The 288,358-nt window shown below is 39.8% G+C and overlaps 1 protein-coding gene across 4 annotated transcripts; it reads right to left on the bottom strand.

The window, feature by feature from the left end:
• Nucleotides 1–71,195: 71,195 nt before the first annotated feature.
• Nucleotides 71,196–286,024, bottom strand: NUDT9 (nudix hydrolase homolog 9). 4 transcript variants are annotated; one of them, XM_089413231.1, is made up of 9 exons: nucleotides 285,893–286,024; nucleotides 222,878–222,952; nucleotides 222,396–222,452; nucleotides 181,369–181,451; nucleotides 175,730–175,788; nucleotides 152,740–152,888; nucleotides 87,214–87,357; nucleotides 71,733–71,891; nucleotides 71,196–71,601 (listed from the first exon to the last, which is right to left on the bottom strand). In XM_089413231.1, the coding sequence occupies exons 1-9, from the start codon at nucleotides 286,007–286,009 to the stop codon at nucleotides 71,509–71,511; spliced, it is 936 nt and encodes a 311-aa protein (XP_089269357.1). In that variant the 5' UTR covers nucleotides 286,010–286,024; the 3' UTR covers nucleotides 71,196–71,508. The 4 variants fall into 4 exon arrangements, with proteins under 4 accessions (XP_089269357.1, XP_089269358.1, XP_089269360.1 ...); XM_089413232.1 differs by lacking the exon at nucleotides 285,893–286,024 and adding an exon at nucleotides 263,245–263,401; XM_089413234.1 differs by lacking the exon at nucleotides 222,396–222,452.
• Nucleotides 286,025–288,358: the final 2,334 nt, after the last annotated feature.

Here is a 288,358-nt window from a genome sequence, read left to right as displayed (position 1 = left end):
GGCATGAGCAAACTTTGAAGGACATCACTGACACTTGGTCCGCTGTGGTGAGACAAACTCTTTAACATGCTTGTGATGGTGAATTTGGTGAGCTGATTCCAATCTTGGTCGTCTGTGATGGTGTGCATGCACCTCATGGTGGCATCGTGTTGAAGCGAACTCTTGTCTCTGTTGCGACCAATGCATTGGTTCAACCCCTTCATCCAATTCATCTGCTAACATGCGCATGTTCTTCTTGGGTACAGTTGAACTAGCAACACACTTATGCATAGTGTCCATTTTGATCTTCAAGTGTGTGTTGGTGATCATGCGCATCAACTTACCGAAGTGTGTGTTCAACCCAGTTGGACTTGTTTCCTATCTTCGCCTTGGTGAGTGTGTTGAATGGGTGGATTGCATGTGTGCACTCAACGACATGCATGCTGATGGATCCTTTGCATGCGATCAACAAAACTACTCACCATGTTTGCTCTGTGTCTGCTGCTGGGATGGATCCTTAACTTGTACTGGCACAGTTTCATTCATGAATGCATGTTGCACCCACTGCTGTTCATGTTCTTGCTGCAACTCATTGGTTTGTCTATGCAGCTTCATGTTCTTCCTAAGTTGCTACTTCGACACATGCAACTCCTTCTTTGTTTCATCTTCTACCTTCACGCGATCTTCATGTTACGATGTCACTTCATAATCTGAGTCTCCAAATTTTCTTTCATTATCAGTGGATCTACTTGATCTTGCAACTTTGCTCTGCCTCTGTGTTATCAACAACCTTCCTCTTGCATCCGTTGTGTTCGCTGCGTTTGCTATGCTGCCTTCAGTTGTTGTCCATGATGTTGATCGTTATGATGCTGCTGCTTGATGTCCTTGTCCATGAACAACTTGATGTCTTAGTGAGTAGGTAATGTTGTTGGGAAAAGTATCCAATACGGAATGACCCTATCCCACTCTAAGGGTGATAGTTCCTTAGCAACAATCAAAGCAAAGCTATCTGAGATTACTTCTTTATGAGATGTAAAAAGGGGGAGAAAGAGATCCACTAACCGATGTCTTTCGCTAATGGTTGATCCAATCTTCTCTCCTTGCTACTTGCCCCCATCTCCTTGCTCTTTCACTGACCCAGCTACACCAAGATCCTGCAAAATGGCAAGAGAGGGAAACTACAAGAAGCATACATTCATAATTGATTCAAGGATTAGAATAAATCAAATACACAAGTATAACAATACACCATTGAGACACATGCATATAAAAGAACCTCAAATGCTTTATTAATGGAAGAAGTAAGGTTCAGGAAGTGATACAACCATAAGAGGCCCAATCCAGCATCACCTTCCCAGCAGAAAGAAATATCCTCTTCACCTCCTTCAAAGCAAATCACCCAATAGTTCTAAACTCAAACCAACAGAAATTCTTTACATTCACAAGATTCCAGCCTCTGAATCTCATGGGAGAGAGATCCATATATAGGAGTTTGGAGAGAGGATGAGTCAGCCTGAGATGTGACTAGTGTCCTCTCCCACTCCAGTTCTTCTTCAGTTCTTGAGTCCACTTGGAGGTTCTTGCTTCCACTTGGAGATCTAGAACCTCTTACTCATCACCAGTCGAATTCCTTGATCCAAGTGTCATTTTGGAAGCTTCCTGGGCATTGACACCTTGAGGAATGACTCTGCCACATGTCCAAACTCGCCCAGTGCAGGTAGCCTTCTTTGCAGTTGACATTCAACGCAGGTAAACAGTGGAGCAGTTGACATTCAACGTAGATGCTCAGTGGAGCAGTTGACATGATCCAGAATTGCCTTGTTTTTGAGTGTTTTCAAGTGGAGAACTTTTGTTCAGTGTTGTGGTTTGCTGACCTTGTTCCTCTAGGGGTAGGAACAACATGTTTAGGGACTTTGGATCCCTTAGATTATGGACATTTCATGCTTCATGCTGTAAGGCACAAAAATGTCTATAACAGTTGCCCCCTAAATTATGAGGTCGTTTATCGGGTGAAATGCTTTATCAGGAGGATCCGAAGTTCATTCAATCGCTGAGAGGTGACCTGTAATAAGATACAATACAATACATTATTTTTCATACTGCTTTCATGATCTAGCTGAGGCGGGCATTCCCATGCTCAGCTTTATAAATTCATTTTGGTACATAGAACAGACGATCGTCTTATGGTAGACTGATAATTTTGGTGAAAATTATCATCCTTTGAGTAGGATGATCATCTGCTGCAATGATGTACATGTCAAATGTCTTTATATTTCCTGAATACATATCGCAGCCCGGATGGATGAAACTAGATCCGGGGTCTTCAAACTCGTTCAATCTTCACTCTAAGTACAAGTCGATCCATGTGAGAATTGCACTGAAGTCGAACATGGAAAGACATCGCTTGATTACCGGTCAATGATGTAAACCGTTAACAAGCGCGAGAGGAATCACCGATAATGATAATGACCCTCAAGGTACTGCAGTACAATTCACGTGGTGTGAATAAAGGACTTGGCGTCGAACACCACGCAAAATCTTCTGGTCGAAGGTCATTGATGTATACCTGTCGCTAGAAGTGAGAAACTTGCCATTGAGGCATGCAAGCTTCAAAGTACTGAAGGGGTTGTTCCTAGATCAACTCCTTGGATAATGAGCTGATGTCGACAAGGAGCGATCCGTCAAAGGAGGGCCTTAATGAATCCCACATCAGTGACACGGAATGGAGCTAATGATTTTAATGGAGGTGAAAACAATCTGTGAAATATGATTCAGGGTGGCGGTCAGGAAAGGATGAAAGATGATGTATGGTAGTGGATGGGACACGGTTGACTCATTCTGAACAACATCTCTTGAACATATAATGACACTGATGCGATGGATCGGTAGCATTACCCCAAATGTGGATGGTTTGGCGAGACCATGGTGATGAGACCGATGAATGAAACAACCCAACCCGATGTGGTACGGAGGAAAAGTGTCATGTTCAAGAGCGACTTGCTACCATTAAAGCTTTGAGGTTCTCCCAATTTTTCCCCATTCATTTCTGACCAGTACCTCTTTATTTTTGTCAAGCTTGAGGAGGATAACATATGCTTGTTCTATAACCTACCCTTCGGGCAAGCCCATCGCTATGTTTTAACGAGCCTAGCGATAGGTAAACTCGTTCTCGTCTAAAGACAAGTTTGTCGCTATTTAATGCATTTTAACGAGTCTAGCGACAAAGACAACTCGGTCCTTTTCATTTTTAGAGAGTCTGAAAAGATACATAAAGTTAACTCCAAAATTCCTTTTTCATCATCTAATCCCTTAAGTCCGAAAAAGTATAAAACAATACAAAAGGGATGAGTTTTCGATAATTTTAACGAGCCGAATAAAACAAGCGCTCGACCTTTTTGTGCAATAATCCCTCAGGTCCAAAAAGATTAAAATCTAGAGGAGGGATAGCTCTTCCGGTCCTTTAACGAGCTGGAAAGCCAAAACTCGGCAATCTTTTCATATTTTACGAGTCAGTTGAAAAGAGCTTAAAGAAGACTCGTCTTTTGAGGAACGAGTGATAAACAGGGATAGCAACTGATTCCAGGTACAGGTTGGAATTTTCCAATCACGGCAGTGTCACAAGGATGGCTAGATGAAATCACTCTTCGCAGCTGTTCCTCAAAATGGGTAAACAATCATATGGGGGTGAACGATCGGCCAAATGAAAGTGGAGGTGGCAGGTGCAAACACGACCAAGGCTTTTTATGGCTGATAAATTTACGATCACAGTGGTTATTTACCGGGATAGGTTCATTTTTATTTAAAAATGAGCTTAAACTCTGGAGGAAACATTGCTCACTGCTTATATTTATTTTTTAACGAGCATGAAGACCGCGTTAAAACTGCTCGGATCTTGCGTTTATTTTTTAACGAGCATGAACTTTATGCTAAAACTGCTTGAATTACCAGTCATAAGATAAGAAATGTCCCCTCAAGATTCTATTTTTTATGGAGCTTCATCTCACTAAGCTTTGCTCTGCTCCTTTCTTTATGCAAGTTCGGAAATGGCTAATCCAAAAAACAGATAAATAATCGCTCTTTGCTTGCACTCCAAAAGGGTTGCATGCCCCCAGGTATAAAATAAGATTTCAAGGTTGCCCCTCCTCCTTCTCACCTCTTCTTTTCTTTGGGTGTTCACAGCTACTTGTCGTCTTGCTAGTCCAATTTTAACGATACTTGTCTTCTTCTTAATTTTAACGGGTCTATACGATACTTGTCTTCTCGTTAGCCCAACTTTCAACAGATTTTTCGCAAGATCGCAAGAGAACAGCTACTTGCGACAAGAGAGCAGCTACTTGCGACAAGAGAAGAACACTACTCAAAGACAAAACATTTGTGTTACTGAGGGAGGCTTACCTCTTTCTGCTTACCCAAAGATTGTCTCGTTAAATAAAACACTTCCTTGGCCCACCTTTTTCAGGTTACCTAAAGATTGTTTCGTTAAACAAAACATTTCCTCGGTGATGTCTACCGAAATAGACAAAGGTGAATGACTGTTGTCAAACACGTAACTTTGACAAAAGAATCTTATTCCAGAACAACCCCTCTTCCAACCACGGACGGGGTACGGACTAGTCATATTCTCTCGCGGAAATTCTACCTTATACCCAAAGTTCCCCTGCCCGAAGCAGACCAGGACGCATGCCCCCTGGGTTCCAGTCCCATCTTTCCGAATCACTCGCACTCATCGGGAATAAGGACTGGGGGTGGAGACATTTCTTGATTGAATAGACCATTCAGGGTTGAATTTTATAACGACGCTTTAGACACAACTTTCATTTTCACTTTTTAAGAGTCGAGAAAAAGCTAAAGATGACTCTAGTCTCCTTCGATGTTTTAACGAGCCCGAAGTGACAAATGCTCGGATGGACTTTTTCAGTTATAGAGTTTGAAAAAGGCCAAAAGAAACTACTCTGGAGTTCTAGGCAGAGGGTGTACCAAACTTTTCGCAAAACCACAGAATACGGTTTACGGTACGGGTGGTCGATCTTCGTGAATGTTGTGTTCACTGCATTGCGATCAGTAGGGCGGCCGACATAGCTTCCTATGGATAAAGGCTTTGTTCCTATAGGGGTCTCCCAATATATACGCGACGATACGTGGGAGCACAAGTCCGTATTGATACTTATCGCTTCACCATGGAGGAATCACCCAACCACTCAACGCTAAGATATCACGTTTAACGACGCCGGAACACGTCTCTAGCTTAGACCTCTATGTGTTTGCGTTATGTTTCAAAGCGTTGTTATGTAAATTCAATTTATTTTAGGTTGATCTTGTTTAGCAGTTTGCCTTTATGGATCACCACGAGATGTATGGTACAACTCCTAAATGCAGTCTAAAGATGAGAAGCAAGCTTTTTCAATCTTTTCAACTTATGAAAATCTTAACTACTGAGGGAAAAGAATGACATCATCTTTTCACACAGATCATAGAGCACACACTAATGCACTTTTTCCTAAATCAACATGCAAGCTGTCAAAATGCACATGCACAATGCAGGTATTTCTTTTCTCTTTCTTAATGTTGGTGTACTACAAAAAGAAAGTTGTTGTATAACTTTGAATTCAATTTCAAGTGAAAGCAAACAAGCTTTTGTCCAAAATCAAAAGACACCTTAAGATTTACTTGTTTCAACACTAGAAATACATAAATTCAAACCATATGACGAAAGCAAAAGCTCAATCAGCTATGAACAGCAAACAAACTAACTCTTAAGATCAGAACGACATTTATCACAGGTCTAGATCTAAGAGGCCACAACAAGACTAGTTCACTTTCGTTATGGGAAACTGCAAATGATGTAAGAAATACACAAAGAACAAATACAGTTTCTTTATACAACCGAGGCGGAATAGTGGCAAAGAAAGGTGGTTTCAGATAGGTACATTGACTGATAACAGGCTGCAAAAACAGGGATGAAAACAGGGCAACAAGGGACAAAGAACCCCAGCTGCACAAGGCCACACTGGTTCAGCGCAGGTAGAACACTGTCAATTTGACATTCAACGCAGGTAGCCCCTTCGGGACCTGTGATGAAATGCAGACTACCTTCACAGTGCCTGCAATGAAGAGAGAAACTCTCGTTTCTCTTGGGTTCTGGGTCACAGATTGCTCAAAAATCAACAGTTTTTGGCCAAATCAAAGCTACCAATCAAGTACACACTAAAGGATGATTCAAAGGAGGATGAAAAGCTATCACTAAGAGCTGTTTAGAGTCCTTGTGGATCAGCTCTTCAAATCATAAACATGCCCAGAGACTGAGCTAGAGTAGCTGCCCTCTACTTTGCATTTGAAAGATCCAAATGCAGTTCGATTCGGTACTCCCTGTGTTTAGGAAACGAATAGCAAAAACACAAACAACCAACAAGATACGATCCCCAGCGGAGTCGCCAATTTGTTGTTGGGAAAAGTATCCAATACGGAATGACCCTATCCCACTCTAAGGGTGATAGTTCCTTAGCAACAATCAAAGCAAAGCTATCTGAGATTACTTCTTTATGAGATGTAAAAAGGGGGAGAAAGAGATCCACTAACCGATGTCTTTCGCTAATGGTTGATCCAATCTTCTCTCCTTGCTGCTTGCCCCCAGCTCCTTGCTCTTTCACTGACCCAGCTACACCAAGATCCTGCAAAATGGCAAGAGAGGGAAACTACAAGAAGCATACATTCATAATTGATTCAAGGATTAGAATAAATCAAATACACAAGTATAACAATACACCATTGAGACACATGCATATAGAAGAACCTAAAATGCTTTATTAATGGAAGAAGTAAGGTTCAGGAAGTGATACAACCATAAGAGGCCCAATCCAGCATCACCTTCCCAGCAGAAAGAAATATCCTCTTCACCTCCTTCAAAGAAAATCACCCAATAGTTCTAAACTCAAACCAACAGCAATTCTTTACATTCACAAGATTCCAGCCTCTGGATCTCATGGGAGAGAGATCCATATATAGGAGTTTGGAGAGAGGATGAGTCAGCCTGAGATGTGACTAGTGTCCTCTCCCACTCCAGTTCTTCTTCAGTTCTTGAGTCCACTTGGAGGTTCTTACTTCCACTTGGAGATCTAGAACCTCTTACTCATCACCAGTCGAATTCCTTGATCCAAGTGTCATTTTGGAAGCTTCCTGGGCATTGACACCTTGAGGAATGACTCTGCCACATGTTCAAACTCGCCCAGCGCAGGTAGCCTTCTTTTCAATTGACATTCAACGCAGGTAGACAGTGGAGCAGTTGACATTCAGCGCAGATGCTCAGTGGAGCAGTTGACATGATCCAGAATTTCCTTGTTTTTGAGTGTTTTCAGGTGGAGAACTTTTGTTCAGTGCTGTGGTTTGCTGACCTTGTTCCTCTAGGGGTAGGAACAACATGTTTAGGGACTTTGGATCCCTTAGATTATGGAAATTTCAGGCTTCATGCTGTAAGGCACAAAAATGTCTATAACAGGTAAGCCCATGGACACTTGATCGATTGCATCCCCAAGCATGCTCTGAATCGTGTCTTCATCTCTGGTCTCTTGGAAACCATTATACTTGTACTGCTAAGAGGCAGATGAACACTTGTGATACCTGGAGACATGGAAACACTCATAGCAAGCAATCTGTCAGTCGAAAACTAAAATTAACATGAGAACTGACCTGCAACATACCCGGGTGAATGATCATGAAGGTTGCACAATTTCGGTCGAGAGGTTGGGAGACCGATTGCCAAGACGGCACAAGGAACAATCTGGGCTTTTGGGAGACTAATTGACTATTGGAATTGCAATATGCACAATCCAATTGGGTAGTTAGCTGCTAGGATTGAGGAATGCGTGATTCCAGCTGGGAAAGACTGCTGGCCCAGGGATAGATTTGCGCAAATTTTAGGCCAAGCTGCCACTGACCTCCATAAGTGAACAATTCAGTCTAGGAGGTAAGTGTTGGGCCAAAATGCGCAAATCTAGAGAGGAAGGTGAGCCTTCCTTCTCCAGATTGTGCAATGCAGCCTTGGTGAAGGCAGAGACCAGGTCAAGGTTGACCTGACTTGCCAATGGGCAATTGAAAGCAAGTTAAGTCGATGAAATGCACGACAACACTAAGTGATAGAAAAAGTGATAAATAGTGCACGCAAAACATGAATGGAAGATTGAGCAAATAGATCAACATGCATGTGGGTGAGGTCATTCGTCGGTTAGGTGAACATCCATGCAAAAAAATTTCATGCATGCGACAACAGTGAGATAGCAACGAAAATTGAAACAAAGCTAGGACAAGCTAGAATATATGTAAACGATAGGAGGTGTTCAAAGAAATCAATCAAACATTTCTCATATAAGCGAAAACCCAAAAAGTGACAGAAATGTAGCACAAGGCATGGGAAGTGATCTTACCCCAAAACAGCTCAGTTGAAAGTTCCAACTACTCCTAGATTTGATGTGGGATGTCAGAGCTACAAGGTCGACGTGAGGAATGAGCTCTGCAGTGTCCGGTTAATAAGTTTTGATAATGTCGAGGTTATGATGTGCATGCCAAAATATAGGGGAAGTGACACTTGGAGGGAGGTTTCTGAATTTCTCCTTGCGTGTAAACTCCAATTTCTAAATATAGATTCCTAAAACAAGTGATGCCTTTGCATGCTGCCTTGGGAGAAGAAGCCTACGCATGCAAGTCTATTTTACTCAGTCCCAGCTGGAACCAGTCAACTCAGCTGCACATGCGAGCAACTGCTCGACTACTGGAGAAAAATGCACATTTCTGACTATCAGCTGGCTTGACTGCCAAAGGGGATTGCATAATTTCTAGGCTCAACAGCTAACTGCTACCCAGATTTTCGCAAATCCTAGGTTGAACTTCATGTTCATGGGAAAAATTGTGCAATTCCTGGTGGGAGGGCAGACTGGATTGTGCAATCCTGAATCCCAGCAGAAAATTGTCAGAAGGAATTGTGTAATTCCTGGAGGGAACTACTGGTTCCCCTCTAGAAATGCGCAAATTTCACTGGGAAGTTGCTCAGCCTGCAGCTGGACCAAGTCCAAATGAGTAGCCTGTGAAAGGAAAAGATCAAACTGTGATCAACAAGTTGCCTTTGAGGAAGAACGACACTGAAGCTTGAGGACTTTACGAAGCAAGGCAAGCTGCTATGAAGGTTGGTATGGAGGCTCCAAAACAAGCTAAGGAAAAAAATTTGGAGAGTGGTTGTAGCCGCTATAACACCTCCCTAAGACCAATGACTCATACATACATCAATCACCCAACCAAGTGGGGATACACCACATTTGACTTATCCACCCAACCAAGTGGGGATATATCAATTGTTTATACATGACAAAACTACAACAATTATTACATCATCCATCCCAGGCATAGTGGGGAAACAAATTACATCATATGTCCAATAGGACTCTTTCAAATATAGACTGTGAAAGAAGGAGTCATATCACCCCCTAGATCTTTACATGACTTATGCAAAAAATGATATAAATATCTGAAACCATGGATGAACTCAAAAACCATAATTCTAATAATACAGAATGTGTTTGAAGGCTAATGCTCTCCCTGAACCTGCACATAGTCAACAAATCTTTAATCAAGGCATCTTAGTTAGTCAGATAAAAATAAATGAACAAAGCATATTGTTAGACTGTAATCATCAATATTAGACAGAGCACCCATATCAGAGTTTGACCCACTGTTTTGCTGCTAGAAAAACATATACATTACTTCAGCCACAGAAACCCGCGTGTATACGAGAATATACTTCATGAAACCCGTGTATAATAACCTTCCTCTAAAAACTGGATTTAACAGTAGGATGATGCAGCAACTACTCCCAGCTATTGTCTGAGATATTCAAAAGTTTCTCTGGGAAGTGGTTTGGTGAATATATTAGCAACCTATTCTTTGGAGGGAACATACTCCAACTTAACATTTTTTTCAAGCACTTGTTCTCATAGAAAATGGTACTTAATGGGTATGTGCTTGGTCTTGGAGTGCATGATAGGATTTTTTGAAATACTGATGGCACTTGTATTGTCACATAGAATGGAAATGGGTGGAGTACATGTGATTTGAATGCCTTGCAATGTTTTGAACATGTGCAGTAGCCACACATTATGCTTCAGCGATATATAAGGAAATCGAACTTTGTTTCTTGCTGAACCAAGACACTAGTTGTGAACCCATATAGAATGCACCTCCACTAGTGTTGTTTCGACCATCAAAATTTCCCGCCCAATCTGCATCTGTATATGCATGAAGAGTAAGATTTGTATCTTTAGGATACCATAGTCCAAAGTCCTGATTTCCTTGAAGATATTTGAAAATTCTTTTAACTGCCTGAAGATGTGATTCCTTTGGATTCGCTTGGAACCTTCCAACAATTCCTACTCCATGCATGATATCATGTATGGTACCTGTTATATAGAGTAGACTTCTGATCATAGATCTCTATGTTGGTTGGTTTAATGTTGGTGATTCATTGTTAGAACTGAGACTGCATCCTGTTACCATTGGAGTACATATTGGTTTAGAATCTTCCATTCCGTACTTCTTCAAGATCTTCTTGAGATATTTTGTTTGTGAAAGGAAAATATCATCTTTTGTTTGTTGTACTTGTAGACTAGGAAAATAAGTAAGTTTACCAAGTAAGGACATTTCAAATTATTGTTGCATTACTGAAGCAAAATTCTAACTCATGGATTCTTCATTGCTACCAAAGATGATATCATCAACATAAACAACAATAATTAGCAATTTATCATTTTCAATCTTTGTGTATAAATGTTATCTGCAGAACCTTTTATGAAACCTTGTTGTTGTAGATATTTTTCAAGGTGGTAATACCAAGCCCTTGTAGCCTGTTTCAGACCATAGAGAGCCTTTTTGAGCTTGCATACGAGTTTTGCATCATTTCCAAGAATGAATCCTTCTGGTTGTTCAATATAAACTTCTTCTTCTAGATATCCATTAAGAAAAGTTGATTTTACATCCATTTGATATACTTTGAATTTTCGAAAACTAGAAAGAGCAAGAAACATCCTTATGGCTTCAAGTCTGGCAACAGGTGCAAAAGTTTCTTCAAAATCTATACCTTCTTGTTGAGCATACCCTTTACAAACAATTCTTGCCTTATTTCTAATAGCTTCTACATTTTCATTCAGCTTATTCTTAAATATCCATTTTGTTCCTATAACATGTTTATCATGAGGTCTAGGAACTAATTCCCAAGTATCATTCTTTTCAATTTGGTCAAGTTCTTCATCCATGGCCTTGACCCAACATTCATCTTTGCAGGATTCATTTACATTCTGAGGTTCTGTGGAGGATAGTAATGCTAGATAACTTGAGGTCCCTGTAAGAGTTCTTCTTGTCTGTACTCCAGACCCTTTTTCTCCTAGAATTTGAGATTCTGGATGATTCTTCTGAACATACCTGGATGGATTCTTTTGCCTGACTGTTGTATCTTCTTCTTGTGCTTCATTGGTTTATTCTTCTATATCATTTCGATTTGATGCGGGAAAGCATTCCCCATCTTCCTCATTGTCATATTCTTCTATTGATTTCATTTTTTCTGTATTTCTGCACGCTTCATCAATTACAACATCAATGCTTTCAACAATTTTCTGAAGTCTTTTGTTATAACATTTGTATCCTTTACTTCTAGATGAATAACCAAGAAGAATTCATTTGTCTGCTCTAGGTTGAAACTTACCAAGTTTTTCATCAGTCCTTTTGATGAAACATTTGCTTCCAAAAACTCTAAAGTGTTTTACAGTAGGAGGCTTACCATACCAATGTTCATATGGAGTTTTATTGCTATCTACCTGAACTTTTGCTTTGTTGAGAATAGTCACAGCAGCAAATGCACTTTCACCCTAGAAGGTTGTAGGAGTTCCATATTCATCAAGCATAGCTCAAGCCATTTGTTGAACTGTTCTGTTCATTCTTTCCACTACGCCATTTTGCTAAGGAGTTCTTGCGACAGAGAATTGCCTTTTTATTCCAAGTTGTTCACAAAAGTCAAAGAATTCATCTGATATGGATTATCCCCCTTGATCAGATCCGAGACATTTGATTTTTTGATCTGATTCATTTTCAAGTAAAGCTTTGAAGGCTTTAAACTTTTCAAATGCTTCATCTTTATTCTTAGACCTATCCAACACATCCTGGAAAAATCATCAATAAATAAAATAAAGTATTCTTCTCCATGAGGTGACTTTTTCCTTGTTGGTCCACATAAATCAGTATGGATGAGTTCAAGAGGCTTACTTTCTAATCCGTCTTTTTCACTAAAGTGAACTCTGTTTTGCTTACTGACTTGACATGGTTTGCATATGGTATTTTCTAGGATGTTGATATCTGGAAGATCATGAACTACCTTGAGCCTGCATGCTTTTCTTATCTGAGAAAAGCTTAGATGTCCCAATATTTTGTGCCATAACTAGTTTTCATCTATTTTGCTTAGATAACATTGTTTTTGTCCTCCTTTGAGTATGTATAAGTTATTTGGAGTTCTTGTACCTTTGATCACGGTCTTTCCCGTATCAAGCTCACGAACCACACATCTGTTTGATCGAAAAACAACTTCGTTTCCTTGATCACACATTTGACTGACACTCAACGGGTTATGTTTTAAACCATCTACATACATGACATTTTTTCCTTTAACCTCTTCTTTCAAGAAAATAGAAACTTACCTTTAATGATAGCTGGTGTGTAATTTCCAAATGAGACATTCTTTTCCTTTTCTAAAGCATTATAAGAATGAAGTTTCTCTTTATCACTTGTCATGTGTTTAGAACATCCGTTGTTGATGTACCAATGATTCTCTTGTCCTTCTGCATACAGAGCTATGCCACATATTTCTGATTGAGATTCCTTCTTTCTCCATATCTTGGAATTTAATGATGATTGCTCTTTTTGAAGTGTTGGCCAAAATTTGCTCCTGCCTTCATATTCTTCATGACCAAAATTGTTACAGATCGAACATTCTATTTCATCTTCAAGAGGATAAAAGTTATTATTGGAACTTTTCTTGATTCCAATTACACTCCTTTGGTTTCATGCTTCTCTAGTCATGATGGCTTTGTAAGCAACACATTGAGAAGCCTTATGCCCAAAGTTATGGCGTGAAAAACATTGCCCATTAAAGAATTTTTTGTGATCATAGAATCTTTTGGCATTGTTTACATGTTGGTTGAGGCTTCTACTGATATTCATCCTTGGAGTAAATTGAGCATGATTTACCTGATGAGTACTTGTAGGCCTTTGCTGACGATTGACATATTGTTCACTGGTCGTTGCTGCATCAAGATAGCTTCTGGTGGAGGCTGATGACTTTTGTGATTGAGATGATTCTTTAGTATATCCAAGACCTGTCTTTATAAGAGGAGAACGACGAACTTTGATGATTTCATTTAAAGTTTCTAATCCTTTAGAAAATCTAAGATTAAGAGATTTTGTCTTCTCAAGTTCTTTTCTTAGACCCACAATTTCACATTCTATATTTTCATTGTGTTTTTCTCTTTCACTGAGTTGATATGTCAATGTATCTACGATCATATTATTTTCTTATAAACAGATTTTGAGTTTTGTGATTTCTTCAAGAAAGTCTTCCTCTTCTAAGGCGTCAAAAAAATCATCAATGTCATAGGCCATGAGAATTCTATAATCTTGTTTAGTTTCATCTTCATCACTATTAGATAAACCATCACTATCTTCATGCGTATAGTAACTCCTTCTATTGACAACTTGTTTTCTATTTCCTTTTGCATATTCCTTTCCCTTTTCATATTTATCTTTATGAGGACATTTGGCAGCATAATGGCCGACTCTACCACAAGCAAAGCATTTGAATGGTAGCTTACCTCTAAATCTTCCGGAACCCCGTTGAAGCTTCTTGACAAAATTTACCTCATCTTCTTCTTCTAAAATGTATCCTGGTTCATTGTGCTCTTCCTTTTATTTTCCCTTTGCTAAAGCTTTAAAAGCGACTTCTCTCATATCTGATGGACCTCCTTTCCTCATTTCAAAGGCAATTAGGATTCCATGGAGTTGAGTCACAGTAATAGTTTGAAGATCCTGTTTTTCTTCTATGGCAGATACTTTTGACTCAAATTTAGAAGACAAAGATCTCAAAATTTTCTCAACTAAAGTAGCTTCCTTTATCTCTTCACCCAGATTCTTCATACAATTAACAATCTCATCTACACATAAAAAGTAACTAGCAATACTCTCATCACTATGCATCTTAAGAGTTTCATACTGAATTCTGAGAGTTTGAAGCTTAGCACGTTTTACCTAGGAGTCTCCTTCGTAGCTCTGAATGATTTTGTCCCATATCTCTTTGGCTGTCTTGAGCTACATGACTTTGACAAATTATGATTCTAACAAACTTACCAATAAATTATTGACAGCTTTGGCATTGGTTTTGTATAACTTATTACCTACAGAGTCTATAGGTATTGCTGCTGGAAATTGATATCCTCCTTCCACAATTTACAGACCACAGGCTCCAAGCGATTGAAGATAAGCTCTAGTTCTTATTTTCTAATATACCAAGTTGCTTCCATTGAAGATTGGTGGTCTGATAGATCCCGTGCCTTCGTGATTATTCATCTTGAAAGATCTTCCTTCAAGCGATCAATCTTCTTCTGAAGGACCTGCTCTGATACTAATTGTTGGAAATAATACTAAGATGGGGGGTGAATCAGTATTTACATTTCAATAATTTTTTATTTCCCAAACAAATTTATATACACTACTTCTATGAAGTGAACTTGCTTGTACACACTATTATGATTAGAGAAACCAACGTATACCCAGAGAACTTATGATTTAGTCAATTTATCATGTGTTGAACCTTAATCAATGCATCAGTAACTTGTTAAACAGTGCAGTAAAAACATAATAAACCATCACACATAAGCAACACACATGAACACTAAGATTTAAGGTGGAAACCCAATGCGGGAGAAAAACCACCTACTGTTTTTGTCTCTGTCTTCTTTTAATATTAAGAAAATATATTTACAATCTTGTACTGGTGCAGACTCATACCAGTACGCAGGCACCCACCTAGAGAAGGCTAAAACCTTCTCTCTTTTTCCAACTTCTACTGGAAGGGAGCTACAACGCCCTAGCTCTTGTACTAGCCAATGTGTTTACTAGTATGTAGGCACCAACCTACAGAAGGCTACGACCTTCTCTCTTCCTCTAGGGACCACGTTTCATAAATTTTCAGACTAGATGCTCCTCATACACAACAATACAAATGAAGGCCTCGTTTCATCAAATTTTCATACTGGACCCATCAAAAACCTTGAAACTCAAACTGCATCAACCAACAATCAGTTAATCTGAACAATCAGATCATTGTCACCAGAACATTGTGTTGAACCCAGAAACCTGCATCATCATTCAGAACCAGCTGTAACCTCAAAAATCATGCATCAGAATGTATATGATACTTTACTGAACCCAACCTGTGTGTATACGCTACTTCCTTTAATCAAACCTGCGTATACCCACAAAACTAATGAAGCATAAAACTGATGAATCAAGTCTATACCAACCAGCAATATACTAAACATCTACTGTCAATTTACAAAGCTTTACATAGCCAGTAGCAAAGATAACCCTTCTTACTTAGACAATAAATCAATCAGACACCAAACTCCTTATGCATTTAGTTTTACATTCAGATCTAAGAATTCTTCATTGACATACATCAGTAAAACAACAGAACTGATCAGATAGGTCAGTCAGATATGAAGAATAGGTTTTTCTTTTGTATACGCTACTTGGAAGATTAGAACCTGCGTGTATACGCACTTTTACAGAGACAACCCAGCGTATAGATCTGCAAATATTAATTCATAACTTCATTGATATTCCAAACTTCAGACAAACCCAGATCATGACATTTAAAGAATAAAACAGGTGTACACAATCAAATCTAGCCCAACCAATATCATATCATTCAATGATAATTCATTTCAGGTCTCACGATCCTGATCCAACATTGAATTTAAGGTGCACATAATATTTCAGATCAAATCACAAACAGAGCCCTTGCAACATAAAATATACTTCAGATAGAAGTATTCATGAGAAAACCCTTTTACTTGCACACTATTGGCCTTATGATATTCTCCTCCTTATATAGTTTTAGGCCTTTCTCAATAACTCAAACCAAAATCACTTAGGACCCGTTGTATTCTTGGACGGGATCAAATATTCGTTACTCCGCTCAATATTGTGGGCTAATACCATGGTATTGACCACTGGTATTCTTTGCTCTTGAATTTCCTTGATTTTCCAACATATACGAGCCTTTCTTCTTGTGAAAGTGCGTGTATACGTATACGCTCTTTTTGTCCTCTGAACTAGCATGTATACACTGTATTGACTAAGTGGACCAACGTACACATCTTAAACTACTTTACACCATCCTTTTCCTTCAACTTATTTATTCTGATCAGTAGACCTTAGTTCCATCTACTTGTTCTTCTGTACCAATGCCCTGTTACATCTTAACAGACCTTTTACACTGTGAGTTGCCTTTCATGAAAATTGAATTCACTTGTGAGTGAGTTTCCATCAAGGACAACACTTGTATCATAATGCCAACATGAGAGAGATAGATCCCAAAACAATATTTCTTTCTTCTTCTTGGATTCTCCTTTTCTTTAGACCTTCACTTTTTCTTTCTTGCTGCTCCCAACTTCAGATTGAACTTCTTCTTGAAAGATAAAACTTGTGTGAATGAATGTCCCAAATGAGGTAAAAAAATGCTTCTATTTATAGCCTTTCCAAGGGGTTGAATTCCCTCCTTTAGGTCGACTTGTAGCTGCCAGGGATGGCTTGTACTTTGGAGGTTTCCATGACTTTCTAGACTCAAAATAAATTCTTTTTCAAGATACATTTTTCTCATATGGGTCTTATAATCACGATGTTGGCTCTCTTGACTCATGATAATAAATCCTATGACCTAACAAATCATAGAAGCATGAAGATAATGCTTTTACCTACAAGACAATCAATAAGAAGCGTGAAATCCATGCTTTAAAAATAATATTTTTTCTTTCTTCTTTTGTTTTTTACATAAGAAATACACATTTAAAGGAGTACAATAACAATTATGAAGACCAAAACTAATTATATTCTTAAACAATCCCTCTTAACTAGGGAGGTATTCATAATTGTACAATTAGTACAAGATTATTATCAAACTTAAGAGTTCTCATTAGAAGAGTCATTGATAAGCTAATTGTAAGCATCAAAATTATAACCAACATTGTCTTTGAGACCTAACTAGACATGCTCAACTTAATTTGAGATAATTATGTTGGGAAGCTTTATGTGAGATACCGCACTACCTCTAAGGCACATACCCCATCTGGATGTTCAAAAGGTATATCCTTTTAGGACTATTCTTATCTTGGATTTTTAATCCTTAATCCTCAAAGAATACCAGTCCTCTTCGACCACTCTTATCTTGGATACCTGTCTTATCCTCAAAGAGTGTCGATACCTTTCCTTTCTTGGATTGTCTATCCTCAAGGAATCCACAGATTCTTATCCAATCCTCCACCATTCTCTCTCCATGGCCTTCACTTAGAATTACGACTATTAGTTCTGGTCAAGTGCACGACACATAAAGAAGAGAATACATATGTGATGTTTTACCATTGCTCCCTCTCAACTAGAGAGGAGATCCCTATTCCCACTTGGAATAGATCCTTGCTCCTTCACAAATATCTGGAGACTTCATACTCCCTCTAAAGCATAGAGGAAATCCACAACTTACTTCCAATTAGAAGGTCATAGCCACAATATTTCTAACTTATCTTCATAAGTGCATCAACTACTTGTTCTTAATGGAGATAACTGTATAGCTCCCTCTTTCCTTCACATCTCATTATATTGTTCTTTCTTTCTTCCTGGGCATCATGGAGTGAGCTTCTTCCTTTAATCTTGTCACAGGGTTCAAGCCATCAATCTTGCACATCACTTTCATATTGTCATCATTAATGAAAGAATTATATTGAGCCTTACCAAACTTCAAGCTAATCATAGCTTCCTCATGTTGAGGTTGCCTCAACATTCACCATAGCCAAAATCATATGTTGATCTTGCCTCAACGTTCATCATATATTCCTAGAATATCCTTCCAGGTAGCAAAACAATATGTTAACCAGATAAACAATATCAAAATATTAGGCATACCTCATCATGATGGATTTCTCATCAAGACATCAACATCCTCATGATCCATCTCCACAAGAATCTTCATTCATGCATCAAAGTTCCCAAGCATCGAACTATTGAAAATAGCAACACGAAATGCTAAAAATAGAAATTCTAAAAATAGCATTGCTATAGATAGCATTCCAGGATACATTCCAATTTTAATTAGTCGCTAAATTAAAATTAAAATTTGAGCTCAGCAGTTGTTTGTAAAATAATTAATTAATTCATCTTGAGTTAATTAGTTGGATAAAATCAAACATGAAGTCTATGTGAAGACATGCAACAGTTATCTGTTTGATTGAGGAAGTTATCCCTTAATTAAGGATATCAGGATGAGTTGTACTTTGAGTTGTAATTAGTTAGCTCAGTTAACTGAGTTAAGTCCGGTTAGATTAGTTCCAACAGTTTGTGGAACTGATTGTGAGTTCAGTTAGACAATGCATGCATGCATGCAACTAGTGTACTTCAGATAACTCAATATTCTCTCATAAATAACTCATGCATCTCAGTTCAAACAGAGACCCATTTGAGATCAAAGGATGGGACAGTGTACTATCAGTTTTAGGAATATTCTCATGAGGATATCTCTTGCATGCAGAAGGAATTATTTCCTTGAGGATCACGCAGTTATTTCAGAGGTTAGTGAGCAGTGTGTGAGGTAATTACACACAGGTGGCAACTTGAGGACCCAGGAGAAACTACGCAAGGAAATAGGAGGCTTGGAGGACTGAAGAAAGGCATATGTGTTGTCTATTCTATCTATGAACAGTAGTGAGGGATTGTACTGAGAGCTGGATAGCTTGTGAGCTAAAGCTTTGTGTAATCCTGAGATATTTCCACTTGTATGATAATACAGATAGTGGGGTTTTTAGCTGAGGCTTTCCCCAGAGTATTCTTCTGCATTTCATGTGTGATTTATTTCTTCTTCATCTGTTATATGTGTTCTATTTGATCTTGCTCAAAATCAATTAAGCTTCTGCAAGTTTGTTTGTAGAAGTAGATCAAGTATTTTGCTTTAGTATATTGCATTATCAAGTGATCTATGGTGAGAATTTCTACATGGTATTAGAGCAAAGGTGATCAAAGTAGAGAATAGTATACAAAGAAGGGAGAAGTTTAAAGTTTGAAGTTCTTGATTATAGAAATCGAATTCTTATCACATCTCAAAGTTGACCAGTGGTGTTTAATGGTTTGAGACTCGAGTATGCCCTCGATGGCAGTTCAAATTATATAGCCTGGAAGGATCGCATGGAAGCGGTATTAGAGGACAATGGTTTGAAGGACTTCATTGATCAAGAAGTCCCCAAGCCAGCAATAGCTAATGCCCAAGAATTGGCGGAATGGAAGAAATGTGTGGCTAGAGAGAGGAGGATTCTTCTAGAGGGAGTTCGAGACCATATTGTCTCAAGTCTCCCTGGGAGGGAGACACCATTTTCAATGTGGAAGAAATTGAAGGATCCATATCAGAATAGTAGCGATTAGAGGAATTTGGTGCTGAAAGACAAGCTTTGGAAAATCAAGTGTGAAAAGGGCGACATGATCTCTACATATCTGAACAAGCTCACCACCTGCGGGGATGAGCTTGGAAGTGTAGGAATCATGACAGTCGATGATGACATGGTGAGTCTTGCTCTCCTCGGTCTTCCTAAGAGCTAGAATAGCTACAAAGACTTAGTGAATGGAAGAGAGAAAATACCAGATTGGGAATGGCTATGGGCGGATCTGATGCAAGAGGAGATCAGGAGAAGCACCAAAGATGGTTATTCATCAAAGCATGATGATGAAGAAAATCTATCCTTCACAAGTAAGGCAAGGAAAGGGAAAGGGAAGGCTTCCCATTCCAAATTGAGTTCTTCAAATGGTGGGAAGAATATTGAAAAATCTAAAGTGCGATGCTTTAATTGTCATGAGGTGGGCCATTATGCAACAAATTTTCCACAGAAGAAATCCAAGAAGGGATCCTCGAAAGGATCAGATGGTGAGGCACTTGCCTCACAGTTTGAATTGGATTTTACCCTCATCGCATACATGGTTTCATCGATGGTAGGTTGTGTTTGGTACCTGGACAGTGGAGCCTCATTCCACATGACTGGAAACAAGAGTTTATTCAGTACCTTGGAGGAGAAGGACCTCCAAATGCGCATAGAGATGGGCGATGATGGAAAGTACCATGTTTCAGGTGAAGGCACGGTTGTGTTTCATAGGAGCATGGAGCTCATCTCACCTTGACTGATGTAAAGTATGTGCCTGGACCAACGAAGAACCTGGTATTCATCGCAATGTTAGAAGACAAAGGCTATGATGTAGACTTTAGTAAAGGAAAGGCGTTCTTGAGACACATCGCCACGGGTCAGACCAAGAGGGTTGGGATTCGAGTAAAGAATCTCTACAAGCTAGAGGTAGATGACTGTGCTGCATTGAGTTCCAAAGCAAAGTTGGCACAAAGCCAAGATATTGACGAGCTATGGCATAGAATATTGGGCCACTTGCACCATGGGGCCTTGAAGATCATGCAGCAGATTTCTACCGAACTTCCCAAGGGTAAACTTGAGCAAGTGGATACATGCAAAGGTTGTACCTTGGGTAAGTATGCAAGTTCATACAGATGTGTGTGGACCATTCTCGACAGCCTCCACCGCTAAACAAATCTACTATGTTATTTTCATTGATGATTTTTCTCATAGATGGTGGATCTATTTCATGTAGAAGAAGGATCAAACCTTCTCAAGGTTTTGTGAGTTCAAAGCCTTGGTTGAGAAAGAATCTGGAAAGAAAATTAGGGCCTTACAAAGCGACAATGGTGGAGAGTACATATCTTAAGAATTTAAGGACTTCTGTGCAGTAGAAGGAATTAAACGAGAGTTGATGGCACTACATAACACACATCAGAATGGGGTGGCTGAAGGGAAGAACAGAACGATTGTGGGAGCAGCTTGGGCGATGCTGCATGACCAAGGCCTACCACTTCATTTGTGGGCTGAGGCATGCAATACAACGACATACTTGCAGAATAGAAACCCGCATCACATACTTGTGATAAAGACACCAGAGGAAGCTTTCTTCAGGAAGAGACCAGATGTGGGTCACTTCAGGATCTTTGGCTCATCGGTTTATTGCTACGTGACCAAGGATGCCCGAAAGAAGCTAGAGCCAACCACAGAGTTGGGGATACTTGTGGGGTACACTAATACTCCCCACAACTATCGGGTGTATTTTCCTACCAGTCAAAGGACAGTGGTTCGCAAAGATCTTAAGTTCGATGCGCTGAAGGACATGCGAGTTTCCCTTGAGAGGGAGCTCAAGTTGCATGCAGAGGAGGAACTTTTGGTTCCTAAGGAGGAGGAGCCTCATACTAATGCGGAGTAGCCGCATGCAGAGGATCCAGGAGTGGAGACATCCCCTCATGCAGAGTCTTCCAAATATGGGCGGAAATGCTCAAGGGAAGTTGACAAATTGTTGATGGATGCGAGAGAGAATGTGGGAGAGCCATATTCTAAGTGAAGACAGAGGAGGTCACCTGAGCGGTACACTAGTTGCATGGCCCTTGTTGGGGAATGTATAGAGATCGAATCATCTTCCTTCGACGAAGCAATGCAGCAGCCAGTTTGGGTTGATGCTATGGTCGAGGAGTATGACTCCATATTTAGGAACAGTGTTTGGTATGTTGTTCCAAGACCGGATAACAAGTTAGTGGTGAGTTCTCGTTGGCTTTACAAGGTAAAGCAAGCAGTTGATGGTAGTGTGGAGAAACATAAGGCAAGATTTGTTGCCTGTGGTTTCTCAATGGTTGAGGGGGTCGACTATGATGAGACTTTTTCTCCTGTAGAAAGGTACTCATCTATCATATCGATGTTGGCACTATCAGCACAGATGGGTTGGAAGATCCATCATATGGATGTGAAGACTGCATTCCTCAATGGTAAGATTAAGGAAGAGGTGTACATAGAGCAGCTGGAAGGATTTGAGACCTTCGATCGTGAGTCGCACGTGTGCCGACTCAAGAGAGATTTATACGGGCTGAAGCAAGAACCTCATGTTTGGTACACCAGGATCAACAACTACTTCACTGGGTTGGGCTTCACAAAGAGTGAATCAGATGTGAACTTATACCACATCATGGTGTAAGGTAAGCCATTGATCATTGTTCTTTATGTTGATGATCTAATATTAACAGGTGATGATCAGTTGATCAAGTCTTGTAAGGAGGACCTTGCAAGAGATTTCAAGATGAAAGACATGAGTCTCATACACTACTTTCTAGGCATGGAAGTGTGGAAGAAGGATGGGGAAGTGTTTGTGTCTCAAGGAAAGTATGCCAATGAGATACTTAGGAGATTCCACATGAAGAATTGCAAGCCCATGCAAACTCCTCTAGCAGGTAACTGAAGGAAGGAGGATGCTACTTCAAGTGAGGTAGTAGCTGCTATTGTGTATCGGCAACTTGTGGGTTCATTGACGTATTTAGTGAACACACGACCAGATTTGTGCTTTGCGGTGAACCAGCGGAGTCAAGCTATGGTTCAGCCTACCAAGCTGTTTTGGAAGTCAGCTAAGCATGTGCTGAGATACCTCATAGGCACATCTCAGTATGGATTATGGTACAAACAGATAGAGGGAGTGAATGATCCAAATTGGATCCATAGAAGACTATCAAAGAACCATGACTGTATCAAGTGGGAACAAATATCTAAATAATCCAAAACAATGATCACAAACACCTTGAACCAGTGGCAAGGCAGCCAGTGTGGAACGACGAGGACCTCGGCCAAAGCACGCTGACCGAGGCCCATGAAGACTACGTGGGAGGCTAAATTAGCCCCTAGGAGCCCCGAATCGAGAAACGGAGGTGGATTTTGATGAACGATTTGTTCGTTGGGTGAACAAGGCCAAAATGGAGGAAGCCTGAGCACTCGGTCACATTGGGAGCCGGAGAACCGCGGGTGGAAAAGGTAAAAGCGCTAAAAGTACAAAGGCGAGACCCGCGCTCTAGAAACCAGCGGTTTTGATTGAGGTGCCCTTAAACGGTAAGAGGTTTTGGATGAAAGCGGAGCGATTCCATACATCGATCGACGCGTGGCAAGCAGAGGTGAGAGAAAACCGTCGTTGATCGCACGCTATCGGTCGAGCAAGTCAACCGCGTGAAACGTGCGTATGGCGTTGGATCTGGAGGACTTAGATCGGATGGCTACGATTGCGCCCGATGGAGGAAACGACAAGACGAAGGATTATGCCACATTTTAGAAGGATTTGGAATCTGTTTGACCACCACGGTGGGAGGAAGAATGCATCCACGATGTAACTGAAGAAATGAATTAATGAAGCATGCTGGCACCATTTAGAGGAGGACAAGTGGCCACTCCCTAAGCGTTCATGATGACGCTGAACAGGGAACTCCATGCGCAGCTGCAGAAGGTGAATCGACAGAGGCAGAAGAGGAACCGAACAGGCATAGGGGAACAGATGGCTAAAAGCCATGAACAGAGATAGTCGAATCAAGGGAAGTTAGACAGCTAGTCGAAGTCGAGAGATGAAGAAGTGGAACAATGAACCCCGAGAGGAGGACTGAACACAGAGGGCAGTAAAGCAAAGAAGAAGAGACAGAGGGTGGAGCTAACCAAATGCAGCATCAAGCACCGGAGAGGCTTGAAGATTCAAGCTATCCCATAGAGGAATCTATCTGGACTGAGCATCATATTTGGCTCTTTCCACTGTAGACTAGAAGGTCACATAGCTGGTAGGCAAGTTGAGTTTGTGCACTCTAGTGGCTTGGGGAATCCAAGAGCCACCCTACCAAGCAAACCTGCTTCAGGAGAACTCACATCGAGTCCCTGTATTGTAATTCTCTACTTAAAGGCACAATAAAACAAGGCCACCATTGAAAGATGGACCGAAGACATAGCCCTAGAGAATAGGGTGAACTCCTTATTAAAATTTCTTGTGTCTTTGTATTTGCTTACTGCATTTCTCTATTGTCTTTCCATTTAAATGTCTGTGTATTGGCAATCTGATCGATCCGTTGCTTAAATAACACAGAACACACACCAGCACATGAGTCTGTAATACCTTTATTTAACAAATCTTTAACTGATGTCACTCATAGGGTGAATATTAGATCAAGTGGTATCAGAGCTTTAGGCTGTAAGGTTAGACAAGCTTGTGTTGGTTTAGCTATGAATGCTCACAAGATCAAAGCTCAAATTAGGAGAAGGAGAGTTGGTGGAAACTAATCCTGAAATTGGGAGAGTCTATTCTCAGAAGACAATGTCAGAGGAAGGTTCTGTTGGGCTAGACCCTCAATTCATAGAGAGTTTCCTAGCCATAAAGTCTATGGTAGAAGAAATGTACAGAGATTTTAGAAAGCATAAGGTGGAAGATTCATCAGGTTCTAAACAAGATAAAGAAGAAGATGAGTCTCACTCCCATGACCACTCCAAAGGAAAGGGGAAAGAGGAAAGCTTTCTCACACCTCCTAATAGCCCTGTGCATAATAAGAAAGCATCTTTGATCAAGCTAGATGTTAAATTTGATTTGCCTATATATGATGGAGAGCTAAATGCTGAAAAGTTGGACAATTGGATTAGACAAATTGATGTGTATTGTAGGGTACATAACATAAACTCAGACAAGAGTAAGATTCAGCTGGCAAGCCTACGCCTAGGAGGCACTGCCTTGGTTTGGTGGGAAGGCAGAACCCAAGCTGATATGAAAAAACATGGTAAGACCATCTCTGTCTGGAGTGAATTTGTTTCTGCAATAAAAAAGAAGTTCTATCCATTGGCCTACATGCAACAAGCTATGATGAGTTGGCAAACTCTTTGACAGTTGAAAGGGAAAAGCGTGCAAGGGTATACTCAAGAATTCAGAAAGAGAGCATTAATGTTGGGTATCTCATTAGACTCACCAGAGACTCTTTTGAAGTGCATTGGTGGTATACACAGCTACATGAGGCATACCATCCTCATGTTTAATCCCACTAGTATAGATGAGGTATCTGTACAAGCTACTCATCTAGAAGCTAGAGAAAAGAATGGAAATCTAGAAGTTGAGGGATCATCCCAACCCACTGTAAGCAAGAGAAAGGAGAAAAGAAAGCAGAAGTGGAAAGCAAGGAATGCTAACATTGCACAGAAAGCCAAAGCTTCATGCACTCACTGTAAAAAGGATGGGCATGATGATGAGCATTGTTGGATTCTGCATCCAAAGCTAAGACCTAAGAAGTCTGAGGGAAAGAAGAAGAAGACTGTTGCATCTATTCCAAAAGATTTGGGATCAGACTTGGGAGATGAAACAACTATAGTAGCCACAAGCATAAAAGGTTCTCTGCTTTAGAGAATGCTAAAATCAAGAAGCAGGTGTACGAGTTGCTCGAGAAAGGGTTCATCAGGCCTAGCACATCACCATGTGGGTCACCAATAGTTTTGGTGATAAAGAAAGATGGCTCGTGGAGAATGTGCATTGATTACCGAGCACTGAATAAGATAACAATCAAAAATCGTTATCCCCTTCCTCGCATAGATGATCTCTTAGATCAATTAAGGGAATTTGTTTATTTCACCAAGCTAGATTTTCACAGTGGATACCATCAGGTCATAGTTGTAGAGCAAGATGCATGGAAGACTGCTTTCAAAAAAAAGTAGGGATTATATGAATGGCTCGTTATGCCTTTTGGCTTGACCAATGCTCCTGCTACTTTCATGAGATTAATGAATGATGTACTCAGACCCTTTCTTGATGATTTTGTTATTGTGTATCTGGATGACATTTTGATTTTTAGTAAAACGTGGGAAGAACATTTAAAGCATGTTAAGCAGACATTAGATGTTTTGAAAAGAGAAAAACTTTATGTTAAACTCTCAAAATATGAATTTGGCAAAACATCTCTAAACTACTTGGGTCATATAGTAGGGGGAGGTGAATTGAAATAGATCCCTCTAAAGTGGTAGTCATTGTGAACTGGCCTAAACCTAGGTCTTCTACAGAAATGAGAAGCTTCTTAGTAGCAGCACAATATTGGAGGAATTTCATTTCTAACTTCTCCTCGATTGCAGCTCCCGTACATGCTTCAACAAGATTGAATAAGGTGTTTCAGTGGGGAGGCAAACATCAGAAAGCCTTCGACACCTTGAAAGAAAAAATTAGTACAGCACCTGTACTAGCACTGCCTGGTTTACAAATACCATTTGAGATCCAAACTGATGCCAGTGACTATGCCATGGGAGCAGTGTTGAAACAGCACGGTAAACCCATATGTTATCATTCTGAGACCTTGAATCCTACAGTAGTCAACTATCCTACATATGATAAATAATTGTATGCATTAGTTCAGAGTGTGAAAAAGTGGAAACATTATTTAATGGGAAAAGAGACAGTAATACATATTGATCATCAACCACTTCAATATCTACACTCCCAAACTAAGTTGTAGCAATCAAGACATTATAGATGGATGAGTTTTCTACAAAAGTTTCATCTAGTCATTAGATATAAAAGGGCATACATAACAAGGTTGTAGACATGTTATCTAGACCTATTACAAATGCATCTACCATACTTAAGCATAATTTTGTGCTACATGAGAGCTACATAGAACAATATGCTAAGGATATGGACTTTAAGGATGTATATGCAACTTTGAGTAAAGGCAAAAGAGTAGGAGAATTGTAATATCATGTGAAGAACCAAATCTTATGTCATTGTGGGAAACTCTGTGTTCCACAAACTGAGAGGATAAAGATAATTAGGGAAGCACACACTTCTCTGATATCAGCTCACTTTGGGGTAAGTAAAATAGTTTCACAACTGCAAAGATTTTGTTGTTGGCCAAAAATGAATGAGACAGTTTCTAGGTATGTAAGAGGGTGTGCCATGTGTGCTAAAAGCAAGCCCAACAACAGAAAACTAGGCTTGTACACTCCATTTCCAGTTCCTTCTCACCCTTGGGAAAGTGTTTCCATGGATTTTGTTGGAGGACTGCCTAAATCTAGGAAGTGTCATGACTATCTATATGTTGTTGTGGATAGGTTTAGAAAAATGTGTATTTTGATACCTTGTAGTAAATAGGTTATAGCTAAACAGACTGCAAAATTTTTCTTTGAACATGTATGGGTTCATTTTGGATTTCCCACTTCCATTGTATCTGATCAAGACACCCGATTTGTGGGAAAGTTTTGGTTGAGTCTGTGGGAACTGATGGACACCAAACTGAAGAGAAGAAAAGCACATCTTTTCATCCACAAACAGATGGCCAAACAGAAGTAGTAAACAGGACAGTGATCCAGTTACTGAGAGGTTATTGCAACAAACATCCTAAGCTTTGGGATGAAAACTTGTGTTATGTGCAGCATGCTTACAATAGAGCCAAACACTATTCTACACAAAGATCTCCTTTTGAGACCTGTTTTGGTTTCACACCAAGGTCTCCTTTGGATTTTGTCTTTGGTAAAGATACCATGGTTGATGGACACAGTGATGTGGAAAATGCAACTAGGTTCATTGAACAGATCTAGGAGATCCACCAGGTAGTACATGAACAACTAGAAAGGAGCCAAGCCAAGTATAAGGCTAGGCATGATAAGCATCAGATGGAGCATAGTTTTCAGGTTGGAGACCAATTTTGGTTGTATATCAGCAAGGACGGGATGCAAGGTGAAGGTAAAAAGCTAAAGCCTATAAGGTATCGACCTTTTAGGATACTTGAGAAGATTGGTGAAAATGCTTTTTGCCTTGATCTACCAGCTTACATGCACATCTACTCAGTCGTAAATGCATATTGCTTGAGATTGTTTGAACCTTCAATGTTTAAGGACCCTAAATAGCAGAGTCAATTGCCTTCTATTGATGACCTGCTACCTGAATATCTTAATGAGTTCTAGGAAGACACAGTGTTGGACAGGAAGGTGAGGACGATGCGCAGGGGAGATGTTGAATACCTTAGGATTGGGCTCAAAGGTTCAAAGCTGAGCAATGCAAAGTGAATTGAGATTGGACAAGTGAGAAAGCAATACCCTCACTTAGTCGATGCTTGAAAACCAACTTTTGGTGGTCCAAAAGCTTTTTCAATGGGAAGACCGTGATCCGAATTGGATCCATAGAAGACTGTCAAATAACCATGACTGTATCAGGTGGGAACAAATATCTAAAGAATCCAAAACAACAATAAAAAACACCCTGAACCGATGGCAATGGCAGCCAGCGTGGAACGACGAGGACCTCAGTCAAAGCGCGCTAACCAAGGCCCATGGAGACTGCGCGGGAGGCCGAATTATCCCCTGGGAGCTCCGGATCGAGAAACGGAGGTGGATTTTGATGCGCGATTAGCGACTAGCGCTAATCATGCATCGTTGGGTGAACAGGGCCGAAATGGAGGAAGCCCGAGCACTCGATTGCATTGGGAGCCAGAGAACTATGTGCGGAAAAGGTAAAAGCGCTAAAAGTACAAAGGTGGGACCCGCGCTCTGGAAACTGGCAGTTTTGATCAGGGTTCCCTTAAACAGTAAGAGGTTTTGGACGAGAGTGGAGCGATTCCATACATCGATTGATGTGTGGCAAGCGGAGGTGAGAGAAAACTATTGTTGATCGCGCGCTATCGGTCAAGCAAGTCAACCGCGGGAAACGTGTGTATGGCGTTGGATCTGGAGAACTCAGATCGGACGGCTGCAATTGCGCCCGATGGAGGAAACAGAATTGACAAAATATTACGCTGCATTTTAGAAGGATTTGGAATCCGTTTGACCGCCATGATGGGAGGAAGAATGCATCCACGACGACTAAAGAAACGAATCGACGAAGCATGCTGGCGCCGTTTAGAGGAGGACAAGTGGCACTCCCTGAGCGTTCATGAAGACGTCGAACAGGGAACTCCAAGCACAGCTGCAGAAGGTGAATCAATAGAGGTAGAAGAGGAACTGAACAGGCATAGGGGAATATATGGCTAAAAGCCATGAATAGAGAGTTTCGAATCAAGGGAAGTTAGACAGCTAGTCGAAGTCGAGAGATGAAGAAGTGGAACAGTGAACCCCGAGAGGAGGACTGAACACAAAGGGAAGTAAAGCAAAGCAGAAGAGACAGAGGGCCGAGCTGACCAAAGGTAGCATCAAGCACTAGAGAGGCTTGAAGATTCAAGCTATCCCATAGAGGAATCTATCCAGACTAAGCATCATATTTGGCTCTTTCCACTGTAGACCAGAAGGTCACAGAGCTGGTAGGTGAGTCGAGTCTGTGCACTCCAGTGGCTTGGGGAATCCAAGAGCCACCCTGCCAAGCAAACCTACTTCAAGAGAACTCACATCGAGTCCTTGTATTGTAATTCTCTACTTAAAGGCACAATAAAACAAGGCCACCTCTGAAAGCTGGACCGAAGATGTAGCCCTGGAGAATAGGGTGAAGTCCTTATTAAAATTTTCTTGTGTCTTTGTATTTGCTTACTACATTTATCTGTTGTCTTTCAATTTAAATGTTTGTGTATTGGCAATCTAATCAATCCTTTGCTTAAATAAAATAGAACACACACCAACACGAGTCTGTAATACATTTATTTAACAAATCTTTAATTTATGTCACTCATAGGGTGAATATCAGATCAGTGAAGCTTTAGGGCTTCACAGATGTAGATTGGGTAGGGAGTCCATCAGATTGGAAGAGCACTTCAAGAGGAATTTTCAACCTTGGTTCAGCTACAGTTCCTTGGTACAGCAGGAAACAGAGGTCATTTGCACTTAGCTAAGCAGAGGTTGAATACATGGCTGCAAGCCAAGCAGCATGTGAGGCCATCTGGATGTGGAAAATTCTAGTTAGGTTGTTTGATCAGAGGATGGATCCAATTGTGATCTATTGCGATAATCAGAGTTGTATCAAACTCTTTGAGAATCCAATATTTCATGACAGGTCCAAGCACATCGATATCTGGTATCATCATCTTCAAGACTATGTGGTGAAGAGGATCATGTTGTTGCAATATGTTTCGACCAAGGAGCAGGATGCAGACATTTTGACTAAGGAATTGTCAAAATGCAAATTCGAGTTCCACAGAGATAGGATTGGGGTGACAAATAATCCCTTTCTTGTTGAGAGGGAGTGTTGAAAATAACAACAAGAAATTCTATAAATATAAATTCTAAAAATAGCATTGTTATAGATAGCATTTCGGGATACATTCCAATTTTAATTAGTCCCTAAATTAAAATCGTGAATTAAAATTCGAATTTGAGCTCAACAGTTGTTTGTAAAATAATTAATTAATTCATCTTGAGTTAATTAGTTGGAGAAAATCAAACATGAAGTATATGTGAAGACATGCAACAGTTATCCCTTTGATTGAGGAAGTTATCCCTTAATTAAGGAGATCATGATGAGTTGTACTTTGAGTTGTAATTAGTTAGCTCAGTTAACTTAGTTAAGTCCAATTATATTAGTTACAACAGTTTGTGGAACTGATTGTGAGTTCATTTACTCAATGCATGCATGCATGCAACTAGTGTACTTCAGATAACTGAATATTCTCTCATAAATAACTCATGCATGTCAATTCAAACAGAGACCTAGTTGAGATCAAAGGATGGGACAATGTACTATTAGTTGAAAGAATATTCTCATGCGGATATATCTTGCATGCAGAAGGAACTCTTTCCTTGAGGATTGCACAGTTATTTTAGAGGTTAGTGAGCAGTGTGTGAGGTAATTACACACAGGTGGCAGCTTGAGGACCCAGGAGAAACTGCGCAAGGAAATAGGAGGCTTGGAGGACTGAAGGAAGGCATATGTGTTGTTTATTCTGTCTATGAGCAGTAGTGAGGGATTGTACTGAGAGCTGGATAGCTTGTGAGCTAAAGCTTTTTGTAACCCTGAGATATTTCCACTTGTATGATAATACAGATAGCAGGGTTTTTAGCTGAGGCTTTCCCCAGAGTATTCTTCTGTGTTTCATGTGTGATTGATTTCTTCTTCATCTGTTATATGTGTTCTATTTGATCTTGCTCAAAATCGATTAAGCTTCCACAAGTTTGTTTGTAGAAGTAGATCAGGTATTTTACTTTATTATATTGCATTATCAGGTGATCTACAGTGAGAATTTCTACATGAACTTGATTAACAAGTTATAATTTTGTTCTGGAGACTATATTGGATGTTGATCATTATTCTATATAATATAGTTGAGAAATTCTTGATCCTTTAATCATTCTAGAGTAAGTCAAATTATTCTTTTAACCATCATATAACCATACTAAGCATATTTTATGACCAACTTGTTTTACAAGATTCTTGTACAAATGAATCCTATCCGGGAAAAGAGTTACTTCAAATATGCATTCCTATTATTTTGTCTAATCATCTAGTTTTTGACCTTAAATGAGCCTTCAACTTGACCAATTGCATTCCTTCATCCTTCATGAGTATTGTTTCCATACTATATTGAATATATACTAACCTTGTTATACTGGTTCTTCCAAGAACCTTCCAAAATTATAGTTCTTATAAGAGTCTCTTGCGTAACTCTAAATGATTTTGTCCCATATCACTTTGGTTGTCTGAGTTGCATGACTCTGACAAATTTTGATTCTAACGGACTTTCCAATAAAGTATTAACAGCTTTGGCATTGGTTTCGTATAACTTCTTACTTGCAGAGTCGGTAGGTATTGCTGTTGGAAATTGATATCCTCCTTCCACAATTTCCCAAACATCGGCTCCAAGTGATTGAAGATATGCTTTGGTTCTTATTTTCTAATATACCAAGTTTCTCCCATTGAATATTGGTGGTCTGATAGATCCCATGCCTTCGTCATTATTCATCTTGAAAGATCTTCCTTCAAGCGATTAAGCTTCTTCTCAAGGACATGCTTTGATACCAATTGTTGGAAATAATATTGAGAGGGGGGGGGGGTGAATCAATATTTACAGTTCAATATTTTTTATTTCCCAAGCAGTTTTATGTACACTACTTCCATGAAGTGAACTCGCATGTACACACTACTGTGATTAGAGAAACCAACGTATAGCCAGAGAACTTATGATTTAGTCAATTTATCATGTGTTGAACCTTAATCAATGCATCAGTAACTTGTTAAACAGTGTAGTAAAAATATAATAAACCATCACACATGAACACCAAGATTTAAGATGGAAACCCAATGCAGGAGAAAAACCACCTACTATTGTCGTCTCTATCTTTTTTTAATATTAAGAAAATCTATTTACAATCTTGTACCGGTGCAAACTCATACCAATACGCAGGCACCCACCTGTAGAAGGCTACAACCTTCTCCCATTTTCCAGCTTCTATTGGAAGGGAGCTACGACCCCCTAGCTCTTGTACTAGCCAATGTGTTTACTAGTATGTAGGCACCGACCTATAGAAGGCTACGACCTTCTCTCTTCCTCCAAGGACCACATTTCATAAATTTTCAGACTGGATGCTCCTAGTACACAACAATAAAAATGAAGGTCTTGTTTCATCAAGTTTTCATACTGGACCCATCAGAAACTTTGAAACTCAAACTGCATCAACCAACAATTAGTTAATCTGAACAATTAGATCACTGTCTCACTAGAACACTGTGTTGAAGCCAGAAACCTGCATCATCATTTAGAACTAGCTGTAACCTTAAAAATCATGCATCAGAATGTATACGATACTTTACTGAACCCAACTTGCGTGTATACGCTACTTCCTTTAACCAGACTTGTGTATACCCTCAAAACTAATGAAACATAAAACTTATGAATCAAGTCTATACCAACCAGCAATATACTGAACATCTACTATCAATTTATAGAGATTTACACAACCAGTAGCAGAGATAACCCTTCTTACTTAGACAATCAATCAATCAGACACCAAACTCCTTACGCATTCAGTTTTACATTCAGATCTAAGAAGACTTCATTGACAGACATCACTAAAACAATAGAACTAATCAGATAGATCAGTCAGATATGAAGAATAGTCTTTTATTTTGTATACACTACTTGGAAGAATAGACCCTGCATGTAAACACACTTTTACCGAGACAAACCAGTGTATAGATATACAAATATTAACTCATAACTTTGTTGATATTCCAAACTTCAGACAAACCTAGATCATGACATTTAAAGAATAAAACAAGTGTACACAATCAGATCTAGCCCAACCAATATCATATCATTCAATGATAATTCATTTCAGGTCTCATGATCCTGATCCAACATTGAATTTAAGGTGCACATAATATTTCAGATCAAATCAAAAACATAGCCCCTGCAACATAAAATATACTTCAGATAGAAATATTCTGAAGAAAAACAATTTTACTTGCACACACTGGCCTTATAATCTTCTCCTCCTTATATAGTTTTAGGCCTTTCTCAATACCTCGGACCAAAACCACTTACGACCCGTGGTATTCTTAGACGGGATCAAATATTCGTTACTCCACTCAATATTGTGGGCTAATAACATGGTATTGACCCCTGGTATTCTTTTCTCTTGAATTTCCTTGATTTTCCAACATACACGGGTTTTTCTTCTTGTGAAAGTGAGTTCATACGTATACGCTCTTTTTGTTCTTTGAACTAGCGTGTATACATTGTTTTGACTAAGTGGACCAGCGTACACATCTTAAACTTCTTTACACCATCCTTTTCCTTAAACTTATTTATTTTGATCAATAGACCTTAGTTCCATCTACTTGTTCTTCTGTACCAATGCACTGTTACATCTGAATAGACCTGTCACTGTGAGTTGCCTTTCATCAAAATCGAATTTACTTGTGAGTGAGTTTCCATCAAGGACAACACTTGTATCATAATGCCAACATGAGAGAGATAGATCCCAAAAACAATATTTCTTTCTTCTTCTTGGATTCTCCTTTTCTTCAGACTTTCACTTTTTCTTTCTTACTGCTCCCAACTTCAAATCGAACTTCTTGTTGAAAGATCAAACTTGTGTGAATGAATGTCCTAAATGAGGTAAAAAATGCTTCTATTTATAACCTTTCCAAGGGGTTGAATTCCCTCCTTTAGGTCAACTTGTAGCTGCCAGGGATGATTTGTACTTTTGAGGTTTCCATGACTTTCTAGACTCAAAATAAATTCTTTTTCAAGATACATTTTTCCCAGATGGGTCTTATAATCACAATGTTGGCTCTCTTGACTCATGATAATAAATCCTATGACCTAACAAACCGTAGAAGTATGAAGATAATGCTTTTACCTAAAAGACAATCAATAAGAAGCGTGAAATCCATGCTTTAAAATAATATTTTTTTCTTTCTTCTTTTGTTTTTTACATAAGATATACACATTTAAAGGAGTACAATAACAATTATGAAGACCAAAACTAATTATATTCTTCAACAATCCCTCTTAACTAGGGAGGTATTCATAATTGTACAATTAGTACAAGATTATTATCAAACTTAAGAGTTCTCATTAGAAGAGTCAGATTGATAAGCCAATTGTAAGCATCAAAATTATAACCAACATTGTCTTTGAGGCCTAACTAGACAAGCTCAACTTAATTTGAGAGAATTATGTTGGGAAGCTTTATGTGAGATACCGCACTACCTCTAAGGCACATACCCCATCTGGATGTTCACAAGGTATGTCCTTTTTATTCTTATCTTGGATTTTTAATCCCTAATCCTCAAAGAATACTAGTCCTCTTCGACCACTCTTATTTTGGATACCTCTCTCATCCTCAAAGAGTTTTGATACTTTTCCTTTCTTGGATTGTCTATCCTCAAGGAAACCACAGATTCCTATCCAATTCTCCACCATTCTCCCTCCATGGCCTTCACTTAGAATTACGACTATTATTCCTGGTCAAGTGCATGACACATAAAGAAGAGAATACATATGTGATTTTTTACCATTGCTCCCTCTCAACTAGAGAGGAGATCCCTTTTCCCACTTGGAATAGATCCTTGCTCCTTCACAGATATCTGGAGACTTCATATTCCCTCTAAATCATAGAGGAAATCCACAACTTACTTCCAATTAGAAGGTCATAGCCACAATATTTCTAACTTATCTTCATAAGAGCATCAACTGCTTGTTCTTAATGGAGATAACCGCATAGCTCCCTCTTTCCTTCGCATCTCATTATATTGTGCTTTCTTTCTTTATTTCTTTCTTTCTTTCTTCCTTTAATCTTATCACAGGGTTCAAGCCATCAATCTTGCACATCACTTTCATGTTGTCATCATTAATGAAAGAATTATATTGAGCCTTACCAAACTTCAAGCTAATCATAGCTTCCTCATGTTGGGGTTGCCTCAACATTCACCATAGCCAAAATCATATGTTGATCTTGCCTCAACATTCATCATATATTCCTAGAATATCCTTCCAGGTAGCAAAACAATATGTTAACCATATAAACAATAACAAAATATTAGGCATACCTCATTGTGATGGCTTTCTCATCAAGACATCAACATCCTCATGATCCATCTCCACAAGAATCTTCATTCGTGCATCAAAATTCCCAAGCATTGAACTTGATTAACAAGTTATAATTTTGTCCTGGAGACTATATTGGATGTTGATCATTATTCTCTATAATCTAGTTGAGAAAGTCTTGATCCTTTAATCATTCTAGAGTAAGCCAAATTATTCTTTTAAGCATCCTATAACCATACTAAGCGTATTTTATGACCAACTTGTTTTACAAGATTCTTGTACAAATTAATCCTATCCGGGAAAAGAGTTACTTCAAATATGCATTCCTATTATTTTATCTAATCATCTAGTTATTTGACCTTAAATGAGCCTTCAACTTGACCAATTGCATTCCTTCATCCTTTAAGATTATTGTTTCCATACTATATTGAATATATACTAACCTTGTCATACTGGTTCTTCCAAGAACCTTCCAAAATTATGGTTCTTATAGAAAAATGATCACCTCTAACATAATGTTAGATGAAGCTTAGATGAATAATATGAAAAATGGTCCCAATATTCTCAACTATTGAAAAATTAGATTATTCAAAGAAACTCAATTAGGTAGACTCTAAATATGTTACTATCACATGATTCTATCTATGATGCCATGCTTTTACAAAAACAAAGCCCTTCTAGAGTAAACAATAATGCATGCCATTCTAAATGAAGGAAATACAAACTTCATAAATAAAATGACAAAGAGGATGCCCTATTCAATAGTAAAGATCTTTGATATATTCTCTCTTCAAATTCTTCTCAGGTTATCCCTTTTCTTCAACTGTGTGAGCTTCACTTCTTTCCTTTCTTTTGTTGTTTTGCTCGATTTGACAGTCCCTTTTAAAGCGTCCACATTCATTGCATCCAAACCAATGAACCTTGGACATATCTTGCTTCTTCTTGGACTTTCCAAACTTCCCTTCTTCAGCTTCTTGGTTCTTGCAAGTAAGGCTCAATATTGTTCATTTGATTCATTGTCATCCTTTTCCTTACTCCTAGCCTCTTCTAAGATGCATTGAGCCCACAACTCATCAAAAGGAGTAGTATCTTTCTTGGAGTAGATGCTAGTTGCAAAACTGCTCCATAAGGCTAGAAAAGCATTTAGTACATAGATGGTCATCTTAGAGTCATAAATTGTCTCGCCAAGCCCATGTAACTAATCTCTTATTTGTGAAATCTTGATCATATAAGAGGCCATGTCTTCATCCTTCGATTTCGTAATTTTGTATAGTTGGTTTCTCAAGGAAATATTTTGACCCGATGTAGTTATAGAGTACAAATTTAATAGCTCATCATACATAGCCTTAGAACTCTTCAAATCATCAACAAAGGGAACTAGGCGATCCTTAATGGATTCAGCAATGATCTTTTGTGCCCTCATTTCTCCTTTCTCATATTTTTCTAACTCTTGAGTCTTGTATTTTTTAGGTTCAATAACTTCACCGAGGAAATATTTCATTACTTCATGTTCTGTAAGTGCTAGATCAATCCTTTTATTCCATGCTAACAAATTTGATGAGCCAACAAGCTTATTGATTTCCTTGCAGAAAGAACCCATATGACATGTAGATTCAGATATAGAGAAATAATATGATACTTTTCAACCAAGAGTCTTCTCTTCTTTGATGATGTCTCCAACTATCTTGATGCTTTCAAGATCTTCACAGAGACTTCAATGATGTCCTTTAAAGATGCTTTCTAGGATTTCACCAACAAAAACTTCCAAGAGTGATGAATGATACCAAGATCCTTTGATGCTTCCTTCAAATATGTCTTCCAATGAGCCTTTAAATAAATCTCCTTCCAAGACAGATCAACGAGATTCTTGTAATCTTCCTCTTTCAAGCCTTTTCTTGATGAATTCTTCTTTCTTCAATAAAATTTTGATTCTTTTGTTTGTGATTCCCCTTATTTGTGTCCACAAGATGATTTTTTCAGTGGCCTTCTCTTGTTCACCTTAGCTCTGATACCATGTTGGAAAACGCAATATGATATCAATTAATTCAAATTTTTCTTAACCTTAGTAATTACTTGTGAACTTTATTTATCTTCTTGTGTTTTTGTTTATTAGTTCTTCTTCATCAAACAATTATCAATAGAAAAATAGTAAAGACAATGGACACATAAATTAGGCTCCAAGCTAACAAAACCCCTCCAAGGGGAAAACCCAGAAAAATCTCTTCTCTTCTTATAAAAACTGCTTCATGAGACACAAATGAGACAACCAAGACCCAAACCCTAGACCAAGTCCTCCTCCAAGTACCAAGTCAGCCCTTCTAGTTAGGCCAGATCAAACAAGGCTCAATCTTGCTTCAACCAACTTCCAAGTTCAACTTCAACACCCAACTTTAACACTGCAACTTCGACTTGCAACTTCAAACCTATAGCTATAATAAAAACCCTAATTCAGGAACAAGACAATTCTTCCATAGATTTTCCTTTGAGCAAGATAATTTCTCCCAAGGTGAACGAGGTCAAATCAAAATATCTACTCTTCCAACAACCTGATCCTAAAACTTGAACTCCTGCAATTCAAACCTACAATTTCGACCTTCCTTGAAGATGCAGAAACTCTAATATTCGCATGTGTTAGAGAGATAGAGCCCAAAAACAATATTTATTTCTTCTTCTTGGATTCTCCTTGTCTTCTAGACCTTCGGTCTTCCTTTCTTGCTACTCTTAGCTTCAGATCAAACTTCTTCTTGAGAGATCAAACTTGTGTGAATGAATGTCCCAAATGAGGTTGAAACTGCTTCTATCTATAGCCTTTCCAAAGGTCGAATTCACTCCTTTAGGCGGACTTCTAGCTGTCAGGGCCGACTTGTACTTTGGAGGTTTCCAAGACTTTCTAGACTTCAATTTTTTCTTTTTAAGATGCATTTTTCCCATATGGGTATTATAATCATGACGTTGAGTCTCTTGACTCATGAAAATAAATCCTATGACCTAACAAACCCCAGAAGCATGAAGAACATGCTTTTACCTAGATGACCATCAATAAGAAACATGGAACTCATGCTTTAAAATAATATTTTTTCTTTCTTATTTTGTTTGTTACATAAGATATACATATTTAAATGAGTACAATAACAATTATGAAGATCGAAACTAGTTACATTCTTCAACAGTGTCTTTGTGCTACACATTTTATTTTGGGCATGGAAATCAAAAGAGACCAGACAAATAGGAAATTCTGGTTAAATCAAAGGAAATATGTTGAGACAATTTTGCAGATGTTTAATATGCAAGAATGTAAATTAACAAAATTCCTTGTTATAGTAGGTGTAAAGTTATCTGCAAAAATAGTTTCCAAAGACGCAAAAAGAGGAAGAGGACATGTTCTCTATTTCATCTTCTCATGTGGTTGGAAGTTTATTGTATGCAATGGTCTATACTAAACTAGAAATTGTACATGCAATGAGAGTGTTGAGCAGGTATATGCTAAAACTAGGGAAGGAGCATTGGACGGCAATAAAGAGGGTTTTCAGGCATTTATGCGGCACTACTCGTTATGCATTGTGCTACCAACAAAAACTAGGATTGGACAGTGTTGGATATACATGGTTTTGTTGATGCAGATTGGGCTGGAGATATAGATCGTAGAATATTTACAAGGGGGTATGTATGGAGGAGAAATTAGTTGGATGAGCAAGAGACAATTTGCAGTGACACTCTCAATTATAGAAGTTGAATACATGGCAACCACTCATGGAAGCAAGGAAGTGATATGGTTGCAGATATCATATTCATGTATTGGGTTGGTACAAGAAGTTGTGAGGATAGATTGTGACATTCAAAGTGCAATGTTCCTAGCTAATAACCCAACAAATCATCCTAAGATAAAGCGTATCGATGTTTAGTATCACTTTGTGAGAGATATGGTTGAAGAAAGGGAGATGTTGCCAATGAAGGTTGACACTTTGGAGAATGTTGCAGATTCAATAACAAAATATGTGAGTTCTGAGAAGTAATCTTAATGTAGAGAAACAATGGGAATTATTGCTTTGGATAGTTGATTATGTACTCCTATGACCCCATGTGTCGGAAGAAAACAAGTGAGAGAATGTTGGATATGTTGGATTTGTTATATTCTTTGCATGACTACCTCCATCTACGTTGCACCAGGCATAGTGGGGGAAAGTCCCCCTTGCTTGGGGGGTTTGCAGGGGTGAAGCACCCTTGCTCGAGGATCCAAGGGTAGCATCCTTGGAAAAAAGAATTGGGTGGTTTCTTGTTTGCATTTTGGCAGTTTTCGACACATGGCTTTTGCCTGTAACAATTTTGTGGCACATGGTGGTTTAGCCCATGGATATTTAGTTTCATTGAAGAACTATGATTGTATTCTAATGTAGGGTGAATCGATTAAAAATTTATGGATGCCATGGGATATATATGTTGTATTGTAATACTATAAAAAAGAATATATTGAAAAATATTTATAGTTTTCTCAGTTTTGGTTTCCAAGGTAAAATATATATATTAATAAGTGTGTTTGCTATTGCATATTTTCTATTTTATTAAGAATATGTTTGTAACAATTAACTGTATAGGATTAAAACCTACAATAATTTTGAATGTAGTCAACATCTTTTTTTTCTTGAAAAATTTAAAAGAATTTTCTTCCACTTTCTTGTTTGAGAAGGATCTCTAGTATCACTTGTAGTAAACCTTGATAGGTAAAAGTATAAAACCCCTTAATTTGAAATATAATAAAATCCATCTAAACAATAAACAACACAAGAATATAGAGAAGAACCTTAAGATAAGTTAACACCATCAAATACTTATGAAAATAATCAATTGAAAAGTCATTCTTACTATAATATAATACTCAATATCTAACACATCTCAATACAATGATACTTATGTATATTATATTTTCGCATGAATAATCCTAGGGGTTTATGCCAACTTTTCCTCACCATTATAGTTATTTCCCTTAGCTACCTAGTGGGCCTACGTATTACCTGCTAATTGCCAACTAGATCTTATTCCATGATTTACAACCACATTACATTCATTATCCCTCGTGGGTAATTTGCTAAGAACCCTATATGATCCTCCCTAAGTACATTATTGTGTTTATGCTTACCATGTTTTCTAAGCATGCTAAGCGATTTAAATCCTTTCCTCTCTTGCTTGGGGCATGTAGCCTATATGATATTCATAAGTGTGGTTATGCATCTAGAACATTCCCAACCATCGTCTATTCCCTACATTACAACATAGCTACACTGGCCCCACCCTCAGTTGCATTGTGTTATGATCCTGATTGGGCACTCAAATCATATTTCTTCGTGTTTATTCTCAGTTTTTTGTAATGTTGGTAAGTGAATTCATTTAGGAATGCTCACCCATGCTCAAATATATATGTATATTTGGATTATATTTATTACATATGATTTTAAATTCATTAATTTACTTGATAAATAAAACATCAAAACAAATATAATGAACTAGCACATGTATTTAGTATACATATTGTATTGGAAAGTCTTATGTTTTTCATAAAGTGAGCAAAGTCTTCTAAATCGAACTAGCTCTAGTTGATTAAAAAATATAACTCCATGGCCCAAGATTATGCTTTGTGATGTTGAGCCAATTAGTAGGTAGCCATAAAAGAAATTTTTGGCCCAAAATGTATCATTTTAAGGATTCTTTTGGTTATTTTGATATAACGTTTCACTGCAACCTCCAATTTTCATGTTGTATGGAAAGCTTTGAAATCCATCTACAACTTTTATGTAATTCACTTTTACTCGCTAATTGCCAAGTGGGCCTTATTCCATCATTTATAATCATATTACATTCATTATCCCTCTTGGGTACTTCACTAAGCACCCTATATTATCCTCCCCAAGTACATTACTATTCTTATGCTTACCATATTTGCTAAGAAATTAAGTCCTTTCCTATCCTAATAGGGGATTGTAGTCTATATATATTCATATAGGTGTGTTTATGCATCTAGAACATTCTCCACCTTTGTCTATTCCCTACATTAAATCATAGTTACACTAGCCCCACCCTCAGTTGCATTGTGTTATGATCCCATGGTTGGGGGCTTGATTCATATTTCTTCATGTTTATCCTCAATTTTTCGTAATGTTGGTAAATGAGTTCCTTCGAGAATGGTCACTTCTGTTCACACACATATGGATATTTGGATTATATTTATTACCTATGATTTTCAATTCATTAATCTATTTAATAAATTAAACATCACAACAAATATAATGAACTAGCACATGCGTTTTAGTATACATATTGTATTGGAAAGTCTTATGTTTTCCATAAAGTGAGTAAAGTCTTTTAAATCTAATTAGACAATTAAAAAATATAACTCCATGGCCCAAGATTATGCTTTGTGATAGTGAGCCAATTAGTTGGTAGCCATTAAAGAACTTTTTTGCCCAAAATGTATTCTTTTAAGGATTGCTTTGGTCATTTTGATATAACGTTTCACTCCAACCTCCAATTTTCATGTTGTATGGAAAACCTCGAAGTCATCTATAACTTTTATGTAATGCGATTTTCCCCACTAATTGCCAAGCGGGTCTTATTCCATTATTTACAACCACATTAAAATCATTATCCCTCTTGGGTACTTCGCTAAGCACCCTATATTATCCTCCCTAAGAACATTATTGTGCTTATGCTTACCATGATTACTATGTAATTAAGACCGTTCCTCTCCCATTTGGGCATGTAGCCTATATGATATTCATAGGTGTGGTTATTCATCTAGAACATTCTCAACCTTTGTTTATTCCCTACATTGCATCATAATTTCGTTGACCACACCCTTAGTTGCATTGTGTTATGATCCCATGGTTGGGCGCTTGATTCATATGTCTTCGTGTTTATTCTAAGTTTTTTGTAATGTTGTTAAGTTAGTTCCTTTAGGAATGGTCAATTGTGTTCAGATATATATGTATATTTGGATTATATTCATTACCTATTATTTTCAATTCATTAATCTACATAATAAATAAAAATCACAACAAATGTAAATAACTAGCACATGCATTTTAGTATAATTATTGTATTGTAGATTCTTATGTTTTTCATAAAGTGATTAAAGTTTTCTAAATATAACTAGCTCTAGACCATTAAAAAATGTAACTTCACGGCCCAAGATTATGCTATGTGATGGTGAGCCATTTAGTAGGTAGCCACTAAGAAACTTTTTTGCCCAAAACATATCATTTTAAGGATTCTTTTGGTCAATTTAATATAACGTTTCACTCCAACCTCCAATTTTCATGTTCTATGCAATTTTGGCATTACGTAAAAGGAATATATATTGACATTTAACTCTATTTTTCATGTTGTTTGGACTATTGAACATGTTTTTTTCATTACATTAGTATCATGGTTGTTTCTCAGAAAAATTTCATTGTTCTTGTGCAAAGTAAAACAATCTTTTGATAAATGGTGATATGATTCCATCTAATCTTAAAACATTTTGAAAATATTTTTTTTTAATATTATAATTTTCTTAATAACAAATAAAATATTGTCCCTTTGTAGCTTAGTGCAATCTTATTGAAGGTTCTATGTACAAACAAATAATAACAAATTCTAAAGGGATTTTGTATCATTTTACCATTGCAAACAAATGCTTCTCAAATTCCTTATTATGAAGGAATTATTTTGAAAAACCAAATGCATGGCTTTAAAGTTCCAACAAGAATCTATACAATAACACATAAAGTTATTGCAACATCTCACACCGCAACATCCTTAAATTCCTTTGTCTTTGTTAGGGTGGCATCTCATAAAAAATATTTCAATAAGGTAGTCTATTTAAGTATTGAGGGTCTTTTGCAGTGCATTATATTAGATATCATTTTTTTTTTGATTCATGAGGCATGAGGCACAATACTTGCTAAGGTTTTGCAAATGGGGTAGCAAGCTATGTAGGCTTGATTATGGGGAAAACTCCACAATTAAGCGCGCTTGAGCCAGAGGCGATTTGGGATGGGTGACCTCCCAGGAAGTCCTGGTTACCAGGAGCAAGCCCTGAAAGTGATGATTGACGATATGTGATTCATTTCACTAGTTTCAATCCCACTTATTCACCCATGTGAGTATCACCCGATGCAATGAGTGCTGAGTGGACTATTCAAAAATCATATGAAATTAGTCAGTTACGACTACCTCTCATGGAAATGAATACTTTTATATAAATTATTTAAATTTAGAAATTTAGAAAATAAAAATGAATGATTAAAATAGAAACCAGATTTTAAGTCTTTACAATATTTTATTAAATATAAGCAATGAAATTGATCATTAATTATATTAAAAAAAAATCAATCAAAATTTATTTAAATTATTGAAGTGAATGAAAATTTAAATTTTTTAATAAAAAAGTATTTAAATAGTCATGTAAAGTTAAGTGTTGTTACTAATGAAATTTTATTAAAGTAGCAAATTGGTAATAGGATCAAATGTTGAAAACTAAAAAATATTTAAATAATCGTGTTGTTACTAATGAAATTTTATTAAAATAGCAAATTGATAATAAGATCAAATGTTGAAAACTTTGAAATCCGAAATCAAGAAAAAATAGTTAATAATATAATATTTACTATTTTTTAAAATTAAAAAATTTTATTATAAAAAATAAAAATATACTCTCACTACTTTAATGAAATTTTATTCAAATAGCAAATTGATAATAAGATCAAATGTTGAAAACTTTGAAATCCGAAATCAAGAAAAAATAGTTAATAATATAATATTTACTATTTTTAAAATTAAAAAATTCTATTATAAAAAATAAAAATATACTCTCACTACTTCAATTCAACCTATGATTTAGTTTCCCAAATAAAAAAAAATCAAAATTACTGATTTGGGATTCCCAAATAATAGAACAATGACAAAACCATAACACATGCCTTACTTAACTTCATATTACTTTAAATACACAAGTTATTATATAAATAAAACTTTTCAAAATGCACAATTTATGCATTTACTTTGATACTATAATTATCATGTGATAGCAAGAGGTTTTATTGTAATTACAGTATAAATAATCTTATAGAAATGATTAAAATAATAAATAAATCTTAAAATGGAATTTTTTGATTTATAAATTTTGAAAATAAAAATTAATGATTAAAATAGAAATAATATTTAAATTTTTTATAATATTTTATTAAATATAAACAATGAAATTCATTATTAATTATAAAAATAAAAATAAACTATGATAATGTGTATTCAGAATATTAACTATAGTAGTCATTAATATAGTAGTCATTTTTAATGTCGATGTTTTAAGTCTATAACAATACTCATCATCAAGACAAATCCACAGAGAAGAGTAAGGAGGAAGGGAATAAATAGTGAAAGGAAGGATGAGAAGAGAGAAATGGCTAACCAGATAACCCTAATTATAAAAATAAATAGAAGAATGTATAAAAATATTATTATTAAAGGAAATTAATTGGAAATGGAAATTATAAAAGAAAATAATAATTATTAATAAAGCTCTATTTAGGATAATGGTCAATTAATAAAGTTAATAATCATGTTATTATTATAAGAATTAATTATCATCATTATTGGTAATAATTATTACTAATAATGAAGTTGAATTAATAGCATAATAATTATATTATTAACTAGATTAATAAACATTATACTAAATTAAGCCCATACTAATAGTAATTATTAAAAATGTCTAGAATGGAATATAAAAAATAAAATAATGATTTATTCTAAGGGAATTGTTGAGAAAACTAGCACATGAATAGTTAGGTGATTTCTCTACTTATGATAATTTCTTATGATAGACTTTTGCTTCTTGACTATGATCTTCTCTTTCTTGATATTATTATTGTGTTCTTTTCATCAAGACAATTACCATGAACAAATAAAGAGACAAGAGACATAGTATATAGGCTTGTCACCCAGGGCCAAAACCTCTCACTCTTTGAGAGGAAAACCCAAACAAAATTCTTCTTATAGATCTTCAATTGACGAACACCAAGACCATGACAATGACCCTTGACACTAGAGTCCTCCCAAGACCAAGTCACTAGCCTCCTCTCCAACACTGCTCTTCCTCTTCCCCTTCTCGGCTTCCTTGAGAATCTCAGTCTCTTCTTGTAGGTCTGCAACCCTACCACATAAACCCTAGATTAATTTTTTCTTCCTTGAATAGCCTCCTTAAGAGGGAGACTTATTACACTTCTACTCAGCTCCTTCTAGTGAGGTCTTTACCCAAACAAGATCACCTCAATGTAGCTGCAAACCTTCGACCTTCTTTTGACACCTTCGAATCTGTTGTCTTCGCACGTGGGAGAATATACTACCCCAAAACAGTCCACAACGAACTTCGTTCTCTTTCCCTCTTGCTTTGCTGAGATAGAGGCTCTTTCTAGTATGTTTCTCGCACTTCTTTGTAGACTTGCTTGTTTGAATTGTTTGCCTTCAAATGAGGTCGATCATTGCTATATATACTTGTTTTCTCATGTCCCTTAGGCCGACATGATCACTTGGAGGAGGGTCGACATCATCTTCTAGATTTCTCCCTTCGTTGTAGGCCGACTTGAAGAGGGCTAGTGACAAAGTCTTGGAGAATGACTTTACATAGACAAGTGTGACTCTTTACAATGTGTAACACATCTTCATTACATGAAAATGACTCTTTAGACTTTTATGACTAGATGAAAATATCCCTAAGGGCTCTCAATGGGAGCCTTAACTAAAATAAAATCTCTTGCTCATGAAACCCATGATGCAAGCATTACAATAATTTTATTTTTCTTCTTTACATCTCTTACATAAAATGACAATTACATGTCATTATGAAGACCAAACCTAGTTACACTTTTCAATACTCCCTCTTAACTAGGGAGGTATTTATATAATGGTACTTGGTCATTCTCAATATGAAGAATTTCTTATTCTCAAGCTGAAGAATTTCTCATAAGAAGAATCAGATTGGTAACCCATTTGTATAGCATCATATCAACCAACATTGTTATATAGCAAGGCCTTGACTAACAACTCTATCTCTCCACAAGATTTGAGCTCAATGCTAGCAAGACCAATGATTTATAGACACCCTCATCATTGTCTCTCTCGAAACATACCCCACCCAAGTTCTCAAGGTGTGTTCCATGAGGACTATTCTTATCTTGGACTCCCCAGCCCTCAAAGAATATCGGTCCTCCATGACTCCTCTTATCTTGGATGCCCTATCTCATCCTTAAAGAGTATCAAATGCCAAATGATTACCCAATCCTCTATTCTGTCTTCCCAAGTGAAGACAAGAATAATGTGTCTATCTCTCCCTCTCAATTAGGGAGGACATATCTATTCCAATAAAGGAATGTACTCATTCCCACAGAAGGAATGTACCTAAGCTCCCTCTTGGCTTAGGAATTTCCAAGTTTCTTCCAAGTAAGAAACTTGTTTCCAGGCTCCCTCTTAATTAGGGACCTACAGCAGCTCCTCAGGTGGAGATGATGGGACAACCAATTGCTTGAAGAACTCCTTCCTTCAATGTCATGAATTTCTTTGTCACGAAGTCTTCATATTTTGGGACTTCTTCATAGGGCACAAACCATCCATCACTTTCATCCATGAGTCAGTCATGTCATCATTCCTCTCATCAGAAAGTGATCTATCAATCTACATTTGGCATTGCTTCATGTTATGTTACCTTCATCATGATTTTCTTCTTCGGAAGGATCTTGCATCCTTCTACATGGTTATCTTGGAAGATATCCATAGTTCTTCCCTCTGGTAGTCCTACATAAGCCCATCAGGTACTAGTTCATAAATAAGAAATGAACACTTAAATCATAATTACCTTTGTGATGGTCTTTCATCATGACATATTCTTGTAGGCATCAACATCCAACGTACATGTTGACACATCTCCTAAAGATATGCATTGTCAAGGGTCTCTATCTTTTCCACACTTCCATCAAAGTCTTCATATCTTTCTGGGAGATATCATAGTCAAATCTTCTTGGTCTTTCAGATGTTGACTACCTTCACCATTCCACAATCTCTTCCTTTCTTTCTTCACATATTTCATTTCCAGGAACTTTCAATTAGAGTTTCCTTAATTGTAGCCAATTATCTCAGTTACCATATGAGGACATATTATGTTGATTTCATCTAGTAACTATGTGATCTATGCATTCCTGCATCCTGGGAGGAGATCCTTTCTCTGATCATGCTTCTCAAGATAAAACATTGATCCATGGTCTTTGCAACCATATGACATGATTACTATAATATCACTTGTGAGCACTCATACCTCATCTTTCCTTTGGTTCATCTAGACTTCCTGTAGCAACTTCCTTTGAATGAAGGAGCTTTATTCCATTGAATTGCTTCCCTGCTATGTCATCATGCCATCATCCCATGAATTCCACAAGTTTGAAATTCTTGATAAAACACTTATCTCTTCTCATGACTGGTGAACCTTACAATGAAGATTCCATCAGAGAGTCTGGAGGATCTAGCATATCCTATTCTGCAGATGTTATCTTATTGACTAATGTGTGATGAGCCTTGTCCTAGACGACTTCTTCCTTTTTCATAAGTATCTTTGAATGAGGCTTTCAAGAGATATACCCTACATAGTTATAGATTTTGTCCCAAACATATTTCTTGTTACCTATGTCATGAGCTCTTATATCTAATGCTTCTACCATGATGTCATTTTCTAATATGATGCATCCTATCTTATTTACAAAGCTTCCTCTCTATAATTTACACAACAGAAGAATATCTTTTAGTGAAAGAGATCATCTCAATCATAATATAGATCTCTCACTTCCTCCTTCTTAGGCTTCTTCATTTCAGGTTCTTCCATTTCTTCGATAACATGAGCTTCTTCCTTGTTTCTCTTGTTATTGTCCCTTTTAAATTTAGGACAATCTCTTCTATAGTGCCCATATTCTTGACATCCATAGCACTGCACCTTAGCCATGTTCTTCCTTTTCTTTTGAGGACCAAATTTTCCCTTTCCTTTTGACATAGCAGCATATGCTTGATTCTTCTCATTCGATCCCACATCAGTTTTTGCCTTCAGTATGGTTTCTTCGATTTTGCATAATGACCATAGATATTGGAAAGGGGTGGCTTCTTTTTTCCCATAAATACTTGAAGTGAAGTTGCCCATTCCTTCAGTAGTGCATTTAATACTACATTGGTCATTTCTTTGTCAAACATTATTTCACCCAGACCTTGAAGTTGATCTCTTATTTCTAAAATCCTCATAAAATATGAGGTTATTCCTTCTTCCCTTGAGATATTCAAATTGTAGAGTTATTGCCTTAGAGAGATAAATTCTCCTTCAATACTTATGGAAAACAACTCTACCAATTTGTCATATATTGCTTTTGAAGTGTCTAATTTTGATACATATGGGATGAGAGAGTCTTTGATAGATTCTATGAGAATCTCTGGGCCTTCAATTCTGATTTCATGAATTTAACAGGTGCTTGAGTATCTTCTTTGGGAGGTTGGGTTATTGACCCCTTGATGTGATCCATGACTTCATTCTCAATGAGGTTTAGGTCTGTTCTTTTCTTCCATGCAAGGAAATTTGAAGCCCCAACCAATTTTTTGCTTTCCTTGCAAAAAGACATTTTGATAGTTTCAGATGAAGTCATATACTTACTTGAGTAAATGTTACTTCTTCCACTTGCTTCCTCCTTAATCTTGATGTTGATGTAGATAATAGAAGATTATTCCTTGAAAGATTGATGAGAGAGAGCTTTTTTTACGAACCCTCTTGAAGATTATGACAATGTTCTTTGATCTAGTCTTCCTTAGTCTTTGAAGAGCTTCCACTCCTTCGGTGATGGATGAATGATGATCTCAGAAATGCTTCTAGGGTTTTGATCCTTTCTTTTTGCTTCCTCCTTGATGATGATTTTGAGAATCTTGCTAAAGTAGATTTCTTCGATCTAGGGTTTTGGTATGATGAAGATCTTGATCTCTTGCTTGATATCTTTTGTCTCACTTTGATCCTTCCTTGAAACTTGATCTTTGTGTGTCTTCTTGATTAGATGCCCCTTCTTGACTTTAGCACCTTAGCTCTGATCCCATGTTGAGAAATCTAGGGCATCAATAGTTAGGTGATTTCCTTACTTATGATAATTTCTTGTGATAAACTTTTGCTTCTTGATTATGATCCTCTTTCTTGATATTATTATTGTGTTATTTTCATCAAGACAATTACCATGAACAAATAAAGGGATAAGAGACACAGTATATAGGCTTGTCAATCTGGGCCAAAACCTCTCAATCTTTGAGAGGAAAACCCAAATGAAATTCTTCTTATAGATCCTCAATTGACGAACACCAAGACCATGACAAAGACCCTTAACACTAGAGTCCTCCCAAGACCGAGTCACTAGCTTCCTCTCCAAAACTACTCTTCCTCTTCCTCTTCCCCTTCTCAGCTTCCTTGATAATCTCAGTCTCTTCTTGTATATTTGCAACCCTACCACATAAACCCTAGATTACTTTCTCTTCCTTGAATAGCCTCAAGAGAGAGACGTATTGCACTTCTACTCGGTTCATTATACCAAGGTCTTCTACCCAAACAAGATCACCTCAATGTAGCTGCAAACCTTCGACCTTCTCTTGACACCTTTGATCTATTGTCTTCGCATGTGGGAGAATATTAGTCCCCAAAACAGTCCACAACAAACTTCGCTCTCTTTCCCTCTTGCTTCATTGAGATAAAGGCTCTTTCTAGTATGTTTCTCGCACTTCTTTGTAGACTTGATTGACCAAATTCCTTGCCTTCAAATGAGGCCAAGCACTACTATACATACTTGTTTGCTCATGTCCCTTAGGCCGACATGATCACTTGGAGGAGGCCCGACATCATCTTCTAGATTTCTCACTTCATTGTAGGCCAACTTGAAGAGGGCTAGTGATAAGGTCTTGGAGAATGACTTTACATAGACAAGTGTGACTCTTTACAATGTGTAACATGTCTTCATTACATTACAATGACTCGTTAGACTTTTATGACTAGACGACAATATCCCTAAGGGATCTCAATGGGAGCCTCAACTAAACTAAAATCTCTTGCTCATGAAACCCATGATGCAAGTGTTACAATAATTTTATTTTTTTTCTTTACATCTCTTACACAAAAATCACAATTACATGTCATTATGAAGACCGAACCTAGTTACACTTTTCAACATATTAAGAGGGAGTTGATAGTCATGTGATAACAAGAGGTTTTATTGTAATTATAGTATAAATAATCTTATAAAAAATATTAAAATAATGAATAAATCTTAAAATGGAACACCTTAATTTATAAATTTAGAAAATGAAAATGAATTATTTAAATAGAATCAGATTTTTTTTTTTATAATATTTTATTAAATATAAGCAATGAAATTGATCATTAATTACAAAAACAAAAATAAATCATGAGAATGAGTATTCAGAATAGTAACCACAGTAGTCATTTTTGATGTCGACATTTCAAGTCTACAACAAGACTTGTCATCGAGACAAATCCACAAAGAAGAGTAAGGAGGAAGGGAATAAATAATGAAAGGAAGGATAAGCAGAGAGAAATGGCCGACTAGATAACCCTAATTATAAGAAGAAATAGAAAAAGGGATAAAAATATTATTATTAAGGGAAATTAATTGGAAATGGAAATTATAAATGAAAATAATAATTATTAATAAAGTTCTATTTAGGATAATGGTTAATTAATAAAGTTAATAATCATATTTGTTGGAAATACTGAGGGGGGGGTGAATCAATATTTCTTTTAATTTTTCTTTTTAGCACCAAAACATTTATATATGGAACACAGAAATAGATAGCTGGAATAAATTCTTTTATTAACACAAACAATGCAATGAAATAGATACAATATATAAATGGTTGCAATCAGTTGCCAAGCACCAACTTGGACTTTTGTGAGGCTCCAACCTCTAGAGCACCAACTCTATTTTACTAAGGCAATAGTTCTGCACTTAGGAGCACCAACTCCCAAGGTTTCCAATCCTTTCAGTTCTGAGGTTCCAACCCCGTGGGCTCCAACCCTAACCTGGTATAAACTATTTTGTTGTAGTTCTATGCTCCCAAGCCTGTTGAGCTTCTGCTTCACTCCTATTCTCCTACTTCTCCTGCCTCTCCTGCCTCTGCCTGAACTTCGGCTTCCTCTCGCTTTGATTATACGCACACAAAAAACTTTTCCTTGTTTTTCCTGTTTTATATGTTCTTGATGCCTCTAACCGTTGGTTTATGCGTTCCACTGGCTCTTCGGCTTCCTCAACGCTCACTTCAGCTTCCTCTGTACTGGCTTGTCGTTTAGCTTCCCTCTTCTTCATCACTTGGGCTTCCTTTGCGCTGGCTGATCCTTTGGCTTCCTAGCTTTTCGGTTTCCTCTGCACTAGCTTGTCCTTCAGCTTCGTGGCTTTTCAGCTTCCTTTGTCTCTTCGTGTTCACCAACACTTTAGGGACATGTTGATTTAACAGCGAGGACCGAAATACACAAAGAACAATTGTTGCATATTAAAAATTGTAACAAAGGCCCTATTTTAATAATAATATGCGTACACAGGACTTTATTGTTTACGGAGAGATTTCATTGGAGAGACAGTACCAACAAGGAGGCCCCACATGCCATGTCACCATCGCAATCGCAATCGCCATTGTTCAGGCCCACTGAACTATCGGAACCATTATTTACGCATTTTGGCCTTCAAAAACCCCGAGCAATACAATTTTCGAAATACCCGGGAATATATGGAAAAAATTGACTGAAGCACTTGAGGCAGGACTTCAAATTTATTACACCCACATCTATAACTGCATCGGATCCGCAGCTTCCCAATGGTCAATGGTCGATTCCCCTGTGGATGCGATATGATATTAAATCAAACTGCAATGTTGCATCGGATCCACAACATATATCGCAATCGACGCTTTCAAGGGTGACACCCCTTTGTACAATGTGATATGTGAGTTCCAATCGGCGGATGCGATATAACAATAGAGCCTTTCATAATGTTGCAGCGGGTCCGCAACATATCGTCGTTATATAATATATATCCAGAATATATTAAATACATTGAAAATCATGCATTGAAGTACTTAGTGGACTTCACCTGATTATACACCCGGACAGATATAGCGTCCGGTCCGTACATGTATATCGTTGTTGGGGGTTTCGGGTAGTGGCTTATAGTAGAGCCCGTCGATTATAATATCGCCGATATATATATATATATATATATATATATATATATATATATATATATATATATATATACTTGCCACCTCTGATAGTGTATTCCGATATATACACTATTTTCCGCCTCCGATAGAGTATTCCGCTATATACATGTTCTATGCCTCCAATAGTGTATATTGCACATATATATGTTTTTCCGCCTCCAATAGTGTATTCCAAAATATACACTCTTTTCCGCTTCCGATAGTGAATTATTTGGCATACCTTGCTCCCGATATGGCTCCTCCTGAGCTCCGATAGCTCTGTTTTGCTCCTCTAATAGGTTATTCTTAGGCATATATGTATGACATATATATATTGCTCCTCCTGTAGCTCCAATAGCTTTGTTTGGCTTCCTATGGCTCCTATAATATTGCCATATTGACATCAATGACAATCTATGTGGACAATCTCCCCTTTTGTTATTGATGGCAATATTCTTCTTCTCTCCCCCTTTGACATCAATGGCAAAGGAATGCATACGGACTCCCCTTGTTGAACTACTCCCCCTGTAGAACTGCTCCCCCTGTCTTGCAAGATTTTTATGAATGAGCTTAAGTGATGCTAAAAAGATAACCCCCATCTTATGACGAAGATGTTCAAATGCTTCTCGAGGAAGATGTTTTATGAAAATATTAGCTATTTGTTCCTTGGTATTGATATATTCCAAGATGATGTCTTGTTCAGCTACTTGTTCAGGAAGGAAATGATACTTGATCGGTATATGTTTGGTCTTTGAGTGCATCACTGGATTTTCGCTGAGACTGATAGCACTTGTGTTATCACAATAGATGGTAATTGGTTGATCTGTACCTATGTTGACACCTTTTAGAGCTTCCTTCATCCATAATATTTGAGTACAATAGTCTGCAGCAGCTATATACTCAGCTTTGTTTGTGGATAATGATATAGATGTATGCTTTTTGCTGAGCCAAGATACTAAACAGTCTCCCAGGAAGAATGCATTTCCACTAGTACTTTTTTGATCATCTACACTTCCGGCCCAATCAGCATTGGTGTATGCAGTTACAGTCAATGTTGAGCTCTTAGGGTACCAAAGATCGAAATCAGGAGTTCCTATCATATATCTGAGAATTCTTTTTACAGCTAACAAATGGGATTGTTTAGGAGCAAATTGAAATCTTCCCACCATTCCTACTGCCTGCATTATGTTGGATCTCATAGTAGTTAATTACAGAAGGGATCCAATTATTGACCTGTAATGAGTTGCATCTACTGGAGGGGAGTCATCATTTTTGCTCAATTTGCAATTTGTGGTCATAGGTGTGCTCATGGGTGCACAGTCTTCCATTCCATATCTTTTAAGCATGTCTTTAAGATATTTGGCTTGAGATATAAACAATCCTGCTCTGGTTTGAGATACTTGTAGTCCAAGGAAGTGAGATAACTCTCCTATCATCGACATCTCGAACTCTTTTGACATGTTTTGAGAAAATTCATGGCTCAGCTCATCATTATTGCTAGCAAAAATTAGATCATCAACATAAACAAGTGTGACTAGTAACTTACCTTCATCTGTCTTTATGTAGAGATTACTTTTTTCCACTCCCTTCTTGAAGCCTTTTTGTTGTAGATAGTGATCCAATCTTGCATACCAAGCTCTGGGAGCTTGTTTCAACCCATATAATTCCTTTTTCAACTTACAGACTAAGTCTTTTCCTTCTGTTAGATCAAATCCTTCTGGTTGCTCCATGTAGACTTCTTCCTTGAGTTCCCCATTCAGAAATGCTAATTTTACGTCCATTTGATAGATTTTAAATCCTTTTGAGCAAGCAAATGCCAAGAACATCCCGATAGCTTCCATACGAGCTACTGGTGCAAATTATTCTTCAAAGTCAATTCCTTCAATTTGTGAATAGCCTTTGCAAACAAGCATTTCCTTGTTTATGATGATTTGTCCATCTTCATTCATTTTGTTTTTTAATACCCACTTGGTTCCTATAATGTTTTTGTCCTTTGGATGAGTTACCAGCTGCCATGCCTCATTCTTCTCAATTTGGGACATTTCTTCTTCCATGGCTTTTACCCAATGAGGATCTTTACTTGCATGAGTATATGTTTCTAGTTCTATCATGGATAGAAGAGCAATATCATTTTTCTTTGGTGTACTTATCATCCCTCTTTGGGTTTGCATCCCTTCATCTCCATTTCCAATAATCTGCTCTTATGAATGATATTTCTGGAGAAACTTCATCTTTGAAGGGGTATGAGGTGGTTATTTTTCCTCTTCTTCTTCTTCCTTATCTATTTCTTCTTTTTCAGGTTCTTCAATGAAATGATCAACTTCGTGTTCTTCAATTTCTTCTTCTGGAAGGTCTTCATCAATCTTTACATCAATGCTTTCCACTATTTTCCTAAGTCGATTATTGTAGCACTTGTAGGCTTTGCTTCGTGTAGAGTATCCAAGGAAGATCCCTTCATCAACCCGAGAATCAAACTTTCCTGGTGAGCCATTATTGATTTTTATGAAGCACTTGCTTCCAAAGATCTTGAAGTACTTTACAAAAGCAGATCTTCCTTTCCATAGTTCATAAGGATTTTTTCATAATTTGGTCTTAATTGAGTTCGATTCAAGGTATAGACAGCTGTCCCGATTGCTTCTCTCTAGAATTTTGGCTGCAAATCTGCTGCTAATAGCATTGTTCTTGCCATTTCTTGAACTGTTCGGTTTCTTCTTTCAACTACCCCATTCTGCTGGGGTGTTTTGGCAGCAGAGAATTCTCTTTTAATTCCATGTATTTTACAGAACTCATTAAATTCTTTTGATGTGAATTCTCCCCCTCTATCTGTTCTGAGGCACTTAATCTTTGTGTCCTTTTCATTTTCTACAAGAGCTTTAAGATTCTTAAAACACTCAAATGCTTCAGATTTATATTTTATAAAATATATCCACATCATTCTAGTATAGTCATCAACAAATAAAACAAAGTACCTTTCTCCTTGGAGTGCCTGATTTCTAGTTGGTCCACATAAATCAGCATGGATGATCTCCAAAGGCTTTGATGTAGAGAACTCCTTGGTCTTGTGGCTGGTTCTGGTTTGCTTTCCATGTTGACATGGACCACATATTCCTTGTTTTGGTTTGAATAACTTTGGAATGTCTCATACAGCTTTAATCTTGCTGATATTGATCAAGTTCTCAAGGCTTATATGTCCAAGTTGCTTGTGCCACAACCAACTTTCATTTGTTTGACTTCAGTAGCATTTATCTTCTTAAATCTTGTTTAGAATGTAAATTTTGTCTGGTGTTCTAACCCCTTTCGCCACAAGTTCCCCTGAGGAAGATTTCCTTATTTCATAGTCTTTGGTGCTAAAGACAACATTATGTCCTTGATCATAGATTTGGCTAACACTCAGGAGGTTCTGTTTGAGCCCGTTTACTAGCGAGCATTTTGGGCTTTTCCTTTTCCATTGATAAGAGTAACAATTCCTTTTCCAGCAATTCTGGAAAATCCACTTCCAAAAAATACATTTCCTTCCTTTTTTCTCAATGAGACAAACGTCCTTTTGTCCCCTGTCATGTGTCTGGAACACCCACTATCCACAAAACAATGATTTTCATTATTTTGAGCATATAGAGCCAGGCCACATTTATCCGTGTTGGGATTCTCACTACTTGCTTTTCCTCTTTTGAGTGGGAAATCTTGTTCATAGTGTCCATTATTGTAGCAAAATGAGCAAATCATATCAAATCTGGTCAAGGGATCAAACGAATTGTAGGTCTTGATTTGTCCCTGCCTTTTGAGGCCGTATGGTTTGATTACTTGATCCTTTAGTTTTGGTGTTTCATTCTTGCGAGCCATGCAATGTCTAGCTTGATGACCAAAGTTTTTACAATGGAAACAATGTCCAAGAAAGATAGTTTTGTACCTGTTGTAGTAGCCACGGTTTGAATCAACTTCCTTCCTTGGAATTACTCCCGCTTCATTCTTTGGATTTGAGATGGGCCTTTGATGGAATACTGGTTTGTATCTGTTGTAATATCCATGATTTGAATCCACATTCTTCTTTGGAGTGATTCTCTCTTCATTCTTTGGATCTGGGATGCGCCTTTGATGAGATACTCTTTCTTCTTTTGGGTTGCTGGAAAGTGCATCGACATAGCTTTTCACACTATTCTTAGTGCTTGATGATTCTCCTTTAAAACCTATTCCAGATTTGTCATGTTGAGGTTTTTGAATTTTTAGGATAGTATCATGTATTTGAAAGCTTTTCCAACCCTTTTTAACTTGCTCCAATTCCTTCCTCAGAGATACTATTTTGGCTTCACGTTCTTCGCAAGTTTCTTCTTTTTCTTTTAGCTTTGTTTCCAAGAGATCTTCCCTTCTTTTTGTTTCCTCATTTTCTACCTTGAGAGAGATGATCTTATTCCGTAATTTCTCATTTTCTTCGATGGAACTTATTAATAGTTCATCTACATTTCCTTCTAGCCCCAAGTCATCATCATTTGTGAATGCCATGAATAATGTTTCTTGGCTTTCAACGTGGTCACTTTCTTCATCTGATTTCTTTTTGATGATTACAAATTCATCTTCATCAGACTCATCTTGCTTAGAGAAGAGGTTCTTCTTATTGTTCCCTTTCTTTTTGTATGCCATTCTTTTAGAATTTCCTTCATCATCACTATCATGCTTATGAGGACATTTTGCAGCATAATGACTTATTTTTCCAAATTTGAAACAGATAAGAGGGTACTTGCCTTTTATCTTAGATCCTTTCTTCAACGTTCATACAAATTGCACCAATTCAGATTCCACATCGGAGTCATCACTACTGTCATTCCTTTCTTTCCCCTTCTTTGATTTGAAGCCTTGAATGCTGCATCTTTGGAGCTTGGGCCACCTTTTCTCATCTCATAGGCACTGAGGATTCCATGGAGTTCATCCATCTTGAGAGTATCTAGATCCTTTATTTCTTCTATGACACTTCTTTTGGAGTCAAATCTGTATAGAATAGATCTTAAGGCCTTTTGAACAATGGTACTTTCTTCAATGTTTTTGTTCAATCCTTTACGAGAGTCGACCACTTCAGCTACTCAGAGAAAGTATGATGCAATATCTTCTTCATCATCCATTTTCAGAGTTTCAAATTGCCTTCTATGAGTTTGAAGCTTTGTCTTCTTAACTTTTGAGTCCCCATCGTATAAGCCAATTAGCTTATCCCACATTTCTTTGGCAGAGTTACAATTCATGACTTTTGTAAACTCGGAATCAGTGATTCCACTAGTGATGGAGTTCAAGGCTTTTGCATTTGCAATGTAGGCTTTCCTCTCGTCTTGATCTGTTGGAAGAGTGGAAGGATTTGGGTACACATTTATAACCGAATGCCAAACTTCAGGTCCAAGGGACATTAAGTAGTAGGTCATTCTCTTTTTCCAGAAACCAAAATTGGTGCCGTCAAACAGAGGAGGTTTTCCTGACGCTTCATGATTTCTCATCATGACTATGAATCCTTATTCAAGTTGTTAGGCTAATATGAAGAAGCCCACTCTAATACCAATTGTTGGAAATACTGAGGGCAGGGTGAATCAATATTTCTTTTAATTTTTCTTTTTATCACCAAAACATTTATATATGGAACATAGAAATAGATAGCTGGAATAAATGCTTTTATTAACACAAACAGTGCAATGAAATATATACAATATATAAATAGTTGCAATCAAGTTCTATCATAGGGCTGAGCACAATGGCAGGCTTGTCATCTTGCAGATTGACAGAGTGAGTGGAGGTTTGTTTGGTTTCTAGCTCAAGGGCCTCAAGGATAGGCTTCCTGAATAATTCACTCTTCACCAACTCAACCAGAGGCACAAATATTTTCAATTTTTGGACCTCTGACTCAAAACTGAAAAAGGAAGATGATTTATCAGAACTCTTTACCTCTTGAACTGGAGCTTTGAGGATGACTGGATCAACTGTTGGTCTTCTCTGCTTGACATTCTGCAATTCTACTTGGACAGCAGCTCTTTGTGCAAGATTCTCCTTGGCATTTTTTACATTGGATCTCAAATTATATCTCTGCTGGTCACCGGTTTGTAGAACAGCTCCTCTGTCCCACTCCTAACTGTTTTGTTCTTGCAGCAATGATTGTTCATACTCAGCCAATGTCAAAAATGCAGCATTGCCTTTATCTTCCATGTAGTGAATTTCATCCTCGTCTTCTTCAAAGTGTTCTTCCTCCATGACTACATTTTGGAAGGGAGCTTTTAATTTCTGATCTTCTTTTGATTCTTCACCCCTCTGCATAATCTGTAACTGCTCATTTTCTCTTCTGAATGGATTCTGATTTCTTGGAGCAAATCTGTTTAGCTGCCTTGTTTTCCTGAATTCTGCTCAACTTTCAGCTTAGAAATCTCAACAGCCAATGACTCTATCATCTTAGTCATTTTGTCCAATTTCAGATATGATGATGATGCAGAAGAAGTAGATGCTTGATTTCTCTGTCTCCTTCTATCAACTTGACTCTTTAACTTTTCTGCAGCCATGATATTGGACTCTACTTCTAAGGTTGCATCCTGCATGTCTGCCAGCGTAACACATCTCCGTTCTCTCAACAACAAGCAGAAATCAGAGTCAAAAGCATTGGCATAAGTGAGTTTGGCAGAGGTAGGAGTAGGTTTTACCTCAGCTGGAATCTTACTATACATTCGATTGAATCTTTTATTAAAATCAGGTATTGATTCCCCATTTTCCCTCTTCAGATTACCAAACTCAGTATGATAATACAACAAATCCTTTTTATCTCCCCACTGCTTCAAAAATGCATCATCTAATGCTTCAATATCTGTTATAGATCTCTGGGGCAATTCTCTAAACCACTTCCTAGCCTCTCCATCAAGGCTCTGGACAAAAACTCTCATCCACACATCATTTTCACTTATATCTAAATTATCAGCATAACTGTAAAAGGCTTCTAAGTGTTCTTTTGTTGTTACTCCCTCTATACCAGTGAATTTAGGCATATATTTCTGATATTCTCCCACAGGCATAGGATTTAAAGGCACAGGCAATACCAAAGGTCCATATCTAGCAGCAACAATTCTCTCAATCCTTGTAGGTGCTTGCTGTCCTGCCATGATTGGAATATTTGGAAGAATACTAGCAGACGGAGCAGTAGGAAGTAATATGATGGATGGCAGAGATAAAGGGATGCTTTGGACTGAATAGGAAGCTTTCTTTGGACTAAGATTCAAAGGGGAACTAACTGAGCAAGGGGCTGAACTAATCTCTGAAGGAATTTCCTTATTAACAGTGTTGACTTCTAAATCTTCAGACTGCACATTTTCAGCTAGAACTTTATCTTTTAGAGATGAATTAGATTTCTTATGCTTACTTGATCCTGATGCCCCTTTCTGTGAAGCTTTCTTCGATTTAGCAGTCCCCTCAAGTTCAGGCACTGGTTCAGCGGTTGATTTCTAAGGATTTCTTCGAGTGTGTTTCACAAACTGAGCCAGAACTTCAATGTGGAGTCGCCAAAGGATGGTCTTCCTCCAATGGAGTCGCCAGACAGATGATTGCAACCAGAATACTATGTTCAAACCTTGTCTGTCATCAAAGCTTGAAGTTGTGTCATTCTCCCAGGGAAGTTGTGTCGTTCTTCTAAACATTTATATATGGAACATAGAAATAGATCGCTGGAATAAATGCTTTTATTAACACAAACAGTGCAATGAAATAGATACAATATATAAATGGTTGCAATCAGTTACCAAGCACCAACTTGGATTTTTGTGAGGCTCCAACCTCCAGAGCACCAACTCTATTTTGCTAAGGCAATAGTTTTGCACTTAGGAGCACCAACTCCCAAGGTTTCCAATCCTTTCAATTTTGAGACTCCAACCCTAACCTGGTATAAACTGTTTGTTGTAGTTCTCTGCTCCCAAGCATGCTGAGCTTCTACTTCACTCCTGTTCTCCTGCTTCTCCTGCCTCTCCTGCCTCTGCCTGAACTTCGGCTTCCTCTCGCTCTGATTATACGCACGCAAAAACCCTTTCCTTGTTTTTCTTGTTTTATATGTTCCTAATGCCTCTAACTGTTGTCTTTTGCATTCCACTGGCTCTTCGACTTCCTCAATGCTCGCTTCAGCTTCCTCTGTACTAGCTTGTCCTTTGGCTTCCCTCTTCTTCACCGCTTTGGCTTCCTTTGCGTTGGCTAGTCCTTCAGCTTCCTGACTTTTCGGTTTCCTCTGCGCTGGCTTGTCCTTCAGCGTCCTCTGTCTCTTCTTGTTCGCCAACACTTCAGGGACACGTTGATTCAACAGCAAGGACCGAAATACACAGAGAACAACTATTGGATATTAAAAACTATAACAGAGGCCCTTTTTCAATAAGAATATGTGTACACAAGACTTTATTGTTTACGAAGAGATTTCATTAGAGAGACAGTACCAACAAGGAGGCCCCACATGCCACATCACCATCGCAATCGCAATCGCCATCGTTCAGGCCCACTGAACTATCGGAACTGTTATTTACGCATTTTTGCCTTCAAAAACCCTGAGCAACAAGGATAATTTTAGGGGCGAATGTTCGCCCTTTGGCGAAATTAAGGGGTTTTAAATTTTTAGTGGGCGAATATTTTGTATCATAGTACATTTTTACAAATCACCTCAAATAGCCCACCTTATTTTATGGGAGAGGGTAAAAAAGGTAAATTTAGCCCTTGAAATTAGGACTTACAACCTTCCATTCACCCATTTTCAAGAATAGGTTTTATTTAAGTGAATCTATTCGCCCATTTTCAAGAATAGGTTTTATTTTAGTGAATCCGATGGGCCAAATACCATATTTATAAAAGAGGTATGGTAAATTAATAAAAATATAAATAAATGAGAGGTATGGTAAATAAATAAAACATTTTTTATATTTACTCCATAAGTCACCTTATATACATGTAACGGTGTAAACAAATAAAAATATAACTAAAGTGGAGGTATGGTAAATAAATAAAACGTTTTTTTATACTTACTCAAACAATATGGTAAATAAATAAAAATATAAATAAACTAGACGTATCGTAAATAAATAAAACCTCTTTTTATATTTAGTCCATAACCCTCGTTCTATTTATGAAGGCTCAAGAAAGAGGTTTTATTTAAGTGAATCCTATGGGCCAAATACCATATTTGTAAAAGAGGTATGGTAAATTAATAAAAATATAAATAAATGAGGTATGGTAAACAAATAAAACATTTTTTTATATTTACTCCATAAGTCACCTTATATTTACGAACACTCAAAAAATGAGTTATATTTAGGTGAAACCTATGGCCAAAATACTATGGGACAAATACCATGGACTAGATTGTTATTAATACCATGCAAAAAACCATTATTAACCCTAATATTAGAGTTAATAAAAATAAAATTGGCACATGGTATTGACCCATGGTATTCACCAAAATGGCACATGGTATTCACCTGGAATGTAGCCTATTTAAATGGGGGAATTAAACCAGCATGTAACCTATGCTAAGATTCACTAGGACTTTACAAAGTTTTATTATTTAGTGAAAGACTCGCCAAGATCTTACAAGATTTTATAATTGAGTAAAATATTCGCCATGCCTGGTGAGAGATTCGCCAAAAAATTATATATACATATTATATTATTGATAAAATCCCCTTCCATTTTTCCTATATACCATGGAGATTCGCCCATTTATTATATTTATAAATTTAGGGCAGGTTCTTAAAATTTTCCCTGCCGAGCAATACAATTTTCGAAATACACAGGAATATATGGAAAAAACCGACCGAAGCGCTTAAGGCCGGACTTCAAATTTATTACACTCGCATATATAACTGCATTGGGTCCGCTGTGTAATCACAATCGACAATTGCAACTTCTCGATGGCTGATGGCCGATTCTCCTGCGGATGCGATATGATATTAAATCAAACTGCAATGTTGCATCAGGTCTACAACATATATCGCAATCGGCACTTTCAGGGGTGACACCCCTTAGTACATTGTGATATGCGAGTTCCGATAGGCGGATGCGATATAACAATAGAGCCTTTCATAACGTTGCAGCGGGTCCGCAACATATCATTGTTATATAATATATAGCGAGAATATATTAAATACATTGAAAAGCATGCATCGAAGTATTTAGCGGACTTCCCCTGATTATACACCCGAACAGATATAGCATCGGGTCCGCACATGTATATCGTTGTCGAGGGTTTCGGGTAGTGGCCCATAGTAGAGCCCGCCGATTATAATATCGTCGATATATATATACTTGCCGCCTCCAATAGTGTATTCCGATATATACACTATTTTCCACCTCCGATAGTGTATTCCGATATATACACTATTTTCCGCCTCCAATAGTGTATTCCGAAATATACACTCTTTTCCACTTCCGATAGTGAATTCTTTGGCATACCTTGCTCCCGATATGGCTCCTCCTGAGCTCCAATAGCTCTGTTTTTCTCCTCCAATAGTTTCTTCTTAGGCATATATGTATGACATATATATATATTGCTCCTCCTGTAGCTCCAATAGCTCTGCTTGGCTTCCTCTAGCTCCTAGAATATTGCCATATTGACATCAATGGCAATCTATGTCAACAATTGGTATCAGAGTCGCGCAGCGGAAGCATGGTGGGCCCATAACCCAGATTGTTGGGCATTGGATAATCCAACGCTCCTCGTGTGTTTCGTGACATGTGCTTAACCGCATCTCAAGGATCCGTTAACTCTGGCGATGCGTCTGTTTACTAACACCATCGGGTTTTGGTGTAACGACAATCGTGATCCCAACAAGTGGTATCAGAGCCAAAGGTCTCGAGTTCGAATCACACCCGACTCGCGTTGGGGGGGAGATTGTTGGGCATTGGATAATCTAGCGCTCCCCGTGTGTTTCGTGACATGTGCTTAACCGCCTCTCGAGGATCCGTTAACTCTGGCGATGCATCTGTTTACTAACACCTGCAGGTTTTGGTGTAACGGCAATCATGATCCCAACAATATTATTATAAGAATTAATTATCCTCATTATTGGTAATAATTATTACTAATGATGAAGTTGAATTAATAGCATAATAATTATTTTATTAACTATATTAATAAACATTATACTAAATTAAGCCCATACTAATAATAATTATTAATTTTTTTTAGAATGGAGTATAAAAATTAAAATAATGATTTATTACAAGGGAATAAATGAGGAGGAAGAGATTAATTATTATTGATGTATGATATTATTATTATTAAGGTTTAATAGTTATTATTAAAGAAATATCAACTAATCTTATAATAAATTAGAATATTATTATTATAGGGATGATTAGTTTTGATTAGTTAGGAAAATTTAATGGAGGAATAGAGAGGTTATGGGAAGGGAGGGCAAAGGGAGAAATATGAGGAATATGAATATGAAAGGTAAATAGGGAAATTTATATATGAGTTTAGTCTTGGTTGAGAGCTCTAGTGTTTTGAGTAAGGGTAGGAATCCAACTTCTGCTTACTTCCAAACCCCCATCTCTATTAAGATTGAGGATGCTTTATAATTTCAAGAGCTTCCCAAATTTTCCATTTATATTGATGCTTCTCTTTAGCAATTATTTTAGAGTCTTCAAGGCATATGTGGTGACATGTCTTCGCTGAGTGTTCTACAAGTGCAAAAGACCTAGTTTGTTATTTTTGATGTCAGCACCATGCTCTTTGAGCCTTATTTTAAAGGACCTTCCTGTCTCTCCAATGTAACAATTCCCACATGAACACATGACTTTGTAAACACCTTTTTGTTGGAGGTGATCCAGACTGTCTTTAACATATCTCATCTTATGTCTTATGGTAGTTAAGGGTTTGAAAGAGGTTTCAATACCATTCTTTCTAAGAACCTTGGCAAGTTTGTCAGTGACTCCTTGAATGAAAGGTAAATAGGCTTTATTGTTAGAAGCTTGAGAGTTTGTTGTAGGGGGTCTTACTTGATTTTTGGTCCTAGCTCTTTTGATGGTCTTAATGATGTCTTTATTTTTATACCCAATGCTTAAAAAGACCTTCCTTAAATACTCAATTTCTTCTTCAACATGATTAGCATCAGATATTCTTAAAGCTCTAGTGAAGAGGGTTTTGAGCACCCCCATCTTTTGAGTTGGGTGATGGTGAGCCTTCCACATGAAGGTAGTTATCAATATGTGCTTTCTTTCTGAACACCTTGTGTCCAAGTGATCCATCTTTATTTCTGAGGAGAATGTCGAGGAACGGAATGTTGTTGTTTTCTTCAAATTCCATTGTGAATTTGATGTCATTAGATAAACTGTTAAGGTGGTCTAGGAAGTTACTCAACTCCTTGTCCCCATGAGGCCAATTTACACTAGTGTCATCAATGAACCTAATCCAGAATATCGATTTTGCAAAAAGTGTCAAGCACATTCTTTTCAAATTTCTCCATAAAGAGGTTGGTTACTATAGGGGAAAGTGGAGATCCCATAGCCACTCCTGATGTATTCTCAAAGAGTTCACCTTGGAAGGTGAAGAAAGTAGAACAAAGACATATTTCCGCAAGCTTCACAGTCTAGGGGTCTGTGACTTCTTTTACCACTTGGACAACTTCATCTAAAGGAATCTTCATGAAGAGCTAGACCACATCAAAACTAACAATCTTGTCCCCATAATCTAATTTCTCTTGCTTCATAAGTTCTATATAATGGTTAAATCAATCAAAATTTATTTACAAAAGTTAACTGACTGAAGAGAGAAAATGTCAAATCCAAAAGTCCTTTTGAGGGATACAAAGACTCTTAATAAAGAAACATTTAAATAGTCATATAACAATAAAGTCCAAGTGTTGTTATAAATGAAATTTAATTAAGTAGAAAATAAATAATAAGATCAAATGTGGATAAATTTAAAATCTAAAATCTAGAAAATACATATTTACATCCCTTAAGATTAAATAAATCTATCATAAAAATAAAGGGAATCAAAATATAATCTCACTGCCTTAATTCAACATAGTGGAAATGAAGTTATTAAATAAGCCAAGATGCCCTTAAAAATAAAAATATATGATGTTTAAAGGAAATTATATTTTCAACTTCCTTTGCACCACATATTTGATTTAAAAGTACTTTTGGGTTAGTTCAACTACCAATATCATTAAGAAAGTCATGAGTTTGCAGCACATATTAGATTCAAAAGTACTTTTGGGTTAGTTCAACTACCAATATCACTAAGAAAGTCATGAGCATTAGTCCTCGTGTTAACAATATTTAATTTATTTTAAAAATTCTTCTTCTTGGAAAAATAATTTTAATCAACCAATTTAGAATTTTATAATTTTTTTTAAATATTTAATTTATTCGTATTAATCATATTATTTTTTTTTTACATGTGAGAAAATCTAATCATAACTTAGTTATCAAGCCAACAATGAATCATTTCATTATTTTATCAAGTCTTGTTTTTATATTTCATAGGAATATAAAGTTTAATATTTATTGATATTAATTTTATTGTCTTTTTTCTAAATTGACAATGAAATGAAGTGAAACAAAAGAAGCATGATAATATGAGAGCCTTGAAAAATGGGTGGAGGATTGAGAAACTAAATGTAACAAAGTGCAAAAAGATAGAAACACATTAATACATAGAAAAATCATGACAAATTGAGAGCTAGAAAAAACCAAGACATCATTTTACCTATCAATCAAACAATCGAATGTAATGAAAAACATAAATACATAATAGTGTCATGCTAACACATTGGAAAATAAACCAAGACCCAATCCAATATGAATCGATATTTAAATAGAGTACATTCATAGTATGTACTTCCAAGAAATTGCCACATCATACAATTCTCAATCTCAGTCCAATTCCTTCCATCATTTAACATGGTTCTTGATTCACCACCACCTCATTCCAATATCCATCTCTGACACAAACTCTATGACAACCACATTACGTGTGAGGTAGCCAACATAAGGGGGTAATGTTAACTCCCCCTTTGCACAATTAATAATAATATGTTGAATAGGGGATACAACAAGAAAACAACTTTCATGATTGATATGTTTTGATTTGTTTAAGGTTTCCCAAAATAACATCTTCACTTACAAATGACAAACAGTATACAACTAATCAAAAATTAAATAATAGATATTATATAAGTCTATATATATATATATATATATATATATACGCATTATACAACCAATAAAAAATTAGTTAATAGATATTGTATAGGTTGAGATATATATCAATAAGGTCTAAACACTTTAAATATTATAAAATGTGTTAGGTTGAATCTAAATAAACACGAAAGAGAAAGATTAGGGCATAATACATTTCATTAGAATCATATAGATATAAATACAATGTTTATGACCTTTCGATTAAGATTTCAAGGTCTTTTGGATTCCCGATGATGGTTTGTATTCCTTCACACCAATCTTAACATATTAGGTGCCTAACATCCCCCATCCCCCCGCGCTAATTCAGGGGGTTGTATGTAAGTCAATATAGAGAGATTAGGATAACCTCCAATCACTGAATGTGCTCTCTGTTGAAAAGTGTAACTAGGTTCAATCTTCATAATGAAATATGTAATTGATGTAAAGAATAAAATAAAATTATTTGTAATGCTTGGCTCATGGATTTCGTGATCAAGGAATTTTATTTTAGTTAAGGTTCCCTTTGTGAACCTTTAGGGTTGGTCATAAAGTCATAAAGTCTAGGGAGTCATTGTCATGTATTGAAGGCACATTACGCATTTTAAAGGGTCATTTTGATTATGTTAATTACCCTCCAAGACCTTGTCACAAGCCCTCCCTAATGTCAACCTTTGAAAGAAATAAAAAAGTTTCCAGAACGATAAGTTGGCCTACCCCATGGCTCAAGTTGGCTTACTTTTGATGGGCTAACGACCATATATAGGGCAACTCAACCTCACTTTGAGAACAATTCGATCAAGCATTTGAAATCGAAAAAAATTGCGAAGAAGGACAAGAAGGAAGCCTCTCATCTAGCGAAGGAAAGAGAAAAGCAAGTCAAAGTAATTTTGGGTCTGTTTAGGGTAATCACCTTCACACGTGCGAGGAAAAGGAGTACCACCTGCTGCAAAAAAGGGTCGAAGTCTTCATTGCTATAATAGAAGCCAAATCAAGAAGAAGACAAGTTGGTTCATCAAGACAAGTTAAAGGAGAAATTCATTCAGTCCAAGCGAAGGAGATTACGGGGTCACTTCACCATATATCTCTCACACATGCTTCAACTAGGGTTTCTAAGGAGGCCAAAAAAGTTGCAAGTCTGATCTAAGAAGTCGAGATTTAAAGGATAACTGAGAAGGAGGAAGAAGTCAGTAGTTTGACTATCGTTGTCGGAAGGAAGAGGAGAAAGCCTTGTGACTTGGTCTTGGAAAGGTAAATAGGTCAAGAATTTTGGTCTTGGTATTCGTCAATTGAAATCTCTATAAGAAGAATTCGTTTGGCTTTTCCTCTCAAGTTGGAGAGGTTTTGGCCCTGACTGATCACCTATATTCTGTGTCTCTTGTCTCTTTATTGTTTATGCTTTGGTAGTTGTTTGATGAAGAAGAATACTATAATAATCTAACTAAAGAAAAGATCCTAATCTAAAGTATTAAAAAGCATTCACAAGCAGTTATCATAAGAAGAGAAATCACCTAATTGTTATGCCCTAGATTTCTCAACAGTCTTTAAATTTGGTGCCTTAAGGCATACCACAAACCAAATGGGTAGCATAAGTTGAAGTCTTCTATTGAATTGTGGTTTAAGGTTGACCACCAACACCGAAAATCTGCTATAACACTCAACAATTTCAAGAACATTTCTAAAATTAGCTAGAATTTGATGTTTTTTGTTGATTGGAAGTGCTCACAAATGACAATTTGAAGACGACCACAAACTATTGGAACTTGGCTCTAAGGCTTAACAATTCCGGAAACATCTCTTGATTTAGCTGAAAATTGATGTCTTTTACTAACTGGGAGTGCTCGCAAATGACATTTTGAAGATAACTACAAACTGATGTTAATTTAAATATGACCATAAACTGCATCATACTCATGGTTTCGACTCTGAGAATATCTCTAAATCTGGTTGAAGCTCACTCATACATGATTGTGTATGATTGATTAATAAGACTTCAAAACTAAAAGTTTAACTATCAGTCACATGTAATAGAAGATCAACGAATGATAACATCTCTCCATCTCTTATTCAATGCTCATTTGAGTAAGTCATATCAATATGAGGAAATGTGTACTGTAATAATTGGCCGATGAGAGTAATATCAGTTATGTTGGAGGCCGCTGAAAAGGTCCTTCATATGAATCCTAACCAGCACTGCTGTAAATCGTCTATATTGTTAGCTTCCGCACCTCGAGCAAAACAAAGATATTCAAGCTCTCCTTTTGCGTGTAGGTATGAACAACGTTGAAAATGAACTAGTAAGACCCTTTTTTTTCCTTCTCCACGACATACTGCCTTGTTTTCGAGTTTAATGCATGACCTCCATCTATAACTATTGGCATCGTGTTGCTTTGCTTTAACCCTTCTGATATGTATTCGACAAACCTGTCAATCGACCAAAAGGGCTTGGAATTCGAATCAGTGACCAGCATGAACATCATGGTGGAGTGATTTGGGGGTGCTCGAAGTTCCCATTCCGCAAAAAACAATCTCTAACATGTTTTGCCACATTTTATTTCACGATCCATAACACTACCAAGATATAAAAACCACATGTTTCCATAACACTGCTGAGATATAAAAGAACACATTAAAGACCTGGTAGATAGCCTTCCTTTGGACATCTTAACTAAAATCTGAGCCTAGCTCTTGCTACCACTCGAATTGACTGACACTGCTTGCTATAAAAATAGTAGATGGATTTATGTTTGTGAATGATTTTTCGCCAATGGCAGAGTTTCACGGATTGGACAAAAGAAATGCAGTCTCCAGCGCACGCAGAAGGGCATGGAAGAGACGAAGGTTCTGACTGAGAATCTCTGCTAAGCAGAGAGGACAACGTCCAAGAAAGTAGTGAAGTAATGCACAAAATGGCGAGTGGACAGGTCTGATTGCCCAAGGTGAGTTGGATGATCTCTACGGGGAAGCAGGTCACTGATACCACTGTTATACTGAATCTCATTGAACACCAAATAAAAAGATAAACATGGAATAAATTTCATGAGAATTAGGCGTCTAACAATATCTATCGCAACATATACAACATTTATTAATCTAACTAATGGGTGCTTACTAATCAACCGTTGATGTGCCACTTGTACATGGCCACTGGGGCAATTTTACAAAGGACCTTCTAGACGTCACCTAGGGTTGACACTCCTTATGCCGTTGCTTGGTTCCCGAAATGATTCAATCTTCGGTTGACATCGCTCCCTCCTTTCACGGACTTTCCTAGCCACACGTGAATGCCTAGATATGCACGCAGATGAGTGTACATCGCATTCAATTCCACGTTAGGGTCGGTTCGTGTGGCAACGAGGATGAATGACCGTTATCCTCGACGAATTCAATTGATTTGGGGTTCTCATTCTGGCAGTGATTTGAAGTCAATGCAATTCAATATAATCTGCTATTGATTTATATCACACGCAACTTTCCCTGGTGTAAACAGTGATCATAGCAAAGAGTACTATTTGCCAATTTGTTATCCCTTGTACCAGTAAATATTTTTGTAAAACAATATATTTGAAAATCGTTTCAGTGGAAATAGGAAGAATTCTAATATTCTATCTGATCGATTTCATCAGTTCACGAGAATCCATTTGTTCTGTCTGCATCTAACATGAGGTTAGTTTCAGGAGTGATCACATCCATAAACCAAAACTCCAACAGCCTGTTTCTTGTGAGATAAAAATATCACCTTTGGGAGAATAAAATGAGCATTTTAATCTCTTAAAATGACTGTAGATCATAGACGCCAATTTTAACATATGGCTGCATAAGCCATAGATGCCTCTGTTCAAGTTTCTCCATTTAATTGCCTGCCTGGATTCTTGCTTTAAAATGTGTTACACAACCCCTTGCAACTTGAAGGAATAATATGCACTCTATTCATTGAATACACTATACCAATCTGCAGACTTAAAATTCACATATGAACATGGACTTCTTATTGTGTTGGTCACAGTAAAATACACATTGAAGCATGTCTCAGAAATGCATCACAATTTCCTTAATCCATTGTAAAGAAATTAGAACATGAAGTGAGAATTCTGACGACTAGTTTAATTAAGAAACATGTGATAAGCATCAGATAGATGTAAACGCCAAATCAGTCACGAGGTTTGAGTTTTTCCATTTCAAAGAATTATCCTAAGAGAGTGTGCCATCTCTTTAGAAGATAACATTGCGAATAGTTACAAATTGCAGAATAATTCAAAATTCAACAGAATTTGAACTTGGTTGCTATAGGACAACCATGATAAGATAATAAACATGGCCTAAAATATTCCTCAAATTCGAACAAGCAACAAGGTAAGCTACACCACATAGCTTCAGCAGCATGGATAATTTAAGAATGGAGTGAACTTTACAAATCAGGTATTTGTTCTCTTAAGCATTAGGTCATATAGTGCGAACCCACCTTGATGACAACCAGGCATCTTGGAAGCTGCAGTGGCTAGTTCAGACTGAAATAAGACCATAATCAGACAATAGAGAGATCCAATTTCCATATGTTTAGACAAATCTTATAAATATTTAAAAATATTCATCTGCAAAAGTTGTATGGTATTTTCTGCATCAATTATAATAAATATACCTTAGGAACCATGCACAGTTGTGTTGACTCAAAACCATCCTTTGCTTTTGAATAGAGTCTCAGGATATCTGATGAACTTAAACTACATTTGATGTAGAAGAAAGCTGCAGGTCGGACATTCATCACTCTCCGAGAAATTCCAATAAAGATTGGATCACTCTACAAGACAGTATAATAATTTTATCTGTGAGACCTGATGCAGATTTTAAGTGTTCATAGTAGACATTGCTGTAGAATTAGAAGTCAAAAATGTAGACATAGGAATTGGAAAATAGAGCAGGAGGGAGTGTTAATGTTATGTTGCCAATAGAAGCAGCATGTAGTATCAAGCACAATAAGGATAAATAATGAACGGTTGAGCAATTAACGATAGAGTCAAGACAACCACTCTAAAGAACATGTTAAGGAAAGAAAATTTTTGAAGGATTAAAACTCCAATTCAAATTGTATTGTCTTTAGACATTGTAGGCATACACAGTAGCATGGATCGAAATTAATGTTGTGATGGTACTGAGATTCAATTAATCTCTTAAATATTATGGGAAATAGCTTAGAATAACTGGAATTTTGGCCTTTGGTGCTGGAATTTGAGTCTGTCCTAAAGTTCATTCACGTGGAAATGAATAGTGATTTATGCAGCATGAACTTGTGAAATGCCAAAACATCCAGATTGCGGGTATGCATGTCCGGAATTGCCATGATTTGCATGAAAAGATAGGTTGGGGATGACAATTATAGATATTAAAAAATGTAAAAATAAATAGAAAAGTGGGGTGGAAATTTCAAAATTAGCCACAACACACATTATTAGTATTGCAAACTCATACCGTTCACAATTACAAATCTGCAATTGCACTCACATATATCAGGCATTTGTACAATTCATTAATATATCAGGCACTGTATAAGAAATTTAAATAAAATTAATTTTCAATGAAGAACTCAGGAAAGCTAGAGCCCAAAACATGAAATTATTTACTAAATGTCGGGACTAAATCTAGAAGGTATATCTATCTAAGATATTGAACTAACCTTATCTACTGTTTTTAAAATGGAACTAAAGTTCCTTGAGTTTTCGTTTCCAGAAATGCTTCATGCACAAAATTTAAGTCTGCAAATGGAACCTAGTCTACATACGGTAGACTTTTCATATGAAATGTTTTTACAGTGACATAGTAAAAATCATCAAAACCTTTTACTCAAAAATCCATATAATAATTCTCAATGTTCTATCTCTGGAATTTTCTAAACGAGGAAAGAGTAGCTCCAGGATGTTTGTATAATTGTGAAGTATTGACTAACTCTCCATGCTTCCTCGATGCGCAATCTCAGATTAGAAGCTTCCTCTTGTATCCCAAGAATTATTATGTTTAAATTTCTTTTTAGTCAGGCATTAAAATCCTCAATTTCTCTCAGATTCTTGTCAGTGTGTTATCATTGGAAAACTGCCATATAAGCATTGCCGATAATTGCATAGCAATCCACAGTGACTGGGATCAATATATAATGGCATATGCTCGTCCATCTATAAACAATGCTTTTGCAACCTAGGTCTTGCAGCCCTGTTTCAATAAAGACAGGAAATTTCAAATTGCAGCATTGCAAAAAAAAATTCCCATAAATCTGCGTAAGGACAGGAAAAAAACATTGTTTTAGATTTCTATAAGACCATTGTTACCCCATCTTACTCTGGTTTGAAGAATGAGATTCCAGATGGTAAATGATTTTTAACTATTAAAACCCTGATAATGTTCATTTGTGGGTACTAGTGGGTATTGACATGGCACTAAACCAACACTTAAACAAGCCCATGTGGCATCGTTTTGTGGCCCCTGCAGCTGGGAACACACAAGGGGTCCCAGATTGTTATGTTGCATCTGGAATCTCCCCAACCGGTGGGGACCCCTTGGTATTCCCAACTGTGCAGAGCTGCCTGGGAACAGCTCAGCCTTGATCCCAAAGCTCCCAGAACATTCCACAAGTATCCATAATCTCTCCCAAACAAAAGCAAACATTCTATTCGAACGCCCATGTTCCAATGGATGAGTATATGCTGGGAACCGGTTCCTGAACCCATGGGAGCAGTACCCATTAGACAATGATACTGACATTTCACAAGACCAAAAATAAGTTCAGGTCCTAACAAGGAAACATGAGAAACATAAAAGGTCTAGGTTTTAATGGATTCGATAGAGCAAAGAAGTTGCCAAGTATGTTGTATTCTGAGATGTTCCTAGGGAATAGAACTGGTAGAAGGTATCCATTGGAGATTGAAAACCTCCCCACTTGTGGGTACTAGTGGTATTGACATGGCACTAAACCAACACTTAAACAAGCCCATGTGGCATCGTTTTGTGGCCCCTGCAGCTGGGAAAACACAAGGGGTCCCAGATTGTTATGTTGCATCTGGAATCTCCCCAACCGGTGGGGACCCCTTGGTATTCCCAACTGTGCAGAGCTGCCTGGGAACAGCTCAGCCTTGATCCCAAAGCTCCCAGAACATTCCACAAGTATCCATAATCTCTCCCAAACAAAAGCAAACATTCTATTCGAACGCCCATGTTCCAACGGATGAGTATATGCTGGGAACCGGTTCCTGAACCCATGGGAGCAGTACCCATTAGACAATGATACTGACATTTCACAAGACCAAAAATAAGTTCAGGTCCTAACAAGGAAACATGAGAAACATAAAAGGTCTAGGTTTTAATGGATTCGATAGAGCAAAGAAGTTGCCAAGTATGTTGTATTCTGAGATGTTCCTAGGGAATAGAACTGGTAGAAGGTATCCATTGGAGATTGAAAACCTCCCCACTTGAATAGCTAAAGGAGGTATCCCATATACTTCAAGGCATGCAATAAGATTACTGTCACTGAGTTGTGCTAAAGTTTTTAATTAAAAAGGTGAGGAAGGATTCATTCAACTAGAGCTATGTTAATTTTGGACAGCTAGGGAGAATTTCCTAGCCCTCATTTGATTATGAAATATTTTTCAAGTAATTTAATAAAAGGAATTTTATTATGGCCAGCTGCAATTCAGTGGAGGGAAAAATATTATTTGAATTTAAATTTACACCGAAAATTCAAGGTCGAATTCAAAGTTGGCTCCTCTCAAGGGTTATGACACTTCATGGAAATATAACTATAAATTCCCCATTGTGATCTCCAAATGGTATCTTCGGATGGCACTTATGGTATGTGGTTTTCGTATGGTATCTGGGCTTTGTATCTGCCTCAGGATTACTCTATTGTTTCGTAGATTTTTCGGAAATATTTTGACTCTGTTCCGAGGGAAGCCTTATGCCAGTGACTCAAAGATATTGGCATCTCTGCGACCCAATTGACAACTATTATGCGCCTATATGAATCTGTCCTTGGTCGTCTTCGTGTGGCTCATGTGATGTCTTATTTCATCCGAAGCACCATTGGGGTTAAACAGGGTTGTCCACTGTCCCCCAACCTGTTTGGGATTTATATTGATGAGTTGGAGGCATTCCTACACGAGCATATCCAGGGCACTGATGGGTGCCTTCTTCACCAAGTTTTGAATCTTGATATCCATTCTACTCCTTGTTGACAAAGTGATCCTCCTCTCCTCATCCCCAAAAGGATTACAGAGGCAGCTGGATGCCTTAGCTCTGTTTTGTGATCTTAGATAGTTGACGGTCAACCTGTGTAAAACCAAGGTTATGATCCTCAATGGGGTGAAGAAAACTTCAGACCTTCACTTCCTATTTAGAGGGGAGGAGGTTGAGATCACCAACAAGTATAATTACTTGGGGGTGCAATTCTCAGGTCCTCGCTTCGATTTGCGACCAACGCTTCAGCCTCAAATCAACAAAGGATATGGATCCTTTGCCCTTCTTGAGAGACAGTGCTTTTGACACCACTTCCAAGACATCTCGTCCAAGATGGGTCTCATGGAGACCTTGATCCGTCCCACTATTCTATATGGCTCAAACATTTGGGCACTGTCTTTACTTGATTTAGGTTGGGCTTCAGCTGAGAGATTCCAGATTCTTCTTCTCCATCACACCATTAGATGCAAACAGACAATACCTCAACAAATTATCCTTGCAAAGTTTGGAGCTCAGCCCTTTCGGCTTGAGACGGTCTTCAAATTGGTTTCATTCTTGCATCGTGTTTGGAGCTTTGCAAACTTGATAAAGAGTAGGGACCAATATCCTTACTTGGCATATTTCTCTTCTGAGACTATTGGAGTTTCAGATCTCTTAGAGTCAGTGGGCATTCAGTTGGATTGTCTCCCTCCTTTCCGATATTCCTTAGATGCACCTGGTCACTTTTTACCTACTAGGCAGGAGTTGAACAAGATCATCAGGGAGGACATCTATAGGCAGTTTTCTCAACTCACCTGGGTCAATCCTCCAGAAGGGTTGCGCCCAAAGATGGCCTTCTACGCTGAGCACTTCTTGGAGTTGAGAGACAGGCTCATTGTTCGACCCCAGTATACGCTTCGCCACTGGATGCATGCTTTTTTAATTCACCTAGGCCAGTTCAGAGTAGGTTCTCATAGACTTTGGGTAGAGACAAACCACCAGATTGATAGACCAGACATAATCTGCTAGATATATCATTTACAGGAAGTGGAGATCGAGGTGCACTTCATTTTTGGATAACCTATCTACTACGAGATTAGAGGAAGGTTCTATTGCTTGTTCAAATATTCTCAAACCCTCACCGACTTTTTCAAGTATCTCGATCAAAGATGTTTGGCCTTATATATGCAGGAGGCTCTCAGGTTCCTAGTGCATATTCTTCAACCTCCCATCAAACCAAACCCCACACAGATGATCACAACATTTTGCAGGGTACTACCTTCACACAGGGGCACCAAGAGACCAATGGATACCAGTACACATCCAGAGTCTAGATCAATCAGGATCCGTTAGACCTCACCCCACCACACGAGATCTCAACAGCATATACATCTCATATCCATTCCTGGGAGACGGACTAGGTCCTTTAGACCTCAGCAGCAAGTGAACTCCCCCAGGCAACGATTTAGTGGACAGTGCGCACTTTCCAACGACACTTCATCAGGCCAACAAACTTTGTTGAGTTTCTTCAGTGTTCTTCATTCAATCTTGGATGTTAAGAAAGATGGGTCTGATCCTCAGACATATTAGCTCTTAGATCTTCTCTACCAGGGCTAGATGTTAGTTTACTTCATGCATTGCATCTTTTATAGGACATCGTTTGGTTCTCCCACTTTGTACAAAAGACTGTTTGATTGTCTCGCTTTGTATGGACATCATTGTACTCAACAGTCCCTTTGACCTACTTTGTGGTCATTAGTTGGACATAAATATAATTATCTTATCTATTTCTCTCGCTCTGCTAAGGATTACTCTGCCTCAAGATTAGTTTCCATATTTTACCCTCACTCTGCCACAAATATGTACGCAGGACTTTCACTCAAGGTTCAGGATCTCTCTCTCGCATTGGCTATACTCTTACACTCTCTCGCATATTTTACAGGATAATGGCTTGCACTTATTACAGGAGTTGGGCTCACATATTCTACATAACTATGACTATGGCTCGCACTTTGAGTTTGGTATGCCACTTGCTTGATCACCCTATAATGTCTCATTGTAATGGTGTCATGTTGTAGTGATGTATGTCTACAATATGACCTTGATTGGGTATGACAGTAATCACACCTATCGCATATGGTCTCGCTCTCATTACTTATGATCTATGAAATCAGATTCGCTCGAAATGGGCTACGTGTCTGAATCCCACGAATCGGACATGATTTGGTGGAGATTTGAATCCCAGAATGGGACACGTTGCGTCCTAACGTGACACGATCGAATCCCACACGTGTCATGTTAGGACACAACGTGTCACGATTTTGGGATTCGAATCCCAAAAAAGGGAAACCCGCGAGAATAAAAATGTGTTATTCTATCAGTGATTTACCATTTATCTCTTTCAGTTTTGCATACGTTGAGCTGTGGGCAAGGAGCTAAGGGTGTGGAGTGTTCAGCAAGGAGATTCAACCACCAAGTAAGTGCATTTCATCTCTATTTTTTTGCATTTCTATTACAGCAGTTTGTTTATGATTTTTTTTCCAAATTTCTGCATGTTTTGTTTATTTTTTTTACAGTATTCATGGCTCAATCAAGGGCAGCAGTTAGGGGACAAAGGAAGGGGAAGAATGTCTCCATTGGAGATGCCCCTCCTCCCCCAATATCATCAGAGTCTGCTGCAAGTAATGTTGAGGGAAGAGGAGGACCTAAAGACAGCATTGAGAAATATCACTTGTGGAAATATGTCACAAGAGAGGATGGGACAAGCACCAAGGGGAAGGTAGGAAGCAATGTGCAATGGAAATGCAATTTTTGCCACATTCCTTTCAAAAGCACATATTACCATGTGAAAGGCCATTTGTTGGCTTTACCAAGTTGTGGAATTGGAGCTTGTAAAGCTCTTCCTTTACAAAAGAGAAAAGAAATGGAAAAGGAGTTCATTGTTGGTATGGAAAATGTGGCTGCAAAATCAAGAAAAACCAAGAATGAAGACCCCCTTCCATTTTTGAGAAAAGGCACCACCAAATTTCCATTTGAGAGTTCTATTAGGGGACAAGCAGCAAAAAGAAGAGCAATTTCACTTGGTCCAATGGACAATATTTTTCAAAAAGAGAAACGGAAAGAGCTTGATCTCACCATTGCCTTCCTTTTCTATCAAAACTTCATATCAATTAATGTTGCATGCTCACCTCTATTTATTGAGATGTGTCGAGCTCTAACTCACGTGTCTCCATCATCGTATGTGCCTCCTGGTTCAGAGAAGCTTAGAACCACATTGTTGACAAAGGAAAAAAAAGAGGTGCAAAAAATGCTTGAGCCTATTAAAGCATCATGCCCAACGTCTAGGGTTAGCATTGTTTCTGATGGATGGACAGATCTAGCACGACACCCAATCATCAACTTCATGGTGTCTTCCTTGAATGGTCCAGTTTTCTTGAAAGCAGTGGATACACTTGGAGAATACAAGGATGCGCAATTTATGGGTGAGTTATTTATTAAATTTGTTGAAGGTGTAGGTGTTGATTCTTGTGTGCAAATCATTACAGATAATGCACCTGTTTGCAAGGTTGTTGGCATGATTGTGGAAGCTAAATATCCACAAGTGTTTTGGACACCTTGCATTGTCCATTCATTGAACTTAGCACTGAAATCCATTGCTTCTGATGTGCTTTGGATTGGTAACATTATTGAGGATGCACGACATATCCGTAACTTTGTGCAAAATCATACAAATTCCCTCACTATCTACAAGGAGTACAACAATCTATCATTGTTGAGGATCGTTGATACACGGTTTACCTCTTCATTCATGATGTTGAAGAGGTTGAGGGAGGTCAAGACCGCTCCTGGGGCCATGGTTATTTCTGAGTTTTGGTCTTTTTGGAGAAAGACAAATCAAGTAGCCTATAAAAGAGTGAAGGACACAGTGCTAGATGATGCTTGGTGAGAGAGGGTAGATCTAATTATTCAAATCATGGACCCTATCATTTCTTTCCTTCGATTTGCAAATATAGACAAACCCATCAGAGGAGAGGTTTATGAGGGATGGGATTCCATGATTAAGTCTATGAGGAGCATTATTCTACACAGTGAGTGCCCCGAGTATGAGACATCACCACAAACCTTCTGTGGTACTATACAGGATATTCTTGTCAGCATATGGGACAAGAATTGCACACCTTTACATTGCCTGGCTCACTCATTGAACCCAAAATACTACAGCCATGAGTGGCTGAATGGTGGACCTTCCCGCAGATTCCCTCCTCACATGGATGGTGAAATCTCACAGGGGAGGAAAGATGCATTCAGGCGGGCTTTTCAGGATAGAGCATTGCTTGATGAGGTGGAGGATGTCTTTGCAGAGTTTTCCACTGGCACTGGTCGATTTGCAGGATATGATGTGATTAGAGACAGGGGGGCTAAGACGCTGAATTCTTGGTGGGCAAATCATGGGGCAACAAGCCCTCCTCTTCAGTAGTTAGTCATGAGGCTTCTCTCTCAAGTGACTTCATCCTCTTGTTGTGAAAGGAATTGGAGCACATATGGGAATTTGTATAGTGTGAAGAAGAGCAGACTTGAGCAGTCCAGGGCAAAGACAATGGTGTATGTGCACACCAACCTTCGTCTTATTTACATGCAGAGGGAAGAGTGGTTGAGGGGAAAGACGAAGATGTGGGATGTCTTTCCTGATGATATGGGTCTAGACAGTAGTGTTGAGTTAGCATTGGCCAACATGGATCTCAATGATCCAGTGCTAGAGCCTCTTAGATTTGATGACGGTGATATTTTAGAGGGGTCATCCTCCACACCAACAGATGCAGAGGCGACTATGGATACAGGGGAGGAGGAGGATGCAAAGGAGAGCAGTGGTGAGTCTAGTGACCATGATGATGAGGACATTGATGCTGATTATGATGATAACTATGAGGATTGTTGACTCATGAGTCATGGGCTACCTATTGCCTTGAGGGTTGTATACCTATAGTTGTTTTATATTTTCTATTTCTATTTGCCATTGGCATTGCACTACCTATGTAACACATTTTGATTTGATGACTTAATGAGAAAATTACAATTGTCAGTGTCTTTATCTTACTATATTGTACATTGTCTTTCATTTATGAATCATGATTTATGTGACATGTATTTGAATTTTGTATGTACTACACATGCTATAATGTTACTAACTTACTTTGTAAACAGTAAAACTAACATCTAGATGAAGATCTATGTTTGAAATCAATGAATTTGTATCACTAATGAGAATTTGTGTAAGAAATATCGAATTTTTAATATATATATATTTTAATAAAATAATATATAACGAATCCTACGTGACCTATTCCGGGGGGTCAATGTGTCCGAATCCAACTCTCGAATCCCGAATCCCCGTGTCAGGTGACTTAGCTTATGATCTCGCTCTCACAATATTTGCATATGGTCTTGTTCTTCCTTACTATACCAATTGTAATGGCATCTCTGCATGGTCTCACTATAGCATATGAAATGGTTCCATTTGACTCTCTATATTATGGTTCTCTGCAATATTGTTGGTATTGTTCCTCTGCATAAATTCACATCATACACAGTTGTTCTTCTATGATGTTGCTAGGCATAATCCTCTACAATTTGTATGATGATTCATTGTATAAATGTCATCTTTGCATTACTCTTTCTCTGTGTTATAAGTATGGTTCCTACTTAGCTATATGTTTGGCATCATTACTGTTCAGAACTATAGTAGTATCTGTTCATGGCATCGGATATATATATGTTGATATGGCATCCACATTGTAAGTATATTGGCATGCAATAATATATCGAGTTGTATTGGTGTAGTATTACATATGCAAAGCTCTTGTCACCAACATCCTTGAAGAGAAACCCTCATAAGATCTTGATTCGAAAAAACATGCAGAATCGTTGTCAGTGATCTAGACAAGAATCAATAATCTATACGTATGGCAAAGACTACATGACAAAATCCTATATGATATGACAGTAACCATTTATGTCTGAGACAAAACTAATGTTGTTGATTTGACAGTGATTCTGAAGTATGACCTAGGAGTTACCCAATGATGACAAAATTGCTATGACAGATGTAGCTATGTCTCTATGGCAGAAGCAACAACTCTCCCAAACTTGGAGAACTAGATAAGGATTGGAAGTATGCGTGTAAGAAGAGGAGAAAGCTAATTCATTTCATCATGAATCTTCTCTTGATTCACGGAAGAAAAAAAACTATCTTCTTGTAATATATTTTTCAAGATATGATATTATTTTGGTTTTGGTGGAGTATTGCAAATGAATGTACAGACAACGTACTTGTTGATTTGATGTATATTCCAAGCAACCATAGATCAGCAGAGGAAGAACACCATGAACTGAACCCCAAATTCTTTCTACTATGATAAAAAATGTTCCTCAAAGAGAAACAACTCAATACCATCGTTACAAAATTTTCCATTCAAAGATCATCATACCATAAGGTGCCAAATAGAAACTTTATAGCTTCTTTATATAGAGAAACCCCTCCAAGTAGAAAATAATGACTAGTTGGCTTGATTCTTGTCAAAATAATCTTGACCGTTGAAAATAGCTTAATCATCTTTTAATCTCCAGTGTTGAATTTTTAAATTTGAGGAAAATTTGATTTTTTTTAAAACCACTTTTAATTAATCCAAAAGTTAATATTTTGGATTAATTTCCTCAAGAAATTGACTTTGACTTAACCACCAAAGTCTAAGGGCTCAAATTTTTCTTAAAATATCCATTTTCCCTTGGTGGGGGACCTCCAAAAATTGACTTTCCTTTGACCCACGAATTTTTTATTATTTTCCACTTGGTGGGAAATTAATTTGACTCAAAATCAATTATTTTTATAGCTTAGGATTTTAATTTAATTTTGCCAGAAAAATTAATTAATTAACTCTAGAAGGGATTAATAATTTTTTCCACCCTCAAATATTTTAGACATGGTTTTTTTATTGCAAGGGACCATGCACCAAAATATTTTTGCATCCAAATAATTACAAAATCAACCCTTCGAAGGGGAAATACACATTTAGACTTGGACCATCAATAACTTACCCAATTTTGCAACACAATATGATCTAGTATGAAACCAAGTGTGCTTGTTATAAGATAATTTAGTCAATGTGCTAAGATTATTACTCACTTAAGACCTTGTCAACGAATTCCACCCTAGCTTTGGGGTTTAAGCTAGAAGAAAAACTTTGTCGATTATCTGTGTTTACAAACACATAATTTGGTGAGGTTAAAAAACTTCCTAGGATGAAATCCTTTTCCAAAATCAGAGGCTTACCTAGGTGTTGTTACATAATTAAATGGTCGTACTAGCATCATTTACAATAAAACTTGCAGAAATTGGGTTTACAATGATATAATCATGTTGGCTGATGAATTTGATTCTCGAAAAAATTGGCACACTGCTTCCTTGGACCACTGACAAAATTGTGGATAACACCACCAACATCGAGGTACATAGAGGGCTTGGTCCTCATAATTAAATGTTAGTTCCATACCCTCATACATGACAAACTCCAATGGAAACGTTGTAATCCACCCAATCCTAAAATCCTAAAAACTATTAAGTCTACTAGATTTTGAGTGGGATCTAAAATTCTACTTTCTCCATATGAAATCCAATGAGGTTGAAACCACTCTCTGTTGAGAAATCTAGGGCAACATCTAGATTAGGTTTCTTAACTTGATTTCTCTTACCTTTGACAAGTTCTTGTGATCATTAGATTAGATCTTCATTATTATTACTGTGTTCTGTTTATCATCAAGACAAATGTCAAACAAGGAAACCACAAATGCAACAATAGGACACCAGAGATAGGCTCCAAGCCAGGGTAAAACCCCTTAGAAGGAGAAAACCCAGTCAAACTCTTATATTAGTAGAACCAAGTCAAAGTGAGAAAATCCAGGACCCTTTTAAACCATGACACGAATTTTCCTCCATCCACCAAGTTAGATTTCCATGTAGACAAGTCAAACTTCATGATTGAGTCAAAGAAGAACATCACAATAGCTAGAATCTCAATCTCCTTTTTTGCATTCTTGATTTCTTATTTTAATTAAGTAACTTCGGATTTGCAATTCTTATGTGTGACAAAAAGATGATTAACACTACACCTTCGCTAGACCTTTTAATCTCCTTTGCTTGGGATTATTTTCTTCTTGTAATAGAACATGCTCTCTTAGTATGACTCACACTTCAATTTTGCTTCTTATTGCTACAGATCGAATAGATTATTAACTCACTGCACAATAGGTCAAGTGCTCCTTTATATAGTCTTCACGAGGTGGACGTACCCCTTCATGAGGCCGACTAGACAAGTTGAATTAGGCGACTTGGTGGAGGGGATATAGATGATCAAAATACATAAAAATGTTTTTCTTTCTTGACACAAAGAGCCCAAGAAGCGTCTAGAATATAATGATAATGACAATGACTCAAGACATAAACCTAGAAGCCTGCAATGGAGGCTTGACCTACAATAAGCATGAAAACCATGCTAATAAATAATCTTCTTTTACAAATAAATTTTCTTTTGACAAATATATTACATCATGACTCAAATACAATTATGAAGACCGACACTAGTTACATTCTTCAACACTCTCAAACATTCTAAGTCAATTAATGGCTCTATGGAAAAAGTCCCGATAAAGTCGTGATAACATCGGGGACTCGCGATTTTTTCAAAAATGAAAAACTTGGGATTTAATCGTAAAACTCATGATGAAATTGGTAGTTTATCCAAAAACTTGTGAGTGAGGTGTTTGGCCACGTATTAGTTAGGAAAAGGCTGATTTTTCCACTCATTTTGCACTCTAACCTTTGTGATTCGTGCTTGTGGAGAGAGGAGGTGTTTTTCACTACCCAAGAGGAGGAGATTTACTCGATTGTGGGTGAGACAACTTCAGAAAACCCCTAACGTGGAAGCCATCTCATTGGACCATATTGACACCACTGTTGCATGGAGGGTTGAGACTGAGAGGCCTATCATGGACTCAGCCCTTGATTGGTTAGAGGTGGATCCAAAGACACTAGCGCCGGAGGAGGTAGTAGCTACAGGGGAGGGAGAGGTATAGGGGGAGGAGGAGGAGGAGGAGGAGGAGCAGGAATAGGAGACAAAGCAGGAGGAGGAGAAGCAAGAACAGGAGGTGACAACATCTAGGATGGGCAACAACAGAGGACAAAGGCGACCTCCTATTTTTGCTTCTAGAGGACTACAAAGTCCATTTTTAGCCCTAGGGGCAAGGCCTTATTCCTCTAAAAAAAGGAAAAGTCATTCCCTATTCTCGTAAAAGGGGCAGAGAAACTCAATGACTGATTAGTTTATGACATGTAGATGACTCATGATGATGAATCATGATATACATTTATTATATTTTTTGTTGATATTTTGACTCTTGAGGCTGACTCAGGACTCGACAATCAGGACTTGATTCACTATTGATATCTGATGTAGCACTACACTTCTTATACATCTTCTATATTATCTTTATTTTCATATTTATGTGGCAATGCATTTATCTGATGTTGTGGATATTTTAGATAATAAAAAAATTTAATTAAATATTTTTGTACTTTTTAAAATTTTCTGAATTTTTGCCAATTTTTTCAATAACCTCTTGACTTTAATGATTTTTTCAATTTCTAGACCCTTATCGATTTATTCCCCAGGTCGACTTTTTCCACTTTGATTAATGGTAATCTTAAATATTTAAGTAAATGGATGAAAATGAAATATAAAGGAGAATGCAACTTTTATTTTAAGAATTTAGTATTAATTTAGCATTACCATTAATAGCATTCGTAGGGCTTGGACAAATCCACTTCCCAACACTTGGATTCCCTTCTAACATTGCTTAATTTCCCTTCGCTGCACTCCAAAACTGTGACTGAATGCGTGAGAACGAGGCAATAAATCAATTTCAGGTTGCTTTTCTTCAAAAGACACATATCCAAATTTCAAGACACTAATAGGGCTCATGTCCAACATGAAGGATTCGAGACACGGGGGGAAAGTGTCAAGTGACTTAGGTCTTTGGTGGTGAGATACCGACCCTAGCTAATTCAAGATTGGTTTCGGTGGTGAAACTATCCACCTAGCCGATCAATACTAGTTTCGGTAGTGAAACTATCTACCCTATCTAGTCTAGAGAAGGAGCCATCCGGGTTTCTCATTAGTGCATTAACGAGTTTGTTGGATAGGCCATTGTCAGCCATATATATTCAGCCATTTGTGCTATCTTGCTAGTGTTTAATAGGTTCTCAAAATCACATTTGGCATGTATTTCCATATTCATATTTAATATAATAAGGCTGAGTTTTGTTGCTACTTTGAAAGATTTCTTGTGCTTTCTGTCAAACAATGGTTTTGTGTTCAATTGTATGCAATATGTTTGACGAAATGTTCTTACCTTGATGATTAGCAGAAATTCATTTTTTGTGTCATGTTTGCAAATTGTTTGTTAAAATGTCTTAGAATTTTTTTGAAGATTACTGTGAAATCTAGATTAGGACAATACAAGGGCAGAGGAGTTCAACAATCAATACCTCCAATATCAGAGTAGTTCAATAATCAATACCACCATCATCAATGTACAGAAAGGGCTTTGTGCTCTTGATTAAATGCCAATCCCATACCCTCATACATGATCTAATTCAATTAAAATGTTGCAATACTACCAATCCTAAAATCTTGAAATCTTTTAACTCTATTGAATTTTGAGTGGATATGAAATTCTACTTCTCCATATGAAGTGCAATAACGTTGGAAACAATGTGGAAAAAATCGAAGTCAGGATTAAATTGGCAAGGGTCCAAAAATTGAAAAAGTTGTTAAAGTCGGGAGTTTTTTTAAAAAGTCGAAAAAATTAAAAAAATACAAAAATATTCATTTTTTAAAACATCCAGACTTTTTCAATAAAATCCCGATTTTTTCAAAAAAAAAAAAAAATCGTTAAAGAAACTACCTCATTCACGATTTTTTGGAAAAAGTCCCGATTTTTTCGATTTAATCCCAATTTTTTTGATTTAATCCCGATTTTTTCAACTGGGAAAAAATCGGCAAAAAGTCAGCCGATTTAATCGGCCAGCAAAAAAAATCGCATTTTGGGAATTTAATCCCGATTTTTTCCAGACTTTTTCCACACTTGGGAACACTCTCAAACATCTTGAAACAATTGATGACAATGTTAAAAACTCAAGTAAAAGGATATAAGGGAAACCTTTTACTTTAAGAATTTAAGATTACGATTAATCGCTAGCATTGCTAGGGTTGAGTAAGTTTTTTTGTGTAATTTTAGGGTTTATAAGTCATGTTTTATACTGCGTGACCAATTTAGGATACGACTGGCCAATTCAGACCAGTTTGGTACCAAATTGGTACAAACAAATCCACCTGTCTTGTTTGGTGGCTGGTTTGACCCCTGGACCTAGCCAACCGGCTGGTTTGACTGGTTTTGGGTGACACTAGGCTGGTTTTTAAAACTGTGATTTTCCTAACTAGGTCAAACTGGTGCTTCTCTTTCTAGCTTCAAAAGTGATTCAAGGGAGGAATTATGTAAGAAAATAGTCAGGTCGAAGTGTGATCTCTAATAGATTAATCTGCCTTTCTGAAGCATTCTTGAAACTTTAACTCAACTTAAGAGTAGAAGTATGCGAACTCATATCTATCTGTCTCATTTAATTTAAAGATACAGACTAAAACTTCAATTAAGAGAATTAAAGCCTTTAAAATCTGATATTTTAAAATCATGTACTGCATTTTGCCCATATACATGCGTCCTCTGCATGTGCACGTGCATATGTAATTACAAGGGGATATAAAAATTATTGTTTTCCTTCCTGTCTTGAAAAATGTGACTAATGGGTTACGTACCAGACAGATTGCAGGAACACCAATCTCTTCCTCAACTTCACGTATAATACCGTCAAACATCTCTTGGGAGATCATAGAATTCAAATTATCTCTAAATGTTTTGTCGTCATCATAAGCATGGCCAGAAATTCCAAGTTCTTCTGGCTGTGGTACAAAATATAATGTATTAGTATTTTATGATATATGTCACAACCACATAGCAATGCTACCAACGAAAAGCCTCTAAGCATCTTCATATGAAACCAAATTGGGAGAAAATCTCAATTGCAAGTTGAATTAAAAGACCCTCAACCAATATTCCTATATAAGAAGATTGCCGAAGGATGAGAAATGAAAATTTAAGGTGCTCTTAATAGCATGATTTGCAGATCCATGAAAACAACAAAATATCTACTGAGATCTTGAGAAAGCTGTTCATCCAGACAGATAGAAATTAATGTCTTACTGAAGCAGAAGTAAGATATGACATCTTGAGGTTATCTGCGATGAAGTTCAAAAACTCACTTGAGGGCAAGAATTTAGCATGAGATTTTGAGAGTAGATGGAAAGTGCCATGCCAAAAGCATAGCATATGTATTATTACCTGTTGGGTTCTATAAACTCACCCTTCTAATCCCCTTGACAGTGCTAGGATGAACCATCCAACAGAGTCGAGCAGAAAACAATTAATCAGTAACAGGATGATTATCCCCGTCAGTGTCTCGATTACAAAACGATGGCTTAAGGTCAAGTTGTTAGAGTTATTTAGTTCATAACAGTCCATTTAGACTCTAAACTTAGATATATTAAATTACGAATAAATCATTTTTTATTTAGTCTAACTTGTGCTTTAGTGTTGCACTAATTATATAATTACAATTACATTTTTGAGTTTCTGCATCTGAAGATTTATGCTATTTCTTTACCATACAAGGTCATGCACTCTCTTTATTTTATATCTAAGAAATATTTCTCTCTACCAAATTCTCGTGTTTTTGGTTTCTTTTTTGGTTTGTTGTTTCTCTAATATGGTATTAGAGCCATGGTGAAAGGAAGTTGCAAGAGGTCAAGGTCCAAGAACTGCTCAAATCAGTGACAGACTGGGAAACTGCTTTTTGTTACACACCAAGAAACACAGAGTGCTTTCAGGGCCCCAGGCACACAAAGCTAATTATAATTATTGTCCATTTTTAAAGCCATGCTTGTTTTCTTGAATAAGAGAGATGCTACGTTCATATTGCTGGTTTTTAAAAACGAGTTGAGTTCTTACTAATCACTTTAAAGTTAAGTTGCCTTTTATGAATTAAAAAAATAAATAAATAAATTGGATTTGTAGAAAATCAAAAGTAAAAGAAATAAAACATAATTATTATTATTATTTTTCTTGTCATTGGGCAGCTTCCTTTTCCAAAACCAGCCACCAATTTGCCAAGAGGGATCGTTACAATCAGACATCGTCCTGTACAGAATGATGCCAGAAACTGTACGACCATATGAATGTCATACAACAATCACCAAAAAGGAAAACAGCCATACAGAGTGTACAAATAGCCAACGATTCGCAGATCGGCTTGTATGGACATCCAAGACAGAAATTGACAGGATGTACAGCATATACAGATGCCCAGCAGCAGAAACTGACTAGTTTTGCAGACAATTTGACTATCAAGCAGTCAGGTTTTGTCAAATTGACTGTGATTTTGCAGATCCAGCAGATAATTCACCAGAATTTGTCAGATTGGACATGTTTTTGATAGATCTATAAAAGATATGTATTTTCTAGAAGGTTGATGCTAAGGCCCTAATAAGCATTCATTATTAGTTTATTAATGTGAGGCCGAGGAATGACTCCCAAATTGTGTACTTGGGTCAATGTAAACATGATTATATAACAAGAGGAGGTGTGACCTTTGGGATTCATATTCCAAGGTCTCTTCCTATTCCAATTATTTAATTTCCCCTAATTTATATATTTCAAGTTTCTCACACAATCCTTGAGGATTACGTGTCCAACTTTCCCCTTCTTAATCTGAAGGGGTGTTTGTGAGTCCAGGCATCATTCTAAATCCTTCAAACTTTTCTTTTCCAAGTGCTTTGTTGAAGATGTTTGCAATTCGTTCATTTGCGGAACAATGTCATAGATGAATAGTCTTGGCCTCTACATGATGTCAAATCAAATGATACTTTGTGTTGAATTAGAATATCCAATCAAGTTGAAATCATCCACCTATCAATATTTGAGTCCAAAGTCTTGTTGGAGAATGCAGTAGGGCAGTTATTAATTCAATTTCTCCTTAACCTTAATAACTGTTTGTGAACTTTATTTATCTTCTTATGTTTCTTTATTAAATCTTTTCATCAAACAATTATCAAGAGCAAAAACAACAAAGACAATGGACACAAGAATTAGGTTCCAAGCTAGGGCAAAACCCCTCCAAGGGGAAAACCCAGAAAGAATCTCTTCTCTTCTTATAGAATATGCTTCAAATGAGAAAACCAAGACCCAAACCCTAGACCAAGTCCTCCTCCAAGCACCAAGTCAGCTCTCCAAGAGACCCTTTCAATTAGGTCAAATATCAACCAAGTCAACAAAGGTCACTCCTTCAACCAGCTTCCAACTTCAACTTCAGCCCCCAACTTCAAACCTGCAACTTCGACTTGCTATCTTCGGCCCTGTAGAAGCTGCAAAAACCCTAATTTCTGGCACATGTCAACCGTTCAAGAGTTCCTCCTTTAAGCAAGTCAATGTATCCAAAGTCAACGAGAGTTAAACTAGGTCAAATTAGAGTATTCGGCCCTCTTGCAACTTGAATCTGCAATTCAAACCTGCAATTCTCGGCCTCCCAGTAGCTGCAAAAACCTCAAGCTTTACACATGTGAGAGAATAAGGCCCAAAACCAGATTTTCTTCCTTCTTGGTTTCTTCTTACTTCCTTGACTTTCGCTCTTACTTTCTTCTCGTTCCCAACTTCAGACCGAACTTCTTTCTTGAGAGATTGAGATTGGTGCCAAATGAAGTCAAAGTTGCTTGTATTTATAGCCTTGCCATGAGGTCAAATAGCCTCTTCTGTTGAAAATTGTGTAACTAGGTTCGGTCTTCATAAATATGAAATGTACTTTTGATTATTGTATAATGTAAAATGAAAGAAAAATTATTATTGTTATGTTGAAGCATGGGTTTCAGGTTGATTTTGGGTAGCATCGAATGTGCTCTAGCTCCGAAATTTTGTGGAGGGGCTAGAATACATAAGATCTCGAAGACCCAGAAATCGTTTGGAGAAATTCCACCCGGAATGTGAGTTATTAAAATAATTAATATTTTTAATGGGGTCCCTAACTCTCAACTTAGGAAAATAAAAATATTAATAGGTATTAATAAAATATGGGTGAGAAGCTTCTAAAGACAAGAATCAAGTCTGTTTTAATCTTAGCCATTGATTAGGGACTTAATCTCAACCGTTGATTCATCAACAGGAAGAGTATAAGAGAAGGCTTGAGGGTTAGTTGGAGATACACCAAGTTGATCAGTCAGTTCAATTTTTCTGGGGCATGGTTCGCTGAGAAAATCAAACAAGTGATCTAAGTTGCAGTGAGAGGGGCGGAAGCAAAGATTTGGATCAGAAAGGAGTTTTGAGCCAAAGAGTACATGGCAGAGAGGCAGCGGTAGCATCGGAGAGGCAACATAGAGGCCTACACAACCCAAGAAGGGGCTCACATAGTGTTGACGCAGGCCAGGAGGATCTCTTGCAGTGGCGGTGTAGAATATTTGTCAGGAGTCCGAGATTTTGTCGGAGAAGTGAGGTTTTAAGCCGGGAGGGTTGAACAACAGTGTTCCTCCAGCAAATCAATCCAACAAAAGGGATGACGCAGTCTCCTAGAGGAAAGACGTTGGCCCAAGCATTGATTGCACTGGGATTTCGCAATGTTTGTTGGAGTCAAGCCACTCAGTGGATCAGTTGCGACTTGGAGAACGAGGTAAACCCTCATATGTATTTCTTGTTGTTGTGATTTCTCTGTAAGGTTAGTCGATGTAAGAGACAACCTGTTGTACTCAAATTCTGCTTGCTTAATAATACAAACCCTCTATCTGTTGCACCAGTTTTCCCGCATTGGGTTTTTCCGAGGACGTGTTGTCCAAAAATAACGGTGTCCCTTATGTGTTTGTCTCATCTATTAATTTTATTTATGATTTGTATGTCAGTGTAGTCTATAGTAGTGTTTTTCATCACTATTTATAAATTAAATAACTTGTTAAATAAAATGACAAGTAGGAGATGTTAAACCAATCACTGCAGTAGGATTTCTGTGTCTAGATTCAGAAATTTTCACATGGTATCAGAGCATTGCAAATCATAGGATACTAAAGCCATCATCCAGGAGATCCAGCAAATCTGCAGCAGAGAGGCAGCTATCCTGAATGACAGCGTTGTTCCAGAGCCAGAGACGTAGAGGGAAAGTGACGCAATGCAGAAGAGATGACGCAGAGGCTCACGCAGTGCCTGCATCAGCATTCTGAGCCAGGTGAGGGTGACGCAATAGCTAGGAGGAGCCCACGCAGTAACTGCATCAGCGATCTAGTCCAGCGCAAAAGCAGAGAGGGGCAGATCAGGCTCACGTGGAGCCACGTCATCTTTTTGGACTAGGAAGGAGTGACGCAGTGGCTAGGAAGAACTGATCTAGCTCACACAGTGACTGCGCAGAGCCTGAGCAGCTTAGATTCTTTAGTTGTTGGGGCAGAGGGAGCAGTGCAGATCAGATCTGAGGTGTTGGTGGGACGTTATTGTTGTTAGTGCAAAACAGTGTCTGAGGAGACTGAACCAAGGTAGAGGGAGTTACTGCCTTAACAGATTTCTTGCCAAAGAAATCTAGATCCGGGTTGCTGAGCAACAACAAAGGAGGATCGGAGAGGGGTGATTCAACATTATTTGGCGGAAGGATTTCTGTGAAGGAAATCAGGACTTAGAGGGAGTCTAGAGGGAACTTGTTCCTTAGAGGATTTCTAGCACCAAAGAAATCCAAATCCGAGTTTTGTTGGGGCAGCAACGAAAGAGGAAGAAGAGAACTTGTTCGACACTCATTTGAGCAAAGATGGCAGTTAATGGACTGAGGGATTAGGACAGATTGGATGGAGCATCCAACTTTGTTATCTAGAAGGCCAGGATCTTGGCAATCTTGGACAAGAATCACATCAAGGATTATGCCTTGAAGGTGGTTGATGTTCCGGTCGATGTTGATCCTCTCAAGAAATACGAGGAGGCTCAAGCAAAGGCAAAATTCATGATCTTGGACGGGGTCAAGCATCATGTGGTCCCACAAATTGTTGAAAAGGAAACATCAAGGGAGATGTGGGAGGCCTTGACCACTTTGTATGAGGGAAATTCCGTTCAACAGAAGATGTCGCTTGAGAACCAACTAAGACAGTATCAGATGCAAAAGGGAGAAGAAATTGATCCCTTCCTTCTCAAGTTGCAAGGGATTCGAGACCAACTAACTTCTGTGGGGTCTACACTAGATCTTGAGTTCATGGTTAGGACTGCCCTGAATGCAGTCACTGAAGACTGGGAGACCTTTGTCCAGAGCATCTTGGACAAGGCTTATCTCCCCAGTTGGGAGGAGATGTGAGTAGCTCTTCGACAGGAAGAGATCAAGCAGTTAACCAAGGCAGGAAGTAGCGGCAAAGGAGGAAGAGGAGGATGTAGCTCTCACATCAGCAGGCAGCAAGGGCAGCAGAAGAGGAAAAAGAAAGACATAACCAAAGTCAGATTCTTCAGATGTGGGGAACTAGAACATTTAGCCACTGAGTGCCCTCGAAAGAAGGGCAAGGAAGAGAAGTTTGACTCAAAGGTTGCTCCAGCAAAAGCTGACAAGGAGGAAGATGATGAGGATTGCGCCATGAGAGTTCATGCACCTCTGGAGAAGAGGTGGGGCGATATTGAGTTGTAGTCGGGAGGACTACACAAGGGCAGGATCCTTGAGGTTCCCAAACTCTTGGATCACATACGGCTACGGGAGCCCTTAATGACAGTCGTAGAATGACGGGAGTCAGTTGGTGCAAGGGATGACAGAGCAACAGTGGGAGAGCTAGAGTGCCAAAGTCTGAAGCATGCAATAGAGCATTGAGTAGTGTGGGAAGCACAGAGCAGATACAACAATAGCGCAATAGCATCAGAGGGTCAGCACAGATTAGCAGCAGAGGTGGCTTCAACATCATAGGGTATCCAGACTGACCAGCATGTCAGCTATTGGGTGACTTCTTCAATTGCTTACTTCTCAGCAACTGAGTTGCAATGCAGCAGTTAGCAGTGGCAGTGCTATGGGCAACATGATGCAGCATATTGAGAGGGAGCCGTTGTACAAATGTAGCAATGACAGTGGAAGTGTCATGGGCAGCAATACAAGATGCATCAGTGCAGTGGATGAAGGGCAGCAGGACAAGCATTAGCAGCACAGAGGATCGATGCCATGGATCAGTGTGATGCTTCTATTGGGAAGTATTGCTAGAGCACATTCCTCGCTAAGAGGGAGTGTTGATTTTGAGTAGCATCGAATGTGCTCTAGCTCCAAAATTTTATGGAGGGGCTAGAATACATAAGATATCCAAGACCCATAAATTGTTTGGAGAAATTCCACCCAAATTGTGAGTTATTAAAATAATTAATATTTTTAATGGGGTTCCTAAGTCTAAACTTAGGAAAATAAAAATATTAATGGCTATTAATAAAATATGGGTGAGAAGCTTCTAAGAGACGAGAATCAAGTATGTTTTAATCTTAGCCGTTGATTAGGGACTTAATCTCGACCGTTGATTCATCAACAGGAAAAGTATAAGGGGAGGTTTGAGGGTCAATTGGAGATACACCAAGTTGATCAGTGAGTTCGGTTTTTCTGGGCCGCGGTTTGCTGAGAAAATCGAACAAGTGATCTGAGTTGCAGTGAGAGGGGCATAAGCAGAGATTTGGATTGGAAAGGAGTTTTGAACCAAAGAGCACATGGCAAAGAGGCAACAGTAGCATCAGAGAGGCAGTGCAGAGGCCTGCGTAGCCCAGGAAGTGGCTCACGCAGTGCTGATGCAGGCCAGGAGGATCTCTTGCAGTGGCAGTGCAGAGTATTTGTCAGAAGTCCGAGATTTTGCCGGAGAAGCCAAGTTCTAAGCAGGGAGGGCTGAACAACACTCTTCCTCCAGCAAATCGATCCAGTAGAAGAGGTGATGTAGTCTCCTAGAGGCAAGATGCTGGCCCAAGTAGTGATTGCACTGGGATTTCGCAATGTTTGTCAGAGTCAGGCCACTCAGTGGATCAGTTGTGACTTGGAGAATGAGGTAAACCCTCGTATGTATTTCATGTTGCCGTGATTTCTCTTTAACGTTAGCCAGTGTGAGAGGCAACCTGTTGTACTCAGATTCTGCTTGCTTAATAATACAAACCCTCTATTTGCTGCACCGAATTTCCTGCATTGGGTTTTTCTGGGGACGCGTTGTCCAAAAATAACGGTGTCGCTTATGTGTTTGTCTCATCTATTATTTCAGTTTATGATATGTATGCCAATGTAGTCTGAAGTAGTGATTTTCATCACTATTTATAAATTAAATAACTTGTTAAATAAAATGACAAGTAGATGTTAAACCAGCGACTGCAGTAGGATTTATGTGTCTAGATTCACATATTTTCACATTTCATGCTCAAGGTTTTTTATTTTAGACATCAAGCACCCATTGAGTGCTTCTAGGGTTTGTCCTAGGTCAAGAAGTCAAAAGAGTCATTGTCATATGTTGAAGACCCCATCGAGCACATTGTAACTTGTAAAAAGATTTATTTTTGTATTTAAAAGAGTTTTAATACCTCCAAGACCAAGTTGGCTTGCCAGCTAAGAAGTTGACCTAATTTGAGGAAACTTTGTCCACCTTGGAAGCCTATATATGGAGGAAACTCGACCTCTTAGAGACACAATTCATTCTCTCATCAAGCAAGTGAAGGAGATAAAGAAAGAGGCTAGCGAAAAAGGAAAAGGACGAAGATCAAGTGTTTGGGCTATTTCTCTCTCTCTCTCTCTCTCTCTCTCTCTCTCTTCACAAGTGCAAAGGAAGGAAGCTAGGGTTTTTGTTATTGGATTATGGTTTTGTTGTTGCATGATTGAATTTGGAGAAAGTGCGGAAAGAAGGTCGAACAAAGCCTCATTAGGTCATCCTCAAGCCCAAGAAGAAGGAGAAAGTCAAGCGAAGGTCTGAAAAAGTCTTGAAAGCCCAAAATAAGCAAACATGTGTGGAACAACCTCTGCTTGGAGTGCCGAATATTTCAGACCTGCAGTAGAGGCCGAAATTATGTTGTTGGGAGCCAAAGTTGTGCTGCTTGAAGAGATTTGACCAGGTTTGACTTGAATAAAGGAAGCACATCATCAAGAAGGTTGGACTTCGTCTAGGAGAGGTATTGATCTTGGTTTAGAGGTCTTGGAATTCATCAATTGAAGAATCTATAAGAAGAGGAGATTTATGGGTTTTCCTCTCCAGTGGAGAGGTTATGGCCCTGGCTTGCAGCCTATATCCTATGTTCTTGTGTATTGTTGATCTTCTTGTTTTGGGAGTTGTTTGATGATAAGAATAACATAATAATACAAGAAGAAGCTAATAATTAAGAAAAAGTAAAAAGATATCACAAACAATTATCACGCTAAAGAGAAATCATTCTATCCATTGCCTATAGATTTCTCAACATCTTCTAGGTCGACTTGTCACTAGCAAGGTCGACTTGTGCTTGGAGGCTCATAGGATTTTCTAGACTCATAATCAATATCTTTTACATGTTACAACTTCCTTAATAGGGTCTTATACAATTGACAAGGACTCTCTTGACTCAAGAAAAAATATTCTTTTGACATGTCAAACCCTAGAAGCATGAAGAATGTGCTAAACCTAGATGAACATCAAAATGGAGCATGAAACCCAGTCTTAAAAAAATATTTTTCTTTCTTCTCTAACTTGCAACATAAGAGATACATAATGTGATAATTTTTGAATCTACACATCATAAATACTACTGCAATCACTGGTTTATCATCTCCTACTTGTTCTTTACACTTAACAAGTTATTTAATTACTTAAACAAAGATGAAAACACTATTGCAACTTGCACATACATACAGATCATGAACTGAAATAAACTGAGACAATCACACAAGGGACATCATTATTTTTGGACAATCGTCCCGAAAAAACCCAATTCGGGAAAACCAGTGCAACATATAGAGGGTTTGTATTATTAAGCAGACTTCTGAATACAACTAGGGTGCCAAATTCGGCTCACCGAACAGAGAATAAAAAAGGAAGAAATACCTCTATCCGAAGACAGATATTTTAGCAAATCCAGCAACTGGATGATCAAACCCCACAAATGACAATGTTGTTCCTAGTGCTGGGCAATGATGGCTGCTCCAAGCTCTACACTGGAACTGCGTCACCTCCTCTAGGAGCTGCATCACCCTCCCAGTGAGCCTTCCTTGCTCAGAAAACGATATGCTGAACTGCTTCTCTCTCTACCTCGCAGATATGGTATACCCCAGCGCTACCTCTAAATCACTGCGCCAGCCCCTCTGGGTTCTGCGTCACCCTCTTTGGAGCTGCGTTGTCTCTCCTGGTGTTGCTCTCCTTCTCTACTATGTATTCTCGGCCTTGGACTGAAGTCCCTTTGCCGAACTGCCCCTCACTGCAACTCAGATCACTAGCTCGATTTTCTCAGCAAACCACGCCCCTGAAAAATCGAACTCTTTGATCTCTTGGTCTATCTCCAACTGACCCTCAAGCCTCCTCTTATACTTTTCCTGTTGATGAATCAATAGTCGTGATCTAATCTCTAATCAACGGCTAAGATTAAAATAGGCTTGATCCTCGTCACTTAGAACCTTCTCACCCATATTTTTATTAATACAAATTAATATTTTTATTTTCCTCAGTTTAGACTTAAGAACTCATTAAAAATATTAAGTATTTTAATAACTCCTCATTTGGGTGGAATTTCTCCAAACGATTTCTGCATTCTAGAGATCTCATGTGTTCTAACCCCTCCACAAAATTTCGGAGCTAGAGCACATTCGATGCTACCCAAAATCAACACTTCCTCTTAGTGAGGAATGTGCTCTAGTAACATTTCTCAACAGATGTACTACACTAATCCATTACATTGGTCCTCTGTGTTGCTAATGATTGGCCTGATGCCCTTCATCCATTGCACTACTGCTTCCTGTATTGTTGCCCATGACTCTGCCATTGCCATTGCTACATCTGTATTACAGCTCCCTCTCAAAATGTTGCATGAGGCTGCCCATAGCACTGCCACTACTAACCACTGCACTGCAACTCAGTTACTGAGAAGTAAGTAACTGAAACTTCACCCAAAAACTGACATGCTGGTCAATATGGATGCCTCGTGATGCTGAAGCTACCCCTGTTGCTAATCTGTGTTGACTCTCTACTGCAAACTGCTATGTGCCTCTGCACTGCTACAACATTTGCCTCAGACTTTGGCACTCTAGCTCTGACATTGTCGCTCCATCACACTCGCTCCAACCGACACCCGTCATTTTGCTACTATCGTTAAGGGCTCCCATAGCCATATGTGATCCAAGAGTTTGGGCACCTCAAGGATCTTGCCCCCCCATGCAGTCCTCTCCACTACAACTCCATGTCGCCCCACCTCTTCTCTAGAGGTGCATGAGCACTCATGGCACAATCGTCATCGACGACCATCTCTGCTCAAATGAATGTCGAACTGGTTCTCTTCTCCCTCTTTCGCTGCTGCCTCAGCAAGACTTGGATCTAGATTTCTTTGGCATAAGAAACCCTCTAAGGAACAAGCTCCTCTATACTCCCTCTGAGTCCTGATTTCCTTCACGAAAATCCTCCCACCAACTGTCAAATCACTTCCTCTCCAATCCTCCTTTGCTGCTGCAACCCAGATCTAGATTTCTTTAGCTAGAAAGTTATCAAGGCGTGACTCCCTCTACCTTGGCTCTGTCTCCACAGACATTGTTCTGCACCAACAGAAATAGCATCCCACCAACTCCTCAAATCGAATCTGCTCTACTCCTCTAGCCCCGAAAACTGACTGTTTCGAACCTCTCAGGCTCTGCGCTGGCCCAGAGAGCTGACGCAATCACTGCGTGGGCTCCTCTCTGGCTCTATGTCACCCTCTGCAGGCTCAAAATGCTGACACAGTTACTGCATGAGCCTCTGTGTCACTCATCTGGCTCTACATCACTCATGCAGTTGCTCCTCTGCCTCTAAAACAACGCTATCACTCGGGACAGCTGCTTCTCCGCAGCAAATTCTCAGGATTTCTCGACTAGTGTCTTCAATCTCCTATGATCTGCAATGCTCTGATACCATGTGAGAATTTCTGAATCTACACATCAGAAATCCTACTACAATCACTGGTTTATCATCTCCTACTTGTTCTTTACATTTAACAAGTTATTTAATTACTTAAACAACGATGAAAACACTATTGCAGCGTACACATACATAAAGATCATGAATTGAAACAAACTGAGACAGTCACACAAGGGACACCATTATTTTTGGACAATCGTCCCTGAAAAAACCCAATTTGGGAAAACCGATGCAGCATATAGAGGTTCTGCATTATTAAGCAGATTTCTAAATACAACTAGGGTGCCAAATCCAACTCACCTAATAGAGAATAAAACTGGCAGAAATACCTCTATTCGGAGACAGATATTTTGGCAAATCCAGCAGCTGGATGATCAAACCCCACAGATGACAATGTTGTTCCTAGTGTTGGGCAGCGATCGCTGCTCCAAGCTCTGCGCTGGAACTGCGTCACCCTCCTAGTGAGCCTTCCTTGCTCAGAAAACGATATGCTGAATTGCTTCTCTCTCTACCGCACAGATACCCCAGCGCTACCTCTAAATGACTGTGTCACCCTCTCTAGAGCTGCGCTGTCTCTCCTGGTGCTGCTCTCCCTCTCTGCTATGTATCCTTGGGCTTGGACTGAAGTCCCTTTGCCGAACAACCCCTCTCACTGCAACTCAAATCACTAGCTCGATTTTCTCAGCAAACCACGCCCCAGAAAAATCAAACTCTTTGATCTCTTGGTGTATCTCCAACTGACCCTCAAGCCTCCTCTTATACTTTTCCTGTTGATGAATCAACGGTCGTGATCTAATCTCTAATCAACGGCTAAGATTAAAACAGGCTTGATCCTTGTCACTTAGAACCTTCTCACTCATATTTTTATTTTCCTTAGTTTAGACTTAGGAACTCATTAAAAATGTTAATTATTTTAATAACTCTTCATCCGGGTGGAATTTCTCCAAATTATTTTTAGGTTCTAGAGATCTCATGTGTTCTAGCCCCTCCACAAAATTTCAGAGCTAGAGCACATCTGATGCTACCCAAAAGCAACACATAATGACTTGAGTACATTCACAATTATGAAGACTGAAACTAGTTACATTTTCCAACAATCCCTCTTAACTAGGGAGGTATTCATAATTGTACACCTGGTACAATGATATTGTCAAACTGAAGACTTCTCATTAGAAGATTCATATTGATAAGCCATCTTTAAGCATCAACATCATGACCAACATTGTCAACATAGTAAGGCCTAACTTGACAAGCTCTTCTTATATAAGAGCATAATGTTAGGAGGCTTTACTTGAGATACCACACTACCTATTCAAGGTACATACTATTGAATTTCAACAACCTTGATGTCTAGGATAGAATCTTAAATCTCTGATGCTACCAAACCAAGAATCTCAACAAAGCTACTTTGCACAACAGAATATAAACAACAGTAAATCACACATGCACAATTATCGACAACTTTTTACAAATTTTTCAACCCAAATTCGTTATATTAATCAACATATAATACAACTGTCTAGGGATCCCGTACAAGGGATAATGACCCTCAAATATCCACAAGTACAAGAATACAAGATACAATGACAATCTCGTTACAAGCACAACATCTATGTCGTATCTTGTCCCATCGGTCCTTTGCTTCCAATCTGCTCTCTAGCAGCGCCTTAGTCCATCAACGGACAACACATAGAGACTCTAGGAGGGTTGCCACCTATCATTGCTGCAAGTCACTTCTGCTACAATGAACACAGGTTGATCCAATCTTCTCCTCTAGGCTGGCCAATACCTGAGCTAACAATCTGCCTTCTTAGTAGCTTCCTTCATCCATCAAAGAGCTACACATTAGGCTCAATACTTCAACCAATCACGCAACAATCCAAAGTCCTTCTTGTTTGTTGCTCTAGGGCTACTTTGGGCACTGACACGTTGCCCTCCAACAACTCTTCAAATGCCCAAACTTCACTGTGGAATTTGCTCCTAGGTTAGGGCTTCTAACCACCCAAGTTAGCCCTCTTCCTCTTGGCTTCCACAAGCTGCCAACTATCCACACTTGGACACCATCCAACTAGCAATCAACTCAACATAACCTCATCAACAAATACATACCTTCATGGTTTGAACACTGCTATAACTCTGTGGTCTAGTTAGGGCATAATGGAACTCCACGTCAGCCCTCCCAATTTGTCACCTAAGTTCCTCCACAGCTGTGGCCTTCTCTCCTTGATGAATTGCTCTTCTACGCTAGTTGTAGGGCTACATTCTAGTGCTTTGCTCACACTTTCGGCCCTCTCCAAATAATGGAACAGAACTCGACCCTCTGCTCAAATTCCTGTACCAATCCGCAGCCTCAAATAAGGATCTCATAAATCATGCCCAAATTTTCCCTCAAGCTTGCGGTTGTCCTCCTGTAGCAAATCGGCCTTGTCACAGATGTCAAACTCACCCAAACAGAGACCCAAACCTATTCATCCTCCTCTTGAGCTCGACCTATTTCAGAGAGTAATATTATGAGCTGAAGCACATTTGGATGAATGAAATGACTCTCCAACACCCTATATGTATACCAAACATAAGGGCTCCTAAATGACATGTCTTTTGGACACATCTATCTCAAGCCTACATGACTTGTATGTCCAAAAAAACCCATCATTAACTTCAAAAATTCATATCTTCACTTAGACATCTCGAAATTCGATGATTCTCGATGCATTCGATTCTCCTCGCCATCTTCTATCATCTCCATCCATCACATGTCCATTGTTTTGGCCCAACTCCTTTGGGTACAAGTCCCCAACCTTGGGTTCCAGGCCCACAATACCTATTGTGGCGTTCCAACCACCAAGCCCCGAACCCTAGGGCTTGGAGTACTTCCCAAGCTATCAAAAATTAACACTCCCTCTTAGCGAGGGAGGTACTTCCAAGACTAGGAAGTAGCTCATCATCATCATCACTACTCACAACACTCACCCAACTCCTAGCGCTCACAACTGCAACTATCCCTATAGCGTGAACTACACCTCTCTCGGAAGTGTCGTTGTCACTGGAAGCATGCTGCTTCTTCTTATTCTCTTGAAATGTCTTCCACTCTCTCCATTATTCCTTCTTGGCAGTTGTAGGAGCACCCTTGCTCCCCACTAACCACGCGCTCTTCTTGGGCTGCAAAGTCTCCCTCTAAATCTGCAAGCTCATTCTAGAACCCGACTCCCTCTGAATCTGCAAGCTCCCTCTAGTACCCGACTCCCTTTGAGCCTCTGGAACCTGGATCTTTTTCTCTGGAACCTGTACCTACCCCTCTAAAGCCTGCACTTGCACCTTGTCCTCCCCCTGCTTCTTCTCATGATCCATAGGCTTGCCCGTCAGCCTGTATAGACCGCGCTCTCAAACTCCAATCACAATACCTGCGGAGCTAGAGCCTCTGGGTTTGAGACTTGCCCTCCCCTCCTGGAAAAAGACCTCAAACTCCTTCTCGATCACTGAAACAGATATCATGTTATATCTAAGTCTTGGTATAAATAGTACATTTTGGACGCGCATCACTCCTCCTGACTCCATTCTGAATGGCACAACCTCTGATCCTCAGATTTCCTTCTGACTCTTGTTGCCCAACATCATGTGCAACTTTGAGTCCCACTCAGCTAGAGACTCAAATAGCTCATGTGACCCTGTCATATGTTTCGACGCACCATTGTCCATGTACCATGCATCCTCATCAATGGTACCTTGTGAGAAATGAGAGATCATAGCAAAGTCCTCCTCCAACCTCCTGGTGAGAGCATTTATCTCAGCAGAAGTGGCAACACTAGCAACCTGCTTTCCTTTCTTCTTCTCATCATCTCCCTTCTTCTTCTTCATCAGACATATCAACAAAAAATGACCCATCTCACCACAGTTGAAACACTTGATATTACTCGAGTCCTTTTCCTTCATTTGTGTTGCAAGTGCCCTGTCATCATCTAAAGCCTTCTTCTTCGGATGAAGTTCCTCGTCTCACAACTTTTCCTAAATGAAGTTGTCCCATACTTATTCACTGAAAGCCATCTCCTCCGCCATTATTGTGAGTCCATGCAGTCCGTTTGAGGAATGCTGGTGCAGTGAGCGTGGAGCGGGAGCTGCCGAGACCTTGAAATGTGAAGTTAGAAGTCTTGAATTCGCTCAGCCAAGGTTCTAACGATACAGGAAAACGTTGTTTCTTGGGTAATCTTTACACATTTAAATCAATGCTCAATATAAACGTTGTTTCAATATATATACGCTGCTCCAGGATTTTTAACGCTGGTATATGCTGCATGAATAATGCTTTGAAGCCTTCCACATAACGCTGCTTCGATCTGCTCTTTTGTTGCTTCCTTTGTTGTGCCTTGGACGACGAGCGCTCTGCTGCAGCTGGCCTAGAAACGATATTGAACTTGTATCTGTCCAAGCATGTCCAAGAGCTCTGTTTAATCTTTCCATGTGCAAAGCTTTAAGTGCGCGTGCTTGACAAGAATAAACAGAATATGTGAAAAATGCGGGAGCAGATCCAGCTTCCCGAAGGTCCGAAATTCCTGCTGATAAAACGGTCTTAAGTCACGAACATTGCGTGGGTGGCCATTTGAAACTAAAAGAGGTAAAGAATAAAGGCATAAGCAGCGTTGGGACCTTCGAAAAATATTGTAATCTGTTGCCTTGATTAATCAGAAATGTCACGTGAGGAAGAGGGATATTCGAAAGTTTTTGGATGGTATATATATGTGAGTGAGAGAGCCACTATTTAAGATTGAAGGCTGTGCTCTCCCATCTGACAACAAATTTTCTCTGGCGTCGTCTGTGGAGTAGTGCATTAGCTGTGCATTTGTTTAGGGTAGCGAACTGAGCTTTATTTCAGGGTTTTGCTAATCTAAACACATAAAATTCATGTGTTATTTTTTGTGTTTGAGATGATATCATTATCGCTGGCATATACTTTGAAGTTTTTTTGGTATATACTTGAAGACTTTTTGACATGTAAAATGTGTACTCTAAACTCTGTTTAACACATGGAATTGTATTGAGCCCCTTATTTTTTGGTACGCTGACTGCATGGTATTGGCGTCCATATTGGTATATAAGGAAGAGATTTGAAATCTTTTGAGAATGCCCTTTTGAGTACAATTTTATTGTATATTGGCGGAAGTATTTTTCTATCAGCAGAAATAATTTCTTTTTACAGAATGCATTCAATCATATCGATGGTGGGAATAGTTCTCACTAGCAAGGAGAACTATCCTGAATGGTCCCGGATGATAAAACACACGCTCATTTTCAATGAGTTGTGGAAAGGAGTGTATGTCGGAGAAGGATACAATGAACCAGTACAGCCTACCTAAGACAAAGAGCTCGTCATTTGGGAAAACAAGAACAACAAAGCTTATGCATTAATCGCAGCATTTGTAAATGAAGAGGTGAGTCACCATATTTCATCATATTCAACTGCCTTTGAAGCCTTACAAAAGCTTAAAGAACTCTACGACTCACATCCTGCACTTGAAGTTGGTCAACTCATGATTAAACTCTTCACTCTTGAACTGCAAAATAATGATCCTCTTACTCTTGCATCTGAATTAAAGTCTATAATGCATGATATCAAATCCACTAAGGTTGAATTGGATACTCCTCTTATTGCTTTTATCAAGGCACTTTATCCTACTTACTCCAATTATCTTGAGTCATTGCAAGCAAATGGAAATCTCAAAGATATAACCTTTGACTCTCTTGTGAAAAAGTTTGCTGAAAGAGAAAGCTTTTGGAAAGAAGACAGCCCCTGAATCTTCTGAAGAGGTTGTGTGCCTTGCTCTTAAAGAAAAGCAACCTGCTCAAGATTCTACAAGAGGAAGAGGTGGTCGAAGAGGAAGAGGAAGATATTTCAGAGGCAAGGGGGGCAAACATTCTCAAGGAGAAAAGGCAAATTTGCATTGCATACGCTGCAAAAGAAATGGATCACATGATGCCTCTACATGCAAGCTACCATGGGACAAAATTGAGCAGAAAAGAAACCAACAAAAAGGTAAAACTGATGATACAGACAAAGGTAAAGCACCTGAATCCGCTCAGTATGTTGTGGCACAATGTAACACTGAAGTAAATGAAGATTTATTTAATGCTTCACTTGCTTCTTGGAAAAATGATTGGTTGCTTGATTCAGAAGCAACCTGCCACATGACTCATAGAAAAGATTTTTTTTTAAGATTTCACTGACAATGTTGATGGAGCAGTATACTTTGCAAATCAATCAAAAATCAAGCCATCAGGGCTTGGCACAATCAGGGTTAAACTGCCTGGTCTTCCAGACTTTCTTCTGCATCATGTTTTATATCTCCCACAACTCAAGAGAAACTTGTTGTCCTTGGTCCACATCCGCCAGCAAGGTCACTCCATTCATATGTTTGATGGCAAGCTTGAGGTAAGAAAAGCATCTGATCACTCACTTGTCATGAGGGGAATAGAAGAAGAAAGGATTCTCAAGCTGCAAGGAACCTCTGCTCATGCACGCCATTTCTCATACAATTCTCATCACAAAGAAGGTACACTTCCATCAAGTTTATTATGGCATGCTAGATTTGGACATTTTAACTATGACAATCTCCACTTGTTGAAGAAAAATGGTTTTGTTGATTTGCCTACAATTCCTAGAAAACTTAAGCAATGTGATGCTTGCATTCTAGGAAAGCATAGCAAACAGTCTTTTCATGATTCACATTCAAGAGCACATAGAAAACTTGAACTCATTCATTCAGATTTATGTGCTCCAATGCTTGTTCCTTCTGCAAATGGAAATAAATATATCATGGCATTTATTGATGACTACACCAGAATGTGTTGGGTTTATTTATTGAAGAACAAATCTGATGTTTTTCAAACATTCAAGAATTTTCATAAATGGATTGAAAGTGATGCACAATCTCATATTGGGTCTATTCGCACTGATAATGGAAAAGAATACACATCAAATGAGTTTGAAAACTATCTTCGCCAACATGGGATCAAACATCAAAAAACTATGCCTTATAATCCACAACAGAATGGTGTAGCTGAAAGAATGAATAGGACAATCTTAAATATGGTACGATCCATGCTCTTCTTCAAGAATGTAAAGATAATGTTTTGGGCTGATGTTGTTCTATGTGCTGCATATATAAAGAATAGATGTCCATCTAATGCTATTAGAAACAAGACTCCTTATGAAATGTGGTATAGACATGTTCTTTCGGTAAAGCATCTCAGGGTCTTTGGTTCCACCTGTTATGCCTTGATACCAAAGGTACATAGAAACAAACTTGGTGCTAGAAGTCACAAGTGTATCTTCCTGGGGTATTCAAACACCTCCAAAGCATACCGCCTCTATGATGAAGTAAATAAGAAGTTTGTTGTATCTAGAGATGTAATTTTTCTTGAATCATCCAAAACTGACAATGTTGTTGAGCGGAAACTTGATTGCTTGGATAGATTCGCAAAAGCAAAATCATTTCAAGAATTTGATAATCAGATTCCACATCTTGAAGGGGGGATTCCTATACTAGATCAACATGTGGAATCTTCTTCTGAAGAACACTCTCCCCCGCATGAAACTCCAACAACGGATGATGCTTTAAGTGATGTAATTGATAGAATTGGGAGACTCAATCTTGATTCAGTCCCAACTCAATCAACGGAGCAGCCTGGACCATCTAAAAAAGGTCCCCCAAAGTGGGTGACAAAGACACTTGAAAGTGTTCATCCTGATGAAGTTGGAAAGACAGGAACCAGAAATTCAAACCGGCAAAATGGAGGTGATGTAGATGACTCTAATTCACCTGTTGATATGGATGTTTCTTATGATTGTGAATTGAACTTGTCTACAGATTTTGAACCAACTTCCTTCAAAGAAGTTGCTTCTCATGATGAATGGAAATAAGCGATGCAAAAGGAGTATGATGCCCTCATAAAGAACGGCACTTGGAAGCAGGTTGATCCTCCATTAGGAACCAAACCAATTGGCTGCAATTGGGTCTGCAAGAACAAGTATAAAGTTGATGGCTCACTTGACAAGCACAAAGCTAGGCTTGTGGCAAAAGGTTTTGAACAGAAGGAAAGGGTCGATTATGAAGAGACTTTTGCCCCCACAGCAAAATGGGCTACCATCCGGACACTCTTTGCACTAGTAGCTCAAAACGATTGGAAAGTCCATCAAATGGATGTAAAAACTACTTTCTTGAATGGAGATCTAAAAGAGAATGTTTTTATGTCCCAGCCTAAAGGATTTGATGTGAAAGGACATGAACATAAAGTATGCAAACTTGTGAAGTCCTTGTATGGCCTCAAACAAGCACCGCGAGCCTGGTATAAAAAACTAACTGAGCATCTTCTGAAACTCAATTTCAAACATTTTGATCTTGATGATGCAACTTTAATTGTCAAGAAAGTTGGCAAAACAGTTGTATATCTTATGGTATATGTAGATGATCTTTTGATGACAGGGAACAATGAAAGCTACATTGCATCCATAAAGAAGGAATTGGGGAAAAGTTTTGAAATGACTGATTTGGGCTATGTTCATTACTATCTTGGCATTGAAGTAACCCAACATCCAAAGTCCATATTTCTTTCTCAAAAGAAATACATTGGAGATCTATTGAACAGGTTTGGCATGACAGAGTGCAATCCTCTTACTACTCCAATGGAACAAAACTTAAAGCTCACATCTATTGAAGGAAAAGAATTTGAGGATGCAACAAAGTATAGACAGCTTGTAGGAAGTCTCAACTACCTAACTACTACCAGACCAGACATTTCGTTTGTTGTTGGAATCCTCTCCAGGTTTATGCAAAAGCCTTGTGAGGGACATTGGTTTGCTGCAAAAAGAGTTCTAAGGTACTTGAAGGGAACTCAAGACTTTGGAATCAAGTATACACAGGTGGACGACTTCAGCTTGATTGGATACTCTGATTCAGACTTTGATGGAGACAAAGAAACTGGGGTATCAACTTCAGGATATGCTATGAGTCTTGGATCAGGAGCTATCTCCTGGAGATCACGCAAACAATCAGTTCCAGCAGATTCCAAAACAGAAGCAGAATACGTGGCAGCAGCTGAAGCAACAAAAGAAATTGTGTAGCTCAGGAAAATTTTTGAAGATTTGCAGGTAAAACAAGTACAATCAACTCTACTCATGATTGACAATACCTCTACAATAAAGTTTGCCAAGAACCCAAAGTTCCATGACCGAACGAAGCACATCAATACTAAATATCATCTGATTCGACATCATGTTGAGGCCAAAACAATCCATCTCCGTCATTGTTCCACAAATGAGCAAATTGCAGACATTTTCACCAAAGCGCTTGGAAGAGAAAAGCTTGAACAATTCAAAACGGTGCTTGGACTCACCAACATCCCTTCAGATTAAGGGGGGGAATGTTGACACCTAATCCTCATGATTGGGTGAATTTATGTAAATAATTAAATTAGAAATGTGAACAGTCATTGGGAGATGAACTGAACAGTGTCTCCCTGTTGTATATAACAAAGACCTACCTGATGGAATAATACACGAATCAGTTTTTGCTTTGTGGAGTTACTGCCTGGCTTGACATGGTATCAGAGCCAAAGGTCTCGAGTTCGAATCACACCCGACTCGCGTTGGGGGGAGGTTGTTGGGCATTGGATAATCCAGCGCTCCCCATGTGTTTCGGGACATGGACTAACCGCCTCTCGAGGATCCATTAACTTTGGCAATGCGTCCGTTTACTAACACCTGCGGGTTTTGGTGTAGCGGCAATCGTGATCCCAACACAACCTATTCCAGTCTGACAGATTCTCTCTGGCAACGATCCCCTTAATGAAGGGCTTCCATTCCTCGGTGAACCCTTTCAAAGCATTCATCACCATATCAAAATCTGAAATAGTGACACCAGCAGTAGTAAGCTCATCTTTAACCTGAGACAATCTTGTGAGATACGAAGTCACTCCGCCTTGCAACATCTTGGTGGACTTCAACTTATCCTCCAATACCAGTACCCAGTTCTTGTTCTTATTCTGGAACAAATTTTGAAGAGCCATCCATATCTCATGTGCAGTGTTCTTCCCGGACAAATGAGGTAGTAGGGGATCCTTCACACCATCTAGGATGATTAACCTCACCCTCGTATCTAATCCCTTGTGCACTTCCAGCTCCTTAGGGTCAGTTGTCTTCTTGATCTCTTTCTCAGTGAACTCCCAGGTCCTGTTGACTTGCAAAACCAACTTGATCCTTTCCTTCCAAGGACTATACCTAGACAACCCTTCCAACCTGTCCTCATATCAAAGACCAACGTGCAATTTCAACATTGTAGTAAGCCCTTCACCTATAATGTGACCAGCTCCCTCTTAACTTGTACTTCGCTTGTGTACTCTTTGATTCACTGTCTCCCAAAGTAGCTCAGACACGCTCTGATACCATGTTAAATTTCCACGACCCTGGTGTCTAGGATATAATCTTAAATCTTTGACGCTACCAAACCAAGAATCTCAACAAAGCTACTTTGCACAGTGGAATATAAACAACAACAAATCACACATGCACAATTATAAACAACTTTTTACAAATTTTTCAACCCAAATTTGTTATATTAATCAACATATAATACAACTGTCTAGGGCTCTCGTACAAGAGATAATGACCCTCAAATATCCACAAGTACAGGAATACAAGATACAGTGACAATCTCACTACAAGCACAACATCTATATTGTATCTTGTCTTGTTGGTCCTTTGCTTCCGATCTGCTCTCTAGTTTGCCCTTAGTCCATCAAAGGACAACACATAGAGACTCCAAGAGGGCTACCACCTATCACTGTTGCAAGTCGCTTCTGCTACAATGAACATGGGTTGATCTACTCTGCTCCTCTAGGTTGGCCAATACTTGAGCTAACAATCTACATTCTTAGTAGCTTCCTTTGTCCATCAAAGAGCTACACATTAGGCTCAAATTTCAATACTTCATCTCAACATATAATACAACTGTTTAGGACTCCCATAAAAGGGATAATGACCCTCAAATATCCACAAGTACAAGAATACAAGATACAATGACAATCTCGCTACAAGCACAACATCGATGTTGTATCTTGTCCTGTCGGTCCTTTGCTTTCGATCTGCTCTCTAGTTTCCCCTTAGTCCATCAAAGGACAACACATAGAGACTCCAAAAGGGTTGCCACCTATCATTGCTACAAGTCACTTATGTTACAATGAACATGGGCTGATCCAATCTGCGCCTCTAGGTTGGCCAATACCTAAGCTAGCAATTTTCCTTCTTAGTAGCTTCCTTCGTCCATCAAAGAGCTACACATTAGGCTCAATACTTGACCCAATCACACAACAATCCAAAGTCCTTGTTTGGTGCTCTAGGGCTACTTTGGGCACTATCACGTTGCCCTCCAACAACTCTTCAAATGCCCAAACTTCATTGTGAAATATGCTCCCAGGTTGGGGCTTCTAAACACCCAAGTTAGCCCTCTTCCTCTTGGCTTCCACAGGGTGCCAACTGTCCACACTTGGACACCATCCAACTAGCAATCAACTCAACATAACCTCATAAACAAATACATACCTTCATGGATTGAACATTGTAGTAACTCTGTGGTCTGGTTAGGGCACAATGGAACTCCACGACAGCCCTCCTAATATGCCACCTAAGTTCCTCCACAACTAAGACCTTCTCTCCTTGATGAGTTGCTCTTCTATGTTGGCTGTAGGGCTACTTTCCAGCCCTTTCTTCACACTTTCAGACCTCTCCAAATAGTGGAACAAAACTCGTCCCTCTTCTCAGATTCATGTACCAATTTGTAGCCTCAAACAAGTATCTCACCAATTATGCACAAATTTTCCCTCAAGCCTGCGACTATCCTCCTATAGCAACTCGGCCTTGTCACAGATGTCAAACTCACCCAATCAAAGACTTGAACCTATTCGTCCTCCTTCTCTTAAGCTCGACCTATTTCAGAGAGTAATCTTATGAGTTGATGCACAATTTGGATGAGTGAAATGACTCTCCAACACTTTATATTCATACCAAACATAAGGGCTCCTAAATGACATGTCTTTTGGACACTTCTATCTCAAGCCTACATGACTTATATGTCCAAAAAACCCATCATTAACTTCAAAAATTCATATCTTCACTTAGACATCTCGGAATTCGATGATTCTCGATGCATTGGATTCTCCTCACCATTCTCTATCATCTCCATTCATCAAATGTCCAAAATGCCTCATTGTTTTAGCCCAACTCCTTTGGGTACAAAGACCCAACGTTGGGTTCCAAGCCCACAATGCCCTATTGTGGCACTCCAACCTCCAAACCCTGAACACTAGGGCTTGGAGTACCTCCCAAGCTATCAAAAATCCACACATACCCCATCCGGATGTTCACTAGGTATGCCCTTTTAGGACTCTTCTTATCTTGGATTTCAAAGTACCTCCCAAGCTATCAAAAATCAACACATACCCCATCTAGATGTTCACTAGGTATGCCCTTTTAGGACTATTCTTATCTTGGATTCCCAATCCTCAAAGAATATTGGTCATTTTCAATCACTCTTTTCTTGGATACATGTCCAATCCTTAAAGAGTGTCTATCAACAACAATACTTTCTATCTTGGATTCCTTATCCTCAAGGAGTATTAATGTCATATGCTTATCCAATCCTCTATTCTCTCTACCATGTCCTTCACTTAGACGTACGAATAGTCCCGGCCTAGTGCATGACACATCATAGAAGAGAGTACAAACCAATATTAAAAACCAGAACTGATGACCAGTCCGGTCCACCTAATAAATCGGGTTTCAAACCGGAACCGGTCAAACTGGGACTAGTTATATCTCAATGAACTGGTTTAAATATATATATATATATATATACATATATATAATGAAAAAAAACTAATTTTAAGATTTAAAACCATGATTCCAAACCAGTAGACACAAAATATGCAAAGTTTGCTCATATATATACCATGTAAAGGTGAATATATCAAAATGGCACCAAGTGCAATACATATCAGCAACAAAATATATAATCAATGAGGCTCTAAATGACCTCTAGAGTCCAAAAACAAAGCCTACAAGCTATGGGGCCACTAGCCTACTAGAACTATACATATATGATATTAGTGATCAACATTATCACTTGAAAGTTGAAACTTCTCATCATGATCAAACTCATTTGGTTGAGTTTCGACTCAAACGTTGCAACTGCTTGAGTCACAAATTTCTCTACTGGTTCAGTGACTTGAGTCTCAAACTTCTAAAGGTATTCTTCTCTAATATGCCTTATTACTTAATTTGGTGCTCCCCATGGCTTTACATGGCTTCCTATCCCATCCAAATATTGCTTTAACCTGTTAATACCCACTCCTTCAATAGATTTTAGGCAATATTTGCAGATCATTTTTCCATAGATCATATCACAATGAGCCCATGCAGTATCCTTGGCTTTTGGAGGAATGGTGGCTACTACTTAGCTCAAACTCTCTGTCATTCCACTACTCCAGCAAAAGCTCAACACTCTTTAAGCTCACAATGAAGCTCACAAAAACTCTAAATGAGATATGTGAGGCAAATGAGAGGTGAGACCTCCTTTTATTGGCTTGGAGGGGTTGTTTTTGTAGGGAAACAACCCTTATTTTCCCTCCAAACCACCTCACCAGCCTCCAAGAATGCCTCTAGTGGGTCCGCGTCTGACCTGGCAATGAACTGACCGGTTTATGATGGAACCAACCAGTTTATGGTAAAACCGACCAGTTTTGTCATAAATCAGTTGATTTATGACCAATTTGTCTAGAAAAAGGGTGAATGAGGGTTATTGACCGATTCAATTGGTTTGGCCAATGAACCGACTAGTTTGACCAACTTTCATTTCAGATCGACTGGTTTTTAATACATGGATACAAATGTGATGTCCATCATCACTCCCTCTCAACTAGAGAGGAGACCCTCATTCCCTCCTTGCTCCTTTTTCAAGCATTTAAGGAGCCTCCTTAATTCCCTCTCAAGCATAAAGGAATTTTCTTACTTCGTTTCAATTGGGAAGTCAAAACCACAAGCTTTTTAGCTTGTCTTCATAAGTGTGTCAGCTACTAGTTATTCATAGAGATCTTTAAGCGATAGTTGCATGGCTCCTCCTTTCTTTTCCATCTCATCATGTTGAGCTTCTACATTCATGGATATTATGGAGCCATCCTCTTCCTTTAATCTTGCGATAGGGTTCAGGCCATCAAACTTTCAAATCACTTTCCTTGAGTTGTCATTGATGAAGGCATTATATTGATCCTATCAAAATAGAGTTAATCATAGCTCCATCTAAACATGAAAGTGATATTTATAAACATCAAGTTATCCTCTTATATTGCTGCCTTTCAATCCCAAGATGATGATGTAAGCATCTTGATTACATAATCCTTCAAGGATTGTCAAAATTATTCACTCCATTCATATGTTCTTTGAATCAAGTTCAAAAAACAATTGAACTTGCCTCGATTGTCATTATGCATTTTTGCTATATCCTTCCAAGTAGCAAAACAATATGTCAACCAGATAACCAATATCAAAATATTAATATTAGTCTTACTTTATCATGATGACCCCTTTCATCAAAGTATTTGCTTCCTTGAATCCTTTAAGATCAAAATCCTTTCGCATGATCCATCTCCATATTGTACAAGAATCTTTCTCCATGCATTCATTTTAATTACGGTGCCCATGGATCAAACTTGATTACCAAGCTACAGTATCTTCCTTGGAGTTGTCTTTGTTAACTGCCTTTCTTTCTTTCGGAGACTATACTTGATGTTGATCAATATTCTTATATTTATCCCATCAATATTGTGTGAGTATTGATCTCTAACCATTCCAAAGCATGTCAAATTTCTTCTTTCAAGTATCATGTAACCATATGGAAGGCTTACCAAACACATCTTTATAACAAGCTCTTTCTGCAAGATTCGTGTAGATATGAGTCCTACCTTTAGACAAGATTTACTTAAAATATGCATACCTTTGCTTCCATACAATCATCTCGTCACCCTTCCTTGAACTAGTTTGCTTCTTGTAACTGTCGAAGATAGGTTCCTTTTCCTAAGAGAGAATTTCATTATGCCTTTGACCATCTGCATTCATTCATCCTTTAAGAGTATTGTTTCCATATTAGATGGAATATATACTTGTAATAATGCTTCTTCCAAGAACCTTCCGAAATGATAGTTCTTATAGGATCTTGATGATTACTCTTTCTAAAATGACTACCTCTTACAATATGTTAGAAAATACTTGGAATGAACTCGACCCTTCACACAAATTCTTGTACCAATTCGCAGCTTCAAACAAGCATATCACAAATCATGCCCAAATTTGCCCTCGAGCTTGCGGCTATCCTCCTTTAGCAACTCGGCCTTTTCATAGATGTCAAACTCACCCAAACAAAGACCCAAACCTATTCGTCCTCCTACTCTTGAGCTCGACCTATTTCAAAGAGTAATATTATGAGTTGAAGCACATTTGGAAGAGTGAAATGACTCTCCAACACCTTATATTTATACCAAACATAAGGGATCCTAAATGACATGTCTTTTGGACACATCTATCTTAAGCCTACATGACTTGTATGTCCACAAAACCCATCATTAACTTCAAAAATTCATATCTTCACTTAGACATCTCGGAGTTCGATGATTCTCAATGCGTTGGATTCTCCTCGCCATCCTCTATCATCTTTATCCATCACATGTCCAAAATGCCTCATGATTTTGGCCCAACTCCTTTGGGTACAAATCCCCAACCTTGGGTTCCAAGTCCACAATGCCCTATTGTGGTGCTCCAACCTCCAAGCCTCAAACCCTACGACTTGCATTACTTCCCAAGATATCAAAAATCAATACTCCCTCTTAGCAAGGGAGGTACTTCCAAGACTAGGAAGTAGCTCATCATCATCAATGCTTGCAACACTCGCCCAACTCCTAACGCTCACAACTGCAACTATCCCTGTAGCATGAACTACGCCTCTCTCAGAAGCATCATTGTCACTGGAAGCATCCTGCTTCATCTTCTTCTCCTGAAATGTCTTGCACTCTCTCCATTATTCCTTATTGGCATTTGTAGGAGAACCCTTGCTTCCCACTGACCACGCACTCTTCTTGGGCTACAAAGTCTCCCTCTGAAACTGCAAGCTCCCTCTAGAACCCAACTCCCTCTAAGCCTCTGGAACTTGTACCTACCCTTCTCAAGCTTGCACCTGCACCTGGTCCTCCCCCTGCTTCTTCTCATGATCCATAGGCTTGCCCGTCAGCCTGTATAGACCATGCTCTCTAACTCCAATCACAATACCTGTGGAGCTAGAGCCTCTAGCTATGAGACTTGCCTTCCCCCCTGGAAAAAGACCTCAAACTCCTTCTCGATCACTGAAATAGATATCATGTTATATCTAAGTCCTGGTACAAATAGTACATCTTGGACGCACATCACTCGTCCTGACTCCATTCTGAATGGCACAACTCTCGATCCTCAGATTTCCTTCTAACTCTTGTTGCCCAACACCATGTGCAACTTCGAGTCCCACTCAGCTAGATTCTCAAGCATTCATTTTAATTTCTCTAGCAACAATGTCCAATTGCATGTTGCTCTGTCTCTGAAGCATCTCCTTTCCGCACTGCTGTTGCCACCAACATTGTGTTGTTGTTGCTACTGTACTGCTGCCCATGACACTAACACTACCACTACTGCACTTGTACTACAGCTCCCTCTACATTTGCTGCTAACACTGCCACTGCGTCATTTTCCAATTGTTGTTGCTCAACAACCGAAATGTGAATGTCGGAATATGACTGCTACTAGTCTCTGACCCTCTGAATCTTCTGCACTACTGCCAACCTTGCTATGCACTAATCAGTCTCTGGTCTCAGGCTACTGCATTTGTCTCTCCAATCAACCCAATACATCATCTGACACCAAGTCCATCTCACTACTACTGAACCTCGGGCACCCGTAGCAAGGAATTGATCCAAGAGGTGGACTCCTCAAGGATCCTACCCACATGCAGTCCTCCCGACTACAACTCAATATCGCCCTCCCTCCTGGAGATGTGTGGGCACTCATGGAAAACTCATCTTCATCAATTTTTGTTGGAGCAACCTTAGGCTCACGTTTCTCATACTTATCCTTTTGCTTCAAAGGACAATGGGATGCAAAGTGGCCGATCTCGCCACATCTGAAACATTTCACCATTGAAATGTCCTTCCGCTTCTGCTTCTATTGTCCCTTTGATGCTAGAGTTGCATTCTCCTCCTCCTCCTTGGTCTTCGTGCCACTCCCACTGCTGCCATTGAGTTGACCTTAACCAGATCCCTCCTTAATTCTTCCTGTTGAAGAGCTGCCCACATCTCCTCCCATGAAGGTAGTCTTTCCCTGCCCAATATACTTTGGACGAAGACTTGCCACTCATCCGAGACTCCATTCAGAGCCATCCTTACCATCGCGGTAGACCTTACCATCACGGTAGACTGAGTAGACCCCACTGCAACAAGCTAGTCTCTAGTGCCCTGAAGATATTGAAGATAGGAGTTGACCCCTTCTCCCTTTTGCATCAATGTCCGCTGCAACTTTTGTTCTAGGTACATCTTCCGTTGTTCGGAAGAACCTTCATATAGTGAAGACAAAGATTCCCACATTTCTCGGGTTGTATCTTTGCCCTACAAGTGTGAGACCACATGATCTTGAACTCCATCAAGTATGAACCTCTTCGCCTTCCCCTGCTCGGCCTTGTACTTCTTCTTCTAATCATTGTCAGTGGGAACAACCACAACACTCTTGACGTAAGCTTCGAGATCGTACTCCTCCAGAACAGCTAAGATTCTAGTCTTCCATATGACATAGTTGGAAGCTCCTTCCAACCTGTCCTGATCTCTGAGCCCATGTGATGCCATCTCACCCAAACTGTCGAATTGACTCCTCTAGTCACTGCGCAGCACTGGTCTGTTGCCTGACAAGTGAAAAATTCGAACTTTTGGCAAGAAAAGTCCTCTGAGGAGAAAATTCCCCTTCTATGTGTCTTCGCACTTTTCAAACAGATTTCTGCCCCCGACAGAAACTGTGCCCTTCAAGAACTGCGCTAAGGCTCTGTGTCACTCCCTTTGCTTTTGCAACCTCACGGACTAGAAATCGTACCTCTCTATCGACTCTCTCAGAGAGATATTTCCTCAAAATCTCTGCTTCCCGAAAAGGACTGCGCAATCCCTTCAAGGGGATTCGAATTGCTGCCAAGTGCAGCTTTTGGCCTCTCTACTCAGCGCTGGATCTACTCTTTCTATTTCAAAATCAATGCTCTGATACCATGTGAAAATCCTCAAAGGACCGCTACTGCAGCAAATCTGAATTTACTTCTCCTACTTGATTTTAATATACATTATCAAGTTATTTTATGAATAATGAAGTAAATTACTTCTATAGCCTACACAATTTAATTTGATTACATGAAATAGAAAACTGAGCAAAGAACAAGATACATAGGACACAATTATTTTTGGACAAAATAGTCCATGGAAAAACCCAATGCGGGAAAACTGGTGCAGCAGTGCTAAGGGTTTTCTATTATTAAGCAGTAGTTCTGAATACAACGTTGGATGCCCTCCCTGCAATCTAGTGAAAGAGAAAAATATAATGGCGGAAAACTGAGTGAGATTACCTCACTTCACCCGACAGATTTTGATTGATCCAACAGCAAAACTGGCTAACCCCAGCTATCTTTGCATTGGCCCTACGTAGGCCCTGCGTTAGCCTTACAAGCTCTGTGTCAGCTTCTGCACTGTCTCTTCTGCCTTTTGCGTCAACCTTCCCGGTTGTTCTGGCAGTTCGCCAACAGTTTTCGACTTTCTGTGTGGAGGGCAGCGTCTACTTCTATGTTGGCCCTTATGGCTCTGCGTCAGGCCTACATGGGCCCAGACTGACCCAACGTCAGTCCTTCTACATGCTGCACTGCTTCCACTAGTGGCTCTCTGCCTCTCTGTCCAGTATTCTCGAACTATCCCTGCCCCTCTGCTGTAGAATGATCATTGAGTTCGAATTCTCAGTGTCCTAGCCCCAGAAATCGAACTCCAGATCAATTTGTTCTCTCTGTGTGTATTTCTAAATGAACCCCAAGCCTCCTCCTTATACTTTTCTTGTTGAGACGTCAACAACCGAGATTAAGTCTCCAATCAATGACTAAGATTAAAAACTTCACTTGATCCGCTTTCTAGATCATTCTCACCCATATTTTGATTAATACTCATTAATACTTTAATTTTCCGAAGTTTAGAGTTAAGAACCCCATTAAAAATATTAATTATTTTAATAAGATACAATCCAACTGAAATTTCACCAAACAATTTAGAACTCATGTGCCTTAGCCTCTCCACCAATTTTCATGGCCAGAGCACATCCATTGCTACCAAAAACTAACAATGTCAGCCAGATAACAAATATCAAAATATTAATATTAGGCTTACTTTATCATGATGACCCCTTTCATCAAAGTATTTACTTACTTGAATCCTTTAAGATCAACATCCTTTCGCATGATCCATCTCCATATTGTACAACAATATTTCTCCATGCATTCATTTTAATTACGGTGCCCATGGATCAAACTTGATTACCAAGCTACAATATCTTCCTTGGAGTTGTCTTTGTTAACTGCCTTTCTTTCTTTTGGAGACTACACTTCATGTTGATCAATATTGTTATATTTATGACATCAATCTTTTGTGAGAGTATTGATCTCTAGCCATTCCAAAGCATGTCAAATTTCTTCTTTCAAGCATCATGTAACCATATGGAAGGCTTACCGAGCACATCTTTATAACTAGCTCTTTCTGCAAGATTCAAGTAGATATGAGTCCACCCTTTAGACAAGAGTTACTTAAAATATGCATACCTTTGCTTCCATACAATCATCTAGCCATCATTCCTTGAACGAGCTTGCTTCTTATGCCTGTTGAAGATAGATTCCTTTTCCTAAGAGAGAATTTTATTATGCCTTTGACCATCTACTTTCCTTCATCCTTTAAGAGTATTGTTTCCATATTAGATGGAATATATACTAGTCATAACGCTTCTTCCAAGAACATTCCTAAATGATAGTTCTTATATGATCTTGATGTATTACTCTTTGTACAATGACTACCTCTAACAGTATGTTAGAAAATACTTGGAATGAACTCGACCCTCTGCGCAGATTCTTGTACCAATCAACAGCCTCAAACAAGGATCTCACGAATCATACCCAAATTTGCCCTCAAGCCTGCAGATATCCTCTAGTAGCAACTCGGCCTTGTCATACATGTCAAACTCACCCAAACAAAGACCCAAACCTATTCGTCCTCCTTCTCTTGAGCTCGACCTATTTCAGAGAGTAATATTATGAGTTGGAGCACATTTGGATGAGTGAAATGACTCTCCAACACCTTATATTTATATACCAAACGTAAGGGCTCCTAAATGACATGTCATTTGGACACATCTATCTCAAGACTATGTGACTTGTATGTCCAAAAAACCCATCATTAACTTCAAAAATTCATATCTTCACTTAGACATCTCGGAATTCGATGATTCTCGATGTGTTGGATTCTCCTCGCCATCCTCTATCATCTTCATCCATCACATGTCCAAAATGCCTCATGGTTTTGGCCCAAATCCATTGGGTACAAATCCCCAACCTTGGGTTCCAAGCCCACAATGCCCTATTGTGGCACTACAACCTCCAAGCCCCGAACCCTAGGGCTTGGAGTACTTCTAAAGCTATCAAAAATCAACACTCCCTCTTAGCGAGGGCGGTACTTCCAAGACTGGGAAGTAGCTCATCATCGTCATCACTACTCGCAACACCCGCCCAACTCATGGCGCTCACAACTGCAACTATCCCTGTAGCATGAACTATGCCTCTCTCGGAAGTGTCGTTGTCACTGGAAGCATCCTGCTTCTTCTTCTCCTAAAATGTCTTCCACTCTCTCCATTAGTCCTTTTGGGCAGTTGTAGGAACACCCTTGCTCCCCACTAACCACGCGCTCTTCTTGGGCTGCAAAGTCTCCCTCTAAATTTGCAAGCTCCCTCTAAAACCCGACTCCCTCTGAATCTGCAAGCTCCCTCTAGAACCTGACTCCCTATAAGCCTCTAAAACCTTGATCTTTTTCTCTGGAACCTATACCTGCCCCTCTGAACCCTGCACCTGCACCTGGTCCTCCCCATGCTTCTTCTCATGATCCATAGGCTTGCCCGTCAGCCTGTATAGACCATGCTCTCTAACTCCAATCACAATACCTGCGGAGCTAGAGCCTCTGGGTCTGAGACCTGCCTTCCCCTCCTAGAAAAAGACCTCAAACTCCTTCCCGATCACTGAAATAGATATAATGTTATATCTAAGTCTTGGTACAAATAGTACATCTTGGACGCACATCACTCGTCCTGACTCCATTCTGAATGGCACAACTCCCGATCCTCAAATTTCCTTGTAACTCTTGTTGCCCAATACTGTGTGCAACTTTGAGTCCCACTCAGCTAGAGTCTCAAATACCTCCTCTGACCCTGTCATATGTTTCAATGCACCATTGTCCACGTACCATGCATCCTCGTCGATGGTACCTTGCGAAAAAAGAGAGATCATAGCAAAGACCTCCTCCAACCTCCTGGTGAAAGCGTTTATCTCAGCAAAAGTGGCAACACCGACGACCTGCTTTCCTTTGTTCTTCTCATCATCTTCTTCTTCATCAGACATCTCAACGAAAAATGACCCATCTCACCACAGTTGAAACACTTGATATTACTCGAGTCCTTCTTTTGTTGACCCTTCATTCGTGTTGCAAGTGCCCCGTCATCATCTGAAGCCTTCTTCTTCAGATGAAGTTCCTTGTCTCACAACTTTCCCTGAATGAAGTCGTCCCACAGCTTATTCCAGTATGACAACTTCTCTGTGGCAACGATCCCCGTGATGAAGGGCTTCCATTCCTTGGTGAACCCTTTTAAAGCATTCATCACCATATCAAAATGTAACCATATGATCTGTAGATTGAGACATAGAAAACAATATGACACTTACTTGTCAACCAAGAGTTCGCCTTCTGGATGATGGAGTGCGTTAGAGAGCCTTCAACAAGAGCTTATCCTCCCTTTTTTCAATGAGAGCTTGATCCTTTTTGAGATGATGAAATCCTTGATGTAGTAACCTTCCTTCTAGATCGATAGGTTTTCTTCTTCTTTCCTTGTGTCTTTTTGCAAATGATTCCCCTTGACAAGAAATTCATTCTTATGTCAACAAGATGATCTTCCAGTTGCCTTCTCTCCCTTCAACTTAGCTTTGATACCATGTTGGAGAATGCAGTAGGGCAGTTATTAATTCAATTTCTCCTTAACCTTAATAATTGCTTGTGAACTTTATTTATCCTCTTCTTATAAAATCTGCTTCAAATGAGAAAACCAAGACACAAAACCCTAGAGCAAGTCGTCCAAGAAGTTGCAATCTTCAACCTATAATCTTCAATCCTGTAGAAGTTGCAGAAAACCTAATTTCTGGTATGTGTCAACCCCACAAGAGTTCCTCCTTTAAGTAAGTCAATGTCTCCAAAGTCAACAAGAGTCAAGCTAGGTCAAATCAGAGTATTCGACCCTCCTGTAACTTGGATATGTAATTTAGCCTCCTGCAATTCTCAACCTCCCAGTGACTACAAAAACCCTAACCTTTGCACGCATGAGAGAATAAGGCCCAAAACTAGACTTTCTTCTTGATTTTTCCTTACTTCATTGACTTTCACTCTTGTTCCGCCTTGTTTCCAGCTTCAGATCGAACTTCTTTCTTGAGAGATCGAGATTGGCGCCAAATGAGGTCGAAGTTGCTTGTATTTATAGCCTTTCAATGAGGTCGAATAGTCTCTTCTAGGCAAACTTGTCACTAGCAGTGCCAACTTGTGCTTGGAGGTTCATAAGACTTTCTAGACTCATAATCAATATCTTTTACAAGTTACAACGTGCCGAATAGGGTCTTATACAATTGACAAAGACACTCTTTGTTGGAAATTTGTTAAAATTGGAAACTAGGGCCAAACTCCATATGGGTCATCTTATTTATGGCAACTAATATTTTTATTGGATCCCTCTCATCGAGAGGTGTAGGATTGATCTAAAGATCATCTGATTTCGACAAGTATTTATGAAGTTATGAATTTATTTATGTTATAAAACAAATTGTCAAGTCAGCCAGCAACTTGAGTAGGCTCATAAGCCCAATAGACATGTCTATTCATCATCTACGTTTTAGTATAAATAGGAGAGGACTTGAAGTCATTTGGCAAGCAACATTCTCATGTGATCTCCTCCTCTCCACGTCTTGGGTTTTTGGTGAAGGAGAGACACAAAAGAATACGCTGGGCTAAGTGTATGATGCCCTAGCCACAGTTCAGATGAACCCTAGTTGCAGTCAAGGGAAGGCTCCTATCCACTGTCTAAAGGAGCACCAATACACTGTCAAGTGATGCCCCAATACGCTATCCAAAGAAGCCTTATACACAGGCCTTAATACGTTGTTCAAGAAGCCTTATACATAGGCCCTAATACGTTGTCCAGAAGCCTTATACGCAGGCCCTAATACGCTATTCAAGAAGCCTTATACGCAGGCCCTAATACACTATCCAAAAGCCTTATACGCAAGCCCTAATATGTTGTCCAAGGAAACCTTATACATTGTTCATGGTGAGATATTTATACGCAGTCATGAAGACTCATTCACGGAGATAGTTATATGCAGTCAATGGAGACTCTATATGAAGCCATGGAAACATTTATATGCAGGTCATGGAGACATCTATACACTGTCATGGAGACACCTTATACACAGTCATGGAGATACGCTGTCATGAAGACATAACAGTCTCAGGTATACTTGTGAAGACAAGAGTCTTGAAGTGACACTCTTTGTCTCGGCCTACTCTCTAGATACAATCATAGTCCTGTCATAATTATGATGAGAAGGATTCCAGTGATCCCACAAAAATGCACTTTCATGACCTCGGCATAGTGATCTCAGTCATAATAAAGAATGACAAGAATGAACAGTCTCATATCATGATGCTACATAATCTACAGCAGGTGCAGTTGCAAGGCTTGAAGAATATGTAGAGACCATCTCTGTAGCAATCTCAATAAGGAGCAGCATGATGATGAATAGGGTTGCATGATGATAGAAGATGCAGCATAATGAGCAGCATGATGATGGATGAGACAACATGCTGATGTATGAGACTGCATGATGATAGAAGATGCAGCATAATGAGCAGCATGATGATGGATGAGACAGCATGTTGATGTATGAGACAGCATGATGATGTATGATGCAGCATGATGATGAGAGCAGATGAGAGCAGCTCAGTCATCAAGGTCCAGCACTGTGATGGTACAGCATGGTGCTACACAGTAAGGTGCAGCAAATGGACGAAATGCAACACTACGATAGGTGAAGCCGTCACCTTGGAGAATCAGTTGAAGCAGAATGTCTTCAACTGATCTCATGTATCATCGTTATAGGAGATGATCTATGCTCAGATCTAGATAAGTCAAAGTGTTGACTTCTGTTGTAAATGTACTATCTCTCTCTCTGCTGAACTTTGAAGAACATAAAAGAAGAATTGATCAAGGGTTTCCCCACATTGGGGTTTGTCCCTGGCTAGCGCCACATCTTGTGTCCTCTTGTCTTGGCTTGTCTTCTGCGATTTATATTTATGTTCTATCTGCAGTTTACTTTAATGCTGATGTGATTGCTAATCTGGAAAAGATATTGAGCTAACTGTAAAAATTGAAATAAATTGCTCTAGCATAGAACATACCTAAAATTAACAAGGTATCAGAACTAAGGTGAAGACAATGCCCAAGCAAGAGTGAAAGAGCAATCACCGAAGACAGTTGGGAAAGGACAAAAGGATCAGTGGATTCCTCATCCCTCTTCAAATTCACCGAGGGTGAAGTCGAGGCAGAGAATATTATCAGACTGGCGCAGCAGAAGTTTCTGATGGCCTACCTTAAGATCACTTCATTGGAAGATCGTATCTCAGGGTGTTTTGAAAGGCGGATACCTTGAGTTCAACCATAATGCGAAGGAGTGTCCGAATGGCAAAGACACATCTCTTGACGAAGATAACAATCATTCCAGGGACATCTTCAATGATCAAAGGAATCACTGGTAATGCAGGTCATCAAATGGTCGACTCTTCAAACGAAAGCAAGGAACCCCAGGTATGAAGAACCAAATGTTGTTTCTGATAAAATTAAGAAGCATTATCTTGCTTTGGCCCTCTCCTTCAGATTCTTTGGGAATCTGGCTTATTGATTGTAGTGCTTCAAGGCACTTCATCGAATAGATGGGTGCAATCTCTAATTTGGTAGAGATGGAAACAATCATGGAATTATACTTGGAGCCGATGCCACCTATCCCGGAAAGGGTGTATGGAATGTTATCTCTTTTATGTACTTGATCGCAAGAAGAACCTAGTGTCCATTCCAGCAATGGAAGTCAAAGGTTTCAGGGTGGCACTCATTGAAGGAAAGATGGTGATAGGGATGCTTGAATTCAAAAAGAGCAAGAAAGTACATGTCTGAGATGTACCGAAGGAAAATCTTACAAGGGGACCATTCTCCTCATGTAGCAGGTCCACAAGTGTGGAACAACCCGAGGGGTTTGAGATTGATGATCAGGAATCTCACGTGTGCAGGGGGAAGAAAGCCCTCTATGGCTTGAAGCAAAACACCCCGGGCATAGTATGAGAGGATCGATAGTTGTCTGATGAAGCTGAGATTCACTAGGAGTGAAACCGATCAAAACCATCCGAAGGTTGTGGATGATAGACCTCTCATACTAGCACCTTGTGAGGATGACCTATTTCTGACATGTGCAGACCCTTTCATTTGCAGAAGTAAGAGGGAGTTGGATTCCGGATGTGGAATGATAAACTGCAAGCCTGTGACTACCTCAAGAATCTTAACTTTCAGAAGTTATATGGTAGCAATGTCAGACCAGATTTGGGAAATGCCTCTGAGTTTATGAAACTCATTCGCATTGATGTTCTTGGTGAACTTCCGTCCAGACATATGTTTTGCAGTTAGCATGGTGAGCTCATATCTGGTTGAGCCTCCCTGAATTGGTGCCAAGAATCTTCTGAGATATCTTCAAGGCAAAATCTCTCATGGATTGAGATACACTGCCGGAAATATGAAACTGCATGATTATTCGAAATGCGCAGGCAATGTGGAGGATCACTACAACACTTCTCAGTGTTGGTTCTCTTCGGATTCTGCTTCGATATCATGGATGAGCAGGAAGCAAAATTCGGTTGCTATAAGCACCGCCGAGATCGAATACATAGCTATGAGTATGATCTCGTGTGAAGTTGCATGGTTGCAGTAGCTCTTAAGTGAGCTGATTGTACACGTGATGAATACCACTGTGATTCTCTGTGACAACCAGAGGTGGGATTTGATTATAGAGGAATCTCGTATTCGATGATTGCTCCAACAGATAGACATCATATACTGCCTTATCTGGGATATGGTAAGTCGATGAGCAAGGAGGCTCCATCGCATTGAGACTGATGTACAGGTCACCATCATTTTGTCAAAGCCCCAGGGAAAGATCAAATATGTGATCTTCCCGAACGACTTGGAGTCCTCGAGAGACCCTTGTAAAAGGGTCCTACATGGTGCATACATTGAGCTCTGGGAGCTCTGGGGGTTTGCGGTTCTTACTGGAGCAACATACAACCACAGGGTGACTCACCCTCCCCTGGTGGTGCGCACTAGACAAGAGTATTCACTCTCCTGTGGACAGGATGATTCGCTCTCCTGTGGACAAGATGATTCGCTCTCTTGTGGGACGGACGATTCGCTCTCCTGTGGACAAGATGATTCGCTCTCTTGTGGGACAGGATGATTCGCTCTCCTGTCGACAGGATGATTAGTTCTCCTGTCGAGGCATCCTACCAATGTAGTCCGGGACTCATGGGAAGTACCTCTCATCTGATCAATGAGCAGGGAAGAGAATAGGGACCATAGTAGTTTCGATGGACGCATCGTTGTATCTACCGTACTCCCTATGCTAGGATGACCTTCATTGATTTGGGATCAATGATACTGGTCTGGGACCAGTTGTAGGAGTTGTACCCACTATGACACTGACTTCGGGTCGGTTGAGGACTGGTTTGGGACCAGTGATACATACTCTGAGACTGACTTCGAGTTAGTAGAGGACTGGTCTGGGACCAGTGAGAGTGGTACATACTATGACACTGACTTTGGGTCGGTTGAGGACTAGTCTGGGACCAGTGGTACACACTCTGAGACTGACTTCAGGTCAGTGGAGAATGGTATGACACATTCTCGATCAATTCTTCTTCATGGTTCAGCAGAGCTGTGCAGAGTAGAGCAGAGCAGAGCTGAGCAGAGCAAATGAGTAGCACTGAGCAGAGCAGAGCTAAGCTGAGCAGAGAAAAGCTGAGAAGTGCAGGGCACTAATGGCAAAGATAGTACAGTCGGATATATGGATCAGAAAATGGAGTTCTCCCTAGTTGAGAGGGAGTGTTAAAATTGGCAACTAGGGCCAAACTCCATATGGGTCATCTTATTTATGGCAGCTGATATTTTTATTGGATCCCTCTCATCGAGAGGTGTAGGATTGATCTAAAGATCATCAGATTCCGACAACTATTTATGAAGTCATGAATTTATTTATGTTATAAAACAAATTGTCAAGTCGACCAGCGACTTAGGCTCAGAAGCCCAATAGACATGTCTGTTCATCATCTACGTTTTAGTATAAATAGGAGAGGACTTGAAGTCATTTGGCAAGCAACATTCTTCATGTGATCTCCTCCTCTCCACGTCTTGGGTTTTTGGTGAAGGAGAGACACAAAAGAATATGTTGGGCTAATTGTATAATGCCCTAGCCGCAGTTCAGATGAACCCTAGCCTGAGTCAAGGGAAGGCTCCTATCCACTGTCTAAAGGAGCACCAATACACTGTCAAGTGATGCCCTAATATGCTATCCAAATAAGCCTTATACGCAGGCCCTAATACATTATTCAAGAAGCCTTATACGCAGGCCCTAATACGTTGTCCAGAAGCCTTACACGCAGGCCCTAATACGTTGTCCAGAAGCCTTATACGCAAGCCCTAATACGTTGTTCAAGAAGCCTTATACACAGGCCCTAATACGCTATCCAAAAGCCTTATATGTAGGCCCTAATATGCTGTCCAAGGAAACCTTATACGTTGTTCATGGTGAGACATTTATACGCAGTCATGAAGACTCATTCATGGAGACAGTTATATGCAGTCAATGGAGACTCTATACGAAGCCATGGAAACATTTATATGCAGGTCATGGAGACATCTATACACTGTCATGGAGACACCTTATACACAGTCATGGAGATACGTTGTCATGAAGACATAACAGTCTCAGGCATACTTGTGAAGACAAGAGTCTTGAAGTGACACTCTTTGTCTCGGCCTACTCTCTAGATACAGTCATAGTCCCGTCATAATTATGATGAGAAGGATTCCAGTGATCCCACAGAAATGCACTTTCATGACCTCGGCATAGTGATCTCAGTCATAATAAAGAATGACAAGAATGAATAGTCTCATATCATGATGCTACATAATCTACAGCAGGTGCAGTTGCAAGGCTTGAAGAATATGTAGAGACCATCTCTGTAGCAATCTCAATAAGGAGCAGCATGATGATGAATAGGGTTGCATGATGATAGAAGATGCAGCATAATGAGCAGCATGATGATGGATGAGACAGCATGCTGATGTATGAGACAGCATGATGATAGAAGATGCAGCATGATCATGTATGAGACAGCATCCCGATGTATGAGACAGCATGATGATGTATGATGCAGCATGATGGGCATGTTAGTAAAGAGCAGCATGATGATGAGAGTAGCGTTGTCATCAAGGTCCAGCATTGTGATGGTACAACATAGTGCTACATGGTAAGGTGCAGCAAATGGACGAAATGCAACACTACGATAGGTGAAGCCATCACCTTGGAGAATCAGTTGAAGCAGAATGTCTTCCATTGATCTCATGTATCATCGTTATAGGAGATGATCTATGCTCAGATCTAGATAATTCAAAGTGTTGACTTCTGTTGTAAACGTACTATCTCACTCTCTTTGTTGAACTTTGAAGAACATAAAAGAACAATTGATCAAGGGTTTCCCCACATTAGGGTTTGTCCCTGGCTAGTGCCAAATCTTGTGTCCTCTTGTCTTGGCTTGTCTTCTGCGATTTATATTTATGTTCTATCTGTAGTTTACTTTAATGCTGATGTGATTGCTAATCTGGTAAAGATATTGAGCTAATTGTGAAAATTGAAATAAATTGCTCTAGCATAGAACATACCCAAAATTAACAAAATTGTAACTAGTTTCGGCCTTCATAATTGTCATATGTGTCATATCATGATGTAATTCTTATGTATTGTCAAAAGAAAAGAAGAAGGAATTTTATTGTAAAAAAATTTACTTATTAAAGCATGGGTTTCATGCTCAAAGTATTTGATTTCAAGGTCAAAGCACCCACTGGGTGCTTTAGGGTTTTAGTCTTCGGTAAAAATCTTTGTCATGATGTAATATATCCAATTCGGCTCTTGTAACAAGAAAAGGAAAATTATTTTGATGTTTAAAAAGGTCTAGAAGACCCCCAAGACCAAGTCGGCCTGCCTCCAAGTGCCAATGTTGCAAGCTGAATGTATTGCAGTGTAATCTTGATTTATCTTAAAGTTAAGTTAGATGGCGAATTGGCTAGCTGCAAATTGAACAAGTTTCAAATCAACTTCTTCCCCAAACCTTATCCTCGTCACGGCCACGATCTCAAAATATGGAGTCAATAGGGGGTGAAGGGTCCCTAAATTACTACTTCAACCAGCAAAGCTAGGGGTAAATTTGATTATTGCAAAGACAAACTTAAAAGATTTAAATTCAATGCACAAAAGTGCTTGAAGTGTAAAGTAAATGACCAAACTAAGTAGCAATTGTAACACACAAGTAAATTGCAAGTGAGAGTAGATTGTATGAGGTAAAAATTTAACCCAACTACTCTAATGGTTATTATGCTACCCTATTTAGTTCATCCAGCAATGGAAATTATTCAAGCACCACAAAAAGAACTTCCCCAAATGGGGAAGGGGGGGATGCCTAAGGGCAAATCCCCTTACTCCCAAGCAAAATGAATACTTTATTAGATCCCCTTTATAGGAATGAGGGATAAAGATATAGTTTACAATGGATCCCTTCAAGAAAAGGATTTGTAGAGATGCTTTGGAGAGAGTTTACAATACAACCCCTCAAGGGGATCATGTTGAAAATTGTAACTAGGTTCGGTCTTCAATATGATGTAATTGTAATCATGACATTGTATATTCTTTATAAAGAAAGAAAGAAAAAATTATATTTTATTTTGGAGTATGGGTTTCATACTCAAGTTTGAGCCAAAAGCATGTTTTTTGTGATTTATGTCTTCTAGGTCTTTCTAGGATAAAGAATAATATTGATCATGTGCCATAGTCCCATTTGGACTCATTGTAATGAAGGAAAATATTTATTTTGTCGAGAAAAAACCATGGATAATCCCAAGACCAAGTCAGCCCAAAGGGAGGGAATTTGACTCTCAAGAAAGGCTATATAAAGGAGTGAAGCTCGACTCATTTGGTCACTTATCTCAAGCAAGTTCGATTTGCAATAGCGAAGGTAAAGAAGAGCAACTGAGAGCACGAAGAAGAGGAGCAAAAGTCAATGTTTTTCCAAGATTCACTTTCCTTGTCTCACTAGGGTTTGTGACGCTGCCAGTTGTAAGAGGCTGAAATTCTGAAGCAATCGCAAGAGGTCGAAATTGCAGGGCCGTAATTTTGTTGTAGGTGCTGAAGTTGCAACACCAAAAAAGTAGTATCAAAGTTCTGGAAGTTGTGTCAAGGAAGATCTTGCTAGGGGTTGAATTAGGCTTGTAGGGTTTGTTGCCTTTGGTCCTTGGGTCTTGGAAGTCTCTTTTGTAAGCAGATTCTAAAGAAGAAGAGAAGCATTTTCTGGGTTTTCCGCTTGGAGGGGTTTTCCCTGGCTTGAGGCCTATATCTTGTGTACTCTGTCTCTTGTGATCTTCATTGCTTTTGGTAATTTCTTAATGAACAAAGATCTAATAAAGTAACAAAAGGCCAACAAATATCACAAGTAATTATCAAGTTAAGGAAAAATCACCTAAATACATAATTCTCTTGATTTTCCAACATGGTATCAGAGCTAAGGTGCAAGAAGGAGACAGAAGATCATCTTTGTTGGCACTATGAGGAACGGTTTCAAGGTTCTTGGAAATCTCGCTACGTTTATCAAGAACTGTCTATTGAAGAACAACTCCAAGCTTGTAAAGGAAATAGCAGATGGACGTTTGTTCTCCACTTTATCCAACACATTCAAAGACGAGAATATATGGGTGATTGATAGTAATGCCTCTAGACATATGACAAGAGAATGCAGTCAACTCCAAATCCTATCTAAAGGTAACTCATCTCACTCAATCGAACTTGGAGACAACAAGAACTATCCAGTGAAAGGTATTGGATCTACATAATTGGAGCTTGTTGATATTTGTAGCTTGGGAGGTACTCTAAGCCGTAGGATTCAAGGGTTTGGAGGAAGGAACTCCACAAGTGATCTTGTTGGCTTAGAACCCAAGCTTGTGGGCCTTGCACCTGAGCATATGGGTGTGAATCCATGTGGATATTTGGACATGTGATGGATGGAGATGATAGAGGGCGTCGAGACGAACCAGATGCATCGAAAATCATCGAAATCTGAGTTGTCTCTATGGAGAAATGAATTTTTGAAGTTAATGGTTGGGTTAGCACAACAAGAGTTAAGGTCGGCTAGCCTAAGATAGGCCTTATGACAGGTTAGCAAGCCCATAGATGGTTGTTTGTTGAAGCCCTTGTAATGTGTATAAATACAAGGTGGTGGAGACTCATTTAGGCATCAATTGAGGAAACACAAGAGAAAGTGAAGGAGTGAAGAAAGAGCTTGCATAAGAGGGAGGACATTTCTATTTTGGGTCGCAGGTTAAGGAGCAGCCAAGCAAAGGAGGAGAAGCCTATTCGTGGGGCTTCTCCATGATTGTTTTGGTGTCGTGTTAACCTTATAGTAGGGCCAAGTGGAAAGGGACTGAGTTGGGCTAGTTTTAAGTCATATTTTGTGTGGGTAAATAACTTAGAAATAGCCCGCAACTCAAATTTGATGCTACAGGAGAGGCTGAGGATCTGAAGTCACTTAGAACAAGGGTTCAAGGTCTTATAATGGTGCAGACCTGTCCTAAAGGATAGACAGGGGCAACAACATGAAGGGTGAGGGGGACTACAACTAAGAGGAGGTGTTTGAGAGCTTAAGGAGAGGGTTGTCCAAGTGTACAGGAAGCCCTAACCAAGCAACAACACCTACAATAGTCAAAACACCAATCTAAAGGTATGTTTCTCCTTCATGATTGCTAGGTGTTGGGTCTAGTTTCAGACCAGATTGGATGGGTTGTTTGTAAAGTCTATTGGTAGCCAAGAGGAAGGGTTTCTTAGGTAGATGGATGCCCTAAACCGTCAGCAAATGTTACAATAGTCTATTGGAGCTTAGTCTTTTGCAATAGCTCCTCTATTGCAGAACAAAGGGCAGATCTTCAAAGCTCTAGTTTGATGATCATTGAGCAGATAAGAAGGACATGATGTTTGGTGTTGTATTGGGCATTTGAGGTCTGTTGGAGGGCAACGTGAAAATGCCCAAGTGTGGAGCCTTATGCGCAGTGCTTTGATGGGCTAAGGGTTGTTAGGAGAGGTAGTTTGTTGGATATCATAGGTTTGATCAGCTAGGGGAGCAATTTGTTGTAGCCCGTGTTCATCATTGGAGAAGTGACATTCGATTGTGATAGGTGGAAGCCCTCCTGCCCTATGTTAGTCTTCATTGGAGCAATGCAGGAAGACTAGTGTGTGAAAAATTCTAAAAAGAAATCCAACTGCAGTGATTAATATTATTTCTTCTACTTATTATCTCATAAATAAGTTATTCACAGTGTTCTTATGACAAATATCGAAATATATTCTACTGCAGCCTTCAAAATTAAAAGATTGCAGAAAGTAAATGCAAAGAAAAATACTGGTACAAATACAATCACAATGACACAATTATATTTGGACAATCATCCCCAGAAAAACCCAATGTGGGAAAACCGGTGCAGCAGATGAGGATTTCTTTATTATTCTTCAGCAAAATCTCATGTACAAGTTACAACCAACAAAACAAAAGTGAGAAAATTTACAGACACTTCCTAACAAATCTTTGATCCAGATGAAGTACTCATCTTCCCTCTGAATCCTTTTGCGTCCCTCGGCGTCAATTTCCCCACGTTGGCCTAGCAACTAGTTGCCCACACAGTCCTAGTGTCAACCTGCCTCTACGCTACCTCTTTCTGCGCCAACCTACTTCTTCATTTTCACTCCCTACTCCGGGTCTTGTTGTCTTGCACTCTCGAAAGATGTTGATGCCCTCTCTTCCTTTCTCACCTGCAACTCTCCCTCTGAATCGATTCTCTTGCCGAACTTCGACCAGTGAGAAAATCGATCTTACTTGGGTAACTAAGTATCTACCTCTAGTGTGTTCTCCAAGTGCCCTGTTGATTTTTGATAGCATCAGATGTGCTCTAGCCATGAAAATTGGTGGAGAAGCTAAGGCACATAAGATCTCCAAGACCCAGAAATGGTTTGGGGAAATTTCACCCGGTTGGAGAGATATTAAAATAATTAATATTTTTAATGGGGTTCCTAAGTCTAAACTTAGGAATATTAAAATATTAATGGGTTTTAATATAAAACTGGGTGAAAAGGTTCTAAATGACATGGATCAAGTCAAATCTAATCTTAGTCGTTGATTAGAGACTTAATCTTGGTCGTTGAAGACTCAACGGGAAAAGTATAAAAGGAGGATTGAGGGTCAATTCGAGACACACCAAGATTGATCAGTCAATTCGATTTTCTAGAGCAGAGTTTGCTAAGAAAATTTGAACAAGTGATTTGCAGAGGGCCAGAGAGCTGACGCAGAGAGCCAGGACGTTGATGCAAAGGCTTCAGGAGATGAGCTGAGGCTAGCAGGGCTAACGCAAAGCCAAGAGGAAGGGCCGGAAGAATTTTCAAGGGGAAAACTAGAGCTGAGAGGCTAAATATCTGTCTCCGAGAAGAGGTATTACTGTCGTGTCACAATCTCTATTGGTTGAGCCATTTCGGCACCCTAGTTATACTCAAGAATCTGCATAATAATAAAACCCTCAGAACTGTTGCACCAGTTTTCCCGCATTGCGTTTTTCCGGGGACGATTGTCCAAAAATAACGGTGTCCCTTGAGAGTTTGTTTCAGTATTTCAGTTGATGATCTGTATATGAGTTAAGGCTGCATTTGTATATAGTTCAGTATTTATATTTATAAATAACTTGTTAATGGAATAAACTAGGAGAAATAAACCAGATAATGCAGTAGGGGCTTCTAACATGTCAGACTTAGAAATTTCAACATGGTATCAAAGCGTTGCAGATCACAGGAGGACAGAACGCATCAGCGATATCGGAAATTTGCAGCAGTAGCAAATGTCCTGAGAGACAGAGCTACTCCCAAGCAGAAGGCAGCAGAGAAGGAGTGACGTAGAAGGCCTGTGTCATCATTTTGAGCCAAAGAGAGGGCCAACACAGAGGCAGAGGCAAAGAAAGGCATAAGAGGCTCACAAAGAGCCATGTCATCCTACTCAGACAAGTAGGCTTGACGCAATTTAGCCTTTGCTGGGATTGCGCAGAGCTGGAGAGCACAATTATTTTCAGTTGTCGAGGCCTAGGGAGCTGTGCATAGATTGTGGATTGAGAAGCTGGTGGGGTGTTGTTTCTGTTGAAGCAAAAGTGTACCTAACGGGACAGAACCAAGGTAGAGGGAGTTGCTACCTTGATGGATTTCTAGCTAAGAAATCCAAATCTGAGTTGCAGTTGCAAAGAGGATTGGAGAGGAGAAGCTCGATATTTGGCGAGAAGATTTCCAGCAAGGAAATCAGGACTTAGAGGGATATTTCCTGGAGGGAAGTCGAAACTTAGAGGGGAGTCCAAAAGAAGAGCGAATATGGCAGTGAATGGACTGAGGGATCCGGATAGGTTGGATGGTGATTCCAACTTTGTCATCTAGAAGGCCAGGATCCTAGCAGTCCTAGATAGACATCGCATCAAAGACTGCGCCTTGAGAACTGTGGCCATCCCAGTCGACCCAGCTGATAATGAAAAGTATGAGGATGCAATGGTGAGGGCAAAGTGCATAATCCTTGATGGGATCAAGGATCATGTCGTCCCACATATTGCTGAAAAGAACACATCGAAGGAGATGTGGGATACTTTGACGACATTGTATCAAGGCACTTCCGTGCAGCGGAACATGCTATTGGAAACTCAGCTGTGGTTGTATCAGATGCAAAAGGGGGAGTAGATAGATCTATTCCTCCTCAGATTGCAGGAGATTTGTGACCAACTTACTTCCATAGGCACTACACTAGATCAAGAGTTCATGGTGAAGACTACCCTGAAAGCAGTTTCCGAGGAGAAGGAGACATATGTCCAAGGCATTTTGGGCAAAGTTAATCTTCCAGGATGGGAAGAGATGTGGGCAGCTCTTTGCAAAGAAGAGATCAAACGGTTGACCAAGGCAGGAAGTAGTGGCAAGGGAAGTTGAGTCAAGAAAGAGGAGGAGGAGGAGGAGGATGTGGCTCTAGCATTTGCAGGACAACAAGGGAAGAGGAAGAAGAAGGACATCTCCAAGGTGAAGTGCTTCCATTGTGGGGAGTTGGAACATTATGCATCCTAGTGTCCCAGGAAGAAGACCAAGGGAGAGGCTTCCGACTCCAAGGTAGCTCCAGCAAAGGCGGAGAAAGAAGTCGAAACTGATGACGACTGTGCCATGAGTGCTCATGCACCTCTAGAGCAGAGGTGGGGAGACATCGAGTTGTAGTCAGGAGGACTACCTACTAGGGGCAAGATCCTTGAGGTGCCCAAACTCTTGGATCATATCTGGCTACGGGAGCCCTTAACGACATTAGAAGAATGAGAGATGTCGGGTAGAAGCAAGATGCCATGGAGCGACAAAGCAGTGCTAGAGTGCAGAGGTCTGTAGCAGCACAGAGGTGGTTGCAACAGTGCAAGAGGCACAGAGGTGTTTGCAATAGTGCGAGAGGCACAGAGGTGGTTGCAGCAATGCAAGAGGCACAGAGGTGGTTGCAGCTGTGCACAGGTAGCAGAGGGAGCACAAGATAGCAACAGTGGTAGCTTCAGCATTAGGAGGCTTCCAAACTGATAAGGATGTCAGAATTTGGATAGATCAATTACTTACTTCTCAGTAATTGAGTTACAGTGCAGCTGTTAACAGTGGCAGTGTTATGGGTAGCATGGGCAGCATGTTGAGAGGGAGCTAAAGTACAGATGTAGCAGTGGCAGTGGCAGTGTCATGGGCAGCAGTACAGGAAGCAGCAATGCAGTGGATGTTGGGCAACAGACCAAGCATCAACACAGGTACTGGTGCGGAAGGATGATGTTCAGTGATGGAGCATTACTAGAGCACATTCCTCGCTAAAAGGGAGTGTTGATTTGTGGTAGCATCGGATGTGCTCTAGCCATGAAACTTGTTGGAGAGGCTAAGGCACAAAAGATCTCCAAGACCCATAATTAATATTTTTAATGGGGTTCCTAAGTCTAAACTTAGGAAAATTAAAATATTAATGAGTATTAATATAAAACTGGGTGAGAAAGTTCTAAATGACATGGATCTAGCCAAATCTAATCTTAGTCATTGATTAGAGATTTAATCTCGGCCGTTGAAGACTCAACAAGAAAAGCATAAGAGGAGGCTTAAGCATCAGTTGGAGACACACCAACATTGATTAGTCGATTCGATTTTCTGAAGTGGGGCATGCTGAGAAAATTCGAACAATTGATTAGCTGCAATGAGGGGCAGTGAGTACATAGCAGAGAGGCAAAGATAGTGCTAGAGGGACAGCACAGTGACCAAAGAGGTTGACGCAGAGGCAGCAGAAGCTATGCAGAGACAGTTGAGGACTGCGCGGAGGCCAAGGGGCCTGCATGGGTGACGCAGAGGGCCAGAGAGCTGACGCGAAGCGCCAGGAGGCTAGCGCAGAGGGCCAGAGAGCTGACGTGAAACGCCAGGAGGCTAGCGCAGAGGCTTCAAGAGCTGAGATGAGGCTAGCAGGGCTGATGCAAAGCCAGGAGGAAGTGCCAGAAGAATTTTCGTGGGGCAGACTAGAGCTAAGAGGTTGAATATCTGTCTCCGAGAAGAGGTATTACTGTCGTGTAACAATCTCTGTTGGGTGAGCCATTTCGGCACCCCAGTTGTACTCAAGAATCTGCATAATAATAAAACCCTCAAAACTACTGCATCGGTTTTCCCACATTGGGTTTTTCAGGGGACGATTGTCCAAAAATAACGGTGTCCCTTGCATGTTTGTTTCAGTATTTCAGTTGATGATTTGTATATGAGTTAAGGTTGCATTTGTGTTTGTTTCAATATTTGTATTTATAAATAACTTGTTAATGGAATAAACAAGTAGGAGAAATAAACCAGATAATGCACTAGGAGTTTCTAACGTGTCAGACTTAGAAATTTCAACATGCCCATCAAGCCTTCTCTTATAATCCTTTCATTGATCGATCAACCGCCTAGATTAGATCCTAATCAATGGCTAGGATCATATTGACTTGATCTTCGCCTTCTTCTAGAAGTTTCACCCACAGTTTAGATTAATACCCATTAACTATTTGAATTTCCTAAGTTTAGACTTAGGGTCCCATTAAAAATAACTAATTAATTTAATAAAATTGTCTCTAGGAGGAATTTCCCAAAATGATTTCTGGGTATTGGAGAATGCATGTGTGTAAGCCTCCCTGCAAAATTTGAGACTTAGAGCACATTCGATGCTACCAGAACTCAACACTCCCTCTTAGCGAGGAATGTGCTCTAGCAATGCAACCTACTGAAGCATCACTCTGTTCTGTAACATCTCCCTCTGCGCTATTGATGTTTGACATGTTGTCCACCAACCACTGCGCAACCGCTACATCTGTGCTGAAGCTGACCCTACCACTGTCAACACTACATCCATACTACAACTCCTTCTGCCACTGTAACTGAGAAATCACCTGTTTCTGCTACTGAAACGGATTCTCTACCATACCCATCTGCTCTCTAAATTGAATGAACATGGCTCTTCCTAGAGCCTTTGTGAGTATGTCTGCCACCTGATCTCCCATGGGGACATACTGTAGCTGAATTGCCCCACGTTGAACACAGTGTTTGATAAAGCAACATCTAATGTCAATGTGTTTCGATCGATCATGAAATACTGGATTCTCGGAGACTTTAATACAACTCTAATTATCACAGTAAACCGTGGTCGCTTCCATCCTTTTTATAAACATGCTCACAAGCAGTTTTCTAAGCCATATAGCTTTGCACGTAGCTATCTTGGCTGCCATATATTCTGCTTCTACTAAGCTCAGAGCTACCGACTTTTGCTTCCTGCTGCACCAAGATAGCATCCCTGATCCAACACTAAAGCAGTACCCCGAGGTACTTTTTCAGTCTACTGAACTACATGCCCAATCCGCATTTGTGAACCCATTCAATCTGACATCCTGCCCTCACGAGTATTTCAATCCATATCTGACTGTTCCACGGATATACCTGAGAATGTGTCTCGCTGCCGCCCAATGCACCCTTTTTGGTTCCACCATGAATTGACTAAGAGTGTTGACAGCAAAGCAAATGTATGGCCTAGTGTTGACCAAATACATGAGTGACCCAATGAGTTGTCTGTACAAGGTGGGGTCCACTTCCTTGTCTCCTAATGCATCTATTTTATTCTAGTTGGTGATCATGGGAGTAACCATGGGTCGACAATCCTGCATTCTGAATCTCTTCAAAATCTCTATAGCATATCTTCCTTGCCAAAGGGAGATCTCCCCATTCTTCTGCCAAACTTCCAACCCTAGAAAATAATGCATCAATCCCATGTCCTTCATGTCGAATTCAGCTTCAAAATTCTTCTTGCAATCCTGTATGTGCCTAGATGGCCCTGTTAAAAACAAGTCATCCACATATAATACCAGAATATGTGGCTCATTCTCTATCATTAAGTAGTAGAGATTGGGATCAACATCACTTTTGACAAATCCCAACTGTTGTAAGTAAATATCAATCCGACCATACCATGCTCTGGGTGCTTGCTTGAGCCCATACAGGGCTTTCTTTAGTTCACAAACATGGGTTCTCTCCTCATGAGTTTTGAAGCCTTCGTTTTTTTCTATACACACCTCCTCTTCTAACAACCTGTTCAAGAATGTTGTCTTGACATCCATCTGGTGAATCTCCCATCCCATTTGAGCTAGTAGTTTTTTAACAGATCTGATAGAGGTGTATCGAGCAACTAGGGTGAAGGTCTCTTCATAGTTTATTCCTTCTTTCTGAGCATACCCCTTTGCCACGAACCTAGCCTTGTACTTCTCTATACTACCATCTGCAACATACTTAATCATGTAGATCCATCGTGATCCTACAACTAATCTATCCTTTTCTCTAGGCACTACTTCCCAAACATCATTCGTCATGATAGGGATGTACTCTTCTAACATGGCATCCACCCATACTTGGTGTTGAACGGCTTCCTGAAAGCTAGACGGTTCTTCAACCTGAGCTACCAATGCCTGGTATCTGTTAGGTTGTCTACACTGCCTTTTCTCGATTCTAGGAGCTCCAACAAACTCCTATGCATCCCTCAGTGTCTGTCGTACTTCTCTGTTGGTTCTATCACTGGTGGTGGGAGGCTCAATGAACTCCTCCTCCTGATCCTATTGTTCCATCTGCTGAGAACTATCTGGATTTTCTCTTTCTGAGGAAATACTGGTACTGGTCACTATACTAGATCTAAGTGTCTATCCTCCTATCTGTCCCCCTAGACTAAATTTGAACCTCAAAGGAATCTTTTGCAATTCTCTAGTCAAGAACCATGGTGACTCCACGGAAGAACTGATGGCTGGAAGAAAATATCAAAACATGGAACCTCCATCTGTAGTTTAGTTACGACAGCATTGTCGCTTAAAAAAACAGCGCTCAAGACACACCAAACAATGTGCACTATTGATCTGTTGGAGACTTATATCACATTTGAACCCCATCACATGGGCAAATTTGGAAGGGCAGTGTTTGCCATGCATTCAGAAGATCTCAATGCTTAAATAGGTGTAACGTGTCCATACGTTAAAAACTCATTTTGAAGGGCAAGCGTAAGAGAAAATGAATCAGAATAACGCATTTTAAGCAAACAACTTTTGTAAAATAAACTGCAAAAAGAATTTGGGCTTGGAAACAGTGAACACGTCTTCAATGAACAGCAGTTCATATACACAAACATGTCCAAACGCATTCTTTAGACACTCTAAACGCAATTAAGCAGTGGCAAATGCTCATGAAATGAACTGTTACTTACCTGATAGGCTGTAGTAGTCCGCTCCTCGCACGCAGTGCTGCTTGCACGATGCTTGAAGGGAGGTGTTGCTCGCACGATGCTCGGCAGGAGCTACTGCTCATAGGACGCTCGACGAGAGGGAGGGAGGAGTTCTAGAATGATGAATCTGAACAGTGAAATCGAACGTTGTGAGTGAAGCGCTCAGCGAACTTGCAAAGGCTGTGAGTGTGTTGTTCATGGTTTAGGCTGCCGTTTTTATAACATGAAACAGCTATTTTCCAAAACCCTAAGCGTTAATTAAAGATTAGGTTCAGCGTTTAGTTAATTAAAATGGTTTTTTTGCATTAAAGGTGTGCCACGTCCCCCCTCGCCCCCCCACATCCCCCTCGTCCCCCTTTTCGGAAACGCCCCCTCAGGAAAGGGAAACGACTCCCTGGCACGTCCCCCTGAGTTTCCTCATTTTTGGGAGTGTGGGGAAACGTCCCCTACTCGTCCCCAAGTCCCCGGAGCACAAGGGAGCGAGGAAACTAGACCCCTTTGGGGGGGGGGAGGGTCCCCGTGGAACACTAGGTGTTACTGTCGTGTAACAATCTCTGTTGGGTAAGCCATTTCAGCACCTTAATTGTACTCAAGACTCTGCATAACAATAAAATCCTCAAAATTGTTGCACCGGTTTTCCCACATTGGGTTTTTCTCGATACGATTGTCCAAAAATAACGGTGTCCCTTGTGTGTTTGTTTTAGTATTTCAGTTGTTGGTTTGTATATGAGTTAAGCCTGCATTTGTGTTTATTTTAGTACTTATATTCAATGTTGCATTAATCGTTATCGGGATAATATCAACGCGAGGAAAAAATCAGAAAAAATCGTAATTATCGGGGAATAATCGGGAAAAAATCGTTTGGTACAAAAATATTCTTTTTTTTTTCAATTTTTTTAATATCTAAACTATCTACAACATAAAATAAATACATTGACACATAAATATGATAAAAGAACTAATATATAAGATGTTTAATATCATTTCTAGTGTTAAAATCACACATAACATTGAATCATGTCCTGAATAGTAAGTCCTGACTCCTGAGTCCCAACTCAGCCTCAAAATATCAACAAAAAATATAATAATGTATCTCATCATGTCATAATGTCATATACAATAAAATGAAGAAAATAACTAAAGTCTAATCCTATTGATTTCCTCTGCCCCTCTTGTGAGAAAATGCCACAGCTTTCCCTTCCCCTCTAGATGTAGATGCTGGTGCTGGTGGAGTTGGCTCACTCAAGAAGCTGAAGAACTAGAAGTAGGAGCTATAGGAGGTAGACCACGTCCTCCACTGGTGGCAGGGGTAGCCCGGGCAGGTGGTGTCACATGGAAACATTACAATCTCCCAATCCTGAAATCCTGAAAAACTTTTGAATGAAATCTAAAATTCTACTTTCTCCATATGAAACCCAATGAGGTCGGAACCACTCTCAAACATCCTGAGTCATTCCATGGTAATGTTAAAAATTTAAGTAAAAGAATGAAAATGAAGATTAAGAAGAATGTCACTTTTACTTTAAAAATTTAACATTACAAAGTGACATTCTCCTTAATCTTCATTTTCATCCTTTTACTTAAATTTTTAACATTACCATGAATAGCATATCAATACTAGGGCCTAGACTTGACCATTAAGCTGCCCCACTCAAAAATTATTTGTTTCTTTCAAAAAAATTGCATTTCGAACATTTAGCATCCCTTATAAACCGCACTGCCCCGACCCTCGGTGATAAATTGGGAAAAAATCGTCGCATATAAAAAAAACACGAGTATTACTCGCGATAATTTCGGCTTTGGGAAAAAATCACGATAAAGCGATACTATCGCGATTTTAACAACACTGCTTATATTTATAAATAACTTGTTAATGGAATAAACAAGTAGGAGAAATAAACCAGATAATGCAGTAGGGGTTTCTAACGTGTCAGACTTAGAAATTTCAACACGAACTATCCCTGGCCCTTAGCTGCAAGATCTCCCCAATCGATTTTCCTCCTAAGAACTTCTCACCTCAGAAAATCGATTTCCTCAATCTGTGTTTGCGTGTGTTCTCCAATTGACCCCAAGCCTTCATTTATACTTTTCATGTTGAGAAATCAGTGGTCGTGATCTAATCTCTAATCAACGACTAAGATTAAATTAGACTTGATCTTGGTCTCTTAGAAGTTTCTCACCCATATTTTCATTAATATTTTAATTTTCCTAAGTTTAGACTTAGGAACCCCATTAAAAATATTAATTATTTTAATAAAATACAATCCGGGTGGAAAATCACCAAACGATTTTTGGGTCTTGGAGATCCCATGTGTTCTGGCCCCTCCACAAAATTTTGGAGCTAGAGCACATCCGATGTGACCCAAAAATAAACACCAAACTTGACCACCAAAGATCCCTACAATAGTTCTCCACAAGAGCTCGAACACCTCAAATATCATACCAGAAACTAGGCTATACCAGGATTGTAACTTCAACCACAAACCATACTTGAACTCGGCCTTCAAAACCCCAGAAACCAGCCTTCAAACATGTTAATTTTAGGTATGTTCTATGCTTAGAGCAATTTATTTCAATTTTCACAGTTAGCTCAATATCTTTTCCAGATCGGCAATCACATCAGTATTCAAGTAAACTACAGATAGAACATAAACATAAATAGCAGAAGACAAGCCAAGACAAGAGGACACAAGATGTGGCGCTAGCCAGCGACAAACCCCAATGTGGGGAACCCTTGATCAATTCTTCTTATATGTTCTTCAATAGTTCAGCAGAGAGAGAAAGATAGTACGTTTACAACAGAAGTCAACACTTTGACTTATCTAGATAAGAGCATAGATCATCTCTAAGAAGATGATACATGAGATCAGCTGAAGACATGCTGCTTCAACTGATTCTCCAAGGTGACTCCTTCACCTATCATTGCGTTGCATTTCGTCATCATGTTGCACCTCATCATCATGCTGCACCACGCTACACCCATCATCACTATGCTGCATCTCATCATGATTCATTAATCATGACTGTACCCATCATTGTACTGCATTATGTGCCATTGTTGCACCATGTTGCCATACTGACCTATGTGCTAGTTGCATCTTGCTTGCTTTTTGTCCCTAGCATACTTGTTGTCCTTTGCATGCTTGTTGTTGCATGGTAGTTGTCCCTTGCATGCGTGTTGTATTTGTTGCTAAGTACCATACAATTGTCCCAATGTTAGTTAGTTGTCTCTTCCATGCTTCTCTCCTTCAGAGACAAATACTCTGGTTGTTCCAACAATTTCGGCAATTTCGGTTATTCCCGATAGTTCCGGCAATTCCGGCAATTCCCGGCAGTCCTGGCAGTTCCGGCTTTTCCAAGCAGTTTCAACAGCTCCCGGCAGTTCTGGCTTCTGCCCTCTGCATCAGCTTTCCCGGCTGTTCCGGTTGTTCCCGGTTGTTCCGGCTATTCCCGACAATTCCGACAGTTCCGCCAATTCCGTCTATTCCTGGCAGTTCCGGCAGTTCGCAACAGTTCCAACAATTCCGGCAATTCTGGCTATTCCCGGTAGTTCTAGTAATTCTGGCTATTCCGGCTATTCTTGGCAATTCCGACAGTTCTGACAATTCCGGCTATTCCCAACAATTCCGACTATTCCTGGCAGTTCCGGCAATTACGGCTATTCCCAACAGTTCCAGCAATTACGGCTATTCCCAACAGTTCCGGCAGTTCCCGGTAGATCCAACAATTCCAGCAATCCCAACTATTCGACTATTCCTGGCAGTTCCGACAATTCAGGCTATTCCCGACAGTTCTGACAATTCTAGCAATTCCTCATTGTTCCGGCTTCTGCCCTCTGGATTAGGGCAATGTTATCCCTTAGGACCTCTCCTCCTACTAAAACCCAAAGACAAGTAGAGAGAAATAGATTTCAAGTGTGTTGAAATGACTTGAAGGCCGCCTCTATTTATACTAAAACATTGAGCACAAGTGGGGTTTATTTGGTTGCTGGCCGACCTTGACGAATTGTCCCATAACACAAATAAAGTCATATCTCCATGAATACTTATCGAAATCGGATGATCTTCAAATCAATCCTACACCTCTCGATGAGAGGGATCCAAGAAAAATATTAGCTTCCACTAATAAGATGACCCACATGGAGTTTCGCCCTAGTTGCCAAGTTTAACAAAACAACAGTTGACCTCAACAGTCAATGCACCTGAACTTGGCCCTCAAAGCAAAGCTGAATTCTGCCTTAAAATCTCCAAGACTCGGCCTTCAAACTAAGCCTAAACTCGACCTTCAAACACCAGAATTCAGCCCCCAAAAAATACTTGAAACTCAACCTCAGCAAGACTGAAGTTCGACCTTCGACGAGGCTAAACTCACCTTCAATAGGGCTCAAACTAGACCTCTAGAATAGCTATGAAGCTTGCCTTCTAACCAGGACCAAAACCTTGCCAAAGAGTGCCAAAAACCCTTCACATAAAACCTCTCCAACTTGGCTTCACTTCACTTGGCTCATGAGGTATGAACCTTAGAACTGCTACTTCGCTTTGCTTAGACAGACTCGAATTGGCCTAAGTGAGTGAGTCCTAGGTTATTTTGTCATGTCCCCATTTTTATTCTTCTTCACAGTATAACCAAGGTGGATTTCCAGGGTAGGAGATGGCCAGGTCAGTGGAGCAGGTTTATGTCATCAGGGGCCCCGATGGAGTTTTGAGGAGTTTTTATGGGATTTGATGGCATTCGCTTAGAATATTCCATAATCCGCACAGTTTGCCTTTCGTTCCGTCGCATTCCGACAACTTTTAAAAATCAACGTTATTATTGGGCATAACTTAATTAATTATGCTCAAGGTGGCATTCCAGGGAGATTAATTGATGGAACACCTCAGTGTAATAGCTCGTTGGAACCGGAACAAGAAGATCTATAGGATGGGATGTTGAGAAGAGACTTACAGTGTCGAAGAAAGTATGGTAGGTGATTTTCCATTTTCCTTAGTTAAAAATGACTTCAATTAGTCATTTAATTAAGGAGAAATAATTAATTGGAGAAAAAGAGCCAAAAGTGACTTAAGTGAAATAAAATAAAATTAAAGGTCACTTAAGATAAAGTCAATGGATGAGCTTCTAGAATAATAATAAAATAATAAAATAAGATGCTTCTAGAGGCTTGGAGATCTATCCATCAGATCTATAAAAGGGGAGGATGAGATCATTTGGAGACATGTTGGGTTTGATATTGTTTTCTGTATGAGAAGTTGAGAACCAGGTTCTCTACTCCATTGGTAGCCCCAGGACAGAAACCCTCGAGCGATTCACCGAGAGTGGGCGAGCACCCATCTTGGTGAATCCATTCAAGGTTCACAGGTTGCAATGTATTGTTTTTCAGATTGTTTTGCAAGCTAATTTGTGGCATTATTTTAGATCTATTTGAGGCATTTTTATCTCAACTATATGGGTTGTATGTGCATGTAAACCGTAGTTTATATAATATAATAAAGCTGAGGATTTCTTGTTCAGTGCGTTATGGGATTGCATTGTTCTATTGGCTTAAATTTTACATGGCAATCTTCTGTTTATGAATAGAATTTTTATCTGAAGCAATTTTGAGTTAGAATTTGAAGAAATTTTTTGCTTGTTCCAAATTTATTTCATTTGGGACATTACAATGGTATCAGAGCCTTGGTCTTGGCTCAAACTGAGGGTTTTGATGCAGATCAACATTAGAAGAAGATTGAGGGTTTCAAGGTTATTTGCAGTGACTCCGCAAAATGTCGAATTTTTTAACTTGCTTGCTTATTTTGACAAATCTAGGAAAAAATTGTTTTGGCCATCCTACTTCATGAATGTGCGACATATTAGCTATTGCAAGCGCCCACATATATCAAAGTTTGTTTTCTTTTTGCAAAGCGCCCAAGTTGAATTTATTAAAGAGGACGTATTAATTAAAGGCCAACCTTCACCGAATTTCATAAGCAAATTGTGAAGCCAAGCCCCAGTCGTCCGAAGCCCTATCCGTCGCCGCACAAACGACAGAGCCGACAATGATGAAATTGGGTTTAGTCGCTTCTGTTCCGGAAGCCACAAAGTTATGAACATTATAGCAGAACAAAGGAACCGCCTTGCGCATTTGTTGTCCGTGGAGCAGAGGCCGATTTATCTAATTGTTGGAGCGAGATCGATTGGCTGGATGAGTTAAGCACACAAGTGCGTTGACATTTGCACAAAACTGGTCCGCTCATCGTGATTAATTAGCACGTGGAATACAGTTGCAACAACAACGCCGACAAGGGGATGTTGGCATAAGTTGGACAGTCTGTTGCAATTGGAAAGGGCCGATATCGACATTATGAGAGGGTTGAGATATCGTGGAGGATTATTGGCGTAGAAACAATGTCGCCGTCAAGCAAGCCAACGTCAACATCGATTTTTCATTCCCGTTGTGGTTGAAATTGTTGACACAGGAGCTTGCACGGGAGTCGCGTCGAGTTTTCATTCCAGCTGTGGTCGAAATTGTTGACAAAGGAGCTTGCACGGGAGTCAGGTGATATAATTTCAAAGGCCGAGTCAAAATTGTTTTTGAAAGAGCCGCATTACCAAAGGCCACCGCCAAAATTCTCATTCGAATTCTTTTGCCATGAATGGGGAGCTAAAATTTTGTATTGAAAGGAATTAATTAATTGAAACCGTCAGCGTTATTCCTTTTGAAAAAGTTGAGCTTCCTTCTTGTTGGTGGGCCAAGTTGCCAAACAGGTCGAGTTTCCTTAGCGGGGTGAGTTATTTATCTTTGAGGAGTTGTACAAGCAATTCCAGGAGGACCGCATTCTCCATTTGCTCCACCAAGGCCGAGTTTGCATACATGATTATCACCTGGGCCGAATTGTTGTGTATGGGGACCATGAACCATCATCATTGAGGCCGAATTGAAGTCGCCCCTTGGTGAGCCGTGTTCCAGTTAAAGAGGGTTGAGTTCATTTGCAGTTGGGCTGAGTTTTGGCAGTGGGTTCCACGCACAGATTTGTATGTTGGATTGTGCTGCTTCTTGGCAACATCATGGTATTTTCCAGAGGGTAGTGTGGATCAGCGCCAAAGTTTACGTAATGCAGAGGACAGAGGCTACATATTGTTCTTGGATGCAGAATGGCAGTGAAACGAATTGCAGCTAAAGTTTGTTGACCACTCTGGAGCCATCGCACAAGTGACTTGAGGCCATACTGTATGCACATTGGTTATATCAGAGACATCGTGATCAATGCAGACCTACGAATGGGACTGCCCAAGAATGCAAGTGCTTTAAATCCCAAACAAAGAGTCCCAGATTTCGAAGGGAGAATTCCACTGTCCGGGAAAGTCGAGTTGTTGTGGCGGGTGATCAGTCTTTCCAGGTTTACCTTTTCCTTTTTTCTACTCCATGCGCACTCTCTCGTTCACTTCATAAAAAAATTTGTGGTGCCTTAGAAATCGATACTCTATCAGCATTCATTTCATTCATTTGCCAGAGAATCTTTTTGGAATTTCTGAAGGAGTCAAAAATCATCTCATTATAAGGTTTGACATAATATGTTGTAGCATTAGTGAGGGGGTTAGGGTATACGTTGTTGAAGTGATTAGTATACCATTATGGCATAGCTAATGTATTGAAGACCACATGTTGTGTTGCTCTGTTATACTGTTTTTATCCATAATATAGTAGGAACAATTGAGTCTAAGTCTTGGGCTATCTTAATAAGTCAAAGTTGGTCAGAGAGTTGGTTGCTAGGGTTATGACTGTTTAATGTCTATAAAGTGTTGTCGACAAGTGAAATGTATTGCTAGAAGTAAGCTAAGGTGTATGTGAGAGTCTGGTCAATTATTGTGTATAAAGTCAGCTATGGAGAAATTCATAAAACTCCTGAATGAATTAAACAATACAAAGGTTGGTTCCTTAAACCAACATGCATCATTTGACCAAAAACCCACACAGAACAGCAAGCCATTCTCAAAAGGGATCCACACTCTTCTCCAGCAAGAAACGCCAAAGGATTTGCAAAAATCAGAAATAGGACACAAGATTTTTGCACTTGGAAGAGATTTGAAACACATGAAGGTCACATGGAAAATCCTTTTCAAATTAGATGAACTAGATGCACTCCTCTCCAAAGTAAGCCAGTTAGAAGGGAAGGAACTCATTTGGGCTCTAAAACTAGCTATGTTTGCTCTCATACAACACAAGTTCATGGAGGAACCGTGTGAAGGGGTTAGACTCCCAATTGTATCTTGTCTCAGTAACATCATGAGACTAACCGCCTCTATAGCTCCTTACAATGATGATGTTATGAGAAGAGTCTTCAAGCTGATAGTAGAGACTTTTCAGGACTTGGACAACAGTGCAAACTCTACCTTTGGGAAGAAGCTTGAGGTTCTAAGAATTATGGCCATGACTAGGACTTCTGAAATCATGTTTGATCTAGAGTGTGATGGTTTGATCCTGTAGATGTTCCAATGCTTCTTTAGCATTAGGAAACATCACTCTGACACAGTCATAGCACACATGCAATCCATCTTATCATCATGTATGAGAGGTCGTGATGCCATCTGTCGGGAGTTGCAGTCTCAATTGTTGTATGTTTGGAGGAGAGAGCAGTTGATCTCACCTGTTGCTTATGGTCTAGCTGAGAGGTTGGTTGAGCAGAACATTGGGTTGTTCAGGAGACAGTTGACCAGGGAGGAGCAGCTCAGGTTTGGGGGCTCATGCAGCAAGAATGAGATGAGGAGGAAGGGACTTTGCTTCATCTACAAAGGACCTTGGGGACCTAACCACTCATGCTTGAGTGACACTGAGGAGATGACAACAGTAGAGCAGGGAGATATTCTTTATGTCTGTCAGGATGAGGACTCTTCATTGGATGAGTCCATGAGTTCATACGATGAAACCTTGAGGAGCACAAGCAGTCATATGGATTTGATGACAGTAGCCCAGATATGCATCCATGTGTGGTAGAGGAGTACGAGGAGCAGCTGATTGTTCCCAACTAGGAAAGAGATAAGGGAGCAAATGAGTGGCTGATGGTTCAACATAGACAGCACATAGAGGAGCATGAGTCATGGCAAGTCATTGACATTAGGCCAGATTCATATGATGAGCAGTATGTGGCTCCTAGGAGAGACATTCAGGATAGTGTGTCACCAATGATGAGTCAACATGAGCAGCATATGATGGAGCATGAGTCAGTTGAGGAGGATGAGGTGCACAGTATGCATGATGAGCCTTTTTTGGAGAGCCAGTTGGAGGTTCATATTGAACATGTGATGATGGAGGATGAGCAGACACCCTTAAGGTCTGTCGTGGATGAGGAGCAGACAGATGTACAGACAGCTAGCAAGGTGACAATGTTCGCTGACACTTGTCCTCAAGAGATGTTGGAGTATGACAGGACAGTTTGGCAAGAGATTGGTGGATTGGAAGAGCATGGAGTTTCCTATCAAGCGAGGGAGATGGCAGTGCATCCATCTTTGGGTCTACCCATTGATGAGGTGCAAACAGGTGTAGTGGCTACTAGTCGAGCTGCAACATTTTCAGGCAGCAATCCTCTCTAGGAGTACATAGACAGGGCTTGCAGCACATTTTTGCTACTTGTACCCATTACAAGGAGAGAGGCAGGACTTTCTCAATGGATATTGCAGACCAACCAGATAGGGCAACATGAGTTGAGCATGGACCAACATCAACATAGTAGACTTGTTCCTTACACAGGAGTCTGTGACTTAGATTGGTGGGAGATCATGATTTGGTATCCTATTGATGGAGTATCATTCTTAGTCAAGAGCAGTGCACTGCAAGAGCCCTTAGAGGTGGGGGATATTACATGCTCCAGTCTGCAGCAGAATGTGGGTTGGCCACTCATCAGTATATCAGCACAACATCAGTATGGTGACATTGACCTTAGGGTATGCCAAGGATTGGATTGGAGAGAGGTGATGACTTGGTACGTAGTTGGCGGGATAGCATTCACAACCGAAGCTATAGCACAGCAGGAGCCATGGAGCATTGATGCTCCTTAGTGGCATTGGGGTGCAGGTGGATCTACTAGTAGTGGTTGAGTCAGAGACGAACATGGGATCCAGGTATTGGAGGATCCAGTCATATTTCGATAGCTTGGAGGTCAGACGTGGACCAGTGGTTTGTATGGGATCCAGGCATCGGGTCTCAGTTGCGTCGGGCCACCAGATTGGTCCACAGATTTGGATTGCTTGAGAGCAAGCAATCTTGGGGTGGGAGGATTGTCATGTCCCCATTTTTATTCTTCTTCATAGTACAACCAGGGTGGATTTCCAGGGCAAGAGATGGCCAGGTCAATGGAGCAGGTTTATGTCATCAGGGGTCTCGATGGAGTTTTGAGGAGTTTTTATGGGATTTGATGGCATTCACTTGGCATATTCCATCATCCGCACAGTTTGCCTTTCGTTCTGTCGCATTCCGACAACTTTCAGAAATCAACATTATTATTGGACATAACTTAATTAATTATGCTTGAGGTGGCATTCCAAGGAAATTCATTGATGGAACACCTTAGTATAATAGCTCATTGGAACAGGAACGAGAAGATCTACAGGATGGGATGTTGAGAAGAGACTTACAATGGCCGAAGAAAGTATGGTGGGTGATTTGTCATTTTCCTTAGTTAAAAATGACTTTAATTAATCATTTAATTAAGGAAAAATAATTAATTGGAGAAAAAGGGCCAAAAGTGACTTAAGTGAAATAAAATAAAATTAAAGGTCACTTAAGATAAAGTCAATGGAGGAGCTTCTAGAATAATAATAAAATAAGATGCTTCTAGAGGCTTGGAGATCTATCCATCAGATCTATAAAAGGGGAGGAGGAGATCATTTGGAGACATCTTGGATTTGATATTGTTTCTTGTATGAGAGGTTGAGAACCCGGTTCTCTACTCCATTAGTAGCCCCAGGACGAAAACCCTCAAGTGATTCAGCGAGAGTGGGCGAGCACCCATCTCTTCCCTTGGTGAATCCATTCGCGGTTCATAGGTTGCAATGTATTTTTTTCAGTTTGTTTTGGAGGCTGATTTGCGGCATATTGTAGATCTATTTGAGGCATGTTTATTTCAGCTATATGGGTTGTATGTGCATGTAAACCGCAGTTTATATACTATAATAAAGCTAAGGATTTCTTGTTCAGTGCGTTATAGGATTGCATTGTTCTATTTGCTTAAATTTTACATGGCAATCTTCTGTTTATGAATAGAATTTTTATCTAAAGAAAGAGTTAGAATTTGAAGAAAAAATTTGCTTGTTCCAAATTTATTCCATTTGGAACATTACATATTTAGTGCATTTTCCACAAAATCTAGGCTAACTTTCTCATTTGTTGGGCTAACTTGTACACTGGATGGGCTGACTAGATAGACTGTATAACGAATATTCAAAAAATCATTTCTCCGTAACCATGAGAAGTTAAGAGGGAGTACCATAAATTGTTGGAAAGGTCTTGAGATAAACTTTCCAAACATATATATTACACTCCCATTTGAGCTAGGTCACTGGTTACTGGAGTAAAAGTGCATTCAAATATAGGGTATCTAAATGGGGCATCAAAAATCCAAAAACAATATTTCCAGATGGCATGAAATATATCCTTGGAAAGGTCTCGAAATATGCTATTTGACTCTATGCATTTGGACAGCCTTTGACACCAATAACAACCATTTTCAACACATTTCATGTGGACACTTGGCAATTGCCTTGGTTTGATGTCTATTTTTGGTGGTGCATTCCCTTCATGAACATTACTTGGTGCATACTACTACTACTTTGGATGAAGGCAGATTGCCTTTGAGAGGCTAATTTCCACATGATATAACATGGTCAACCATGGATTTAGCAAAAAGATTTAACTACACCATTATTAAAATATACATTGCACTTGTCATGGAATTGGTTAGAAATAATAATATTTTGTATGTATGAGGGAAGAGACTCACTTTATATAAAGAGGAGCTCCTCTCTCCATCGTGATGGTGGAGAATTTGGGGATTGAGGAGCTCTCCCCTTGGGCCACATTGTACATCATTCTGCAAGCTTAATGGAAGATTGGAGGCATTTTATCTATCCTATGTGAGACTCTATTTATGCAATTATTTCACATATTTATTTTGTTGAAAACTTTTAACACTAGTCATGAAGGCCTTGTAATGGTGTATCTACCAATTGGATAATGTAATGTAAGAATTTCATTCTACTTATATTCATTGTTGTTAAATTCAGTGTTCCACAAGGACATGTCTCCCAAGGTGGGGGGCGCACTCCCCATGTTTCCCACTCTCCAGAGATAGGGGGATGCCTAGGGAAACGTTTCCCCACATCCCCCTTTTGGGAAACAAAGGGTGGAACGTTTCCCCAATGTGGGTGGATAGGGGTACTTGTGGGTATCCCACCCTCAAAAATGAGTGGGCACCTCCCTAAATTTTGCCTAAAAACAATAATTTATGAGTGGGAAAGCTCAACCCTAGGGCCCTATTAAGGATATGTTCTTAAATTTTTACATTACCATTAATTGTTTCAACATGTTTGAGAGTGGTTCCACCCTCATTGGATGCTTAGGACTTTACATCATACAAAGGTGCTAGATTTTGATGTAACAGTCAGATACAATCTCCTATGGCATTGTCTTCCATTGAAATTGAATACAAAGGCACTACTTTGGATACACAAGAAACAATGTGGTTAAGAAGGTTACCTAATAAATTGGAGTCTCCTCTAGAGGACGTTATTGCACTCTATTGTAATAATCAAAGCACTATTGAATTGCCAAATGTCTGATTGTCCTTGCAAATTCAATTCACATCGAAATTTATCACCGCTATGTGAAGGAAATGATGCAAGGAGAAGTTGAGAACAAATCAAGAAGTATTGTAGGAGTGAGGAGCAAATTACAGATATCTTCACCATGTAGGCCAAGTTTGTGAAGCTTCAAAGTATGGTGGGGATGAAAGAGATTGGCATTAAGCGAGGAATACTTGAGTATTAATGCTTAAATCAACTCTTCTTCATGTGTTCTGATCTTCATACCCCAAATAAGCTCTACGGGGGAACCTGGGCAATAAAGTTATGTGGAGTTTAATGTACGCTTGGGAGTGCTCCAGATGTGGCTCTAGATGTCAATCCTTAATGCCTATTGAAAATCTAGTTATGATATTATGAGTCTAACATTATGTGGTTCTTATGGTTCTGGTCGCATGCTTTATACTATTGGATACATATTATATCATCTCAATTCATTTTTAACATTCAGTAACAAGTTCTTTATTACTGTTATTAAGGGTGTAGTTGCAACTCTCTCATATGTTGGGTTTCTTGCTCACATCCCATTATTTGCCTTCATTACATTTTGGGGTTTGGTCATAAATTGTATAATTATTTTCTTTCAAATTTGTTTTGTGGTTTCAACCTACATATTCGCTCTACAAAACAAAATATCCAAAAGAAATTATTTTTTTTAATTTTAGACTGCATACATACCTCAGAATGTCCTCCAGGGAAGACCAAATGTCCTGGAAACTCACCTACATTGTGACTTCTTTCTAGCACAAGAATAAAATTATCAATTGTCTCGACAATTGCTCCATTACCTAATGGGCTTGACGTGTGTTTGCATTGCTCTACATCATCTGAGACAAAAGCAATTTCTAAATTTCTTGATATAATACAATGCATGTAGAAACTAAAGCAACTTCCTCACTATCAAATCTAATTCAAGAATTCCAGCCACTTCAAAACAATTACAAATCTAATTAATGAATACCAGCCACCACAATAAGTGAAATGCATGCTTTTATTCTATAAAATCCTTAGACTTCATATATGGGATCAAATGTTAGAGCTAATTTAAAAATTCAGTCCACCAATCATATGATAAAGTAAAAGAATGACTAAAGACAAGGTTGTCAAAGATCTTAAATATTTGATAGTTATGACTGAAATAAAGTAGAGCTAAATGTTATCAAGAACTACAATGAAGACATTGTCTTATTATAGACAACGTCCGAAAAATATTAGGAAATGGAAAACAATCAAACAAGGATTAGGCCAGGTGTTGCAAACAGATGTTGAGATTATGAATGAAGGACTACGTAGATTTGACAACAACTAAGACATTAAGAATGAACAAAAGATTATTAATTTCCAATAGTGACCAAAAAGATGTTTATTGAGACTCATAGTTATCACCATTATAGTCAAAGTGCCAAAGTAAGGCATCTTTAGCTTATTCTAGAATCTAAACCAAAAGCTTAAGTGAAAGTAATAGCAAGAAAGGACTACGTAGATTTGACAACAATAGTGACCAAAAAGATGTTTATTGAGACTCATAGTTATCACCATTATAGTCAAAGTGCCAAAGTAAGGCATCTTTAGCTTATTCTAGAATCTAAACCAAAAGCTTAAGTGAAAGTAATAGCAAGAATGAACAAATTGTATTAATGTAGATACAAGAATACCATGACAAAAAAAGAAAGAAACAATTATGAATATTGAGCAAGGGACCAAAAAAGAAGTCAATGACATAAGGCTAAATGTATCATGATCACTACCATAAGGGAGTGCCTATTCCATCGTCAAGTGAAATATCCACCACAAAATTCTAAGGAATTAAAAGTATTAACGTAAATACAAGAATGCCATGACAAAAACAAAAGAAACAATTATGAATATTGAGCAAGGGACCGATAAATAAGTCAATGACATAAGGCTACATGCATCATGATCATTACCATAAGGGAGTGCCTATTCCATCGTCACATGAAATATACACCAAAATTCTAAGGAATTAAAAGGAAATGGGGAAAAGGGGTAGCTCAACTAAAGAAAAAAAGGTGTCATTTGGTTCTATGATCATATCTCCTTATTTATTCCCATTCCTCACACAAAATCGATGTCAAAGTGTGCTTGGCACATGCATACATCTCAAAGGTGCGTAAATGGTAGAACCAACAAAGTTCCAAAAGATAAACATGAGAAACTCAAAAGTCCTAATCACAAAAATAATTTAGAAATGATTTAAAGTGAGATTAGATGTATACTCATGACAAAAGAAATGTCAATGGGACAGAAAAGTACGTTTAATACAAATAGTAAAATAAGTATTGCATCTCTTAAAAAGTAATAAATCTCAAATAACATCATATCAAGAAAATTAAAAAAAAAGAAAAATATAAATGTTTAACCAATGGAGCAAACCATGTATAGTATATAAGAGAATAGTCAACATGAATAAGAACACAATGAAGAAAGGGGGTTGTTACCACAAAATATAACAGGCCTAATGCAAATCCCTACTAGGTAATCTAGACCGTATAGCAACAAGATATTGGCCACCATTGTCACCTCAGTGCCTTCTCTCCAGTTGTTTAGTCGTGAATTAAATCCCACAAGGGAGACTTCCCTATAAAGATCACCCAAGGATATTTACCGATGTTGCAAACATCGCGATTTAATCACCTAATTGCGAGCGATGATTTTATCGGGCATTTTTTTCCAAATGAAAAAAATGAGATTTTATCGGAAAAAATTGCGAAAAAAAATCACAAGCCGATGCGAAGAAATTTCCGATGCGCAGAATGATGACTTTATAAAAGTTTTCTTGTGTTTTTTTATTTCATTTTGCAAACAGAGGGCATATGGGAGTGCTAAGAGGCGATCGAATCTACAAGGACGATAGAGGAGAAATCCGAGGGTATTTAGGATCCCAAGCAAAGAAAGTTTGATTTTGGACCCAGTTTCTTTAGCAAGCCATGGATTTTAAGTATGGGCATCAAATTCAACCTTATTTTTTTTTGTTTTCTCCTTGTTTTTCCCTGAGTTTCAGTCACCCATATATTTTCCATGATTTTGCTAGGGCAGGAGGTGTGCTTTTTTTGCCATTATTGTTTCATTGAGTGGAGAGGGTTTTTTATTGTCAAAAATTCAAAATGTTGATTGTTAATTTTATTTTTTTTAATTCTTCTTGTGCCCTAGGTTCAATCTTACATTAAGAGTTCAACAAACATGCCAAGACATTTGGACCCTCTACGAGAATATGGTGAAATCGATGGGGGGTTCAATAGATCAAATTTGAGTTGCAAGTTGTGTGGGAAATATATGACAGTGAAAGTATTCTGACTGAAATTCCACCTAGCACAAATTTCGGGACATGAAGTAGGACTTTGCCCAGGTGCAACTCCAGAAATCATCTGTAAAGCCCTCAAATCATTAAAAGATATGGAGTCAACCAAACTGAACAAGGAAGCTATGAAGACTCAAATGGCAAGGGGTGGAATGGTGGTAGGTGACCATGAGAGTGGTTCTTCTTCAGCATCAACTTCTATAGTCAACCCCGCAGCTTCCTCATCGTTGTTTGTTCCTAGAAGCACACCAGGTGCACAACCATCTATAAGGTCAACTCGTCAAAAGAGGATAAGGAAGAAGCTAACAAGTTGGGAGTGACATTCCCTTCAGCATTGCCAAGAACAATCCATTTTACCAGCCTATGTTTGATGTTAGTGCAATTATTGGCCCGGGATACAAAGCTCCTTCCTATGATGACTTGAGAGGGTCTATTCCTCAAAATGAAAAAATTGATTGCACTCAAGATTAGAGCAATTCAAGGCATCATGGGTACACACAAGATGCGCTGTGATGTTAGATGGTTGGACTGATCAAAAGGGTAGAACACTTATTAACTTATTGGTTAATTGTCCCAAGGGGACAATGTTCTGCACATATCAAAGATGCACGATTATTATGTGATTTGTTGTATGTGTTCATTCAAGAGGTAGGTCCACAACATGTTGTCCAAGTCAGAACAAACAATGTTGCAAATTATGTTGTTGTTGACAGGATGCTTATGAAGAGCCATCCTAACTTCTTTTGGACACCTTGTGTCGCACACTATATTGACTTGATGTTGGAGGATAGAGGAAAATTTCCTTAAGTCAGGGATATTGTTGAATGATCAAAAAGCATTTCAAAAGTTTTATATAATCATGCATATGTGTTTCATTTGATGAAAACATTCACCAATACCAAGGATTGGTGCCCCCTACTATTACACAGTTTGCCACTAGCTTCATATCTCTTCAATCTCTCTTGAACTCTATGTGGGATGTGAAGAGAATGTTTCTTTTAAAGGAGTGGCATGCTTTATCAATTAGCTACAAACCAGAGGGAGAGGCCATATGCAGGCTAGTTTCATACCAAGAAAGCTTTTGGGCAGGAATGCAGGAGGTGTGTACTATTACTCAACCTTTGGTAAAGGTTCTTCAATTAGTTGATGGAGACAAACTCGTAATGGGCTACATGTATGAGGCCATGGATAGGGCCAAAGAATCCATTCACGGCTATTATGATGATAAGGGGGATGAGGGGTTTGAGAAACAATAATTGATATGGAGAGTTATTGATGAGCGATGGAACAATACACTCCATTGTCCCATTCATGCCACAGGGATCTACCTGAACCCGCATTTTCTTACTCATTTAGTTTCAAATTTGATGTTGAGGTCATGGATGGATTCTTTACTTGTGTTCAGAAGATGGTGTTATCTCCAACAAAACGTGTAGAAATATCTAAAGAAATGGAGATATACAAGATGGCAGGTAGCACATTTAGCTTTGACATGGCTATCTGGGATAGGATGACCAAAATGCCAAGTACGCTCTGTATATTTGCAGTAGCATCAGATGTGCTCTAAGCCTCAAATTTTGCAGGGACGCTTGGGCACATGTATTCCAAAGAATCCAGAAAGCATTTTGGGAAAATCCACCCTGAAGTGATTTTATTAAAATAATTAATATTTTTAATGGGGTTCCTAAGTCTAAACTTAGGAAAATTAAAATATTAATGGGTATTAATCTAATCATGGGTGAAACTTCTAGAAAAAGACACAGATCAAGCCAAAACGATCTGAGCCTTTTATTAAGATTTAATCTAGGTCGTTGGTTATCCAACAGAAAGATATAAGAAGGGGCTTGAGGGTCAATTGGAAGACACACAAAGAGATCAAAAAAATCGATTTTTTGAAGTGAGAAGTTCTCAGGAGGAAAAATTGATTGAGGAGATATTTTGCAACAGAGAGGCAATGAGAATCCGGAAGAAGGAATTCCCCAAGAGTACGAGACAGAGAGAGGATAGAAAGACGTCCAAAGGAAGGTTGACGCTGGCCCACGCAGTGCTGACGCAGAGGCAATGCAGTGCTTGAGGGGAAGTCGAGTTTCAGTTGCCGGAAGCCGAGGTGTGAGTTCGGGAGGCAAAAGGTCAATTTTCTCAGCCAACAAAGGATCTAGAGGAGAGGCAGTGTAATACCCAGCAGGGGTGACGCAGAAACTGTCGGGAGAGACGCAGTTCTGCATAGAGGTCACGTAGAGGGTGACGCAGGGCCTCCAGTTCAGCAAGATCAATGACTGATTCTCCCAATGACAGGGTGAGATCAATTCACCGTTCCTCTGTCCAATATTCTCTCTATATCTGATTGCTAGTTGAGCATCCTAGAATTGTACTCAGATTTTCTCCTGCATAATAATAAAACCTCAGAGCTACTACACCGGTTTTCCAGCATTGGGATTTTCCGGGGACATTTGTCCAAAAATAACGGTGTCCTATGTGTTTCTTTTTTCCTTGCTCAGTTTCTATGTTTCATAATCATATTTAATTTGGTGTAGGTTGCTTCAGTAATTTACTTCAATGTTTCAAGAAGAAATCTGAAATAAGTTTGTAATGTAATTTACGATCTAGGTGAAGTAGATTCAACTGGTTGCAGTAGGATTCCTGAGAGTGTTAGATCTAGTAATTTTCACATGGTATCAGAGTTGTTGATGTGAAACAGGGAAGAGCAAAGGGACAACTTGCTGCAGCAAGCAGTAGTTCGAATCCCCTGAGGGATTGCGCAGTTCTAGCCAGGACGGCTATATTTTTGTGGGTGTCTCTCTCTTAGTGAGCCGACAAAGAGGTATGATGCCAGATCAAGAATTTGCCAAGGCAAAGAGAGCCACGCAGAACCTCAACACAGAGCTAGAGGGACGCAGTTTTCTGCAAGCTGAGTGTTGGGCAGAAAATCCGTCGGAAAGAAGCAAATCGCATAGTGGGGGAATACTTCCTCAGTGATTTCTTAGCGAGGAAATCAATATTTCTCATTTGCTAAGCAACAAAGGAGCAGCAAACTTACCAGCTCCATCAAGGAGTGTGTAAGGCAGCCTAGGAGCTACGCAATAGGGAGAAAGAGGGAGTTGTTCGACATTTTTCGGAGGATATGGCAACCAGTGGCTTGAGGGATCAGGACAGGTTGGACGGAGCTTCCAACTATGTCATCTGGAAGGCTAGAATGTCTTTCCTTCTAGATGAGCATGCCCTCAAGACGTATGTTGATAGTGTGGTAGTTGTCCCTACGGATGCAGATCCGCTGAAGAAGTACAGAGCTGAGATGGCGAAGGCGAAGAGGATGATCCTGGATGGAGTCAAGGATCATGTGGTATGTCACGTTGCTAGTAGAGGGACTGCTAAGGAGATGTGGGATGCCTTGGCCACATTGTATTAAGGATCTTCCGAGCAGCAAAAGATGTACTTGGAACAGAAGTTGAGATCTACGCAGATGTAGAAGGGAGATCGTGTGGATCCATTCCTCACGAAACTGAAGGAGACCCATGATGAGTTGTCAGTTGCAGGGCACACACCTCAAGATTCGGAGTTAGTGAGATCGGCTCAAAATTTCGTCTCGGATGAATGGCAAGTCTTTGTCCAGAGTATCTGGGGAGAGCAGCATTGCCAAATTGGGACAAGATGTGGGCAGCTCTGAAACAAGAAGAGTTGAGGAGAGACCTAGTTGATGGAAGCAGTAGCAGCAGTGGGTCGAAGCCCAAAGTAGAGGAGGAGGATAATGCAGCCCTTGCATCGAAGGGACAGCAAGGGAAACAGAGACGAAAGAAGGATGTCTCCAAGGTGAAGTGTTTCAGATGTGGCGAGATGGGCAACTATGCATCCCAGTGTCCTTTGAAGAAAAAGGACAAGGATGAGAAGCACGATCCTAAGGTTGCAACCGCAAAGATCGAACAAGAGGAGGATTTTGCCATGACAGCCAAGATACCTCCAACAAGGAGGTGGGATGATTTGGAGCTGTAGTTCAAAAGAGCTACAGATGGGCAGGATCCTTAAGGAACCCACCTCTTGGATCATCACCTTGCTACGAGAGCCCATGATCAGTAGTAGCAGGATGGTGGAGTTTTCAGTTGGTCCGATGGAGTGTTGATTCGACAGATGCAGTAGTTAGTAGCGCCAAAACGTGAGCAGCAGAGCAGAGAGGTAGCAGTGCGTGGAGGCACAGTGCAGAGCTTCAGCAACGCAGTGGCTTCAGAAGACAACGTGCGACTAGCAGCAGTCAGGATTTCAACATCGAGGTGTATCCACTGGATACTTGTCAAGTTTTGGGTGTTTTCAGTTACTTCTCTCCGCAATTGAATTGTAGTATGGATGCAGTGTTAGCAGTGGCAATGCTAGCAGCATAGCAGATGCAGCATTTGAGAGGGAGTTGTAGTACATATGTAGCACTGGAAGTGGTCGTGTCAAAGGCAGTAGTACAGTAGCAACAGCAACGCAGTAGTTGGTGGACAACATGTCAAACATCAGCAGTGTAGAAGACGATGCTTCAGAGTCAGAGCAATATGCAGTCGCAGTGTATTGCTAGAGCAGATTCCTCACTAAGAGTGAGTGTTGATTTGGGGTAGCATCGGATGTGCTCTAAGCCTCAAATTTTGCAGGGAGGCTTGGGCACATGTATTCCAAAGAACCCAGAAAGCATTTTGGGAAATTCCACCCATAAGTGATTTTATTAAAATAATTAATATTTTTAATGGGGTTCCTAAGTCTAAACTTAGGAAAATTAAAATATTAATGGGTATTAATCTAATCATGGGTGAAACTTCTAGAAAAAGACACAGATCAAGCCAAAACGATCTGAGCCTTTGATTAAGATTTAATCTAGATCATTGGTTGTCCAACAGAAAGATATAAGAAAGGGCTTGAGGGTCATTTGGAAGACACACAGAGAGATCAAGAAAATCGATTTTTGAAGTGAGAAGTTCCCAGGATGAAAAATCGATTGAGGAGATCTTTTGCAGCAGAGGGGCAATGAGAATCTGAAAGAAGGAATTTCCAGAGAGTACGAGGTAGAGAGAGGACAGAAAGGCGTCCAAAGGAAGGTTGACGCTAGCCCACACAGTGCTGACGCAGAGGCAGCGCAGTCGTTGAGGGGAAGTCGAGTTTCCTGCTAAAGGAAGTCAAGTTTCAGTGGTTGGAAACCAAGGTGTCAGTCCAGGAGGCAGAAGGTCAATTTTTTCAGCCAGCGAGGATCCAGAGGAGAGGCAACGTAAAACCCAGCAGGGGTGATGCAGAACTGCCGAGAGAGACGCAATTCTGCACAGAAGTCACACAGAGGGTGACGCAGGGTTCAATAGGATCAGTAACTCGTTCTCCTAGTGACAGGGGGAGATCATTTCACCATTCTTCTATCTAGTATTCTCTTTGTATCAGATTGCTAGTTGAGCATCCTAGAATTGTACTAAAATTTTCTCCTGCATAATAATAAAACCCTCAGAGTTGCTGCACCAGTTTTCCCGCATTGGGTTTTTTCCGAGGACATTTGTCCAAAAATAACAGTGTCCTATGTGTTTCTATTTTCCTTGCTCTGTTTCTATGTTTCAGAATCATATTTAGTTTGGTGTAGGCTCCTTCAGTAATTTAGTTGAATGTTTCAAGAAGAAATCTAAAATAAGTTTGTAATGTAATTTAGATCTAGGTGAAGTAGATCCAGCTGGTTGCAGTAGGATTCCTGAGAGTGTTAGATCTAGGAATTTTCACAAGCTCTCAGAAAGAGAACATGCAAATGTTGTCGATGAAGCTCCACGTAAGAAGAACAAAACTGAAGAATCTGAAGTCAAAGACTTGTTTGCTAAAGTCTCTTAGGGATATTATCCTTATCATATCCTTCTACTTTAAGTTTTGGCAATGTTTTATTTTATGTTATGATTTCTAGAGTTTGTAAATCTAATATATCTTATTAGAACATTTTTGGATTGTTTAAGTTGTAGGTATCCCTCAGAAAAACTAGATTAAGAGGGAGCCTTCACCACTCTACCAAAAGTTAAGTATATTGTTCTTTGTTTCATCTTTTATGTTTAGTTTTCTCCTCACATCAAGATTTGCTTGTATTATATACTCATAACCTTTTTATATTTTCCTTGGTAGAAAAGCTTGTAAAATACATAAAGGTTATGGAGGAAACTTCAAAGGAAAAACTTGAATCATGAAAGAAGCTATGTTGCATAGGAAGCCCTTCAAGAATTGATGTCTTACAAGGTTTGTTAAAGAACAACTCAAGGTATGTCTTAGACTACAAGTTTTTGTTGTAAAGGGAATAATCATTCTTCTTTTGAAATTTGCTTTACATTACTAACAGCTTTATGTTTAGGGTTTTGAATCGTAGAGATTCTTGTTAGGGTTATTAATCATTAGATTGAATCTACCCTCGTTATATTATCTCTAGTCATTTGTTTATTTTTGTGAAACCCTAATCTTTAGGGCTCACTACAAAACCCTAGCCTCTTGATGTTAAGCTATGTCATTGTTGATTATGAAACCCTGGCCCTTTTTAGGGTTTGTTGACAAAGTCTAAAACATATGATGAAATCATATTCTTTTGATGTATGGGGTTTTTGATAATGTTATGGTAAAAACCCTAGTCCTCTAGGGTTTACTGTTAATGTCTAGGTTATATATTTAAACCCTAGATTTTTAGGGTCTGGTGAATTAGGGTTTATGAACAAAACCCTTGTATTAACTAAAGTAAGATCCTAGGAATAAAACCCTAGGTGTATATTTGTTTGTATGATAGAAACCCTAGCCTTGGTCAAAATTGTTGTATATCTAACTTCAATGTATTGATGTTTGTATCTTGGGTTTAGCTCGTAGATATTAATATGAGATGTTAGTGCATGAGAATGAGATCCTAGATATATGTGAATGTGTTAACTTGATTTTTTATTAATGAAATCTAGGGTTTATAACAAATTACCTAGTAGAGATTGATATTCTAGGGCATGATGATGAAACCCTAGAAGTATATTGTTTTCAATTATAGATATGATTTAGTTTTGATGATAAAATCTAGGGTTTGCAATAAATTGTAGTAGAGCCTGACATGAAATTCTAAAAGCATATTGTTGAAACCTTAGATATATAATGTTATGATTGGATTGTTATTGTTGATATCTAAGGTTGTGTCTCGAAGATGGAATCTAGGGTTTATGACAAAACCCTGGCAAGAAGTTGAAGTCTAGTATGTAAAAAGATGTGACCTTTGCTATGAACCTAACTAGGTTTAGGTATTTGATGTCTAAAGCCTGCATGTTTTATGCTTCCATTAAAATGACATGATTTTGATATAGTTGACTTCATACCTCTGTATATTTGTATTTGGTTGTACTTGCTATTGAAGTTTTGCATGTACATAATCTTCAAGATGTTGAAGATGTTCATACCAATAATGATGAGCATGATGAAGGAAGCTATAAGAATGATGATAATCAAAGATGACCTTGATGTCATGAGAAAGAAATGAAGCCTTGTCTCATGTCCCTTCTCAAATGTATTAGTCACAGGGTGCAGCTACACACTTTTGGCATCATTTTTGGCTTATAGGCCATTCGATTTTATTTCTGGCAGCGAGTGGAATGTGGGGGCCACCCACATGAATAATTCGAACTTTGCCAAGGAATGCATTGGAGGGAATCGAATTAGTGGAAGGAGGAGCCCACAAGAGGCTAAGGGGACCCAAAGTGATAAAAGACGAAGGAGCTCTCATTTTCCAGCATTCTGATCATTTGACAAACAAACTTACCTGTGAACGCTCTGTTGCTTTGCTAGTCTACCGGTTGTTTAGCCACGAGTCTTCCGCAGGGTTGATTCAAACTCTACTTTGGGGGACTACCCACGCCCGCCCTAGGGAGGCTGCTCCACAAAGATTGCAAGAGTTCCAGTATCAACATACATTCCATCCATCCGCGCAGAGGAGACTACACATTTTCTGGGTAGTCAGAAACATGCAGAAGAGGATTGGGCCAATTGAGAGGTCCCTAGCTTGTTGGGAGTTCCAAGAGCAAGAAAGGTAGTGGGCTAAGGACATTTTCTCTAAGTTTTGCAGCCAACCAGTCAGTGATTACAGCAGTATGCATTTCTGGGTAGAGGGACTGAGCAGAGGCCTCTAGTAGCGAATTCGTGGGGCTTAGGAGAGCAGCCATCCGGGCCAAGGATCATCTGGGGAGCAAGGAATCAGTTATCACAGGTGAACCCAGCATTTGAGGGGTGTTTCCAGGTGGATTTGCAGGTTGTTTCCTACAAATCGAATTTGGCAGTAGCAGCTGGAGAGGGGCTCCAAGGAGGCTGAAAATCCAAAGTCAAAACCAAAGAAATTCCCTTCTGGGTTTTTCTGGGTTTTGTCCAAGGAGTCTACGGCTGAAAGGACATAATTTTCTAGGCTGTTTTAGGGCACATTCCAGCAGGTCGAAGTCAGCAGAACAGTAATTTTGCCATGACAGCGTAGTGCAGAGTGGTGCAGCAGCTGAGCAGTCATTACTTCAGCTATTCCGTCATTTGGTTTTGGTCCATCTTGTCCTTGAGACAAGCCTAGGTGCACCACTTCATTTATATTGTACCTATGCTCTCAAATTTTATAATATATGGCTCAGTAGTTCCAGATTTACAGTGTTTTATGGGTATATAATGCATGTTTTTAATTTTATGTTGTTGCACTATTTATTTGTTTAGAATATCACTTATATTCCTACTTAGGAACATTACACCATGAAAGGTTGAAATCTCTCCAATGCTACGAAAGAAGGAAGCTTTTAAGTTGAGAAGGAGCATGGTTAGAAGAAAAGGTATATCACCCTAATTGACAGGAAGGGCATATTATGACTGTCATAATGAATATCTAGAAGAAAGAATGAACGAAAGTACTACAGATGGATCAAACAAAATACTTGAAAAGTACTGAGGTCGTATATGGTGAAAGAAAACAAAAAGCTTCTGACAAGTTGTATTTGGATAACTTGATGATGGTATAAGTAGCATCAGAATTATTGAGGACCCCAAAGGTTTGTGTTTACTTGTATATATATTTGAAGGTTATGGCCGATTGGGGTTGTGATTGTGCAGTATCTCTCGATAAAAGGTTGAACGTTTGGAGCATGCTTGGATTGGTGGATATATATCTGAATAGAAGACATGAAACATCTTGTGGCCCCAAGATGCTTAAGAGGACATCTAGTCGGCCTATGTCTAGATCCCGAAGTAGGGAAGGTGGCGTTGGTCATGGAGCTTCGACCTTGGATACGTACCTAGATCCCTGGGTTGGTGCTAGAGCTTAAAAGCCTGATGTCACCTAGAGTGGCTAAAGCTTCAGTACACCTTAGTCCCACCCGATTAGAGTACCTTAGACAGGTATCTAATCTATAGCACTATGCGTGTTGTGACTCTTCATAGAGTATATCATTTTGAGATTTTCCATGTACCTTTGTATATATGTAATTATGAATACCTCCCTAGTTAAGAGGGAGTGTTGAAAAATGTAACCAGTGTCAGTCTTCATAATTGTCTTTGAGTCATTATGTAATGTATTTGTCAAAAGAAAGAAAAAGAATGACTTATTAAAGCATGGGTTTCATGCTTGGGTCAATGGTTTTTAGGTCAAAGCCTCCATTGTAGGCTTCTAGGGTTTGTGTCATGAGTCCTCGTCCTTGTCCTTATGTAATAAACCCTTCTTAAGTTGTATTAATCAAGAAAGAAATTTATTTTGATGTAAATTAGGTCTTCTAGGCCTCCTCCACCAAGTCAGCCTCATCAAGGGAATTCGACCTCATGGAAGTAGTATAAATAGAAGCAACTTGACCTCATTTGGAGCACACACACAAGTTCGATCTGCAATAACTGGAAGCAGTAAAAAGGATACAAAATTCAAGAAAGGAGGAAAACCTAACAAAGGAGAAGGAAGTCTTTGTCACACAATAGAAGTCAAAATTTCACTTTGCTACCACACGTGTGAAGTTGTTGGGTTGCTGGAAGCGCTGAAATTGCAGTACTGAAGCTAGGCCAAAATTTTAAAGTAGTTGGGCCGAAAGTTTTGTCTTTGATGCAGTATTATTGCAGGTGATCTTTAGAGTCTAAAAGGACAGTTTGAACGCTGACTTGATGGAGTGAGAAGAGTGTTTTGTCAGGTCTAAGGTCTTGGTCTATCTCAATTTGATTAGTGGAAGAGTTTGACTAGGTTTTCCCTAGAGAGGGGTTTTAGCCCTGGCTGAGTGCCTACATCTGGTGTCGTTGATCTTCATGTTTTGATTTGATGATTGCTTGATGAAACAAAGATAAAAGAAGAACATAAAGAGAAGATAATAAGACTACAAGAATATCACAAGTAATTATCAATATAAGAGAATCTTTTTGCCTTTCTAATTTTCTAACACTCCAGAGGCACATTTCAAGCCTAGCCGACTTGAAAATCACTTCATTGACCCAACTAATATAAATAAAAATTATTCATTTGATCAACACCTTCATGGTTGCCTTAGTTGCACCTTTCTCTATTAAGGGTGCTCTACTTGCAACAATGGTCAAACCATCAAAACTCCTCTTGGTTTCGTGCCCACAACTTTGGGTGCAAAACCCACTGCTTGGGTACTTCACCCACAAAGTCCTTTTGTGGTCAACCTCACACAAACCTAGTACCCATGGTTGTGGAGTACCTCCCAAGCTACATAAATCAACACTCCCTCTTAGCGAGGGAGGTACTTCCACCACTTGGAATAATCTCGTCATCATCAGCACTATAGGCGGACACTAGCCCAACTCTTGTCGTTCACCACTACAACATACCTTATAGAATGAACCACTCCTGTCTCATCGGTAGTGTCTCTACCACCTGAAGCTTCCTGCTTCTTCCTCCTTTCCTAATAGGCCTTCATGCCATCACACAGTTCCTTCTTTCCAGTTATAGAAGTTCCCTTACTTCCCATAGACCATGCATTCTTCTTGGGTTGTGTATTCTCCCTCTCAAGTTACAAAATCCCACTAGAACTTGGCTCCCTCTGAACCTCAAGAACCTGCACCAGCCCGTCAGTTGATATAGACCATGCTCCCTAACTCCAATGGCAACTCTAGTAGAGTTAGAGCCTCTAGGTCTATGTTTTGCTTTCCCATCCTAGAAAATCATGTCAAACCCCTTCTGCTCAATCACTGAGACAGACAACACGTTGCATTTGAGCTCTGGTACAAACAATACATCCTGAACTTGCGACAACCAACTTGACTCCATCCTCAATGGCATAACACTTGATCCTCTGATCTCTTTGTGACTCTAGTTGCCAACGATTATGTGCAACTTCGAGTCCCATTCAGTTAGAGTCTCGAACACATCACGCGAACCTGTCATATGCTTCGACGCACCACCATCCACGTACCATGCAATCTCGTTGACGATACTCTTAGAGAAATCAGAAACTAGGGCAAAATCCTTGCCCTCCAATCTTCTCGAGAGGCCATCCAACTCAAACGAAGTAACGACACTTGTTATCTCCTACCCCTTCTTCTTCTTCAGACACTTCATCGAATAATGACCATATTCGCCACAGATGAAACAATTCAGCTTACTCAAGTCCTTTGGCTTGCCCTTCATTATCCCTGCAAGAGCCAAGTTATCATCATAAGACTTTTTCTTCTTATGAAGGTCCTTGTCTCGCAGTTCCTCCTTAATGAAGTCACGCCACAACCTGTTCTGGTCTGGCAACTTCTCACAAGCAACAATACCTTTGATGAAGGGCTTCCATTCCTCGGTAAACCCTTTCAAAGAAATCCTCACCATCTCAGAATCTATAACAGTCTCACCGATGGCAGCAAGCTCATCACAAACCTGAGACAATCTCGTCAAATACAATGCTATTGCTTCACCATCCAACATCTTGGTGCTCTTCAACTTATCTTTCAATACCAACAGCCAATTCTCGTTCTTATTCTGGAACAGATCTGAAGAGATTTCCACATCTCATGGGCAAAGCTCTTCCCAAACAGATGAGGTATCAAATGATCTTTGACACCATGTACGATGATCAACTTCGCCTAAGTATCCAACCCCTCATACGCTTCCAACTCGAGTCAATCAGTTTCTTGATTTCTTTGTCGACAAATTCCTAGATCTTGTTCACAATCAAGACCAACTTGATCCTTTCCTTCCAAGAACTACAGTTGGACAAGCCATCCAGCCTATCGTCATATCACAGACCAACCAACAACTTCACCATTGCTATTAGGGATTTAATAATAATCGAACCAACTCCCTCTTGAGTTGTACGTTGTGCACACTCTGATTCACTAACCCTTCAAAGTAGCTTCGATACCAAGTTGATTTTTTCCACGACATTCAAGAATTCAGTTTGAGTCTAAAATCACGATCACAAACACACTCAAATGCCACAACACTTCTACTTTGCACAGCAGTGAATCAACTAGTACACGACAATTTTTTCACCGCAATACTTGTTATATTAGAAATCTTTAATACAACAATCTTAGGGCTCTCGTACCAGGGATCATGGCCCTTACAATCAGCCCTGATACAAGACAATAACTAGGGCTTGGTATCAACAACTATGATGACCAATCTACCCTGAACAAAGTACACTTGACCTATTTGTTGATTTAGTGCTCCACAGCCCTTTCAATCCACATACCTTGAACACGTTTAGCAAGTCCTTTGCCTTCCAATCTATTGATCATTGCAACTAAATCTTCAACGCCACAATATGCCATTATCAATGCTCACAACTCCTTTTTTGTCACTGAAGTTTGGCCCAACACAATCTGCCCTCTAGCTGCTCTTTCTTCCTTCAAAGACAGCAACACGTAGCGTATTCAACGTTGCCTATTTCTTGCCTCTTTGTTGCTCCAAAGATGGCCAAGCTTAGGGCTTGGAGGTTTCCATCTTATCTCTGAATAGACCCACTATTAATCAAAGAACTAGGGCTTGATAACTAGCCCACTTGACAACTCCTTTGCTTCGTCTATGAGTCAATCCTTAGGGTTTCACAAGTCTACCCACACACAGTGACAAATCTGTGTTTTTGTCCATTGTACTAGGGCTCTTCCAAACAGCTTCTAACAACCCTACACACCTATACATAAGTTGCTTCTCTCTGTTGCTCAAACACACTAAAGAACAACCCTACACACCTATACATAAGTTGCTTCTCTCTGTTGCTCAAACACACTAAAGAACAACCCTACATCCCTAGCAGTACACCTTGGAAAGACAACACAACATACCTTTAGGACGTCTTAATTCTGCCCTCAAACACTCCTAGGCATGTGCGCTGTACCCTGAGGTTTCGACCATGTCTAGGGCTTCCTCTAGCAACTCCAAATGTGGCCTACCAATCCTCAAATAGCTTGCACTTATCCTCAACTATAGAACCCTTCCTCCTACATTATCCTTCAACCAATGCAACCTTATTATACTACCCAAACATTGATCACAGAAAACCTGTCCAACAACCCAACTAGGACACTGCCCTACCTGAACAACACATAAATATTTGCGGCCCTATCCTAGAGAATTATCACCCAAAACTTGCACACAAATATGCCTAGAATTGCTCTTCTACCACTCACCCAGCACTCTGCCTAACTCAGCCTAGACTAATCACAAGAAAAGATACAAACCAGTCCATCTCTCCACTTCGGCTAGGCCTCTTAAAGTTGTGGCTACTACAGAAATCCTTCTCGAATGATGTATTTGCAGTTAAATGTGATGTGATCAAATGACTAACCTTCTACCTCATTTATATCTTCTTTAGGTGCAACGACTAGCCCTCCATAGGCACCTTTCAAGCCTAACCGACTTGAAAATCATTTTATTAACCCAACTAATATAAATAAAAATGATTTTCCTTCATTTGATCAACGCCTCCATGGTGGCCTTAGTTGCCCCTTGCTCTATTAAGGGTGCTCCACTTGCAACAATGGTCAAACCATCAAAACCCCTGTTGGTTTGCGCCCACAACTTTGGGTGCAAAACCCACTTCTTGGGTACTTCGCACACAAAGTCCTTTTATGGTCAACCTCACATAAACCCAGTACCCAGAGTTGTGGAGTAACTCCCAAGCTACATAAATCAACACAATCAGGAATTACATGATTTGCAACAAACTTTCTTTTGTTGCACTCCCTTGTTCAACGAAAAGCCAACTTCAGGAATTACATGATTTGCAACAAACTTTCTTTCGTTGCACCCCCTTGTTTAACGAAAAGCCAACTTGAGGAAGACGTTTTCTTGTGATGAATGGAATCAATCTCAGTGGAGAAAAAAGGTTGAAGGGAAACAGATAGTTGACGAAGTGTTTGACAAAAAACTTTGGTCGACAGCAGAAGAGATTGTGCTATTCAGTGAGCCTCTTGTGAGAGACTTGCGGATGGTGGATGGTGATAAACCTGCCATGGGTTTTGTTTATGAGGCCATGGATTATGCCAAAGAACAAATAAAGTCAGCATATGCGGATAAAAGGTAGAAGTACATTCATCTATAGAGAGTCATTGATGAAAGATGGAACAAATAACTCCACAGAACTTTCAATGCAACTAGCTACTACTTAAATCCAAGGTATGTAATTTTGGATTTCAATACTTATAAGTTTTCTCATTCATTACTAATTAAAATGGCTTAAACAAACATTTGAAATCAATTGATGAATAGTTTTTTGTTTTTTTAACTTTGAAGGTACCATTACACTGCAGATTTTGAGACAGATGGAGAGATAATAGAGGGATTGTATAGATGCACTAAGCACATGGTCCCAGATCCCAAGATTCAAGATCAAATTCACACCACGCTCTTGAATTCAGTGAGAGTGCCGATACTTTTGGCATGTCTATGGCTATAAGAAATAGAGCAAGGGATCCCCTTAGGTGAAAAATGTCAAAATTTGAAAATTATGTTACTCATTACAATTGTTGAGTCCAAGTTTGAAAGTTATTTGCTAATACTTCTTTGCCTTCCACCCTATTTTGCAACCTATTGGTAGCAATAATTTGGTAGCCAATGCCCTGAATTGAAAAAATTCGCAATTTGGATATTGAGCCAGACATGCAATGCTTCAAGGCGTGAGCAAAATTGGAGTGCTTTTAGTGTATACACACTAAGAAGAGGAACCATTTGGAGAAAATGAAGTTAAATGACATGGTTTATGTCATGTCCCTTCTCAAACACATTTGTAACAAGTTATCTCTACACATTTTTGCACATTTTTGGCTAAGGAAAAGGGACCTAGCAGTTTCGACTTAGGGACTTAGGAGAAATTTCGCCTTAATTTGTTTGCTAGTGGAAGGCGGGGGCCACCCACATGGGAATTTGAACTAGGGCATTCGAATGGCTTGGAGGGAATTCGAAACACTGATTGGAGGGGCCCACATGAGGCAAGGAAGGCCCATGAAGACAAAAGGAGGAGGAGGCTCTCATTTGGATCATTCATTCACCTTGCAAATCGAATTTACATGACTATTTTCTCACTGCTTAGCCGAGTCCACCAACTGTTCAGCCATGAATCTCTCAAGCAGGAGATTCAACCTTACCTTCGGGGACTTCGAGTGCCCACCCTAGGAAGGCAGTTCCACCAACATTTTCAGGAGATCCAGGGAGTTTCTACAGCACCATCACTCAGCTACACTCAGGAAATGCGGCCACAGGGAGAACACGCAGAGGGAGATTGAGCCACAGTGGATCAGCCACTTGTCGGAGGAACCAAGGAATCTAAAGGACAACATTAGGCTAGCATTCAGTGAGCGTTTTGGAGCTAAAGAAGCCAGCAACCTAGCAATTTGGATTCAAGGCCTGGGAGACAGCATAAAGGGCTAGTCCAACAATTTCATGGGTCTTGAGGGCAAGAGCTACAGCTCGGAAACTCATCCGAGAAGTCAGGAGATCTGTAGGGGGGATCAGCGTAGCACTTTTGGACACTTTCCAAGAGGTTTTACAATCAGAATCCAGCAAGCCGAGTTTTGCAGTTGCAGTTGAAGTTGGGCTCCTTGGACCGAATTTCAGAAATCTAAACTAGCCAAATTCCTTTGTGGTTTTTTCTAGGTTTAGGCCCAGGAGTCAGGAGCTCGAATCTCATACTTTTTTGAGCACGGGAAGTAGTGATTCCAGCCCTTCGAAGTCAGCAGAAAGAGCCGTTTTCTGGGCAGCGCAGTGCAGTTCGCTGCAACTGTTGTAGCAGCCTTCAGTTCAGTTATTTCTCACCTGGGTTTGGTCGTGCTTGTCCATTGAGACAAGGCCATATGTAACATTCTATTTACTATTGTATTTTGCTCTTGAAGAAGTAATAAAATGGCTCAGCAGTTCCTTATTTCCAACATTTCCATGGGTGCTTAGTGTCTATTTCATCTTTTTGTTTGTTGAACTGATTATATGCTTGTATATCGCTTGTATTCCTACTTAAGAACATTACAGTTTACGTTCAGTACAATCTTATGTTGAAGTGTCCTAATTGTTGAACAAAAAACTTGAATCAAGCAACATAGTCTTGGGTGACTTTGATCCAACATCAGAATGGGTAGTGGAGAGTCAAACACCAATATTTGACAATGAAGACATTTCTTCCTTGGACTTGGACCCACCTCCATAGGCTCCAGAGAGAGTGATATCACAAGTACCACCTTCAAGGCCAGGGGAGTCAAGTCGGAATCCCATTGCAGACTTAAAAGCTACTCACTTTGCACATGAGGATGAAGAGGAAGATGATTTTGATGATGGCCATTACCACCTATAGTTGTAGAGTTGTAGCATCATGCTTATTTTAGAAGAAAGATGTCATTTCAACCCTGCTTCTTGATGTATTTTGGTTCAGCAATGTTTTGCACTAAGTGTTATTTTGGTTATATGCACTCTTGCTTGCTAAATAAATGAGAACTTTTGAATATTTGTGCATAAAATGTTCGGATTCATATGAATGCACATGAATATATATATATATATATATATATATATTGAATATCTTATGTGTTTTCGCTCAATTGCTTTTTTGTTTTGGATATTTTACTAGTTCCATTCCAGTCCTGACCAATTCCTGGTCCACAAGGCTTTCTAGTTTGATCACCAGTTCGATTCTAATAACATTGTGCTAAACACTTTATAAGGAGCATTGACCTTGGCATGTATCCAACACTAATGATTACCTTGTCCTCTCCCTACAGACCCTGAAACATTGCACATTGAAACCAAGACGTTTCTTAGAAGACAAATATACCCCATCGACCTAAGGCCACCCCCAAGCTAGCATTGTACCTTCTTGATGGGCGTTGTGATGTTTCTGGGACAATCTAATGATGACGACTTGAGATCCCTCTAGAAGAGATGGTGAACCTTTCTAGATGATGATGTGATGCCCTAGCCTTGTGACATCACCCTCATATGGGTTAGAGTGATGACACAGGCTTGGTTGATGATGACATCTTGATGAGGAGTGTTTTGCTTCATGAGTGAACACCTTGTTGATGAGGAGATGGACTTTGAGTGGGGCACATTGTTTTGACCCATTCATTGTACATTTTCATGGAGATATTCACCTTGAAGAAATATGAAGAAATTTCAACCCCCACTCTGATTATCAGTTTTCCTTATCACTCCATGCATTTAGTTTTAAATCCAAGCATGATAAAAATTCTAAAATCTGGAAATGACAATATTTTCTTAAAACACAAATTTTGAGATTTCACTACTGAAATTACAGAAATAAAACACAGCAAAATTATGACAGCCAAACACAGAAAATAACACAGTGATTTTTTATCAATGTGACCCTGGATAAACCCCCTACAACTCTTGGGGAAAACTAGTTTGAGAGCTCTTCTTTATTTCTAAAAATGATTTTACAGAGAAATTAAAATACACAGAAAAATTCCAGCAACCACAAATTACAACTTATCTCGATTTTCATACTTGAATTCCACCTCGAAAATCGTGCCAATCAGCAAACAGCGAAAACAAAAAAAAATTCCAACAATAAAACAGCATTGAATGTTGTGCGACTTTCCTCAAAAAAAGTGCCCATAGCTTGTTGTACGGACCATACAGATTTCAATCGTACGGCTGCCTTGAAATTCGTGCCCAAATCTTCCTCGAAATTCGTGCCCTTGTTGTTGTCCCTCTTCCTCGATTTCTGTGTCTTTCTCCTGCTATACAGTTTTGCCTTAGGATGCATGCCAATAAATGTTGCTGCCCAGATTTGCTGAAATGTCTTCTCACTGCTCTCTTTCACTTCCTCACTGCTCAGAAATTTTCTCCTTGCTCTCTCTTCTCTTTCTCTCAAATGCTCATGAAAGAATGAATGATCTTTCTCTCTTCTCTTCTCCTTTTACTCTCTAAATGACCTTTTGGGTTACCCTAAAATCTAATGGTTGAGATTCATTTAGATCTAGGGATGAGAATAAATGTGCATTTAATTCTCACTTTCTATTTTTTAACTCACCCACTTAAATAAAGACCCACTTAGCCTTTTATTGCCACAGTCACTTTTTCACTTTGTAATTCTTCATTGACTTTAATAAAATCACCTTTAAATTAGAATGTAACTTTACCACTTATAAAGTCACTTTTAAATTAGAATGTAACTTTACCACTTATAAAGTCACTTTTAAATTAAATTGACTTTACGACTTATAAAGTCACTTCAGGAGAAAAGTACAAATAAATTTTGGACACTTTTCCCTAGGCCAAAGATCAAAGCCTTAAGGAACCACTTGTCCTCTGGTACCTAAATTTTAACACACCTTTAGAGGATGACATCACCCTTGGGGACCTTTTTCTCATGTGTGGGCTTAAAGGAGGCTTCTTGATATGTTTTAACATTGAGATAGCTATTTATTCGGTTAGCTTGTAACCTACTTAATTTGTAACCACTTAATTTATTACTTTTAAGGCTTTTACTCAATTACTGGACTAAATATACTTGGTCGCACTTACATAAATAGAGGGAAGTCAATTTAGGGTGGATCATTGCCCCACACACGCATTTACTCATTGAGAGAGAGTGTGCACTATTTCCTTTTCTCTTGGATGCAATGGAGCATTGATGTAGAAAAATGTCTTGGGGAGGATACTATGCTCGGAGTGATTTTCTCTTGGATATATCAGGTGATTCTGTGGTGATTTGTAAAACTTTTTTGTAAGGAATCTTCTCCGATTTTGTAAATGATGTAGAATTGGGTGTTCATTGAAATTTTCAATTTAATGTATTGAATTTTTTATGGCTCTCACCTCTCCCTTGAAAAATTAGCACCAAGTATCCATCAAGGAAACATAGTATAACATTCCATAAACTTAAATCTCAAATTGATTGAAAGTCAATAGGGTTTTGATGGAAAGATTATCTCTCTCATAACTCTCTTCAACCAAGTCTTTTGCCATTGACCTCACCCTTTGAATCCATATGACTAGTCTTGATAAAGGCAATAGTTTCTTTAGTGTGTCAATCTTTTACAAACACTACACCCTAAATTTTTATTTTTCTTTTTTTTTAGGGTAAATTGGATCTAGGTTAGGGATACAACATTCCCAATATATTTCCCGTGACATTTTGTGCATTCCAAGCTGTGTGGGGCCCAAATTACTTGTGTTTTGGGATATTTTCTGCTAGGTTACACTGCCACATTAGCCCAGATGGGCACCTTAACTACCAACTATGATAGATTTGTGGTTTGCACTCAACAACTGCTAGTGTGGTCATTGATCTGTGGGATTAACGGTTGTTGTTTTCTTTTCCAAAGATGTATTTAGTCCATTATTTTAATCATTAAATTCTATTGAACACATTCTTTGCTTGGATTGCACAATGTTCATTGAACTTCCCATTATAATATCATTTAGTTTAGAACCGAAAGAAAAGAAAGCAATTTGTCACAATATTTTTGAAGTTTGAGCCCCTTCCTAAAGAACAAGATCATACTATAATCTCAGACTATTAAATAATCTCCATCAGCATTAATCTTGTATATTTATCCAATATTGATTGGGAGAAATATCATACCCTACGCCCACTATCTTGCCATCTCAATTCTCTATATCTACCCCAAATGAATATGATTAGGAATCATTAACTGGATTGAAATCATGCTTAACGGAACTATTTGCTTTCAATTGTGTTTATATAATCGGGATCTTAAGATCATAAACAGATGGATAATCTTCTCAAGGCATGCTAGAGTTCCTCTAAACATAAGTAATGCACTAAACAATTGACAACAACAGAGTTCTTTTGGACACATTCTTCTCAATCATTCAATATTATAATCTATAGCTCCTAAAATGTAGGTATTAAAAAATCCAAACCAAATAAAGGATAAAACTCTTGAAGCATAAATGATAAAAGAGAAGCTATTGGTTAACAATTATACCTTCAGTCGCTACAATATATTGTTCCCACGAAGGACTAAGGTTTGTGCCAATGAATGTCCTACAAGAAACAAATGAGGACCAATGTGAAATAGTCTATTTGTTGTAAGACCTAACATGATTGCATGCCTCAATATTATCACACAACAGCATTATATTCTCAAAGAAGAGACAAAAATTGTAGCATTATAATTCCTGCTTTGCTTTAGGATATGCATTCATTGTTGCCCACAGAATGGTCATTATATTGTATTTTGTCTTATAACTATATTTCCTTGAGGTGACCTATACATGTTGTGAACAAAATAATTATTATGTGACAATGATGTGATTAGATTACTATTATATACGTGAGTCGTGCATTATGTGAAATGAACAAACTTCATTTATTATAGAAATATCCAATATAAGAAGGTCAAACAACTGCAATCCATATGGGACCAATAAATAATTAATAAAGATAGAATGAATGATGATTGATTACAATGACCTGCATGATACATATACACATTGATGGGACCCGAAGTTGATGGGTAATGTCCTTAGTTTAGGACGCATCTCTTCGTTTACTATTTATTTATTATTGTTAACATTTATTTATGTTTATTTCATTTACTATTTATTTATTATTATTAACATTTATTTATGTTTATTACATTGCCTTCCCCTTTAGAAATGCTTTGTTCTCAAAGCATAAAAGGGTCATGCCTTCCTTTTGATTGGTATTGCTTTCCCATGATTCTTCATTCCTGAGTTGTGTTAACCCCAAGATTTGTGTGTGCACGTAGAGGGTTAAGATCCAATGAGCTTTCATCATGTCAGTGTTCAGTGAAAAGTGCATTAGTGTTCACATTGATCAGATACCTTTTCAGAGGCAAAGGTATTTCAGAGGTGTTACCTGCTAAGTTGTACCTAGCAGGATGTTAAGACCTCATGGCCCAATATACAAGGCACTCATCAAATTTTTCAGAAGTTCAAAAGTCAGCAGGGCATCTATGCCCCATTTTTCTCTCTCCTCTCTCTACACTTTCTCAAATTCCGCAATCCCTAGGGGGAATTGTAATAAATGTCGCTAGCTTGATGAATTTTTGTAACAGGATTAGGCAACTTGGGACCCAGTTAATAAGTAAGTCCACTCTAGAATCTAGAGTGGGATCTAAAATTCTACTTTCTCCATATGAAATCCAATCACGTTGGAACCAGTGTTGTGAAAAGCGCGATTAAATCGCGCTTTTTTCCCTAAGACGATTTAATCGCGCGTTTTATGCGAAAAAAGCGGCTATATTTTTTTTGCCGATTTTTTCCGAAAAAAGCGCAGGGTGTCGGGGCAGCGGGTTTTATAATGTGATTTTTTTTTTTTTTTTGCTCATTTGGACTGTGGGCGCGCGTAGAAGGAGGAGGACGTCTTGGAGAGAGCAGTTGGAGGGTTTGTGAGAAAATCTAAGTTCTCGTAGGACAAATTCAAGAGGAGACCACCAATTTCTCCATAAAAACAGTATGTGGATTAATTGTTTTTTGTTTTCCTTGTTTAAAAACATTGTTTTTCATTGTTTTTGGTTGGGAAACTTCATATGGGCACCATTTTCCTTTTGTTTTCATTGTTTTTAAAGATTTTTTTGTATTTTTTCATTGATTTGGGATGGGTAAATTGGTATGACTATGGGAACCAATTTTTTATTTTTTTCCATTTTTTTTAAACATTGTTTATGTTTTTTCATTGTTTTTGGCATTTGCCATTTGGTTGGGTAACTTGGGTTTGGAACTTTGGATTCTGGAAATTTGTAACTTGTAATTTTGTAAATGCTAAATTGTAATCCTAAATTCCTATTTCCTAATCCTTATTTTCCCATAGGTTTGCAAATTCAAAATTCAAAAACAAACATGCCAAGGAAATTGGATCCTTTCTGGGAATATGGTGAACCTAAAGCTCCGAATGATAGACAAAACTTGAATTGCAAGTTGTGTGGAAAGGAGATACGCGGGGGGGTGTACAGGTTGAAGTTTCACCTTGCACAAATCCCTGGACATGATGTGGGGCCCTGTATAAATACAAATCCTGAACTTATCCAAAGAGCCATGAGAGCATTGGGAGAATTAGAGCACACTAGAGAGGCCAAAGAAGAACTCAAAAGGCAACTAAAAAGGTCAGCTGAAGGAAGTGGGCCAAGTGGCACTGGTTCTACTGCAGCATCAGTCAATCCGGTAGCTGCATCATCATTTTTTGTTCCTCGAACCACACCTGGTTCACAACCATCTATCGATTCAATGCTAAAAAGAACTGAAAAAGAACAAGCTGATAGGTTGATGGCAAAATTTCTCCTCTGGAGTGATATTCCTTTCAGCATTGTAAGGAATAATCCATTTTTCCAACCTATTGTTGATGTTATTGCCAGTGTTGGCCCGGGGTACAAAATCCCTTCTTATCATGATTTCAAAGGTCGGATTCTTCAAGATGAAAAGCGTGACTGCACCCAAAGATTGGAAGATTTTAGGGCATCATGGGCACAAACAGGATGCACTGTTATGTCAGATGGTTGGACTGACCAAAAGGGGAGAACCCTTATAAACTTCTTGGTTAGTTGTCCCAAGGGGACTATGTTTATCAAATCTATTGATGCATCTCATCAAATCAAAGATGCAAGAACTTTATGTGATTTGTTGGATGTGTTTATTTTGGAGGTGGGTGAACAACATGTTGTCCAAGTCATAACGGACAATGCTGCAAATTATGTTGTTGCTGGTAGAATGCTTATGGACAGGCATCCTACTTTATTTTGGACACCTTGTGCTGCCCATTGTATTGATTTGATGTTAGAGGACATAGGGAAAATTCCCTTTGTCAAAGATATTGTTGACTCATCAAAAAGCATCACAAAATTTATATATAATCATACATCTGTGCTTAGCTTGATGAGAAGATTCACCAACAACAAAGAATTGTTGTGCCCCGCTATTACACGGTTTGCCACGAGTTTCATATCTCTTCAATCCCTCTTAAATTCTATGTGGGATGTGAAGAGAATGTTTCTTTCAGAGAAGTGGCGTGTTTTGTCAATGAGCCGCAAACCAGAAGGAGAGGCCGTATGCAGACTAGTTTCATGCCAGGAAGACTTCTGGGCGGGAGTGCAGGAGGTGTGCGCCGTTACTGAACCTTTGGTAAAGGTTCTTCGGTTGGTTGATGGTGAGAAGCCCGCAATGGGCTATTTGTATGAAGCCATGGATAGGGCCAAAGAAGCCATTCGGGCCTACTATGATGATAAGGGAGATGATGGATTTCAGAAACAACTCCTTCTATGGGGAGTGATTGATGAGCGATGAAACAACACACTCCATCGTCCCATTCATGCTGCTAGGCTTTTCCTGAACCCTGCATTTTCTTATGCATGTGGGTTTGATTTTGATGCTGAGATCATGGATGGATTCTTATCCTGTGTCCAGAAGATGGTGCGATCTCCAGAACAACGTATAGATATCTCTAAACAAATTGAGACATATAAGATGGCAGGTGGCACATTTGGCTTTGAGATGGCTATCACTGATAGGATGATTAAAATGCCAGGTATTTTTTAGTTTGTAACTTTGTTTCAAATTTCATTGTCTCTTCAAATTCCATTTTTTTCTTACGTTTATTTAAAATTTTATTTGTAATTTTGTTGTAGATGCATGGTGGAAAATGTATGGTGGCAGAGTACCTCTTTTGCAAAAGCTTGCCGTACGCATCATCAACCAAACATGCAGCTCCTCAAGATGTGAGCGCAACTGGAGTGTATTTGAAAGAATACACAACAAGAAGCGCAACAAGTTAACACTTAAACATTTAAAATATTGCAAATTTCCAAATAAATTTTCGAATTCATTAAACAATATTTTTTTTATAATATTAATTATTAATTATTATTTCATGATCTTTGTACAGGTTGGAGTCCCAGCGACTTAATGACATGGTCTACGTCTACTACAATCTTCGATTGTGGGTGAGGCAACTTGAGAGGACACCTGATGTGGATGCCATCTCATTGGATGGGATTGACACCACTGCTGCATGGAGGGTTGAGGCCGAGAGGCCTCTCATGGATTCTACTGATGATTGGTTAGTGCAGGATGTAGTGGAGGGGGAGGAGGAGGAGGAGCAGGAGGAGCAGGAGGAGGAGGTGACACCGCCTACCCGGGCTACCACTGCCACCAGTAGAGGACGTGGTCTACCTCCTGTAGCTCCTACTTCTAGTTCTACAACTTCTAGAGCACATCAGACTCCACTGCCATTTCCACCAGCATCTACATCTAGAGGGAAAGGGAAAGTTGTGACATTTTCTCGCAAGAGGGGCAGAGGAAATCAATAGGATTAGACTTTCATTTTATTGTATATGAGTCTATGACATTATGACATTATGAGATACATTATCATATTTTTTGTTGATATTTTGAGGCTGAGCTGGGACTCAGGAGTCAGGACTTACTATTCAGGACATGATTCAATGAATTGTGTGATTTTAGCGCTAGAAATGATATTAAACATCTTCTATATTAGTTTTTTTATCATATTTATGTGTCAATGTATTTATTTTATGTTGTAGATGGTTTAGATATTAAAAAATTGAAAAAAAATGAATATTTTTGTACCAAACGCTTTTTTCCGCTTTTTTCCCGATTTTTTCCGCTTCATTCCCGGCGCCAATTTAATCCCGCTCGCGCTTTTCACAACATTGGTTGGAACCACTCTCAAAACACCATGAAACAATCATTTTTACTTTAAGAATTTAACATTACCATTAATCACATAGCATTAGTACGGCCCTAGGGTCAAATATTAGGTTGCCCCACTCATAACTTATTGTTTTTTGTTTTTAATTTTCATTTGAAAGGCCCTTGGTTGCATTGTACAGAAACAGCCGGTTCCATGCAAAACTGGCCGATTTGATGAAAAAAGGTTGGTTTGGTACCAAGCCAGCCTATTTCGATTATGTGCCACCTACTGGACTAGTTAGGCACCAAAACAGTTGGACCAGCTGGTTCCACCAGTTGCAATCCTGTTCCAATAACACTGGTACAAATATGCACACATGTATGTATGTACACATGCATATACTCACATGAACATCTAAATTTTGTGATCCTAGCATTACATAAACAATTAATTAGGGCTCGTTTCATCAACAAAAGTTAGTTGTGGTAGTACATATTATTTCCTCCTGGTGTATAGGTATTGTTTATAACTTAACGTCAATCTTTCAATGCTTTTTAATGCCAATTAAGTTCAAATTTGAAAATAAAAAATGTAACAGTTTAATGCTCGTTACCTTGACGTATTTGAGGTAAATTGGATTAGTATTGATGTAAGCATGCATTTAACAAATTACATACAATTGAACACAACAGAAAAAAAATGCTGTTAGTTGGTCAATCCTGTTGCCTAGATAATATGCATATAGCGAGGTCGAGATCCCAAGAGATAAGCAAATGCATTTAAGGCTACGGCTGTCTTCCATAGTACATATATAGGGATGCTTTCCTTCAACATGTCAAAGAGAGGTACAGTAAAGGTAGGACTCATATTCCAATAACTCAATAAATGGTAATTTTCACTAATCTCAATGTTCAACAAAAACTAGAATGGAGTAAAATGCAACAGAAATCAAATAACCTGTAGTCAGTGAGTCCCAGGCAGAGACAATTTGCCGTTTCTTGAACTGATCCTTCTCGAAAAAGAGTCATACAACCCCCATACTACAATCATAATGAAATCTCAATTACTGACTGAAATTCAAAAAGAGATATATTCATGCACTTTTATGTAGCAATCAGATACTATCCATGCAACTTTAATTATGAACCAAATTTACATATTGATGAAGTTAGAAATATTAATGTGAAATAGAGTAAATTAGCAAATATGAGGCTTCCTATTAAAGCTTTTATATCTAAATTTACAAAATTATTTCTAGATGAAGTCCATATAAAAAAAATCTTACATAATGTATTATAAACAGACAGAAAATAACTGTTTTGATGCAATTGTTATAACCAAAGAGCCATCTTACCTTATTAAGGCTAGGAGTCATTTGTTACACATCAAACTCTCTAAGAAGAAGCGTGTCTTTCAACTGGAAGAAAGAAGTGTGAAGAAGAAACAGATAAATTTCACACTTGGTTTATAATCTCTAAGAAGGATAATGGCATAACGTCGGTAGGCTTCTTTTTCCTTCTCTCTCTTGTCCATAATTGTAACCAGTCCATAATTGTAACCAAAAGGATATAGCTCCTATTTATACCAAGGACAAATAAAACTTTCTGAGTAAACTGTTACAGAAGGAATATTGGAATTGAAAAATAGCTTTTTTATTATTGTAGTGAGAGTAGTGAGGTGCTTTACAGCTCAGTATGTGGGAGATATCAAAGAATGAACATAACACAACAATACATTAAAATATGTGTGTGTGTGTGTGTGGGTGGGTTAGTTTTTGTAGCATCGGAAGTGTTCTAGTCTCGAAACTTTGTGGAGAGGCTAAAACACTGGAGTTCTCCATAACCCATAAATCGTTTCTTGAAATTCCACCTAAAAGTGTCTCAATTAGATTATTAACCTATTATTATATATTTCTCAAGTCTAAACTTAGGAAATCTGGTTAGTTAATCATAATTAATTGAGATAAGGTGTGAATCATCTAGAAACTTACACAGATCTACAAGGAAATAATCTTAGCCATCGATTAAGATTTAATCTTGGTCGTTGGAGTCCCAACAAAAGATTATAAGAAGAAGTCGATGAGTAGATGCAGAATACACACGAGATCGATTTCCTTGGCGAGTTCGATTTTTCCAAAGAGCAGTTTTTGTCGAAAGAGTTTGAGCTTCAAAAGGGAAGCAAAGACAGAGAGGGCACAAACAGTGAGGCCGGAGGAAGATTTCCAGATCCGACAAGTACATTGCAGAGAGGCCGAAATTTCTCCAAGACACTGCACATAGGCAACGCAGAAGCTTCAAAGCGCAGTTCGATTTGTTGAAGGAAGAAGTTGTTTTCAGTTCCAGAGGCCAAGAAGGGGTTCCAGAGTGTCAGAGAAGCGTTTTCCCAGTGAGCAACAGGGAAGACAGCGAGATTGGCAGACGATCGAGGTAGCATGTGTGGCAAGTAGCTCCAAAGTGATGCAGAGCTTGCGCAAGCCCAGTTGGACGGCTAGCTTTTTGGCAGTCAAGTGTCAGGATTGCTCGGAGTGGGTAATTTTCCTCAAAAAAAAATTGCCAATATTTTCTCTGCAAGACTGTTAGTTTTCGGCATCCGGATTGTACTCAAATAATTTCACTGCTACATAATAATAAAAGCCCTCAGTTATTGCACTAGTTTTCCCACATTGGGTTGTGCGCTAGAATATTTCTCAATTTCCAACGCTATTATTTTCCGCAGTTTTAGTTGTCAAGGTCGCAGTGTGATTTATTTGATATTTGTCGCAGCAAATAAATTTTTAATTAATTAACAATTAGAAGAATTAATTCCAGTTGCTGCAATAAGATTTCAGACTTGAAATTTTCACAGTGTGTTGTTGGAAAATCAAGGATATTATATTAGGGTTTGATTCTCCTTTCTTGATAATTACTTGTGAGTGTGTTGGCTGATTTTACTTCTTTAATATATTATCTTTCATCAAGCAATTATATATATATGAAGATCACAAAACAAGAGACACAAGATATAAGCACAAGCCAGGACAAAACCCAACCCAAGGGAAAAACCTAGTCAAGATAATTCTTCCTTTCAATAGTATTCTTTGAGACTCTTTACCCTAAACCACAACCAGACTTTCCCTCCACACCATGTCAACTTCCAAGATCTTCGATCCCTTCTAGCAACTTTGACTAGGCAATAGCTTTCGGCCACATGCAGCTTACGGCAACAGCGAAATCTTAGGAGACTTTGATCTCCCAACACCAGACCACGAAGCAGAGAGAGAGGCACCAAAAGTTCGATTTTCTTCTTCTCTAGAGACTCCCCCAAACTCGCACTTCTTTTGTCCTCCCGGCAACAGACTTCGCACTTCTCCAGCTCTTCTTGAGATATCGAACTTGCTTGAGAGTGAGTGCTTCAAATGAATTCGACCTCCTTTAATATATAGGCTTCTAGTGGGTTGAATGGGGGTCCTTAGGCCGACTTGATCTTCCTTAGGCCAACATGATGTGGACAACAAACAATTCATATTTGACTTGATAAAAAACCTTTTTACATGATTCGAAAGCCCAATAAGGGTCTCTTCGAATATACAATGACTCTATAAACTCAATATTAATCCTAGGAGTCCACAATGGGGAGTTTGAATAATATAATGATGACCCAAGCATGAAACCCATGCTTTAATAAGTCATAGTTACAATAATAAAAATTCTTTTCTTTATTCTTTTCACAAGTACGTAACATAATGACTCAAGTACATTATTGAAGACGAAACATAGTTACTTTCTCCAACACTCCCACAAAACTAGGGAGGTTTTCATAATGTACAAATACAATGGAAGATCTCAATCTATATGAAAACATGAAGAACCTTTAGGCACCGCAATGCCATGGACTAGATTCCTGACTAGAGCTATCTATCCAACCAATCACTCAACAATTTAGGCACCACAATGCCATGGACTAGATTCTTGACGAGGGAAATCTATCCAAGTGGGACTAGGGTGGACTCAAGCTTTCAGCCCCTCTAGGTACCATCAGGCTTACTTGCTAACCACCAACCCAAACATATAGGTGTGTCTCCAAAAACAGAGCTCAATAAACAACACCACATCTTCAATTCTGGGATTACAGACATCAACACAGAGTGTCAGCTTGATGCCTCCCCAGGCAATGCTTCACTCGCAAAGCCTCAACAAATCTCTTCCATTTCTTTATCATCAATACGATCACCAATATCTACCAAACCCAACAGGTTCCTTAGATATTCAAACTTCTTATTAGGTAGAACCTTTTTCAGTATATTTGCTACTTGTTCATCTGTTGAACATACTCTAACTTCACGATCCCATCCTGCACCAAGTTCCTAATAAAGTGGAACTTATTATTGATATGTTTCGTCCTCGAATGAAACACAAGATCTCCAGACATCTTGATACAACTTTGATTATCACAATTAATCATAGTAGGACTAGAGACTTCTCGAACAAATATGTCAGAAGCTTCCTTAACCAAACAACCTCTTTTCCTACTTCACATGCCACATATTCTGCCTCGGCACTACTCAATCCAACAAGATCTTGCTTCCTACTCATGCATGAGATCATAGCAGCTCCCAGACTAAAGCATCCTTCGGTAGTGCTCCTTCCATCGGTCTCATTGCCACCCCATTCCAACTTCACATGCAGCCACATATTCTGCCTTGGCACAACTCAATGCAATGATATCTTGCTTCCTACTCATCCATGAGATCTCCAAGACCCAGAAATGGTTTGTGGAAATTCCACCCGGTTAGAGAAATATTAAAATAGTTAATATTTTTAATGGGGTTCCTAAGTCTAAACTTAGAAAAATTAAAATATTAATGGGTATTAATATAAAACTGGGTGAGAATAATCTAAATGACATGGATCAAGCAAAATCTAATCTTAGCCATTGATTAGGGACTTAATCTTGGCCGTTGAAGACTCAACAGGAAAAGTATGAGAGGAGGCTCGAGGGTCAGGTGGAGATACACCAAGATTGATCAGTCAATTCGATTTTCTGGAGCGGGGTTGCTGAGAAAATTTGAACAAGTGATTGAGTTGCAGCGAGGGGCAGTGAGTACATCGCAGAGAGGTAGAGATAGTGCTAGAGGGCCAACGCAGTGATTGAGGAGGCTACGTAGAGCTAGCAGGAGCCACGCAGAAGGCCAGAGAGACTGCACAGAGGCTAGCAAGCCCTGTGTGGGTGACGCAGGAGGCCAGAGACTGCGTAGAGGCTAGCAAAGCTTGCGTGGGTGACGCAGAAGGCCAGAGAGCTGGCATAGAGAGGTAGAGGGCTAACATAGGGGGTTCCAAAGCTACGTAGAGGCTAGCAGGGCTAATGTAGAGCCTTGGAGAAGTGTTGGAAGGATTTTCGTGGGGCAGACTTGCTGAATATATGCTTCCAAAGAGAGGTATTACTACCAGATAGAAATCTCTATTGGGTGAGCCAGTTTGGCACCCTAGTTGTAGTGAAGAAAGTTGCTTAATAATAAAACCCTCAGCACTGCTACACCAGTTTTCCCGCATTGGATTTTTCCGTGGACGATTGTCCAAAAATAACGGTGTCCCTTATGTTTTTGTCTATTATTTCAGTTGATGATCTGCATATCAGTTGAGACTGCATTTGTGTTTATTTTCAGTATGTATATGGTTAAATTACTTGTTAACGAATAAACAAGTAGGTGAAATAAACCAGATAATGCAGTAAGAATTTCTAACGTGTTAGACTTAGAAATTTCAACAAGCAGCGCCCAGACTAAAGCATCCTCCGGTAGTGCTCCTTTCATCGGTCTCGCTGCCACCCCAATCAGAGTCTGTGAAGCCAATTAGCTTGACTTCCTTACTATCATACTTTAGGCAGTGATGTATAGTGCCGCGAAGATACCTCAATATATGTTTGGCAGTTATCCAATGATCATGACGAGGCTCCAACTGAAACTAACTAAAAATGTTCACTGCAAAACATATATCTGGTCTAGTATTTACCAGATACATTAGGGAACTCACCAACTGACCATATCAGGTAGGATCCACGAGACTCGAGTTGGAGCTCCTCAACTTCTTGAGGTTGGTGATCATAGGAGTAACCATCGACTTGGAGTCCATCATCCCAAATTTCTGCAATGATGTACTTTCCTTGCCCCAAATATATCTCCCAAGGTCTCTGCCATACTTCTAGACCTAGGTAGTAATGCATCAGTCCTAGATCCTTCATCTCAAATTCAGCTGCCAACATCTTCTTGCATTCTTGAATTCTTCGTTCTACACCGGTGATGAATAGATCATCCACATATAGTAGAATAATGACGGGCTCATTATTCACAACCTTAATATGTAGATTTGAATCAGCAGTACTCTTCGCGAACCCAATCCTGAGAAGATATGCATCCATTCTTGCATATCATGCCCTTGGTGCTTGTTTCAAGCCATATAGGGCCTTCTTGAGTCTGCAAACATGAGAATCCCTGCTATTCACTTCAAATCCTTCAAGTTGTTTGATGTACACTTCCTCATTAATGGTCCCATTTAGAAATGTGCTCTTAACATCCATTCAATGGATATTCCATCCCATTGAAGCAGCCAGTGAAACCAACGATCTAATGGTAGTGTACCTTGCAGTAGGTGCAAATGTTTCTTCATAGTCAATGCCTTCCTTTTGAGAGAAACCCCTTGCAATGAACCTTGCTTTGTACTTGTCTATACTTCCATCAACAACATGTTTGATCTTATAGATCCACTTCGATGTGACAACCGATTTGTCACTAGGTCTAGGAACGATTTCCCAAACCCCATTTTTCATGATGGATTGATATTCTTCCTGCATAGCTTTCTTCCAAACCTCTTCATGCTCAACTTCCTGGAATGTAGATGGTTCGGCTTCAATCAACTTTGTCATATATGCAACATAACCAGAATACCTTTTCGATTTCTTACTTTCCCTGGAGGACCCTTTCGCAGCTTCATGTCCTTTAGCATCTTCTAATGTAGCTCTCAACCAATTTGGCCTCTTCCTTGTGGTTGGGATAACCACCAATTGAATAGGCTCACTTGGTCCTTCTTCTTCATCATTTGCAGTAGAGTTCTCATGAACTTCATCTTCTTCAAATACGGGAACTTCTTTGTCATCAGAATCAATAGGAATATCCTTTGATTTCTTGTAAGCTTGATTCTCATCAAATATGACATCCCTGCTTACTTCAATGTATCTTCCCTCCTTTATGTAGATTCTATATGCTTTTGAGGAAAGACTATAGCCAACGAATATTCCCTTGATGATTGTCGAGTCCAACTACTTTTGTTTGTCTTTCAGAACATGGACATATGTTGGACTTCCAAAATTGCAGAAATGATCCACACTAGGCTTCTTTCCTGTGAATACTTCTTTGGGTGTAGTATTATCAAGACTCTTATGAGGACTTCTATTTTGAACGTACACGGCAATCATCGTTGCTTCACCCCATAAGAACTTCGATAGATCTTCATCAAGGAGCATACTTCGAATGCCTTCTTTGATTGACCTATTCTTCCTTTCGGCCAATCCATTTTGTTCAGGATAGTAGGGAAAAATGAGCTCCCTCTTAGTACCTGCATCCTTACAATATGCAATTAATTCTTTAGAGGTGTATTCCGCACCATTATCAGACCTTAGAGTCTTTATCTTCTTTTCAGTTAGAGTTTCCACCTCAGCCCTAAACTCCTTGAACTTATCAAATACTTCATCTTTAGTTTTGAGTAGGTAGAGCCATGTCTTCCTGAAATGTCATCGTTGAATGTTACATAGTAGAGATGACCTCCAAGTGTCTTGTCAGACATGGGCTCGCATACATCGGAATGGATGAGATCTAATATTTCTTTAGATCTAGATTCACTGTGATGAAATGGCTTTCTAGTATGCTTCCCCAAAGAACAACCCTTGCACACACCTTCAAGTTCTAACTTCATATCAGGAATACCATGAGCCAATTGACTAAGAGTAGGGATGACCCTATAATGAAGATAGCCATACCTTAGATGCCATAGTTCAATGGGCCTTATTTCCATATGAACTAGAGCTTGAGGAGATGGAGTGATAACCCAGTAAAGACTTCATTCACAAACTCCAATAACCCTAGCTTTGTCAATACTAGAGTTCTTTCCCCAAACCAATACTTTTCCATCAACAAAAGCAATTATTTCTCCTTTATCTTCTAAACAAGAAATAGAAAGTAAATTCTTTTTCAAACCTGGAACATAGAGAATGTTGTCGAGATGCAACTTTGATCCATTGTACAACTTCAATGATGTAGATCCCAGGCCTCTAACAGCATAGCTTTTGTTGTCACCCAATTCCACTGCATGAGAGGATGACTCTTTTGATAGTGTGTATAGTTGCCTACTTATACCTGTCATAAGACAAATGGTGACAGGGATGCCCGAGTTCAAAATAGAGAAAGAAGGTGTATGTCTGGGATGTGCCGAAGGAAAGCTCAAAAGGGGACCATTCCCCTCAAGCCATAGCAAGACCTCTGATATTTTGCAGTTGGTTCACTCTGACATATCTGGTATGATGCCCGTGAACTCTTTGGGAGGATATTTACATTACCTCACTTTTACAGATGATTATTCTCGCAAGACTTGGATATACTTCTTGAAAAAGAAGGATGAAGTGTTCTCCTAGTTCCGTCACTTCAAAGACTTGATCAAGAATCAAATCGAGAAGAAGATCAAGATCTTAAGGACTGATAATGGGACCGAGTATCAATCCAATGAGTTCCGTGACTTTTGCAAAGAGGTTGGCATTAAGAGGGAGACCTCAACACCATTTTGGAAGTTGTTCATGCTATGCTCCATGACCAAAGGCTTCCGAAGTTTCTATGGGCCGAAGCTGCGAATACCGTCGTATATGTTCAAAAACAATGCCCTCATCAAGCATTGGGTTCCAAGACTCTCGAAGAGATGTTCACTAGTAAGAAACCTGATGTCTCTCATTTTAGAATTTTTGGAAGTCCTGTATATTTTCATGTGCCGAAAGAGAAAAGGAATAAATTGGGTGCATCTGGAAAGAAGGGAATTTTCGTGGGCTATAGTCAAAATTCTAAGGGCTATAGAATCTATGTGGCTGGTCAAAGGGAAGTCGAGATTATCCATGATGTCACCTTTGATGAAGATATGGCTCTTAGCAAAGTTAACAATCTTCCTATACTAAGGAAAACTAAAGAAGCTGACACCAGGAAACCAAAGGAAAATGAAGATGAGACAATGCCCGAAGTGGAAGAACCTATGGATCCTATTGATCCCCCTCCGCAAGAGCCTTCCTCTTCTAGGAAGAGGCCCTCATGGCTTAGGGGACACTTGATGATGCCGAAGGACATATTGCACCCAGAGGGACTTTCCGTGAAAGTAAGAAGCCAACCAGGTATCAGGGATTCTTGACTATTATGAGCACAATCATCCAAAATGAGCCTTCATCATTCGCAGAAGCCGTGAAGCATCAAGTATGGAAAGATGCTATGACTGAGGAATACGAGTCCATCATGAAGAACGATGTCTGGGATGTGGTCCCCAGACCCCAAGACAAAACAATTGTCACTTCGAAATGGCTTTACAAAATAAAGCATGGAGCTAATGGAAGTGCTAAAAAGTATAAGGCTCATTTTGTCGCTCGTGACTTCTCTCAAAAGGAACGTATAGATTATTATGAGATATTTGCACTTGTTGCCCGATACACCACCATCTGCTCGATCATAGCCCTTGCTGCCTCGCAAGGATGGAACCTACATCAGATGGATGTCAAGACCGCTTTCTTGCATGGTTCGATCAAAGAGGAAGTCTATGTGGAACAACCCGAGCGATTATAATTCATGATCGGGAATCTCACGTCTGTAGGTTGAAGAAAGCCCTTTATGGGCTAAAGCAAGCACCCCGAGCTTGGTATGAGAGGATCGATAGCTACTTGATGAAGTTGGGATTCACTAGGAGTGAAGCCGATCCAAACCTTTACTTTAAGGTTGAAGATGATAAGCCTCTTATACTGGTATTGTACGTCGATAACCTCTTTCTGACAGGTGCAGACCCTCTCATTCACAAATGTAAGAGGGAGTTGGCTTCCGAATTTGAGATGAAGGACCTAGGACTGATGCACTATTTCCTAGGGCTAGAAGTCTGGCAGAAACCAGGAGAGATTTTCCTACCTCAAGGGAAATATGTGGTAAAGATATTGGAGAGATTCGGTATGGTGGACTGCAAGCCCGTGACTACCCCGATCGAGCTTGACTTCAAGAAGTTAAGCAATAGTGCTGCCGGACCTGCTTTGGGAAATGCCACCGAGTATCGTCAACTCATAGGAGCATTTATGTTCTTGGTGAACTCCCGTTCGGATATATGTTTTGCAGTCAACATGTTGAGCCAACATATGGTTGAGCCTCACCACTCACATTGGATTGGTGCCAAAATCTTTTCAAATATCTTCGGGGCCCAATCACTCATGGGTTGAGATACACTGTCATGGGTTGAGATACACTGCCGCAAATCTGAGACTACATGGATATACCGATGTTGATTGGGCAGGCAGTGTGGTGGATTGAAAGAGCACTTCCGGGTGTTGTTTCACTTTGGGATCTGCCTCGATATCCTAGATGAGCAGGAAGCAGAAGTCGGTGGCTTTGAGCACCACTGAGGCAAAGTACATTACTGCGAGTATGGCCTCTTGTGAGGTTGTCTGGTTGTGGAAGCTCTTCAGTGAGCTGTTTGGATATACATTGGATACTACCGTGATCCTTTGTGACAACCAGAGTGGGATTCGTTTATCAGAGAATCTCGTATTTCATGATCGCTCCAAACATATCGATATCAGGTACCACTTTATCCGGGATATGGTACAGCGAGGAGCAATAAGGCTCCATCATATCGGTACAGATGAGCAGGTCGCCAACATTCTGATGAAGCCCCTGGGAAAGGTCAAATTCTTGACTTTCCGAGAACGACTTGGAGTCGTTGAGAGACCCTCTTATGAGGGTCCTGCATGATGCATGCATTGAGCTCTGGGGGGTTTGGGGTACTTCTTGGAGTGACAAGCGACCATAGGGCGACTCACCCTCCCCTAGTGGTGCACTGTGTACAGGGTGAATGGTTCAACCTTCCCCTGTGATACCCCGTGGCGACTTGTGGACAGGATGAGTGGTTCTCCTGTCGAGGCATCCTACCCATGCAATCTGGGACTCATGGGAAGTACCTCTCATTTGGCCAATGAGTAGGGAAAAGGGGTTATGGACCATAGTAGTACCGATGGACGCATCGTGTATCTACCGTACTCCCTATGCTAGGATGACCGACATTGATCTAGGATCAATTGGAACTGACTTCGGGTCAGTAAGAGTGATATAGCTCACTCTCTTTTGGCAGTGATCTAGGATTAGTAAGAGTGGTATGACATCGAGTCAATAAGAGCACTATTGAGCACTCTCTTTTATCTGGGACTGACTTCGGGTCAGTAGAGGATGTTATGATACATCCTCGATCATTTCTTCTACTTCATAATTCAGCAAAGCAGAGTAGAGCTGAGCCGAGCAGTGCAAGGTAGTGCATTTGATGGCAGAGATAGTACCGAGGATCAGATGGATTAGCAGATGGAGTTCTCCCTAGTTGAGAGTGAGTGTTAAAATTGACAACTAGGGCCAAACTCCATGTGGGTCATCTTATTTATGGCGGCTGATATTTTTCTTGGATTCCTCTCGTCGAGAGGTGTAGGATTGGTCTAACAATCATCCGATTCCGACATGTATTTATGGAGATATGAATTTACTTGTATTTACTTGACAATTTGTCAAGGTCGGCCAGCAACAAAATGTGTGGCACACATCCTCAACGATTCATATAAATAGAAGTCACCTTGTGGCATTATTCACTCATCTCTCATCTCACATTCATCCCTCTCCTTACTTGATTGGGTATACAAGGAGCAGCATCTCTCACATGGGAAGAAGGACGACGCAACAAGGAGGAGGAAGCAAGACTATTTCAACATTCACTAAGGTTGACCAAGAAGCAACAGGTTGGGTCTGACTGCGTTGACTAGCGAGGAGGTCAGTTTGACTTCAGTCTAGTGTGAGGAGCCTCTATCAAGCAAGCCGCAAATCTGGACAGCAAACCGTTGACCTGATTTGACCTCGAATTTGACCAACGCTAATTGGTTAGGGTTGACCACAGGGCTGCATATGCATTGACCATTGTTTGACCATCTCTCTTGGACTATTTTGGGTTGACCTTCATTGTTGTTGAAGGCCAAGTTGACCAAGGTTGACTTGATGTCATTTGTGGGTTGTTTGACCAGCGTTGAAGTTGTTGGTTAGGGTTTTATTACTGCTGTCATAAAATTACAAAATTGTGAAATTGTACTATCTCTCTCTCTGCTGAATTATTGAAGATTATAGAAGAATTGATCAAAGGGTTTCCCCACATTGGGGTTTGTCCCTGGCTAGCTGCCACATCTAGTGTCTCTTGTCTTGGCTTGTCTTCTGTCAATTTATTTATGTTCTATCAGCATTTTACTTTACGTTAATGTGATTGCTAAACAGTGAAATTCCAACATTCACATGGTATTATGCTGAACGCAGTTAGTTCAGAAATTTGGGATTCTTTTCCGTTGATGAGCAACAACAATTGGAAAATGATGCAGTACAAAGCTAGCAGTGGCATCATTAGCAGCAAACGCAGAGGAAGTTCTAGTACAGATGCAGCAGTCGCAATGGTAGTGTCAGTGTCATGGGCAGTAGTACAGTAGCAGCAACAGCACAGTGTTGGTGGCAACAACAGTGCGGAAAGGAAATGCTTCAGAGACAAAGCAGCATGCAGTTGGGCATTGTTGCTAGAGCACATTCCTAGCTAAGAAGGAGTGTTAGTTTTTGGTAGCATCGGATGTGCTCTAGCCACGAAAATTGGTGTAGAGGCTAAGGCACATGAGTTCTAAAGAACCCAGAAACCATTTGGTGAAATTCCACCCAAATTGTATTAAAATAATTAATATTTTTAATGGGGTTCCTAAGTCTAAACTTAGGAAAATTAAAGTATTGGTGGGCATTAATCAAAATATGGGTGAGAATGTTCTAGAAAGTGGATCAAGTCAAGTTTTTAATCTTATCCGTTGATTAGAGACTTAATCTCGATCGTTGAAGTCTCAACGAGAAAAGTCTAATAAGGAAGCTTAGGGTTCATTTAGAAACACACGGAGAGAATGAATTGATCTGGAGTTCGATTTCTGGGGCTAGGAAGCTGAGAAATTCGAACTGAGTGATCATTCTGCCGCAGAGGGGGACGGATAGTTTGGGAATACTGGACAAAGAGGCGGAGAGCCACTAGTGGAGGCAGCGCAACATCTAGAGGGCCTGACGCTGGGCCGGTCTGGGCCCATGCAAGCTTGACGAAGAGCCAGAAGGGCCAGCGCAGACCAAAAGTTGCCCTCACGCAGAAATCCAAAAACTGTCGGGGAGTTGCCAGAATAGTCGGGAGAGGTTGACGCAGAAGCTCCAAGAGGCAGAAGAGGCAGCGCAGAGCCTGTAAGGCTGACGCAAGGCCAACGCAGAGATAGTTGGGGTAGCCAATTTTGCTGTCGGATCAGTCAGAAACTACCGGGTGAAGTGAGGTAATCTCCCTCAGTTTTCCGCTAGTATATTTTTTCTATAACTGGACTGTCAGGAGGGCATCCAGAATTTTATTCAGAACTACTGTTTAATAATATAAAACCCTCAAAGTTGTTGCACCGGTTTTCCCACATTGAGTTTTTCCTGGGACTATTTTGTCCAAAAATAACGGTGTCCTATGTATCTTGTTCTTTGCTCAATTTCTTGTTTCATGTAATCAAATTAAATTGGTGTAGGTTGCAGAAGTAATTTACTTCAGTATTATTCAGAAAATAACTCGATAATGTATATTAAAATCAAGTAGGAGAAGTAAATCCAATTTCGTTGCAGTAGGAGTTCCTTGAGTGTAGGAATTTTCACATGGAGAGGCAGTGGCAAGTGGCAGAAGTATTCCACACAGAAGTTGCACAAGGGTTGCGTAGAAGCTTTAGCAGAGCAGTTTGATTTCGCTGGAGAGGAAGTCGACTAAGCTTCTAGAGGTCGGGAAAGTCTTCCAGAGGCCCAGAGAGTCACTTCTAGCAGCAGAGATAGGCCAGACAGCTTGGTCAGAGGATGAACAGAGCCACATGTGCGAGAGGCAGTGCAAGTACTGCGCAGAGGGCCTACGCAACAGTTTGGACAGCCAGATTTTCTGGAGGAGCCAGTGTCAGCATTACTTGTGGAGTGATACAATTTTCTCTCTAATTACTTTTGTCAAATACTTGATTATTGGATAGCCAGCTGGCAATCCATAGATTGTACTCAGATTATTTGACTATTGCATTATAATAAAAACCCTCAGTTGTTTCACCGGTTTTCCCAAGTTGGGTTTTTCCGAGGACTTTTATCCAAAAATAATTGTGTCATATTTTTATGTGTGCCAGTATTTTCTCAGTTTCCAGCACCTTTATTTGCTACAATATTTTAGTGAAGATTGCAGCATGATTATTTTGTTGTTGTGATCGCAATAAACTGTTAAATTAATTTACAATTAAAAGAAATAACTCCAATTGTTGCAATAGGATTTTAGTCGTGAAATTTTCACATCCCTCTACCTGTAAATAAGATGAAGATTGGTGTGCACATACACCATTTTTGTTGGAATTTCTAATTCTAACCCATTAGAAATTCTTCCTGCACTATCTAGCTTATTTCACCTACTTGTTTAATAACTTAACAGGTTATTTAATCATATAAATACTGAAAATATACACAAGTACAGTCTCAACATCTACAGATCATCAACTGAAAGAAAACAAGCACACAAGTGACACCGTTATTTTTGGACAAATGTCCCCGGGAAAAACCCAATGTCGTAAAACCGGCGTAGCTATTATGAGGGTTACATTATTATGCAGTCTCTCTGAGTACAACTGGGTGCCTAACCGGCTCACCCGATAGAGAAAAATACATGGCAGCAATACCTCTATATTCGGAAATAGGTATTCAGAAAACCTGTCCCACGAAACCCTCTCTACCACAACTGAAGCTCAGCGCTGGCCCTTTTGGGTTCTGTGTCAACCCTTTGAGGCACTGCGTAGCCCTTGGGAGCCTCTGCGTCACTCCCTCTGCCCTCTGCGTGGATGACGTAGTCTCTCTGGGCTCTGCGCTGCCTCTGATAGGCTCTGCGTAGCCTAGACTGACTGCTGCTCTCGCTCTCTCTACTTCTGTGTTGGTCTCCCAGTATTGCCCCTGCTTCTCTGCCTCGTACTCACTGCCCCTTGTTGATCACTGATTCAACTTTGCTTAGCAACCCTGCTCTAGCAAAATGAATAACTGATCACTTTGGTGTGTTCTCCAACTGACCCTCAAGCCTCTTATGCTTTTCTCGTTGGTTCATCAACGACCGAGATTAAATCTCTAATCAACAGCTAAGATTAGATTTGGCTTGATCCATGACTTTCGGAACCTTCTAACCCAGTTTTATATTAATACCCATTAATATTTTATTTTTCCCAAGTTTAGACTTAGGAACTCCATTAAAAATATTAATTATTTTAATATCTCCCAAACCAAGTACAATCTGTCCAAACCATTTCTGGGTCTTGGAGATCTCATGTGCTTTAGTCTCTCCACCAATTTTCATGGCTAGAGCACATCTGATGCTACCCCAAATCAACACTCCCTCTTAGCAAGGATTGTGCTCTAGTAATACTCCTCACTGAGCATCACTCTGATTATCCAGCACCGGTACTTGTGTTGATGCTAGGCCTCCCCGCCCAACATCCTCTGCATTGCTACATCTTGTACTGTTGCCCATGGCTCTGCCACTGCCACTGCTGCATCCATATGACAGCTCCCTCTACATCTATGTTGTTGTTGGTCCATCCTCCCAACACTGCATCTGCATTACAACATCCTCTGCATTGCTACTGCACTACAACTAAGTTACTGAGAAGTAAGTAAATGATCCACCCAACTTCTGACATCCCTGTCAGGCTAGAAATACTCCCAATGTTGAATCTCCCTCTATTGCTAACAAGTGCTCCCTCTACTGACCTTTGCGCTACTGCAACAACTCCCTGCATCTCGCACCATTGCAAACCTCTATGTGCCATCCTGCACCGTTGCAACACTCTCGTGCCTCTCGCACTGTTACAACCTGCTAGCCTCGCGCTACCCTGGGACTCCTGCACTGTAGCACTTTGTCGCTTCATCCGCATCCGTCTCTACCGACATCTGCCAGTTCTGCTACTCCTCTTCGGGGCTCCCGTAGCAAGGTATAATCCAAGAGGTTGGGTACCTCAAGGATCCTGCCCCTCATCGCTTGTAGTCTTCATGACTACAGCTCGATGTCTCCCCACTTCTTCTTAAGTGGCACATGAGCACTCATGGCACAATCGTCATCCTCCTCGACTTCTTTCTTCGCCTTCGCTGGCGCTGCCTTCGAGTCAGAATCCTCTCCCTTACTTTTCTTCCTTGGACATTGGTTTGCAAAATGACCCAGTTCCCCACAATGGAAGCACTTGACCTTGAGAGGTCCTTCTTCTTCCTCTTCTCCTGCTTCCCTGTAGATGCTAGAGGCGCATCCTCTTCTTCCTCCTTGATCCTGACTCCTTTGTCACTACTCCCTGCCTTGGTCAGTCGTCTGATCTCTTCTTGATGAAGAGCCGCCCACAGTTCTTCCCAATCCGGAAGATTCATCCTACCTAGTATGCTCTGGACAAATACCTCCCAATCCTCGGAAACTGCGTTAAGTACGGTCCTCACCATCAATTCCTCATCCGGCGTGGCCCTTACGGAAGTTAGCTGGTCACGAATCTCCTTCAACCAACCGAGGAAGACATCTATTTGCTCTCCCTTCTGCACTGGTATGCCCTTAGCTGATTCTCCAGGAGCATCTCCCTCTGCACAGATGTATGTTGGTACAATGTCTTCAAAGCATCCCACATCTCATTTGTCGTTTCCTTCTCCGCAATATGTGGTACCACATGATCCTTGACCCCATCAAGGATGATGCACTTTGCCTTATCCATTGCCTCCTCGTACTTATCATTTGCTATTGGGTCAGCTAGGATAGCCATAGTTCTCAGGACGAAGCCCTTGATGCGATGTTTGTCTAGAATGGACAAGATCCTGACCTTCCAGACCACAAAGTTGGACGCTCTGTCCAGCCTATCCTGATCTCTCAACCCATTCACGACCATCTCTCTGCTCTTCTCTGTCGACTCCTCCAAGTCTCTACTTTTCGCGTGGAAGTTCTCAGTTCGACTCCTGCTAAGTCCCTCTACTTCCCTCCTGGAAGTCTTCTGTTCAACTCCTGCTGAGTCTCTCTACTTCCCGTCTGAAAGTTCTCTTCTGGACTCCCTCTCAGTCTTGATTTCCCTCCTGGAAATCCCTCTGCCAACATCAAGTTGCCCCTCTCTAATCGTCTGTGCTACAACAACACTGATCTGGATTCCTTGGCTAGCAATCTGCCTCAGCAGCAACTCCCTCTACCTTGGTCTTGCCCTGTTAGGTATTGTTCTGACCGCAGTGACCCACCAACTTCGCTCTCGCAAACTACCCACAGCCTCCTTTGCCCCAGCAACTGAAGGATTGAGCCACTTGGCTCTGCGCAATCCCGGCACTGGCAAATCAGCTCCCTCAGCCAATTGCATCAGCCCTTCTGGCCTCTGCGTGACCTTGATTCTGCTTCCCTCAGCCTCTGCACTAGCCTTTCTCTAGCCAAGACTGAGGACGCAATCCCTCTACGTCACTCCTTCCTCTGTCACCTTCTGCAAGGATCAGCTTTGTCACTCGGGATAGCTGAATCTGCTACAAATGCTCTGCTCGGTTGATGCCTTTAGTTTTCCTGTGATCTGCAACCACGCTCTGATACCATGTTGGAATTTCTAATTTTAACCCGTTACAATTTCTTCTTGCACTATCTAATTTATTTCACCTACTTGTTTAATTACTTAACAAGTTATTTAATCATATAAATACTGAAAATAAACACAAGTATAGTCTCAACATCTACAGATCATCAACTGAAAGAAAACAAGCACATAAGTGACACCGCTATTTTTGGAAAAATGTCCTTGGAAAAACCCAATGCGGGAAAACCGGTGCAACTATTCTGAGGGTTATATTATTATGCAATCTTTCTGAGTACAACTGGGTACCTAACTAGCTCACCCGACAAAGAAAAATATACGGCAGTAATACCTCTATATTCGGAAATCGGTATTCAGAAAACTTGTCCCACGAAACCCTCTCCGGCACAACTGAAGCTCAGCGTTGGCCTGTTGACCTGCGTCAGCCATCTGAAGCACTACGCAACCTCTAGGAGCCTTTGCGTCACTCCCTATGCCCTCTACGTGGATGACGTAGTCTCTCTGGGCTTTGCGCTGCCTCCATTGGGCTCTGCGTAGCCTGGACTGACTGTTGCTCTCGCTCTCTCTGCTTCTGTGTTGGTCTCCCAGTATTGTCCCTACCTCTCTACCTCGTACTCACTGCCCCTTGCTGTTGATCACTGATTCAACTTTGCTTAGCAACCCCGCTCTAGCAAAATGAATGACTGATCACTCTGGTGTGTTCTCCAACTGACCCTCAAACCTCTTCTTATACTTTTCTCGTTGGCCCATCAACGGCCAAGATTAAATATCTAATCAACGGCTAAGATTAGATTTGGCTTGATCCATGACTTTTGGAACCTTCTAACCCAGTTTTATATTAATACCCATTAATATTTTATTTTTCCTAGGTTTAGACTTAGGAACTCCATTAAAAATATTAATTATTTTAATATCTCCCAAACCGGGTACAATCTGTCCAAACCATTTCTAGGTCTTGGCGATCTCATGTGCTTTAGCCTCTCCACCAATTTCCATGGCTAGAGCACATCTGATGCTACCCCAAATCAACAATTTTCTCTGTCCTGGGTTGTTAAATCTTGTTCTTCTTCAAACTATACATACTACCACATGTGCTCCAATTCAAACAAGAGGATGAAGTAACCTAAGAGAGGAACCTCATGGCTAACTATTATAGAGGATGGCATGTCACCTCATGAGTTGCCCACCAACCATAAGGCTTCTTAGACACCCTACTCTAATCACATCATAGCCTGCAAATCTCCCAATGCTAGTGGAAAACTCTGCAGAGGAATCCTCCATTTCATCACAGGATGCTCTATCCTAATATATTGATCTAAATTCTTCCTTCTTCCCCTATGAAATCACAACATTCACATAAGGAGGGAATCTACATGAACGCCCACCATTGCGCCACTCATCGTTGTAGTACTTGGGATTAAATGAGTGAGCTAAACAATGCAAAGGTGTGCAATTCTTGTCCCACCTACTGACAAGAATATCCTATATAATGGTGAGAAAGGCATCCGCTAATGTCTCATACTTAGGGCACTCACTTTGAAAAATAATGGTCCTTGCGGACTCAATGATGTAAACCCACCCCTCATAAACCTCTTCTCGTATGGGTTGGTCTGTGTTTCCAAATCACAAAAAAACCATGATAGACTCCATGATCTTAATAGTAAGATCTACCCTCTCCCACCAACCATCATCTAACACTATATCCTTGACTTTTTTTAGGTTGTTTGATCTGTCTTTCCCCAAAAAGACCAAAACTCTAAATAACCATGGCCACAAGAGCAACCTTGACCTCCCTCAACTTCTTAAGCATGATGAATGTGAAGGCAAAACACATAATTGCAATCTTCAACAATGATAGATGTGTGTACTCTTCTTAGATTGTGAGGACAGTGATATAATTTTGTTCAAATTTGTAGATATGATGTGCATCCTTAATAAGATTTCTAATCCATGACACATCAGAAGCAATAGATTTAAGTGTTAAATTCAAATAATGGAAAATGCAAGGTGTCCAAAATATTTGTGGATATTTAGTTTCCACAATCATGCCAGTAGTCTTACAAACAAGTGCATTGTCTATAATGATTTGCACACAAGAATCAACACCTACACCTTCAATGAGTTTAATGAACAACTCATGCATATATTGTGCATCCTTGTATTTTCCAAGAGCTTCCACAGCTTTCAAGAACATTGACCCATTAAAGGAAGACAACGTGAAGTTGATGAGTGGATGGCATGTTGTATTTATCCATCCATCGGAAACAACACCAACCTCAGATGATGGCCATGTTGATTTAAAGGGCTCTAACATTTAATCCACCTCCTTCTTTGCCTTAACCAAGAATGTGGTTCTAAGATTCTCCAAACTAGGAGGCGCATACCCTACGGGAGCCCCTTGAGCTAGAGACTGACACATCTCAAAAAATAAAGGTGGCCAAGAAACATTAAGTGAGATGAAGTTGAGATAGAAAAAAAACCCAATGGTAAGATTGTTAAAATTGGCAACTAGGGCAAAATTCCACCTTGGGACGGCTCATACGATGCAGATGATTATTGCATTGGATTCCTCTTTTCAAGCGGTCCAAATTTGATATAAAGATCATCTCATTCAAACAAGAAGAAGTGGAATTTTGAATTTATTCTCTTTCATGCACAAATTGTTAAGGTCCGCCTCAGCTTAATGTAGGCTAAACAAGCCCAATAGATGTGTCCTGTCACCCTCAACGAATTGTATAAAGAGGAGGGACCTCTCTCCTAATTTGGACATCGCTCAGTCATCATTTCTTCTCTCCCCTAATCTGATCGGTTCATACAGCTTAATGATCATCTCTCTTTCTCTCACATGTGTCGATGGAGGACGAATTTCTGGGACAGATTACAGGCAGAAAATTTCAGGGTTTCAGGGCAGCGTTGACCAGTACTAAACAAGGCTTCATTGAACAAGCTTGACTGTGTTTTCTAGGGAAGAATTTCTCTCTCTTGAGGCCACATTTATTGGCACAGAAATCGAGGTGTTTGGGACTGTTTGGCCAGCGTTGACTTTAGGTTAACTTCTGTTTTGACCGCAAAAAATCACAAGAGATTTTCTCTCTCCTTTGACCGAGTTTGACCAAGTTGTTTTGGGTTGCAATTGACCTCCTCTTCAAACCAAGTTTGACCAAGGAAAACCGAGTTGCCTTGGTGAAGCTTGTTGTTGTTCTGAGCAGCATTGACTTTCTAGTTAGGGCTGAAATTGACTGCAGTTGACCGCAGAATTTTACAAGGATGATTTGACCGTGTATTGGGCAAGTGAATTTGATTATTGTACTCTCTCTCTCTCTCTTTGCTAAACTATTGAATAATAATAAGAAGATTTGATCAAAGGGTTTTCCCCATATTGGGGTTTTTCCCTGGGATCCGCCAAATCTGGTGTCCTTTTGTCTTGGCTTGTTCACTGCATATGTTTTTATGTTCTATCTACATTTACTGTAAGTGTGATTAAATTAATGTGATTGCTACTGGAAATTTATCATTGGGCTACTAAAGGAACATTGAAGTAAATTGTGCTAAGCATAGAACATACCATTGTTATCTAAAATTAACATGGTATCAAAGCTCAGATGAAGACAAAGCCCAAGCAAGAGTGAGGAAAAGCAATCAATAAAGGAAATTGTTGGACAAGAACTTGGAACTAGTCCCAATGATGACCACATCTTACCTCAAATTTGAGGACAAGTGTAAGGACAAATCCGACTATCATGCATAGAAGATGTCTTTGGATTTGACTTTGGAAGAAAATGATGTTATGGACTATGCGAAAGGAAGAGTAGTGGAGCCTCCTTCAAATGCATCCGCCGCTGCACAAACAAAGTACAAGAATGGTGAGGTTAAAGCTAAGAAAATTATTGTTGATTCTATTCACAAGCCTTTGGTTGCCTATATTTCTGAATTGGAAACATCTAAGGAGATATATGACAAGCTGATTGGGATGTTCAAAGTAAATAACGCAAATCAAGTTCTCTTTCTCAGAACAAGTTGAAAGACATCACGATGGATAGAGGATAATCCATTCAATCCTTCTTCATGACGATTACCGAAATCAAGAATGATCTCCTATCTATTGGAGAAGTTATTGGAGATAGGGAACTCACTCTTAATGCACTTGGAAGCTTATAAGAGAATGGGATGTGTTTAACACTACCATCCTCAACAATGACAGATTCCAGAATTTGATGAATTATTGGCTAGAAGCACTCAAGAAGAAATAAGGAAGATGGAAAGAGACAAGCCCTCAAATGGAAACAATCATACCGCTTTCTCCGCTCATGCAAATACGAAGAACAATGCTGGTCCAAGAAGACAAGGTCAAGAGTTGAAGTCGGGATTCAAAGAAGGAAGAAAAGGAAGACGCTTCAATTGCAACAGGTTTGGCCACTTTGTTGGAGAGTGTCCTCACAAGAAGGATACTCCAAGAGATGATGACAACAATAACAACAACTACAAAGGCAATGGCAATCAAAGGAACAACGGGTTCAACAACAAAGGAAAGAGGAATGCTCCCACTGCTCGATATAGAAATGGTCGTCCTCCCAAGAAGTCAAGAAACTCCAGGTATGAAGAAGTTAATGTTGTAGAAAAGCAAAAAGAATTTTATCTTATTTTTGCACTTACCACCTCCTCTCCTTCAGATACATTAGATCATTAGTTGATTGATAGTGGTGCCTCAAGGCCAGTGTTTTAAAAACCGTTTTGAAAAACCGGTTACCGGTCAAACCGGCCGGTTAGCAAGCTGGCCGGTCCGAACCGGCCAAAAAACCCGGTTATACCTTGCATTTCGCCTTTTTTGGGCCCTAACCGGTGAAAACCGGCCGGTTTAGGATGGAACCGGCCGGTTTGTATCAAACCGGCCAGTTCCGTCCTAAACCGGCCGGTTTTTGGCATGCCCACCATAACTTGCAAAAAGCGGTTTTCTGATTGTGGTTTAGGGGTTTTGGGGGGGAACTAAGGGTGTTTTCCCTCCAAAAACACCCTCTCCAAGCTATAAGAGGCCCCTCTCACTCTCATTTGTCTCACACAACTGATTTGGAGTGTTTGTGAGTTTGTTTGTGAGCTTGGAGAGTGTTGAGTTTTTGCTGAAGTAGTCATCTTGGAGTTGGAGTTGGAGCTATTTTGGAGATAGTGTGTAGCTGTCAGTGGAGTTGCCATCTTCAAGAGGAGGCTAAGGAAGCTAGTTTGCATTTCCAGGTAAGGATTTACACTTGAAAATTCCTTATTTGACTGTTGTCCATGAATTAATTTTTTTTATGTGTTATAAACTTCTCACTTCTATGATCTACCATCCAGGGAGTCATCATGCCTCCAAAAGCCAGAGATACTGCATGGGCTCATTGTGATATGATTGATGGCAAAATGATCTGCAAATATTGCCAAAAATCCATTCAAGGAGGGGGTATTAACATGTTCAAGCAACACTTGGCTGGGATAGGAGGCCATGTAAAGCCATGTGGAGCACCAAATGAAATAATAGGGCATATTAGGGCAGAATACCTTCAGAAGTTTGAGACTCAAGTCACTGAACCAATAGAGAAGTTTGTGACTGCATTGTTTGGGAGTCGAGACTCAACCAACTGAGTTTGATCATGACGACTGAGACTCATGAGAAGTTTCAACTTCAAGTGATAATGTTGATCACTATTATAGTATTACTATTATCATATATGTAGAGTCTACACTGAAGTCTTGTAGTAGGCCACTGGCCCCATAGTTTGTAGGCTTTGTTTTTGCACTCTAGAGGCCATTTAGAGCCTCATTGCTTATGTATTTTGTCGATGATATGTATTGCACTCGGTGCCATTTTGATATATTCACCTTTACATGGTATATAAATGAGCAATCTTTGCATATTTTGTCTCTATTGGCTTGGAATTATGGTTTTAAATCTTAAAAATAGTTGTTTTCATTAAAAAATAATTATTTAATGTATTTTTCTAAAACCGGTTCGTTTAGACCAAACCAGTCCGAGTTAGACCGGTTCCAGTCGGTAAACCAGTTCATTAGGTGGACCGGGCCGATCACCGGTTCCAGTTTTAAAAACATTGCTCAAGGCACTTCACTGGGTACAAGGAGGCCCTCTCAAACTAAATTGAGAAGAAGAAAAATATGGAGATTATACTTGGGGATAATGCCTCTTATCCCATGAAAGGAATTGGGACTGTTACTCTTAACTTAAATCAAGATCAAACCCTTCACTTACAAGAAGTATTGTATGTACTTAATCTGAAAAAGGACCTGGTCTCTATTTCTGCGATGGAAGATAAAGGTTTCAAGGTGACTTTCATTGATGGGAAGGTTCGTGTTTGGCAAAGGAACCTGAAAAATGCATTCACTCTTGCATTTAGGGTTGAAGGTCTCTATCAAGTTGGAGGAAGTCCATTGGTAGCAATGATTTGCGATACTTCTCTTCAATCCGAATTATGGCACCAAAGATTTGCTCACCTTCATTACAAAGCCTTGCCTAATGTATGGAAGATGGTCACAGGTATGCCTGAAATCAACTTAGATCATGAAGGAGTTTGACAGGGCTGTGCAGCTAGAAAACGTACAAGGGGACCATTCCCTTCAAGTGGAAGTAAAACTACCGATATTCTTCAATTGGACCATTATGATTTATCAGTTATGTTGCCCGTAACATCTTTGTGAGGATATTTGTACTATGCAATTTTTGTGGATGACTTCTCTCGCAAAACATGGATATCTATTTCTTAAAGAAGAAGGACAAAGTGTTCAAATGGTTCCACTCTTTCAAAGCCTTGGTCGATAATCAAACAAGGAAGAAGATCAAAATATTAAGGATTGATAATGGGACTGAATATGAGTCAAATGAATTCAATGACTATTGTAGAGAAGGTGGCATTAAGAGGGAGACCACTAATGCATATACTCCTGAACAAAATGGTGTTGTCGAAAGGAAGAATCGAACTATAATAGAAGCCACCTGTGCCATGCTTCATGACCAAGGTCTACCGAAGTTCTTATGGCGAGAAGCTGCCAACATTGTTGTGTATGTTCAAAATATATGCCCACATCAAGCATTGGACTTCAAGACACCAGAAGAAATTTTCAATGTTAAGAAACTTGATGTTTCTCATTTTAAAATTTTTGGTTGTCCCATATATTTTCATGTGCCGAAAGAGAAATGAAACAAGCCAGATGCTTCTGCAAAGAAAGGACATTTATGGGCTACAGTGAAACTTCGAAGGCATATAGAATCTATGAACCTGGTCAAAGAGAAGTGGAAATAAGTCATGATATCACTTTCGATGAAGATTATGCCCTTAGGAAAGTCTGAGATATTCATATCCCTAGGAAGGACAATGATGATGATGCAAGAAAGCAGGATGAATCTCCAATAGATGATTTGATGCTCGATGCCGAAGGTCTGATGGATCCCATTGATCCATCTCCTAGTGAGCCCTCTACTTCAAGAAAAATACCTTTGTGGCTCAAAAACACTCTTGAAGATGCCGAGAGACATGTTGTTGTTGATTTGGGGTAGCATCGGATATGCTCTAGCCATGAAAATTGGTGGAGAGGCCAAAGCACATGAGATCTCCAAGACCCATAAATGGTTTGGACAGATTGTACCCGGTTTGGGAGATATTAAAATAATAATATTTTTAATGGAGTTCCTAAGTCGAAACTTACAAAAAATAAAATATTAATGGGTATTAATATAAAACTGGGTTAGAAGGCTCCAAAAGTCATGGATCAAGCCAAATCTAATCTTAGTCGTTGATTAGAGATTCAATCTCGGCCATTGAAGGACCAACAAGAAAAGTATAAGAAGAGGCTTGAGGGTCAGTTGGAGAATACACCAGAGTGACCAGTGATTCATTTTGCTAGAGCGGGGTTGCTAAGCAAAGTTGAATCAATGATCAGCAGCAAGGGGCAGTGAGTACGAGGCAGAGAGGCAGAGAATACTGAGAGACCAACGCAGAAGCAAAGAGAGCGAGAGCAACAGCGAATCTAGGCTACGCAGAGCCCAGCAAAGATAGCGTAGAGGCCAAAAGGACTGCGTCATCCACGCAGAGGCTGCTGGAGTGACGCAGAGGGTCATAAAGGCTGCGTAGTGCCTCAGAGGGTTGATGCAGAGTGTCTTGGGGCTAACGCAGGTCAGCAGGAGGCTGACGCAGAGGCCAGAAGGGCCAACACTGAACTTCAGTTGTGTCGGAGAGGGTTTCATGGGGCAGGTTTTTTGAATACCTGTTTCCGAATATAGAGGTATTGCTGCCGTGTATTTTTCTTTGTCAGGTGAGCCAGTTAGGCACCCAGTTGTACTCAGATAGACTGCATAATAATATAACCCTCTGAATAGCTGCACCAGTTTTCCCGCATTGGGTTTTTTTGGAGACATTTGTCCAAAAATAACAGTGTCACTTGTGTGCTTGTTTTCTTTCAGTTGATGATCTGTAGATGTTGTGACTGTATTGTGTTTATTTTGATATTTAAATGTATTAAATAACTTGTTCGAATTTAAACAAGTAGAAGAAATAAACCAGCAGAATACAGATTAATTTTATAACGGATAGACTTAGAAAATTCAACATGGTATGAAAGAGTGGTTGCAGATCACAGGAAAACTGAAGGCATCAGCTGACCAGAGCATTTGCAGCAGAATCAGCCATCCCGAGTGATAGTAGTTGATCCTTGCAAAAGCAACAAAGGAAGGGTTGACGCAGAGGGACTGCGTCATCAGTTTGGGCCAGAGAGAGGTCAGAGCAGACGCTGAGGAGCGCAGAGAGAGGCTCACGCAGAGACCAGGAGAGTTGACGCAGTGGCCGAGGGAGCTATTTTTGTTGTAGCCAGGATTGTGCAGAGCCTAGAGACTCAGTGCTTTAGTTGCAGGGACAAAGGAAGTTGTGGGCAATTTGCGAGAGCGAAGCTAGTGGGGTATTGTGGTCAGAACAATACATAAGAGGGCAAAACCAAGGTAGGGGAAGTTGCTGCCGAGGCGGACTTCTAGACAAGGAATCTGGATCAGTGTTGCAGTTGCACAAACGATTGGAGAGGGGCAACTTGACGGTTAGCAAAAAGATTTCCAGGAGGGAAATCGGGACTCGGAGAGAGTCCAGAAGAGAACTTCCAAATGGGAAGTAGAGAGACTCGGAGGAGTCGAACCGAGAACTTCCAAACGGGAAGTAGAGAGACTTGGCAGGAGTCGAACCGAGAACTTCCAAACGGGAAGTAGAAAGACACGGCAGGAGTCGAACCGAGAACTTCCAGATGGGAAGTAGAGAGACTCAGGAGCAGTCGAACCGAGAACTTCCAGACGGGAAGTACAGAAACTCAGAGGAGTCGAACCGAGAACTTCCAAACAGGAAGTAGAGAGACTCAGCAGGAGTCGAACCGAGAACTTCCAAATAGGAAGTAGAGAGAATCAGTAGGAGTCGAACCGAGAACTTCCATATGGGAATTAGAGAGACTCGAAAGATTCGAACTGAGAACTTCTAGACGGGAAGTAGAGAGACTCAATAGGAGTTGGACCGAGAACTTCCAGGCAGGAAGTAGAGAGACTCAATGGGAGTCGAAGAGAGAACTTTCGGAGGGAAGTAGAGAGACTCAGACAAGTCGACAGAAGAGCAGAGAGATGGCCATGAATGGACTGTGGGATCAAGACAGGTTGGACGGGGCGTCTAAATTTGTGGTCTGGAAGGCCAAAATCCTGTCTGTTTTGTGTGCCATGAGTGCTCATGTGCCACATGAGAAGAAGTGGGGAGACATCGAGCTGTAGTCAAGAGGACTACAGGCGATGCGGGGTAGGATCCTTGAGGTACCCAACCTCTTGAATTATACCTTGCTACGGGAGCCCCGAAGAGGAGTATCAAGACTAGATGATGTCGGTAGAGACGGATGCGGATGAAGCGGCAAAGAGTGCTACAGTGCAAGAGTCCCAGGGCAGCGCGAGGCTAGCACGCTGCAATAGTGTGAGAGCCACGGGAGTGTTGTACCAGTGCAGGATGGCACAGATAGGTGTGGAACGATGCGAGATGCAAGGATTTGTTGCAACAGCGCAGAGGTCAGTAGAGGGAGCACTTGTGAGCGGCAGAGGGAGCTTCAGCATCGGGAGTGTTTCTAGCCTGACAGTGATGTCAGAAGTTGGGTGGATCAATTACTTACTTCTCAGTAACTGAGTTGCAGTGCAGTAGCGATTAGCAGTAGCGTGATGCAACATGATGAGAGGGGGTTGCAGTGCAGATGCAATGTTGGGAGAAAGGACCAGCAGCAGCATGGATGCAGAGGGAGTTGTCGTACGGATGCAGCAGTGGCAGTGGCAGGGCCATGGGCAGCAGTATAAGATGTACGAGTGCAGAGGATGTTGGGCGGGGAGGCCTAGCATCAGCACAGGTACTGATGCCGGATAATCAAAGTGATACTTAGTGAGGAGTATTACTAGAGCACAGTCCTCACTGAGAGGGATGTGGATTCGGGGTAGCATCGGATGTGCTCTAGCCCTGAAAATTGGTGGAGAGGCTAAAGCACATGAGATCTCCAAGACTCAGAAATGGTTTGGACAGATTGTACCCAGTTTGGAAGATAGCAAAATAATTAATATTTTTAATGGAGTTCTTAAGTCGAAACTTAGGAAAAATAAAATATTAATGGGTATTAATATAAAACTGGGTTAGAAGGTTCCAAAAGTCATGGATCAAGCCAAATCTAATCTTAGTCGTTGATTTGAAATTTAATCTCGGTCGTTGAAGGACCAACGAAAAAAGTATAAGAAGAGGCTTGAGGGTCAATTGGAGAATACACCAGAGTGATCAGTCATTCATTTTGCTAGAGCGAGGTTGCTAAGCAAAGTTGAATCAGCGATCAGCAGCGAGGGGCAGTGAGTATGAGGCAGAGAGGCAGAGACAATACTGAGAGACCAGCGCAAAAGCAGAGAGAGCGAGAGCAGCAACCGGTCTAGGCTACGTAGAGCCTAGCAAAGACATTGTAAAGGCCGGAGGGAATGCGTCATCGACGCAAAGGCTGCTGGAGTGACACAGAGGTCCCAGAGGCTTCGCAGTGCCTCAGAGGGCTGACACAAACTGTCCTGGGCCTGACGCAGGTCAACAGGAGGCTAACGCAAAGGCTAGAAGGGCCAGCGCTGAGCTTTAGTTGTGTCAGAGAGGATTTCGTGGGACAGGTTTTTTGAATACCTGTTTCCGGATATAGAGGTATTGTTGCCGTGTATTTTTCTCTGTCGAGTGAGCTGGTTAGGCACCCAGTTGTACTTAGTTAGACTACATAATAATATAACCCTCTGAATAGTTGCACCGGTTTTCCCGCATTGGGTTTTTCCAGGGACATTTGTCCAAAAAAAACGATGTCACTTGTGTGCTTGTTTGCTTGCAGATGATGATCTGTAGATGTTGTGACTGTATTGTGTTTATTTCGGTATTTAAATGTATTAAATAACTTGTTCGAATTTAAACAAGTAGAAGAAATAAACCAACAGAATACAGATTAATTTTCTAACGAATAGACTTAGAAAATTCAACAGTTGCACCAAGACAAACTTTTCATGAAAGCAAGAAGTCAAACAGGTACCAAGGGTAGCCAGCTGCCATGAGTACCATCGTACAATCTAAGCCATGTACATTTGAAGAAGTCGTGAAACACTAAGTCTGCAAGGATGAGATGAACGGGGAATAGAAGTCAATCATGAAGAATTATGTCTGGGATGTGGTTCCTAGACCTAAAGACAAGTCAGTGGTCACTTCAAAATGGCTTTACAAAATCAAACATGGCGCTGATGGGAGTGCTGAAAAGTTCAAGATCAGATTTGTTGCTCGAGGCTTCTTGCATGGCTCGCTTAAGCAGGAAGCCTATGTAGAACAACCTGAGGGGTTCGAAGTTCAAGATCATAAAACACATGTATTCTCTGCATATGTATAGTATATGATAGATTAAAAATATGATGAAATAAATGTTGACAATAAGCTTTGATATGACTTAGAGAATACGACCTAGCTACAATCCATTATTATGACCTCTATGGGTTGAAGCAAGCCCCCAGGGTGTGGCATGAGACGATAGATAGCTATCTTATGAAGTTGGGATTTACAAGGAGTGAAGCTGACCCGAACCTATACTTCAAGGTTGAAGAGGACAAGCCTCTCATTCTAATCCTTGTTGTGGATGATCTCTTTCTAACAGGTGATGAAGGACCTAGGACTGATGCACTATTTCTTAGGCCTCCAGGTCTGTCAAAAGCCAGGTGAGATTTTCCTTTCTTAAGGAAAATACATTGTGAAGTTGCTTGAGAGATGTGGGATGGTGGATTGCAAGTCTGTGTCTACTCCGATGGAACTCAACTTCAAGAAGCTATGTGGAAGTGTTGTTGGGGCTGGATTAGCGAACCCTTTCGAGTATCGTCAACTTGTGGGGGGCCTGATGTTCTTGGTAAACTCTCTTCCTGAAATATGCTTCGCTATGAACACGTTGAGTCAGTTTATGGTCGAGCCTCACCACATTCATTGGATTGCTGCTAAGAATCTCTTAAGATATCTCCAGGGCACAATCCACTATGGACTAAGATACACTGTCGGGAATTTGAGGCTACATGGATATACAAATGTTGACTGGGCTAGCAGTGTGGTGGATTGTAAGAGCACGTTTGGGTGTTTCTTCTCTTTGGGGTTTGATTCAATATCTTGCATGAGCAGGAAGCAGAAATCAATTGTTTTAACCATCACTGAGGTTTAATCTAAGTTGCATGAAACGGGGAAACGGGTACGAGTTTCCGAAACAGGAAGCGATACGAAACGCGACCTCCCCAAATTTTGGAAACGGGGAAACGCGAATATATATATATATATATATATTGAAAATATTTAAATATATATATATATATGTGCAATCATAAAGCATAAATGATACATTATAATTTATTACACTTAAACATTACGATTTAATTTACATCACATTTACTCATGAATGATCACATAATGAAAATAAAAATATCGGAATATCCAAAAGCAACCTTTATTATATATCCAAATCTCAAAATCAACCTTTATTTATATTAATATATGAGGCTGCAAGTACAATAAAGACTATAAGGCTGCATGAGAGAGATCCAAATCAAGATTTTCTGCATCCACATCCCATTCTTTAGAAGGACCACTATTGTATTGGGAGTCTCCTCCTACATAGTCGAACAACCTTAGTGCTGACTTGATTAAATACACATTTCATACCCTAGTACCCTACATGATCTTGATTATTGGGAGTTTCCCCTGCATAGAGGGCTTGGTTCTCTTGATTAAATACAAGTTCCATACCCTAGTACATGATAAAATCCAATGGAAACATTGCAATCCCTCCAATCCTGAAATCCTGAAAAACAAACAAGTCTGCTGGATTTTGAGTGAGATCTAAAATTCTACTTTCTCCATATGAAATCCAATGAGGACGAAACCACTCTCAAACATCCTGAGTCATTTCATGGTAATGTTAAAAATTTAAGTAAAAGGATGAAAATGAAAAATAAAGGAGAATATCACTTTTACTTTAAGAATTTAACATTACCATGAATTGCATATCCCTAAATTCTAGAACATCCTGGAAACCCTAAAAAAAATTAAAAACAAATTTAAAAAAACAAATTAAAATTAAAAAACAACTGTTTTTTTGGGGAAACGTGGCCCATATGGCCTGGAAACGCGTTTTCGGTCGTACAGCCACGTTTCTGTTTCGGGAAACGTGGCCATACGGCTGGAAACGCGTTTCCAGGCCGTACGGTACGGGGAAACGCGTTTCGTTTCGTTTCCCCTGGGGAAACGACCCCTAGGGCCACGTTTCCTGCAACTTAGGGTTTAATACATTATTGCGAGTATGGCTTGTTGTGAAGTTGTTTGGTTGAGAAAGCTCTTCAGTGAGCTATTTGAGCACGTGTTGGATACCATCATGATCTTCTGCGACAACCAGAGTGGAATTCGCCTTTCAGAGAATCCCATGTTCCACGACCGCTCCAAACACATTGATATCACGAACCACTTTATCCAGGATATGGTACAACGGGGAGCAATAAGGCTCCAACACATCAGGACAGATGAGTAGGCCGCAGGCATTCTCACGAAGCCCTTGAAGAAGGTCAAATTCTTAACCATCCAAGAGATACTTGGAGTCATGGAAAGACCCTCCTATGAGGGTCCCGTATGAGTTGGACACCGAGCTCTGGGGGCTCCTGGGGACTTGGTGTACTTCTTAAAGCTATGAACGACCATAGGGTGAGTGGTTCACCTTCCCCTAGTGGTGCGCTATGTACAAGGTGAGTGGTTCACCTTCCCCTGTGATACCCCATGATGGTTTACATGTGTGTAGGGTGAGTGGTTCACCTTCTCTTACGATTGACATATGCATAGGATGAGTGGTTCACCTTCTCCTATGGCATATGAGCAGGATGAGTGGTTCACCTTCTCTTGTCAATGCCCCAGCATACATCCTACCCATGGAGTCTGGGACTCATGGGAAGTACCTCTCATCTGGCCAATGAGTTGGGAAAAGTGGTTAGGGACCATAACACTGTCGATGGATGCATCATGTACTGTCGTACTCCCTATGACTAGAATGCGTGGTGTTCAACAACTTGATCTAGGAACAAGGACTAACTTTTGTCAGTTGAGAGTGGTAAGGTCTTGTGACTCACTCTCAATCACTTCTTCTTCATTATTACTTCATGGTTCAGCAGAGAAAAGCAGAGCAGTGATGACAGAGATGATACATGACGACAAGATGGCATGATGATGACAGATGGATTGATAGGTGGAATTCTCCCTAGTTCAGAGGGAGTGTTAAAATTGGCAACTAGGCCCAAATTCCACCTTGGGACAACTCATATGATGGAGATGATTATTGCATTGGATTCCTCTTTTCAAGAGGTACAAATTTGATATAAAGATCATCTCATTCGGACAACCAGAAGTGGAATTTTGAATTTATTCTCTTTCATGCACAAATTGTTAAGGTCGGCCTCAGTTTAATGTAGGCTCAAGAAGCCCAATAGATGTGTCCTTTCACCCTCAACGAATTGTATAAATAGGAGTGACCTCTCTCCTCATTTGGACATCACTCACTCATCATTTCTTCTCTCTCCTAATCTGATTGGTTCGTACAACTTGGTGATCATCTCTCTTTCTCTCACATGTGTGGATGGAGGACGAATTTTTGGGACAGTTTGCAAGCCGAAAATTCAGGGTTTCAGGGTAACGTTAACCAAGGCTTCATTGACCAAGTTTGACTGTGTTTTCTAGGGCATAATTTCGCTCTCTTGAGGCCGCATTTATTGGCACAAAAATCAAGGTGTTTGGCACTGTTTGACCAGCGTTGACTTCAGGTTGACTTTTGTTTTGACTGCAGAAAATCACAACATATTTTCTCTCTCCTTTGACTAGGTTTGACCGAGTTGTTTTGGGTTGCGTTTGACCTCCTCTTCAGGCCGAGTTTGACCAAGGAAGACTGAGCTGCTTTGGTGAAAGCTTTGTTGTTGTTTTGACCAATGTTGAGTTTCTGGTTAGGGTTGAAATTGAATGCAATTGACTACAGAATTTTACAGGGCTGATTTGTGTGAAAATTCTATCATTGCAACATCTGATTTACTTTGCCTACTTAATTTCAATAAGTTATCTATGAAATTCCATCAATAAACATTAAAATAAATTATGCTGCAGATATCACACCATAATACAAAAACAAACACATGCACAAGAATCAACACATCGACACAGATATTTTGGACAACAGTCCCTGGAAAAACCCAATGTGGGAAAACCGGTGCAGCAAGGGAGGATTTTATTATTCAACAATTATTCAGTACAACCGGGTGCCAAACTGGCTTACCCAACAGAGAAAAAAAATCCACAGCACTTCTCCCAGTCCCAGCATCAACCTTGCTGACCTCTGCATAGCTCCCAGACACTCTGCGTCAGCCCCTTCTTGTCTGCATCAACCCTGGGCCTCTCTGCGTCACCCACGCAGGCCCTCTAGTGACTGCGCAATCTCCTGCTGCCTCAGCGTCTGCCTGAAAGGCCCTGCATCTGCCTCTCCTGCCTCTGCGTTGGTCTTTTGTTGCTGATCCTAACTCTTTGCTCCGTACTTGTTGCCTCCTGCTGCTCTCCAGACCACTAGTTCGAATTTCTCAGCTAACCCCGCTCCAGAAATCGAACTGACTGATCTCCCTCGGTGTGTTCTCCAACTGACCCTCAAGCCTCTTCTTATATTTTTCTCGTTGGTCCATCAAGGGCTAAGATTAGATCTGGCTTGATCCATGACTTTTGGACCATTCTAACTCAGTTTTATATTAATTCACATTAATATTTTATTTTCCCTAAGTTTAGACATAGGAACTCCATTAAAAATATTAATTATTTTAATATCTTCCAAACTGTTTAGATTTTGCCCAAACCATTTCTGGGTCTTGGAGATCTCATGTGCTTTAGCCTCTCCACCAATTTTCGTGGCTAGAGTACATCCGATGCTACCCCAAATCAACAATTTGATCGTGTATTGGGCAAGTGAATTTGATTATTGTACTCTCTCTCTCTGATGAACTATTGAATAATAATAAGAAGATTTGATCAAAGGGTTTTCCCCACATTGGGGTTTTTCCCTAGCATCCGCCAAATCTGGTGTCCTCTTGTCTTGGCTTGTTTTTTGCATATGTTTTTATGTTCTATCTGCATTTATTGTCAATGTGACTAAGTTAACATGATTTCTACTGGAAATAATTGGAAAATGTCATTGGGCTGCTAACGGAACATTGAAGTAAATTGTGCTAAACATAGAACATAACATTGTGATCTAAAATTAACATGGTATCAGAGCTTAGGTGAAGACAAAGCCTAAGCAAGAGTGACGAAAAGCAATCACTAAAGAAAGTTGTTGGACAAGAACTTGGAACTAGTCCCAAAGACGACCACATCTTACTTCGAATTTGAGGGCAAGCGTAAGGACAAATCCGACTATCATGCATAGAAGATGTCTCTGGATTTGACTTTGGAAGAAAATGATGTTATGGACTATGTCAAAGGAAGAGTGGTGGAACTTCCTTCAAATGTATCCGTTGTTGTATAAGCAAAGTACAAGAAAGGTGAGGTTAAAGATAAGAAAATTATTGTTGATTCTATTCACAAGCCTTTGGTTGCCTATATTTCTGATTTGGAAACATCTAAGGAGATGTATGAAAAGTTGGTTGGGATGTTCAAAGTAAATAATGCAAATCAGGTTCTCTTTCTCAAGAACAAGTTGAAAGACGTCAATATGGATAGAAAAGAATCCATTCAATCCTACTTCATGAGGATTACCGAAATCAAGAATGATCTCCTATATATTGGAAAAGTTATTGGTGACAGGGAGCTCACTCTTATTGCACTTGGAGACCTTAAAAGAGAATGGGATGTGTTTAACGCTACCAACTTCAACAATGATAGGATTCTAGGATTTGATGAATTATTGGCTAGATGCACTCACGAAGAAATAAAGATGATAGAAAGAGACAAACCCTCAAATAGAAACAATCCTACCGCCTTCTCCGCTCATGCTAAAAGGAAGAACAATGTTGGTCCCAGAAGACAAGGTCAAGGGTTCAAGCCGGGATTCAAAGAAGGAAGAAAACGAAGATGCTTCAATTCCAACAGGTTTGGCCACTTTGCTAGAGAGTGTCCTCGCAAGAAGGATACTCCAAGAGATGATAACAACAATAACAACAACTATAAAGGCAATGGAAATCAAAGGAACAACAGGTTCAACAACAAATGAAAGAGGAATGCTCCTGCTGCTCTATATGGAAATGGCCGTCCTCCCAAGACGTCCAGAAACTCCAAGTATGAAGAAGTTAATGTTGTAGAAAAGAAAAAAGAATTTTATCTTATTTCGGCATTTACCACCACCTCTCCTTCGGATACATTGGATCATTAGTTGATTGATAGTGGTGCCTCAAGGCACTTCCCTGGGTACAAGGAGGCCCTCTCAAACTTATCCCATGAAAGGAATTGGGACGGTTACTCTACACTTAAATCAAGGTCAAACCCTTCACTTACAAGAAGTATTGTATGTAACTAATCTGAAAAAGAACGTGGTCTCTATTTCTGTGATGGAACATAAAGGTTTCAAGCTGACTTTCGTTGATGGGAAGGCTCGTGTTTGGCAAAGGAACCCAAAAGATGCATTCACTCTTGGATTTAGGGTTGAAGGTCTCTATCAAGTTGAAGGAATTCCATTGGTAGCAATGACTTGTGATACTTTTCTTCAATCCGAATTATGGCACCGAAGATTTGCTCACCTTCATTACAAAGCCTTATCTGATGTAAGGAAGATGGTCACAGGGATGCCCGAAATCAACTTAGATCATGAAGGAGTTTGATAGGGTTGTGCAACTAGAAAAAATACAAGGGGACCATTCCCTTCAAGTGGAAATAAAATTGTAGATATTCTTCAATTGGTCCATTCTGATCTATCAGGTATGTTGCCCGTAACATCTTTGTGAGGATATTTGTACTATGCAATTTTTGTGGATGACTTCTCTCGCAAAACATGGATCTATTTCTTAAAGAAGAATGACGAAGTGTTCAAATGGTTCTACTCTTTCAAAGCCTTGGTCGAGAATCAAATAGGGAAGAAGATCAAAATATTGAGGACCAATAATGGGACCGAATATGAGTCAAATGAATTCAATGACTATTGTAGAGAAGTTGGCATTAAGAGGGAGACCACTACTGCATATACTCCTGAACAAAATGGTGTTGCCAAAAGGAAGAATCGAACTATCATAGAAGCCACCTGTGCCATGCTTCATGACCAAGGTCTACCGAAGTTCTTATGGGGAGAAGTTGCCAACACCGTTGTGTATGTTCAAAATAGATGCCCACATCAAGCATTGGACTTCAAGGCACCCGAAGAAATTTTCACCGATAAGAAACTTGATGTTTATCATTTTAAAATTTTTGGTTGTCCCATATATTTTCATGTGCCGAAAGAGAAAAGAAACAAGCTAGATGCTTCTGGGAAGAAAGGAACATTTGTGGGCTATAGTGAAACTTCGAAGGCATATAGAATCTATGTGCCTGGCCAAAGAGAAGTGGAAATAAGTCATGATGTCACTTTCGATGAAGATTATGCGCTTAAGAAAGTCTGAGATCTTCATATCCCTAGGAAGGACAATGATGATGATGCAGGAAAGCAGGATGAATCTTCGACAAATGATCTGATGCCTGATGTTGAAGGTCTGATGGATCCCATTGATCCACCTCCTAGTGAGCCCTCTACTTCAAGAAAAATACCTTTGTGGCTCAAAGATATTCTTGAAGATGCGGAGAGACATGTTGCACCAAGAGGAACTTTTCGTGAAACCAAGAATCCGAACAAGTACCAAGGGTACTTAGCTTCCATGAGTACCATTATACAATCTGAGCCATGTACATTCGAATAAGCCGTGAAACACCAAGTGTAGAAGGATGCGATGAATGAGGAATATGAGTCAATCATGAAGAATGATGTCTGGGATGTGGTTCCTAGACCCAAGGACAAGTCAGTGGTCACTTCAAAATGGCTTTACAAAATCAAACATGGAGCATTTGGGAGTGTTGAAAAGTTCAAGGCCATAATCGTTGCTCGAGGCTTCTCTCAAAAGGAAGGAGTAGACTACAATGAGATATTTGCACCGTTTGCCCAATATACCACCATCCATTTTATCATAGCCCTTGCTGCCTCGCAAGGATGCAGCATACACCAAATGGATGTGAAAATTGCTTTCTTGCATGGCTCGCTTAAGGAGGTGGTCTATGTAGAATAACCTGAGGGGTTTGAAGTTCAAGATTGTAAGACACATGTATGCAAGTTGAAGAAATCCCTCTATGAGTTGAAGCAAGCCCCCAGGGCTTGGTATGAGAGGATAGATAGTTATCTTATAAAGTTGGGATTTACAAGTAGTGAAGCTGACTCGAACTTATACTTCGAAGTTGAAAAGGACAAGCCTCTCATTCTAGTCCTTTATGGGATGATCTCTTTCTAACAGGTGATGAATGTCTCATTCATCAATGCAAGAGGGAGTTGGCTTCCGAATTCGAAATGAAGGACCTAGGACTGATGCACTATTTCTTAGGGCTGGAGGTCTAGCAAAAGTCAGGTGAGATTTTCCTTTCTCAAGGAAAATACATTGTGAAGTTGCTTGAGAGATGTGGGATGGTGGATTGCAAGTCCGTATCTACTCCGATGGAACTCAACTTCAAGAAGCTATGTGGAAGTGTTGTTGGGCCCGAATTAGCAAACCCTTCCGAGTATCGTCAACTTGTGGGGGGCCTGATGTTCTTGGTAAACTCTCGTCCTGACATATGCTTCGCTGTGAACACGTTGAGTCAGTTTATGGTCGAGCCTCATCACATTCATTGGATTGCTGCTAAGAATCTCTTAAGATATCTTTGGGGCACAATCCACCATGGACTAAGATACACTGTCGAGAATTTGAGGCTACATGGATATACAGATGCTCACTGGGTTGGCAATGTGGTGGATCGTAAGAGCACGTTTGGGTGTTGCTTCTCTTTGGGGTCTGCTTCAATATCTTGGATGAGCACGAAGCATAAATCGGTTGTTTTAGGCACCGTTGAGGTCGAATACATTGTTGCGAGTATGGCATGTTGTGAAGCTAGTTGGTTGAGAAAGCTATTCAATGAGCTATTTGAGCACGTGTTGGATACCACTGTGATCTTCTGCGACAACCAGAGTGGGATTCTCCTTTTAGAGAATCCTGTGTTCCATGACCGCTCCAAGCACATTGATATCAGGTACCACTTTATCCGGGATATGGTACAACGAGGAGCAATAAGGCACATCAGGACGAATGAGCAGGTCAAAGACATTCTCATGAAGCCCTTGGGGAAGGTCAAATTCTTAACCTTATGAGAGAGACTTGGAGTCGTGGAAAGACCCTACTATGAGGGTCCCATATGAGTTGGACACTAAGTCGTGGGAGCTCCTAGAGACTTGGGGTACTTCTTGGAGCTATGAGCGACCATAGGATGAGTGGTTCATCTTCCCTTAGTGGTGTGCTATGTACAGCCTAAAGGGTGAGTGGTTCACCTCCCTTGTGATACCCCATGATGGTTGACATGTGTGTAGGATGAGTGGTTCACCTCCCTTGTGATACCCCATGATGGTTGACATGTGTGTAGGGTGAGTGGTTCACCTTCCCCTACAATTAACATATGCATAGGATGAGTGGTTCACCTTCTCCTATGGCATATGAGCAGGATGAGTGGTTCACCTTCTCCTATGGCATATGAGCAGGATGAGTGGTTCACCTTCTCCTGTCGGTGCCCCAGCATACATCCTACCCATGGTAGTCGGGGACTCATGGAAAGTACCTCTCATCTGGCCAATGAGTTGGAAAAAGTGGTTAAGGACCATAGCACTGCCGATGGACACATCGTGTACTGCCATAAACCGTATGACTAGGATGCATGGTGTTCAACAACTTGATCTGGGATTAAGGACTGACTTTTGTCAGTGGAGAGTGGTAAGGTCTTGCGACTCACTCTCGATCACCTCTTCTTCATTATTACTTCATGGTTCAGCAAAGCAGAGCAAAGCAATGATGTTCGTAAATCTTGGTGATCATCTCTCTTTCTCTCACACGTGCGGATGGAGGACTAAGTTTGACTATGATTTCTAGGGCATAATTGCACTTTCTTGAGGTCACATTTATTGGCACAGAAATCAAGGTGTTTGGGATTGTTTGGCCAATGTTGACTTCAAGTTGTCTTCTGTTTTGATTTCAAAAAATCATTGCAAATTTTCTCTCTCCTTTGGCCGAGTTTGACTGAGTTGTTTTGGGCTGCGATTGACCTCCTCTTCAGGGCAAGTTTGACCAAGGAAGACCAAGCTGCTTTGGTGAAGCTTTGTTGCTATTTTAACCAGTGTTGACTTTCTGGTTAGGGCTGAAATTGACTACAGTTGACCGCAGAATTTTACAGGGCTGATTTGACCATGTATTGGGCAAGTGAATTTGATTATTGTACTCCCTCTCTCTCTCTGCTGAACTATTGAATAATAATAAGAAGATTTGATCAAAGGGTTTTTCCCTGGCATCCACCAAATCTGGTGTCCTTTTGTCTTGGCTTGTTTTCTGCATATGTTTTTATGTTCTATCTGCATTTACTGTCAATGTGATTAAGTTAATGTGATTGCTACTGGAAATAATTGGAAATTGTCATTGGGCTGCTAAAGGAACATTGAAGTAAATTGTGCTAAGCATAGAACATACCATTGTTAACTAAAATTAACAAAGATCAATCTCTTCAAGCCTCTTTTGTTGAAATATCTTGTCCATTGGACCGAATCCCTCTGTTGCTTGAACTGCACTCCCAATAGAACTCTCAAATGGATAATTGGTTTTCCTCAAGAATGGAAGAGGATAATCGTTCTTGGTTTTCTTAGATGATGCAGCCACCATTGCCATGCCAACATTGGCCTCCTTCACTAGTTCTTTTCGTTCTGATGCATTCACTTTTGGACATGCTCCAAGTCCACAAGATGTGCCAAACAAATGCTCTTTCACTCGAAAGTAGGTGCTCTTAAATTGATGGTTGCAAAAATCGCATGTCCAAAGAACATTTCCTCCTCCCTTTAACTTGCTCCCTGGCGCTTGATGTCTTCTAACATCCATAAGTGATATTTTTGTGCTTGAGCTTGTTGTCTTGCTAGAAGAATGTTTCTTTCAAAATTTGAAGCTGTTGTTGCAGCTCCAAGTCAAACAGATGGAACACTTGCAGACCCTGATGAAATTGAAGAACAGGGCCATTACCACTAGGGGCATTCCTCCCATTCTTTTTCCCTTTTCCAGCTGCCCTTGATTGAGCCATGATTGTTGTGATATGAAGAAAAATAGACTGCTGTAGCAAAAATTTAACAATTTGGAAGGCAAATCCACCTACCAGCACTTTGAAGATCCTCTAAAACTCGTTTCTCTCCCTTACTCGTACACCAAATGTTCCCACGGCTCCAAAACAGCAAATGAATGAGTGAAAATTGAGGCAAACGCAAGTTATAAACAGCACGGAGGAATTTTTTCAGGGGACATGTCATGAAATCGGGAAACGCAATTGGCACATGCCCAACACGAGTTTGACTCGTGCCCTGCACTCAGGCACGTATCATGGTGATGTTGTGTCTGACACGAAGGATTCTTGGCATGGCGGGGATGTGTCAGGTAACTTAGGCTGTATGTTATATTTCTTCCAATTGTTAATAATCTATTCTTCAAAAAGAAAACTAGAAGCAACACGACCAAGAGCCAAATGAAATGCTCCTGATTTTTGCAAATGGATTTTCTCATCTTTTACCTCATCATCTTCAAGGGGGAACTCAGAAACATCCCCACCCAAATGATCTTGCGATAGTATTTTCTCACTCCCTTCTAAGGAAAATTCCCCATTTCCATTTGCAAAAATTTCTGATCAGATTCAGAAGACGAAAACAAATTGTCATACCTCCTAATCTCCCTTTTTTACCTAAACTCACAGAAGTGCGGGCATTGATACATGCATTATAAGTCCATGCCAAAATAATGAAGTCTATTAGTATACTGTAACTGGAGTACACAAAGACATTCTGATTTTTATTATGATGAACTACGCAGATGATAATGTACATTTGGATATATTAATATTGCTTTCCAGTTTCAAATAAGAGGTGTAGGAAAAATTTTAAGTGCATTTGGATATTCTTAATATTGCTTTCCAGTTTTGGTATAAGGGGTGTAGGAATATTTTATAAAGGCATCCATTATGTTCATTGTACACTAAACAATAAACCACATCCTTAGAGTCATTTTTATGACTTTTGTCCCTAAAACCTTTATGGTATGGACAGCGGGGCATTAAAACCAATTCCAGTAATATAAATAGATAAATTCTTCTCTGAAGTGTATTCCACATTCGCACGTAGTCATGTGTGTGCTTAAAGCCTATGGGGACACAATGCATTATCAAACGAACTAGAAATGAGAATACTGAGAAAAACACACCCTGTTCTGCAACCATTTCACATACCCTAAACTTCACTGCATTATATAATGACGGATTTGCCAACATTCGTTGTTTCCATACCTGCAGAATGCGGTTCAAATTAACTGGCAATGAGTGTCATTATTTGTGTAGCAAATTAGTTTGGCCACATTGCCATATGAAACATACATAAATATATATAAAAATATAATTTCACATCTATCTATGAAACAACCAACTACAAAGTTGTGAACATGACTAAAAGAGACAAGTTAATGCTTTGCTTGGTACATTTCAAAATATACAAAAGCAATATTTATTAATCAAAAGTATTCACGCAGAAAAAGTGAGAATCAAGATTGTCCATTTATATTGCATCATGAACTAACAAGAATGCTTTCATATTCTAACACTAAAGTATAAAACTGTAAGAGGCACAAGCTTTTCCTTTCAGAAAAATCAACTTGAAGAAAATCAGCTTATTGTCTATCATGTACAACATTAATACTAACTACAAATTAACTCACCTCATCAATAGATTCTTCAAGTTTGAGATCAGAATGAGGCTTCCTGTCATGATGTGGGTCGAAATCCACAAAGAGCTTCAAAGCAAAACAAAAAAGATTGCCTTCAATCGGGGCAGGTTTTATTTCCAACAATTAAGAGAAAAGTACAAATCGCAGAATCAGATGTGATAAGGAATGTAAATTCTTGTGAAAAGTCATAAAACCTCAGTGACAACCAATTTTCTGAGAAAGGTAAGCAAAGCCACTAGACAGATCCAGAAACCATAACTAGACTAGGTTGCTCAAAAAGATAGACTTCAAACAAGTTCCATTGATCAGCACTTTTGAAAATAACAATATATTTGTAAGTTATAAATACAGCATATATGTGATGTCCCTGTGCAGCTTTCCCCAACGCCCAATACTCACCTAGCAAGTTTTTTATCATAATGTGAAATCTATAAGATGCATCTCATTTCAATTTTTTATCACTATTCTTTCAAATAAATGAATATGATTTATATAGAATTTTGCTTCTGTTATTGCTTCCTTTTTTCTTTTCTTTTTTAAATACATCTTATATTCACAAAGATATGTTTACAAAAGAACAAATGCAGAAGAGTATATACAATGGAAAATCATATCCTCTTCCTCAGTGCAACTAGAACAAAAATGAAATCAATATAAGTTGCCACATCTAGCTCTTTTGCAACCTTAATCAGTAGAAAGCCTTTGGCCAACATTGTCCCCCAAGTTACAACAAAAAGACTGAAAGCACTGACCTTATTATCAATAACATGCTTGCACCTTAACCTCCAGACTGTGTAAAGCAGTAACTCTATGGCAATACCAAATTCCTGAAAAGGCAGAACGTAGCAGGTACCTGGAATCACCAAAACGTGCATTTCTAAAATCCACCTTCCCCTAAAACAACACAGAATGCTGATCCACTTCACACAGAGATCGGGGATGGATGTTTGGCAAGCAGATCCAACAGTATGACTACAAGAAACTTTACTGCCTTTTATATCAGAAACATGTCCCTACACCTGTCCTCAACAGTCGATGGACTTCTTCTAACTTAGAGGACAGGAATCACAGGTTGCAGAGCTTCTAGTTCATTTGCCTGAGCTACAAATAAAGGGTCTTTGCCTGGCTGGTCATATATCATTGCGCTTCCGACCAAGGCCTGTTTAGTGAACAGTGGCTTGAAAGATGGGCTTCACCTACTGTGTGGCAAACCACAGACAGTAAAGCTTATATTTTGGGAATCGGGATTGCAAATTTGTTGTTATTGCTTACTTGCAACGCTTAAAGAGTACAATAAGATCTAGCATTTGCAAATTTCTGCAATAACTTACTAGGAGAACTCATTGCTTACGTGTGTCCCGGTTAAGTCATTTTTCCCTAGCGATTGCAAATTTGCTGTTATTGCTTACTTGCAACATGTGAAATTTCCTTGGATGCAGCAATTGGAGTTTATTCTTCTAACTTATTAGCAGTTTATTTGTTTACGACAAATGACGAATAAATCACTGATGCATTCTTCACAATAAAAATACGTTGCGGAATTACAAATCAGGAAATGAGAAATAGAGGCACACACACAATAAAAATGACACCAATATTTTTGGACTGAACGTCCCCGGAAAATACCCCAAAGGGAAAACCAGTGCAGCAGATGATGGTTTAGTTTATCCAATGTTGCAAGACTCGTACTCATATCAGACTCGTCTGACTATTGACTCAGCGACCCGTATAAGACTCGGTATCGAGCCATATAAGACTCGTATAAGACTCAGCTCCATTTTCCCTTTCCCTCCACGTGATCTCCAAAAAAAATTAAAAGTATAAAAAACCAAAAAATCAAATTTTGAGGGTCTCCACGGGTCATGTGTGTCATATGCAGTTCTTCACAGGTTCAATGCAGGTAGCCAAGTTTTATGCAAGATTGGCGGGTACGGGTAGAAACCCCAGGTTCTATGCGAGTGACCCGTCTCATTATAAAACCCGTCAAGACCTGCGGGTCCTCGCGGGTCTTGTAAGAGTCGTGCTACACTGATTTTATCATGCAGAAATTTGGAAATAATTACAATTGGATGCCCAACTAGCTATCTTGCGGAAAATATACTGGCAATATATACTGGCGATCCCAAATCTCTTATGCGACTCAACTCGACCTCCTTTGGACTGCTCGTACCCCACACTGGCAACTCGCACTGTTGCTTGGAACATGCACCGCAACCTTCGAAACCACTCACACTCCCTGGAAACTGGCTCTAACTGAGTCGTCCTACCTCCCTCTGCCTCTGGAAGTGACTCGCTCTTCCTCTTGGAAGCTAATCCAGCCTTCGGCAACTGAATCAATCCTCTTCTGACAACTCACACTAGGGTTTCTAGCTATTCGCCTATGTTGCAGGAAACGCCTAAAAGCGTGGTGTACCAATACCGAGGATGGCCCGAAACACCGAAACGGCTTTGAAACAGGGTCGCCACGTCGTCAGTCGTACCATATGGCGTTTCACGATTTCAGAACATTGTCTAGTACGACCGGTGGCTTTTCAACCCTGTTTCGGCCGCTACAGGCCAAGTTTCAAGCGGTAAAAAGGTGAAATTGATTTTTTTTACCTTTTTCGGCCAGCTCAAGGGGTGAAGAAGGGCATGAGCCCCTTCTAACACCCAAATACACTAATACAACAATTTTTATGTGGCTATTAGCTAAATTTAATAAAAATAATTACAAATAGAATTCTCTACAGTGTTCCACGGGGATGATTCCCCTAGGGTCGGGTGCGCGCACCCCACGCATCCGAGATGGGGGGATGTCTGGGGAAACATTTCCCCACGTCCCCCTTTTGGGGAGATGCAGGGAGACGCATGGGGAATGTATACCCAATCTGGGGGACACGACTGCCCAAAAGGACCCCCTCAAAATGGGTTATGTGTTCCCGCTTAAATTTGCTTGTAAATGATTTATGACAGGGTAAACCTAGTATTTGACGATATTGCCCTACTAATTCTATGCAATTCATGGTAATGTTAAATTCTTAAAGTAAAAGTGACATTCTCCTTTATCTTTCATTTTCATCATTTTACTTAAATTTTTAACATTACAATGAAATGACTCGGGATGTTTGAGAGTGGTTCCGACCCCATTGGATTTCATATGGAGAAAGTAGAATTTTAGATCTCACTCAAAATCCAGCAGACTTAACAATTTTTCAAGAATTCAAGATTCAATGGATTACAATGTTTCCATTGCATTTTGTCATGTACAAGGGTATGGAATTAGTATTTAATCAAGAGCACCAAGCCCTCTATGTACTTTAGAGTGACTTTTAGACTCATCACTCCACTGTTTTTGAGTTTTAGTTATATCAATTTACTATTCCAGTCTTCAAATTTCAATATCTATTATCGTCTATTTTGCTTAGTACTAATTACATTCTAGAATGATGAATGATGAATGATGAATTTTAATTTTAATTTTAAATCAATTTAGCATCTAGAATGGTGAATGATGAATTTAATTTTTAAATCAATGTAGATTCTAGAATGGTGAATAATGAATCTGGATCAGAGTTTCATTATTGAATCTCGTGGTCTATGGATGAATCATGTATGTATTAGTTAGGATGATGAGTATGGATCAATGTATTTCATTATTTAATTCAATTATGTATGTATCATTGTATTTATGCTTTCATTAGTGAGTATGAATTTGATATATATATATATTAAAAAGGAAAAAAAATTATATACCTTGACGTCCCCCCATTCCCCCTAAATTTCCCCAAAATTTGAGGGTACTCCCACATGTCCCCCTTGTGCGTCTCCCCACACCCGCGTCTCCCCATCCCGTAGTCTTGGTGGAACATTGATTCTCTAGGAGATGAAAAAAATAGAATTCTCTAGAAACCCTATGAGCCTCTTCTTTACTTTAAAAAGGCACAACATTCACTCATTTCTCACACATTGTTTTGCAAGAGGAACTTCCTATAGTATTAGCAAGGAGTTTATTTGTTTTCGGAGCATGGGAAACAAGAGGAAGGGTGTGGGCAGTAGCTGGTTGGGTGAGCTTTTCATTTCCTAATTTTGCAGCATTCATGGCTTCTAAAAGTTGTGTTTCAAGTGCCCCTATATTGGGTGAGTTTTTCATTTTGTAATTTTGCAGCATTCATGGCTTCTCAAAGTTGTGTTTCAAGTGCCCCTAAATCCACTCAAGCAACCAGGCAGCAAGAATATTATCCTCTATGGAAGTATGTTACCAAAGTGAAATAGATGGTTCCAGTGGTACATGGGAATGGAAGTGCAATTTATGCAAAAATGAAAAGACCTTCAAGGGCTCTTACAAGAGTGAAGGCTCACATTTTGCATGAAGAGATAAAGTGTATTGATGTGTGTGCACATACCAAAAATCCAGAGATGAGGGCTAAATTCAAGAAAGAGAGTGATGAAGCTCAAAGGTTGAAGGATCAATGAAGCAAAATCGGCACAGGCACTACCAATCCTCGCATGTCTAATAGCATTGAGCCAAGGATTGTTCAGGAAGCAAGAAAGAGGAGGGCACTAAAAGTAGAAGCAGAGTTATCAAAGCCATCAACTCCAAGTCAAGACAACAGATTGTTGAAAATGCTTGATAGTCAAAGGAGAGAAGAATTTGACTCAAGAGTGGCAAGGGCCATCTTTGCTTGTGGCATCCTTTTTAACGTCGTTCGAACCCCATATTGGCAGGATTTGTTGAGAGCGGTTAACAAAGCTCCTCAAGGTTACAAGGGGGTAAACAATGAAAATTTCAGAGCAGTTTTGCTAAAGAAAGAGAGGCAACTTCTTGATGATGTTCTGAAACCAACTCGTAAGTCATGGGGTAGTACAGGGCTTTCCATTAACTCAGATGATTGGATTGATACAAGACGCAGACCTTTGATTAATGTCATTGCATCATCACCAAAAGGAGCCATGTTCATCAAAGCAGAAGATTGTTCAGGTAAGATAAAGGATAGTAAATTCATTGTTGATATTTTAATTTATGTTATTGAACAAGTAGGGCCAAACAATGTGGTGTGCGTTATCACAGATAATGCACCTATTTGCAAAGCTGCAAGCTTAATTGTTGATAGTAGATACAATCACATATTTTGGACTCCTTGCATTGTCCACAATCTGAATATGATTTTAGAACAGATTGGCGTAAAAACAGAATGGATTAAGGAGTCACATGGCAGGCTAGGGCGATTATAAAATATATCACCAACCACCACTAATCTGAAGCAATATATCAAGAATACTCAAAATTGGAGTCGTTGAATCTAGTTTGTGGCATTGCGGTGCCTAAATTGTTGAGAGACCAATGGATAGATTGCCCTGGTCAGGAATCTAGTCAATGGCATTGTGGTGCCTAAACTTCTTCATAGATGATGTGTTTTGAGATCTTCCATGTACCTCTTTGGTTATATGTAAATATGAATACCTCCCTAGTTAAGAGGGAGTGTTGAAGAATGTAACTTGGTTCGGTCTACATAATTGTACTTGAAGTCAAAATGCAATATATTTGTCAAAAGAAAGCAAAAAGAATTTTATTATTATTTTAAATTGACTTGTTAAAGCATGGGTTTCATGCTTGGGTTAATTGTTATAAGTCAAGCCTCCATTGTAGGCTTCGGGATTATTTCTTTGGGTCAAAGTCAATATGTTTGTTTGGTCAAAGACTCCTCCATCAAGTCTCCTTCTAGACGGCCTCAAAGAATCACCATCAAGTCAGCTTTCCTCAATGAACTCAAGTCGGCCTAACCATAAAATGGAGACACGACTGCTCAAGCAATAATGTCGACCTATTACACTTAGAGACAACTATATATACAAGCCTAAAGACCTTCGCTCAAATGACAAGTTCGGACAACAATTCAAAGGGAATATTTTCGGTGACAGAAGCTCAGGTTTCACAAGAAAATTGTGGCGATCTCAAAGATGATGTTTCGATGGCATTACAAGGAAGAGCTCTGATGATTTCGGTGTTTCCACAGTAACCATTGTTCGGTACTATGCCTCCCACAGTTCGGTGCTACTACAAGTTCGTTGTTACCATAGTTAGATGTTTCCATAGTAACCTCAATTTCAGTGATATGTCACAGTGACTCGGTGCTACTTCAGTCTCACATCACAGTTTGGGTGCTACTACTGTTCGGTGCCACTACAGTGATGAAGGTTCGATGCCACCACAGTGAGGAAGGTTCGGTGACACTACAATGAGAAGGTTTCGGTGTCATCGCAATAAGAGGATCTCAGTAATGATGTTTTGGTGTAGCACGTATTTGGTGCTAACACAGTGATATGAATCTCGGTATGTCCACATGAAAGGAAGAACAAATAAGGATGACTTGATGGAGGATGTCCCTAGTCTAGTTTGTAAAGGTCTTGGTCGTCTCATCTTGAATCTACTAAAGGATGAATTTTGACTGGGTTTTCCCCTAGAGTGGGGTTTTTCCCTAACAGCATGCCTACATCTTGTGTTCTCTTCTATTTACTGCTTGGTATTAGTCTTGATGATAAGAAAAGATAATTCTAAAGAACAAGTAATAATATTGAAAAACATCACAAGATAATGTCATAATAAGAGAAATCGTTTAATTGCCTCACTTTGGATTTCTCAACATTTGGGGCTTGGGTGCATCAACCAATAACCAACTAAATTTTTGGCCTAATGGAAAGGTCCAAAGCTTGCCATGAGCCAAGGTATAAGGAGAATAAAGGTCCTAAGGGATTTGATGATTGTCATAAGGCTAATCTCCAAATCGAAGTTCAAAAGGGGCCCCCTCAATTCTGTTGTATCCTACTATTCTGAACAGGATAGCCTTTCAATTAGAGAATTTTGATGAGATTTCTCTCTTCCACATTCTCAAACACTTAATATGAAATGAAATGAAATGATATTTTAACATCTACGAGACTAAAAATAGTCTATGGGACTACCAGCCTCCCTGTTTTTTTCCTTTTGCAATTCAATCCTTTTCTTACTCAAATTGATGATGAGCTAACCCAACCTTCTAACAGTCCCCTCACTGAAAAGACAATGCCAAGGAATTGAGGCTAACATACTGCCATAATTGTCCTTGATGTCTTTGAAAGCATCACATTCCAAAATGAAATGCTTTTCCGATTCCACTGCCCCAGAAGTGCAAAAAGTACACACTCGTTCTTCCCAAGCTTCTTTAGGTCTCTTCCACCGTCTCGTTTCACACCGAAGTTGATGTGAGTTAGTTCTTAATTGAGCAATAAGAATCTTTGCTCTCCATGGAATGTTGGCTCCAATGTACTCTTTTTGTTGGAGATCACAAGTGGGGTTGAATTCCTGAACATAGTACTTCTTCTTTCTACCCAACTATTTTCCCCATATACGCTTACGAAACTTCTCCATAACAAAATTCTTTAACTCCTTGCTATTTGTGGGACATGCATTGAGGTAAATATTCCATTTTTGCATCCATTTGTTGTTTTGTCTCATCCATGATTTCTTTCTTTCACTCATGCCTTCATTGAAGATAACTTTTAGTCATCTACCTACTCCCATTTGCTCAGTTCTTTTTAAAACCTATAAGACACACCATAGCAATTGCTTCGATGGGAGTTGCTCTTGTTTCACTCAACATTATCTCATAAGGAACCGAACTTTTTATTTTGAACTTGCTCATGATCAAGCGTTTTTGGATTTTCTCAATTTGTTTCCATTTTGAAACAGGGATGTTGCTAGCCCACAATTCACACCCATATAATATCACTGGACAAACTAGGAGTCCAAAAAGCACTTTAATTGTTTTCCAATCCCATAACTCTACCTCTCTACATTTGTTTTGAAGTGCATATAATGCTTTCCACCCTCCTAAAATTCTCTTCTTTTTGCAATCCTCCCAATTAAGCTTGTTGTTGAAATCGATCCTGAGGTACTTGTATTCATTTACTTCTTCAAGAATGTTGCCTTCAAAGAAGAACGTATGCTGGCTTTGCTTCCTTTTATTAGAGAAAATCATTATTTTGGTCTTACTAGTATTGACTTGCATCCCCACTGCTTTACAAAAATGCTCAAGGGCATATAGGTGCATCTACAATCCATGGGCCAATTTAGCAATCAATACAAGATCATTAGCATATAAAAGAAGTTTTATCACAAACTCCCCCAACCGAACACCATCCCCACCTTGCAGATTTAGCCACTCTTCCAATTTGTCAATATATAAACCAAAAAGGGTAGGGGATAAAGGGAAACCTTGCTTGACTCCGATGTCACTCCTAAAACTTTCTGAAATGCCTGCTGAAGTTCTAATTTTGACTTTCACCTCTTCATAAAGCCTATGGACAGCAGCTTTATATTGCAAAGGAATTTCAAGTTCTTCCATTCTATGCCACAACTTATCTCTAGGGACCGTGTCAAATGCCTTTTTGAAGTCAACAAAGTAGCAAAATACTTCTTTGTCCCCCCAAACCTTTTCAATAATGTGTCTCAACGTGATACCATGATCTATTGTAGAATGCTTTGGCCTAAAATCCGCTTGCCCTTTTGCCCTCTTTTCTTTTACTTTTGCCCACTTATTGATTCTATTTTCTACCATGCCGCTGAAAAGCTTTGCAAACAAAGGATTGATCATGATGGTTCTATAGTTGGAAGGATTATTAATGTCTCCACTTTTAAAAAGGGGTATTGCTAGACTAGTTGTCCAATCTCTTGGGAATCCTTGTTGAATGACGTTGAATATTTCCATGATGTGCGGTGCCAGAATGTTCATTCCCCACTTTAGATATTCTGCTTGAAGTTCAACCAAGTCCTTTGCCTTCCCTGTTTTCAACTTTTTAATTCCTGCCTCCACCTCCTGTAATGTGAAAAGCTTTGTAGTTGTGTTGATCTTGGGAGGAGGCTCAACCTCTAATTCTTTTTCATAGAGTTGTCTTGCATAGTCAAACCACTGATTGGCTATAATATTATTTTCAATTTGCTTCTTCCTTGGTTGAAGTTCCTGCCAAAAAAGATTTGGGTTATTCTTGCCTAGATATATTAACTCTTCCCACCTTGTTTGCATGAACTCGTCTTTTTTCCTTTTTAAAATCTGCTTATATAACTTTACATTCATCTTCTCCTTGTCTACCTTTTTCAAGGTTCTCCTTGCCATTTTGCATTCCTCATCGAACCAAGCATTCACAGGGAAACAATTTGATTCTAATTTCCTATTTTTTGCTCATTTTCACTTCTCGAGTACAACATCCTGAATTATATTTCTTAACTCATGACCGTTGAGGCTTTGGGGACCATTTTTCTCCTTCTGAATTGATCTCTCCAACATTGTTTTGAAGATAGTGCAATTTTCTTGTGTTAGAAGAATTTTACCCCTTGATGTCGATTGTCGAGAACATTGGGTTTTCCTCCTATGTTGTCTTTCTTCTAACCAAGATAGCTTTATATAAATTGGGTTATGATCTGATTTTAAGTCCCAAATATGCTCTCCAATCTTAACTTCATCTATCCTTTCTATTAAGCTTTGTGAACAAATAACATAGTCAACGACACTTGCCCCATTGTATGTGTTGCAAGTGAAGTTCCCAGACTTTTTCCATCTATCTAGACCATTGCAGATAATTAAGTTGAAAGCACCACACAATGTAAGCAACTCCTCTCCAAAATGATTACTAACTTTGTCATCTTCTGAACATCTCAACCATTGAGGATTCTCCTCTTCAATGAGCCAGATAGGATTGTGATCCTCTTTGCAACAAAGAATACTAGCTTGTTGATTTGTTGTTCTAGCATTGAAATCTCCCACTAAAAGAACTTCTCCCTGCTAAGAATATGCAGCAATATCTTGCTTTAAAGCTGCATACGGATCTTTGTTGTCCAACCCCTTATTTTTGTAAGTTTTTGATACTTGAGGCACAAAATAACATGCTGCAATTCTTATGTGGTTCTCATTCTCTATTATTTTGAACCATAAATATTGTTTATTTGTATCTTCTTTCACTAACTGAATGTGACGACCTTCTTTTTCTTTCACTAAAACCAGTATTCATCTGTACCCTTTGCCATTTTTTGCTGCCTCGTTCCAAACTGCTAACTTCAAATAACCATCAAACATAGGAGTTTTGCAACCATCATGTTCATGAGTTTCTGTGAGACAAATTATGTCTCTACCTTCTACAATAGGCCTTATCCCAGGTCCCCTCCTCCAAGGGTAAGCTCTACAATTCCAACAAACTAGAGTTAGTTAGACCTAGATAGGAATTGATTGCTACACGGTTTCGCACACAAGACTCAAATTTGAGTATTCACCCCTTTTCATCCATGTTAATCGTGTTGTTTTCCTCCCTATTATAGAATTACATGTTTTTTCTTTACTGCCAGCTTGCTGCCCTGTTTTGCCATGAGGTCCAAACACTACAATAATCGCTTTACCATTGTACAACCATGCCCTTTTCCCTTTGTTTCTTGTTGCTCTAATTTTCTCCACTTCTTCTCTTCTCTCTTCTTGTTGTTTGCTAGTTAAATCTTCATCTAGGAAGAAGTGTGAGCCTTTCAAGAGTTTCTTTTTGCTTAAGAGATGGTGTTTGTCTTGCACACTTGCCATGATGACTTTTATGGGTCGAGGCCTCTCTTCACATATCTTTCCCACCCTCCTTGCTTGGAAAATTTGCCCTCTCCACTGTAATTTCTCTTTCAAAAAGTCCCTTGTCAAATTGAAAGTGCTTTCATTCTTTCCATAGTCTCTTATTCCCCTGATAATAAAGTTTGTTTCCCTATCTTTTCTTTCTTTGTGTTCTCTTTCATGTGCTCTACGAGAACTTACATCTTCTTTTTCCTCTATCCTATAACCATTAGTGTCCTCAACTCTAGTTTTGATTTCTTTTGGAATGTATGTCCTCTTGTTCTTGTTTGCCTTCTTTTCAGAAAGGACTGCTTGCTGAACTATTTGTGTATCTACCTAAGTTGTTTTAGAGATTATCACATCCTTGTTTGTTGCCATTGATTCATTCTTGGTTTGCCATGCTTCCTTCATGTTTTCCCATTCTTGTTTTCCTGCCTCTAAAGCATCCTGTAAATTCTATTACCTTCCATTACACATCGATTTGCAAGTGTGATATGTGAAAGTTTGCAGTCTCGTTCCTGTTCTTTGGCTTCCAAAATTTCCAACCTTGCCCTGGCCTTCATCAGTTCTTAGACATAGAGATTTGATGACCAAGTAAGAGGTGTAAATGTAGCCCTGTAAATGGTTGACTCTTCTTTATTTTTGCTACTCTTATTTGTTTTTTTTTCACTGGGACTATTTTCTTCTTCTTTGTTCCCATTTAAAGCGAGCAAGCATGCACTTTAAAATGCCCCAATATTGTTTTGCATTTACCCAAATCCACTTTCATGTTTTGTCAACTGAAGCAATTTTGACTTGGCCCAAATGATTTGTTTCCACAAAATCTGAGATTTCCTTGCCATTTTTAACATTTAATATTGATTTGTTTTCCATTTTGGGACTTCAAAATCCACTATTTAAAGCTTAAGCCAAAAAGTAGCTTCAAAATTGGCCCATCGCCGATACACCGGTGAACAATTTTTCTCTTATAACAGTCCACTAACGGCTTCCCGCTGTTTACTTCTTACTGACATATTACTGGCCCAGGCCCCCACTAAATGATATGGTATGGTTCGTTGCTTCTTAAAGACCAAGAAGGACCCTCGTTGTTGTCGAAGTTTCTAAGTTTACTTAGTTTAAAAACCCTTCATGCACTTTTTCTGATTTATTCCTACCTACTTGTTATTTTTTCTTTAACAAGTTATTTACAAAGTAAATACTGAAAATAAACACCAGTGCATGCTCAACATATTATAGATCAGCAACTAAAAGAAACAAGAACAAACACACCACATGACACCATTATTTTTGGACCAATGTCCCCGGAAAAACCCAATGCAGGAAAACCGGTGCAGCTATCTGAGGGTTTTCTTATTAAGCAATATCAGAGTACAATCTGGGTGCCGAAACTGGCCTACCCAACAGAGAATTTCCTTGGCAATAATACCTCTCAGTTTGAGACAAATCTCCTGGCTGAAACCCCGGAAAATTCTTTCAACAGCTCCTCAGCACAAAACTGCTCTGCAACCCCAGCGTCTGCCCAATCTGTGCCGCGTCAGCCCCTCTCTGTCTCACACTAGCCCTACGTCAGCCTTTCTTGGCTTGTGTTAGCCCCAGGAGGCCCAATGTCAGCTCTGGGAGCCTCTATGTCAGCTGCGTTGGCTCCTCTGGTGCTCTACGCAACGCTTGGCTGCGTCTGCGTGGCCCTGCGTGAGCTCTTGCTGGCTCTGCGTCACTCCCCTTGGCTGCTGCGCTACTCTCCCGGCACGACCTTTGCCTTCTCTGTTTCTTTGTACTCAATGCCCCTTAGCTACTCTCCCGATCACTAATTCTATCTCTCTTAGCAAACCCCGCTCTAGAGAATAGAATGATTGATCATCTGGTGTACTCTCCATGTGACCCTCAAGCCTCCTCTTATACTTTTCCTATTGACATCTCAACGGCTGAGATTAAGTCCCTAATCAACAGTTAAGATTAGATCTGGCTTGATCCATGTCTTATGGACCATTCTAACGCAGATTCATATTAATACACATTAATATATTATTTTCCCTAAGTTTAGACTTAGGGACTCCATTAAAAATATTAATTATTTTAATATCTCCTGATCTCTTTAGAATCTGCCCAAACTCTTTCTGGGTATTGGAGATTTCATGTGCCCCAACCTCTCCACCAAATTTCGTGGCTAGAGCACAATTGATGCTACCCCAAATCAACACTCCCTCTTAGTGAGGAGTGTGCTCTAGTAATACTCCTCATTGAGTATCCAGCATCGGTCCCTGTGCTAATGCTAGGCATGCTGCCCACCATCCTTTGCACTGTTGTATTCTGTACTGCTGCCCATGGTTTTGCCACTGCTGCATTTGTACCACGGCTCCCTCTGCATCCGTGTTGTTGCTGGTCCTTTCTCCTAGCACTGCATCTACACTGCAACTCCTCTCATCGTGTTGCCCACTGCTGCACTGCAACTCAATTACTGAGAAGTAAGTAACTAATCTCCCAACTCTGACCTCTCTGTTGGGCTAGAGACACCCGCTGATGCTGAAGCTCCCTCTGCCGCTGACAAGTGCTCCCTCTCTGACCTCTGTGCTGCTGCAACAATTCCCTGCATCTCGCACCGTTGCACACCTCTCTGTGCATGGGAGGTGCAACACTCCCATGCCTCTTGCACTGTTGCAACCTGCTAGCTTTGCGTTGTCTCGGGACTCCTGCACTATAGCTCTCTCTGCCGCTCCATCCGCATCCATCTCTACCCGACTCAGCTTGTCCTGCTACTCCTCTTCGTTAATCCAAGAGGCTGGGTACCTCGAGGATCCTGCCCCTCATCGCCTGTAGTCCGCCTGACTACAACTCGATGTCTCCCCACTTCTGCTCAAGTGGTGCGCGTGCACTCATGGCACAGTCATTGTCTGTCAAAAGTTCCTTCTCTACCCATGTTGGTGCTGTCTTAGTCTCGGAAGACTCTCCCTTATTCCTATTCCTTGGGCATTGGGTCTCATAATGACCCATCTCCCCACAGTGGAAGCACTTGATCTTGGAGAGATCTTTCTTCTTCTGCTTCTCCAGCTTTCCCTCAGATGCTAGGGCCACATCCTCCTCCTCCTGCTGAACCTTGATCCCTTTGTTGCTGCTACCTTTCTTTGAATGCCTTTGATCTCTTCCTGGCGAAGAGCTGCCCACATCTCGTCCTAAGGTGGGAGAGTCCCTCTGCCCAGGATACTCTGGACAAACACTTCCCAATCTTCTGAGACAGCATTCAGGACTGTCCTCACCATAAGCTCCTGATCCGATGTCGCTCCTATAGCAGTCAACTGGTCTCGGATCTCATTCAGTCCTCCAAGGAAGGTGTCAATCGATTGACCCTTCATCTGATACGACCTCTTCTGGTTCTCGAGCACCATTCTTCTCTGCACAGAAGTATGCTAGTACATGTTCTTGAGACCCTCCGACATCTCAACTGTCGTTTCCTTCTCAGCTATATGTGGTACCACATGATCCTTGACCCTGTCAAGGATAATGCACTTGGCCCTCGCCATCGCCTCTTCGTACTTGTCGTTATCATTGCAGTCGACTAGGATAGCTATAACCTTCAAGGTGAAGTTCTTGACACGATTCTTGTCAAGCACTGATAAGATTATGGCCTTCCAGACTGCGAAGTTCAATGCTCCGTCCAGTCTATCCTGGTCTCTTACCCCGTGTAGTGCCATGACACTCCTCTACTTCCCTCCTGGAAGTTCTCTGTTCGACTCCTCTGAGTCTCTACTTCCAGTCTGGACTCCCTCTGAGCCCTGATTTCCCTCCTGGAAATCCTTCTGCTGCTTGTCGAGATGCCCCCTACTCTGATCGTCTTGTGCAACTGCACTGCTGACCCAGGTTCCTCAGCTAGAAACCCTCGGTAACAACTACTCTGGCCCTGCTCTATTAGGTATTTTTCAGGCTACAATACCTCACCAGCTCCACTCTGCAATATTTTTGTAGCCTTCTAGACTCCAGCAACTGCCTCTCTGTGAACTACGTCAGCCCCTCTCCCTCACGCTGGCTCTGCGTCACCCCAGATGGATCTGCATCAACCTTGGGATGCCCTGCGTCAACCCTCTAGCCCTCTACGTCAGCAACGCTGGCCTCTCTAAGGCTCTGCGCAGCTCCCGGCTTCTTCTGCGTGGCTCTGGCTGGCTCTGCGTCACACTTCTTGGCTTCTGTGCTACTAGAAACAACTTCTGTCACCTCGAGACAGCTATTTTCTGCTGCTATTGCTCCGCTCGGCTGATGTCTTTTAGTCCTCCTGTGATCTGCAATCACGCTCTGATACCATGTTGAAGTTTCTAAGTTTACTTAGTTTAGAAACCCTTCATGCACTTTTTCTGATTTATTCCTACCTACTTGTTATTTTTTCTTTAACAAGTTATTTACAAAGTAAATACTGAAAATAAACACCAGTGCATGCTCAACATATTACAGATCAGCAACTAAAAGAAACAAGAACAAACACACCACATGACACCATTATTTTTGGACCAATGTCCCCGGAAAAACCCAATGTGGGAAAACCAGTGCAGCTATATGAGGGTTTTCTTACTCAGAAATATCAGAGTACAATCTGGGTGCCGAAACTGGCCTACCCAACAGAGAATTTCCTTAGCAGTAATACCTCTCAGTTTGAGACAAATCTCCTGGCTGAAACCCTGAAAAATTCTTCCGACAGTTCCTCAGCACAAAACTGCTCTACAACCCCAGCATCTGCCCAATCTAGACTGCGTCAACCCCTCTCTGTCTCACGTTGGCCCTGCGTCAGCTCTGGGAGCCTCTACATCAGTTGCGCTGGCTCCTTTGGTGCTCTGTGCAACACTTGGCTGCCTCTGCGTGGCCCTGCGTGAGCCCTTGCTGGCTCTGCGTCACTCTCCTTAGTTGTTGTGTTGCTCTCCCGACACAATCTCTGCCTTCTCTGTTTCTCTGTACTCAATGCCCCTTAGTTGCTCTCCCGATCACTGATTCTATCTCTCTTAGCAAACCCCGCTCTAGAGAATAGAATGATTGATCATCTGGTGTACTCTCCAAGTGACCCTCAAGCCTCCTCTTATACTTTCACTGTTGACATCTCAACGACCGAGATTAAGTCCCTAATCAACAGCTAAGATTAGATCTGGCTTGATCCATGTATGTTGGACCACTCTAACACAGATTCATATTAATACACATTAATATTTTATTTTTCCTAAGTTTAGACTTAGGGACTCCATTAAACATATTAATTATTTTAATATCTCCTGTTATGTTTAGAATCTACGTAAACTCTTTCTGGGTATTGGAGATCTCATGTGCCCCAACCTCTCCACCAAATTTCGTGGCCAGAGCACATCCGATGCTACCCCAAATCAACAGTTGCTTCAGGTGGTCCTGATTCACAACTTTCTACCACCGAATAGGCTGAGTGATTGGTGGCTGAATCGATCTACCCTGGAAACCCTACCATCAAATTTTTCTCATACAGACAAAACGAAAGAACACATCCCACCAATTTTTCCCAAATCTAGTGCTTACATTCACAAGCCTATGAAAGAAACTACAAACAGTAAAATGTCGAACATGTGGAACCAAAAACATCCAAATCCGAGCCTACAGAAAACCGCTTAAAACCTTTAAATTGCTCTAGCCCTGTGCTCTAAGTCGCAAATGTCTCCGAAAATGTCCAAAATTCCAATCTTGCAGAACCTCAGACCTGCATACAAAACCTTAGAAACGTTTGGTTCAAACGTTGTTCCTTGAGAGACTTGATGCTCGAGAAGTTTGATCAAGTGCCGAGAAGCAACGGACAAACTTGCCAATAGTGAGGCAGCACATGGGCAAGTTATATTAAAACTAAACCATGGTTAGAGGATTTTTTTCCAATTCCATGAGTCCCATCCACATGTTTTCTTATGATTTGACAAACCATACCAGTCGCTCCTCGACCCGCTGAAGAGAAATCAATCACGAAGGTCTAGTATTGAGAGTTATAATCATCATGGTGTCCCTCACACTTGGAGTAGGCAGCAAGTGGATTATAATGTGTGGAGGTGGAGAGTACAACACGTCTCATCCTCTGAAATTAAGTTATTGCCGACCAAACCAATGACTGGGATCATGGATTCGTTTTAAATGGAAATTGACATGCAGTTCCATGTTGTTGATCCAACCTCAATTCTCCATGGCATCAGTTTTTAATGCTTCGCTATGTTTATTTGTGGTAGCATCGGATGTGCTCTCGCCATGAAAATTGGTGGAGAGGCTAAAGCACATGAGATCTCCAAGACCCAGAAATGGTTTGGGGAAATTCCACCCGGTTAGATAGATATTAAAATAATTAATATTTTTAATGGGATTCCTAAGTCTAAACTTAGGAAAAATAAAATATTAATGGGAATTAATATAAAACTGGGTGAGAATGTTCTCAATGACATAGATCAAGCCAAATCTAATCTTAGTTGTTGATTAGAGACTTAATCTCGACCATTGAAGACTCAACAAGAAAAGTATAAGAGGAGGCTTGAAGGTCAGTTGGAGATACACCAAGATTGATCAGTCAGTTCGATTTTCTGGAGCGGGGTTTGCTGAGAAAATTCGAACAAGTGATCTGAGTTGCAGCGAGGGGCAGTGAGTACATAGCAGAGAGGCAGAGATAGTGTCAGAGGGTCAGCGCAGTGACTGAGGAGGCTACGCAAAGGTACCTAGAGACTGCGCAGAGGCTGAGGGACCTACGTGGGTGACACAGAAGGCCAAAGAGCTGACACAGAGAGGCAGAAGGCTGATGTAGAGGGTTCCAGAGCTACGCAAAGGCTAGCATAGCTGACGCAGAGGCACCTAGAGACTGCGCAGAGGCTGAGGGGCCTACGTGGGTGACGCAGAAGACCAAAGAGCTGACACAGAGAGGCAGAAGGCTGATGCAGAGGGTTCCAGAGCTACGCAAAAGCTAGCAAAGCTGACGCAAAGCCTTGGAGAAGCGCCGGAAGGATTTTCGTGGGGCAGACTAGTGCTGAGAAGCTGAATATCTACTTCCGAGAAGAGGTATTACTACCATGTAAAAATCTTTGTTGGGTGAGCGAGTTTGGCACCCCAGTTGTACTCAAGAAATCTACATAATAATAAAACCCTCATAATTGTTGCACCGGTTTTCCCGCATTCGGTTTTTCCGGGGTCCAAAAATAACGGTGCCCCTTGTGTGTTTGTCTAGTATTTCAGTTGTTGATCTGTATATGAGTTAAGGTTGCATTTGTGTTTATTTTCAATATTTATATGGATAAATAACTTGTTAAGGAATAAACAAGTAGGTGAAATAAACCAGATAATGCAGTAGGGATTTCTGATGTGTTAGATTCAGAAATTTCAACATGGTATCAGAGGATTGCAGATCACAGGAGGACTGAAGGCACCAGCATAATTAGAAGTATTTGCAGCAGTAGCAGTTGTCCCGAGAGACAGAGTTACTCCTAAGCAGAAAGCAGCAAAGGAGTGACGCAAAGGGCCTGCGTCATCATTTCGAGCCAGAGAGAGGGCCAGCGCAAAGGCAGAGAGAGGCAGAAGAGGCTCATGAAGAGCCACGTCATCCTACTCAGTCAAGTAGGCTTGACGCAGTTCGCTAGAGGAGTGATCCAACCTTTGCCGGGATTGTGCAGAGCTGGAAGGCTCAGTTTCTTCAGTTGTTGAGGCATAGGGAGCTGTGGGCATATTGTGGATTAGGAAGCTGGTGGGGTGTTGTTGTTGTCGAAGCAGAATAGTACCTAACGGGAAAGAACCAAGGTAGAGGGAATCGCTGCCTTGATGGATTTCTAGCCAAGAAATCCAGATCCGAGTTGTAGTTGCAAAGAGGATCGGAGAGGAGCAGATCAACAATTGGCGAGAAGACTTCCAGCAGGGAAATCAGGACTTAGAGGGAGATTTCCAGGAGGGAAGTTGAATCTCAGAGGGAGTCCATAAGGAGGAGCGGAGATGGCAATGAACGAACTGAGGGATTAGGACAAGTTGGACGGGGCCTCCAACTTTGTCATCTGGAAGGCCAGGATCCTGTCTGTTCTGGATAGACATCACATCAAGGGCTTCACCTTGAGAACCGTGGCTATCCCAGTCGGCCTAGCAGATAATGAGAAGTATGAGGATGCAATGGCAAAGGCAAAGTGCATAATCCTTAATGGGGTCAAGGATCATGTCGTACCACATATTACCGAGAAGAACACAGCAAAGGAGATGTGGGATACTTTGACGACATTGTATCAGGGCACTTCTGTGCAGAGGAAGATGTTATTAGAGAATCAGATGCGGTCGTATCAAATGCAGAAGGGGGAGCAGATAGAGCTATACCTCCTCATATTGCAAGAGATTCGGAACCAACTTACTTCCATAGGTCCACGTCGGATCAAGAGTTCATGGTGAGGACCGCCCTGAATGCAGTCCCCGAGGATTGGGAGACATTTGTCCAAACCATTTTGGGCAAAGCTAATCTTCGAGGATGGGAAGAGATGTGGGCAGCTCTTCGCCAAGAAGAGATAAGACAGTTGACCAAGGCGGGGAGTAGCAACAAAGGGGGTCAAATCAAGAAAGAGGAGCAAGATGTGGCTATGGCATCTGCAGAACAGCAGGGGAAGAGCAAGAAGAAGGGCATCTCTAAGGTGAACTGCTTCCATTGTGGGGAGTTGGATCATTATGCAACCCAGTGTCCCAGGAAAAAGAATAAGGGAGAGGTTTCTGACTCCAAGGTAGCTCTGACTAAGGCGAAGAAACAAACCGAGACTGATGACAACTGTGCCATGAGTGCTCATGCACCTCTAGAGAAGAGGTGGGGAGACATCAAGCTGTAGTCAGGAGGACTACAGAAGATGAGGGGCAGGATCCTTGAGGTACCCAAAGTCTTGGATCATATCCGGCTATGGGAGCCTTGAATGACAGTAGCAGGATGACGGATGTTGGTAGAAGCAAGATGCGATGAAGCAACAAGGCAGTGCTAGAGTGTTGAGATTTGTAGCAGCGCAATGGGGGTTGCAGCAGTGCGAGAGGCACAGAGGTGTTTGCAACAGTGCGAGAGGCACAATGGAGGTTGCAGCAATGCGAGAGGCACAGAGGTGTTTGCAGCAGCGCAGAGGCAACAAAGGGAGCACAGGATAAGTAGCAGAGGTAGCTTCAGCATCAGGAGGCTTTTGGACTGAAAAGGATGTCAGTCGTTGGGTAGATTAGTTACTTGCTTCTCAGTAACTGAGTTGCAGTGCAGCAGTTAGCAGTGGTAGTGTTATGGGCAGCATGATGCAGCATGTTGAGAGGGAGTTGTAGTATAGATGTAGCAATCACAGTGGCAGGGTCATGGGCAGCAGTACAGGAAGCAGTAGTGCAATGGACGTTAGGCAACAGGCCTGCCTCAACGCAAGTACCTGTGTTGGATGATCAATGTGATGTTCAGTGGTGGAGCATTACTAGAGCACATTCCTTGCTAAGAGGAAGTGTTGATTTGTGGTAGCATCGGATGTGCTCTAGTGTTAAATTTGGACAACTAGGTCCAAACTCCATGTTCTGATGCTCAGATTAAGAGGCTAATATTTTTGTTGGATTCCTCTTTCTGAGAGGTGTAAAATCCATATAAAAATAGTCTTAATCCGATGAGCAGAACTTATACTTTGAATTTATTATTCTTAATAAATTATATGTGCAAAGGTCAGCCAGTTTTGTAATGTAGGCTCACATGCCCAACAAATGTGTCACACACCCTCATTGATGGATATATATATACAGGAAAAGTTGGAGAGAATTTGATCACAACACAACTCACATCTTCCTCTCTCATCCTAAAAAGTACGAGCTACCTGGAGGACAAATTTCAGCCACACGTGGGAAGGACGAAGAGGATTTTTCTGCTGCTAGGGTTTCTGCTGCTAGGGTTTCGCAGAAGTTTGACCAGCGTTGACTTTGGTCAACGCTTGGTCCAAACAAGCTGAAAACTTGTGGGAGGTTCAATTTTTGAAGGCCATACTACCTGGCACAAAAATCGAGGTCAAAGGGTTGACCGTTTTGTTGCTGCGTTGACTTTTAGCTTGCTGCCCCTGCGTTGACTTTTCAGGACAGCGTTGACTTTTGTAGAACTGACTTGGGTTGACTCATCTACTGGTTGGAGGGTTGTTGTGACACATGCTGGGCTGGCTGACCAAAGGAGACTTTGCTGGTTGAAGCATCCTGTTGACCGCCGAAACAAACACATACATTTTTCTTGTTTCTGATTTGTCTTCTGTAAGATCTGCTTATATGTTCTATCTGCATTTTGCTTATCTACTTGTATGATTGCTGTGAGAAAAGTGAAATTGCTCTTAGCATAGAACATCTACAAAACTTTACATGGGATCAGAGCTGAGGTGAAGACAAACTCTATCTATAGCAATCATCATCGAAGGAAATGGATTCTTCTAAGCTTGAATTCAGGGAGAATGACAAGCTGACTGGAAGTGATGACTTCCATGCCTGGAAGATGTTATTAGATCTCAAATTAGAAGATCATGATCTCCTAGATCATGTGACAGGGAAGATTCAAGAACCTCCATCAAATGCCTCTGCTGCTGTTAAACACAAGTATAAGAAGGGAGAAATCAGAGCAAAACTGCTGATCAGGGAATCCATAAATAAGAGTCTGGTTGCCTACATATCTGAACTAGGCACATCCAAAGAGATGTATGACAAACTGATACTTATGTTCCGAGTAAACAATGTGAACCAAGTGCTATTCCTCAAGAACAAGTTGAAGAATATGAAGAAGGGCCGAGACGAGTCTATTCAAACTTTCTTTATGAAGTTGACCGAAACCAGGAACAATCTGCTAGCTATTGGGGAGACAATAGCTGATCGTGAGATGGTTCTCACCGCACTTGGAGGACTTCCATATGAATGGCAAGTATTCACAACTACCATTCTCAACAATAATACCATCCCTAACTTTGATGAGCTTCTGTCTAGATGTATGCAAGAAGAAACAAGGATGAAGGAATTTGATAATGAAAGAAATGCTGCCTATGTTGCTCATTCCCGAAAGAAGAACTCTGGTGGTTCCAAGGACAAAGGAAGGACTAAGACTCAAAAGAAGAAGGGTAAATGTTTCACCTGCCATAGGACTGGACACTATGCTAGAGAATGCCCCTTCCAGAAGAATTCTCCCGATAGTGACGACAACAACAACAACCGAAGGAATGGGAATCAAAGAAATGACAAATCCAAAGGAAAGAGGAAGGCTCACTTTGAAGGAAACCATCCACCTTCTAAAAGGACCAGAAATACCAGGTATGAGGAGTCTAATGTTGTTGATAAAAGAAATGAGTATATTCTAATATCTGCTCTCTCAGCTGCATCTCCGCCCGACACTATGGATGTCTGGCTAATCAATAGTGGTGCCTCAAGACACATCACCGGATTCAAGGAAGCACTTTCTGACATGGTTGAAAGGGATACTAATCTAGAAATTATCCTTGGGGATAATGCCACTTATCCTGTGAAAGGGACCGGGACTGTGACCCTCCACTTGTCTCAAGGACAAGTCCTCCATCTACAAGATGTACTCTATGTACCCAAATTGAAGAAGAACCTTGTGTCTGTATCTGCCATGGAAGACAAAGGATTCAATGTAACTTTCTCTGATGGAAAGGTACTCATGTGGAAGAAGAGCTTCAAGGAAGCTATCTCAATTGGTTTTAGAGTTGGTACACTCTACCAGGTTGGAGGGAGTCCGTCCGGAGCTATGACTTGTGATAATATCCGTCAAACCGAACTATGGCACCGAAGATTTGGACACCTTCATTACAAGGCTCTTCCCGAAGCAAGGAAGGTGGTGACAGGGATGCCTGATTTTGGAAATAATCATAAAGGTGTATGTAAGGGCTGTGCTGAAGGAAAACATACAAGGGGACCTTTCCCCTCAAGTGTCACAAAGACATCTGAGATATTGCAACTGGTCCATTCTGATCTTTCCGGTATGTTGCCTGTAACATCCCTGGGGGGATGTTCTTACTATATGACATTTACTGATGACTTCTCTCGCAAAACCTGGATATACTTCTTGAAGAAGAAGGATGAGGCTTTCATGTGGTTCCGTACCTTCAAAGCCTTGGTGGAAAATATGACCGGAAAGAAGATCAAGATTTTGAGGACTGACAATGGCACTGAATATGAGTCAAATGAGTTCAAAGACTTTTGCAGAGAAGCTGGCATTAAGAGGGAGACTACCACTGCATATACTCCTGAGCAGAATGGTGTTGCTGAACGCAAGAATAGGACTATTGTGGAAGTTGCCCGTGCCATGCTATGTGACCAGGGTCTTCCAAAGTTTCTGTAGGGAGAAGCTGCAAATACTGCTGTGTACATTCAAAACCGATGCCCTCATTCCGCTTTGGACTCCAAAACTCCCGAAGAGGTTTTCTCTGGTAAGAAACCTGATGTCTCACATTTTAGAATTTTTGGATGTCCTGTCTATTTTCATGTGCCGAAAGAAAAGAGAAGTAAGCTGGATGCTACTGGGAAGAAAGGAATGTTTGTGGGCTACAGTGAGACTTCTAAGGCATATAGAGTCTATGTACCTGGTCAAAGGGAAGTAGAGATAAGCCATGATGTCACTTTTGACGAAGATGCTTCCCTGAAGAAAGTAGTAGATCTTCCTAGATCTAAAGAAAACCATGAAGAAAGACCTGGAAATCTGGAAGAACCCCAGGATGAGACTATGCCTGATGTTGAAGGGCCAATGCACCCTATTGATCCTTCCCCTTCTCTAGGAAAGAGGCCATCATGGCTCAGGGACACCCTCGAAGATGCTGAGGGTCATGCTGCCCCAAGGGGAACATTCCGAGAAAGCAAGAAGCCGTGTAGATACCAAGGGTATCTAGCTGCCATGAGTACTATTATACAATCTGAACCTGGATCTTTTGAAGAAGCCATCAAGCATCAAGTCTGGAAGGATGCTATGCATGAAGAATATGAGGCTATTATGAAGAATGATGTCTGGGATGTGGTCCCGAGACCGAAGGACAAATCTGTTGTCACCGCTAAATGGCTCTACAAGATTAAACATGGATCTGATGGGAGTGCTGAAAAGTTTAAGGCAAGATTTGTTGCCCGTGGCTTCTCTCAAAAGGAAGGAATTGACTATGACGATATATTTGCACCTGTGGCTCGATATACCACCATCCGATCCATCATAGCCCTTGCTGCTACGCAAGGATGGAGTCTTCATCAGATGGATGTCAAGACCGCTTTTCTGCATGGTGCAATAAAGGAAGAGGTGTATGTAGAACAACCTCTGGGATTTGAAGTTCAAGATCGAGACACTTATGTCTGCAGGTTGAAGAAAGCCCTCTATGGGTTAAAGCAAGCACCCAGAGCTTGGTATGAGAGGATGGATAGTTACTTGATGAAGCTGGGCTTCACTCGAAGCAATGCTGATCCAAACCTTTACTTTAAGGTTGAGGAAGGAAAGCCTCTCATTCTAGTGTTGTATGTGGACGACCTCTTCCTGACAGGTGATGACCCTCTCATTCATCAATGTAAGAGGGAGCTTGCTGCTGAGTTCGAGATGAAAGACCTAGGACTGATGCACTATTTCCTAGGCCTGGAGGTCTGGCAGAGACCTGGAGAGATTTTCCTTTCTCAAGGAAAGTATATTGTGAAGCTTCTGGAAAGATTTGGGATGGTGGACTGTAAGTCCGTGTCAACACCAATGGAACTCAACTTTAAGAAGTTGAGTGGCAGCGCTGCAGGGCCTATCTTGGCCAATCCTACTGAGTATCGTCAACTCATAGGAGCTTTGATGTTCTTAGTGAACACCCGTCCGGACATATGTTTTGCAGTGAATACTTTGAGTCAACAGATGGTTGAGCCTCATCATTTTCACTGGGTTGGTGCCAAGAATCTTTTGAGATATCTTCGGGGCACGATAAACCATGGGCTGAGATACACTGCCGGGAGTGTGATACTCCGGGGATATACTGATGCCGATTGGGCTGGCAGTGTGGTGGATCGTAAGAGCACATCTGGATGCTGTTTCAATCTTGGTTCTGCTTCGATCTCATGGATGAGCAGGAAGCAGAAGTCGGTGGCTTTGAGCACCGCGGAGGCCGAATACATTGCTGCTAGTATGGCCTGTTGTGAAGCAGTTTGGTTGAGGAAGCTCTTTAGTGAGCTGTTCCAACATGTGCTAGATACCACTGTAATACTCTGTGATAATCAGAGTGGGATTCGTATGACTGAGAATCCTGTGTTCCACGACCGATCCAAGCATATTGATATCAGGTACCACTTTATCCGGGATATGGTACAGCGAGGCGCCGTAAGGCTCGATCATATAGGAACTGATGAGCAGGTCGCGGATATTCTCACTAAGCCCCTGGGGAAGGTCAAGTTCCTAACCTTCCGTGAGAGTCTTGGTGTCGTGGAAAGACCCTATGATGTGGGTCCTGTTGGACGATGAGCTCTGGGAGCTCTGGGGGACTTTGGGGATAGCTTCTCGGAGCTATAAGCACTCATAATGCTTCTGCCCCACCCTTGTGATTATTGAGCTGGTTCGCCACTCATTTAATCTGTGCCCCGTATGCATCCTACCCATTGAGTTCAGGGCTCATGGGAAGTACCTCTCATTTGGCCAATGAGGTGTGGAAAAGCTAGAGACTATTAGCAAAGACTGATGGACGCATCAGAGATTGCCGTACTCTCTATCTAGGATGGCATGGTCCAACCACTTGATCTGGGATCAAGATTTGTGAGGTCTGGGACCTCTGGACTGATTATGTCAGTCGGGGAATGATGTCTTTGTGACTGACCCACTTCTGTTCTGAAATAAAGAAGCCAGCAAAGCAAGTTTCGGCGGGATGACTCACGATGTTAATTGCACTAATAGATGGAGTTCTCCCTAGTTGAGAGGGAGTGTTAAATTTGGACAACTAGGTCCAAACTCCATGTTCTGATGCTCAGATTAAGAGGCTAATATTTTTGTTGGATTCCTCTTTCTGAGAGGTGTAAAATCCATATAAAAATAGTCTTAATCCGATGAGCAGAACTTATATTTTGAATTTATTATTCTTAATAAATTATATGTGCAAAGGTCAGCCAGTTTTGTAATGTAGGCTCACATGCCCAACAGATGTGTCACACACCCTCATTGATGGATATATATATACAGGAAAAGTTGGAGAGAATTTGATCACAACACAACTCACATCTTCCTCTCTCATCCTAAAAAGTATGAGCTACCTGGAGGACGAATTTCAGCCACACGTGGGAAGGACGAAGAGGATTTTTCTGCTGCTAGGGTTTCGCAGAAGTAGGGTTTCGCAGAAGTTTGACCAGCGTTGACTTTGGTCAACGCTTGGTCCAAACAAGCTGAAAACTTGTGGGAGGTTCGATTTTTGAAGGCCATACTACTTGGCACAAAAATCGAGGTCAAAGGGTTGACCGTTTTGCTGCTGCGTTGACTTTTAGCTTGTTGCCCCTGCGTTGACTTTTCAGGACAGTGTTGACTTTTGTAGAACTGACTTGGGTTGACTCATCTACTGGTTGGAGGGTTGTTGTGACACATGCTGGGCTGGCTGACCAAAGGAGACTTTGCTGGTTGAAGCATCCTGTTGACCGCCGAAACAAACACATACATTTTTCTTGTTTCTGATTTGTCTTCTGTAAGATCTGCTTATATGTTCTATCTGCATTTTGCTTATCTACTTGTATGATTGCTGTGAGAAAAGTGAAATTGCTCTTAGCATAGAACATCTACAAAACTTTACATCTAGCCATGAAAACTGGTGGAGAGGCTTAAAGCACAAGAGATCTCCAAGACCCAGAAATGGTTTGGAGAAATTCCACCTGGTTACAGATATTAAAATGATTAATATTTTTAATGGGGTTGTTAAGTCTAAACTTACGAAAATTAAAATTTTAATGGGTATTAATATAAAATTGGGTGAGAATGTTCTAAATGACATGGATCAAGCCAAATCTAGTCTTAGCCGTTGATTAGAGACTTAATCTCGGTCGTTGAAGACTCAACAGAAAAAGTATAAGAGGAGGCTTGAGGGTCACTTGGAGATACACCAAGATGGATCAAACAATTTGATTTTCTGGAGCGGGGTTTGCTGAGAAAATTCGAACAAGTGATCTGAGTTGCAGCGAGGGGTAGTGAGTACATAGCAAAGAGGCAGAGATAGTGCCAGAGGGCCAGCACAATGACTAAAGAGGCTACGCAGAGGTAGTCGGAGCCACGCAGAGGCAACCAGAGCCACGCAGAGGCAGCTAGAGACTGCGCAGAGGCTGAGGGGCCTACGTGGGTGATCCGGACTTAAACAGGAACGCAACAAATTACAGAGACAACCATAAACATAGATATGCAATGGAAATAATACTTCATTTCATTAATGTAAAATACTGAAATATGCTTACAAGCAGTAATGGAAATAAACCAGCTAGGGCGATGGTAGCTTATCTCTGAGAAGAGATGGCTACATGCCTCTGAACTGTGGTGGCTACATGCCTCTAAACTGTGTTACAATGAGGCTCAAAGGCCTATTTATTGTTGAGAAACAATGGAAAACTCTTAACATTCCAAAACCTAACCCTAGAAGATGAAACGCCAAACTGTGGGCCCCGTTTGGGTAAATTGGTACATCAACTACCCGGGGTCATAACTTTGGTATACGATCTCCGTTTGACGCGTACAATAGCTCGTTAGAAAGATCTATCCGAGCACTACCGCTTTGAGAGGGGCAACATCTGTCCATGGACCCATGTTGCCCATAGATTTCCCAAAAACGTCGTTTAGGGCCTCAAAACAGCTCCGGAAGTTCATGACCCTAAAAACTGCTAAAAATAGTAAGTTGTGCTACAATTAAGGAAACTGAAAATGCTGAGAGAAACAATGGTGGGGGTCCAGGTGGACTTGGCAGGTGGCCACCAATATCCACCTCGATCATTCCTCCCCCCTTAGGAAGCAATGGTCCCCATTGCGTTGAGTTCCTCCATGAGATGAGGAAACTTTTGCTAAACTTGGTCCCTGGTGAGCCACTTGCCCTGGTGAAGGAGTTGGCCTGCTTTGACAACTCGATACAGTTGGATATTCTGTTGGCGAGTATTCTTGATCTGTGTGTCCATGATCCGATCAGTTGCAGCTTGTTCCATGCAATCTGGATTTAATTTTGTGGGTGTGAGTTGTTCTGCAATGTCGGATGTGTCTAGCAATGGCGGTCCACATTGAACACTAGATGTAGGCCAAGGAATGGGGGAATGCTAAGCTCAAATGCATTATCTCCCACAACCTTAGTAATAGTGTAAGGACCATATCGGAGTGGTCTCAGTTTCCGATAGGCTCCAGTAAGGCATTCCTTTTGCAAATGCAGCCAGACTTTGTCGCCCACCTGAAACTTGTGTGGCACCCGATGTTGATCATGTCGCTGCTTGTACTTGGCATTTGATTTCTCCAGAATGTCATGGACCTGCTGGTGAATATGTTGGATGTGCTCAATGAAGTTGGTTGCCTTGTCTGTTTCAGACTGGACATGAGCCGAATCTGTGTGAGTAGCTACAAGTGGCATGGCCACATCAATGGGGCATAGTGGCTGGAATCCCAAGCCCACCTGAAAAGGTTTGTGGCCAGTCGAGCTGTGAAGAGCTCGGTTGTAGCTATGTTGAACATAGGGGAGGCTCTCGTCCCATGTGCGTGGATGCTTTGAGTTGTACATGCGCAAAATGTGTACAATCATCCTATTGACAACCTCTGTCTGGCCATCAGTTTGAGGATGGAAGGCTGTGGACTTAGTGAGTTTGGTGTCCAGCATTGACCAGAGACTGGACCAAAATGTACTGAGGAACCGACTGTCCCGATCTGAGATGATAGACTGTGGGATCCCAAAGTGCACCCACACTTGTTCAAAGAAGAGTTTAGCAGTGGCTTCTGCTGTGATATTCTTCTTGCAGGCCGCCATAATGGCCATCTTTGAGAACCTGTCGATGACCACAAAAACACAGTCATTTCCATGCTTAGTGGAAGGAAGGCCTGACATGTAATCCATGGAGATGGATTCCCAAGGTCGACTAGGGGTAGGCAGCGGGGTATAGAGGCCTTGCTTCTTGATGGTCAGTTTGGCAATGGCACAGGCAGTACATGATCTGATGTACTTCCCGACATCCTGTCGAAGATTCGGCCAATAGAAATACTTTTGCAGTACTGCCACCGTTTTCTTGACCCCGAAATGCCCAGCAGCCTGACTGTAGTGTGCTTCCCAAATCATCTTGGCACGCTCACTTGAAGGAACACAAAGGTGACCCAGGTAGCATAATAGGGCATACTGGAGGTGAAAATCTGGAACATGTCGACCCTCCAAGAGTGTCTAGTATGTGTGGCCGAATTCTGGGTCGCTTTTGTAGAGAAGTGGCCAATCAGAAGTCTCGTGCCCACAAGAGTTGAGCACGGTGGTTAACACCATGATCGGTGGTCGACTAAGGCAATCTACAACATTATTGGTGCTGCCATTCTTATACATGATATTCAAATGGAACTGTTGCAGGTATGTAGACCACTTCTGATGGCGATCATTCTACAATTTCCCTTGGGTCTGTATGAACTGCAGGGGTCGATGGTCTGTGTGGATGACCGTTTCCTTCCCCAAAATGTAATGCTTCCATTGTCAGCAGGCCTGCACAATGGAATACATCTCTTTATCATAAGTGGGATACTTCCAGACTGTGTCTGAAAGTGTTTCACTGTGATATGCCACTGGATGCCCGTGTTGAGTAAGGACTGCCCCAATAGCATAGTCAGAGGCATCTGTCTCGACCTCAAATGGTTGTTGTAAGTCTGGTAATGCGAGCATTGGTGTCGTGCAGAGGCGATCTTTCAACTCTATGAATGCCTTCTATTGAGATTCAAACCAAAAGAATTTTGCTTTCGCTCCTCCCTTAGTGACTTAACTCAAGGGCCAAGTGATATGAGAAAACCCCAACACAAACCTGCGGTAGAAGTTGGCAAGACCTATAAAGTTGCGAAGCTCTGTCAGAGTGGTTGGAGATGGCCAATCCTGAATGACTTGGATCTTGGCTAGATCCACATGCACCCCCTGTTCATCAATAATGTATCCTAGATACTGAACCTGGGTCATGCCAAAAGTGCATTTCTCCAAATTGGCACATAGCTTGTGTTGCCGTAGTGTTTGGAGAACCTGTCGGATGTGGTGGAGGTGCTCTTCCCAACTCTGGCTGAAGATCAAAATGTCATCCAAATATACCACTACAAATGAGTTGGTGAATGGCCGCAAGATGTCATCCATTAGCCTCATGAAGGTTGCAGGAGCATTCGTCAATCCGAAAGGCATAACCAACCATTCGAAAAGGCCTTCCTTGGCTTTGAAGGCAGTCTTCCACACATCAGAGGGTTCGATTGGTACCTGGTGATATCCTGACTTCAGATCGATCTTGCTGAAATATTTTGCCCCCTTTAGTTGGTCCAGGAGGTCATCAATCCGCGGGATCGGGTACCTATTACAGACAGTGATCTTGTTCCGCACACGATAGTCAATATAGAGTCTCCAAGTCCCATCCTTCTTCTGTACCGACACGATCGGGCTCCCACAAGGCGATGAACTCAAACGGATGTGACCTTTCTGCAGCAGCCCCTGAATCTGCCTCTTGATTTCATCATTCTCCATAACAGAGCGCCGATAAATTGGTCCATTGGGTAGCGGCGCACCTGGGTTCAGATTGATGGAGTGCTTGACCTGACAATGCATAGGGACCCTTGCGGGGGAGGTGAAGATGTCCTCGTACTCCACGACCTTGTCCATCTGTAGTTGTCATGCAGAGGGGCCCTGTCTGGAGGTCGTGGCCATTGTCTTCTTCTTTCCTTGAGGGCATATCATCAGGAAAACAAATTTCCCGGTTTTGGAAATGAGCTTACTGCATTGTTTTGCAACAATCAAAGAGATGGCAGTAGGCGGTGCTACCTCTGGTATCCTGTACAACTTATTTCCCAATGTAATAACAACAGCACGGGGCCTTGATTCATACACAGCATGTCGCTTCCACAAGTATGGTTGTCCTAATAATACATCACAAACTTCAAGGGGAGCAATGTCACACAATACCTCATCCGTGAAGGGCTTGATGTTGTATGGAAGGCGACACTGCTGGCTCACGTGAAGATCCCGTCCTTGGTGAAACCACCCGATGGTGTACGGTTGTGGATGCGCTGTGGTCGGTAAGCCCAACCGCTTCACGACCTCTGCCGAAATGAGGTTCTTTTGGCCTCCGCTATCAACAATGAACTATATTGGGGAGGCCTTTACCCACATCTGGGAGTGGAAGAGACGCTCCTCCTCCTCTGGATCTTCGGGTTCATTTTTCTGGATCTTGGCGGTAGCAACAGTGGCATTGGGATCCGCATCAATGATTTGCTTCCCTTTGTCATTCCCCTTGTCGGGTTCTGATTCAGAGTCGGAACATGCATCTGATTCTGAAACCTTTAGCTCAGCCACCAGTGACTGGCACTGCTTGGCCCGACAATCACTTGTGTTGTGAGTGGAGCTCTTATGGAACTCACACCATTTCCCGTGTCCTTTTTCGACTTCGCGGCGCTGTTCTTTGTTTGCAGCTTTGGCGGGTTGTCTTGGGCTACCCCGCCTTGGCTTTGTCCTTTGTTATGTGGTTTAGGGGCACCTTTCCCTTGCTTCAGATTCGCAGATCCAAAGTCTCGCTTCTTTTGTTTAAACTTCTACTCGACCTTGACGGCATATCGGTACGCTGTGCCGAGCCAGGAGATGTTCAGGAATTCTATTTCTTCCTGGATGTACTTGTGCATGTAGTCGCGGTATTTGAGTATCAAATGCTGCTCTGTATCCTTGATACCCAACTTTGTGCGAAGGGCATGGAAAAGATTGGTGAACTCCGGCACGTCTTGGTCCCTTCCCTGCCACAGCGTGGTCCAATTTATGTATTCATCCTCATAGGTTCTGACAGGGTAGTACTGCTCCTTGATGGCATCCCGGAATGAATTCCAGGTGGGTGCGGCTGAAAATAGTGAATCGGTATCTTCATCCTTCTGCTCGCAGTAGGTTTCCCACCAGTCCTTGACATGGGGGGCTGCTTTGAGAAAAGCAAAAACAATCTTTTCCCGACTCGAGAATTCATGAACAGAAAAATAACCCTCTAGCAGATTTAACCATTTATCTACAGCATCTGCGTCTATCTGACCCTCGAATATGGGGATTTCAAAATTAACTTGTACCTTAAAGGGCGTGGCGTTTCCAGAGTAGCTGCTGGAAGCCGATGCGTCACTTCTGGGTCGCCGCTGAAGGATCTGGGCAAAGTTGTCCATCATCGCGTTTCGTTGTCACTCGAGAGCTTCTTCGAGCAAGATTTTGATAGGATCTCCTGCCCCCTCGTCTTTCTTCTCATCCGCCATGGGAGGCCGTCAGGATTTGCGAGGCTAGTCTAACAAAGGTTCGACCAGTTCAAGCCCTAACTCCTTATATCCGACCTCGTTGGGGACATGCAAAGAAAAACAGAGAAAAAAAAAAGCAGACTGCTCTGATACCACTGATCTAGACTTAAACAGGAACGCAACAAATTACAGAGATAACCATAAACACAGATATGCAGCGGAAATAATACTTCATTTCATTAATGTAAAATACTGAAATATGCTTACAAACAGTAATGGAAATAAACCAACTAGGGCGATGGTAGCTTATCTCTGAGAGAAGATGTGGTGGCTACATGCCTCTGAACTGTGTTACAATGAGGCTCGAAAGCCTATTTATTGTTGAGAAACAATGGAAAACCCTTAACATTCCAAAACCTAAACCTAGAAGATGAAACGCCAAACTGTAGGCCCCGTTTGGGTAAATTGGTACATCAACTTCCTGGGGTCGTAACTTTGGCATACGATCTCCATTTGACGCGTACAATAGCTCGTTAGAAAGATCTGTCCGAGCACTACCACTTTGGGAAGGGCAACGTTGGTCCATGGACCCATGTTGCCCCCAGATATCCCAAAAAATGTCGTTTAGGCCTCAAAACGGCTCCGGAAGTTCAGGACCCGAAAAACTGCTAAAAATAGTAAGTTGTGCTACAATTAAGGAAACTGAAGATGCTAAGAGAAACAATGGTGGGGGTCCAGGTGGACTTGGCAGGTGGCCACCAATATCCACCTGGATCAGTGGGTGACGCAGAAGGCCAGAGAGCTGACGTAGAGAGGCAGAAGGCTGACGCAGAGAGTTCCATAGCTACGCAGAGCCTTGGAGAACCGCCGGAAGGATTTTCGTGGGGCAAACAAGTGCTGAGAAACTAAATATCTGCTTCTGAGAAGAGGTATTACTATCGTGTAAAAATCTCTATTGGGTGAACCAGTTTGGCACCTTAGTTGTACTCAAGAAATCTGCATAATAACAAAAGCCTCAAAACTACTACACCGGTTTTCCCGCATTGGATTTTTCTAGGGATGATTGTCCAAAAATAACAGTGTCCCTTGTGTGTTTGTCTAGTATTTCAGTTGTTGATATGTATATGAGTTAAGGTTGCATTTGTGTTTATTTTCAGTTTTATACGGATATATAACTTGTTAAGGAATAAACAAGTATGTGAAATAAACCAGATAATGCAGTAGGGATTTCTGATGTGTTAGATTAAGAAATTTCAACACGCTCTGCTCTCCTACTCCGGCGTTTAATTTTATGGCAAATTTCATTCCAATTGCAAGTTCCTAAATCTAAGACAATCCAAAATTATTCTCCTCTTCAGGTATGATGAACATATGTTATATACTCAGGGGCTCTTTGGAAACTCCTCGTCTCTTCCTCTTGCTCCCCGGCTTGTTCAGTGTTTTTGTTGTCTAAGTCTAGAAAGTTTGAATATGGCCACCTTTGAGGGTTATGCTCCTGACAACAAGATGGAACGCTGGAAACAGTTTGTCAGAAACCTATTCAAGGTTTTAATGGGCATGGTGGAAATCTCAACCAAAAAGTTGAAGCTTGTGGAAAGTGAGAAGGAAGTGCTGAGAAATCTAGGGCATCAATAGATAGGTGATTTCTTTACTGTGATAATTGCTTGTGAGTGTCTTTTTACTTCTTGATTATTATCTTCTCTTCGTGTGTTATTATTGTGTTCTTTTCATCAAAACAATTACCAACTCATGAACAATAAAAAGACAAGAGACACAGTGTATAGGCTGTCAGCCAGGGCCAAAAACTCTCATTCTTTGAGAGGAAAACCCAAACAAATTCTTCTTATAGAACCTTCAATTGACGAATACCAAGACCATGAAAAAAACCCTTGACACTAGAGCCCTTCCAAGACCAAGTCACAAGCCTCCTCTTCTCCCTTAGATCAACGTTGCTCTTCTTCTTCCTCTTCTTAGCTTCCTTTAGAATTTCGGCCTCTCCTTGTAGGTCTGCAACTCTTTTCTTCACAACAGAAACCCTAGATCAAATTTGCTTCTTGAATAGTCTCCTCAAGAGGGAGACTCTTTTCTCTCTCTTACTCGGCTTCCTTCAGTGAAGTTTTCCACCCAAAAAAGATCACCTTTGTTTGATTGCAACCTTCAGCCTCCTTTAGATCTGTGATCTTCGCACGTGTGAGGGTAGAATAGCCCAAAAACAGTCCCCCAACGATGTCACTTCCTTCGCTCTCCTTTCTTCTTCCTTCGTTGATCTTGAGGCTCTTTCTAGTATGATTTTCGCACTTCTTATTAGAGACTTGCTTCACCGAATTGATGTCCTCCAAATGAGGCCGAGCACTGCTATATATAGTGGTTTGTCCATGACAGTTAGGCCGACATGATCACAAGGGTAGGCCGACTTCATCTTTCTCGAATCATCCTTTCATTGTAGGCCGACTTGAGTGAGGACTAGTGACAAGGTCTTGGAGGGTGACTTACAAAAACAAATTTGACTTCTTACAATGTGTAACATGCCTTCAATACATGACAATGACTCTTTAGACTTTTATGACTAGATGACAATATCCCTAAGGGCTCACAATGGGAGACTTAACTAAAATAAAAGCTCTTGCTCACGTAACCCATGATGCAAGCATTACGATAATTGTATTTTTCTTCTTTACATCTTTTACATAAAATCACAATTACATGTCATTATGAAGACCGAACCTAGTTACACTTTTCAACACTCCCTCTTAACTAGGGAGGTATTCATAATGGTACTTGGTCATTCTCAATTTGAAGAATTTCTCATAAGAAGAATCAGATTGGTAACTCATTTGTATAGCATCATATCAACCAACATTGTCAAATAGCAAGGCCTTGACTGACAGATCTATCTCTCCACAAGATCTGAGTTCAATGCCGGCAAGACCAATGATTTATAGACACTCTCATCATTGTCTCTCCCAGAACATACCCCACCCGGATTCTCAGGGTGTGTTCCATCAGGACTATTCTGATCTTGGATTCCCAAACTCAAAGAATATCGGTCCTCTATGCCTACTCTTATCTTGGATGCCCTATCTCATCCTCAAAGAGCATCAGATGCCAAATGATTACCCAATCCTCCATTTTGTCTTCCCAGGTGAAGACCAGAATGATGTGTTTATCTCTCCCTCTCAATTAGGGAGGACATATCTATTCCAATAAAGAAATGTACTCATTCTTACGAAAGGAATGTACCTAAGCTCCCTCTTGGCTTAGGAATTTTCCAAGTTTCTTCCAAGTAAGAAACTTGTTTCCAGGATCCCTCTTAATTAGGGACCTACAACAGCTCCTCAGGTGGAGATGAACAGACAACCAGCTATTTGAAGAGCTCCTTTCTTCAATGTCATAATTTCTTCTTCATTATGGAGTCTTCATCCTTTGGGACTTCTTCATAGGGTACAGACCATCCATCACTTTCATCCATGAGTTAGTCATGTCATCATTCCTTTCATCAGAAAGTGATCCATCAGTCTACATCTGGCCTTGCTTCATGTCATGTTGCCTTCTTCATACTATCTTCTTCAGAAGGATCTTACATCCTTCTACATGGTCCTCTGGGAAGACATCCACAGTTCTTCCTTTGGCAGTCCTGCATAAGCCCATCCAGATACTTGTTCAAAAATAAGAAATGAACACTTAAATCACAATTACCTTTGTGATGGTCTTTCATCATGACATCTTCTTGTAGGCATCAGTATCCTGCATACATGTTGACACATCTCCTAAAGATATGTATTGTCAAGGGTCTCCATCTTTTCCAAACTTCCATCAAAGTCTTCATATCTTTCTAGGAGATATCATAGTCAAATCTTCTTGGTCTTTCGGATGTTGATTGCCTTTACCATTGTTGCATATTCCACGATCTCTTTCTTCCTTTCTTCACATATTTCATTCTCAGGAACTTCCACTCAAAGTTCCTCTAATTATTGTCAACCACCTCATTTTCATATGTGGACATATTATGTTGATTTCATCTAGAGTGACCTATGCCTTCTTGAATCCTTTCAGAGGAGGAGATCCTTTTCCTTTGATCATGCTTCTCAAGATAGAGCAGTGATCCATGTTACCTGCAACCATATGACATGACTTCCATAATATCAAATGTAAGCATACATACCTCATCTTTCCTTTGGGTCATCCAGACTTCCTGCAACAACTTCCTTTGAATGAAGGAGCTTCATTCCCTTGATCTGCTTCACTGTTATGTCATCATCCCATGAATTCCACAAGTTTGGAATTCTTGATGAAACACTTGCTTCCCCTCATGATCGGTGAACCTTACAATGAAGATTCCATCAAAGAATCTTGAGGATCTTGCATATCCTATCCTGCAAATGTTACCTTTTGACTGATGTATGATGAGCCTTGTCCTAGATGACTTCTTCCTTTTTCCATAAGTATCACTTGAGCTTTCAATGAGGTTTCCAAGAGCTATATCCTTCATAGTTGACTGCCATAGATTTTGTTCCAGACATCCTTCATGTTACCTATGTCACGAGCTCTTACTTCTAATGCTTCTACCATGATGCCATTTTCTAATATGATGCATCCTATCTTATTTACAATGCTTCCTATCTAGATAGCTATAATTTACATAACTGAAGAGTACTTTCAGTGAAGGAGATTGTCTCAGTCAAAGTAGAGATCTCTCACTTCCTCTTTCTTAGGTTTCTTCATCTCAGGTTCTTCCACTTCTTCGGTAATATGGGCTTCTTCCTTATTTCTCTTGTTATTGTCCCTTTTAAGTTTAGGACAATCTCTTCTATAGTGCCCATATTCTTGACATCCATAGCATTGAACCTTAGCCATGTTCTTTTTCTTCTAAGGCCCAAATTTACCAAACTTTCCTTTCCTCTTTGTCATAGCAGCGTATGCTTGATTTTGCTCATTTGATCATACATCAATTTTTGCCTTCAACCTAGTTTCTTCAATCTTGCACAATTACTATAGATCCTGGAAAGGGGTGGCTTGTTTCTTCCCATAAATACTTGAAGTGAAGTTGCCCCATTCCTCTGGTAGTGCATTTAATACTACAGTGGTCATTTCTCTGTCAGACATTATTTCACCCAAATCTTGAAGTTGATCTCTTATTTCTGAAATCCTCATGAAATATGAGGTTATTCCTTCTTCCTTTGAAATCTTCAATTTGTAGAGTTCTTGCCTTAGAGAGATAACTTCTACAATACTTACAGAAAACAACTCTACCAATTTGTCATATATTTCTTTTGAAGTGTTTAATTTTGATACATATGGGATGAGGGAGTCCTTGATGGATTCTATGAGAATCCTTTGGGCCCTCACTTCCCCTTTCATGTATCTAGCAAGTGCTTGAGCATCTTCTTTAGGAGGTTGGGTTATTGACCCCTTGATGTGTTCCATGACTTCATTCTCAATAAGGTTTAGATCTGTTCTTTTCTTCCATGCAAGGAAATTTGAAGCCCCAACTAATTTGTTGCTCTCCTTGCAAAAAGACATTTTGATAGATTCAGATGAAGTCATAAATATACTTACTTGAGTAGATGTTGCTTTCTCCACTTGCTTCCTCCTTTAACTTGATAGTGATATAGATAGTAGAAGACTACTCCTTGATAGATTCTTTCTACAAGAGTAATCCTTGATCCCTTTGGTAGAGAGATCACTTTGATGAAGTTCTTCAAAGGTTAAAGCTTTGCTTTAATGAGAGAGAGCTTGCTTTACAAACCCTTTTGAAGATGATGACAATGTTCTTCGATCTAGCCTTCTTTAGTCTTTGAAAAAGCTTCCACTCCTTAGATGATGGTTGAGTGATGATCTCAGGAATGCTTCTAGGGTTTTGGTCTTTCTTTCTGCTTCCTCCTTGATGATGATTCCAAGACTTTTGCTGAAGTAGATTTCTTTGATCTAGGGTTTCGGTATGATGTAGATCTTGAACTTTTGCTTTGGTATTCTTTGACTCGCTTTGATCCCTTTCTTGAAACTCGATCCTTGTGTGTCTCTTTGATTAGATGCCCCTCCTCGACTTTGTCACCTTAGCTTTGATACCATGTTGAGAAATCTAGGGCATCAATAGATAGGTGATTTCTCTACTATGATAATTGCTTGTGAGTGTCTTTTTACTTCTTGATTATGATCTTCTCTTCTTGTGTTATTATTGTGTTCTTTTCATCAAGACAATTACCAACTCATGAACAATAAAAAGACAAGAGACACAGTGTATAGGTTGTCAGCCAGGGCCAAAACCTCTCACTCTTTGAGAGGAAACCCAAACAAATTCTTCTTATAGAACCTTCAATTGACGAATACCAAGACCATGACAAAGACCCTTGACACTAGAGCCCTTCCAAGACCAAGTCACAAGCCTCCTCTTCTCCCTTAGATCAACGTTACTCTTCTTCTTCCTCTTCTCGGCTTCCTTTAGAATTTCGGCCTTTCCTCGTAGGTCTACAACTATTTTCTTCACAACAAAAACCCTAGATCAGATTTGTTTCTTGAATAGTATCCTCAAGAGGGAGACTCTTTTCTCCCTCTTACTCGGCTTCCTTCAACGAAGTTTTCCACCCAAACAAGATTGCCTTTGTATGACTGCAACCTTTGGCCTCCTTCAAATCTGTGATCTTCGCACATGTGACGATAGAATAACCCAAAAACAGTCCCCCAATGATGTCACTTCCTTTGCTCTCTTTTCTTCTTCCCTCGTTGATCTTGAGGCTCTTTCTAGTATGATTTTCGCACTTCTTATTAGAGACTTGTTTCACCGAATTGATGTCCTCCAAATGAGGCCGAGCACTGCTATATATAGTGGTTTGTCCATGACAATTAGGCCAACATGATCACAAGGGTAGGCTGACTTCATCTTTCTCGAATCATCTTTCATTGTAGGGCGACTTGAGTGAGGACTAGTGACAAGGTCTTGGAGAGTGACTTACAAAAACAAATTTGACTTCTTACAATGTGTAACATGCCTTCAATACATGACAATGACTCTTTAGACTTTTATGACTAGATGACAATATCCCTAAGGGCTCACAATGGGAGCCTTAACTAAAAATAAAATCTCTTGCTCATGAAACCCATGATGCAAGCATTACAATAATTTTATCTTTCTTCTTTACATCTTTTACATAAAATCAAAATTACATGTCATTATGAAGACTTAACCTAGTTACATTTTGCAACAGGAAACAAGGTTTAACCTATTGGAGATGCGATGTGAATGGTTGCAGCTGAGAATGGATAAAAAATTCACAAATCTAGGGACAAAATTGCTTATGCTGAAAATGCATGCCAGTGAGGATGCTCTAACTGCAGGTGAACTTGGACCCAAGTGTGACAACTCGAAACAAGGAATCAGTGTCCAGGCGACTGAAACTGGTGTCTCCGCAACTGGTGAAGGCTCGTATCGTTGCAGAAAAGGAAATATGGATCCTGTAGCAGAAGCTGGGCCCTCCGGGGTTTTCTAAATTATATGTGTTTTTATATATTGCAAATATGTACTCTTTTGGGGTGGTTTTGCAGAGCGTATAGGAAATTCCAATGTAAAATTGTAGTCCAGAAAACCTGTAAAGACTAAAAAAAAGTTTGTGAGCATCTGAAATTACTAAATGTTCTGGCCATGCAACTAGATATTTTAATATAAATGCTAATTACTCTGCTTAAGTGACGGATCACATACTCGAATTTTCCTGTGTATCAAAGTTAGGTAGACTGAGTAGAGAAAAGATTCCATTAAAATGTCTATTTACACTCAATTGAGTAACTGAATGTAATTCTAATAAGTGAGAGGAAAAATTGTTACTCACCCTCCACTCATGATTCGTTACCTGGACTTGCGCAGAAATAAATTCAAAATTTGGGTTGAATACATCTTTCAAATGAGAAAAAATGTCCAAAAAATATTCCATATATAAAAATGATCCTTTTCAAGAATTTTTTGATCTTTACTCAGAAAAAATGATCTCATAAGCGGTGAACTACTTAAAAGAAAAAAAAAAGAAAAAAAATGCAGCAAGAGAAAATAATAAATAGTAGTGGGTTTATTTTGACTCGTAAAACCAAACCCTAGCGAGCATTCAGAGTACTGAGCTGCGCAAGCCCGATTACAAGCGGGCGAACCTAGCACACCATCTTTGGAATATCGGGGACGTTTGTGTCTATAATAATTACCCACTAAATGCATCATATTTTAGTTCAAATCGCTCATTTATACACATCTCTCGAATTGCTATCCAAATAATCTGAAACTAACCGAACCGGTGCCAGACTAGTCCCAAAAGAAAATGATCAAATTGCCAAAGAGTATGGACTGAATGTGATTCGAACCGTGGCGCGATTGGCAAATTCGTGCCATGACTTTTAGAGGGCAGTACCTGAGATCGAGATAGGCCAGCAGGACAAGTTAGCAATAATCTGTATGCTGCATCTGTTGTTACACTGTCGGAGGGAGAACCCATGGTATAACCTCCAAAATCTTTTCAAATGTGATATGTCATCGCGATTACCGTAATAAAAATGTGAAGAAGAAAAAATTAACAAAAAAAGTAGTTGGTTTTCATATGTCATCGCGAAAAAGTGTTGTTTTTTTTTTTTTACAGTTCTCGGGGCAGCTGAGTGGGTAATCTCAGACAAGTGAAATTGTGGAACTCAGCTCCGTTGGTAATCTCAGAAAAGTGAAATTGTGGGGTTACGGAGAGAGTAGTGTGGGTAAGAGATTTATTGGTTATTATGTGTCTTTAAGAAGTTTAGTGGTAGTTACGTATCAGCCAAAAGCGTTGATATTGGGTTTTATAGTCAATTTAAATTATTAATTGTGATTAGTTTTAATTTTGTATTAATTTTATTTTATATAATATTTTTTATAAATATATATAAATAGTTTATTTTATATTATAATTTTTTACTTAATTGAAAATTATTAAATAAATTATTATTTTATTAATATAAGTATTTTTAAAAATAATTATTTATAAATGTGACCATTTTTTATATTTGTCTTATATTTTCATGATATTTTTTAGCATTCAATTTTTATATTTAATTTAAAGGTTATTTACTTTCTTCCATATAGACTAGTCATTTTATGGCATACTCATTTCGTATAAATGTTTTTGCTTTTGTCCATGAAAGAGCTTCATTTCGTTAGATACCAAAGAAAATATATATTGTTATTTTCCTTGGTCTCCGATTACAAAAACTAGATTACTAAAAGAACTATAGCTTTTTTAGCATCGAAAAAGTCATATTGTTTGTGAAAAACAAATATATTACACAAAGTTCATGAGGCTTGAGGCCAATTAAGACTAACATATGCAAATAACTAAAAAATATATCATAAAAGTAACCAGTAGTGGAGTACACAGAATCCATCAACTCACTTTTGGAGAGACTAGTTTTTCGATAGTGATAATGGGTCATGCTACTCCTTGGTGAGTAGTTGGATCTAAAAGGAGGCCTAGGTGGCCTTCAATTCTCTGAAGAGGTTGATCCAGACCATGACCCATTATTTGTAGCTTGTCTAACATCATCAAGATCTCTTGACGAGCTTTATTTATGTCAAGGAGAACTCTCCCAAGAAACATTTTCATATGCCAACAAATGTCAATGGTGTGTGTGTATTGATTAAGCCTTCCCCTAGTGTCACCAACATCCGGTGTACACTCAACAAAGTCACCTGCAATCTCAATATCTATCAGACATTTTCTCTCCATAATGGTGCCACGCACTGCCTTAGTTATCTCTTCATGAATTTGAGGCGATGTATGGTCTATATATCTCTGTGTTAAGGCCTCTGCTTTTTAATGGGCATGGGAATTCATTTCCTGATAATAGGTAGACTCTACGTGACCTGGCTCTTTCTCTAGTCAAGTTGGGCGTCCATAGAATGACAGGGCTAAATCTCAATCTCAAAGGGGTGAAATCAAAGTGGAAATGACAAGCTAGAGACCTTAGAGGAAATCTTGCGGGTGAGAAGGAAACCCACCGACACAAACAAAGAGAACGAGTTTAATGAAAGTGGAGGTCATGGGGGCGATAAGGGAGAAGAAACCATGGATGTGTTTCCAAAAGACTATTGACTCACCAAGATGACGAACAAAGAGGAACATAAAGGCAAGGGGTAGGGGGCTAAGAGGGCAAGCGAGAGGGGGATTCCAAACCAGGATAGAAAAACCAATGTCGAAGAGTAGTGAGGGCCTTGGAGATTGCTCAACATCGATGCTTAAGGGGAGAGAGCGAATTATTAGCAAAGAGGTCGAAGTGGAGCCATTTTCTAAATGGAAGCCGCCCGAAGACAAAGAGAGACCATGTTGGCCACCCAATTTATAGATAAAATTGCAATTGTCCTACAACAAAACCCAAAACCAAGACCCTGCAACCATAACCATCAATAATAGAGTGTCGTAATAGAGAGCAACTTGAGAATTCAAACCTAAATCATGCCAAATTGTATTGGCATCCCAATTCTACACATTCCACCTCCTAACATGACAAATTATAATGGTGCACCAGGCTTGCAATGATGCACAGGGTCTCATCTTGAACCCTCCTCCTTTACCTTCACACCTTGGTATGAATGCCATAGTCTACAGGTTAAACCAGCGACGGTGCATTATCTTGGACTACATACCCATTTCCCTTCTCTGCAATCTTCCACATTTATGTTTGCAATAAATACCTTGGGGGAAGGTTGGCCACATCCACCCGCTTTTATTCCCGATGAGACATTAGTAGTGCTCTCCCCCACCTATCACTTCCCTAACACTTGAGAGATCTTTATCTACTATATCTTAGTAGTGTTGTTTCATATATATGTGAAGCTAATCCTCCCATGTGCCAATGTATTGTTGCGCTTTATGTTTACATCCTTTGTATGTCAGGAGGTCGACAATTTTATTGTCTGTTCTTTTTATATGCAAAGGAATAATGACTATTATGTTTTTCATTGTGTTTGCCACCTTCTCCATGCAATTTTCTATTCTCCAACTTTTTGAGACCCTACACGGAGCTTGTTACGTAAACATGACTTGGGGAAAGAGTCAAAGTTGATCAAGTCAATAGTAAGGGTTTTGGGCCCATGGCTTTTTTGGTTTCCCATGGTAATTTGCCTATGGATGGCATGTAATGGAGCCTTTAAAAGGCTGGGAAGACTTCATTGTAAGGGTGCAAAGGAGGTACGTAGTGAAGGCTCAGTGGGTCGGGCTTGGCCAATGTTTTGGTCAAGGGATCTAATGGAATTCCATTAAGTTGTGTTTTTCCTCAGAGTTGGGGTTTTCCTAGGGGAATAATAAACCATTCACACATAAACAACAACAAAACACATGCAAACATTAACAATAATGTTTACCTTAGGAAAACCCAACTACGAGGAAAAACCTAGTCTAACAAAATTCAAGTAGTCCCTAGCCAAAATGTTGACCAAGTCGACCAAGTGAGACTTCACCAATCACATCTCTAGTACCCTTACAATGAAGTCTTCCTAGCCTTTTAAAGGCTCCATTACATGCAATCAATGGGCAACCAAAAAACCATGGGCCTAAAACCACTACTATTGACTTGATCAACTTTGACTCTTTCCCAAAGTCATGTTTACCTAACATTCGCCCCTTAAACCTTAACTTAGGGTTTCCCTTTACCAAATTTGGCCAAACTAACCAAGTAAGCCAGCCCCACTCACTCTAGCCCTTACCCCCCTCAAAGTTTAAACCCTAGGTATTTGTTAACCTGGCATTCCCCCTATGACCTAGGTTTAGTAGTAAACTTTACCGAAAATTACCCAAGGGTACATATGCCTTACCAAGTCTTATAGTAGTATGCCCATTTACATGCAATAATTTTGAACTCCATTACAATAATATTTTTTTTGTTACCCTAACAATTATTCTACCATCCTCTCAACTTGGCACACTCTTAGCCTCGTGCTCTCCTTTCCACTGTAATATTGATACCACAACTTCAGAAGCACGCGAGATCTATAAAGCAAGATAAAATTAACCATGCACTACAAACACAACTCGCAAACTCGATGCTTCATTCCACTCTTTAGATCGGCCATGTTGCTTTTCTAATCTGCAATTAGATCTCTCTATCCACCAGATCAAATAAATCATTAGAAATAGAAGCATGCCTCTAAAGCCAAAGCACATCCATTTTCAGCTCTAATCCCAAATGTTATAAATTTTAATATGAGAGATATAAAAAAGTTATAGTAGAGATGACCCATGGATGAGTTTGGTGATCATGTTGATTATTAGTTGTGAGTCTCCTTCCAATATTATTTTTTAGAAGCATAGAGTTTGATCGTAGTTTAAACCCATTTCCAATGCTTTTAAATCCGTTGTATTATCGTTGGAGAACCCCATGGAGCCATAATATAGCAATATTATGCTACCAAAATGATCTTGTAAAATTCCTTTGTAACATGTTATTCCTAGGCTTCCTTTGGAAGCTCCATTGAATTTTATTTTGGTGAAGGTCGGGGGGGAGGACAGCATTTGGAGGGGTTGTGAAGGGGAAGCATAGGAATGGTATGAGAGAGAATTTGATGGGGCTTGGATATTCCTTGAACTTTCAGGATGATTGCTTCCAAAGTAGAAGCTTGCCAATCATGATAAAACTAGGGTTGAGAGTACATTGATTCTCTAAGATCAATTTGAATGATAGACCAAAGGTCCTTAGGTTTCAAGTAGTGGTTACTGAAAATTATATGGTTTCGTACCTTCCAAAGGGTCCAAATAAGGAATTCGAGTAACAAATTCCAGACCCTATTAACGGTAGGATTAGAAAATTTTATCTCTCTCCAAAGCTCGAGGGTAGAGCTAATGTTGGAAGGTTTAAAATAAAAAATCCACATGATATATTCCATGTGATATTTAATGGTTACAACCATTAAATAAGTGCTTTTAGTTTTCCTTTTCTGTGTTATATAGGAAGCATAAAGAGGGAGAAAAGAGCACTCTTTTTACTAATTTGCCCCATTAGGAGTTTCCTTGTGCGGTAGGATCCATAAAAAGAGTGAAAATTTGGGCCATAGATTTTGTTTCCATATTTTATTACAAGAAGAAGCTTTTGGTTGCTCAAAGGTATTAGCTTCCAAATGATAAGCTTCTTTTAAAAAAAATAAAAAAATTGCCACTCAAAGTGTGACTCCAACATAGTATGTTTGGCTTATGCAAGCAGGGTACGATCCTTGCTTGCAAGTCTTGCCAAAAAGAATTCCAATGGCTTGATACTCAACTTTAAATAATTTTATTCAATTTATTTATTATATTTATTATGTTTAAGTGAGAAAGTCAACTTAGAGTTCTTTGTCATCCATTTCTCATTTTCATTTGTATGGGAAAAGTCAAGTTAGAACTTATTTATTTACTGAATTTATATATTTGGCAAGAACTTGCCACTTTATGGCATATTCATTTTGTCATATAATGTTACTAAAAGTTATTTATTATATTTTTTCCTTCGAGAAAAAAACATAACTTTATCTCAATTGCAAAATGAAATAAAGTTATATTTTGTATATACCCATCATTGTGTGTATTATGTTGGTTCACAAAGAATCAGTCGTCTTCAAAGCTATTCCACGAAAAAGATGTATTATTCGCCATACAGTCCCTTACATGTTTCGAGAGACAAAATATAACAAAATTGTGAATATATTCTTCACCTGTAAATCTGCAAAACGAAATAGAAATAACCGTTAACAGGTGTATATTATTTGAAATATGTAGTTAGTTGTGTAATGGAGAAACTAGTTTGAAATCATCCATAGATGGTTTGTGATAGAACTCGTAAGATGAGTTGTCTCACTATTCAGTAACCTACCAAAGGTCCTGAGAAAGAGTAAAACCTTCTTTGGATAAGTAGTCCGCTTGAGAATTCCTTTCCCTATAAATGTGTAAGCATAAAACATTTTCATAAATTAATTTTACCCACATAACCTCCTCCAAAATTGGAAAAACTAAAAAGTTAAGAGTCTCCATACACTTGCAACCTATCATGTCCTTTCTCTTCAGCAAAATTGTTGGGTTGTGTTATATTCTTTCCACAACTAGCCCACGTAGTTAACCAGGGAGTTAGAAGGGGGGCAGAGCCCCCCCTTCGTTGCGCCGATTGCGTAGCGGGGGGGAGTCACAGGGGGTTTGAGGGGTGCAGGTAACCCCACTCTATGTGGTCCGGGGCAGCGCCTTGGAAAATTTTGGTTTTGGACCCTATATTAGGTTGGGCGGACCTACCTATGGTTTTGTGCATGTTTTTCACACATGGTTTTGGATGCGATAGTTTTCGGTCCATAGTTTTAGACGCGATGGTTTTTGTTCCATGGTATTGGATGCTTCGACATGTATAAATATGTATTGTAACATTGAAAGGAACATAATGAAAAATCAAGCTGGTAGTCCCAGTTTTGGGATCTAGGGGAAAATATCTATGTATATGTATTTTATGTGTTATACTCTCGCATTGTTTATTTTCTGTGTTTTAAAATTTGTATGCAAGTAATTTATGTACGGGGTTAAAACCTACATTTGGTATTGGAGTTGTTTTGCCTTCAAGGGGATGCCTTTGCTGCTGAGGGGTTTCTCTCGGGCCTGTGGTAGACCATGTTCAGTGGGAGATCTGCAGGATCGATTCTGGTGGTGAAAGAAGATGGCGAGTAGTGGAAAGATAGAGATCGAGAAATTTAATGGTCAGAGTTTTGAGTTATGGAAACTCAAGATGGAGGATCTGTTAGTGGATAAAGATCAGTGGATCGCGGTAGATCCAGGTACTAAACCAACAGGAGTGTCTGATGAAGAATAGAAGAAGTTGGATCGGAAGGCAAAGAGCACAATACGATTGTGTGTCTCAGATTCAGTATTGCTAAATGTATCAAGGGAAGCTATGGCAAAGGCTTTATGGGACAAGTTAGGGACTTCATACCAATCTAAGTCTCTGGTGAATAAATTGTTCCTATGGAAAAAGTTGTATAACCTGAGGATGAAAGATGGAGACTCAGTGACAGAGCATATGAACACATTTAATACTATGGTAAGTCAATTACCATCTGTTGATATTAAAATTTCAGATGAAGATAAGCGCATTAGTTTGTTGTGTTCTCTACCACATTCGTGGGATACTTTGGTTATTGCAATAGGTAGCAATGCAACTGCCTTGCAGTTTGATGAAATAATCTCATCCTTGCTGACAGAGGAAATGAGACAGAAAAATATGGAGAGCCAGAATGATGATGCCTTGTTTGTACGAGGATGGTCCCAGAACAGAAACAAAAATAAGTCATCGAGTGGGAGGTCTAAATCTAGAGGGAGATCTAAATCTCCAGGAAAACCTATAAAGGTGGTGTGTTGGAAATGCAGAAAGGAAGGGCACTACAAAAGGGACTGTAAATCTAAAGCTCCTGATAAAGGAAAGGGATCTAATGATGCTCCTTTTGTAGAGGTGAAAACCACCTCAGATGAAGGTGGGGATGTGTACTTGGATTCTTCAAGTACACATGTAGATCACGAGGCATGGTTGATTGACTCAGGTGCATCCTTTCACTTCACTCCCCATAGAGAGTGGTTTTGCGAGTATGAGAAATATGATGGTGGTGATGTATTCTTGGGGGATGACAGGAAGGTTAGAATCATTGGTCGCGGAAAAGTAAAGTTGAAGTTGCAAGGTGGAAGGGTTAGAACACTTCTGGGTGTTCTGCATATTCCTACATTAGCCAGAAATTTGATTTCTGTACACAAGCTAGATGATGTAGGTGTAAAAACAATGTTTGAGAAGGATACCTGCAAGATGGTTCGGGGAGCACTGGTATTGATGCGGGGAGTTCGAATTGGAACTCTGTACAAGCTGCAAGGTAGCACTGTTGTTGATGGGTGCAATAGTTTTGTGGTTCCTGAAAGTGGAGTAGAAAATCTAGTGGTCTCTGGAGAGAAGACCATGTTGTGGCATCAAAGGCTTGGACACATTGGAGAGAAGGGCCTTCGAATACTTCATGGTAAAGGTATGGTAGAAGGTATGAGTAATAGCTCTCTGGATTTTGATTTTTGTGAAAATTGTGTATATGGGAAGCAGAATCGGGTGAGTTTCCCCTCTGGTGGTAAGAGGGCGAAACAGGTATTAGAGCTTTTGCACAGTGATGTGTTTGGACCTGTGAAGGTTCCATCACTAGGTAAGTCTATGTACTATGTATCCTTTATAGATGACTTCTCAAGGAATACATGGATATATTTCCTTAAGAAGAAATGTGAAGTCTTTGACAAGTTTAAAGAATTTAAGTCTCTGGTGGAAAACCAGACAAAGAACAAGATAAAGGTGTTGAGGACAGATAATGGTGGAGAGTTTTGCAGTAAGGAATTCGAAGAATTCTGTAAGAAGTGTGGTATAACACGACAAAATACTACTCCATACGCACCTGAGCAAAATGGAGTTGCAGAAAGAATGAACAAGACATTGATGGAAAAGGTAAGAAGCATGCTCAGTGGTGTTGGGTTAGGACAGGAATTCTGGGTTAGAGGCGGTGGAGACAACATGTTACCTGGTCAACAGATCACCTTCATCAGCATTGGAGGATAAGACTCCATAAGAGGTATGAACTGGTAAGAAACCCTCTCTTTCACATCTGAGGATATTTGGATGTGATGCATATGTACATGTTCCAAAGGAGAAACGAACCAAGTTGGATAGTAAATCTAAAAAGTGCATCTTTATTGGCTATAAGGATGGTTTAAAGGTTTATTAGCTTTGGAACCCAGTAATAAGGAAGGTTGTGTACGACCAAAATGTGGTGTTCAGAGAGGTAAAATATGTTATTAAACATGAATTCCAACCAAAGGAACCTGAGAAGATAGAGTTTGAGCTAAAGGAGGAAGAATCAGACTCTACAATAGAGGAGGAATCAGAAGATGAAGAGCCATAACTCCGGGTGTGAGAAGATCAGTTTGAGAAAGAAGGCAGCCAGAAAGGTATAGTCCATCTGCTTTCTGTTCAAATTTTACTTTATCTATTACTGATGATGATCCCAGAACTGTGAAGGAAGAAGTAGATTCAGAGGATGGAAAACTCTGGAAACAGGCCATGGTTGATGAAATGGCATCTTTGCAAAAAAATGAGGCTTGGGATCTGGTGGAGTTACTGGCTGGAAGGAAACCCATTGGCAGTAAATGGGTGTTCAAGAAGAAGACAAATGCAGAATGAAAGGTGGAGAAATACAGAGCTCGGTTGGTAGCAAAAGGTTATTCCTAGGTGCCAAGAATTGATTTTGGTGATATTTTTCTCCTGTTGGCAAGGTAACTTCTATTAGATTACTTTTATATGTTTTTGTTGCTTTTGATTTTGAGGTAGAACAAATGGATGTTAAGACAACATTTCTTCATGGGGATTTGGAAGAGGAGATCTACATGAAGTAACCTGAAGGCTTCGCGGTGAAGGGTAAGAAAGAACTGATATGCAAGTTAAAGAAGTCTCTGTATGGGTTAAAACAGCCACCAAGGATGTGGTATTAGAAATTTGATACATTTATACCGATACTTGGCTTCACCAAAAGCAAAGCAGGTCACTGTGTGTATTTTAAATTCATTGGTGACCGTGTTATTTATCTGGTCTTGTATGTGGATGATATGTCGTTGGTTGGAAACGACAAAGAAATTATCCAGGATTTGAAGACTCATTTGTCCTCCAAATTCGACATGAAATATCTTGGTGCTGCAAACTATATTTTGGGCATGGAAATTAAAAGAGATCGGACAAAGAGGAAGTTCTGGTTAAACCAGAGGAAGTATGTCGAGACAATATTGCAGAGGCTTAATATGCAGGATAGTAAACCGGTGAAGATTCCTATTTCTATAGGTGTAAAGTTATCTGCTGAAAAGTGTCCCAAGACACAAGAAGAGGAAGAGGACATTTCTCGTGTTCCATATGCAAGTGCAGTCGGTAGCCTGATGTATGCGATGGTCTGTACTAGACCAGAAATTGCACATACAATGGGAGTATTGAGCAGGTTTATGTCAAAACCAGGGAAGGAGCACTGGACAATAGTGAAGCGGGTTTTCAAGTATTTGCGTGGCACTAGTGATTATGGCTTGTGCTACCAAGGAAGACCAGGATTGGACAGTGTGTTGGATATTCATGGCTTTGTTGATGCATACTAGGGTGGAGATCTAGATCAGAGAAGATCTACAAGTGGGTATGTGTTTAACCTATTTGGAGGTACAGTCAGTTGGATGAGTAAGAAACAATCTGTAGTGGCACTATCCACTATAGAGGCAGAATACATGGCAGCCACTCATGCAAACAAGGAAGCAGTTTGGTTGTAGAGATTGTGTTCAAGTATGGGGTTAGTACAGGGAGCTATAAGGATAGATTGTGACAACCAAAGTGCAATTTTATTAGAAAAGAACCCTGCATATCATTCAGAGACAAAGCACATTGATGTTCAGTATCACTTTGTGAGGGATATGATAGAAGAGAAAAAGGTGTTGTTGGTGAAGGTGGACACTTTGAAGAATACTGCAGGTGCATTGACAAAATCTGTGAGCTCTGATAATTTCTCTTGGTGTAGAGAAACAATGGGCGTTGCAAGGCTGGATAAATGACTAAGCTCTCTTGTGGCCCCCTGTGGAAAGAAACCAACAAGTGGGAGAATGTTGGGTTGTGTTATATTCTTTCCATGACTAGCCCACATAGTTAACCGAGGGGTTAGAAGGGGGGTGGATCCCCCCCTTCGTTGCGTCTATTGCGTAGCGGGGGGAGTCATAGGGGTTTGAGGGGTGCAGGTAATCCCACTCTATAGGGTCTGGGGCAGCGCCTAGGAAAATTTTGGTTTTGGACCCTATATTAGGTTGGGCAGACCTATGTATGGTTTTGTGCATGTTTTTCGCACATGGTTTTGGACGCGATGGTTTTCGGTCCATGGTATTGGATGCTTCGACATGTATAAATATGTATTGTAACATTGAAAGGAACATAATGAAAAATCAAGCTAGTAGTCCCGATTTTGGGATCCAGGGGAAAATGTCTGTGTATATGTGTTTTATGTGTTATGCTCTCGCATTGTTTATTTTATGTGTTTTAGAATTCGTATGCAGGTAATTTCTATATGGGGCTAAAACCTACAAAAACCAAGCAAATATTTACCATCCAACAATTTTGCTTGATTGTTGGTTCCTCTCCCAAAACCCATTTTGATATGAAATAAGTATTTCTCAGAGAGATATAGAATGACACTGCCCCCACTTAGTTGATTTTCCTCTTGAGACACACTGTAAAAGAAAGCCCATGGGAAATATTTGTCAAGGTTTTCTGAAATAATGACTCAGGTAGAAGGAGAGGCTTGGATCTGTGGGAAATGAGTAAGATTCACTAGTCCTTCCCTCGCTACCCATAGAGGAGAAAAGGGGAGGTTTCAAAAAATAGCTTTGTTCTGGGCCAACTAGAGGCCCCAACAAAGTATCAATGGTAACACCCTGTATTTCCATGTTATTGAAGTGGAGCTCCAACTTATCCAACCCTCCTCAACAATATTGCCATTCCAATCCCAAACCTGACTAGTTGTCATTTGATAATGATTCCAAACTTGTAAAGTAAAGGGACACATAATATAAAGATATGTGATCGTTTCTTCACCCATTATGCATATAGTACACCATCTTGGTCCTATCTTGCATATGTGTTGCATTACATCCCAAGTGGCTACTTTATTGCTAAGAACACACCACATAAAGATGTGAGCTTTTGTTGGACATCTAGCTTGCTAAACAGACTTCGACCACCAAATTGTATCTATCAATACTCTTTCCACGTTCAAAAAATCATACCCTAACTTAGGAGAATGTGTGCCTGATGGGGAGAAAGACCAAATGAGCTCATCCTCTTTGTCTAAAAGTCTAATATTTCCCTCATGCAACATATCCAAGTAACTAGAATAGACTTCCTTGAACCTATCCTCTGATCCACGCTCGTCTACAGAGTTCCATCCTTGACGCAAAATGGTTGAGTTGCCTAGGTTTTCCAGATGGGAAAGCTTTGAAATACCTTTGTCTCTAAGGAATTCAACGAGTGGTTGAGGAAGGATGTGTCTCTCCCCAATTTTAGGCCAAGGATCCTTTCCAATCCTCGCCATGCTACCGTTGTAATGCGCCAAGCAAGACTCGGTATTAAAGTGAGAATCTAATCACATGATGATTTCAATTTTACCATCGTAATTATAATACTCACTCATGGATTTTACCCATGGGTTTTGTAGACCATGGTATTTGAAATGTAATGAGAGGCATGGATCTCAGTGAAAGATCCCTGTAAAAAGTATAAATACAGGAGTTCACCATGGAGTAAAGCACGATTTTTGTCCTAATGTAGTCTTATGCTATATTTCACGTTCAATAAAAATAGTTTCATTCTTTTTATGATGTTCTCTTATGAAATATTTCTCTTACATAATGTGTCATATTCCTAACTATTTTTACATTGCGATACATTCCTTTTATATCTATTAAGTTTCATTTCTTAAACAACTTGGATTGCACCAACATTAATGCCTCGAGGCTCATGAGAACTCTATAGTTAAGCGTGTTTGGGGTAGAATAGTATTGTGATGGGTGATTTGCAGGGAAATTTTTAGTTCTTATTCTTTTGTTAGTTTATTTAGTCTAATTCCTCAGACTATCCAGGTTAGTGGTATCAGAGCAATCTTCTCTTGTTTATTTTATACGCATGTCCCGAACAAGGTCAGAGCACAAGGAGTTGGGAATTAAAATATTGCAACCTTTGCAAGACCATCCTCAATGATGCCTACAACCTCACATGGAAAACAAAAAGAAAAATGATGGAGTAGGATATCTTATTAAACTATGGCTCGAGGAAGCACTTACATGACAAAGTAATGAGATGATGGACAATTTCGCCAAGATCCTCTAATGACTCCCAACAACGGGCAAGAAACCTTCAACAAGTAGAAAATTTGAAAGATCAACACCCTTCAAGGTACGAGTTAACTTCAATAGCCCCCTATTCGAAGGACAAATAGATGTAGAAGCTTTAGATAAATGGTTGAATCTGGTAGAGGGATATTATTCGGTCCAAAATTTTTCTGACAATGAGAAAATCACCTTCTCACTCCTAAAATCTTTGTCCCATTTCAAAGATTAATGAGAAAGTTACTCAGAGAGATGTAATGAATATGAGTTTGGGGTATACAAGGCAGACCCCGCTTGGGTCATTTTCGTTGATGCCCTCAAGGAGAATTATACCCTATATAATACTATGAAGAACAATACAAGATAAAAGAAAGTTGTTCATTGATGCATAACCAAATGTTACCATAGCAACTATGAAGATCCAACTAGAAAAGTTAGGAGAGCTTGAGGAGGGAGAGTACCTCTTCCATTCATAGATGTGGGGGATGGGGTCCCCGCTACATTTCATCATAGACAGTGGGAGCTAAAAGAACCTGATCTCAACCAAGGTCATCAAGAGATTGATGTTGCCAATAGTTCCACACCCCCAACCATACACCATTGGTTGGTTGAGCCATGGAAGAGACATATGTATCGGCTAGTAGTGTCATTTGTCTTGCAACATCAAGCCTTTCACAGAGGAGGTATTGTGTGATGTTTCCCTAATTTAATTTTGTGATGTTCTTTTAGGACAACCTTATATGTGGAAACATTATGTTGTTTATGAGTCTTGATCTCGTAGTGTCACTATTACTCAAGGGGATCAACTTTACAGGATCCTATAATTTTGGCGGAGGAAGAAGCTCAGCTTAGTGTCTCTGTGCATACCTCGACATCGCAGTCTCAGGATGATAGCGAGCACCAGGGGGAAGACATTGGCATTGTGTTCAATTGTGGTGATTTGCAGGCTGAGGGAAGTGTCCCTGATGTCTTCAAGCCACCAGACGACAACATCCAGGAAATCTCGGCCTCTGTTCATCCGGCGAGTACCTCCGGTGGCATTCGGCGTTTGGCAGCTCTTCCAGGTGGCAGCAGTATAGGTGCTGAGGACAATGTTGATGACTCGTGGATGGGCAATCCATGCCCGGTGGAGAAGGAAGCTCAGGACCCCAATACAGATGCTTGATGCCTCCTGGGCCACGTCTGATGTCGCAGTTTCTCTCTTGGCTCTTTAGTCCAATGTGCTGTGTCATTACGGCTTTTGTTAATGTGTTTTGTATCAGGTCTTGGCTCGGCAAGTTTATCAGGTCTTTTGTTAATGTGTTTTGTATCAGGTCTTGGCTCGGCAAGTTTATCAGGTCTTTGGTTTTGCAGTTTTGCTTATGGTTATCCGGGCAGTTTAGAAAGTTTGGCTACAACTCTTCTTTGACCTATACTGTGGTTTACCATTATGGCCAGCTCTCTCTGTATGGCTTCTGGGCCTTTTGTATTTGGTTCTCCCAACCCTGGGATAGTTTGTCTGTTCTGATGGACAGCTTCGGCTTCCTCTGAGGTCTTGACCTCCTTGTAACTATAATTTTCCTTTTATTAATAGAATTAGCCTTTACTTAGAAAAAAAAAAATGATATGAAGATTGAATTGTAAATTGTGGACTATTGATGTATATGCCTTAATATTTATGTGTTTCCAATATCAATGGCATTTTAAAGTACTATGATATTTGTAATGGATGTTGCTAGCAACTGCTTAGTTTAAAATGAAAATGCTTATTTGCTTATGATTTCATTTTGAGACTTAACTGCATTATTTATGGGTTAAAAAAATGGCATCATACGGATGGTCCATATAGTTGGTATCGAAGCATAGGTTTAGACTCCAGGACCTATGGGCCCATTAAGGTTTCCCATTAGTGGCACGATATGCTTTCATTGGATTATTGTTATAAACCATATGTGAAATCATATTTGAGATATAGCGTAAATAATATAAATTTGTTATTATCAATCAATATAGATAGTAAGGGAAAAGCTTAATATTGAGATAGATCCACAAAAATGAGTCAAGGCTAAATAAAATTTTGTGTACATCAATTTATGGCATCTTAAAAGCAAATTATATTTTCAAGTTTTCCCACTACTTAGTGGGAAGACACTAAAAGGTAAAACAACACCTCATGCTTCTAGATTATGGCATATAATCATACCAAGATATATTCCATAAAATACTCAATGAGCATTAGGCACATATGCAAAAATTATGGATTATAGGTCTATATGGCTTATCCTTGAACCATTGCTCTATGCTATCTTTGATCCTTACAAAATCAATATCTGCAATGGATTCAACTACAGTTCCACCACCAAGGTATGACTTTTATAGCTTTTGTGTTACATCAGTTCGAACTAAAAGTGCTCCAAGTCCTGTGGGATAGCCAAAAATATTGTAAAATGAGAGGTAAAAAAATTGCGGAAAATTTTGATAAATCAAGTCGTTGTGTCCCACAATCTTTCGCAGCATCAAGACCATCCAATGTCCCCTAGGAGTACATAGTGATGCCATTTTATCCACATTTATACCTTCTTAGATCATCTTTACCAACTTAAATTCAAAGTTAGTTCCAATGAAAGTACATTCTAACACAAATGCAAATAGATGATATGCATCACTAGTTGATATTTCATCTTTGAATATATGTTTCTATCACCTTTGTTGGCTATGAAATTTCAAAATTTCACCTCTAATGGATCTAATTTCAGGTAAATGAGTTCTAGAATTTTGTTCCATGCTTTGAATATCTACAACACTTGTAGGTTCCCCTTCCATTATGTATGAGTAAATGTTTTTTTCACCCCCAACGAAAGCTATCTCCAACCAATTTTAGAGTGGTCATTGCATTGGAAGTAAAAATGCATTTGCACTCTTTAGCTGAAACATGACAATAAGCTATAACATGTTGTTGTGCAAAGATAATTATGTCTGAGAGATGCAACATTGTTGTCATTTTGGCTATAAGGATTTTTGTATAACTTAGTAATGAAATTTTGATATGGCCTGCATCTCTAAATTTGAATATAAGGTATCCCTAGCATGGTCGAGATAGACTAACTCGTTTAATGTTCTGAATTTTGTAACCAACTTTATTTTGAACTGCCTATTTTTCTTTTTTGAATTCCTTGTCTTTATTTAATATGTTCAGCATTAAGACTAGAGACTTTCAAATATTCGATCCAAAATCATGATTTGAATGCATAAATTCTCCACGACAAATATTACACTTTCTAGGCCATAGTATACAGGGTTATGAGAACGTGGAGTCTCAAACATCAAAAGCTAAGAAGATATCATGGTTTGTACAAGGAACTTTGAGGATTATGTTGTCTTGTGAAGTATATTTCTTTGGCAAAACATATATAGAAGCCTATAGTTTTGGCTACATCTTTGTAATGCCTAGAGAATTCAGAGTCAAACGCAAGAGTTGAAAGTATTAAGGAGAACAATTATTTTGGAGAAAATTATGGGAGGAAAATTGTACCATAATTTAGACGTTAGTCAGTTGGTTGTAATCATGGCAATAGTTTACTCCATGGGGCACTCACATTTGAGAAAAAACCAAATGGAAGAATAAGAATTACAACACATGTACAAAATGATGAAAATTGTTAAAAACAATATGTGAGTCTATTCGCAAATTGAAGAATCTAAATAAATCTTTTGAGAGTAATTGATTTGGCGGTTGTTGTTAGCATGATTCGATCTAGCCTTCGTGAGTGTATATTAAATAAAAACCATTCATTAAATGAAGTTCTACCTCCTATTAATGAGTGTTATTTAGTGAAGTTCTGCAAGGATTACAGGAAAAGACCCTTGTCAACATACATATGAGGAATTATATGTTGATTTTTTTATGATTTGCATGTCTTTATTTGACATGTAACCATCAGTGTTGGTCGATGCAATGCATTAGAATAAACAATGTTACAATGCAATATACAACTTTGGGAATTCATTGGCTAATATGGGGAACTTGTTGATTTCATGCGCTCAAAAATTTGGGTCAATGTTAGAGCTAAGACATGGGAAAATCTACTTTAATAAGTCGACATGTCATTTCTAACAACCAATTTATGGTTGATTTCTTAACCCAAGCATTTCGATTCCCATTTCTACCTTCATATTTGGACATGTATGCAAATTTTAGCAATGGTGCTAATACTTTTATTACTGGAGCCACTACCCTAGATTCTTCTTTCTTTGTAGAGAGGCACATCGAACTTATTTTACAAATTTATTAATCGGTGTAGAGATTGAGTGCTTCAAAACATTTAAGAAAAAACATTGTTATGACATACCAAATTATGCAGGCCAATTTGAAAATGTTGTGTTCTTGATAGGAGAGATCAATGAAAATGATTACAATTATCCTTTCTTTAAAGGTTGGTCAATGGAGGAGGTTTCAACTTTTATACATTTGATGGTGGAAAGATTAAAGGAGCCATTGAGGAATTGATTTGTGTAGGTGTTAAGAAGTTTCTTGTTCAACAATTAGACTTGTCGCAACTACATACTAGTTCAATAATTTTGATTCCATGTATGTCGGTTTCTAAGGGAAGGCCATGTGATTTTTGAGTAAACATAAATATACTTGCTAGTTTAATGACAATCAAAATCATTATTTTCTTTAAAAAGGTCAAAGAATGAAGTGTTAACGTGAAAACTTTAAGGAGATCGTAATTATATCAGGAATGGGAATGGAATGGAATGAAATTTTAACGTCCACGAGACTAGCTATAGTCTATGGGACTAGTGGCTTCCCTTTTTTTTGCCTTTTGCAATTCAATCATCTTATTATTCAAATTAATGATGAGCTGACCCAACCTTCTAACAGTCCCCTCACTGAAAAGACAATCCCAAGGAACTAATTTTAACATATTGCCGTAATTGTCTCTGATGTCTCTGAAAGAATCACATTCCAAAATGAAATGTTTTTCCAATTCCACTGCCCTAGACATGCAAAAATTACATAGCCGCTCTTCCCAAGCTTCTTTAGGTATTTTCCACCGACTTGTTTCGCACCGTAATTGATGCGAGTTAGTTCTTAATTGAGCAATAATGTAGGTTTTAGCCCTATACAGAAATTACTTGCATACGAATTCTAAAACATAGAAAATAAACAATGCAAGAGCATAACACATAAAACACATATACACAGAGATTTTCCCTGGATCCCAAAACCGATACTAACAGCTTGATTTTTCATTATGTTCCTTCCAATGTTACAATACATAATTATACATGCTGAAGCATCCAATACTATGGATTGAAAACAATCGCGTCCAAAACCATGGACCGAAAACCATCACGTCCAAAACCATGGACCGAAAACCATCGTTTCCAAAACCATGTGCGAAAATCATGCACAAAACCATAGATAGGTCAACCCAACCTAACATAGGGTCCAGAAAACAAAATTTTCCGGGGCGCTTAACTACACCCCTCAAACTCCCTGTGATCCCCCCACTGCGCAATCGGCACAACAAAGGGGGGGCTCCGCCCCCCCTTAACCCCCCAGTTAACTACATGGGCTAGTCGTGAAAAGAATATAACACAACCCAAAAAATAAGAATCTTTGATCTCCATGGAATGCTAGCTCCAATGTACTCTTTTTGTTGGAGATCACATGTGGGGTTGAATTCTTGAACATAGTACTTCTTCTTTCTACTCAACTCTTTTCCCCGTATATGATTAAGAAACTTCTCCATAACATAACTCTTCAAATCCTTGTTATTTGTGGGACATGTTGCATGCATTAATGTAAATATTCCATTTTTGCATCCATTTGTTGTTTTATCTCATCCATGATTTGTTTCTTTCACTCATTCTTTCATTAAAGATAACTTTAGGTCATCTACCTTCTCCCATTTTCTCGATTATTTGAAGATACCTTATGAGACACACCATAACAATTGCTTCGATGGAAGTGCCTCATGTTTGACTCAACACTATCTCATAAGAAACCAAACTTTTTATTTTAAACTTGCTCATGATCAAGCATTTTTGGATTTTCTCAATTTGCTTCCATTTTGAGACAGGAATACTGCTAGCCCTCAATTCACACCCATATAGTATCATTGGACAAACTGGGAGCCCAAAAATCACTTTAATTGTTTTCCAATCCTATAACTTTGCCTTTGTACATTTGTTTTGAAGAGCATATAATGCTTTCCACCCTCCTAAAATTTTCTTCTTTCTGCAATGCTCCAAATTAAGTTTGTTTTTAAAATCAATCTCAAGGTACTTGTATTCATTTACTTCTTCAATAATGTTGCCTTCAAAGAAGCACGAATGTTGTTCTTTGCTTCTTTTTATTTGAGAAAATCATTATTTTGGTCTTGATGGTATTGATTTGCATCCCAATTGCTTTAGAAAAATGCTCAAGGGCATATAGGTGCATCTGCAATCCCTAGGCCTATTTAGTACAAGGTCATCGACATATAAAAGAAGTTTTATCACAAAATCCCCCATCCGAACACCATCCCCACCTTGCAGATTTAACCACTCTTCCAATTTATCAATATATAAACCACAAAGGGTAGGGGATAAAGGGCAGTCTTGCTTGACTTCGATGTCACTTCTAAAGCTTTCTAAAATGACAGCTGAGGTTCTGATTTTGACTTTTACCTCTTCATAAAGCCTATGGACAACAACTATATAATGCAAAGGAATTTCAAGTTATTCCATTCTACTCCACAACTTATCTCTAGGGACTATGTCAAATGCCTTTTTGAAGTCAACAAAGCAACAAAATACTTCTTATTTTCCCTCCCAAACCTTTTCAATAATGTGTCTCAATGTGATACCATGATCTACTATAGAATGCTTCGACCTAAAACCTTCTTGCCCTTTTGTCCTCTTTTCTTTGACTTCCGCCCACTTACTGATTCTATTTTCCACCATGTTGCTGAAGATATTTGCAAACAAAAGATTGATCATAATGGTTCTATAGTTAGAAGGATTATTAATGTCTCCACTTTTTAAAAGGGGTATTGCTAGACTGGTTGTTCATTCCCCACTTTAGATATTATGCTTGAAGTTCAACCAAGTCCTTTGCCTTTCCTATTTTCAACTTCTTAATTCATGTCTTTACTTCTTGTAATGTGAAAAGCTTTGTGGTTGTGATGATCCTGGGAGCAAGCTCTTCCTCTGATTCTTTCTCATAGAGTTGTCTTGCATAGTCAAACCATTCATTTGATGTAATATTATGTTCAATTTGCTTCTTCCTTGGCTGAAGCTCCTACCAAAAATGCTTTGGGTGACTCTTGCCTAGATATATTAACTCTTCTCGCCTTGTTTGCACAAACACATCTTTTTTTCTTTTTTAAAATCTGCTTATATAACTTTACATGCATCTTCTACTCTCCTACCTTTCTCAAGGTCTTCCTTGCTTTTTTGCATTCCTCATCAAACCAAGCATTTACAGGAAGACAATTTTATTCATATTTCCTATTTTTTTTTCTCTTTTGCACTTCTCAAGTGCACTCTCAATTATATTCACTAACTCATGACTATTGAGGCTTTGGAAGCCACTCTTCGATTTCTGAATTGATCTCTCCAACATTGTTTTGAAAATAGTGCAATTTTCTTGTGTTAGAAGAATTTTGACCCTTGATATCGATTGTCGAGAACATTGGGTTTTCCTCCTATGTTGGCTTTCTTCTAACCAAGATATATTTATATAAATTGGGTTATGGTCTGGTTTTAATTCCCACATATGCTCTCCAATATTAACTTCATCTATCCTTTCTATCAAGCTTTGTGAACAAATAATATAGTCAACAACACTTGCCCCATTGTATGTGTTGCAAGTGAACTTACTAGACATTTTCCATTTATCTAGACCATTGTATTTAATTAAGTTGAAAGCACCACACAATGTGAGCAACTCCTCTCCAAAATGATTGCTAACTTTGTCATCTTTTGAACATCTCAACCAATGGGGATTCTCTTCTTCAATGAGCTAGATAGGATTGTGATCCTCTTTGCAACAAAAAATACTAGCTTGTTGATTTGATGTTCTAACACTGAAATCTCCCACTAAAATAACCTCTCCCTGCTGAGAATATACAACAGTATCTTGCTTTAAAGTTGCATATGGGTCTTTGCTATCTAGCCCTTTAGTTTTGTAAGTTTTTGAGACTTGAGGTGCAAAATAACATGTTGCAACTCTTATGTGGTTCTCACTCTCTATTATTTTGAACCAAAAATATTGTTTATTTGTATATTCTTTCATAAAACATATGTGAAAACTATCTTTTTATTTCACTAAAACCAGTGTTCCTCCATACCCTTTGCCATTTTCTGCTGCCTTGTTCCAAACTGCTAATTTCAAATAACCATCAAACATAAAAGTTTTGCAACCATCATGTTCATGAGTTTCTATGAGACATATTATGTCTCTACATTCTGCAATAAGCCCTATCCTAGGTCCCATCCTGTAAGGGGAACCTCTACAGTTCCAAAAAACTAGACATAGGTAGACCTGGGTAGAATTTTATTGCTACGCGGTTTGGCACACAAGACTCAAATTTGAGTCTTCACCCCTTTTCATCCATGTTGATCCTGTTTTTTTCCTCCCTATTATAGAATTAAGTGTTTTTTCTTTACTGCCAAATTGCTGCCCTGCTTTGTCATGAGGCTTGAACATTGCAATAACCGCTTTTCCATTGTACAACCATGCTCTTTTCCTTTCATTTCTTGTTACTCTAATTTTCTCCACTTCTTCTCTTCTCTCCTCTTGTTGCTTGCTAGTTAGATCTTCATCTAAGAAGATGTGTGAACCTTTCGAGAGTTTCTTTTTGCTTAAGAGATAGTGTTTGTCTTGCACACTTGCCATGATGACTTTTATGGGTAAAGGCCTCTCTTCACATATTTTTCCCACCCTTCTTTCTTGACAAATTTGTCCTCTCCAATGTAATTTCTCTTTCAAAAAGTCTCTTGTCAAATTGAGTGTGCTTGTATACTTTCCATAGTCACTTATTCCCCTTATAATAAAGTTTGTTTCCCTATCCTTTCTGCCTTTGTATTCTCTTTCCTGTGCTCTACAAGCACTTACATCTTCTTCTTTTTTCCTCTGTACTTATGTAACCATTAATGTCCTCAGCTCTGGTTTTGATTTCTTTTGGAATGTTTGTCCTCTTGATCTCTTTTGCCTTTTTTTTGGAAATGGCTACCTGCTGAGATATTTGTGTATCCACCTGAGTTGCTTTAGAAATTATCACTTCCTTGTTTGCTTCCATTGATTCTTTCATGGTTTTCCATGTTGTCTTCATGTTTCCTATTCTTGTTTTCCTATCTCTAAATCCTTTTGTAGCATTCTTACTTTCTCTTGCAGGATCCTATTACCTTCCTTAAAGATCGATTTGCAATTGTAATCTCTAAAATTTTGTGGTTCCTTTCCATTTCTTTGGCTTCCAAAATTTCTAGCCTTTCCCTCGTTCATCAGTTCTTGGACATAGAGATCTGATGACCAAGTAAGAGGTGTGGATGTGGGACTGTAAATGGTTGACTCTTCTTTATTTTTGCTGCTCTTATTTGTTTTCTTTTTTCTGGGACTGTTTTATTCTTCTTTTTTGTTCCCATATAAAGAGAGCAAGTTTGTGTATTAAAATGTCCGGATATTGTTTTGCATTTACCCAAATCTGCTTCCCCGTTTTGTTTGCTAAAGCAATTTTGACTTAGCCTAAGTGATTTGTTTCCATGAAATCTAAGATTTCCTTGCCATTGTTTTCCATTTTGGGATGAGGCTACTTGTAAAACTCTAAACCAAAATTCTACTACCATTGTCCAAACCTAAAAATTTGAAAAAGCGGTTTTCGAGCCCTTTACTCCACTAAGCCCACACATTCGACAAATAGAAATATAATTTTCCACAGTTTTCTTAGATGTTGCATGCTTCGCAAACACTTTTAACACTTTTACTTACTCCATAGTTTTTTGTGAGATTACTTTATGTTTTACTAAAAGATAATCTCATCGTCTAACTTCTGCCCTTACTACGCATTCCAGATCAATTTTGCGATTTTAACCGCTCAAGAACGATATCTGCTAATAGAACGAAGAAACAAAAGGAATGAGAATGGGGAAAAACCTTATGGAATGTAGAACGATGCTCCTGCCATGGACTTGAACTCGCTCGAGTCGCCCTCGAGGCAAATGGTCGGAGTTGAAGAAACCTTTCAAGGACTGCTAATGCAAGGGAGGTCATTGATGCAGACAAGGGTATCACGGTCTAATTGTTGCTGGATAAGTGAACAAACTAAAGTTGAAGCCTGTGTAGCACGCCTGAAGCCTATGTAGGCAAGGGTATCTCATTCCAATCACCGCTAAAGAAGTGAACAAACTGTATTGCAATGCAATCGTTGTGTATGTATTTTGTCCACTATGCGTGAGCACTGTGTGTATAGGGTGTATAAGTGACACTGGAAAAATTCAATTCTTTAAAAGTAAAATTCTTACCAAATCCAATCTTGCTATTGGTTGGTTGTTTCTGGCTAGATAAGTTGCAACACTAGACAAAGTACTTAACACAGTGTGCCATGGAAGGCCAAAAGAAATGTAGCTACAAATGTAGGAGTATTTTATGAAGACCATAAACTATACTAATAGTGTTTTATAAAGGTTTTTTTTTTCAAATAAAGAGTTAGTTATTATCCCTATTCTATTTTTCATAATAAGAATTGAGGTCAAGTAATCAAGTACATAAACTCTAAGCAAGCAATGAAGCTTTCTTTTAATAAGAATAATTTTTATTTATTAACTTGGATATTCTTAAAATTAATTTTACTAATTGTAAATTGTGTATTTTTATTAATAAGTGTGCCTTTTACGTGGCCCATTACGGGTATCTAGTTGCAATTGAACATGAAGGTGGTTTAATGATGGAATATACACATTGTTGTGTTATTCATTTTCGAGTTGGACTGCAAGCTCAAAAGGGACATGAAATTGCAATTTCTAGTGGTACAGGCTGTCCTACAAAACTGCATCTGCATTTTGAAGTAAGGAGAAATGGTGAAGCATTAGACCCACTGAAATGGGTAAATCTATTAACTTTGACAGGCTTCAAGTATTTTTGGTTTTATTGTTTCGTAATGACATGTTCTTATAATTCTGATTTTAATCCCATTCATTGTGTATTTAGCTCTTCATATGACCTTAGAACAAATTTTCAACATTTTGTTGTTCCATTTACAATGTTTTTAACTAGAGAAGCAATCCTTAACTTGTGGGGACTGGATAAAGAGTGGTGAAGCACATTTCGCTGCTTGTTTCCCCATATTTTTTTATATTCACAATATATATTATGACTCTCAGGTGAACGCATCTAAGCATTCTAAGTTTGTTACATGATAATGATATGACGATGCACCTTATAGTTGTGCCTTTTCTAAAGAAAATAATGTCTTTAAGCTTATCTATTTTACTCTATTTGTTAAATAAATATGTATTCTTAATGCACAAGAGGGAAAATTATCAAAGGTCAATGCAATTCTACCATAAAATGGTTTTGTTGACGAAATTTTAAATATTTTAGAAAATGAAACTATGTTCATGGACATCGATTCATGATGTTAGCCACCTTGATTTGAATCTAGTAGTTCAAGTGAACTAGGATCTCATTATGCTTGATTTGAGAGATTGATAGTACACTTTGTTGTTTATGAATTGTTACCTTATGGAATTTATCATTTTGCCATTAATTGAATATAAACTTGTGTTAAAGTAGAGCATACAAATCCAACATTTATGTATCGAAAGAAGATAAGGCTATTCCTTTCTCTCACCATGTTGTTTCAGTGAGCACTACAAGGAAAATACCTTCTAGCAGAGGTTATAACAAAGGTTTTTAGTGTTATCAAGTTGGAAAAAATTGTCAAAAAAACCTCTAATACAACTTTCGTTTCTGGTAGCGGATGTTTTAGCGAAGCTAATAATGGAACTTCATCACAACTAAATAAATTTGGGTGGTCAGAGATTTTAGAGGATGTTTTCTTAGCGGTGCGCTTACTGGACAAATCACCTTACTGCGCTACCAATATAAAAACATTGGTGTTATAAATTTAAATAAAAGCATTGGGTCAGGAAATAAACGTTTGGAGCACCAGTGCATTAACTTTATAAAAGCACCGATGCTTTAATAATAAAAATGTATCGTCTCGTACAATTTATGATACCATGCACCGGGGCGTTGAATGCAAACAACAACGGTTCCTGAAAAGTATACTGCTCTGGTGCTTATGTCTGCTAAAAAAGCCCAAGGAAGTACTTTTCAGGAAGGGCAACAGAGCAGGTAAAAAAATATTGCAGCCCCAATGCATTTATCTTCCCCAACGCATCGGGTAGTTATGTGTAACAATTCATCGATGTTGATGAGTTGTATAAACAACATTGGTGCTTGAAAAGTATAATGCCTCGGAGCTTATGTGCTTGCAAAAGCCCTAGTGTTGTACTTTTCACAAAATGCACTGGGTCAGACAAAAAAAATCTTGTAGTACTGCTACTTTTACGTAATATAACGTACTGGTGCGTTGAAAGCGAATTGCACAGGTGCATG

The sequence above is a fragment of the Pinus tabuliformis genome, chromosome 3_1, assembly GCF_031772625.1.
Source record: "Pinus tabuliformis cultivar Carrire ecotype Pingquan chromosome 3_1, CPIR1, whole genome shotgun sequence".
Taxonomy (NCBI): domain Eukaryota; kingdom Viridiplantae; phylum Streptophyta; class Pinopsida; order Pinales; family Pinaceae; genus Pinus; species Pinus tabuliformis.
The sequence above is the reverse complement of the archived record's forward strand: the minus strand, read 5'-3'. Positions and strand labels throughout refer to the sequence as shown.

What these genes read in the sequence shown, in the direction of transcription:
- NUDT9 (XM_089413231.1), bottom strand. Translation starts at nt 286,009, where the DNA reads ATGACCTCCCTTGCATTAGCAGTCCTTGAAAGGTTTCTTCAACTCCGA. An exon ending in ATCGTTCTACATTCCATAAG is followed by an intron (nt 222,953 to 285,892) that starts GTTTTTCCCCAT and finishes TTTGCTTTGAAG; the next exon opens with CTCTTTGTGGATTTCGACCC. An exon ending in ATAATGCAGTGAAGTTTAGG is followed by an intron (nt 181,452 to 222,395) that starts GTATGTGAAATG and finishes TTATGATTGTAG; the next exon opens with TATGGGGGTTGTATGACTCT.